Source organism: Battus philenor, unplaced genomic scaffold, assembly GCF_028537555.1.
Source record: "Battus philenor isolate CCGP_79_NKW_IND1 unplaced genomic scaffold, ilBatPhil1.0.hap1 SCAF_2, whole genome shotgun sequence".
Classification (NCBI taxonomy): domain Eukaryota; kingdom Metazoa; phylum Arthropoda; class Insecta; order Lepidoptera; family Papilionidae; genus Battus; species Battus philenor.
Window position 1 is genome coordinate 5410470 of NW_027181682.1, and position 288358 is coordinate 5698827.

The following is a 288358-nucleotide window of genomic DNA, read 5'->3' on the forward strand; positions in this document are numbered from 1 at the left end:
TCTTGAATCTAGAAGCGAGTCTTCACACAATACCGACGGCACTTGTCGTCAGCAAACTAAATAGCCCACTCGGGCGCTCAGCTCTAGAATGCAAAGGGCTAACACTCGCGCGCAAACAAAACCTCTCAAGTGCCCTTTCGAGTTAAAACGATTCCGATGTCTGACTTAACGCTTCAAGTTTTTTGCCACTTGACCATAAAGCTAACTTAACTAATCGACGATCGTAATATTAAAATTGCTGCTGCTTGCAGGCGCAACTAGGTGGGCGTTTAATTTTTAACTAATTTTCAATTCGAATGCTTACTTTATAACATATAATTAGAACTTATTTATAACATTAACTTTATTGAAAAAACATTGAGGTCTACATACAAAGGCTATCTAGTTAGGTACTGTCGAAGTCTATTGCTCACGACGAGAGCTAATAAAAAGTATTATATTGCGCTTTAAAAGAACTGTAACTAGTGATGTTATAGTTGGTTGTGGTATTTCATGTCTTGTGGTTACTAGAGTTAAGTCAGAATGCGTAAGGCATAACTTCTCTCTGGTCTTCTATTAATTAAAGAGTAAAATCTAGAAACCATGATCAGTCTTTATAATAAAATATTCAAATAAGAAATGTAAATTAGAAAATAGTAATGATTCCTGAATTTCGCCGTAAAAATTTATATAAAAATCAAAATACTAAAAGCTATTAGACTAATAAATAACAATAATTATTAGTATAGTATACTCTTATGAATTCACTACATAACAAAACTGATGAATCAACGGATATTTCTTAATTATGTAATCTTAAAATGTTGCAAAGAAATAGTAGCCCAAAAACAGAATTATTTGTTGGCATTATCTGACTTAGTATTTTTTTTTGTATATATACGCTACGTATTCAAGGTATATTTTGTGTATATATAATCAAAAATAAACTCAAATGAATAACCGTTGGATTTTATACACGAGAACACCTCATTTATTGTTAAGCAACTATTCACAAATGCAGAATGTCTGAAATAGTACGTAAAGCGAATAAAATGGTTTATCAAAGAGATATAGAACTAAGAGAGAAACAGTAATATTTTATGTACTGCATACTTAACAAACTTTCTTTTAAATTATACAACTAAATTTTATAGACGAGACTTAACCTAGCTAAGTATAGTTAATTACTATAAATCAATATTTATAGCAAAGACCTGTCAATAACGGAGCGTCCCTGTGGAAAGAAACTTGGAACGATATATCCTATAAAATTCCCAATTAATGGCTGGCTCACTCAACGAAAAATATCCAACAAATCAATTAAAGTAATGCAAAGAATTCATTCACCTTTTAGTGATGCCCCTTAAATGTTACTATCGACTCTGTAAAATAACAATTTATTTATTTACTTTAAAATGTAATAAATCTTTATTGATCAAAATGTAAATTAAATTCAATAGTATTTTTTAATTTTTTATTTGGGATTTGCATTAAATAAAGCAAATTAAATAATTATTTATAAAGATATTTATTAAACTATTTAAAATTTTGCACAATTTTCATAAATATAAAAGTAAAGTCCTAGCTATTGGAGGAATTAAAACGTACATCGATATAATTAAAAATAATAAGAGCATCACTTGGGTTATCTCATCATCGATTAAAACATTTTGATTAGCTTTCAACTTACGAGCTATGTCATAATCTGAGATCTGACTCCGGCAGCTTGAACTCTAAAATGAACTTAAAAGATCCCGTACGTAGGGATCGGTTCTGTTTCCAGGTATGAAATTCCATACATTAGACGCTTAATATGGTACTAGATAGCTGTAACACAATGAGACGCGATGCCACCCCAGTCAAGTGACTGTGCAGGAATGAGTATCGATAGTGATCTGAGATCTTCGTGTCGATACGTCTCGCAACAGCGGACACCCGACAGCCCTATTGAAATCGTAAGCTTGACGAAAAATTTAATGAATTGTGACTTATAATGACGCGTGTAGAAAGGATATTGACTGCGGACAGTCTAATGGAAGGACAGTGAAGATGTGATCAGGACTATCGTGTATTATCCTATTTTTTGGATGAGATTGCTTTTATATTTAAGTATAATGTATTAAATTTTACAATATATATTTGTGGTTAATGTATATATAAAATAAAACCAACAACTACAACACAAGAACAATAGACGGGCTTTCACATTCCGCTATTTCTTATAGAAAACCTATGCATGGGAAACAATTTCGAATCAAATAAAGAATTTTTGAACAATACAAAAAATAATAATTATAAAGTGTATAAAGGATAATGAACTTACTAATGTAATAGTAAATAATAAATATCGAATCGGTATATTAAATACCTTAATCTCTATTTCTCATTTTTCATTTAAACTTTTTTAATGAAATACGTTTTACAAGGTTTTTTTGTGGAAAAAAGAGCAAACAAATTTTTTTTAGAAAGTGGAATAATTTCAGAGTGTAAAAATATTTGAAACTTTTCGAGTTTGATACTTCGATTCGATGTACACGATGCAAATATAATTAAAAACAAATAAGAATCCAAAAGTATTATAGACAGGTAAAAAGAAAAAGTTAATTCTAGGACCGTGACGAAGAACGCAATTTTATAAACCTTCTTTCAAACTCACCTGTAATGTTGTGCTCACGTGGGTGTGATGTTTTTGACTTAATATTGGCACTGGAATAATTAGCAACAGTAAAAAAGTTAATCTCAAATTTATTTAACATAACATGAATGTTTACGTATTAAAAAAGGTTTTCGTGAAAACAGGAGTTCCCTTATATATAACATACTTATACGTTCCTTAATATTTGACGCATACGTGAATGCCTATATCCTGATTAACATGTAATGAGATTCACCGGGCAAGCACAAGTGCGATCGATAACATAATCCGTTTGTCGGCCTATTTAATTTGTTATTGAAGATCAAAGAAGAAGTTAGAACGGGCAAAACGTTTTTGAACATTTGTTTATGTTAGCTTAGATATAAGCGAGTGTGTGACAGTTACTGCGACAACACTTTGATTTAGGCAAAGCGGTTGTTGAGAGATATCTATCTGAATCTCATACGCGTATGGTTTATGAATGTAGCATCTGCGAGGTTCAAATCAGTGCCAATTTGATGAGCTTTCGGATTATGTCTAAATTAGTGCTTTATTTTGTTAGTTTGCCAATAATTAATTTTGTTATAAATTTAATACGTAGTTTTAGTGTTACGAATAAATGCCACCAGAAAATCAACTTCATAATAATAAAGCATAACTTAATTAAAATATCAAAATTACTATGAATCATTATTGTTTTTTATTTAATATTTATTTATTTATTAATCGCGAACCAAGTTATTCGAAGCGTGATCTTATCATGAATTTTCAATTTTTTCTATTATATTATTTGTTTATTTTACTCTTCAGTGAGCATCAGTTGAGACAGAGAAAGAAAATAAATGATGTAAAACAGGCGAAAGAAGCAGAACAAACAGCGGTCTTGTCGCATACAGAGATTTTTTCCAGACAACAATCTGATGGACTTATATACAAAGCAAAAATAGAACAAGCGGTCATCAAGTGGTAGAAGTCCTATGTACATAATAAAACTCAAAGTACTTGTAAAACATTCGTTATAAAAATAACTAAATATGACTTAAACTACACGTTTAAATTACAAAAAAATACTACATTAACATGTAGGAAAACTTGCTTAAATTTCAATCGACTCGAATGTGTTGAAAACATTTTTATTTAAGGTGTAAACCAAATTATCCGCCATCGCATTGAACATGTAGCTTGATAATGGCAGAGTAAATTGTTTTTATGGGTGGCTTGATCGAATTGTGAAATAATTAGTGCCCCCTTTAAAAATACTCATTTACTACGCGTGATAAATATTTACGAGTTATTGTTCGTTGATGTAACGAAAGAAATATATGGATTCTCTGAAATATTCTCCGATTGGCTTAGTACCGCTCATTACCTTTTTTAAATTTTAAATTGAGTAAATCGTTTAGGTAAACGACTAATTCTTTGCGGAACAGTTTTCATGTTACTTTGGATGACGTTTTACTTTTGAACATAAGAAAGCGCGGCGAAATGGGGACTCCGGATGCAAGAGATTGGATGCTGCTTCCGCGATCGTTTACAATAGAACATATTTATGTTGTCGACAAATGGAACGGAGCGGTCGATACTTATATCGCCGCTCGCATACCTAAGGCGCGGTAAAGCGGTTTCGGTAACACCATATTTATTAAAACCTATTTTTAACCCACAATAAAAATGAATTCGTCGTATTTATTCTATATAATTATGTTTACTGTTATATTCTTTAATGTCGTAATGTCAAAGGGTAGTATTTATATACAATTTCAAGGTATATCTTTAACAAAGTGGCGATGCTTTTTTGTGAAGTTTTTGTACAAGCTCTAGTTTTAAGACTTTTATGTAGAAACCTGCTTAATCAGTGGGATTGATACTTATTATTTATACATATAATTATCCCAGGGCATTGTCGTTATACGAATTGAAAGGCTAATTATTAATATCATAATTTTAACCTAAAGACGTCCACATCCAAACATGGCCTCTGTATAGGGTAAAGGCTTCCCTCAAAGATTTCCTAAAGGACTGGTTGAAAACGACTTGCATCCGGTGTTTTCCGTTAACCTTAACAAAGTTGTCTGTCCCCCCCATCGGTGAACGTTCCATGGCATTGTCTGCTCACTGTCTCATCAACTTGGCAACTATACCTTCCACCTCATTCATTTGTTTATTATTTGTTTTTATAAAAAAACCTCATCAGTTCCATATGCATTAAAATAATGACTGTAATTAGTTATAAGCAGTTATAAATATTTAAGTATGGTGGATATAATATTGACAATATTTGTTACATTATAAGAAGAGAATTAACAATTAGAAATTACAAAACAGTATCGTACATGGTGATTGGTTATACAAAGGTGTAATTGTTTTAGAACTTTTTGCAGGAAAATGAGCTCGGTAAGACCGAGCTTCGATGAAGCTATAGAAGCCTCCGGACTAACAGCATCAAATTTAACCGAGGATAAGTCACCGAATTAGAAGGCATTATGAAAGGTAGTTATAGAAACTCTAGTATCGTTTTTTGATCACAATTTTGTGGACGTTCGTAGTTAGCAGGCAAAGATTTTTTTTTAAAGTTCCATCCAATAGACATGAGGTTTCCATGGGCTTCATTGTTTTAAAATACTTATGGCCAAAGATCCATTTAAAAGTAACCGTTATTATTTCATTACAATATAATAAAAGCAGTAGTAAGATCATTTGAAAGTAATGTAGCGTACCTGCATCGACCTACACGTGATAGTTAATCGTCTGGCAGCATGCCTAGAGTAATTATAACCTATTCGTTATACCGCACCCAGTATACCTGTTATACTTTACCGCGAACGCCTCATTAAATAAATGGCACAGATTTTATTTATATTTCAGCACGGTTTATCATGCCATTATTTACAATCGGTTCGTATTTGTGTTATTCATAAAACATTTCAATGATATGATTGATATAATGCCTAAAAGTTTAGATGTGACCTAAAATGTTAGGTTCGATTTTCGACATTCGCATATTTTTAAAAATCGTATTGTTACTTTTCAAAAATAAATTGTATTTATGAAATTTCTCGTAACTCATATTTATCATTATTTGTTTAAATATGTTGACATTTAACGCTTTTTCCGCTTTTCATTGGTTTCTATAAATTAAAACTATACAGCTAAACATTATATGACAGTAAGGAATACCTACATTATGATCAATTCGTTATTGTTCTTGATATTTTATGCTATAAAAATAGCAATTATTAAATAATACATCGTCATTACGTCAGTCGATAGATACTGACTGAAAGACATAAGTTTCCCCCAAAGGTGTGACAATGACAGTTCTTGCGCTGCCTACGTCCAGCGACTCCACGACCTTGTGGTTAGTCCACCTACAACTACAACTTTCCCGCCGTCGACTGCACGAGCGATGTGCCGCGCCCACTGTCATTTCAGATGAGCAATTGCTCGAACTAAGTCAATTTCAAGTCAATAATGTTTAATGTATCATAAAGTCATATCCATAATATTCAAACATCAAAGGGCGACGTAAAAGCGCAGTCAAACAACGGTGCTACAAACGCTAACAATAATTTCTTAATAACTCGGCATAATATTTTATTAGTCCCAGTTCGCGGTGAAATGAGTTAGTTAATTAGTTGTGTTTAAACAATGGTGGTTGACCCATTGAGCGTGCTTCGCTTTACGCGCGGGTAATTAAATAAATGAAATGTGAACATGGAAAATGACTACGTGGACATTCCTAAAGAATTTAGAAGTAATTAACATTTACTGTAAACTGCGCAATTTACTTTACTATTTTTTAATTCAAACTATGAAGCTTGAATGGACAAGATTAAAATAATAGATTGAAGTTTCTCGACTTGTTCATGGCAACAGATCCATATATAGATTTTTGAAATGCAAAATTTTGCGCGGCGCTAATCGTGAAAAAACTGATAATATAATGATAAAAAACCTTTTTTACAAACATAAAATAAGTAGATTAAATATATGGTATTTTGTTAAGAAACCAGCAGCGTTAATATTAAATGTTTTTTTACAAATATTTACAAGTATAGGCTAATAAACATTTTCTTTGTATACGTAGCAGGTATGTTAGAAGGCGAAAACAAAAGAGTATAAAAATGTTACTTTAGTAAAGCTGATAAATAAATTCAAATGAGGAAGAAGAAAAAAGATCAAATCAAAATAAACAAAGTAAAGAGAAATTACTATACTAACATTGACAATGTAAACGGTATTATTATTAACTTAGTGCTTAACAACACCGCCCAAAAGATTTGACTAAGATAATTCTTAATATCACGTAATAAGCCGGTTAAAGAATTATTAATATTTCCATGATCATTTTTAACTGGAAACATCGCTTTTTAACAAGTAGACGATCTCAAACATCTGCTTAAAATCTTCTAACTGTAACTTTCTGATGTTAAATGGTGCACATGATTTTGTATTTCAAAAGGGATAGTATCTGTTTATGTTAGAGGGCATAACGCTTACCGATACCGTGCTTTTATTAGGATTTAATTGTATAAAATATGAGAATGGTGATTTTTGGTATATGATGCCTTTTCGTCTATATATAAAAAAAATGATATAAAATAAGATTGAAACGTAATAAGGATGTAAATGGTTTTTTTTTTAATTATTTTCATTATAATGTCAAAATATGTGTAGCAAATTTATCGAACAATTCCATACAATATAACACGACTAATATGTTTCACGTATACTAATTTAAAAGGTGACTAACTGATCGAACGTTTGCGGAATTTGTACGCGAATTTAGTTAATTTGTTTCATTCCCATGGTCGGTGGGGACGTTGGTGAGGGACGAAGTAGCGTTCTTATGTTCACCTACCGCATTCACACACGACAGGAATGACAGCTATTCGACATACTAACACAATGTAAATATTTAACTTTTGAACATTATACTAATATAATAAATAGCACGTCTATTATCGGATGTAGGTTTTTACATAGATTTTCAGTAAAACCTCTTCGAAGCAACATCCAATCGTCCAACGATCTTATATAATTTATAACACAGAGTGAAAATTATATTACAGTTTAAAACAACAATTTGCTTGCTATATGAACATTTCAAGAGTTTAATTAATTTATTTTAAATAGATAAGTCCGACTTAGGGACAATCTTCATTTACCGAATCCAATTCGGCTGGACAGTGTTCGGTGAGTTCAGAAACATCTTCTCGTCCGATACTTCACAGTGCCTTAAAACGAAGGTTTACGTCAAATTTATGTTACCAGTGATGACTTACAATATGATCTTTCATTGGCGAGATCATAATCGCACAATGTGCCATGGAGAGGATTTCTCTACGGTATCTAACCAGAATTAAGATAATCTGTAGACAAGCGATAGTAATCAACATAGCCTAACAGATTGGCAAGTTGAGTGGTAGTACACAGGTCAAATAGCACGCAGAATAATTAGACCTAGTCGCTGGCGCTGGCGTCTTAAAGTTCTGAAGTGAAGACCAAGGACTGGTAAACGAAGCATAGGACGCTCGCCCATAAATGGGATAGACGATCTTGTTAAGGTCATCAGAAGTCCGAAGTAGATGGAGTCGGCTTCCAACTAGTCCTAATGGAAATCTAAGAAAAAAAGCCTACGTCCAGTGGTGGACGTCACATAGCTATGATATTTTAAATCACTTAATCATTATAGACGATGAAATTGTTTACTTGATTTATTGTAATTAAATTAAACTGCAAAATTAAGAAATGGATCGTGCCGTTAACTTTGATTATAAGATTAATGTCAATGAGAAAATGATTATGTAAAAAAACCAGAAAAAAAAACTAAGCTTTACCATTATAAAATATTGCGCAAAAATGTGCTTGAATGACATTTTTATTTACTCAGTCTTGCCATTAATATTGTTACACAGAAAAACATTATTTTTAATGTACTTAACGTTAAAAATATATAAAGCTTATTTGAAATGGTCTCCGTTGGCTGCAATACAGTCCTTTCAACGTTGAATCCTGTTATCAATAGCGGCACGCATTCTTTCTATGGGAAAATTCTTCACTGCTAATCGTATGGATTGTTTCAGGGACTACAGATTATCATAGCGTTTATAGCAAGCCATACTCTCTAAAACTGACCATAATTCGTAATCCAGTAGATTAAGATCAGGACTAGATAACGGCCAGTCTTCAGCTATAATGAAATCCATAAGGTTCGTTTCGAACCAAGATTGGGTGGACTTAGTCTCATAACCGGAGGCCGGGTCTTGGTAAAAGGACTGTTTTTGGTTATTTAACATGTTGTTGCTTAAAAACAAGGTTTAACTACCTTTTCAAGAATGGTATCTTGATACACTTGTGCCAATTTTTTGAGACCTTTTTCACAAAAACATGGCATAGTCGCTCCTTCATAGCTGACACCCCATCAAACAATCACTGTAGTTGGATAATATCCACATTGTACTCTGTTGACTAATTCTTTAGAGCTTACAGTATAAACACGGACATTTTGTTTGTTAAAAGTTTACTCAACTAACAAAATTTTCTCTTCGGTAAACAAAAGTATTCTGTGACCTCTTTTTACCTACCACTTACGCAGTTGATTTGATTTTGCCTCCCTATTCTTTTTAAATTGACAGTTAGGATTTCCTACCATATGTCTCTTATAGGCTGCAAGTCCTAATTCATCTTTTAAAATACGGGTAAATTTTCTAGATGCCATCTTTATCTCCCGGGATAATTTTTTTGTTTTCGGACAGGATTTCTTCGAATTTTTACCCTAACTGCTTTGATCACCCTTATCGTATGAACACTACGTGAACGGTCAAAACTTTTTTTGGTACAAACAGAGGAGTTTTGATTGTAATTAACAATAGCCCGGCATGTATGTATGACTTGACTAATATCACACATATTGAGGATTTTAAAAATTGTGTTTGGCACCATTCCTACTTTAACTAATGCAATTGCAGCAATGCGGCTCTCTTTATCGCCCCACTCTATTTTAATATCACAAAATGTCTTATAATTTACTGGCAACAATGAAAAAAACACAAGGAAAAATCATATAAAAATGAAGATTCCAAATACAAAACTTTTTTTTTTTTAATTATTACAGTATTTATGGAAAAGTAACTTTTATACTCTTGGATTAAAATGATTTTTACAAAAGGATTTAATGAAATTTACGTCTCCATGCGCACCTAAAATCTGATCGCGTATCACTCAAGTTATAGATATTTTTTTAATGGTGCAATGTATATGAAGGTCTTAAAATATTTTTGATTGGTCTGCAAATTAAAAAAAAAAAACAGAAGCATTAGTAGCAGGCCGGCTACACCCCATCGAAAAGCGCACCGGACGCTAGATGTAAACAGACGGATCCGACGCGCGTAATAAAAATGCTGTAAAATTTTGATGTTCCATTCAAGGTCTGCCGTCCTTGTCTCACATACGAAGAATAATATCTCCGACCCGCTCGCCGACTAAGAATGGCTCGGATTATTATCAATGTACTTTACACAAAGCAGAAGTTCCGAAGTACGTCTGACATTAATGTGATTTTGAAAGTAAATCGTGTAGCTTTAGTGTCCGATAAGTGGCACGTGAATGAGGTGTCAGGCGATAAAATTAATAAATGGACGTAGATTTCATTAAATCTATGGATTATCAAGATGAATTCTCTATTAAATTATCACATTTTGAATACGAAACGCTAATTTTTTACAAAGGTGAGAAGTTAGTGCTAGGATTACCTGAAAAACATTAACGAAATAACAAGGTCCTATTTATAGGTGGACAGCCTTTGCCGCACTACCACTATCTACACGCACCAGCGTAGACTTCATTCTAGAACCATACAACCCCGGCGACCATCTGTTCTATGCACTATATACCCTGAACACTGCCATTTCAACCGTTCGCTAAGCTATATCTGTTACTTTTATTCGTCTACGGGTCTTCCTATTCCTGATTCGACATCGTGGAGTAATCTTCAATCTTTTCCATGGGTCGTAGAGCGACTGTGAACTTGTTACTGAGGCGCTGAGTAAATTATGATGTTGATGAAAAGTAAGTAAGTATGGCTAGCAAGTAAATGAGGCTGCTGTGTAAATAACGATACAGGCAGAGCCTTAGTTAGTCCGAATATCCCGCGTCAATATGGTCGAACCAAAGTACAAGGTGGAGTATAATCGCATTAGACGCGACCGCAACCTACTTGTTATAGATGTTAAGTATAAATGGTGATTGGAGAATATCCTTAGTTATTTAAATGATAAAGCTCACTAGAGACAATACTGTAAATAAAACCGATTAGTTCGGTATACGCTAAGGCAGTAGCCTCGCCATAGTTCTATGGTATAGGAGGTTAAACATCTGCATGCAAGAAAATAAGTGATTAAATTTTTTTAACCAAAACAAGGCAAGTGCAGCCAGAAATTCAATATTAATGCCTTCTGTCTCACCTCAATTACGATTTTCATGTAGAATAAATCATAACACTCTACGTTGCTAGATCAGCAAAGGAAACAATTAAAAAGTACATTCAACAAATACACACCCATTTGCTTTTATAACCATTGTCATGAAATATTTAGAATTGATCTATACATATATATATATATATATATATATATATATATATATATATATATATAAATATATTCTTTTTTCTTTACACAAGGGAAACAATAAAGTTGGTAAACTGTTGTACATATAAACACTTGTTATCTAATAATACTTGAAAACTCACATTTTTTTAAAGTAGTAAATAACATATATAGTTACACATTTACTATTCCTGATTTGTTCGATCATTAATAAAATTTTTATTTAATACTCTTTACTGTACAGGCTAGTACATATATACAACGTCACAAAGATTCGCGAAGAAAAGGTTTTCCGTGGTATTAAAAGTATCTTTCTTAAACAAACGACTAGTATTAGTAGACGATAAAAAAGATAACGAAAACGGTTTGGCATTACATAACATGAACTGTTCACCAAGATCTTTATTTTACAGGAGCCTTACATCAAGCAAAACCTTTTAGCGAATGTTTTAAATAAAATTTTAAAATAACTTGGCCAAGTTATGCACAAGATGTCGCTATAAAGAAATTTGTTGCTAAATGCCAAACTTGTGCTATATCTTTCTCACCCAATTCGTGAGTGAGAAAGACACAGTAGGCACTGTTAAAAATGTTTATCAAAAGACAACAATTCATATGCCAAAAGCTCATGTCTAATAAAATATTGATACTCTTTAGTAATTATTAAAAGTATTTACACTAAAGCAATTTATCGAGTACCAATATAAAGAAACAATAGTTGGTTAAGTTTAAATAATTCAACGACTTATTGAGGAAAAGCTGATAAGAGAAATAGTTTAACGCTAAGAAAATGAATAATTATATTCGCGCATGCACTACATAAAAGCGATGCGGGTAAACGTTCATAGTAAATGAACATGGCGAGCGACCACTTATCAAAACCACGTCGGCACATTCTAAACGCTTGTAAAATTTGCATTCTCACTCCCGTATAAAGCAATTTGCTTATTTAATTAAAACGCACCTGTCTTTCAAAGAGCGCGGGCTTTCGGTGCGAGCTATAGGTATCGACCCCTAGATGCTTATCGTATTACCAATTTCATCGGAATGCGAGCGGCTCACACGAATCGATATAATTTTCAACTTAATGGATCGCTAATAGCCCACCCTAATGGCGGCTAAAATACTGCTAAAATCATTTCTTTTATAAACTCAATTAAATGTGCGCCTAAACAAACAAACGTCAATTTAATGCCGGTTTGTGATCTCCTCTATGTTTTTTATGCTATTTTATCTATTAAAAACCTAACGTTTTTGTATCATGTACATAACATAAATCACTGCATATATAGCACAATTAAATAAAAACGATTATTGGCAACTTATACGTAAAAAAAATTAGAATTAAAAATTCCTTTCATATTATTTATTATTATTTTACCTCTTTATTTTACAGAAATACAGAAAAATAACATGAATCAAGTGAACTAGACAAATGACAAAATACAAACTGCAGTGTTACCGCAATGGTGATTTATTCCATTTCAATATGGCTTTATTTAACAAAGAAAAATAGAGAGGGCGATAATCGAGAAGGGGTTGGAATTCCGATGTACATAAATAATGTAATACATTATAAAATTAAAATCATTCTACTGCAATAAACATTGAATAGGGAATACTATCGTTTGCCTATAACGTTACATCATGGAAATTCGTTGTTATATTAACAAGACCCATCTGTCTCTTAATGGCTTCCATTCACACATTTTGTATTTGTCACATGGTTGGACAAAAATCATTAAATAAACACGTTTAAGAAGAGAAAACAGCAATTAATGAAGGAAATACAGGCAGAAGTAATAAAAAAGGCAAAGATAAGCTTTAATTAAACTTCTAAAAGCTCTAAGAAAAATTTTCATAAAAGCTGGCTGACAGATGACAGTTTTCTATAAGACTGAAATATGTTACTTATTGTATTAAATAAAATTACAAGCTTGTGTGCAATTATAAATTATTACTCATACATAAATCTTTAATAATTATTGAATTCGTAACTGTACGTACGTGTAAGAATAGTTATAACTAGTAATATAAAACTATACGATATTTTTAAATCTTAATATTTTCGAAATATTGCATATTTATTTTATTGAAACGATTGATTGTTATGATTAATCTCTTCAGGGCAAGGCGAACTGTATAGCGGAGTGTAAATTCAAGAACAGAAAGCGCCGTTTTATCGCCGCAAAGGAGATTGCCCGGCTTTAGTGTTAAATTAAATTAGTCATCGATGTCATTAAGACTTAACCGATTAGTCATTTCACGTAGGTTTCAGCCTTAATCACTTTAGTTGTATACTTTGGAAAATTTTGTAGCAGGTGATTTTAATTTATTGGCTTTAATTTTAGTCACGTTTTTGCGAATTAACACTAATCATACCAACACTTACTAGGCACTTATTTTTATTATAACGGGTAAAATGACTCGACTTTACATTTCCTACTTGAATGTATGAAATATAGTTATTAAGAACGACAGGAAAATAAAATTTATTATAGTTAAACAGAATATTATATTGACAATTTCTGTTACAAACGCTAAGAAATAAAAATTCTTGATGATGAGTTAAAAACGGATCATTTGACCCGTTATGGTATGTTTAGTGTTAAATAGGAAATATTTTTAATTATTCCGGAAGTCATTTTTTATAGTGTATCATTTTTTAAAATAAATCAGAGATATCAACGATCTTACTTTTAGTAAGTTAATTCACATCATAAAAAAAAATTTGGCAATTTTGACATAGAAATTTATAAGACAAACATAAAAAAATCTATTGAGTTTTGGCGAAAGGCCATCTTGTACAAGTAAAATAAATAAATTTCATTAAATTACTTAAGTTATAGCTTTAAGAAGCTTCGTGAAGCCAAAGAATAAAAAAAACTTCAGTCACAACAGAAATTTAAAAACGAAAAAGTATCGCCGAGGAGAACACAAAAGCGCGCGTAAAACACTGGAATGACTCAGCCGACTCCCAGCCTAATACAAAAATTAAATGAAATTTAATAACACGAACGCAAACCCACACCGACAATTACCCAATAATCGTTGTAATACCACCCAAATTAATAGTTACCGCGTCACTTCAGAGTTTCTCACGGGCGGATTGACATGATTATTAATATCGGACGTTTCGAAGGAGGAGCGATTGACACTTTAATATACCGAAAACAATTTTAACAGAAGCCCGCTATGTAAAAGTAAACTCTCTGGAATTAGTACAGAGGTGATAAAATACGTACAAGTAAAGTTTGTGCGAGAACCAACGATCGTATCAGTGGATCAATCCGTGAGACCGCAGGTTCCGAGCGTCACCGGCCATGAGACAGTGATTTTGACGTGTCATAACGTAATTATTTGCGTGACAATGCCGATCATTTTGTTGGGCTGAATCTTTCGTAAAATAAAGAAGCTTTTCTTATTTAATCAATATTTATTACGAAATTTTATAACTTATTATTTCTATCTAACATTTTTAAGTTTCAATCTTGATTGAAATAATTATTGGATCTCAATCTTAATATAGATAGAGACTTAAGTAAATGTAATTAATTAAAAGTAAATTTAATGCTCTAATCTAATGTTAATAATAGATATTATTTGGTCCACAGCTTAGAATATACACCTGTTTTACTAAATCATCTAAACTACAGTACAAAAAAGTCTTGTTTATTTCCTTAAAAAATTGCTAACACCACTTGTATGTTTGTAATAGGACAAAACTAGGGACGGGTTTTTGGTAAGAGTTTATACTCTATGAAGGAAATTTCTTGTTTAAAAAAAAATCATATGTGATTTTTAGTTCAATTATTATATAGTCCATTGCGCTTTCGTAATTATGTTGTTATGTCATCGAATTTGATCATCTATTATTTGAAATGATAAATATGAAATAAGAGAGAGTTACAAGTTTCAGAGAGTTACAATGAGAATGAGATGAATTAAAAATTACGAAAGCGTCAAAGAAATCAATTTTCGGCAGTTCCCTTTGCTTGCACATCTACTTTTAATTAAAGGATATAATTTTATTTTAATAAAAGAATACCACTAACAATACAATACTTCTAACAATTCTTTATTTTCATTTTAATACAATTTCCTACACCGTATGATATTTATATACAAAAATTACTGACACAGCGAGCCGCTTTTTATTTAACTATCAATGAAATCAAGTTTACACAATATGCTTATGAAGATATTTTTATAGGGTAAAAAATAAATAAAACATAAATAAATTAATTTAAAAATATCAATTATAACAATATCTCTTTGAACGATATATTTTTAATTGATTACTATCATATTTTACATTTATATATACTGTACCGCACTAAAACATTTCTAAAACACAAAAATCCTAAATTTTATCCAGTTGAGTTACAAATGACGTAATCACCTCGACTTTTTATGCATATATTTACATTATTTATATTTATTTCACACAATACAATTATAATTATTTAACTAAATAAAGTATACAAAAAACTACACTAGTAATATATACATACATAATTTAAAAAAAGGAGAAAATAAAGTATACGTTTGTGTATGCAAGTGGACACAAGTATAAATAGAGATGTAAGGGATTGCCTTAAAGAGGTAATAGTAATTTAGTAAGTAGGTATTTTGGTATCTGTGGCGCCACGGTGAAGCACCTATTTTAGTCTGTGGAACATGTGCCGCTAGGGTTCGCCCCGCCCAGTCACGCCCACGTCCCGAGACCGCGCTTGCCCGATCGTCGACCAACATTTCCCGGTTTTTCCGATCCAAATTCCAAAGTTACAAATTCAAAATTACTCGACGCGAAACAATCCCGCCAGAAGCGCTCGCTAAAATAATTCAGAGTTTTTACTTTGTGAACGACGAAGAAGTAATGTCTTTATGAACGTTCTTGACGTGTCTGAAGGGTAAAATATTTTTAGCAACAAACTTGGGCATTATTCTACCGAATTTAAGACATTCTTTTATAAAATTATACGCACAAGCTTATTTTTACTGACAACGTTTTTAGCTAACGGTAATTGTAAATATTATACAATCAAATACAGGCCATGTGAAGTGTGCGAATTTCCTTATTGCTTTTGCACTATCAATTTTATCTTTTTGGTTGTTCAGGTGCATAACCAAACATGGACATGGGTTTGTCATCTGTCATCAAAAGCCGTTGATACGAAATATGTACCATTTTTTTTTTTTCTATTGGAATGCGACTTATTATTTTTGGCAGTAGGAATTCTACAAAGACAGATAGTAAACAATAATTATTTTTAATATGTAGTTTTGTGAATTTTTGTAATACTCTTTCTTACTATTTTAGCATAAAGTGATGTATCATTTCTGAAGATTGATTATTGGATATGGTGTACCACATATTTACTGACAGATACCTGACTGACAAGCTATACATTCACCTGTTTAAAGCTTTTATACCTATTTCAAAACAACTTGTATAAAATGTAATATTCATAACTAAAAGAAAGTAATGAATAGGTTAAGAATGAATAAAAGTATATGACGAATTAAAAGCTCTTCAATAATAAAACGGAATGTAATAAAGAATACATTAATCGTAAGCAAACGCAATAGAGTCGAATCACTGCCACAATGGGAGGTAATTAAAGCACAATCCAAATATTCTCATGTCTAGGCGGATCTCTCCGCGGTGGTCGCGATATTATTATAAATGCAAAGACCAATAACAGACCGGAATAGGTATATTTTATGCGCACATGGTTGTTGCCTCTCTGAGGCTGCGCGTAATAATTCCAAAACATCATTATTTTTCATTTCGAAAATCTTCTAATTACTACGATTTTAAAGGCATCTTTTTTATCGTTGTATTACAATTAATTTATCGTCGACAGCCGATGATTTTTCTATTTAAACGACAGATTAGTAAAAGGCAGATTTTAAAAGTTTTTCTTACTAATTTTTAAGCCAGTTGTTATTATAAATTCAACAATAACCAATTCTCGTGTCGTTAATTCCTCTAATTAACTAAAAGAAACATTGCAGTGTATTACTGTTTTTTAATTATTTATTTCTTGTTAATATCTCTTTAATTATTCTAATCAGTTGTATATTATTGACCAAAATAATAATAACAATAATAATAACCAACATTTTTTCCGCAATATCTGGTGAATTATCTATTATACTTACTAATGATAAAACTAAACTATCATCATCATGACCGCAGATAGATGCTCACTGCAAGGTACAAGCCTCCAAAGACTGATACAATGAACAGTTTTGCATTTCCTGCATTCAGCGATTTCCCATGAGCTTGACTGAACTATAAAACAGATTAATTAAACATCGAAATTTTACATGGTTAATTTTATGATGTACATATCTTACATTATTTAAATAAATTTTAAAAAAATCAACTGTTTTGGCTGGCTCTTCCAAGTAGAACAGTATTCCGAGCCGGAGCTAGCACACTAGTTATAAACTTAAAATAGTTTACGATTAAAAGTGCGTGTAAATGGATACTTGTATAAAGATATTTTGAATGATAAAGATTAAATAAATCCTTTGGAAAATGACTTAAAACTTCAATGTAATAACACGAGGTCAATGAGCAGTCGCCTATCTCAATTAATCTACGGCAAATGGAATGACTGTGCACCCGCGGTGGCTTTCCCACAGCGACCTCATCGCTCACCGGGCGAACTGACGAAATTAGATCGATTAACGTGATAAACCTATCGATCGGAACATCGATGAGTCGATAGTATCGATACAATCAATACCACTGACAAATTACGCCGAGAGCCCTGTCCGCGCTCGGACCGTCCAGATCCGTTCGATTGATATACGTTTGGGTCTCGCTTTGACGGGTTTTGGTTTCAGACTGATTGGGCATTTGGTTAATGGTTGTTAAGTCTTGAATAAGTTCTTGCTTCGATTTTGTAATCGTCAGCGAAAAATCTATCAATTCGCATGAAGAAAATTAATTCCGTAATATAATATTTTTTAATTCAATCGCAGTATATTTGTACCACCTATATAAATAGAAACCTGTATAAAGTGAAATATGTAAATTTATTTATGTAGTAGTCTAATGACTTCTTGTAGTACAAATTCTGCAAGCATGGATAGTAATAATATTTCTTTTATTATATACTATGTGGATGGCCACATCGATCGTGTAACAGATAGCCGTTGGGGTCGAAAGGTTCTCGACAGGCGACCACTAGCTGGTTGTCACTCCCACTAGTTGAGCCGACAACATTATCAACGTTACAGGAAGTCATTAGGTGCGGGCAGCCGTTTAGAAAAGATATGGATAAGGGCGACTCTCAGCGTACATGATTTATTAAATAAATGAATGAATATATTGGCAGCAAACGCATACACAATACATACACTAGTTTAAAGCTTTTACACCTATAACTATTCACCCTTCATATTGATGCTAAGTTTCTGTTGCATGAATATCTAGATCCTAGCATCGCGACAACTATTGCTACTAAAAAAAGAATTACCAAACAAAGTAAGTTCAGGTTTAAAGATAAGTCGCACCTTACGTCTTAGAAGAACGAAAGCACGCGATTCTTTGCATAATTTATAAAAACTTAAAATACCAAAGCATTTATTTTATAATTTTACCGTTTATTAACGAAATAAAAGAACCGTTACATTAAAATAAACTGTTTGTAAAATTTACACTTCTCCCTTATAAAGAACGACTTCACGTATAAAACCTCTTTTAATAACAGTTGAACTTTGTAGCGACGCGGGCTGTTAAGGAGTATAATTAAAGTACGTTGACGGCGTGCGTAGCGCTCGTGGCATTCGTGGCGTGCGTAGCGTGCGTGGCATGCGAGCCGTGTGCATAAATCACCGGCGCGCAGCATTCACTGACGGCCCGAATACCTCCGTTTGATTGCATTGACTCTACGCTAAAGACACATTGCAACGCGGATCTATCAAGGTTCTTCTATAATTTATATATATTTATAATCATTATACTGGGTCAATTGAAAATGGAGGGCAAAGGAACTAGTTTTTTCATAGCCTCGTCCTGATACAATACGTCTGGTATTTATTAGTCTTAAGAATTGCATACATATATTGTAAGAAGTTCGTAGCAAAAAAAAAAACTTTTTCACCGGGCGACTAATTTTTTTTATTGGCTTAAATTTTAGTAATAAACAAAAGTAAGTTTTTTAAAATTTTGTACATTGCAAAAGTTGACAAATAATGGTTGTTCGTCCGCCCACAATATGGACAGGCGATCTTCTAAGTGTCGTTGGAAGATGCTGCGTTCAGGCCGCGTCTGACCGGTCCTGTTGGAAAACTATGGGTAGGCTTATGTCCAGTAGATGGACACCCTACGTCTGAAATGGTAATGATGAATCCTTTTATTTTCTGTTTTAATTGGCATCAAATTTTTGACAGCCAGGAACAGGTGTATTCATTTATGCTGTTTTACATGGGAAAAGTAGTGTCTTTATCCGCGTAATTTTACTATTATTTCTAAGAATTAAAACCTTCCAGATGCCTAAATAAAATACAATAAAAAATAGATGAATACCACTTTAATTTTTAGTTACCTATTGTGTTAATAGCAATTTGTAATTGTTATTTTGTAAGATATTGTAAAACTTATTTTAAATAGCATAAAACATTTATTTATGTAAATCAATTTAAATAAAAAAAAAATTACAGACACAACTGAATAACTTAGTCTATACAAAATACGTTGGCGCATTACACAAGTATATGCGACATAAAAGGATGGCTTACTAAAAGATACAGTTGTGAATGCATTAAACTCAGACACACACGTTTCTATTACGAAACATCCTCTATAAGGTATAAGTAAATTAACAAATAATCAAAGAACTGGCAGCAATAAAAATATAAATGTAAATAGTTGGTTCATACGGAGCGAAGTTTATGGCCGTATTTCAATTATCATTCGACTTACCGAGAAGGCTTTAGAATGCTAATGGAAGGAAATCGATGCGCGAGGTACTAGACTTGAAGTTCCAATTTAAAACAGACGCAGAAATAGGTATAAACTACAATTAAGCGATCTCAATTATAACAACGGCAAATTTAGCTTTATCACGCATAAATAATCAGAATTTACAAGATAGTCAATGAAGTTGTATCTGGAAACTAGAATACTACTTTGAAAACGTGATAAAACTCCGTGGTTTAGAAGTGACGGAGTTTGTATATGTAAAATAAAAATTGACATCTGTTGGTACGTTCGAACGAAACGGCGTAAACGAACTCTTGTAAAGACTATTAAAACGAAAACTATATGAATATTATCTCTACTATACGTTGGCTCAATATCCTCAATAAAAACAAACATAACCGGTGGAAAAATATATTTGTTTTATGAAAAAATAACTAATATCACATAAGTGCTAAGACAAATTGATATAAAACAATAGTTTTTTTGGGTTCTGGCTTTCACTGCTTCTGAATTAATATGGGTTTGGCGTGGGTTGTCTAAGTCTGGTGTACCCAGTTAAACTATAATAATTAAATTAATTTGTTTAAATGTCCAAAAAGTGCACATAGCAAGCAAATTGTTGTTTTAGATGACTACAACAAATATTTTGATTTCAAAAATTCATCGTAATGAAGGACATAATGACGTCACACCGACGTCCAACTCGTCTGCAAAACACAGATCCCACAGTGCAGTGAGGGCAGCTTATCAAGATGGCTAAATGCTTGCAATTAGCCCATGTGAAATGTCGCATACGCATGCTAACGAGGTCCCGCCTCGAGCGCGTACCCGAAGCCCGCACACCATAACGCAACTAACAACGGCCAGGCCCTATTAGCGATCTGTGGACTCGACCACAGAGTATAAACCTTATAGGATTTGATTTAGGCTCGACGCATACTGAACGGCTTAAAACAAAAAAGTTTAAAAATGCATCATTATAGTATAACATAAATTGAGAAATAACTATTTCTCTCATTGTGTATGTTATTTTTAAAATGTATTTTATACGATTTTTTTACTTTTTATAAACATAAAAGTGTAAAAAGTAATTTAATAAATAAGTACAATTAATAAAACTTTAATGTAGTTTCATTTCATTTTAATACATTTAGTATTTTAATATTTAATTGTTGTCATTGGGATATTTTTTTATTACAGTAATTTATTATTTCTTTTATTTCATTGTTATATTATCTGACTTATTATTAAATAATATTTTCTTTCTCAAATACCGTAAAAAAATAGTGAGTTGTGATTGGTATACGTACAAACACGATTGTACTCGTATTAGATAAAAATATAATACATATATTTATTAAAACAAAAATTCTTTGAAGATCTTTTAACTTATGTTCCTTTTGCTATAAATATTATTACCGTATAATTTTGAAACTTTACAATATTATTTATTCCGGCTTTTAAGATGTTTAGTGTGCGATGACCCTTGGATATTGAGTTCGACCCTCCGTTGATTTATAGCCCCTGTATATAGCCCCCTAAAATTTTCAAATTGTGCTTGTACTGTGCGTCCTCTCAACAATCTTTAGTACAATTAGCGTGGGCTTATGAGAATACTTTAATGGAACGGAGAGAATTTTTTTAATTATAATATTCATAAGGGATACCATATTAAGTTTAATTGATATAAAAAATTATATTTTTTGGGACATTCAGATAAGAATATTTTGAGGCAATAAGTTCCTCATTCAATATCATTATTATTTCAATCATGAGACATCGCTGAACACAGATGTAGCCCATAGATTTCAAATGGGATCAGTTGGAATCGATTTACTGACGACCTTAAAAAGTAAGTCTGTCCATCTTCTGGGTGTACATGTTATGATGCGCTTGCTGGTCGGTGATGACCACTGAAGAACACACACACAGAACCTTAATGCCCCAGCGGCCATCTGTTCTGCGTCCTATGTAACCTACCCCATACCGCTTCAAATACATATTATATAAATAATAAATACATTTTGGTAAATCCTCTGGGTTATCTCGGTTACTTTCAATCTGCATTTTAGTACATTATATAAAAACAAAAGATGCTAAACAAATAGCTTGTTTAACGTTCTTCTCTTTTTCTCTTCGTTTTTATCTGGATGCAGAAAACTGTTTGTAAAAGAAGGGAAATTTAACCAAAAAAATAGGCAACTTAAAATGTATTGTCCCTCCGGTAAGATCAATATGGTGTGTGTGCGAGTACAGTACAGTAACGAAATTGTTACTATACCAAAATACATTGACGTGGATATTTAATGCTGACAGATTTTTGATACACTAACAGAATGAAAAATATATCGTTTACTTAATATCGTTAGTTTACTGCCAACATTTAGAAAATTAACATAGCGAAATTAGAAAAGGATAAAAAAGATAACAATATAGATATATAACGTCAATATTTAATAATTAAAATAAATGTATCTACGACACTTTTATCAAGATTAGTCCATATAACTTACTGATAGAAAAAAAAAAGTTATTTTATTGTCACATTTTTATTATAATTGAAGTTTCACTATAAGTCATTTGTTATTAATTTTATTATTATTGAGATTTCACCATAATTTGTCATAACCTTATTATATTAATCACTTACTAAGAAAACATACTAACATAATCATTTCTTTTTATATGAATGTACAACAAACTTCATAATCGCATGTATTTATTTAAATGATACAATATATGTATTTATTTAAATGAATCTCTTGCTTTTGCCATAACTTGAGAACGACTTTATCGATTTCATTAATTTTTTTTAGTTTTATAGTATTTTGTAGAAGGCTTTTATGACATAATATTAAAAACTTGCGCAGAAACTTGAAAAAAAAATGGAAAATTTACTGACTATTGCAACTACTTATTTAATAACTCACTTTTAAATCTATATCATCAATCACTAAATTTATTTCACATTTAATAAAATATCAAATAAATTTCATAATCATTTTTTACAGGAATGGCTTGCCAATAATAACCTCTGATTGCACGAAATCCGTCTAGACAGTTTCATTCAAAAATACCCATCCTTGGCATCAGGGTCCATATTGTCGACACAGGTCGGTTCCACTACTACTTTCTGTCAGTTAACCATCGATTAATCCACTGTTAACTTTTATCTTGTGTTATAATTTTTTTTATTTTTTTTATATTGCTATTCACGTTAAGTACTCAATTTGCAAACTACTTATTATAGTTTTTAATAAAAACAGTTGATGAATTATAATTAGCTCTTGTAGAGGACATGGCACGACCAGTGTGATCATCTCTATTATAGTAACCTATCTGTAACTAATGGTAATGACTTATAACATTGAATAATTAGCGGTATATATTAAAGATTAATATTCTTTTGAGTAAACCGACGGTAACAAATAAACTTATTTGTTAATATATTGTTAATTACATGCAGTAAGTGACCGATTAGGTAATATTCACATTTACGACACAGTATTACAAAACAGTTTTGTATGATTTAAAAAAAATACATTTTCTTTTATTATTACAAATAAATACATATTACAATTAGTTGTCCAAAAACATTTACAATACACTTGGTTTATTTTGCTAAAAGTAGCTTCAAAGCATTTTTTTCAATAATCATCAACAATCAATCAACTTGATTGGAAATAAATGAAAAAAATATAAAGTGACCACTCTGAAATGTGTAACATTAATTTATATTTTAAAACTTTTTTCAGTAAAAAGTCCACATGAACTGACAGTTAACAAAAATTAATTTTAATAACTAGCAATCCGAATTTTGGTTTTGCAAACGCTTTTACTTATTACATTAATATAACATTTGTTTAATACTTCTGAAGTCATTTTAATAAAGATACTTTATTTATTTCAATATAAATATTATTAATATAGAAAATAACATAGAGTTCAAAAATATATTTTTATTTTTTAAATATCATTATTTCTATGAATCTTTTTTTTTTCATCCTTAATCCATTTTTTTCTTTTTTGTATATTGTGTTTAAATCGTCTTGGTCAATTCTAAAAAAATAAGTTATAGTTTTTTATAATACTGATAAGTAAAATAAATTTTCAATTTTTTATTTCTAGGGTTATTGAGTTATTCACTTTTTAAACTGCAGTCATCTTCATTGGATTATGTTAAAACTAATAATTTAAACTTCTCATTTCTAGTTACCATACAATATTCAAATAATGCTTTACAATTACACGTATTATTAGTTGCATACATATTTTAATATAAAAAACTATTATTAACGTCATATTTGTTACTGCATTAAATTGCAACTATGAAGAACATCTACAATGTACAATAAACACGACGAAAGCATGAAAATAGTCAAAATAAAACACAGACATTTTCCCCGTGTAGTTGGTAATTCCGTAATGCTTCTGGCAACAACGATACAGGCCACAAACGTTTCCCAGCCAATAATGCGGAGACGGGGTACATTCGCGCGGTAATTGATAATAACACAAAATGATGCATGTCAGTAGCTGCGAGCCATGTGCTGTAAGTCACACAATAGCACAAAATGATTCATTGTCTTGCCATGTTATGGAAATACAAAGTCCCCGAGTGCAGGTTCACCGGACGTTTTAATCGCAATAAAAACCATAAATGAGCGATAAAGTTTAAAAGACACAATAACGTTTTATAAAACGTCTGTAAATTTTATTACTTTACAGTACAAACGAAATTTTATTGATAATTTCTACTGTATGATTAATTATACGACGGAATAAGTGGACGAATATATAAAAGTTAACTGATTTAATTTTACATTAACCTCTTTGACAAGGAACATGTTATGTAATATGTATTTAAGTTAAGAAAATAGTGACTCTTTGTTATAACTCAGCCACGCTCCTTTAATATACTGTTATATCATAGTAAATAAGAAACCAGTGTTCATATTGACCAGAAGCATCTTTAGTCAAGTAAAAATGAGGCAGCTATTGGTCAAGGTATGTGATTACGAGTGACAGATCACTAGTTGTTAATGCAAACGAACGATATGTATGTTTACTCCCGTGTATCTAATTTTTATCAATTTTAAGTTGAAAAGTAAATATTAACAATGAAATCTTGGCTACCATTAGTATTTTTTTATAATCACAATATTGCGCGTGTTTCACAAGCTGAATATCTTTCACACTTGATATTTTGATACATAAGTTGGAGCATGTAAATCTCCAATCCAGACCAGTAAATAGAATAATTTACGGACATTATTTATGTGTTACCCCCATCTACGAAAATAGGCACTAACTACATAGTATAATAAAAACAAGATCTAACAACACAATGTTCAACTATAATATGTATTAGAACTTTATTGACCTGGACATAGCCCTGTCATAGTTACGATTTTGTTTAACATACACTATTGCTAGTTCTATGTTCTGGTTCTTAAATAAATAACATTTACGCTTTACCAACATGCGAATAGGTAGCACATAGGTCATGTGAAAAATAATGGATATTCAACATTAATCGAAATTGGAAATGTTCGCAATGGAAATGGTATTTTTTTTTCAGAAGAACCTTCTAGAAAGTATTGGGTAACGTAAAACGAAAAAAAGACAAATGAAATCGGTAGTCATTCTTAACTTATAACCAAAGGAAAAAGAGTTTAATTTTAAATTATGTGGACTATAACATATATGTAAGATAGAATAGTGAGTCGCTACAAAATCTTTTGGTGTTTGTGCAAACTGTACATAAATAAATGTTACTTTTTTATCTAGGACTGTCTGAGAAATTTCTGGCGTAATAAATAATAGTATACATGGTGTAATGATAAAGTAACATTCAAATAAATGTAGATCGGAAATAATCCAGAGTACAAGACATGAAGAGACATTACGTGGTAGTAAATTTAGGAATGCATTTAACTGTGACAGATAATGTCATCTGATACATGAAATAGTACCTTTATGGACATTTATACTTGGTAAAGCTCGTACAAAATAGGTTGTAATTATCATGTATCACCTAAAACATTTTTGTCAATAATAAAGTAAATAAAATATGAATAATTCATTTCACAGCGTCTTTAAAACGAATATATATGTCAGTTAACAAATTTCTCTTATGTGTAAATTCGTACCATCATAATTTCGTGTACAAAAACAAATATTTAATATCACTTAAGATTTTCAAATTATCACGCTTGAATAAAATATCAAGACTTAAATATGCATATATTTGTTATATTTCAACGAACGTATGGACTGGCAACTCGATAATAAATCCGGCAACCTGCACCGTAGCATATTTTCCGCGGAATGTTTATACGAACCAAAGTGTTTACCTCCTAATGACAGACAATAAAGCATTCATTATACCGACAATCGAGCGCACCACCTTTTATCGTTAAACGCATTAAATGGGCCAAATTACCCTTTAGTCATTGATGAAACGTATATTATTAAGGTGCCGTGTTTGTGGTTCGACATTTAAATTGGCAACACTTTAATCAAGAGCAATCTAATGACGTATTATATGATTTAATAAATTTTATAGCAACCATTTTTTCTCGGATATCTCAGATACGTGGAAAATAGTTATATGCTCTTCCTTAAATTTTAACACTAATATCATGCAAGAATTACTCGACGCGTAAGAAACTGGATTCTATCATAATTTTTTAATAAAACTTAACCGTGCTAGCATTATCACTAACAAAAATAATTTAGTAAGTTATTACAATAAAAATATATATAATTATTGTACTAGTCATTTTGAAAAACACGACAGGGTTTTTTTTATTTTACCAGTTAGAACCAGTATTATTACTGCCTCTATATAATGATTAAACAGGTGTAATTGCATTAAATGGGTGAATGTATAGTTTATTTATCAGCAAATAACTTCAATGCTTTTATACTTATTTACGTCCACTTGAATTAAGTTGTCATTATGAAATGTGTAACAATAATTTTTTTTGTCGGATTTATATCTATTAATATTTGGCAGTACAAAGTTTACAAAGGCGAATAATAAACAGTAATTAATTTTAATTATGTAGTAATCCGAATTTTTAAAACGACTTTTCATGCCACATTATCATTTTTTTTATATCAATTTTTTTTTTCGGAAAGCGTGTAAATACACATCAATTGACAGCAAATGAGCCATTTATTCACCCGTTCAAAGCTTTTACACGTATAACTTCCCTGTAGCCTAACCATTAATCAAAGAAACAATCAAAGTCTTTGTTAAAAGCAATAACATAGTTAATCGTGTAGTTTAAACAGGTACTAGTGTTAAAACTACACGTTTTGTCTGTTAACATATAGAGTTGAGAAATAATTTTAACTGTCAGCCGAGGTACGAACCGTGTTTATAACACTATAAAGAACCTCTACAGCCATCAGTTTTATGGTTGACTGGATGAACATTTTGTCATGACAGCCTATTAGACTTGTAAAGTCCCGTAAAGTGTTAACTAAGTCGACAGCTGCTTTTGTGGTAACATTGATTTTAACAGTTCTCATGTATTAGATATTTGCCTGATTAGTTTGAGAACAATGCTGTTTTCTAACATAACACATTCTAAGACTTTATGGTCATGAATTCCATGTACATTTATCTGTTTATCGATATTTATATTTGTTTATAACGAACGACGGAAAAATAGTCGACAAAGGTCCGTTACTTCTCAATAAGATTTAAACGCATTTACGTTCTTTAATGTCTTTGTCATAAAATTTCCTATTACTTTGTATAGCAGTGGCATCGCTAAACTGACCATAAGAAAACAACAGTTAGAAAAAAATATATTACGTATGAAGCATTTTCGTATTTCTACAAAAAGTTTATTATAGTTTAAGATCAGGAAAGAATTAAATAATAATATTTAAAAAGTCTACGTTATAATAGTTTAGATCACATTCAAACAATATTTCAAATCTCTCTAACAACTTTTTTATAATTAAATTTTTGTCTTATTTTGGACTCTACAATAGTATTGTCTAACACTGTACACCAGCCCCAAATATTATTAAATAGACTTAATTAACTCCACCAGACGGGCTGTGCTTAGTGTAGAGTGTTTTGTTAAGCCGAAAGGTTTTTTGATTTTTATGTCATGAAGACTTACTTTATTTTTTTTTTCGATTTTACTTTACGGGACAGGTAGAGTCTTACTGTAAAGCGTTTTGTTAAGCAATAAATTTAATGGTTATCATGATGGCATGAAACTAAAAAATTTTTATGTTATTATTAAATGTGTTTTAATAAATACATTCAATAACCGTATCCATTTTAATGCATGTGTTGATACTATTTGGTACAAAAACATGCAATAGAATAGATACGATCGATAGTTGAAAACTGCTGAAAAGATAAATGTAACACTTGGGTGATATTTATGACAGGTTGTCAAAGAAAATATTTATTATATTATAACAAAGACAAGTGCTGTCGCTGATGTAGGGTCGCGTGGCTGTGAGATCAAAGGTGACGACAATGTCCTATTTACATACAATTTCCTGACTGCGCATAAATAACTCAGCGGCATCTTCTCTGACAAAAGTCAATAAATAGCAGAGACGTGGTTTTTCCTTATATTCACTATTTGCTACCTCATTTGAAAACAATTGACCACAAAGTACATACTTTAACTGTAAAACACGAAAGATACCTATAGTTAATACGTAATGATTTTAATACAATCAATACTTACTATTCACATATTAAAAATGAATTCTAATTTTTTAAATAATAAATATGATCATAAAAATTGATGATCGGTTATAGCAGAAAAAGTTTTAAATGGGTGAATATATGCATCGTTTTTAACTTTAATGTGTATTTTTAATCACTCGCTATAAAGTGATCACTATGAAATATGTTATATTAACTTTTTCTATTATAAAGGGACAGGCATATAACTTTCGGTAGTACATAGTTTGCAGGGTCAAAAAGTAAACAATAATAATTTCTTATACAGTAAACGTAACTTTGAAAACGTTTTATTTTACTAAATTATCACTTTATTTGCTATATCTAAAACAATTGGTTTTAGTTAGAGTGTATCATACATTTATTGCAAACGAGCTAGCTTATACCCCTTTAAAGCTTTTATACTTATAACTTATCACTCTGTATATTAAATAAATAAGGTCATAATATATAAGTTAGATTCAATAATTAAACGAAATTAAAAAATAATGAAAACTTTTTAAAAATGTGTCTACATGTTTGAATATTTTATAGTTAAAATATTAAATTTTATGCAATAATAAATAAAAAACTAATAAAATAACGCAATGTAGTTGATTGATTTATAATCAATGACTGTTCCAAAGAAATCAAAATTCTATATAAATAAACAAACAGAAAACTTCTCTCACAAAGATGTTGCTAGTTTCTTTTTCGAGAAATTATCATTATAATGAAATTATGACAAGTTTACAACTATTGTCTAAAAATTAAATCATTAAAAAATATTCACAATTTTAATCAATAACAGTCGCTATGTTTTCGTCATGGTTGATGTAATCGATCACAATTACTCAAGTTCATTTGTAATTGCGCATACGACTAACTCACCCCTGTTGAAGGGTGCATCCCTTGAGCATTGTCAAAATGAATATATTAGATCGTCACAGCTTTACGATCATTCAATCATTTAAATTTCAATAATTAACAAGACGTAATTATTATTTATGTTATTATTGCATTTACAAGTTTATTATTTTAGCGACCTTTCAATTACATAATACAATTAGAGAATTTAATTTTCTTTTGCATTTAAATAGTGTTTAATTCGATAATGAAACCTGTATTAATTGAAATAGTTTATTCAAATGTTATTATTGTAACATTTCGTGAAGCGTTAAAATCACAACAAAACTCCGTGTAAAGTAAAAACCAATAACAACGGGGCACCGTTTCCCATGGTCGGGAATAAAGCGCGTGGGGCGGCATTTTATATAGACAGGGATTGCGCCCACAGTGGCACTGTCAAACGCGGGCTCTGTGTGCACGGCCGTCTATTCCTCATCAGAGTGCGCTTCGCCGAAATATCGGAGGGAAATAATCGCGTAAACAAGGATAATGAGCGAGTAGGTGTGGCCGAGGCGTCCTCACGCCCCTCCGGCTTTTTTCCCCGGCGTCTGGGCGGCGCGAATAGCACGCCTCGCGGCCCACGCGTTCGAACGCACCGGCTGGCGGACAAACACGCCGCACAAGCACCCGACGGCATCGTGCCGACGGCTCACCGCGACACCTAAACAAACAGATCGATGACTGATGCCACCACCAGATTCGCAGTCCAAACGCACGCGACAAGCTTAACTTAACGACACGCTAGCTAACCGAGCGGACAACGTTCAACATCCAAACTTGAAGGTTTCTCCGATATCAATCACAAAAATGTTTTGTATGTTCATATTACCGTAAATTAATATTGTCTGAATAAAGTGTCATCAGTTCAACACGTGAAGTTTACGTAAACTGTAACGATGAGATCCCGAAACAAGGACTTAGTGTTGCCGACATGAAAAAGTTGATAGTTTCCACAAGTGCAGAACGCAGAATGTTTTTGAAGTCTTCGTTGACCATAGTTTTTTTGCTGACCCTTCTATCTAACATGGCGTGGTGAGTATACTTTGAAATACTTGTGTAATTTAATACTAGTTTAATAGTTATTATTAAGTCGTTTTTTACATGTTAGTTTATGACAACAATAGACGGTGCATTAAATTTTCAATCGTGCGTGTAAAGTGTTTCGGTTTAAAATTGCTTATACGATTGAACGACTAATCAAGTCACGAACAATAAGCCAACGAGCATCCAACAAATAGGGGCGTCACAATGAATACGAAAGGAAAACATCACGACACTAATCATGCAAAGCGAGCCTAAGTAGACAACAACGGGCTGAACTAATGAATAATGATATGGTAATGAATAATGAATGATAATGAATGCAAATTTAAAAGGCGACAATCATTTGTCGGGCCACCCAATAGCACGAAGATTTACGGAGTATGCTAATGTGAGTCGATATGCCACTGCACGTGGCTGCATAATCGGCGGGCTGTTTGCTGTGTGATTGATATTCAGGCGCGGTGCTCACCTCCGACTGGAATAGACCTAGCGCATTTATATACCCGCCTAGCGGCTTCAATTACGAATAAATCTATCCACGCCTCGAGAGGCGGCCGATTCAATTGAATCTATTGATTCTATTTAACACCGCTTACCTACTTCTCTAATAACTCAATAAATCATTCCCATAAACATCCTCATAAAACTACTTTATTTCAAATTCAATTAAGAATATGTTTTTTCAAGTAGGCATTTACATGCACTTTTAAATCATCAATTATTTTAAGATTAAAATAGGTGAGCTACCGCTGATGCGGAATGCTGATTTGCTGAGTAGAGCCGGTCAGAAACTCAACATTTACTCTTTTAAATAAAACTTAACAATGTTGGATGTATACATATATATACAAACCAATCATACATATTCCTGTGAATTTCGATTTACATTAATTAGATTATAATTAACAAATAGATTTAGGTGATTACAACAAGTACTTTCTCCTTAATTGATTCGACTAAAGTAATTAAAATTATAAGTTACAATTTAGATTCATTGTTGATAATTTTCAACAAATGCAGACTAATTTAGCTATATCGTATATAATATATTTCCCATGCTAAGTCCATGTATAATGTCTATTTACATATATTGTACCGTATCTAGTAAATGTAAAGCCAAGCTGTTTATTATTCATGTAAGTATTAAGATAGAAAATAGCGCAGACCGTAGAGGTATATTCAAACATTACTTATGCTAATTTTATCTTTAAGCAATATCGTTGACAACGTCTCAATTAATTTAATAAAGAATCAATTCTAATAATGAAATTCATGATAGAGACATGTTTTTTTTTATTTAATAGATTGAAACCAATGATTATTTAGGCATCGAATTTCAAAGTTTTTATAAAAAATGAACTTTTTTAATGTTTGAAAGTGTGACCATAATTTATACGTTAACTAGATAGTTAATAAATTTAGAATATAAAAGATAACGCAAAGTTGTATTATATATACTCTTTGGTGATATTTCGTTGAAGGCAATCTTATTTTAAGATAATCTACAATTAAGAATCCTTAGTATGACATGTAAGTAATATACAGTCAACAAATTTTATTTTCTAATAATAATTTAATAACTACATGTTATTTAGTTAGACATTCGGATTGATTTAGATGTATACAGGGTGGTTGGTTATAGGTGTAATAACTTTAAATGAGTAAATATACAGCTCGTTTGTTGTTAATTATTATATGGTGTACTCTACATTTAGACATTTTGATACTTGGTGTATGTTATTAAAAAATTAAAGTTTCTGAAATAATAAATAACGTAATGATAACATAGTAAAATGAAGCGTTTTCAAAATTCGGAATACTTCATATTAAAATTAATTATTGTTTACCACCTATCCCTGCAGCTTTTCTACCGACAGAAGTTATTGGCCTGTCCGATTTCAGAATGATCACTTTAAACAGTCTGATTAAAAAAGTCTTAGCTTTAAGGCTTTTTGCCGTGCAAATGAGTTATACATTCATTAATTTAAAGCTTTCAAATCTATAAGCAATCAACCTGTATATGCATTTTCTTTCTCTTTTAAAATTAAAAACGCATTTCAATACATCAAAATTAAATTTAGATATTAACTATGTATATATATTATTCTTGATATTAAAAAATACTTGAGATAAAAACACATAGCCATGTTACACTATAAACTGTAGTGTCGTTGTATGTGGATTAAAAAGATTTAATAAAAGCACAACATTCATCATGTGATCATTGTATAATTGCCCAGGGATAGGCGGTTAGACCGAAGATAATAGCGCGCAAGCACTGTAAAGGACTAAATAGCTACTTCCTATTATCAGTAATTAAAATGCACAGTTTCCATCATTCACCATACATAAGTCGTTAACGAAAAAATATTATAATATACTTCGATAAAAAAAAATTATTCGCCGAACTATATTAAAGTGAAATCTTACATCACCATCATTATATCAGCCGTAAGACGTCGACTGCTGAACGTGAATAAGCCCACAATATGGCCCATAGATTCCCAATAGGACCCTTTGGAAACGGCCTGCATCTAGAGTCTGTCGACTACCTTAACAAAATTCTCTTTTTACTTTGTGAATAGACCATCCACACTGTGCTGGCCAGTCCATGATCTCCACGCTAGAACCTTCAGGCTCCTGAGGTAATCTGTTTTTCGCGCTATGTGGATCCACATTGCTGAATGGGTCTTCTAGACATTATCAAGCGAAGAAAGGGTCGTATTGTCGAGGCAAATCAATATAGTAATATGTCAGAATTCGTATAACAAAATAACAATCCATTTGTATAGTTGAGATTTACAAACTGAGGATAAATACTCCGATTAATTCTTCAGTTTCTAATTATTATAAGACATATTTACATAGCCATAACGTTTTAGTATGAATCTCAATTTTTTAGACTTCAACAAACGGAAAATTAAGCTTGATTAAATTTTTTTTCAATAATATAAATAATTAAAAATGAAAAGATACCATAAACCTTCCAACTAAGTCAATCACCAAATCTTATCTAAAAATCAATATATTAAAAGTAATTATCAGAACAATGATACAAAGGACAAAATTTCCGCTTCAAAAATAGAAATAGACATACTAAACTTAGCCTTGCTTATATATTAAACTTGCATAACTTCAAGCAACAATTTCGTTTTTAGTAACAATAGCGAAAAAGAATTAAAGAAGGGAGGCGAAGAATAGGTACGTTTGGACTAAGGCGGTGGAGATTAAGTGGTTCTTATAATAACGTGACACATAATGTTGAAATTTAAAAAAGTAGGTTTTTAAGTTTTCAAAAATAAAAGCTCATTAATATTGTTATAATTTTTTTGCTTTATAAGAAATTCTTAAATTGTCGCGCACTATATTCACAATACACATGTATAAACCAAACGAGATAGATGATGTAAATACGAAACTTTTGAAACTATTTTAAATCCCGAGAGCTTCATTTACACTTGCATCTGCATTTTTCTCGCTAAGATTTATTATGGCTGAATATCAAAGCTAGACTTTACCAAGTGATATGAACAAAGATGTGTACCAATTTACGGTAATCTCGAACGCTAATGGAAGAAGCATCGAGGCGTGCGATAAGCTAACTTATGGGTATCAAAGCGATTTATAAGCGATGACGCTTTGGTTCAAAATGTTTGCGTAATGCACGAGAACGCCGTCTCACTTTTAGATCATAAAATATTTTTTTCATCTTTTTTACGATAGCACATCTTCAACCCTATGATGCTATACATTATCTATTATATGTAATTAAATGAAAAATTATCTGTGTTTCCTTTGATCACGACCTAACTCAAAAACAGGTTCATTGTTTCGTTCATCTTTTCTACATAAGTTCTAACACTTTGTTCTTATGGATTTTTTAAAATTTTTCGCGAGCTTGACAATTCACGTGCGTATTTCATCATTAAAATTAATAGTTTTTTAACATCTTTAATTAATAAATAAAGTTAAATTGCTCTGAAATAAGTTACATTTTTTTCTTGGAATGATAGAAGCTTCTGGTCAGTTCGCTATAATTAATTTAAAACATAAAATTTAAGTAAAAAAAAATATATGTAAATGAAAGTAAATTTGTGATTACCCTAATACATTAACTGCGCCATAATTATATTTATAGCAATTTTGTTTCGTACTTATAATTCTTAATTAAAACCTTTCATGCCAAATCGAATTAAAAATAAAACCTCTTATTTTTTAAGTACAGCATGACCGTGCATGAAAAAAAAATCACAACGATTCAATAATATTTATTTACTTTTATAAACGTACTGTCATTAAAAACAACAAAACGAATACTGTGTTTTTTATAAATTACAAAGCATGCTTTACACTTACTGCTTCGCGAGTAATGTAGGTTCGTAAACAAGGCTATAAAGCTCTAAGAGAAAAATTCTAGGCGTTAGTGGTGACTAGATAATGGGGTCGCAGAGAATTTGCTCCTTTGTAAACTTTTTACCCACGACCGCGCATTCTTATCAAGCAAACTAATTGCCTATATTGGTAACATTTTTAAACGTTACACCTTCCCACAAATCAGATGCTGTATCTCGACCTCTGCAGTGGATTATAAGCAAAACAAATAGGTATTAAGTACATGTACATATTGTTGGTACACGGAATTTCAATCAGAGCCCGCAACGTCAATGGCGAAAAGGACAGAAGCGTAATCTTTTGCATACGGTTTTGACACTTAACGCGTATCTTTTAGAGACCGTTGTTCCGAATCAACATATACCGTTACATCATTATTGAAAGCAGTGTTAGAGAAGAGAAAAGTATTTGCAGAATTGTCGGAACGCAGGGAGAAGCAATGCAAGTAGCTGTAATTTGTATTGAAATAACCTTTCTGAATGGGTATCGTAGCATTTCATCAGCCTGCGCCCGACATCAGATTTATTATTTTTTTACTGGCGTAGTCTTAAAGCACAGAATTATTGTTTTTATCTCGTCACGAAGAATTTTCGATGCAATTATATTAAGCTCGGCCTGGATTTTTAATTGGATCACTCGGGGTTTAACGACTTGTTGGAAAAAGCTGTCCGTTCCATCCTCCGCTAATTCTTCCAGTCGAATGACATGCTCGTGCCTCGGTAATAGGCAATGTGAGCGAAAATTATAATAATTAAAAATGGACGACAATTAAATTTTTATCATTTGAAAACCAGAAAATAACCAACGGAAAGAGGATTATTCCTCTTTTAAAATATATTTAGTTATGTATTTCTGTATTATAATTTTTACCAAAGTATTTGTCAATATCACATTTTCACCTTAAACTTCTAATCGAAAGGCTTACATGGACGAAAATTTATGCGAGAACTTGGAAATTACGTTCTTTGTAGATCTTATTTACTTCGTTCGATTCTGGGATGACAGGGCCTACCTAAAACGTAAAAGACCTTAGGAGAAATAATAATAATTACACACATTTTTTGTAGCTATGTAGAAGCTTCTACAGATAACAGAAAGTAAAATGCGTTCAGAGAAAATTTTTGGATAATTTTTATTGAATTTTTAAGATTGTTGTTCCTAAGAAAAAAGTTTGCAATTAATGAATTATTAAAAGCGGTTTCACATACAATGTGAATTCGCTTAGATATCCAAAAGAAGTTTGTAGAACATTTCATTATATCATTTTAATTAATATAAAGTTTCGGATTGCAACATCTGCCTTCCTAATTACAATCACGAAGTCCTAAAATTAGTTTAACTTAACTATGTGTGGCGAACAATAACGTCATTGGTATAAAAATTTACGAAAGGAGCAAGCAACAACGTTTAAGTTAATTACTATGATATTTTTGCACAAAACGGCTTCTTGCTTCTAGCTAAGATTATTTTAATAAACATGCAAGGAGATTCAATTTTCCGGTACGGTAAAGTAATCACTCAAAATATTTGGATAGCACACGTTTATGTCGAGATCCAAAGCTTCGAACTGTCGAGCTTATATTTTGATTGATCGGCCCGTTGTCTTTGATGTCGTTAATGGTAAACCCCGTTTTCACTGTGGTCATGTAAGTCGACCATCGATCTGTATGTATTTTGAATTCCTTCAGACTGCCGAATTGAAGTATTTCTCTCTCTCTCTCTCTCCTGGTGAATACACGTAACCAGTAATCCTTAATTTGCGATTAACAAGTTCTTCTTCATCAAATAGTTCTTTACTACTACAACTATTATAAATGGAATATCTAGTACGAGACTGACTGTTTATTAAACATTCGCAACCAACCGAAGTTATACAGGTTGATTGGTTATCGCTATACAAGTTTTAAAAGGTTCAAGATATAGCTCGTTTTTCAAACGGTTTAATGCATACACCTGTTTTCCATTACCTTGTTTAAAATTATGACTCTGAACTTTCATTAATGATATTTTAGCGTTAGAAATGTTCGTATGTAGGAATGCCGAAGGCTAATAACTTATGACAGTACAAAGTCAACAGGTACACATAGAAAACAATTTATAATATTTTTATACATAATAATTAGAACTTCGAAAAGGATTTTTCGTTATTTCTAAAAGGATTGAGTTTTGGATTGTGCGCTCCTTATATTAGTTGACAGCAAACGAGCAAAGCTTTAACACCTGTAACCATTTAGCATGTATGTGTAATTAAAGTAAAAAAAATAAAAATCAAAGACAATTACATTGAAGTACTATACATATATAATTTCTCACAATTATAGTAACATTAAATAGCACGAAAATGTCCGGAATGAAATCTTAACTTGAAGGAACAATTGCTTTCAATTTTCTCCCGTTAAAATGTCATCACTTAAACCATTTGCACCTAGACACTAACACGCGGATAATGACAAGGCAATGATCAAAATAATGATCGCGGACGCGTTTCATTGAGATCATTAAACGTTGGTTATAATTCGTCTTCCGACGCACCCTTTAATGATACGCCGGCATTCCACGGAGCGTGGGAAGAGGTGAAGATAGCTCGGACAGTTATGTAAAGAAGGAAATCAGTGTTTGCCTTTTGTTACCATTATTTTTGGTGTTCGGCGACATATTACGGAAAATGGAGCCATTGAAAACTTGAGATACACGTTTGTAATTACTACACTTCTTTGTACGAAACTCAAATAGAAATTATTTTTAATAATTTTTTTATGCCTGTTATTTGATTTTAAAATATTCTTAATTCAATACGAAAGAAACTAATAAAGTTTAGACTCATTCTTTAACAAAATATTTAATAAAATAATAGCAAGCTATCGTGACAAGGTTGCGCCTAGGTACCCTCGAATCGGAATGCTATATGCCTACGGAGCGACAACCCAAGCAGAAAGGGGAGAGATCCTCTCTCAAGAACCTAGCACCTAGTCACAGAGGGCCCACCTGCGCTACATGCTCGGAGGTCTCCTAGTTTGTTTGGTTGTGAAATATGTAACAAAGAACCGAACAGAGGCTTGGTAGCGCTCGAATTTATTTATTAACCTTTACTCATGTATAATCTAAATAAAGTACAGGATAAGAACGTTCAACGCTCTGCCATCGTGTCTTTTAGCTTGAAGATTCTGGATCTGCAAGCCCGAAGTCAGAAAGCTATAACAGCCCCTTAAAGCTAACAGTACAAACATCCAACGAAACCCTATGAAAAAGCCAACAAGTATCTGACAATGACAACAAAAATTGTTCAAATGAATTTAAACATTAACCATGTTATATAAGCTGTCTCCTGCACACTTAGGCAATACGTGGTAAAAATATATATAAGTTAAGAACAACTTGAACGATTTCAATTGGTTTCATTATATGTTAAAAAAAAATAGAAAATTATACACATAAATGTAAAGTTTCACAAAGATATTGACGAATCTTTGCACAATTTACAGTTCGATATGAACTTAGCGCATTTGATGGTACGTATTGAAATTCGTGCGGTTGTCTGTTCACGCGCTGAAAGCTTACACTGTTATTTAATAGCCGCGTCGGTCATTTTTAACTATGAAAAAAGCCATTAATTCACTTTCTTAGGGCCTTTATTAAAAATATAAGTGTCTTGGCTTATTCAGTTTTTAAAAAGCATTTCTTAAAAAATAATGAACCGTAGTGACAGTAAATTCGAAATTACTTTATATTAAAAATTTAACTTAAGGTTTTTCATAAGTTTTGATTTACTTGATTGACACAGCTGCATCAGTCATCTTCATAACCCAAGACGTCTACAGCTGGACATATGACTCCTCCAGAAACTTCCAATGAGACAGGTAGGAAGCGGTCTGCATCCAGCATCTTCCGACGACATTAATAATGTTAACTGTTCACCTTGTATGTAAACGACCCACAGTACGCTTTCCGGTGTAGTCTCCTCTCCAGAACCTTAAAGCCCCAACGGATATCTGTCTATATGTCGAACCATGCGATAGGCTAGTTAATGCAGTTCAAAACCTACCGGGACAGCTAAATCAAGAATAAATGACAGTGAGTTAATTGAAAAATAATTTAACGCAAATTATAAATTTATAGTGATCCAAAAGCCGTTGAGACGACTCTCTCTTGACCGTTTCCTTACTTATATGTAGAATAATGTGATAAGCAAGGCGTGTTTCCACGAAAAACGTACCGCGCCCGAAGTATACTTTTGTGGAGACAACGTAAACCAAAACTAAACAGCACACGCAGGAAACAAAGCGTACCTTTGTTATTGTCTTGTCTAACCACTCTTTGTTGTATTTTAGTCCGTAAGCAAATACCTCGGAAACAATATCAAACATACACGGCCCTCTTATGTCGCGTTTAAATCTTTTATTTATTAATATGCCCAATCAGTTTATTCAAATTATTAAGTAAAAATCTTAAGTTAATTTTAAGTACATAAAGCATTAAGAAGGGAAGTAAATAAAAAATGAGGGATCTTAAATGTCTACAAAAAAAATTAGATGGTTTGAATTTTAATCACCGACACTACAAGTTTTATATAATTTTTTCCCGCATAAACGATTAATATCTATAATAAAAATCACTAATATTCATTCTGCAACCAAGAGATAATTTTCAGAGTCTGCTAAAAACTAATATGCAAATAGTTTAAAGATAAATAATTAATAGTTATAAAGATAATTTTGACTAGAATACTATTAATGTATAGTAATAAAAAATCTAAGATTGTTAGCACACAATATCAAGACCAAGGAAAATTTACATAAAAATCGAACCTGTTTTTTTTAAATTAAAAACAATGCAATGACAGGGAGAAAGTCTGAAATTGTTTAAACAACATGATAACAACAACTATACTTAAGAAAGATGAAACAAATTTTAATCTAATAAAAAGTAGATACTTTGACTTCAAAGCAAGAATTTCAATGCAATATTGCAGAAAATTTTGCGATTAAATTTTAGCTAAAATGTAAAAATACATTTGATTAATTGAAAGTTCGGAGTTAGGATTAGGTTAGGAGATATGATTTACTTACCAAATGTACTGAAGAATATTTGGTATTTTAAGAAAAAATAGTGTATTTCCCATTAGTATTGAAAGGTATTACGTTAACCTTCACATGACCAGTCGATGCTACTACGGATGACAGTAAATCGCACCTTGTACTATTAATATTTGTTTTTTTTTAATAAGCGTAAATACTTACCTGTTTGCATCTGCAACCATCGGGTGTGAAGGGGCGGTAAATTAGGCTACACTTTTTTATAATAGTAAAGCCGGATAGCTCCTTCAAGTAAGGAGAAGTTATTTCACCGATTTAATAGCCATCAAGCTATTAGGACTTTTTTCTTAGGCGGATTTCCTCAGCCTGTGCACAACCCGGGAGGAACCTTAGCTTGAGCTATCAGTTATATCCCTGAAGAAATGTTTACGTATATGCGCCCAAATAGAGTCATGGCGAAAATATAAATAAAAAAGAATCGATTCCAACAGTGATATACATGGTGATTTAAATAAAATTGTTTATTAAAGCATGCGAGACTGTTCGGGTTGCATACTAGTTACTGAAAACCTCTAGCTGATATTTTTTAGCTTTAACTTATTACATTAATATAATTTAACTTTAACGCTCGAGTATTCCCACAACTAGATCAGTATTTGTTGGATATAAGTTTATATATAAACACTATAATGTCCATATTGTGCCTAGAAAACACTTGATACGATCCAAATCTTGATACTAAATGCGGTCTCGCTCCCATCTGATAGACGAGCGTCGGAGAACGGTAGCTACGTGATGCGACACGTTACGATCTCATGATCTATGTAGCTTAAATAGCAAATGTTTGTTTCACTGGTTCTCCATTGGAAGTTAAATACTTTTTTTCTTTTCTAAAATACTTTTAATATCGTTTACTAACCATTACACTAGATCCATATAGTTTAATTATGGTTTAAATTACGTGAAATATTGCATAGAAAATTCATAACTTATGTATGTCAAGAAAAGATTGCCAGAAGACCTCAATTAGCCGAAAAGTAGTATCAAACTAAGCTCCTCTATAATAACATTTTTCAACTTAAATACACTTACGTTAGTAATAACGTTATATAGCTCAATATCAGAAACTGATTCTGAGAAGAGTTAAAGAAGAAAATCCTTAAGGCCGATCAACCAACCTGTTAGTCTGAAACAGTCAAAGATATTATGGGAATACTTTACTCATGCTCTGCGCCAAGATGTCAAGGTACCGTAGGTAATACTTTAAGTAACAAGAATACGACAAAAATAAGTTTAACAGCGTAAATTTCTTACAATTAATAACACAATAAAGACGGACTTATCATTACATAAACAAAACATGACTCACATTTTATGTCTATTAGTAAATCTCACCTCGAGTTGATTCTTACGTGTGGGCTTTAATTTCAGAGAAGCATTTTAAAAGTATTCATAACCGGAATCCGTCTTCAAAGTCTCGGGAGGTTCCCTGTCCACAGATTTATTAATTAAAATCCATATAAGCTCATTAGTTCCATCGTCAAATGCTTTAAAAATATTTGTTGAAGCTCGGGAGCTGTTCAACAAATTGTTTCATTAATAAACAATTCGAAACTTGTGACGATAGCATCTGTGCTCGGAATAAATTAATTATAATGACATTAATTACAAAACATAAGGAGCTCCCAATTAGTGGCAATATTTTTAGAAAACTTGTAAATTATTGACCCAGCAAACGGTTGACATTAATGTATTATGATTGTATTTAAATTAATGTCGATTTGTTAAAAGAAAATAAAACGCTGAATATTTTACTAATTATAAGAGACTCCAAAATCGTTAAACAAACATAAAATGTGTGATATTTACCAACAGCATGCTATTAACGTGTCTATTACTGTTTTATATGGCTATAAATTAGCTGAGATTATATACACTTTTTCATTTTGCACTCTAAAGCAAAGATATTCCTCTTATTTTTTTTTGCTCAAAACTTTAAATAATAGCTCAAATAATTATTTATAGTTTTGTTGCCGATGTGGACTTATTTAATAAAAATATTATTTAACCAAAATTGGCAGAGAAAATGATGAAGGTTATAGGCGCAGGTTGGCAAATTGAGGTGGCAGTAGTCAGGTCATATCGCGCGCAGAACAGATTTCCGCTAGGGTCTTCTTTTCTAAAGCGAGAACACGAACCGGCAAACGCAACGCTGCACGTCCACTCACAAGGTGAACAGATGACCTTGTCAATATCGTTGAGAAACTCTTGATTCAATCCGCTACTAACCAGACTTAATTGAAATTTGAGCGTAGGTCTTTCGCTGGCCGAAATTATGATGATAGTGATATCCGGGTGTTCATATTTGTTAAGAATTATAAAAAAGATTAGTTTTTCATTTATTAGAGAAAGAGTACAACCATATTTTTGGCAGTGAGTGAAGACGATTCATCAATCGTCATACTTAAAATTAAATAACCCAGCCTGTCCTCTTTGACAATTGAAAATTAATGAATAGGCAATTAAACTTACTATTTCATTGTTCACACAGTTCTCGCGACAACTTTCTATCGCCACATTTCAAGTTAAACTCCGCTCTCACGTGCCGCCTGGTGGGAGGATTGACCAGGGAACAAAGAGCCGTGTGTCATGAGGAACCTGACACAGCGGCAATTGCTTTCGAGGGTCTTCAGATGGCGGTCAAGGAATGTCAACATCAATTTCGGTGGCATCGGTGGAACTGTTCCAGTCTGATGGCGAAAAGCACGAATCCACACGGAAGCGCTATCATGAAAAGAGGTAAGGTTAATTTTTTTACATATATATATCAGAAAGATTTTACCAACACTTGTGGGGTATTGCTTTCCTTAACATATCATTTGGATATTTATAAATATATAATTGTAAATTTTCTCATCGACAACAGATATTGACAATCTATTTAATAATAAATGATATGGTTATATCTCAGTAATAAATAATCTTCATGTAAGTACGTATAAAAAAATTAGTACATAGTTTTCGTGGTCTAACTTTTATTGCAAATTTATATTGACTGCATTTAAAAAATACTCTTTGTATTTCTTAATATATGTGTAAAGGATGATGCTATAACTTAATAAATACTAATATTATTTAAATAATCTAAGTGTGGTTTAAAGAAATACTGTTATGCAAAACTACGTAACACGATTTTTGAGAAGCTAATAGATCACTTATAGAAGACATTGTATTTAAATGCTAATGATTTTAATAAAGGTATTTTAAATAAAACTCTTAATAATGTAATACTATATAATGTATATAAATAAATGTGTGTTTGTCTGTACTTGATTGATGAAAAGAAACGACACAACCAATCGCCGTGAAAATTTGGTAAATTATTAGGTATTTCTTAGGAAGGTTTTTGAAAAATTGTTTTATCAGTTTAAGTTTGAAGTATCAAAACTGCCTTTTTATTCAAATATTTAATTAGACGCATAACACAGCAACGCGTGGACGGATGCACCTAGTATATATATGTATATATATATATATATATATATATATATATATATATACATACAATGGTCACAATTAAGTATGTATAATTTACTTCTCAGTGCTTTACTTTTTTCACAAATATTGCCACGTACATAACTGAATTTTCTTCTATTAGATAGTAGTTTTTCGCACCAGATACTTCAATCGATAGTTGCATATACAACTACCACTGCATGGAAAACTATCTTAATAGTTATATATACATATATTTTTAGCTATTGCGATGGTTTTCTTTGCAGCTATTGAAATGACATGGTTATTATCATAGAGCTTATTTCATACAGGTTTCATAAAGTAATGGGTAAATATTAACAGTTACGGGTCCACCTAAACACTGTATTAACAGTACAAGTTGACGCCAATTACTTATTTTCATAGTATATAAAATGTACAGCGTACTTAGCTTAGCAAAAAGCTTTGAATCTTTACTTTATTCCGATAACTTGTATACAGTAAATTCAAAAGTTATTACATTTTTTTTAACGGAATATGACTAGCCAATAACTTCTGGCTGTACAAAGTCTACAGGGACAGATAGCAAAACAATAATTAATTTTGTTACGTAGTGACCAAATTTCGAGAACGCTTTTTTTTACATAATTTATTATCTCTGAAACCTTTAAAAAATGGGACGGGGTGTAACACTTATTATTTAACAGCAATTTACCTCTTTAAAACTTTTAAATCTATAACCAACCACCCTGCATACAAAACATTGTATCTTTCTTTGCTTAATTAGGTTCATTAATGTTTACTACAACTACGGGGAAAGTAAATTTCAGGTACACTGTTGTTTTCATGACAAAGAACTAAATCATATTATTTGAAATAAATTAAAACATTTTACACATTTTGTAAGTCACTAAAACTCTATTCAGCTGTGTGCCTCTCTACCAACAATTTTACGAGAACGAGTTAATAATAAAAAAAGTTAAAAATTTAATGTTAACGGTTTTTGAAGTTCTGTTTGACCGTTAAAATTCATATAAAATAGTCATCGATTATGGATACGAAATAATATTGATAATCGTAAAATTAATATTTCAAACTGTTAAGTCATTGCTATTTGATATATAAATTAATTAACGACTCATATCATTTTTTCATGATATAATTTATTTGTTTATCATTATTTTAGCTGACAGATGCCCACTGATATACATAGGCATCCCTATAAACTTCCGACAAAGCCGCTGGGCAGTTGCCTGTATCAGCATTTTTCGATGATTTTAACAAGGACATTTATCCACCTTGTGAGTTGGCGTCCTATTTTTCGCTTGCCGGTCCAAGATTTTCACAGCAGAACCTTAAGGCTCCCGCGCAATTTGTCGCTTACCCACAACCTCTTCAACTTGTTAAACCACTATATATATCTATGTATTATACTATTAATTACATTAGTCACTATCATATATTTTATATCGCTCTATAACTTTCAATTTTTATATTCAGTAAAAAACATAGACTTGTAACATAGACTCTGACTTTAACTTTGACGCAGAGTTCAGTTTAAACACAACTGTAGTTGTATGAACGCCGCCTTCTAGCAAGCTAAAATTGCAATTACGAGCTTTAAAATAAAACCGTCAAAAAGGCAATAAAAATGCGTGTTTATTTATAAGGCTTTGTCGCTAATGGAAGAAACGCAATAACTCCTCGAGTTTCGTTCAGAACACGTAGGTGGTGGCAATCAATTTCAACATAATGCCAAAACCAGTTGCACTGAAGTTGTTTCAAATGAAAATTTTATTGAAATAAGCGCAACTAAACATTCGAACCAATCGCGATCAGCCATTACAATCCGAATTTATTACGACGAAAAATTATCCACGCGCATTAAGTCGGCCGAGGACCCTCGCGCATTATGTTCAGTATTTACTGATCGTCGTTCGTCTTTATGTCTATATCTCCGGGTGTGAAAGGCTTTGTCGAACTTATTTTTTCCACAATCATCGCACACGTTGACGTGGAAATTTACGAGCATGGAGGATGGGAGACAACAAATAATAAGACGGTCCTTGGCGGCCAGGTGTGGCACCGCTCCCGCGCCCCGCGATTTCACGCTACGTGTGGGTCCGACCGGCCGCCCCGCTGCCCCGCTAACCCCGCCGCCCCCTGCCGCACTCCTTCAATTAATATATTAACCCTGTACTGTTTTCATAAAAAGTACATCACAAAACATCTCCGCCATAAAGTTTGATTTAATTTTTTAAATAATATTCGATAACCACCTATGACTAATATTAATCACAGTTAGTAAAGTATGGTAAATGAAGCTGTTACAACTATTGGACAGTTCAAGTTATACAAAATTCAATGCACTATTAGTATTGATAACGCTCCGTGACGACACCTTCCGGCCCATCATCGCCACAATTCCGTTGAAATTGAAAAATTATGAAAAAATAGCGTAACTAAACATTTAAACATCTTTCTTAACTTGCCCATTGTTGGGACCCCGAGTTGAAACTCCGGAGCGAGAATGAGAAAGAAAAAAACTGAAGAACAAATCGAGAGGCTTTTAGATAGAATAATAGCGATCGATGATTGACGAAGAAAGATAATAATCATTTGGGACCGTCCAAGTTTTTTGCCGGCCATGTGGATGCGTCGATGAAAGGATGTTGCGGACGGATGGCGTTCTGGACGGATCACGGGATTGGTTCCGCTTCCCGGAGATCCTCCACACGTTGTTAGCGCTCTTGTTGTACGTGATGCTGGCACAATGCCGCACTGTCAACTGTTTAATGACTTTTGTGAAGCTAATGAGCCCATTGTCGGGGAATGTTTTCACCTCGGGCGTTAATAGCCAGCGATGGGGCCGCGATTAGCTTGAGATCAGATGGAGCGACGACGACCGCATCACGTGAGAGAATGACGCTCGTCAGGGCAGCCAGGGTGGCGGGCATGCGCTGATATAGATCTGACGAGACCGCGCACGTGACGTGAATTCACTGAGCGATTGTGTCATAAAAAAGTGACATTTATTGGCATTTTATGTCAACGACGTGTTCACAGGTGACGGAGCGGCGGCGGCAAACCGAGCTTGTAGCGCTGCAAAAAACAAATGCGCTTATCTGTCTGCCAGTCGTCGTGGGAATTCGTCTCACGGCGCAGACGAGACGTCATCGTATTAAAAAATAATTATTTGCATTTATTATAAACTTACAGTAGTATAAAAAAACTTAAACACATTTCAAATGTCGGTATAAATGGTCCTTGTTGTCTATAAGTAATAATAGCCGAAAGGACTTAAATAAGACGAGAACGTGTCAAAATGTCTCAATGGCGAGATGTGGCCCGACCTTCTAATGCCCGAGATAACATCATCCTCGGTGCGTTACCGAATCGTGCTGCTTCAGATGTCTCTCAACTGTGAGAAAAAACATACAAAAGGCCCTATAAAAATATGAATTTGTTCCCACTTTCGGACGTGACACTGAGTGCCTTTTTTCTCTCACCTCTTTGTTCCCTGCCGGATTATGGAGGCCGCTTTTAAGGGTTAATTAAGTCAAGAGGCATATTAGTGATATTGCGGATTTTTTCAACAATTTTAATGTGGCAGCTTAATGGACTGAATGGACTTTATTAAGAGATCGGTAAATCAAAATTATTAATGAGTAAATTTAAAGATCTTAAATTATAAATTACAAGATAAAGTACTTAAAGATCTAATCTTAAGTGTTGATAAGTGCCAATGCGAAGAGTATCATAAGTTTGAACTTCTCAAAGCCATTTATTTAAGTAATTTACTAATCATACTTGAATATTAGGTTACGTACTAAATTGTATAAACAGCGTGATTGGAAATAGAAGTCAGAGCTTCAGGGCACGGACTATTTGCAGTCAATTAATGTATAATGTACAGCGTGGCAATAAATACTCGTAATAATAATAATGTAATAAGGAAAAGCGTAAGGAAATAATTAAAGAAAAGAAAAAGAAACAATCAAACTTCAGATTACTGCATAATAAAATTATTAATAATTTTAATACCAATTTCCATCATAATTTTAGTGAATATATATTTATTTAAATACTAAATATATTTATTAATCTGAAAATACGTCATATAAAATAATTTAATAAGTAACATCTAAATATAACAGGGAGGTGTTATGCAGATTTTAAATACAAAATCTAGTCGTTCAAGATGAGAATGACAGTTGAGTTTATTAATGAAGTCTAGAGTAAAAGACCATGTTTCAACAGCTTAATTCCAGATGACAAATACCCACCGTTAGACTTTATTCCATTGATAGAGGACCGACTTGCTATTGTAGTTTGTGGGTTCGAAACTCGTTATACAATCTTATATAATTCACACTTTTTCGCGATTTCCCGATGATTAGCAATAGTTTCCTCTTTCTCTGGGTACCATAGTACCACAACGCGATAGCCAATATCAAAGCATGGCGATTATGGTATATACCATCAGAGATGTCTTGGAGTGAGGCCTATGCCTTGCAGTGAACGTTTATTGGCTGTAACGTTAGATAATATTATTACATGATGTCAAACTTTATTAAATTATATATTTTACAAAATAAAAAGATGCATTATCCCTTATTATATTATTGGTAGTGTAATGCCGAAGGATTCAAAATCACGAGCGACTTTCCGTTTGACACGCGCGAGGTCGCGACCGACCTATCGTCCGGTTTCGGTGATTAGCGATTCGCCACAGCCGGCCCGTGGATCCAGACGAACCTTAATTAGCACAAAACACTTTCCTCCCGCTGCTGGATTTATAATTGATGAACATTTTTGTGTTTTGATTTATCTTGTTTTCCTATTTTTACAACTTATTTCTTTATTTATCACTTCTCTCTACTAATTGCTATTACTATATAGCTGTCCTGAGAGTCAGACAAGAAAAAATAAATAAAACGAAAAAAAGTGAATATAAGGGTTATTCATTGATTTTGCCTTAAAGAAAGAAAAAATTTTTAATTGTCTGCACCGCAAGAATTTAGTAATATGTGATAAATTTTTCTTATGATTCTATGATAATTATAGAGAAATTTGTTTGATTTTAAAATTAGCTTTCTTTCTTTTGTTTGTCGATGACATCAAATGTTTGACAGCTATAAATGTGTTTAATTTATAAATAATTTTAATTTGTTTTAATATACTTTGTGCTTCTCAGGAGAAAAAAAGTATTGTATTTGCTATTTTCATGACAACTCATCCATTTAAAAGAGGTATTTGCGCCTAGCAATACAATTGGCATTTAATTTTTATTTACACAAATTTACACATTTAATAATATTCACTAGATAGTCATAAGACTGGAATGACGCTTACAGGATTGTAAGAAATATTGCCACATAAAGAAAAAAATTAAAACCTATTCTTATAATTCTTAAATCCATAAATTACATGTTTTATTACTGCAGTAATTTCAAATCTGAGTTATACAGACTTAGCATCATATCTTATATAACTTCTTTTCTATTCAATTGTAATATTCAATATCATTTAGCAGCTATAGTTTAGGATATATATACAAACTAATGCAACTTTCAAAATGCTCTTTGACCAATTGACTCATCTCATCTCATTAAATGCAGATGTTTACAATAAATATAAATTTGAAGTCCAACTCATCTCATAAGTATCTACAAAACTCGATATAAATGTAAATACAAGAAATTGCTTTTTTAATTATCTCAGTTAACATACTTTAAACCTATAGTTCTTATAAAATATTTTAGCACTTTTAATAAAAGAAATACATTTTTCAAAATCCTCAAAGTTTTTATTGACCATTTTACTATTATCTCACGCACTTAGAGGCACTTTTGGATCATGAGCTATTCATTTTATTCTCTGGACAACAAGTCTCTAAACAGTGTTGTATTTCTTTTCCTTAACGTAAGTAACAAAGAATTAATATATTAAAATATAATAATTTAAGGCTATTAATACCAATAATACTTTAATACTTTTAACTATAATATATATAACTTTAAAAAGTTAACGATCTTCGAAAGATGTTGTTAGATCTTGAACTTCTAAACAATAAGAATATTAATGCAGCTAATGGATCGGCAAGTTAAAATGACAGTGGGCAGGGTACATAGAATTAATAGCCGATGGGGAATTAAGTTTCTAGAACGGAAACCATGGACCAGCAAGCGCGAAAGACATCCACCCACAAGATCGAATAACGATCGTATTAAGGTCATCAGAAGACGCTAGATGCAGGCTGCATTCAATTGGTCCTATGGGAAAAATAAAAGGGAGGTCCAGCAGAGAAAATCCTACGGCTGAAATGATAATGATCACGAGAGTAAGTGAGTATGTATCACCCGCAACATTCTTCTCCACCGCCATAATTCTCAAACTCCATTCGTTCGTACTTAAGACTTCACGGTAAATGCAAAAATATTGTTAAAACTTCTCACTAGCTATCGCTTTGTTACAAACCAATGTATATACGATATTTAACAAACCTCTTTAACAATAACAGAGCTGTTTACGAAGAATCTCAGTGGTAAACAAAAAGCTGACGTAAGCTCATTCATTTTGGCACCACATTTAGCGTCTATCAAGTCGAAAGCGAAATATGTTCCGAAAAACCATTTTAAAATCGCAAAACTCACGATCGTAAATCACCGGGCGATGCGCAAGAGCGCATGCGCAACGATGTAACACGACACGGAAAAAGTCGACCACCGCCGACCATTGTTCGGAAAAACCTATCAGTATGCGCATTCGATTATATAAATGTCGCGGACATACTTTTTTAAATGAAGAAACGGAGATAAAATAAAACGCTTAAAATGATAATTGAAATTTGTATTTGCTTAGTAGCGGCTGTGAATTTTTTTACGAACCGGCGCCGTGCTGCCCTATACGGCAACAATGGAAATTTACAAATTTAAAACATCTCACAACATATTAGCAAGAACCATTGTGTAATACATCAAACATGATCGATTCCAAACAAACACAAATACTCCATTCAAAAAGAGTATACCCGTATTATTACATTAATTCCTCTTAATTTTATCATTATCACCATCAAAATTTTAATCTGCGAGTACAATAAGCAACTATTTTGCAAATATTACATTAAAAAGTACCTAATTAAAATACATTTTATACGACTGCTAATTATACAAGAGCAAGATTTGACTTGCATACATCGAGTGTCGTTAATCGTTGGACTTTTTACCTTTAAAGTCGTAGCGAAATTGATGACGTGGCATGCATTATTGAAACAATCGGAGATAAAAACGAACGTTATAAGTGTAACGGAAGAATTTAAAATCTGTCATGCGTTCAAAATCCAGAGCATTTCTTCGGAGGGACTTGAAAAGAAATCAATTTAATGGAATTCATTAAAATCGATTAGGGAATTCGGCACGCTTTCGCGAGTTTGAAAATGAACTCTATTAACAACAAGTGTAGTCATCTTTTTCTTCATGCGTCAGTATTGTGATCATCAATACCAATGTTTTAGTCTATTTGAATCCAATCTTGTACTAGTTCGGTGTTGATTTTAGTGAATTGACCCCTAGACGTTGTAGCTTCAACAATAATCATTAATTTTGTAAAAACAATCTCTTATATGAATCATAAAAAATACGAGTATTTGACATATAAATTGTACAAATCAAACAATAGTTAATTATTAAAGTTATACTTATTTACCTCCTCACATTTTTCTTTAGTATGTAATTCTTTAATAATTAAATTCGTATCCATCCAATTCAATAATATGCTTAATTTTAGTTTATGTATATAAATATAATATATAGTTGTATTTATAAAGTTGTGAGGTATATTTTATTTGCTAAACTTGCTTTGTGCAAAGGTGTAAATTGCTTCTAGATCTAATTAGTAAATAATTTACTTTCACGTAGTGATATGTATTAGTTGAGAGAAACACACAAAATAGTCGCGTATGATAGTTCTTTCAACGCAATATCTATCAATTTTTCCAGCGAATTGAAAATCCGACTGCCGTTGAGTATACCATTGATTGTGAAAAAAAATTTTTTTCACTTATTTCCTAGGTAACATAACATCTTTACTTATATTTGCGATGCTATTTACCATACTTTTAATCTGTTTTAGAAGTATTTATTTGTGACATTAGTTTTAAATTATTATCTAATTGAAGCATATAGTTAGAAAAACAAATTCGTTTGGTCACCCTATAAAGTAATATTTTTCGGATTTGAACACTTAGCGATAGTCTTATTACGTAATACAATTACGGGTAAAAAACGAGATTTTACTCCATTTAATATCATTAACAACGTACACCTTTTATAGATTCAAATAATACTTGCATCGCTTTCAAATAATTACGTCTCGTTAAAAAGTTACTTCGAGCCGTCTAATACTCCAGCGTTTCATTTGTGTCAGATAAATATTTTGCCCCTTCAATAACCATCACTTGATTTTGATTGTACTTGAAATACTGTAGTAATGGATTTTTTTCTATTCAGTAATCTTTGTCATGTCAGTACATGACGCAATAATTACATTATATTTGTTTAATAATTTGAATGACAGATCAGTTAATAAACTAAGCACATCTAATTAAACTTGTACTATGTTGAGTACTAATCCACTTACATGTGTGAACGACCATTCGTTTAAAGCAACAATAAAATTTAAATAATAAATTGATCTAACTAAAAAAATGTAATAATAAGTTTATTAAGTAATAAATATCAAATAACGGACAAAAATAATATAAAATTACAATACATAATTTTTAGAACAGTTATGAACCAAAAAATTAATCCAGATAGTAAGTCAATAGGAATAGAACTGTTAAGATCATTAGGGTTATTTTGGATATTTGCTAGTGATAACTTTCTCAAGTTTCATCTACTCCTTCGTGAATTGAACTAACCCTAACAAAACTACTGAGACATTACAATTTCTCAAAAAAATATCTTGTGACATATATTTACTCTACTTTTTTGGAAATTTCTTTAAACATTTCCTTCGCCTTCGTACTCAATTTTATGAAGATGCGTTTGTACGTGTTTTGCCCTTTTATTTTTCTATTTACTTTTCAAAATTTGAGGACATGTAACTTTATTTTTTTTAAATAAGAAAGTGAACAGTTAAATATAGAAATAAAAGTATTTCTTCCATTGTTTCTGCAGATGTTATTGCTATTAACCGTAGTCGCTTTTACAGATTCATCTGTATTGAGTTCACGAAACGGAAGGGTCAGTAGGATATTTCTAACAAATTTTAGTTTGTATTGGGACCTTTTTTTGCAACTTCTTATATTAGACAAAACCTTTTAGCCGCAGTATTTGACGGAAAACTGAACAACTTCCAATACCTTCTCTTTTTGTCCTCAAATAGGATTTTCCTTCATAGCCATAGTGAGATTTTTATAACACTATTAATTATTATAAATTAGCGAAAACTTTCCAATAGGACTGAACTTACTGAAGTATATTTTTAAGTTAAATTTACAACTTTAAGTATGTAAACAACATTTTTTTTCCTGATGCATTAAGAGTTAAAGTTCTAATAAATTAAGGAATCCATTATAATTATTTGAAGGAATATATTGTTTTCACAAAAGACATAAAAAGAATTTAAAAAAGGTTATTTTAGATTTTAAAATTGGAAATAAACGTTATTCACGACTGGCTATTACATAAACAAACAAACGGAATCACAGTATATATTCCGCAATAACAGTAAAGCAACTCGCTGATCCGGTCACCCATGACTCGCAATCATCGAAATCGATCAACAGAGCGTGCTATAAATCGAGACGTATCGATTCTATCGCGTCTCGTCGAATCGACAAATATAAATTTGTCACTGGCCTCTCGGTAAAACCGCGACGCATTCGAGCTAACTTTATAAATAAACAATACGATTGGCCTACCTATATGGTCCTGTAACCCGTAACATTTGTTAAGACACGGTGCACGATCTCAAAATTGCATTGCAGATTTTTGTTTATACTTCACGACTAGAAGTGATCAATAAATTCTAAATTTTAATACCTTTGTATAAAATAGCTGTTGCTAGAATCTACGGTTTCCCATATTTGTTCCTGCGAGATTTTAAAATCTATTGAATTATTTATTTTAACTTTTAATACAGCTTATACATTATTACTAACTCCCTTGCCTGCATTGCGAGATCTGCACTATCTGTAGTGGGTGCAATTTCATAAAAACTGTTAATGGTCATTTTAAAAATGCCACAAAAATTTTCGCCAAATTGTATCTCTATAAGAGCTATATACTATGTAAACATACATTATTTCAATAAAGACCCCCTAGCCCCGTTACGTATGGAATTTATTAAAATATCTTCTTAGTTGATCTCCGTTCAGCGAAAGGAATAATTTCAACAAATTTCAAATATTTAAGCCTTTAGGTTACAGAGATATCTTGACAAATAAGTAAGTTGATGAAAATCTTTCATGTATAGATTTTAAGACGAATTAAAAATATCTTTAATATTCAAAGGATTTTATGGTAGTCGTAAGAATCAAATTGCATTCAAAAGCCGTTCGATTTAAATTTAATTACACACGATCAATAATTAATTTTACGTCATCGTGTTTAATTTTAGTTAAGTAACAACAATTAATAATTTATGTATAATACTAGTTTTACTCCATCTTAAAATAAATTTCAAAATTGAATTTCAATCTGTTAAAGTTAACCTTTAATTAGATATATCAAAAATATCTAATGAAATGTAAAATATTAACATAATTTAGAAAAACACGGAAAATTTCGAAATCAATTTATCGCATATGAATTGATAGAAGATTGTATAACTAAATGAATTCAAAATAAAGCTTTGTCTATCTAGCTAAAAATAAAACTTGATAACTAACTACTATAAGCTAATTATATTATATGAGTAAAAAAGAAAAAAAATCTTTTAGACAAAAAATTGCCCGATTCTTAAAAAAAAAAAACAATTAAAAGATACAACGATCCTTAATATTAACCTATTCTAAACACCCTTCGTTGCTAATTTTTGTAATCACTTGCGACAAAACATATAGAGCTAAATCATAATTTCATTTATGTTCCTATATGTAACAAAGTGTATAATATAATGTAATAATATGATGAAACAAAATTAATATTTTATTTTAGGTACGTTTTAAATATCGTTATGAATAAAAAAACTAAGTCTTTATTAATTCATCTCGAGGAGCGATCATTCGCGCAGATAATGGTTGATTTATAATGATTACCATTTTATTATAGATGACTCACAGTAAATCATGTCTTCCCCAGTTTTGGCGCAGACGCAGTTTGATGACCTAGAGTCATGACAGAAGTCAGCTGTTTTCGAAATTAACCTTTTTGCGTCCATTACTCACATTTCATGACGCATTTCTTTCAAGACACCGTAATTTTCTGATGGAATCCGGAATTGTACGCTTGAATAAGACATTCAAACGGAAACCAAAATATTTCTTTTTTATGACTCAACCCACTACCGACATCAAAGTGAAATCTCTATCCTTGTAAGATTTAATGAAACCGCAAATGAATAATTTAATTAATAATAAATATGTATGTGAATAGATAGAACGTGTACGCTTTTGAGCATTTGAAAAGACTCTCCAATGTTAGGTTTAAGCAGTGATATTGACGAAATGTATTATTGTACTGACGGACTTTTCGCTCACAGATCAACGACAGACTATTCCAGTTATTCCAGGCAAAAGCTTACGATATCATCATATCCGTTTTTATAAGTAGAAATGAAACTAAAATAAATTCTGTACTGACCTCGCGTGATAGATTACAACCGGAATACTATTTCCATATAAGAATAAGATTTTTAGTCGACCACAAACTGAATGGATAAAGTCCTGTCTTAATAGATGAATAATCGATTCGAAACTTTATTACAAAAAAGAGTTATTTTAAAATCGTAGTGTTTATTATAATGCTTATACATACGCAATATTTGGTATTTATTTTGTGATGCATAAATAAATAATGTCGATGTTTTTCCAACAAGGAAACAGGCTACATACAATGCCAGAGTGAAAAACATGAATTTTCAAGATTGATGCCATGAACACTAAACGATTGCTCTTGAGATTTACTTATCAACAATGTAAATGCAAGCTGCGCTGGAGTTTTGTAATCCTTAGTATATTACTAAGGATTACAAAACTTAAAAAAAAGACAAATGATACGCCAGTTGTTATCAAGTTATAGCGTGACCAAAGGAAATATAAATTAATAAGATATTAAATAATGAAATAAATTAAATACAGAATAATTAGTTATTAAAAGCTTCAGAGTTATATATATGCATTTATCAGTAAAAAAAATTAAAGCGTTTCACCTATCTTTGTACAAAGTGATCACTCTGAAATATATTACATTAGTTTATTTTTCTATTGGAATACAACACGTCAATGCATAGTAAACGATAATGAATTTTAATATGTAGTAATCCGTATTTCGAAAATTCTTTTTCTTACTATATCACGTTATTTATTATTTCTGAAATTATTGATTTTTTAATTAGGATGTATTAAACATTAATTGTCAGCAAACGATTCAAAACAAATCAAGCTACATACAGAGAGATACATAAGGTTACATTTTTATATTATTCATTTTGTATACATAAATGAAATTAGTCAGCCAATATCAATTTAAAGTTGTCGTGAGATATAGTCAGCACACCCAACTTGTACAATTTATCTACAGCCGTCCCTTGCGAGGATGTGGGTACGGAATAAAAATGCCATTACTCCAATGAACCGTATCTCGAGCCTCAATTAGGCTCGATTTACACGAGAAGCCAGTGCTAATCCGAAAAGATAAGGTGCTGCAACCAACTTCGATTAATCGCACCCAGTCGAAAGAATTTATTACTGACGAGATCAATTTACTGTTTAGCTAATTCAATTCGAATAGTTTCAATCGGTTAGGCCGCAAAATTATTTTATACGGTTCATCTATAAAACGTATCTCAAGCTTTCCAATTTTGATGGCAACAATAATAATAGTTTTGTAACAATAATTAGGTAAGAAAAACTATAGCCATAAGCGTATTTTTTATTTGAAAATTTCCTTTTCTTATAACATTATTAATTCTGTATTAATATAATAACAAGAATGTGTGATTTGTTAAAATTGCTTAAAAGCATCCGTTTAAGATTTTAAAACTGCAATTATTTATTTTATCAACATTATTCCAATTGGAAGGTATCCGCTGTAGGGCATGGGCCTTCGTCATATATTTTTAATATTACCTGTTGCTAGCGGTCTGTATCCGGCTTTTTCCGGCGACCTCTTCAAGGTCTTCTATCCACCTTGTGGGTATCATACGCTGCGCATGCCGGTCTGTGGTATCCGTTCCATGGAGACAAATAAAAGCCTTGGCGGCCATGTGGCCTAACTGCTGTCAGTTTAACATACCCACCTACTAGGTAATAACGGTCACTTTCATTCGTCTGCAAACTCCTCGTTCCAGATTATATTAATCAAAGTAAAAATAAATTTAAAAATAAATAGAAAATAATAATGATATACTCAAGCCCTTCACCGCCTTAAATCAATAATGAACGTAATAAACATGGTAAGTACAGTAATCAACGCAGCCTATAGAAACAGGATACGCGAATCGGCGGACAGATGGTTCGGATTGTGCAGTAGCTTAATTGCCTATTAAAGAGCGATTGCTTTTAAAACCCTCGCAATGGCTCAGAATGTTCCATTCAGGTTAACATACTTAAATAGCAAGAATAGCGCATTATTAACCTAAGGAGATTTAAAAGCGAACACAATTAACTAAGCCCCCCGGGTTTCTTGTCCTAACTCAAATGCAAATACCCTATCACACTGTATATGGTAATAAGATTACATTGTGCGAGGCCAATAGCTTATCTCTGCATCTCGAATGGTTTCAGCGTTTAATTTATAGCAATAAAATAGATAAATGAAGATCAGAAACGTTCCGCGTTCCTTTTAAACGCGTCTAAGGAATGTCTCGGTTTGCTTATGAATGATATAGAACGATACGGACACGCGAACATCATCTCCGGTAATTTTTTATCACTTAATAACAGTTTTACATAGCTATTAATGACCTTTCGTATAATCCAGTGGATAAAAATAGCCTTTTAGCATCAACTAAGAAAAATATAGTTCTTTATTTCGAGATTCATAATCTGTTGTAAATAAAACTTTAAAAAATTAGCAACTTTTTAAAGAAATAGTAAAGTTGCGGATAAATTAAGAATAATTGCCAAAACAAAGTTTAAATGCTTTAAATGTGTTTTAGGAAACTAAATGTATTTTATAAAGATGTTCCAATCATACCAAATTATTGTAAACTGTAATTTAATTAACACAGGTATTAAAAATCGTATCAAGATATTAAAGTTCAAAAATCTGGACCGTAATTTGTTTTCGAAATGTTCTCCGTTACCATAAAACTTTGATTAAATAAATAATTAATCTGATAAAATTGATAAAAGATGATTAACTAATGGTTTTTATTAGAATTTATTGACGAAAACTAACAATTGTAAGTTACAAAAACTTATAAAATAAGTTTATTTTAACAGATTAGACCTATTTTAAATAAATTACAAAATTCAAGAAGAGTTAAAACATAATGTTTACATTACACAAAAACAACTCATTGATATTATATATATTTACATTAAACTTTTAAGCTACTTTAAAAGAAATGTAAAATAATATAAACAAATATTAAATAATAGTGTATTAATAAATTGAGTGCAGAGGGAATATAAAAGTATTTAGTGCAACAGCAATGATGTATTCTCACGGCTTACATCTCAAACTTATGAGCTGACTGGGATAATAAATAGTCGTTCGCGAATAGATTATTACTGGATTCAATAAATCGGATATCAAAACGAATATTAAAATAATTATTTTACTTACCATACATGTTTTCAAGTAGTTCAGATCAGTATAGTTCGGATTCCAGTATTGATTTTTAGTAAAAACAAAATCACAATATGTCTCGGAATTCGCTAATGTAGTTTTAATCTTCTTTAGTAATAAATTTACGTATAAAAACACTTTACAAATCTTATCAGTTTTATCTTCAGTTTAATGTCTCAGGTCAGTTAAACACTGACTAAACCTTACAATTTTATTTTTTTTATTCCCATACACTAATTTTAAAATTTGTATTAAGTTTTTTTTATTTATTACACTTTAAAATAATGTTAGTGGCATTGGTTTTGTATTCTGACTGACAGCGCATACTGACATTCTACTTAGATATATTACATGTATTAAATTGTAATTTTAAACAAAGTCATAAAACTTTAACCTACACATAACATAGGAAAAGCTACATGAAATGCACACAAAATAATAATTCGTTCGATAAAAAACTCAACTCGCATGGAACGATGAGACAAAATAAAATGATAGAATAAGCAAACCTCTTAAATCGAACTCACCTGGACGAAAGTTTAAGCGAATGATTCTATAAACGTTTATTGGCCATTAAATTTTGAACATTGAACGCAACGGTACTTACAGTGTTTTTATGAGCGCGAAGTGCTTTATTTTTCTTCTTGCATTAATACACTTAATATTTTTAATATTTACATGATAAGCCAATGCTCATTCAATCTTTAAAACCAGTCGTAAGATAATCTAAAATATTAAAGTCGAGGTATGTTCGTAAATAAATTTGAAATTATTGAAATTAATGACATTAATGAAAATAAGATATTTTTTATAAATGTGTTTCTCATACTGTTCATTTACAATCAATAAATAAATTAGTTTTTACAAAACAAGGAGTGACTTATTTATCTTTGTATAATTATTTGGGTTAATGTTTTAACACCACAGTTCATGTAATTATTTAGTAAACAATCATTAATTTTTGTAAAAATACCCGAACAATTAAATAATATACACCTCATAAACTATACAAGTAATATAGACGGCTTTCCAACAAGAGCTTTTATTACAAAAAAAAAACCAAATTAAAGAATTTATATGAAAATTATTTTTTTTATGTCTGGAGGAGTAAGGTTTGTCAATTTAAAAATTCGTATAGATGTCTCGCGATCACGTTTGTAGATGTCATTGATTAAAAAAAAATAACATTTTAAGCATTCTATTTTTAACGCTGCCTTACAAAAAGTGTTTATCGTATGACCTAGACAGAAGTGTCAGAAAAAATATTTATTTTAAAAACTTTTTTAGTGTTGTTCAATTACATTATTATTATTCTTGTTTTAAATTATTAGATTTTATGTTATTTTCATTTAATCAAATATTTATTCTTTCAGGTATTCGTGAAGCGGCGTTTCTTTACGCCCTAACTGCAGCAGGGGTAGCGCATGCGATAGCGCGCGCGTGCGCCCAGGGTCGCTTGCTGTCATGCGGCTGCGACCCTCTCGGCTACCGCGCCTCCCATGACCCTAGAGGTCGTGCGAGGGCCAACAAGTGGGAATGGAGTGGGTGCTCCCACAATCTAGGATATGGCATAGTATTCTCCAAGAAGTTTCTTGACGCCAGAGAACAAGTCGACGATCTGCAGTCCAAGATTAACGTACACAATAATAACGCCGGGAGATTTGTAAGTAAATTTTATGATTAATTGTTTATATGAAAAGTAAATTGTATACAATTTAGATAAATGAGTTATAAATATATTTAATAATCAGGTATTTAATACACACAGAGTTGACGAAACACGCTGAATGCCGCTTCCTACAGGTCGTACTGGAAGTCCTATATACCATTATATTTTTTTATTTATTACTTTCATTTTAAAAATGATGATAGAATATCTAGGCATGTCTAATAGTGGCGAAGGATTGTGACGTAAGGTAAAAGGTAGTAAAAAAAAAATTGGTTTCTCATACATGGTATTTTTTGTTAATTATAACATCGCCCTGCTCACAAAACTTTGAAGAAAACATCTTAAAGAAATTGATTAATTCTGTAACTCAAATACCGAAGGTTGTATATCTTTCTTTGGATGAATACACACACGTCAACAATATCGCTCTTTGTGGTAAAAATCACCTACCAGTCAACGCTAATCCACGAAAAGAGTTCCACTTAATCAAATAGGGTCGGTCGAAAAAACAATCCTTTTAAGATCCATGTGATAAATTACGGCTCTCTGCTTTTCTCTAAGAGAAAATTTTCAACAGTAACAACACTACAAGACTAATAACAATAGCGTGGTACAACGTAAAAGAAATTATTTAAAGAATCTACTAAATATTTTTAAACTTATAGAAACTACAATTAAACCACTTAAAATTGTAAAACAAAGAAATTGCACGGGCAAGAGTGTTCTCTTTGATCTACCACACAAAAATAAAGGGGAATGCACATTATCAAAAGACACTAAGACTTGAATGGCTCTTCAATTAACTTTATTAACGGTGAGCGTGCATAATTTTAACTTCATAACTTTTAGGGGTGCATTCTAGATCTGCATCGGTTTTCGTATCGCACAAAACTTTTAAAGACATCTAATTTACATATTTTCTTCGTCTTTTAAACTCTGGTAGATTCATTTATTGTAGGATTCATAATCATTATTATTATTACTGGTCTAGTTTCTAATGTCTTCTGCTGGACACAGGCATCCTCTATAGTTTTTTTTTTTATTTTAGATATATTTTAGATATATTAGTTTTAGATTGTTACTGTTCACAAATAAATTTCCAAAAGATAGGCAACAGCGGCATCTATGTAACACCTTATGACACTGCGGCCGCCAATGAACCTGCCGAGCGTAGCGATTATGGAATACCCCTCCGAGATATCGAGATATTGGGGAAGACCTGCGCCTTGCAGTGGGTATCTATGGGCTGAAACGATTATACAATTTTGTTACAAAATGTCTAAACCACAAAAAAAATTATTTTCAGAAAGTAAAAGGCACTTCTCAATAATACAATAATTTTACTACGACGCTTTGGAACCGAAAAACAATCATTATTTTTTGTTTTAAAACACATAGTACATTGATTAAAATTCAGATATTCAATTTCTTGAAAAATCTGTCCACAGCGTTTTAAATTTATTATAATAAAACAAAAACAACCACCATTATCGTACTAATAAAAAGCGTGGATCAAAAACAATATTCTAAAAATATCAAGCCATTAAGTTTTATAACCTTAAACATCACCGATAGTCTGTTAAAAATAATCACAAAAACATTTCAATGGCTTAATCAGACGTACCAAATTACAGGGGAGCGGGTCACTTGTTTTCCTTGACCATAAAACAATGTGACACGTAGTATACCTCTATTTTGACATAACGAACGTTATTATTGTTTAGATTGCTATTGTCCATTTTATATTGAAACCACGAGCAATGTACGCCAATATAAGAAATCTAATTCGAAATGGGTCAAGCTACGCTAGCTATTTTGAAGGTGAAATTATGTAGGTGCCCAAATGGTTCACAGAGGCGTCGGACTTGGAATGCAACACTTATTTAGTTCGAATTGAAGAGCGGTTTGTGGGCGGGGCCCTTTGTAATCACCAATCTGGGTGGTCCGTTTGCCCGTTATGGTTCTACATGCCTATAAAATATAACTATAAAATCCACAGCCACGATCTACATACACTGAATTATGTACTCATCTCGTGATGCAATTCGTACATCAATATAACCGCAGGCTACGGCAGTTTATAATGAAATCGCGAAGAGTTTTGCAAAAAAATTAAATTGGGGTCAGTTTATATATTTGATTTGTAACTGGGTCTTGGCTCTGAATCAAATCGGTGGATAAATCCTTTTGCCAAATATTCAGCATAGATAAAATTAAATGAACGAAGCTTTAACTGAATAAATTTTTCTGTATTCGTTTTATCGGCTTCAATAAAAGTTCCTTTTGAATAAACTGATGAGATTATTGTATAAGTTTTATTTTTATAATAACATCTTGTCATAGTTCTTTATTTTCATTTCGTTACAGATTGATTAGTTATAAATGTAGATACTTTAAAGGGTAATTGTGTAGCTTATTTGCCCATTTGTCAGCAAAAAACTTTTAAGCCTAAACCTATTTCCAATCACTCTGTATAAGGTCATCGCTTTGATACATGTTACATTAATTTATTATTTTTATTGGAATGTAACAGACTATTATCTTCTCGCAATATAAAATTCACGGGGTCAGATGGAAAACAATAATTATTTTTTATAAGTGTTAATCAAAATTTTATGTTTTTATTACTTCTGAAACTATAGATATTTGGATTGGGTGTACCATACAGTAATTAACCATAAATGAGGTACACAATCACCCCTTGTGAGCTTGTACACTTAGATCCAATCACGCTGTATAAAAAACAATTAATAGATGACATAAATAGTTGAATACATCTCAAAGTAATTTTTTTTTATTAATTATAGCGAACTACAATATACATCATCGCAAGACAAAGAAGTCATTACGATTATAAGTACTCGGCTTGGAGGTTTCCGAGACGATGCCCCCGTCAAATAAATATGTCAGAACCACTGATTTGTTATTGTCCAATAAGTATCGTTGTACTGACACCGACAAACTAACCGACAGCTAAGCCAAAATACCGGACCTACCGTACGGGATTACTTCTAATAATTTAATAGGCCTCTTCCGTCTAATAATAAACATGTCAGGCTGAAGTTAAATACAACAAAACTAACTTATATTTGCTCACAACTTATTTAATTTAAAACCGAATCACGACTTTATATGTATAGACATAAAGAATAAAATTTCGGTGATGGATCGTAAATATACGTTTGCTTGGAATATTATATTAGTATCCGTTACCAAATCTGACATTAAAGCGGCATGCCATGTCTCGTGCTTACTTATTAGTGGGATTTACGATTAATACAATTTTATTTAGGTCCTTAAATTTTTTATAATACAAACACGAAGTGAGGCCATTACGAACTATTTAATTTGTAATGCTTTTATATTTGTTGATTATATGGTTGAACTTGAGCGTTTAATATACGAATGGTTAAAGTTTATTGCAGTGTAATCTAGTAGCGGTCACATTCAGTTATTAAACAATGCGCTAATTATAGTTATATATTTACCTTATGAGTTCTTATTGACGAGTTTTAATCGATTTTAAATACGACGTACTCTTTATTAACTATTGCCCAATAAATTAAATGTATATTATGTCTGTATCGCTATAAATAATGGCCTAATTTATTAATATGCATAAAAATTTGGACCGGCCTCATTACTTTGGCTATTATATTAAGTTCAGTTAAGACAAGTCTAATCAAATGTCCTAAAGAGTATCGGTAAATGTAAAAAGTGCATAAATAATAGTTACTCTTCATTAAAGGGGTATTCATTACACGAAGGGCATCTTCGTGTACCATAAAACATTAAAAGTTTAATCATAAAGTATTGCAGCGAACAAAATATTAAATTACTTTTCGAAAAAAAAAACATTCTTTATGATTAAGACATTAAATTAATAAATAGAGTGATCGCTTATAAGTACGGTTTATTTATTTATTTTTTAATACCCATTAATCTTACCACATGCGCACAACCAACCCTTTTTTCTGATTTCGGGGTTTCCCCCCGTTCAGGATGTTTAAGATATATTGTAAGAAAAGGACCAATATTTAGCCACTTCCGCACATGCAGTGGTAGTCATGCAATGAAATGCACCGCCCGCCAGCCCGCTGATAAATGCGTATGCGGCAAACAATGCGAATCACACAACCGCCACCACCAAATTACTCAACACGTGTTTCACCCCTCACGGGGCATCTTCAGGAGTTATGTTACACCGATTAGTGCCAAACACAGAGTCTCAGACCTCTGCGACCCCTGCATCTCCCGCTTAGGGAACATGCATAGTCCCTCGCGCTGTGGTATTCTAGATATCCTGTTCCCGGTGTAAAATAATCATGGATCGCTTCTTTTACAATTCGCATATTCTAATGATTCTGAGTAATGAAAATTAAATAACTTCTTGTCTCTTACACTTACGATGATCCGACAACTCTTCACAATATTTTCTTATACTACTTTTAAGTAATGTCTTTAAAGTATATTTTGCACAAACAGTGATGTCTGCGGGGAATTTGGACTTCTACCAATGATTTCTTATAAAATCGATTAGAAGCGCATGACGTTCAGTGTCTGCTTTAACAAAGTCGTCTATAATCCAGTAACACCTTGTGGGTAAACGTCCTACGCTGCGCTTACTGGTGGTAATCACTCCAGAACCTAAAGGCCCTCGCAGCCGTCTGTTCAGCGTGCTATGTGATCTGCAAATGCCACTTCAAATTGTCAATCTGCCGGAATATGCTCGATTTTCAATCATATAACGTCTACTGCTGGCTAAAGCCTCTTCCATAGATTTTCAAAGAGATTGACTGAACGCGGCTAGACTCCAGCGTATTCCAACAATCTTAACAAAGTAATCTATCTACCTTTTAGGTAAACGTTCTTCACTGGGCTTGCCAAAACTGCGAACAAGGCCCCAGCTGTCATCTCTTTCGCATGCTATGTGGGCTGCCCATTGTTACTTCCACTTGTCTGTCCGCTGGGATATGTCCGTTGCTTTTATTCCGATCTCCTCTCTTCTGATTCTACCTCACGGAAAAGCCTCGAAGATAACCCTCTCTATGATTCTCTGAGCTTCTGTAAAACGAGACTAAAGCGTCTTGCTATTTTATCACAATTTCGTAAACACAAGTATTAAATTCATTTATAAAAACGAAGCTTTAAAAGCAAATAGGTAGTAGATAACCATAAATTATAACTAATGTGTTTCACTATAATTCTAATTCCTCAACAACATCAAATAATAATAAAACAAATGCACTCAATTAGTCACCGGCGTGCTTCGATGCAGTAGCGATCGTGAAATATGCGAAATAGCTTTTTAATTCTTGCATAACTCACTATTAACACATAGTTTAATTTGACATTTTACGAGCTAATGCCTGTGGTCGCAATAAAATCTTAAAGCTAATGATCGACCAACATTGTTGCTTTTACGAGGATATAAGTTGTTTACTGTCCGGGGTTATCGTTGAAATATGATATTATAATGGAAATATTAAAAACTTTTGTATGGATTCGTAAACACAATGGTTCGGGTGAAGCCAGCTCCCTAGGCCGGCTGTAAAATCTGAAAAGTTATTTACGTTTATACAGTTAATAGCACAATTTCACATATTTACCCGTAATCGATTAAAAAAGCTTCCTTTAATATTTATTAGCATTATTCTTACTGCTTTTAGAAAGTCGAGTTTAAAAACTGTACCTGTATTGTCATTGATATTTTTCAAAGTGTGGTGATTTTGGTTTTTAAATATTTTACTAGATTTAGCTTTCTTGGGATAAGAATGAGAAAATAAAAGCAAAAATAATGTAAAAAAAGTGGTTGGTATTGCTAAGAATAATAATACAATCAATCACGAATATTGTAATAATGTAGTCCGAAATATAAACCTCACTAATTCTTTGTTAACACCAAAAAAGTTATCTACCGCGACGAGATGTAAAACCTTTTTACTAAGATTTAAAACATAATTTATCATTAAACTTGGGATGCATGCGGTAAGGAATAGACATTTTGAAACGAAGTTATTCTTGCAAAAAAATATTACATTCCACATTCGTAGTAATAAATATTTTTTTATTGTAAATAACCTATCTTTTTTTACTTTTATGAAACTAATCAACTTTTAGCACAGAAGTGAGCGGACTAAACAACTTTTTTTTATTAAAAATAATTAATTAAACATTATGATGAAGACAATACAAAAGGTTTACAGACTTATAGACGAACTTATACATAAACTTGTGAAATGTATAACAATAAGATGTTTAGTTTTAGAGTAATAAGGATGTTTATTTGGAAATAAAAATTTATATAGCGGTTATACTACTTATGCTACAAACCTTAAAAATAACGATATTTTATTTCGAATAAAAAAATACTCACAAGTCTCTCTATTGAAAATTAGGTTACCCATTGACTTTTGTTACCTCGAAATTGATATTCGCTACCAAACGAAAAGAGTTTATAATTTCCATGTTAATGGTAAAAGAATGCTGTCTTTTAGAATTTGTGAGCTAATACGTAGTCTTTTTACGTCTCAAAATAATGGTTGTAAGTGTGAAACTGTATAAGATTTTTTATTCTGAAACTTTGTTCAATATGAACTGTTTTACAAGAGCTGACTGTATTGCGTGTTATAAAATGAACACTCTACTCGTTTCGTCAGCTTCTATAAAAAGACCTTATATCTTTTTATGAAAAATACCAATCATTCCAATGATTACGATACGGTGGTATAGAGAGCCAATGTGAAATAGTGGCGGCATACACGGTGGTCCCAGACCGCACACTTGACCATTGTTCCGGCGGCATTCTACCATTTTGTTTTGTAGGCACATAATTAACAGCCGCCCAGTGAGATCTCTGTTAGACACGCTCTCTTGTAATAACCCCCGCGATGATATTTTTATTAATGTCAAAATAAATTCGACCGCATTCACACTGTTGCGTAACGAATTCAACAGAACGATTCGAGCGGACGGATTTTAAACGTTAATTTTTGAAGATGATTCACTCTTATTTAATTCTTGAGAAAATGTTACATTTTATTTTAAAATTAAATTTTTATTGTGCAAAAAGACAGAAATTTCTGTCCATGTTTATTATTATATTATATTTCCCTGCAAGCCTTGACCCAATGTGATCTGTCTTACTTCCTCGTTGGTTGGCTTACAGTGGTTCAATGACCTATGACTTGGATTTCTCAATCCATATAAAGAATAAGGCGATCCGTAGATGGACAATAGTAACCAATACAGCCCATTGTCAAGAAGCCCATTTTTAAGTTGGCAGTAGGCGAAGCACATAATACGCAGATAAGATGGCCGCTAGGAATCTTAAAGTTTGGTTTGGTGACCACGGACTGGCAGGCGCACAGTTGGACGTCCATCCACAAGGTGGACAGACGTGCTTACCAAGATCGTTGGACGACGCTAGACACAGGCCGCGTCCTACTGGTACTTTTGGAAAACTACCAGAGAGGCTATGTTCAATAGTAGACGTACTGTGGTTAAAGAGATAATGATGAAAATCAATATGACAATTTAATAATATTGGCGAAACAATAACTAAATCAAATTATAGTACGGTGTGATAGCAGATCTGTCTTCACCGGGACCATAAAAGATCTTCCATCCCGACCCACACAAGAAATTAGGTACCGCATTAGAGCCGAGGTGATAATTACGTTACAAAAAAATCGATTCGATGAGTTAATATTTTGTTATGTCCAGATGACTCTCCGATATCGATTTATATATCATTGCTTTGTGCTATTCTTTTTTTTATCTCGATTGCATCAGACGTTATTGATACGTTAGTATACAAATGTATAATTACATTCGTAAATTCCATTCCGAGTCATTCTCGGCTGTATACAAAGCTTCTCCGTGTGCGGTTTAACTAATAGTTAATTTGTACGTTGGATTAGATACGGCCATCTTAAACCTATTAGTGTTAGTCAATTCAGTCTAATAGTCAGAGATTATGGCGTGATTCACGACGGTACAGCTAAAGGGTAATCCACACTTGTTAATTGGCAAATTGATGCAATCTTATATTTTATAGAGCTATAAAGTTCGAACCAATATTTGAATTTGATGATTTAAGAAAACGCGCGATATCATCTTAAACTACACAAACAGTTACAAAGCTAACTTTGTATACCGTTTATTATTATTTACTTCCACAAAAACATTATCGAATCTCGCGAGGAAGTATGTGTACAATCAATAAATAACAGAATCAAAAACAAATTGGGTATACCTAACATTTGACTTTATGGTGTAAATTAATTTTTCTATGATCAATGCATACGCTTTTACCATAGCATCCCAGAAAATATTTAGAAAGGTAAGAGTTACTATGTTGATAATAGGTAAACCAATATATTTAATTTTTATTTAAATATGTAATTTAATATTATTTTTTTAAAAAATATAAAATCTTGCGAACTTTCTCTCGCCACTTCTTTTCAAGTTCAAGCTATTTATCATTCAAACAGGTGGACTCAACTTGATTTGAATAAAGATTTTTTTTAATTTGAATACGTCCTTAGTTATAAGACATTGATGTGTTCGGACAACCCACAGTAAATCAAATATCAGTCAATCAATCGCAAACCTATATCTGAAATCCTCATTTAATCAGTATTTTCACACCAGTATCCTCATACTGATGTGAAAATACTTATTATTATGTTAAAATATAAAAAAGTTTATTACGATACGTACTTAATAGATACCACATAAAGTTACTGATTTCAATTTGATAATTCTTTCAAAAATAATAACCGGCTATATTCGAAGGAAAACTACCTGATTTCAAAACTCATTACTTTTTTAAAAATTATTTCTTTTAAATTCGACTCATCTAATTGACAATGATAACCTTTTACTTCACGAGATTTTAATAATTATAACTAATACTAAATAAAAATTTAAGTAACATCGGTTTAATGATCATTCTTATCAAATATAAGGAAAAAACATATAAATATCGTGGCAACATCTTCGACCCGACAGTAATATATCTTCATTAAATTTAAATGAGACCTAAATGGCCAACTGTATCCTTAATTGTGAACATAATATTTATTTTCCGAATAAATATTAGGTGTTATTTAACATAATAGATGCTTTATTATTAATTTGCTATGACATTGTGTTGACATATATGTTAAATTAATATAGAATGAAAAAATAAATGTCAGTATTATTGTTGGTAGGTAGGAGGTAGTATAGCCCACTTATATCTAAGTTGGCACCCATGTATATTAACTATCAGCCATCTCGTTATAATATATACTGTATAACATAACAGCTTTAATGTTTTTCTTTTAGACTTTCGACATAAGGACATGTCATTTAATCCGTGGTATTCCATTGGCAGCTATAATTAGCATCATCTTACTCAGGCAGCATCTTATTGTTTAGGAACGGTTAAGTACTAGTAAAAGAAAGTCAGGGTAACACATCAAATTCTAAAAAAATTTAATGACATACAATTTTCTTATATAATTCTTAGCTTAAAAACTTGATTACACTTATCACCTAAAACGTAAGATGAAATTTCATATTAAGCCAGTTATTTTACTACATAATCCTCGACCTGATTATAATGCTATTTATATTAAGATTTTTCATGTATGGATGTATGTGCTTTTGGATATATAGATGTATACATTTATGCAGTATGCATATATGTGTAAGTAATACTATAATGTTTGTCATTACTGTTAGAACACAGACTGAAATCTTTGAAATCAATACACGGCTCTATTGGTAAATATTTTTTTTATAATATTTCGTCTTTGAGTTTCTTTTCACTTTTATATTATTTTAATTTTCTAAGCACGTCCATAAGGTAAACACAGACATATATGAAAAATATTACAGATCTTAAATCAATGAATACATTAATGATAGATGTCCACAGCATTTATTAAAAAAGATACAAAAAAATATGATACCTGCTTTATTTTTTTATGCCTATAAGATTAAATAATAATCTTATAGACATAAAAAAATAAAGCTTAAAGACAATAAGACAACCTTTTTCTTTTTTTCCGCATATAGATGCCAACTGCAAGGCTTAGGCCAAAAAGGCGTTCGCCACGAGCCATGCGCTGCCCTTCTCTAGCGACTACCCGTGTCCTTAACTTTTTTTTTAATTAACACCGCGTCTGCTGGCTCATGGTCGACACAAGAATCTTTCGGCCCCAACGGCCATCGGTTGCATGAGCGATGTACTTCGCCCACTACCACTACAAACGAACACTTCCTCAATCTACGTCGGTGATCTTGGTTTTTATGGATCTCGTATCACCAATAGTCCACTCCCTTACTCTCGGTGTGATCTTGGGCGAGTTGAATAAGACAATAATAAAGGATAAATATATATTAAATAAACGATTGAAATTATTAGATAGCCAGGAATGTGAACATACGTATACAACATTGAAAAATGTCCACCACTAGAACGGAAACTCAATGGGTAGTCATCTACCACACCTAACAAGTCTATTTATTGGTCATAGAATTTCACGACATTGTATTTCAATGTTTACGAATAGTAACTATATTATATAATTCACTTAAAAGCTGCATTTGATTTTTTTACTTACACATAAATACAAATGAATATGATAATGATAATGCATTTATCTTATAATCATTATATATTCATCATATTTGCTAAATTGCAGTCGATATTACTACAGAAAAATAGATAATATTAAGGACGTTAAATTCGAGAATATTAAATGATTATAGAATGTTCTCAATAAATAATGAACGGAGTCGAGGTTAGCTGACCGATATTCGTTTAATAGCAATTTTATTTTAATGGCAACCTCCAGACAAAGTCACCTCCACACAGTTGTGTATAATCATCTCACGCCACGTAGATTACATACTAGGAGCTAGTTTTAATTGGACATTGGTAGATAATTACGGGTTCCGTGCGAATGTGTTATTACTATTAATACGTCCGACTAGAGCTACCGCTCCGTTTGTGCGCTAATGACACCGTGTTTAGTCTGGAGCCGTGAACAATCACCTTAACATAACAATCATTACATTAATAAATAGTTATATCTGTTCAATCTAAAAGCTTAAATCATACCAATGACTCTAATAGATATACCAAAAGTTTTTTTTTAATTTACCAACAACAACAACGGTATTTTAATTAATTTTTTAATATAGTCTAGGTCATGTGTTTTAATTAAAAACAAATATTTCATATCAATACATAGTTAAATTGATAATAGAACATTTAATTTCGTGTTCTATAAATTTATTACTTAAATAATTTAAGTGTTGCATTTGTATAATTAGCATAGAATTTATTAGTGACTACATAAACGATGGAGATGTTTTACTCGCGGTGAGATACACCACGGACAACCTATGATGAAGGATCATTTGCTGAAATACTTAAGATTAGTCATTTTCAGTTTCATCATCGTCATTTCAGATATAAGATGGTCACCGGACATAGGCCTCGTTCGTAGATTTCCAGTCGAACCGATTCGAAGCGGCATGTGCCAAACGTCGTCAAGGTTGTCTTCATCTTGTGGATGGACATTCTACGATGCGCTTGCAGGGCTATAGCCTTCGCTGCAGAACCTTTAGGCTCCAGCGGCAATCTGTTCTGCGCTCTATGTAGCTTGCCCACTGCCACTTCGACTAGGCAAGCTGGTGGGCTTCGTCGTTTCGGTTACTTTCGGTAGTTTACATATTTTTTTTTCATCATATACTGTTAATGAAACAATAATATATAGAAATTAATTATAAATATAGTGTGATTACGATAAAATTTCTTTCTTTATTTGAGCACCGCCAGTAATGGTTACAATAATGAAAATATAATAACAATTAAGAATTGTGAACCGCTTGTTACACCATCACAACATCTACCATTTATGAAAGTCATAAGCACTACTTTTATTAAAAAATAGATACGACAAATACTTAAACTAACACATTATGGATTAAACACAAAATAGATATATGGCTAAACATGTAATTAAAATAAACGAGATACAGAAGACTTAGGACTATACAAAAACAAATTAGACAATTGAAAATTGATTAGCTGCCTCATATATATTAAACGTAAAATATACATTTTTAAATTGGATACAATTTTTAAAAAGCGCATTCCGGCACTTCGAAATCCTGTAAATAGCGCCACCGGTGTACACATTCGAAGCGGTGGCGTGGTCAGGGTCTTGCGGCCAGACCTCTAGGGCCCACATTAGCCGGCCGTATTTCACGAGACGCCCGCCGAGGTGAGAACATAATAAGCGGTTCGAGACCATTTTTAATATTCCGGCTTCATTACGACGTATTACAAACGTCTTGGGTGGCGAATTCTATCGCGAACGCTCGTAATAACGTAGTATTAATGCCGAGAGGGCTCGGGGGGCGGTCCGAAACGCCGATTTATTTGAATTTTTGCTCCGACTCAATTTGGGAAATTGTTCGGCCAGCGGCGCTCGTGGAATTAAGACGTCAGAGTGATTGCTGCGAGGCGTTTAATTATGTAAATGTTACGAGCTAGCTGCGGTGGGTGGCATAATCTCGTAATTGTGCCAAAGATGCGGTCACGTATGAGGACAATTCGCCTTTGTGATTTCGTGCCTTCGCGCGGTCCCTTTGAAAATGCTCGATATAAAAGGCTTTTTAAAATTTCAATTTCGATTGTTATAATTTTTTTACATGAAATCCAAATTGAATTAGAACGAAACCAGTTTTTTTTTGCTGTTACGAATTACTACTAATTTTATGTAAAGGACCGAAAGGATAGTGTTTGTATTATAGTAATAGTTCCTGTCATTTAGTAATTATAAGCAATTGATTCATATTGAAATCTTTATTTATCATCGTCGTCATTTCAATTTTAGGATGACCACAGCAGGACATAGGCCTTTCCCACAGATTGAAAATAGAACCGGTTGGAAGCGACCTACTTCCGACAACCATCAAAAGGTTGTCTGCCTAACTTGTGGACGAACGTTCTTTTAACTTCTTTTTTTTTCTAAATCTGTAGGAAAATTAAAAATAAAATGTTAATAGTCTTATTTTTTTTTTCAGATACTTTCATCGCATATGGAAGTCCGCTGCAAGTGCCACGGGTTATCAGGCAGCTGTCAGTTAAGGACATGTTGGCGCGCCACACCTGACTTTCGAATCGTTGCCTCAACCATTAAAAAACAGTATCGAAAAGTAAGGCTTAATTTTAAATAATCTGCTATTTTGTTTATATTTTAATAAAATCTTTGAATTTATTCCATGCGATATAAAAATGAGTTAATATAACTTACTTAGTCAATCGATAACAATAAACCAATAATAAAAAGATCAGAGGTCAACAATCGCTAAGCAAGATGAGGCACGATTACAATTGATAGCTTCTGATAAACCGAACAAAGATCTCATGCGTTCTACAGAATGATTGGTTATAGATGTTTTTAGGGGGTAAGTAAGCTATCACCAGTTTAATGTACGACCCTATCTAAAAATCAACGGTTTTAGAAATACTTAATTACATAATAATAATATAGTAGCAAAATTCGTTTTCGAAATCCTACATATTGAAATAATTATTATTAGATATTTGTTCTTGCAGACTTTATACTGACAGAAGTTAATAGCCTGTCGCAGTGGAAAAGAAAAAAATAAATTAAAACAACATATTTCAAATAACTTTATACAAAGTGATTGGAAATAAGTGTATAAAAAGCCTAAAGTTCTTTTTGGTAATAAACAAGCTAGTTACCTATACATTCATTCTTTTGAAGCCTATAACCAATTACACAGCATAATTATTTTTCTTTATACTTTTGTTTAGTAAAGTTGCCAAGTATAATAAAGATTTTGAATCAAAAACAGATTTAAGTAACTAACTTTCTAGTTACATAATCAGTTTATATAAATTCAATTAATAAACCTTTTCACCAGGCACTATTGGTGGCCCAAGACGAACTCAATAACGGAATGTCAGTGCTAAGGGGGAGACCTCGTGGAAGAAGGCGGAATCGGGCAAAACCGGCGCCGAAAACTAGCTTGCTATTTTTCGAAAAGTAAGTAATATCAATAGAATCGAACTTCATGTCTAGTGCAGCATAAATAGTTTCACGTGCTTAGAAAGACTAAAATTGTCTAATTTACTCAATAAGAAAAAATAAAGTTAAATTGGCTATCTGTAATAAAACATTCACTTTACAGTATTATGGATCCAAATAACTACTTCTTATCACTCCTCACTATAACAATGCTATATAGCGAAACCAAAATGCGACATTATACGGGTGTAAAGGTTTAAAGAATATAATGTTTTTATTTATTTAAAACATTTTATTTTTAGAATCTGTACCATAATTATTAGTGTGAGAACAAGATAAATTTTAATAATGTTTCACTCTATGTAGGTCGCCCAGTTTCTGCGAACCTGATCCAAGGTTGGACTCATCGGGGACGTCCGGTAGAATTTGCCGGATCGGAAGAACCTCCCGAACCGGATCCTGCGACTTGCTGTGCTGCGGACGTGGCCACGCTCTCATCCGCAGGTCCAGCATCAAACCCTGCAACTGCACTTTTCATTGGTGCTGTAGGGTTGATTGCGAGAAATGCCACGATGATAAATGGATCGCGATGTGCAAATAGATTCATGTGATAATTTCTTTTAAATTTTCGACGTTCGATTTGAAAGTAATACAAGTTGTGATATCATTTGTATACCTTATTTAGTTGGTACAACGATATAAATACATCAAACATTCAAGAAATAATATTTAAACCTCTAATGTGTTGTGACTGCTTCTCCAATTATTAAATAAAAAAAAATAGAAAAACTTTTCGTATAATATGGTATTGTTTTCGATAGGAATTTAAAACACATTTATTTTAAATACACGTAGGTCTTTATTACAATGTACATATATTTGAAATGTAAAGTAGGCACGAGTAAGTCAAAATATGTAAACAAATATTTAGCTCTATGGACTTTATTTCTTAGATAACATGTATTGTAAATATACTGTAATTTTAAACAGCGTATAGTGTTTATGTACGAAACTAAAATCAAAATAAATTATATTTAACTGTTTAATATGTTCTCTATAAAGAGGCACAGTAATTTAGTAATGCGAAGAGGATTTCTCTTTAGTTATTACGATGTAATTTATTAGAAGATAAACTTACAATCTTTCATTAAATATGATTCAAAAAGACTAAATCACAAATTAGAGGAGGAAAATAATTTAATTTTGATTAAAATTGTGTAGTTTATCAAAATGAAAGACAATCAAAACTTTATTAACTTGAGGTATTAAGTGAAAGAAGTAGGCAACAAACTTAAAATCAATGTTTGACTGGCAAAAGCAAACTGGCGAAATATTTAATAGACTAGGAATATTTTAAAGCTGGTCCTTAAAGCATTTGGTAACATTTACGTGAAATTATTCCAGATATAAATAAATTCTCACGGGAATTGTTTCATTAATACATAACTAATATAATTTAGTTATTAAACTTACACAAATAATATTATCTACGAAAAACGATATAATATTTAAAACGTGTAATGTCATATTTTTTGGTACAAGAAAATTAAGTAATGACGGGACTTGCTGAGTACCTTTCGAGAATGTAAGTTTTTCAGAGTGGAGATCGCATCAAAAAAAAATTATAATTCTATTGATACTAAATTCACATTAAAAACTTAAACACAGTCAAAACTAAATCACAAAAATGAACAGTCGAATGATACACCAGACCAATAATACATTAACACTTTCTCAACTTCGACTACACAGTAATATACTTTTAATTTGATACAACTTGTTACTTCCCTTTACCATCCAATCACTGCGGTATCGATTTTTATAAAGCAATAATTAAATTACATTCCTCGGATTTTCAATACACAACTTTATATGTGCGCACTCGTAGCTATTATTTTATCGATATTAACTGCCAGTATTGTTTTATTTTTAATTTAAAATAAAGTATTGTAAATAAATAACGATTTTTCCACATTATACATTCCATACAATATTGTTATTGTTTTCTTTTATTATTTATTATAGTATAAGAACTCTTCGTACGTATAACTTATGTAAGATAATAAAGTACAAGTTAAACTATATATATTTTATTTTTATCATTTACATATTCCTTAATATGTTGACTAAACCAACCATAAACCAAATGATCTGCTCATACACGTGAACCAAAGCTAACATTCTAAGTTATTCGAAGATATAGACAGGTTTAAACATGTTATAACACGTCCATTATGCTAGCCGCAATGATGAACAATTTAATAATTATGAAACTAAACACATTTCAAATAATATTATATTAATTTTGTGCTTTTATAGACAAATTATCTTGACCTTAGTAGTGTAATTATTTTTAATACCAAATTAACTATTCTGAACATACTTGATCTTTTTCCACGAATTCCTATGTATCATTGAAGGTTAAGATGCCCTTGCACGTACAACATTTTTTAGTGAATCCTGGCATTTAAATAAAGTTCAACTTGTTCAATTATGACGTATACATTGAAAGAGCCCTTTTGTTAATATCCGTGTTTTGCTCGTCTTTGGTGATAGCCACATCACATTCTTATATCGAATAATTTTGATAATTAATGAATCATCCGTAAATATCTTGTTTAAGATTAAGTAACCACAAATCTACATATTTTTAAAATAATATGTATTTACATATTTAATTAACATTGACTCAGTCTCGAGACGAACACATCATTGCCAAGTAACCACACCTATGAAGTTATTACAGTGAACCCTTAACACCCTTCCCTTCCTTTGACAGTTTTTAAATCTAACGATAAGTGCCTTCTGATATTATTTGGGGTCCTAATTCTTGATATTATCTGGGAATCTGACTTTATCATGTAAAAACATGTACATTACCTTTATTTTTTTATTTACCGTACATTATCCTTTGAGAGATTTAATAAGTTAATGAATATTATAGATACAAAAAAGTGCAAATTTTGTAAACTATTATAAATTAAAAGTAGTGATAAATTTAAATTATAAGGTTAACAAACATCACAACTATTATAAGTTGAAGGTAAGAATAAAGAATTAATTTTATTAATCGTGCATTTATAAAGACACAGAGCCAAAGATGTTTCAAGTGGGTCTACTTCTCCAGAAGCGACAACTCAATGGGCCTTCAACACAATTACCCTGTTATTTCCAGTTAATTTAGCTCCTCGGTTCAAGAACCTCTTTTGTACGGGTCCGATACGTTTCAAGTATAATAAAACTAAACACATATTGAATGACTTAATGTTCACAAATTTAGATATAAATTTATGATAGGCTTTCTAGACCATGATTAAAAAAATCGATCAAAAAGGAAAATGAAAAGTTCTTCCTTTATAAATATTTTACCTAATACATACTTCACATTCAAAAGCGAACGTAACTCTGTAATGTATTCTTTACTTTTTTGTATGATTCAAACTTATAATCACAACATCAAAGAGGGTCTTACAAAACATAACCGTTACTTCGATTCACAAGGAAAAATGTCTGATTGAATACAGTATGCACATGTCAGTTATACGGTGTATCCGATTGAGGTGACGAAAGAATGGGGTGTTTGTATTATCCTGTCGTATAATTGACGAACCGTTTGTTACACTTACGAACGCATGATCGAGTGTTTCCTCGTGACGGATCGCCTTTGAGGATTTCCATTTAGATTCGTGCATTGTTATTTTTTTTTCAAGCTTCCTTAAACCGTTCTAAAAAAAATATCCGATATATATTATCTGATATACATAAATTTGATTTTTTTCTAAACTTTCTTTGTGGATCACTCTTGTTATTAATCTGCCAGATGTATAATGTGATTAGCTTAGTAAAGAAAAACTGTAGTTAGGCAAATTTTCTGAGGATCTTTGTCATACAAAACTGTACTCTCTGCGTGTGTGTATTTAGAATATATGACGACGCAGCGTCCGCCACTGGTTGATCTGAAGGAAATCAATCTTTGGAGTTTTGACTTTCAAGGTTTTAATAAGTAAGGATTTCCTTTATTATTGAAAAAGACAGCATATTTAAAGGTTTCCTTTACAAGAAGCATATTTTTAGATTTCAATCCGAAATATTACATGCGATATAACAAAGCGAGAAGTTCCCGAAAGAGCTCTCGAGCTGAGGTTACGTTAAGGAGATTTAGGCTACGCGCCTTCTGCTCTCTGTTCCAATAAGCCCCGGATTATATAAATGTGAACAACGCAATAGTATACTATTATAAAAATAAAAACAATTTCTCTGCCTCGAGTACATTACTTAGTAATTGTAAAATACTTTATACTTAACGCGATCCGTTTAACGGCATGCTATACGCAATGATATCGCGTGAATTAATTGTATCCGAAATAAAACGTTACCTAAGGTAGGCGACAAGGTCGGAGAGAATTAAGGTTTAATTCAGTTACAAAGGATCAACGTTGCGGTCTTAATACGGCGAAGCCCTAGCACTTGTGAGGTGTCCCGACATAGCGCGCTCGGGCTCTAGCACAGAACCGTTTAGTCACGTCGGAGCAGCACACGGTAAGTGACCAATGTTACTTAAAAAAAAATAGTACATACACTTTTGTGTTTAATGTTCCTCGTCACTGTTTAAATCTTCCTCTTATTAAACAATTCCTTTTATTTTATTTTTTTTTATTAAATATATTACTTAACTTTAGTAATAGTGTCATTACGATACACACTATCATTTTAATGTTTTATTATAAATAGCTAATTTACGAATTTCATCATCAATGTTTCAGCAGTAAGATGTCAATAGATGGACATAGACCGCTCTATCCGTAGGACCGTCTTGATAGGCTGGAAACGCCTTGTGCCTTCGTTTTCCGATGAGCTTAACAAGGTCGTCTGTTCACTTAGTGACGTCCAACACTACGCTTACCAATCCATGGTTTCCCCTAAACAACATTAAAACTCCAACGGCCATTAGTTCTGCAAACTAAGTAGCCTGCCCACTGTCTACTTTAACTTGCCAATCTGCTTGGCTATGTCGGTTCCTTTTCTTCGACCATAGACCATTTACTTTATTAAAATATACATTAAAGTTTTTAATATTTAGAATGTTAAATATTGTTAAAAAGCATTTATTCTTTCAGTTACTAAGTATTACCGTGCCTATGACGAAGCTATAAAGATGAGGGACGGCTTAAACATAACATCATTGCAGAGTCCGATAGGAAGATATAAGCTTATAAAAAAACTTGGCACTGGTATCTTCGGTGAGGTGTTCAAAGCGACCGACACCCAGGCAGCTGACAAGGCTGTTGCCGTCAAAGTTCAAATCCACTTTGAAGATGATGATGCCCACATCCACGAGGAATACAAAATCTTACGGGACTTCACTAACCATCCCAACCTTATTGATTTTTATGGCGTATTCTGTGAAAAATCTGAATCCTTGAGAAAGATATGGTTTATACTGGAGGTAAGATAAATCGTATCAATTTTATTGTTAAGAGAGACAGTTTCACTGTATTAACATCAGAAATCAAAGTTAAATCGGTCACTTATCACCAATGTTCGGCAGATAAGTTGTAACGAGTGTTCTTTCTTTAAAGAAACATGAAATATGTTTGCTTATATACTTAAAAAAAGTCTTAAGTAGCATGAAGGCTTTTTGATCCGAGACCTTGATCACTTTTACTTATTCTCTCCATTTTAACTCCTATTATAAGTATGTCCTTATGATAAGTATCATCATCATAATTTTAATAGCAGGACGCCCACAGCTGGACTGGTTTGGGTCGGAACAGAAGCTAAAGACCCCAGCCGGCCATCTGTTCTGCACACCACCAATTTAACTAAAGAGAAACAATATTACAATATACTTCTTTAAATCTGAAAGTAAACATTGACTTTCATTGTTTTAACCGGACATTGATGTTATAAAAAAAAGTTAAATCTGATGAAGTTTTTCTATAATAAAGCAATTTTTAAATGTACTTTAAGAAGACATAACCCTTTACCCTGTTTAAACAAATTATGTACTGTTGTTGAAAAGATGTAATCGTGGCTGTGTCGTAATTTATCATCAGCAAACCAAAACGGTACGTATAATATGATTTTATATAATGCAATGACATTATTTTAGTTATGCGACTGTGGAACCGTCATGGACATTGTCAGAAAACTAAAGGCTAGCGACAGAAAGATGTCCGAGGAACACATCGCTTACATCCTCAAATATACAATCAAGGTAAGTCCATATTCGACTAACTATAAACATGTCGTTCGTCACATATAAACTGAAATCGCTGTTTATAAAACAAAGGGCCTGCCAGTCCGCCTTTCAACGGCTGAATCAATTGGTGGGTACTTTGAATGCAAACTCAATTGTTCTCGTATCTGCGTCCCGAGGATTTCTTCTCATCGCGTGACGTCGGATAAAATATTGCTGAACGAATGTCCACGTACGTTGAAATACTATCTAGGGCCATTACTTAAAATGCACGCCGCTTAAACGATGTGATTCGCGACGAAACAGTCGAACTTGTCCGGGCGAATGTCGGAGAGCGCCCGACAACACCATGATGGCCCCCCATCGCGGTGCATCGCTCAATTATCGTAAATAATGCTCGCGCACACAAGATATACGGACCTCTGACGCAGTAGCTAACGATCCCTGGGGCCCTATCAGCGCGATTTAGAATCACCCTTACCACCTACGTCACAGAGCCCTAAATCCCGATACCAAACTGATATTTTACGCTCCAAAGGAATTAGATAAATTTCAATGCATATTATCTTTATGCAAACCACTTGACTCACAATACCAATGGCCCCGTCCTCTCCTTTCGTACGTTTTCTATGGATATAACTATCTATCGAGGCTAAATCGCTTGTATTTCGATCGAAGCCTGAATTATGATGCAACTTTGTTGAAATCGTAACTCTGATCATAAATAGCTTTGTTCATATAAAGCATTTAAAGTTACATTATTGTATTATTCGTTCCATTAAAGGCGAATGTTAACGTTTATTTATTTATTTTCGTGCTTCATTATTCTTTAGCTAACTTTATCGTTATATTTTAAAAATGTTTAGAGCTAGAATTTAGACTTTTACTTGTTTTTACTTGTCGCATTAGCTTTATAGTACAGTATATAATCATTACCAAACCCACTAGAAGACAACAGTCTCACTTGTGTTTACAAATTTCATGTTATAATTAAAAATATCTTTAGTCGAGTAGACATTTACATACACGTTTAAATTTCTTTTTTATTAATGTAACTTTAACACATTTTTAAAGAGCTCCAATACAACTAAAAGATCAGTAAGTTAAACTAAAAAAAAATTGATATTGATTTATCAGAAGCGAAGAGTTGGCAGGCGGGCTGTAGTGGTCGATCGCCTCGATACGTATGCAAAGTAGCTTCCAATACATGTCAGGGGCGTGGACCATTTGATTGACGTTGACGTCGCTATCGCAAGCGGTCGCCGCGAGACGGCTCGTCTGTCAGGGCGGTCTTCGATCACACCCTGTCAAACTGAAGTGTCGATACAGCGATTGGCCCAAACGTATCTCGTTAAGAGATATTAGCATATCAACACGAATATAACGATAGATATGTAAACACTTACGCTGTATTTATAACAATCATATATTTTATTTATTTATTGTAAAAAGATCACGTACACAGTCATCATTATCATCATCATTATCATTATTTTAGACATAGGACATCCGATCAGTAAACACACCTTCCTCATAAATATCCATAAAGACCGTTTGGAAACGAATTAATACGAGTAAGACAAGCTTGTGGACGTCCCCCTTGTAAGTGATATCCTGCGTTGCGATTACCAGTCTGTGGTCTTTATTTTGTATCCTTAAAGTTTCTAATAATTATTATACGTTATAATTTTATATACATGACCACACCCATCCAAAGACTAAGTTAAAATTGTGAAACAGGTAATCAAAAAATAAAAAGTTAAAAGATGTCTATAAATACGTAATTACTATGCTAGTTTGTTCTATTTCTTATAATACATTTTTATTACTATACAATGAATAGTTTAGTTATCGTTATTAAATCACATTAAAAAAAAAGAATATGGGGAAAGTGTATCAAAGGGATTATTCACATACAATGGCACACACTTCATATTCAATTCTTGACACTGCTCCAGAGATTCTAGATGTTTATTACTTTTATACACATGTATTTATATATCCATATTCTGGATATCGGTAAGATAGTATTTTTATTTCATCATTTTTCATATTGCACTACGTAGCTGAAGATATTTGTTAGACAATTCAAGATTGAAGATAAACGAATATTTAATAAGTAATGGTAAACATTCATGACTTTTAGGCCGTAGTACACCTGCATGAAAATAAAATAATGCACAGAAATATAAGATGTAGCAACATATTGATCACTAAAGATGGCGAAGTGAAACTAACCGATTTCGCATTGTCCTGCAAATTGAACGGAAACGTTGAAAAAACAAGAACCAACATTGGATCGCCGAGTTGGATGGCTCCCGAAATTGTGGCCATCGCTGATGATGGATACGATAATAGAATTGATGTATGGGCATTGGGTATAACAACTATTGAAATGGTTGATGGTAAAGCACCTTTTCAAGATATGCATCCCACTAGAGCTTTATTTCAAATACTTAGAAATCCTCCTCCAAGTGTATGTAAACCATCTATGTCATCTAATGACATTAATGATTTCATTGCCGAGTACGTATTGTTTCTTTTTTATTATTGAGTAATAAATTTGTACATTTATTTAAAATCACAATTTTCAATTGCAGATGTCTTGAAAAGAATCCCGAACATAGACCGTATATGATGGAGCTAGAAGAGCATCCGTTTATTCAATTAGTACCGGAAAATGATTACCACGTATGTTTACATTTTATAACAAATATTTTAAAAAATAATAAAAATTTTGTAATTTCGTTTCACTTGTATTTATTTGCAGTTATCTACAGAATTAAAAATGCTTGCATTGGACTTGATTAATATGCCAGCGCCCGATAAAATTCCCGAAAGAATAATTAAGAATGGACTCTTAACGACTGAAGGAGTCCATGAGCCAGAAACAATGCAAGTGGAGGACCTCGCAGCGTTAGACGTTTTAACAGAAGACAATGTCTTATCCGAACTATACACTAAATTAGCAAAAGGGTCATTCACATCTTTTATCGGTGATGTTCTATTAATTCTTAATCCTAATATGCACGCTGATATATATGGTGAAGCCGTAAGTATATTATTAATCGATATTATTACATTTCAGAACCACGATGTTTCTAAAACCATAAGGCTTAGATTAGAACTTAGTAATATTCCTTTTCTACAAGTAGAGTTTAAGCTACTAGCTTGGTTTAAGCTTAGAACGGATTTTACGAAATGCCAACCAAAAGAAGCGATAAGGAAGCGTTCATTAAAAAAATCAATATTTAAAAAAAATTTACTTTGTTTCATAGCATACCAAGCTAGCTAGTTGTTTATATAAAAATCAGTTTCCTGTTAACATTTTGTTTACCTATCTTTTTCAGTATCACAAAAAGTATGAATGTAAATCAAGATCTGATAACGAACCTCACATATTTGCGGTCGCCGACGGCGCATATCAAGACGCCCTTCATCACAATGAACCCCAGCACATAGTATTTTCAGGTGAAAGTAAATCTGGCAAAACGACAAGCATGATTCATGCTCTATCGCACCTTACCTATTTAGGTGCTATGAAAAATAACACAGCTGAGAGGATCCAAAAAGCAAATGACGTAATACAGGCATCCATCAGTGCAGCGACGCCAGTAAATCATAATTCAACAAGAGGTATTCTTCAAGTGCAAGTCACTTACGGAAGTTCGGGAAAATTAAGTGGAGCTATATTCTGGCTCTATCAACTTGAGAAATGGCGCGTCTCTTCTACCGATATGTATGTAACCCATAAACAATATACGAAAACACACACGCAACACCAATCACTTATCTAACAAGAGTACTTGACTTAACAAACATTGGCTACCGATCTCACGATCTTCAAACCAATCATAACTTCACTCTGAGACTAAACAATTATAAACAAACGAAACATAATTATAAGCCACTTAGCCGTTAGTTGTTAGCATAAATATGTTCCTATTTTAATTTTTTTTTTTGATTTGTAGAATTGTCATTTTCAATTAATTCTTCAATCATTTTTCTTGTATATAAATTCACGTATTTGTTTAATTTAACCGTCTAATTCGAACAGAATTATCGTTTCAGACAGGCTTATAAATTAAATGAATAATATTTTACCACAATTTACGCACATTAAAAAAAAAACCTTATAAGTTAATCAACATGTCCTTAGATCGGTTAATGAAATATGACATTCCAGAAACCAAAGTGAGCTCGCCTAATTGCTAACTGTTCGTAAACTTACTGTGGAATACTTATCCTCAACATGTTAACCAAGACATACAAAAAAATCAAACAAATAATTAATAGTGATATATTCATCATCATAATTTTAATCATAGGACTTTCAACCACTAGACATAGACTTCCCCCATAGATCGCCAACAGGACCGGTATGAAGCGACCTGTGTCTAACGTCTTCAGAAGCCAAGACAAGGTCGTCTGTACACCTTGTAGGTGAACAATCTACGCTGCCACATTGTATTTTTACAATTTAATACATTTACTTTTTTTATAGGACTCACGCAAACTTTAACCTGCTTTATTACTTTTATGATGCAATGGAAGCTGATGATAGATTAACGGACTTGAGTTTAGAAAAATACAGAAAACATCGGTATCTACGGATTTTAGAAGAACCGCCGAGAGGAATGAAAGGTGTGCGTGAAACGCCGTCGGAAAATGTAGCTAAGTATAAGGAGTTTGTAGAGAATTTAAAAATTCTCGATTGGGAAGAGGAAGACATTACATTTTTAGAGACTGTACTAGCCGCTATACTAGTACTTGGAAATGTAAGATTTAAGGATAGCAAGAACGGCACTGCTGAGATAGAAAATCCAGAAGAAGCTAAAAAAGTTGCCAAGCTACTGTCACTAGATGAAGTGAAATTTCTTTGGGCATTATTGAACTATTGTTTGATCGAAAGAGGAACAGCGATCAAAAAGAGACATTCTACTGACGAAGCCAGGGATGCAAGGGATACACTAGCAAGTACGCTTTACAAACGATTGATCGATTGGATGATAAATCTGATCAACTCCAAGTTATCTTTTATGCGCTCAGTCTTGTGAGTTTCAATTTAATATCATGTTCTCTTAAAAACAACTGAAATTTTAAATTTTGTTACGTAATTTCTTGAATATTTTATCGTGACACGATTTTGTGTTCAAGTGTTCGGCAATCAGTCTCGGGTAGAACTGATATGTAATCAATATGTATTCAATATGTCGTAGTTATTCCGAGGTTCTTTAATATTGTTAATTGTTGTATTTGATCTGATCGGCGCAGAATAAGCTCAAAATTTATTAAGCTTTTAATTTGGAAAGCCAAATTAAGCTGAAAGGTCTTAATTTTATTAGTTATGGCTTCTCTAAACGGTAGAAAATCCCAATATCTTCTTTGTTAAAATTTGGACCCTTTTTAATTTCTTCATTGGCAAACGATGTATATGTATGGATAGATGTACTTTTATAGTTTATCAAATTGTTAAAATCCTTTAAAACTTAGTTTAATTTTATGATTACGTCTTTCGAAAATATAAAAATTCATAATGAAAAATTTTTAATTTTACAGCGGTGATAAATATTCGGTCAGTTTACTAGACATGTTCGGTTTCGAATGTTATCATAGAAATCGTCTTGAACAACTTATTGTCAATACGACGAACGAACAATTACAGTTTCTGTATAATCAAAGAATGTTCGCGTGGGAGATGCAAGAGGAACAGCAAGAAGACATCCCAGCAACGCCCTTGCATTACTATGACAATAAGAGCTCTGTTGACCAACTCATGGCGCGACCTTCTGGAATATTCTACATATTAGATGAAGCTAGTCGAACTGGAAGTGCACAAGAGTTTATTATGAGTATGCAATCATTTTTACCTACCGCGATTTCTTTTTGAGAGAGATAATTTTATTTATTTTGTAACTGAGGAATATTTTAAGACTATACTGGTTTTATTGCTTTTTACGACTTAGAATTTATCAAAGTTTTTTTACATATTTATCCACAAAGCCATCTGCTGCTTATCCTCTGGCGTATCGTATGTTGTTGAAAAGCGGCACCAAAGATCATGCGAGCAACTTACTCTTTTTACGTATTAAATAATACACTAACACACAACACTTTGTTAGCAGCTGACACAACACTTCCTGTTTACTAAAGTCACATAAACGATTTCTCTAAATCCCTTACAATCATCATACTATCTAAATTACAGACGCCATACGAACAACTAGTAAGGGTCCCTATATTAAGTTATCGGGGGGCCATGAGTTCAGTGTAGCGCACTACACGGGGAAAGTGAACTACGACGCCAGAGAAATGGCTGATAAAAACAAAGATTTTCTTCCACCTGAAATGATCGAAACTATGAGAGCATCGCTCAATGCCACGCTTCAACAATTGTTCAAGAACAAATTGACCAAAACTGGAAATCTGACGATATCTTCCTGTCAGCCGAAGACGTCTGCTGTGAGATCGAAGCCGGAGAAAGAAATGGAAAACATAAAAGCTAGAGTAAGCTACTTTCTATTTAAATCGATAAGGTTATCCTTTAGCCCTAACTTATTTTATAAATTAAAAAAGCTGTTTTTCTACTATATTTGGTTCTCTAAACTAGTCGATAAATAGAGCCAGTGGTGACCATAATAGGTTCGCCACGTAGGCAATGCAACTTTGTTATGCAGACGGCTATTAGAACAACAAAACATGGATGTTAATGTTAATGTTAGTTATTTTTCGTAAAAAAAATCGCACCTTGCGTCTATTTTCGAGTTTCCTTTAAAAGGAACGAGTTTAAACTCATAGCTATTCACTATGGCAGAGGTTATTTGCGTATGACAAGTCACATTGACAGATTTAAATCGTATTACAGAAATTCAACACGGTATCCAGAGGTCATTACTCTCAAAGTCATAGAATGAGAACAGCAGCGGCAACCTACAGAGCCACGAGCTTAGAAATCCTCAAACAGCTGTCTATCGGACCCGGCAGTGGCGGAACGCATTACGTCCGGTGCGTAAGAGCGGACCTGACGGACAGTCCTCGTGGGTTCCAAGCCGAAGTCGTACGCCAGCAGCTCAGAGCGCTCGCTATCCTGGATACAGCTAAAGCGAGGCAGAAGGGATTCTCCTGCCGTATTCCTTTCGCCGAGTTCATACGGAGGTATAAAATATTGTCATAATTTATTCATATCAACTACTACTACCAACATAGGAAATGTGGAGGACATATGTCCTCTAATTAACAAAAATATACAGGCACATGCTAAAGAGACCGTTCTAGATTTGTAAAATGTGGGACAAAAATGTCGGCACTTATGTTGAGAAAACCTAATGATTATAAATGAATTATAGTCATAACAACGCAAGAAGCGACACGACCAAGTGGTTACGCTTTATTTATTATACTTATTACACATTTATTTATTCCTATGGTTATCTACAGATTCATTTACGGTGACTCCTTATGTATGTCAGGAGGAAAATGCCAGAAAAGCCCGATTTAATAGAAACTAAAATCAGATTGAGTTCGTCTATAACTTAACTTCAACTTAAGGCTACGAGAGTTCCAAATGCGTTACATCTGGGATGAGCTCGCTACAAACTAAAACGGGTTTTCTTTTGTGATCAAGATTGACAAGCTTCCTTATCACTTAATAACAATTTTGTTTAAAGAATTTCACAAAAACTTTATGAACTTGGATACACAAAACACGTTATCGTCATAATTTCAAACGTAAGACGTCCTATACTGGGCACAAACCTCCCTGTAAATTTCCAATAGGACCTGTTGAAAGTTGACTACATTTAATGACTTCCGACCTTAACAAGGCCGCCTGGCCACTTTGTGGGCCGACTGACTATTCCTTATATATTCAAAAAATTAGTTATTTGTCGTAGAAGAAATATGAAAATATTCTTCCAGCACCCGCCACGATGTTAAAGCTTTTTGAATGTTCACCAATTTTTATACTACCAAATGTAACACCGGTGCGCCAGTCACATTAATTTTATAATCTTATATAGCCCTAAGTCCGCGTTTATTCATCTCATACATGACATGAGTTTTCTCAAACCGGTGAATATAAAAAACATTACCTTAAAAAGAAAATTAAAAAATGATACTTGTAATCAAAATGTAACTTCTGTCTTCTAAATACAGATACCGTTTTCTGGCATTCGATTTTGATGAAACTGTAGAAGAGACGAAAGATAACTGCCGTCTACTCTTGATACGTTTGAAAATGGAAGGTTGGGAGTTGGGTAAAACGAAGGTGTTCCTCAAGTATTATAACGAAGAGTTTCTATCCAGGTAAAGCAAAACTTTATTACACATCACCTACTCTAATTTTTTCGCGAAAATATATGTTTAACTAACTTTTTTAACTTCAAAACTATTTTTAATATTTATCTATTTCTAACATTATAATTAACCATAACAGATTGTATGAAACACAAGTAAAGAAAATAATTAAAGTGCAGTGTATGATGCGTGCCTTCTTAGCTAAAAGAAAAACAGTCCAAAATAAATCTAAAATTATGCACAGTAAGTATTATTATTATTAAATAATTGTATAATCTGTATTATCTCGTTTATTAAAAATAAAACTTTCTATTACAGTTAAAGAATTAAAGAAGCAACAGTCCGCGACTGTGACAGATGATGAAGCGGCACTGCTGATTCAAAAGGGTTGGTTTTGTAAAAAATAAATTCACATAAAATTTTAAGAATTAATGTCTTATTTCTTTCGTTTCAGCGTACCGAGGTTACATGGTACGTAAAGCGTATGGGCCTCTCATTAATAAATCCTCGGGTCAAATCGACGAACAGACAGCATCTTTTCTGAAAAGATTCGCGATGAAATGGAAAAGTCGGTCGATATTCCAAGTATTGTTGCAATATAGAGCGATGAGATATCAGGATCTCGTGCATTTTTCGCAGCAGGTACTAACAACCATTATAATTTATAATACGTTCATAACAAACTTTAGTTTAAATATAATATCTACAGATTTAGATAATTCGAATTTTCACAAAGTTAGACAGAAAATAAATTATTTCATTAATGAAAATATAATATCTATCTTTGACTACTTGACAAATAATATACCGTAACACGAATCTTTTCGTCATTTTGTCATGTAAGTCCAGCAAGTAGGTGACCATCGTCTAGCTTTTATACCTTCTACATTGCTGAAAACTGTAAACCTCACCAGATTTTCTAAGCTTATCCGTGCAAGGAATCTATGCAAACAAACTGTAGGCGTATGTGGATAAACTGACGATGTAATATGAATATGTTCAATAAGTCATCTTTTAAATCATTATTTTACTACATTTCAAGAATTTAAGTCAAGGTTCTAGAATACAAGTTAAGTCTTAGTTAACGACAGTTCTTTATTTTTTTTTAAATACTAACACTTAACATAATTTGTGGCGATTAAGATTAAGTTGATGTTAAATATTAATTTATACATTTGTGCATATCTAATACGATATTATATAGTTATTTTTGCAATTTTAGATAATTAAAAAACTCGTGCAAAATATTTTATTTACAGATTCACATATACAATCAAGCAATGGTTGAAGGACTGGTTAATACTAATACATCTGTATTGTTGGATAGAATTGATCCTAATGCAAAAGAGCACACTTTTCTAGGATCCGTGCGTCCGACAGTATGGAAATTGCCTTTCAGAATCGATCAACTACAATTCTACGACACTTCTTCCATGTGTGACCCTAACGTGAAGAGCACGTAAGTATTAATTCAATGCCGTAAATCCAACACCTGTTTCCTCTTTTTTATCTACATCCATTTTAATTTTGAAACATTTTCTAATACATTCATTTTAAAAAGTATTTTTCTCTCAAGTTTGTTTTTAAAAAGTAGAAATACAAGGTACTCTACAGATTTTTTAAAGCAAGAGAGAATAGTATCGAGAAATCATATTTTCAGAAGACTGTTGGTAAGCAATGTACCATTTCTTATGCCCTTATGTGTTGTCCAAGCTCATTATTGTATAGCCGACTTGCATAATCATGAAATATCATACGCGCAACCCAAATTGATACCCGCTTTTGTGACGTAGTCTGCTTTATAATAATAGCAATGTAATAAATGAATAACCGTTATGGACTAATCACTTTGATATCTGGTTATAGCGACACATTTGCAACCCAAAACGATTCGGACCACGAGCAGTGGGATGAACCGTTGAAACGTGGATATTCGACACAAACCGACCCCTACATGCTATCGGCGAGCACTCAGACCCTCATAACAATGCCATTCTGCAGAGACCCCATGCAACCATTGCCGAAACTACCATCTGAGGATACCTTAATTAGCCGACCCTCGAGTGTCGCCCCGGACAATTACGTCGGCACAGGCAGCCGACCAGTTGTCTACAAGAAAAAAACATACCAATCACCCCAGGGCTACTACCAGCCCCCAACGCCTTGGGCTAGTCCCAGAGACGACACAGATGTACTAGAGAACAGCAGCTCTCCTATACGAAGAACTAATTTCAGCCGTAGCATGCACACATTCGACGTCGATGTACAGGATCCTATACAAGAACTCCAAGCCTTGGCAAAATCCACCAATGATTTAAGCGAAGACGATCCTCCTTTTAACTTTCAAGCCATGTTGAAAAAAACACCAAAGAACAGAGCTTCCATGAAGAGATACAACGAACTAGATATGTTCGAAGATAAACAGGCAGCACCAAAGTACATTATATCTCCCGACAGAGCTGGAGGTGTCCCCCCCAGATATGACATGTCATTGAATACATCTAAATCGACGCCCTATTACACGTCACAAGTACCTCCGGGAAAGATGACGCCCGTTGTCGAAAGTCGATCACCTAAGGAATTTATTAGAGAGGAATCTAAAGAATATTTCATGTCGGATTCCAATAGAGTTGATTCCGCTACCGACTTGTCCAGCCCCACCAGAGAGTCTAAATCCGATGCTTCAACTGTAACAGAGATTGCACCAGGTATAACACTAGAAGGTGCGGTTGCCGATCTCTAAACTATCGTCTAACCTTTACCTTACAATACTAAAGGATTCGTATGTCGTCCAAAATAAAACATATTATTTTCATGTAAAAATATATTTAATCTCCATTGCATAAGAAGTTCTCAAACACTTCTTCCATTATGGCGTACCCCTCCACTTCACACACTACCTGACAACTAATTTTAAAGCCATAAGTTACATATTAAATTAAGTCATCATAAGATTCGGTTATTATTAAGTTTGGACATAATAATAAATTATCTCAATAAAGTTAATTATATCAAATACAAAATGAACCTTACAGCGAGACATGGCGATTATATATTTGAAAATATCATCCTTAAATATACATCAGGGAATTTCAATGACGTAGAAAAATATATGAATTTTCATTCTTCTTATGCTAACATCTCTTATCAGAAATTGCTTTGGTAACTTATTAATTAATTATTATAAAGAGTGGTCATTAGTATATAAAATAGTTCGTAGCAAAAGTGTGGTCCTCCTATTAATATCAATACATAAATTATATAAAAATTGTGTAGTCAAAGAAAATTTAAATTGTATAGGAATCTGGCTGGCAACTATTTGGTAATATACTATAAAAATAGATTAAAATCTGTCTATTATAAACGGTATACGAGTATTTAATACAGTAAAATAAATGATGATACAAAAATAGTTAATTTAAGCGGCTGCTTATTAATAAATATATATCACATTCTCCGGTAAACTCGAGCAAATATGAATATTTAATTTCATTACGAGTCTGGCAATTGGTAAAATGCTAAATTAGATCCATTCGAATAATTTCAAACCATGTTTTATCAATAGGATACAATGAGAAATTCAAGTTCTCATCAAAAGCTCATTTCAATCTTTGTACAGATGGATATGTTGCTCATTAATATATAGACAATGTGAGTTCATGCCAATTAGATTAGTTTTGCAAAACAGCGTTTATATTTCAAAATGTTACATGATATGAAAAACATTTTTTTAATAAAAAATATCTAGTTAGCACACATATCCACAATGAAATTCTCACTTAATCTCAAAAAACATTACACCTGTTTTAAAATTGTCATGAACTCACAGAAGAATAATATTTTAAAATAATACTAAATATTACTCTTACCTATATTATGTTGTCAATACTTAACCTGAATTTCATCAATAATTATAATATATTAACTTACACTAACGTCACACAAAATATGTTTTTTATTTCTTTATATCATTCCCAAATATATCCCTCTCAATAGCTTTTTAGAATTTATGCCTCAAATAAATACTGTTGAGGTGTATTTTTAATATATAGACCTTTCCTTACAAATATATAGATCACATACTAATATTATTGCCAAATAGACTTAGTACCAGCATACAAAAATTAATTGGTTTATACAAGCTAAAATTCTTAAACTCTAGAATTCAGTCATATTATTAAAGAGCGTGCAGTCAATGAAGAGTATAAAATAACTGAAGTAACAAATATTTATCTTTAGTATTGAATTGCCCCATCTGCTATTTTTCACCAAAGATTCAAAAAGATGTATTATTATTACATATATATTTAAAGATAAAAAATTACATCAAGAAATATTTCAATAGAAAGTAAATAGCTTAATAAATAGAGAAAAATAACAAAGAAAATATTAATATCAATGTTTGAAGTTAATTCATTGAAATAAGTATTATGAAGCTTAATTAACTAATTCCGACTTTGAACTGAGATCATTACAACACTATATACTTTAATGTTATACACAAAAAAAACATTGTAAAGCTGTTACAAATAATAAAAGTCAATTAATTCATAACTAAAATACATAATTGTTATTGATTACATACTGTATAATAGTAATTGAATGCCTCATATGGACTGGACAAAATTCGTTCAGGAATAATAAATCTGATTACAACTTGCATTTTACTTGTTCTTCTTCTTTCTTTTCTTCTATATTGTAATTAAAGTTAGTTTCAATCATAATTGCTAATTTTAAAAAAAAAGTTATTACTTGAAAAGTTATGCTTATATATATACAGGTACAACGAAAAAAATATATAAAAAGAATAATTTCATTTGTTATAACATGAACTAAATAAAAAAGTAAAAAAAAAAACAATCAGGTCTTTAATAAGTTTTAAAAACAAAAATTCAAATAACCCATTGCAAAACTGTTAAATATGATTTTGTAATTGTAATACTTTAAGTGATCAAAAAAATTGCAAAACAATTTTTTCCTTGATTATTAAGGTAATTCACCGAAATTACTGCAAAAATATGTATCAATGAAACTTCTTGAGAATTATAAATTATAATGAACTTGGATATAAGCTCAACATTTTAAAAACACACAAAATCGTGGTTTCAGTATATAATAATATTATATATGTATAAAAAATTACGACTGATTGATTTAAAATTTCTTATCAAAAATGTACAAAAATATTTTCGTGTAGTGACTATGTTATCCGGTATACATAATGCAAACAATATCACATTGTTTTTATTCTTATTAAAAATATTTTCTGTTTTATTTCTGACAGCTTATAACAGTGTTATTGAAATTAGGTCAAATTTTTAGTTATATCACTTTTTATTTGGATGTGTGAAACTCTAACCTTAGTTAATTTTTTCATTAATGCTACTACCATTGGTATCGGAAATTCCAACTTGGCCCAAGAGCTGTGTAACACTAGGCTCGTTTAATGTGAGCACAGCATGTGCTTCAACCATCACCACCAAAGAGTTTCTCGCCTCCTCATGCGGAACACCATGGGCCCGCGTGGCATGCGAATACCAAGCACCTGTCGATGACAAGACTGAGATACACCACTTGCATGATAATCTGGAACATAAAGAATTTCAATAAGTTGTTGTTTTATTTCACAGCTCAGGATATAGACCTTAATTTTATCTACTCTTGACTCATCATATCAGCCATTGATTTCTCATAGGAATGGTTAGAAGGGCCTGTCCACCTTGGGAAGACACCCTATGCTGTGCTTGCCAGTCTGTGGGCTTCCAGAATCTAAAGACTCCAGCAACCATCAATTCAAACCATTACATGTACCAAGCAAAAATGATGGTAGACAGTTAACAGTAAATTTGAAATTTTTTAAATTGCACAATTTTTGCTTAGTTTATGCACAATATAATTTTTGACAGATATTTTCAAGTTAATTTATATATCTATAAGGAAAAATATGTATACCTCTAATGAAATGTCTATTTCTCTATAACAAAAGAATTTTCCCATCATTAAAGTTTTTAGGTATATTAAAATAGAGCATGGATCATATTAAATTACTTGCCTATTAGTCATATGTCTAGACTTTACATGCCTCCTCCTATATCCCCAACTATTGTAAACACGTGGACAAAATGGACATGGAAAGGAGGGGTTTGCATAACATGTGCTTGTTTTATCTGAAATTAAAGACATGAAAAATTAAATGCAAGTCGATAAAATTCCAAACTTGCCTTTTATTATTACAAAAATTATAATCATACACACAGAATATTGTAGCAAATGCTTTTAAAATAACTTCTATCATGAGCAATGGTAACAATGTCAACTTATCTAAGTAAATACATTAAACACAAGAAAAAGCAACCCACTTTCACACAATCAAATTAAAAACTTCCTTTTACCATTCCCGCTCCTTGCTTAGTTTTTCAAGTTTTTTAAAAATAAATTTAAAGTCTGGAATATCCTTTCAAGATACTCAAATGTACTGAAAATTAGTCTTTGCTTATATTTCCAACAACTAACATTGAAACATGATTCAACTAAATCTAAATTGGGCTTTGACTGATGGATATATATAATTAACAATGGAGCCACTTTATTCAAAAAATTACCAAATATTAAAAAAAAGTTGGTACATGTACAATCCTGCTTTTATGCCATAGTAATTCCATTATGTTGTTAGTGCATTATTAAAACTTCTATTGTTACACTGGGAATATATATGTAATAATAAGCACTTTAGTATTAAATGTATTTCCTCTGTATTAGGGGGACCAGAAAGTAATGTTCTTTCCGTCCACATATTTCACTGAAAAACCAATAGATTTTTACTGCTTCAGCATTGAAAGGTTGTTGCTAACAAAGGTGAATATGTTGTTGATTAGAAATAAAAACATATTAAAAATGTAATAATGTGAATTTAACATAAGAAAACAACATTACCTTCTTTGTACTCCTAATATATTAGTTGAGCAAAAATATTGTGTTTTATATCTATATGATGATATATGTATACTTTTTTCTTACCTTTAATGCTTTGAACCTCACTGGATACGGAATTGAGGCTTTCAGTAGTTATACTTAAACTTTCCACAATTGTTCCACTTTGCAGTACTGTCTCAACTTCCTTGTCAATTTCTATACTATCTTTATCTTCATCTACAGAATCAATGCCATTTGTTTTATCATTGCCTACATTAAGACAAGGCTGTGTACTACTAACTTCACTAATCCATTTTTTTACATTACGCTCCTTCAGAACAGATTTTTCCAATGGACTCTCTGGACTTACTGAATATTTCTTTTCTACATCTTCTAATAATGCAATATCTGTATCATTTGTGTTATCTCCGGAATAGTCAGTTAATGGGGAGTCAATTGGTTCAACTTTAGGTATAATGGCCTGTTGGAATTGAATTTTTTTTTTTAACTGTGTATAAGTTGCCCTTGATAAAATATTGACACGCTTGGGAGATTTGCTTAATGTGACAAGAGATTACAATGAAGCATACTGGTCAAAGGAAATGTGATAATCACCATAAAGATATTATACTCTTTTTTAACCATTTGAGATTCTATATGTCAATTGCAGATATATCAAACAGATATATCAAACTATTTCAAAAAACTTTAGTCAATTAACAATAAAGATATGATAATTTTTTTTCAGCTTCTTATTAATTTATGTAAGTTTATATTCAGAAGGGGGAGGTTCTTTTGTAAGGTTTGATAGTGTGACAATGACAGGGGAGTGGGTTCAAGAATATAATATCCAGGTGATGCTTTTTATAAAATTTTCCTAAAACTATTTCAAGCTCTATTACTGGTTTATAAGTAATATAGTAATGATTAATCTCTTAATAAGTAAATGGAGACTAGCAACGGTGACTTAAAATGACAGTGAATTTGATATTTGGTTTGACACTCCAAAATGTTAAAAAACTTAAAATAGTTAAGAATATATTAATAAAATCATAACTGAATGAGGAAATTCAAATTTAAATAAGCCAGAAATGTCATTTTTTATGTAATTACACAAATGTACTATGAAATATTGAATTTATTTTTGAAGAGATATATGTATATAATTATAATTATAAGATCAGAGATTGTATAATCAGATGTATATTTTCCTAAAGTAATTTTTCACTGGGTTATTACGTAGAGATCTACAATGAGTTACTAATAGATACATTAATAAAAATATATATCTTTGAAGTCATTGGCAGTATACAAGCAAATGTATTACACTTGTGCACTCGCTTCTTGGAATACAATTGCTTTCCACATATTACAACACTAGCTCTCTCTTGCTCTCGTCATAAAGTTAATGAACACTTCCTACAACCACTTTTATATTGGAATTTAGTAAAACTAAGTGATTAGTTATATTCCTACTAATTTTAAAATTTATAAGTTTTGTGATTTTAAAGTTGTAATAAGTAGATAGGTTTAAATATCACATATTTATATATATATTGATCTACTTACCGTATTCTTCAAGGAATCAGCATTAATAATATTAAGAGCATTTGAATCTGACTTAGCAGAAGTATGAGGCTTTTTAGGTTTGTTATTATTGTCTTCCACTTCACTCTTTTTACGTTTTTTCACATTATTGGAAACAGTTTTCTGAAATTAAAGATTGTTTTAGATTCAATGTGATGAATATTTTAGGCTTGTAATGCCTTTTAGTATATTGCAATATGCACTGAGCCTGAAAAATTTTGTAAATTGAAATCACACTTCATATATTTACATGAACATTTAGTTTTGGTAATTTCACATATTAAATGCTAAAACATACTTTACTTAAAGCAATATTCAAAAGCAAAATCAAAAACTAATGTTTCTCATACAATTTCTACCATACTAACGTCATCTTCGCGGGTTGGTTCACTGCCTGTTGATAAACCACAAATTCTAAGAGTTTCTGCAGTCTTTAAAAGTACAGGCAAAAAGTCCTCTGTTACATTAACCTCGCCGTTGTACATAAACGTTAAAAGAGTCCGTAAAGAGTCAGTGTTGATGTCATGAAGTACTATAATTGGATCCTTGTGGGGGTTTTGCTGTAGAAAAAAGAGTGGGCGTAAGATGAAGAATTAAGGAAAATGTTAAGTTTATAAATATAAAGAATTCTTACCTGAAATATCGTTCTAAACACAGAACTATTCGCCGAAAGAATTACTTTGTGAGCTTTAAAACTCTGCCCTTCTGAAACTAATGTAACATCAGATAATCCTTCATCTTTATAAAGTTCTTTTACGTTGGATAATATGTTGCTTTGATATCCATTCCATTTAAGACTAATCTCTTGGTTTGCCATGTTTAACCTTTTGAAGACATGCAGGTTGCTTGTTTTGAAGCAATAGAACTAAAACAAACAAAACAAAACGCTTACAATCGCTAATCTAAAATGAAGGAAAACAATATGAAGATTGCCATTTAAAACATATTGAACATAGACATACTAAGTGATGTAAGTGTTGTCATTATATAATATATCAGTTATACCCCCTAAACATAACGCCTCTTTAATAAAGTAAACGAAATAATTAAAATTAAACAAATAAAAAAATGTCATTACTTAATATATTAATTTGTACTAAAGGTAGATTGATTTTTACGTTTTAATCAAAAGCTAAATTTTTATAATATTTCTTTATAACATTTTATTCATTAATATTTAATAAATATAAATGTAATTTTGTAATGAAAATTTAATATTCAATTATCAAATATTATATGACATTTAATTCCTACACTGCACTCTATTCATGTGTGTAACTCAAACATATTTTATATTATATTTAACGCGTTTTGTAATTTTAGGAAACAAGAATAACTTGATGATAATTATAATTTAACATAGTAAGTCACTGTTACAGAATTCAGACTTCAGACTTGTCGCTCGTCCGGTTAAAAGGTCACAAGCTTAAATATAAAACTTAAAACTAGGTAAAGATGTTTTACCGTTGCACCGCTCATCTGGCCTATCTATATTGGTAAATGAAAGATATCACTAGAGGCATAAAAAATTTCGTCTCTTTATACGCCTCATGATTTTCTTCATATATACAAAGCGGCCCTGCTTGAAATCATACCAAAGCCATACCGCAATAATAGAATTATACCATCAAAAATATGCCTTTTTAAAATACTTTTTCATTCTATAATTAAAAGTATTAAAAATATTAGATACAAAAGTTCGGTAACAATAAATGCGAAGTTTTTGCAATATTTCGTTACTTCTAGTTATCTAACAAAGCTCGTTAAAATCCGGAGCTGCTTATTTTTTGAATCAAAAATGAGATAATTAATAAACTACTGTGTTTATCGGTGTGGCAAAACATTTTCCTTGCTTGTGGTTTACAGACGAACTTGAAATACTTATTTTTATGTCAGTTGAGTATTTATGCCAATATATCAGTAGTCATATTTTTCAATGAATATCAATACTCCAAATGTTTTTGCATTTTTCTTAACATTAAATATTTTTATTTATGCCGATGTAAATAACCGACTAGTTGACTTTTAAATTAAATTTTACAATTTAATCGTAATTGTTCAGATGCTAACTGCAAAATATAGGGCTGGTTGCTCACATCCTTGGACTTCCCGCGTACTGTCTGTCGTTGGTCACCTCATGCAGAGCTTACCCACACCAATCATAAATTATGCACACCAATCATACATTTATACTGATCCGATTTTGTTATTGCTATAGGAGATAGCTCTTTACATGCATACTTTATAAATTCGTTTTAAATTTCACAAGATGTTAAGACAATAACAATGAATTTACTACTGATACTGTGTTTAGGCGGATAAATACACATGTTTATTACTCATGTTTATTTTCGTAATGTTAATTTGATATGAATAAATCGGGTCATTATAATTAAAGACTTGTGTAAAACGGACGTTAATCTGAAGAACACGAGTGCACAATGATGTTATATAATATTATTTACATTTTTTTAATGAGATTTGTTATAGTTTTAAGTGAAACTGGCTGTCATGACATTAAAACTTGTGGAAATTGTATAGGCTATGCACTTGAAAGTTGTGTTTGGTGTTCCGTAGTGAGTATTTATAATTTTTTTTTAAATATGTAAGATTATATTATTCCGGACCTCACGATTTAATGTTACAAAAATAACATGTGATTATTTTAGCAAAACTTCAAAGGGAAACGTTGTCAACCGTTAGAAATGAGTAAAAACTCGACCTGGTGCGAAGGACACGTGTCTATTTCTACTAAAACTTACAAGGTGTTACAAAACGATACTTTCAATTCCGGTGAAAATGGAACTAAAGTGGTTCAATTTCTGCCACAAATAATAAATGTTAAAGTCAGACCAGGCGTACCCGTGTATTTTAACATGGCTTATAAACCCGCAAAGGACTATCCACTGGACGTGTACTACATAATGGATTACTCTTATACAATGAGGGTACATCAGAAAAAACTAAGAGATCAAGGGTTTGAAATATACAGAGAGCTAACGAAACTAACAAATAACGTTCAGTTGGGTGTAGGAAGTTTTGTGGAGAAACCGGCGCTTCCTTTTTCTAGGTAAACTTTACATATAATTTAACTATTGTAAGGTACCGTTACTGGAATAGTCTTGTAAAGATCGCAATTAAATAGTTAAATTATCGAAGCAAACGTGCTATGTCACATCTCTATGTCACCAGTGCTAGGCATAAACTTCCTCCAGAGATCTCCGATGGGACGGGTTGGAAGTACTCTTCATCCGGCGTCTTCCAATTACTTTAACCAGGCTGTCTGTCAATTTAGAATGGATGAACATCCCACGAGGTGCTTTCTAGTCCATGCTCTTCACTCTAGAACCTCTTCCACTTCAAATTGCCGATTAACTGGGTTTCAATTACTTTTGTTAGTCTACGAAACTTACTTAGCCCTGACTAGATCTCGTAGAGAAATCCCAAGCATTGCCCTCCATGGCTCGTTAAGCGACCGTATGTTTAATGATGCCCAGAATAAGGAACCGTTTCAACTCCATAATTCATCACTGGTAACACATAATGGTCGTAGACTTTCGTTTATAAGTACTGAGAGTATAGTAAATTATAATTCAACGTTAGGACGCCAAAACAGAATAACATCTTTAGTGCGATGATATCCTAATAGGTTCCAAAGACCTGAGCGTTCATCATCCCTAGCCTCACTAGAAACGCTCTCGCATCTCCAACGCTATAATCGACCTGGATGGATTTTATTTCATCAGAGAATTTTTTCATTTAAAATTTTTGAATTAATATAATATTTTCATGACTGAAGATTCTTATAAATTTACCAGGTCCTTTCATTATTATACCTTTTGCGTTTATTTTTCAGATTCAATAATGTAGCATATTCATTTAAAAATGAATTGTCTCTAACACAAAACATGGTATTATTTCAAAATGTTCTTAAGGTTAACCTTACTGGGTCCAATAATGATGACCCAGAGGCTGGATTTGATGCTCTAATGCAGGCGATGGTATGTCTAAAGGAAATAGGTTGGAGAGAAAGTGCAAGACGAATTATAATATTAGCCACTGATTCCACGTACCACAGCGCCGGAGATGGCAAATTTGTTGGAGCAGAGAAACCGAACGATATGAAATGTCACCTCGATAACAATAACTATAACATGAGTTTGGTTTTTGACTATCCATCTGTTAGTCAAATTAATAAAGTTGCCACCGAAAATAATATCAAAATAATATTCGCTGCGATTGCTGATGTTAAAAAAGAATATGAACAATTAGCAAAGAAAATACGTGGTGCAAAATATGTGGAATTGAATGATGGCTCAAATCTGGTGACAATGATTAAAAACGAATATCTTGTAAGTTAAACATTAAGTATTTACCTAATAGTACGGTTTTATTTTAATATAAACTGCTCTAACAGACTATGTATTGTCAAAAATTATTGACATGTTGCAATTCACATACCGCACACTTCGCTATCTTAAAAGGGTTTTAGGCGAGACGTCCTATGTAAAATTTGCAAATTTTATTTGGGCAGTAGTAAAAGTAAAAAAAATCGCAATTCGATGAAAAAAAAGTATTTTAAAGTAATCACGAAAAACGATTTTCTATTTTGTGCTGTGTACAAGTAAGTAGTGATAATGTGACTACATTTTGATTGTTACCCAAACGCGGGTAAATAGTCACGGTATAATAACAATATAAACATTGTAGAAGTCATGGTTTCGAAAATAGAAATTTCTTAATTGTCTTTCACAACAAACATTTAAATTTCAGGAGTTAATAAGAAGCGTAGACATAAACATCGAAATACCACCGCATATCGAACTCTCTCTGGAACCAGATTGTCGAAAAGCGGGGAATTGTTTTATAAAACACAATGAGTCCGTGAACATAAATGCTACGTTAAAAGTAAAATCATGCCCTGATATTGATTCAGTAAGCGAAGTACGAGTTGGGCCCGTGGCTTTAAACGAGAAATTAAAAATCTTTGTAAAGACTGATTGTGTATGTGACTGCGAAAGAAAAGTTTCTATTACTAATTCGACAAAATGTAGCGGAAACGGATTGTATCAATGTGGCATATGCAAATGTAACGAAAACAAGTGAGTTGAACCTGATCAAGATTAATTCAAATAACTTATTTATATTAAAGTGTGTATTAGCAACATTACGTCATCATCAGCGGCGCGACGAAAAGGGGAATTTCACAGAAAATTGTTCATTTACGTCGGTATTAATACGGGCGAAGCTCGAAGCACTCTTACTTTGGACTTCGTGTTGTTTCGATCTCCAGACCTACCGTCCCTAGAAAAAATCCTATAAGTGTATGGCTTAATCATAAAAATATAATGCTGCAGATTCATTTTTTTAATATGACACGCGTTTTGATAAAAACTAATACCGATTAATTATTTAAAAAAAATATTGCAATGACTTATCGAAGGAGTCTTTGTTTAAATATATTACTTGATATTACTTTCTTGATTCTTTTTTAAATATAAATTATTTAAATTCGAATTTAGAAATCTTAAAATGCAATAATGGCAATATCATTTATTATACGAGTATTTAGCGCACATGTCTTATAATCATTGTGTACATATAATCGGAAACGATAGGAAGGCAATAAAGAAATATCCGTCAAATTATAGATTGTTTTAGTCAATGTTAAAATTCATAAAATGGCAGATTGAGAAATAATATCAAATAATATCGTTAACAACAATTTTTTTTTTGTTTAATTATTTTGACTCACATGTAAAGGTCAAATAATTATAAAAGTAAGATGTAGAAAAACAAATTTGTTACATTAGCAAAAACTACAAACTACTTTTAATTATCGGCACATTGTTTTCTGTTAAAAACGAATTTGTTTGTCATATTTTAAAAAAAATATTTATATGTTAAGTTTTCTACTTTTTAATAATAAACAAAAAAAATAATGTTTTCAGTTACGGAGATGACTGTAGGTGTAAAGGGAATTCTACAACGAGTAAGGATTTAGATGAGTGTAAAATAAACCCTTTAGCGACACAATATTGCAGTGGAAGAGGCACATGCAGGTATCACTACTAATATGTAGTCAAACACGAGGAAAATACGACCATGTTAATATCACTTCCAGACGGTCAAATTTGAAATCTATGAGTAAGGCCCATGTCCGATTGTAGACGTCCTATGGCTTAATGACGATAATGATTATGAAGTTAAACGTCAGACTATCAAGACTGAAAAAAACAACATGAAGTTCATTATATAATCAGAATAAAAAGTTATTATTGAAATAGCTTAAAATTAAATTTGGCAATTCTTTTAAAGTTGGTAGTTTATATCCAAATATATTAATGTACGTGTTTTCCTAGTAATAATATTTTTCCTTAAAATTCAGTATACATAATACATGAAATCTGTTTTTAATAATTCTATCAAATGAGTTTTGGTAACGTATTTGTTATGAAAGCTCTGAATAGCGATAGTTGTGGCATAAATCGTATTGTGAACACACCACACATTATTGTCATGACCATCATCATTATTTCAGCCATACGAGGTCCACTGCTAGACAAGGGGCTTAGTATAAAGCCTTAATAATTACAATCCTGTTTTTCAGCTGTGGAAAATGTGTAAATTGTGATAAGGGATTTCACGGCGATCATTGCCAATATGATGATACTGCCTGTCCATCACCTGGGGGAAAACTGTGCGCCGAATATGGTTTATGTCGTTACGGAAAATGTCAATGCTTTCAAAATAGAACTGGCTTGGGCTGTGAGTGTCCTTTAGACAATGACAGCTGTTTTGCCGCGCACTCCAAGGAGGTATAAAATGTTTAAAATATATTTATCTACCTCATTATGTTCTTATAACACAGGCCTACCTTTAAATAGTACGTTGGACACAATCTACTGGCTAGCTCGCGAAATTTTTCTTCACATTTTGTGTCAGTCGTAGTCATAAATATTGCTTTTAGGGCTTGCGATTCTTAGTCAGTCGCTAATGAAATGAATTTTTCGATAGAACCTTAGCTGCTCAGATGTCATCGTACTCTAAGCAAAAAGAGTACAACTTCTTGATACAAGATGTACTTGACGAAATCATTAAGGATTCCCACTTCATAATTTTGTTCCGGGTGTGTAAATAGTCATGTAATTCTGACAATAAAATTATTCCGCATGGAACAGTCATGCCGTTTACTACACACCATAGTTCATTTCAGTCAGGATAAAAAACTCTATTTACTCCTTATGAATTTAATTCGAAAGAGTGAACAACATATCGTTACAAGTTCAGTATTGCCTTTTAAATTTGCCAAAAACCAGCATTAAATTGTCATGATTATGATTATTCTTGCTAACGTGTTGATAATAATCATTCCCGCTGTATATATCTCACATGTGATAATCATGTGGAAATTTATGGCGTATTATAAATCTAATTGGGTGCATACTACGGTTGAAATGATAATGTTGTAATTTTTAGTTCTTATTTCAGGTTTGCTCGGGGAACGGTAAATGCGTATGCGGCGAATGCGTCTGCTTTCAAATGAATTCTCTCAATCGAACTTGCTTTGGACGTTTCTGCGATAGTTGCGACGAGTTTGCTGAGAAACGTTGCCAAGAGCTTGAAGATTACGCTGCATGCAATTATCTATATAACAAAACCTACTGCGACAGCTCCTACAATCAGACAGCCCCCACGGTTGTGAGAATTGTGGACACATTGAATGAAACATTACCGGATCAACAGATGGTAAAGTGGTGTAAAAAACAGATGAAAAATGGAACGCTTATATTCAAGTACCTATATCCACTTTCTACTCCAAACACATTGCATGTCATCATTCAAAAGGAATTAGAACCGTTACCTCAAATTAATTTACTATGTAAGTTACATTTTATATTATTTTTAATTTGTATGGATACAAATGTAATCATCGATCGACTATATAAATCATCATGATCATATTAGCCAATAGAATCTCTTTGCAAAACATATGGGTAAAGATTGCCATGAAGATCGGTCTTGCGTTACCCGTATTCAAAATTCCATGTAGGTGGCGCGAACCCCTGTAAATGATATATATTATAAATTAAAAAAGTTTTTCGTACCACGGAGAACATAATTTAGGCGATATGTATGTATATATAGATATGACTGTAAGTATACTAATAGTAAATTTTGTCTGTTTTTTAAAAAAATATTTACGTTGGTCAAAAATAAAGTTTCTTAATACCTGTATGCGTATAACATCATATATATAAAATTGGCACCATCCAGGCCTTTCTTCGTTACTATTAATTGTGGCCACGCTAATTCTCGTAAGTTGCAAGTCCATAATTTTTGTAACACCTACCCACCCCTTGCTATTATGTTTTATAGAAAAAGTAAATAAGTTTTTTTTTTTGGTTAAAATCATAATGTCGCTTCTTTACACAAATTCTTATTAGTAAGGTATGAATTCCGCTGATAAATAAATTCATTTTTTCACAAATAACTCGCTGCTTAGTAACTTGTTGCCTTACACCTATGAAAGCCAATTCCTTATTATAAAAACATTTATATTTTTCAGTCGCAATACTAGTACCGTTTGGTGTTCTCTTATTAATCGGTCTACTGACGATTATCATTTGGAAGATCCTGGTGGATATATACGACGCAAGGGAGTATAAAAACTTTGCAGAGAAGTCCGCCGCCGCTGGTTTTTCGGTTCCAGGCATCGTAAACCCGCACTATCGTCCACCCGCCGCCACTTATATAAACACCATGTATAACCAAAATATTTCTAGTTGATTTCTAATATTTCCTTATTATTCATTTTTTTACGTAACAAATGTGTTTACAATTAATTTTTAGACTGTAATTTATTATATAACGCAAAACCCAAATTGTGACAGTGAACTATTTTAAATTCTTTTTTTAGATATATATATATATTAGTAATAGTATTTCATATAATAGATTATGCACAGAGTATGATTTTTTAAAGGTAAATGTACAGATTAATTACTGTTATTTAATATACGATAGCATTTATAACAAAAATCATTGGTTTCAGAAATAATCATAATGACATCGTAATGATAATATTGTAAAAATGCGGAAAGCGATACATTAAAATAAATTTGTTTACTTTCTATCCCAGAAAACTGTACTGCCATAAGTTGTTCACACTGTTTGTAGGTCTATCACAATCTAAAAGAAAAAAAAATAATATAACATATTTTAAACTCATCACAGTGTGATTGTAAAAGATTTAATAAGGCGTTTCAATGACAAACGGGCACTACATTCACCCCTTTATTCCTATAACCAATCACCCGGATATTTAGTCATAATTTTTAATTTTCGAACTTATAGTCTATAAAATGTTTGTTATACGTTCATGCTTCATAAAATTAGTAACTTTTGCAGGCAATTGTGAACAGTATATTTAAAAAGTTTATTACATCATATTAAACAGAAACTTATAAGAAAATCCTGTGAATGATTTTTTTGTGACTATAAACACCTATAGTTAGATCTTTGCAACCCCCGTAATTACATTTTAGAAAAATTCGATATTATGTAAGTCTGTAAAAAGCTGACGACATATGTAAACTTTATTATATCATTAACAAAGCTATTCATTTCTGGCCTAGAACGTACACTACTGAACATAGGCCTCTTTAATAAATTACCTAAAGGACCAGTGGGGAGCGACCTGCATGTCAAAATGATAAAAGGCGATTTGAATAAAAATAAAAATATGGTTTTACGTTTTTATTTTATAAAATATAATTTTTAAATTTAGCATAATTAATTAAATACCAATAAATATAAATCATAAAAATCACGAACAATAAATTCGAGAGTTGTTTTAATTTCGTTATAAAACGTTTACAAAATACATTCTCTTTGGTTTTTTATTCTGTAACTATTGCAAAAAGATGGACGTGTTGATAAATAATGATGTGGTTGGGAACTTTAAATAAAAATTAAATGTGGTCTCCAACGTGTAACGTCACTTCTTGCGTGATCGCAAGTTCGGACGGTCATTGGAACGACGTAATCGTGTAGGTCGCTCGTCGCAGTACGATTTCTTCTCCCTACGTCCTTCCTCGACGTCTGATTTAGCTGGCACCGTCTGCAAAACAAATCAAATATTTACCCGCCTTTGTTTTGAACACCCTCCAAATAGATATTAGAGTTAATGTTACACTTATAATTCATTACAGCTATTGTTACAAACTTCAGTTTTGTAAACAAATGGGAAGGAGGGGAGAGATGGTTACAGTGAACATAATAAAGAATTCAAAAAATTAAATGACAGTTTAAAACATTATGACGTATTACTTATTTAAAAACTACACAAATGTCAAAAATTTTTTAACGCAATTCACAATTTCGTTGTTATTTAATTCAAACCTAAAATGATTCTTAAAGAGGAGAAATTTTATGCAAACTCTTAAATTACGCGAAATTTTAGTCAGTGTTACCATGTTATAAAAATTATCTTGGCCGTTTAAAGTGTGCTTCTAAGGCGCATTTCAAATGCATCACATTCTAAGTTACTATATGTATTTTAATAGTTATTACGTAACTATTGTTTATTATTAAGACAACCTATAAATATACCGATTATTCTGAAGTACTTTATACTTTTAATAATGCGAAGTCTGTTGCGAGAGTTATTTTTATATAAAAAGGTAATATCAACTGTCAGGAACTTAAACATGATAAATTATAATGTAGACACAAACACATACCCTAGCTTCACGATTATTGCGTCGAAAATGAATCTCGGTGCAAGATAACTCCTGTGGAAGATCGCCGGCTGGCAACCTACCATCTTTTCCCAAGTTACACGCAGGGATGAGAACTCTGCTGTAGATTTGTACAGAACACATAATTATTGTAATTAGTTAGGCAAATATATTTCTTTGACAAAAGGTCACGGCTTGTCTTAGTGGCATAGTCAGTTTTCTCGGATTAGAAGTGGGAAAGGGTATTTGGTAACTAAGATCGTGGGCGCCCTCGGTAACCTTAGCTTGGGCAGTTTCACAGATCTTGGCCAAACAGTTGATCTTGGAGGTTGTTAAGCGGTATATCTCGTTTACCGAGATGTTACGTAGATATTTCATGATAAGGAGACCGCCGAACACTTGCTTAGTAAGGACCGATTCTTTATGAAGTGACTAGACGGAAGAACCTTCAATAATAAACCTGTACGTGTTCGAGTCTCATTGGCAATCTTACAGTCCCTCAATTACACATCGACGGGATTCTGTGCTCGAGATATCAAGGTTGTCGGCCATACACTGACAAGGTGGTCGAAAGACAATGGTTGCAAGCCGCTTCCGAACGGTATATATACATATATAAATATGTTCAAACACAAGTCTACAAATTAAGGAAACCTTCAAAAACTTATTACGGGTTATAATGAGATTGTAATTGGTGTTAAACGAATCTTTACATCTTAAAATATAACAGTTTTGCTTTGTCTCTGTCACGTTCCTTCGGTTTGATTATCCTAGTAAATTAACTAAGTAACACTATTTATTTAACCTTCGACATCAGAATTGATATGAAAAACAAGCGACAGTACAGAGGCTTGTATTAAAACCACGAGTTCATGCGTGATATACAAACATGTTAGCTACTTCTTGACAATTTATTATAACCTATACCTAAAGAAACAATGTGTGGTTTGCTTGTTAGAATTTTTTTCGCATCCATATTAACAAAATTCAATTGTTTAACAAGAGATGTCTCTATTTGATTATCTATTTTTTCTCAAGTAAAACCGTTATTTGAAGATAATACCTAAGATTAAACACAAAGACATTTATATTACTCAAATGGTTAAATAAAAAACGGCCTACTTACGCCATATCATTTTCAATCGGAAGGGGCTCAAATTGACTCCTAGACGAATGAGGCACACTAACAGAGCCGCCGACTGGGAGATCACGGCACACAGCTTCGCGTACTTCTTGCAACCGCCGCCTTTCCTCCGCTACTTTACGATCTAACTCGGCTACTGTTAATATATCATGACATAATTATAATTTTTTTATATTTTTTATTGTGGTAATATTAAAATTAAAAAATTAAAGAGTTCAATGTAAAAAGTCAGAAGAAATACACTTGTTTAGAACCAGCAACCATGAACAGTACTTATAAACTGACAGGTAAGGAAACTTTAAAAATTCTACAATAATTTAGTGTAGCTCTCCGGTGTCGTAAATAACCATAAACATAAATAAAGCTAAAAAAATAATTTTGACTATCTTCCCAAGAATTTAGTTGAAAAAACAAACCAACTAAAACGCGCCATGTTCGAAAGTGACACCTGTAGTAATGAATATACAAGGCATTGTCAATTTAGTCCAAGACTATGCTTTATTGTTCTAAAATACACATTCGAATATTATATAAAAAAAATTGACAAACTGACATTTTGGCAATGTTTTTTTTTCTAATATTGCTGTAATCCAAAAAAATGGGTTAGTGAGTAGTAGTAGATGCTTGTTTTGACTATTGTAACCCTTATTTAATCAAATAGTAAAATTATAAGTTGATGTTAAAATGTAACTTTATACTTTTATTTTACGGCCAAATACCCTTTAATACCTAGGGTATAGGTAACACTTACCATACCTAAATAATGCCTAACAAAAAAGATCTATCACGAATGTCATAAAAATAGTATACTCAATATTTTCTTAATACATACTGTGTTTTTGCGTTTGTCGTTGTTTATTAATTAGTTCAGTTTCCAACGAGTCTATCCTTTTATGAAGCACTTCTTCCTTTCGGACAATTGATTTCCACGTCCGACAAATCTTATAATGCAGAAACGAAAGTTCTTGTATATCTAGAGCCTGTATTTAAAAAATATATATAATTTTTGTAGTCCTAAATTCTACTCCTGAATTAATGAAAAACATTATATAGAATCAACAACATCATTTCACTTGTAGGATATTCATTGCCGGAAATAGGCTTCCCCTATTAATTTTCAATTAGTTTAATGGAAACGTGTTATTTTCGGCGTCTACCGACGATCTTAACAATGGCCTCTATCCATCTCATGGGTTGTACGTTGCATTTGTATCATAGCTATTCTAAAACTTTAAGACCCAAGGCAAGGCAAGACCTAAGGCTATCTGTTCTGCGCGCTATATGATAGTTTTATGATAGTTTAGAAGTAGATGAAATAATTGATAACACGGTTTTTTAATTATTATTTTCGTAATGTAATTACGAGTAGGGCATCTGGTTTAATAACATTTACGTTCTTTTCATAATATAGACTAGTGCTCCGCAATCTTTTCTCATATACGGGACACCGGAAACAAACTATACGGCACACCTAAAGCTAAATCCGAGAGACAAGTGAACGTGATATGCCACTGTTTCCCATATACGAATATAAATATAAAATGTATAATGAAAAATTATAAAATATCAATTTGTTAATTTTTACCCCGGCAAACTTGTATTGACCTACCGTACACCAGTGTGCCACGGCATATCGGTTGCAAAGCACTGGCATAGATTATAGACAATTTTAGTCTTAAAACTAAACCCAATTAAAAGAAATTTATTCAAGTTCATTATTAAAAATCTTTCTGCACATTTAGAGAGAAATATTGTGGATCGTTTGCATATTACATCCTCGATATAATAATATATTGTTTTTGTTTTAACTTACATAATTTAAGGACTAATTACTGATTGACAGAGATTGACAAATCAAACAAAAGACATTTGATTGATTAAGGTCACTTATTTTTCTTTTAACGAAGAAAATTTTTAATGATATAGTAACTGTTCCAATTTCTGTATAATCTTTTATAAGTCTAACTCTATTATCTAACTTTTACCTCAATACTTCCAGTTATGATCTTGTTTGCTATATATTTCAAGTATGCCTGTTCAGCCATTCTTCTTTGATCGACATCCACTTGTTCGAATATATTGCGAATCGTATCAGAAACATTAATGTCCGGAGAACAAGTACATAAACCGTGCGCTTTAAGTTTCGGATTAACATTAAATTCTTCAACGTTAGTTTTGGTAAGTGTTTTAATGTCCAATCGTGATCCGTACTTTGATTCACGTCTCCTTATTTCAGTTGAAGAAATTTTTGTCGGTTCCTAACAAATTAACTTTTTCGTTAATGTTAACTACAAGCGAATACATCACTGAATTCTACCTATAAGAACTGTTTTTACACAAATAGTTTTAAGCGTTATAGTTACCTCATCTAAATTATTTGGGTGTGATAGACGCATTTTAGCTTTTAATATTTTATTTTCCTTCTCCAACTTATCTACCCTCCGCATAGCATCTATACTCATAGTTCTTAAATTGTCAGTTTCGTTTTCATGAACTTTTAGTAAGTCTTGCAATGTTTCTTCGTGAAGATTTTGCAAACTTTGGACACCTTGATTATGCTCATTCATAATTTTCTTTATATTATAGTCATACTGTGCCTTTATAGCACGTATTTTTTCTTTATAATCTCTGTCGACGTTTTCTAAAGTCGCTGTGAGAAATCTAATCTTCTCCTTGCTGTTGTCAATCTTTACCAGTATAGCAACATCTTTTGTTTTTATTTTATTATTAACACAGGTTATGAGAACACTCGAATGCTTTGAAAGACTAGAATTATTGATATATGTAGGCGAATGGTTGAATGATTCGTTACTACGACTTCTATGCAGATAATCTTTAGTTTTCAAGGAGTTCGTGTTTATTGAATCAATGTTATGTTTCTTTTCACACAAAACTTTTTCTAATGGATAAGATCCCGACTGCTTCTTTACCTTTCCATTTTCATTTTTTTCAACTTTTAAATTTGTAGATAGGATTTTATTAGCAGCATCATCCAACTTGTTTTTGTTATGAAAACCATTATCGGGACTAATCGTATCCTGTCGAGGCAAATATATATGGATCTTATTTTTTAAGGTGTCATTAATTGATAGATTATTTCTATTTCCATTATTATATTTAAACTTAGCATTGTTCACTAAGGAAATTAGAGAATTGTAAGAACGTGATAGGGTATTTTCATTCTTTTTGAGGACATTTGGCTGTTCATTTTTCAGGTCTACGTTTGTAATTGCATTATCTATCTTTGTGTGGTAATTTAAAAGAGATGTTTCGCTAAAGGATTGACTTGAATGATGACCTTTCGGACTTAATAATGAGATATTTTTAACTTTTAAGAAATTTTGTTCTAAATTTTGTCGCTGTTCTGTAAAGTTAAGAGGTTTTTCTTCCTTTTTTGAAAAATCACTAGAATCTTTTGATATCTCATTATTCAAATTTCGATGTTCTGATTCAAGAACATTATCAATGCCGCTTTCATCACAATCTGAATCTCGATAAATAGTTATAAAATCTTTATTATCGACCATATTAAAGTTAGGTGAAGGATCACTGTTTTTACTACTTCTACTGCTGAGGATATCTTCATTAATTTTAATAACAGAAAAACTTTGTACTGAATTACGATGGGTTAAGTTATTTTCAGCACTTATCTTGATATCAGACGTTACTAGATCGACATTACTACTTTTAGGAGATAATTCTTTATCAAGTTGATCCATTTTTGACAAATTTGCATCTAAAATGATTATTGGACCATTTTCACTTGTTCCCCGAGATTCCGCTTCCGATATATCTTCTTCGCAGTTGTAACGTAAATATGCATTTTTCACAAATCCTAAACTAGGTTCTACATTGGCAGTTAAAATTTGAACTTCATTTATTTTAGTTGTATGAGTATTTAACATTGTCTCATTTGATATTTTATCGGATTCTATCTCATTGAATTCTTTCTTACTAATGTTTGGTAATATTTCTTTATTGGGAATATCAAAAGTCTTTATCGTGTTATTATCGCTTTCATGTAAATATGTGTCTTTGAGTTCCATACATTCCGTTTGTGAAAAGTTATCTGTAAAACTATTTTGTAAAATGGTCTGTGTCTCAAAATCGCTGAATTTTTTATTTTTTACATTTTCTAACATATTCTCTAGGGATTTAATATCTTGACATTTTTGTTCCAATTCATTTTTAATCCTTTTGATAATATTATTACTTTGACCGCATTCTTCTTTTGTATCTGCTAGTTTTAGTTCAAGGTCACTTATTTTAGCTAATGCTTTCGCATATAAATCTTCCATTGAGTGAATTTCTTCTTCTAATTTCAAGATATAACTTTCCTTAGATTGATTTATTTTATCAATAATAAGCTTTTGATTGAGTAATTCTGCTTCTAAATCATTAATTACACTTTTATCTTTAGATATTTGTTGCTCTAATGATTCTTTTAGGATATTTAATTCTTTCTGGATATTAACTTTTTCTTTGACAGCTTCCTCCTTTTCTTTTAAAATCTTTTGTTTTTCTTTTTCAACAATTTTCTTAGCTTCTTCAGCTTTGTTTAGTATTAGTTGACATGATTTATTTCGTACGTCAATATAATTACCAATTCTTTCTAATGATGTGAGTACACTTTTGATACAACAATTATCTGGGGATAAATCACTGTCACCTACACATCTTATTTCAAGTTGCTTGATATCAGTCACAATAATTTCTCTTTCATCTTTTAAGTGAATATATTTTTTTTCAATCGATGTTTCTACATCGATATGTGTCGCAGACAATTGTTGTTCCAATTTTAAATTTTGATCCATCAATTTCCCCATCTCAATTTTCATATTATGAGTCGCTTTAGAATCTACAAATTATAAATTGTATGTCATAATGTGTCATATTATTTGACATATCATTTATTTTTGTATATAAATAAATTATAACTATCAATTTTTATGCAACATAAGAGACGTGAACAGTCATTCGAATGATATTATATATATATATATATATATATATATGTACTTTATACAAGCTAGATTTATTTCTCTCTTTTTCATAAGTTAAGACAGGCTACAGTTAAAAAAATATTTGGTGCTTACGATGTGCTTCCATTTGTCTTAATGATCGATCAATTTCGTTGTTCCTTGAACCAAGTTCTTCCCCTAAATTGATGGTTGTATCTAAATATGATTGCAAATTTTTGACCTCATCCCCTAACTTATTAACTTGGTTTTCTAATATTGATATTTTATCGTCCCGCAGTGAAATGTCTTCACTGAGTTCAGCTATGATTTTGTCCTAAAAATAGCACGTTCGGAGGTTATTTTTGTCGGACTAACTGATCTTCAACAAAAAGACAGACTGGAAAGTATACTCAGTATAATTCACTAGATAGCCCACGGTATTAAAAAGGAAATAAACAAATCTTGTGTGATCACCTTCGACATGTTGTTATTATATTTAATTATATAATCGAGTAAATAAAAGAAAACATTTTACTTTGGTTGTTATAGAAAAAATCAACTTAAAGAATCTTCATATATTATTTGTTTGTCTTTTGCTTTCTAATGCACGAAAAGAGCTTACTATAGATTCCGTTAAATCGATACGACAGAGAAATAAAGAAACGACTGTGAAAACTGTACGCTATTTGTGATAAAAAAAGACTTGGTTAAACATATTCTTAAATTAATTTTAGTATTTACCGATTTCTCTAATTTATCCAAAAGATTTTGTATTCTTTGCAAATTGAATTCATTTTCTTCCTTAATTTCTTTTACCTCTTTTTTCAAATCTACAATTATGTTAACAGGAGTAGAAACTTGCAATTGTAGCTAGAAATGATAAACACGGTTACAACGGGGAAGCGATGTAAGTAATAAATAAATTTGTAATTATCTAACCTCATCTCTAGTACTTATCAAAGCATTTTCTATATCATTATTATATGTTATTAAGTTTGTAGCTGTCTCTTGTAATTGTTTATTTTTTTCTTCCATCTCACTAACAAGAGCCAATTGTATTTGAAAATCATATTCAAGATTTTCTTTTTCAGTTTTAAGCTGATTGTAAGAGGTTTTCATCTCATTAAGCTCTTGTTCTAAAACTGTTTGTAATTCAATCTTTTTATTAAGTATTGCGTTTTCTTTTTTAATTTCACTTAAATTTGTTGTTATAATTGATTTCTCTGATTCTAATGAATCTACTTTATTTTGTACTAAGAGTTGATGTTCTTGTAATGTTTTTATTTGAATTAAAAAGTTATTATTCTCGTCAGTTTTCACTTTTAAGCTATTATGTAAACTTCTTAGTTCATCTCCTTGCATATTTAGTTGACTAAGAATATTATCTCTTTCATTAATTAAATTATCGTAATCATTATGCAAAATTAAAATTCTTTGTTCCAATGTCCCTATTCTGTCTGCAATTAAACTAAAACAATGTTTTTCCTTTTGCAATTTATCTACCAGATTTGTTAGATTTTGTAACTTATAGTCTTTTAGTAGTAAGTCGTTTTCCAAGTTATTTTTTTCTTCAATTATTAATTCATGTCGATGTTTTACGTTAAGTAAATCCTCTTTTACTTTTTCATTTTCTTCTATTAAGGTCCTGCAATGCTCTCTTTCTATTTTGAGTGTTTGAATTTGATTCTTTGCATCATCAAGTTCTTTAGATTTTTGTTGCAATTCTTTCACGAGGCCATTTTTTTCTTCCAAAATACAGCTATTTACCTCTTTCAATTTAATAAACTTTTTATTAAGGGCCTCTATTTCTCGGAACTTACGTTCTAGCAACTCATTCTCTTTCTGTTCCAAATATTTCAAGCTCTCGTTGCTTTGTGTTAACAAACTTTTAATATTTTCCTTGTTGAGTTCACGAAACTTGTCGATTTCATTTAATAAAATTGAACCTGATGTAATTTTATTTTCATTTGCATTTGTACAATCATCAAATTTTTGTGTATTTTCACTCGTTGACTGTTTTTGTTCACCATTCAATTTACTAAAGTCGCAAGAATTACCCAGCAATATTTCACTATCATGCCTAGCTAATTTCAAAGAATTTAACGCTTTTTCTCTTTCGATTTCCATTGAATCAATTTTATTACTGTATTCGTGATTTATTTCATGCAACTGTTTGAGTAAATTTTTATTCTCTTGTTTTTTACATTCAACTTCATCAGCCAATTTACTTATTTCCTCAGATTTCTCTTCAACAACTCCCATCCAACCTTCGATTTCTCTAGTTTTTGTTTTTACTTCTTCAAGTAGATTACTGTTTTCATCTATTAATTTTTGTAAATCAATTTGTGAAATTTCAGTTATTTTCTCCAAATATTCGTTACGCTGAATAGTTTTCTCGCACATCACTAAAATTTTAACTTATATTACAAGACTAATAGTGTTATTTTTATAATACATATTATTATTGCAGTATCCATTTTAAAAATATTTTTTTTTTTCACTGCAATATCGTAGATCAATGCTACTAAATCTCTTTTATTTTTCAATAGTTCTGAACGGATACAAGAAAGGTATTAAAAAAACTTTCATATTATTTACTGTATAGAATGCATAGAAATTGAAATTTACAAAAATTCTTCACGAGTACAATAAGAACGTAAATATTGTTCAAGCCCTTAAATTGTGGTAACCATTCGCTATATCAATAATAAATAAACCAATAGACAATACATTTTCAAAGATATGTAATAAAATTTGAAAGCAATATGTAATTTAAAATTATTTTGTATTTTATTATGCCTTATGTAAAATAATATAATGCGCAGTACGTTTTAAATAATTCTAACCTTTCCACTTGTCAATTTCTAATTTTAAGTTGCCAATTATTTCTTGCAATTCATTTCGTAGAGTATGTTTTTCTTCGTCCTTATAAAAAAGAGAATCTTTAAGGTTTTTTATTTCTTTTTTTTGGGCATTTATTTCATCAACCAATGCCGCTGTCTCAACTTCACCACCGTCAGATGCCTGCAAAAAATAAATTATAAAATATCATTCTTAACATTATTTATTAATATTATTTTAACTTGTAATATGTACTTACATTCTTATTATTCTCATTAATAAACTTGTTAATTTGTACTGACAGACACTCTATTTGTTGATTCTGGCACATCATTTTACATTCACATTCATTGAGTTTACAAATTAAAGCATGTTTTTCGTTTTCAAAAATAGTTGTCACTTCGTTGAGTTTTTTTTGCAAGCACGTATTTTCACTTCTTAACCGATCTACTGTAGCAGATTTTACATTATTTAGTTCTACTTGCGCCTGCAGTTGAGTTTCTAAATTCAGCGTTTCGTCAGCTAAGACTAAGTATTTCTCTTTTAGGAGATCAAGATCTTCTGAGCGTTTTTTGTAAAAATCCTTTTCGTTCATTAAATTATTATAAGAACTTAGTTGTGAACGCATATTTTCAATGTCCTTTTCTAATTCTTCATATTTTCTGCATTTTCCCGTTATGCTATCTTTCTCGTATTTTAATTCCTCGTAACAAATAAGTAGCTCTTCATAACTATTCTGTAAGTTTTTCAAGCGATTAAGATTTTGTACCTCAATGCTAGAATTGTTAATAATAGTGAAATCATTGTCTGCAGAGGTTTCTTCATCGCCTATAGACAAATTTTTGCTACTTAGTATTTCTTTCATCTCGTCGTTTCCCATTATGTCAGCCACAAGATGAGCCCTCTTGCTATCTATATTTACTTTAAAATTTTCTTCTGAAGTCAATGCAAATGCTGTTTCTACTCTTGCAGTTATTTCAGTATGGTAACATGAACATTCTTTGGAACATGGAGCAATTAGCGCGTTAGAGAATTTTTCTAAAACTTTCAATTTATAAAAAATTTTTCCCTTCGTATCAAGGTTTCGAATGTCTTTACCCGATGTCTGCAAAATTTAAAGTGAATAATTAAATTTGCCTGGCAAAATAAATACATTGTAATATAATATTCATACCATTAAATCCAGGTACTGTTTATATTTTTCATTTTGACACAACACTGCAAATATTTTTACCAAAGCTGTATAAATATGGGCATATATACAATACGGCTCACAGACATCGTTTTCTAACACCTAAAAACATTTATTATTTAAAATTAATATATACGTTACGATTATTAGAAGCACTTCATTTCTACATAATCAAATGTCTGTATTTGTACATTATTATAACGATAACATTAAAAATTATGCCTGGCTACTCACAGCTATAGTGTTCCGCATAGCATTTAATTTAGCATCTTTATTTATTATTACGTCTTGCATTTCTTCAATTCTTGGATCTTCGGCGGCTGCAACCAATTCTCACATGAGATTTGTATTAAATCATTAGTTTGTTTAATATGAATGTTTTATACCTGTGCTCTGGTCACAAGGACAAGAGAGTCCGCTGGTCTGGTTACTTTTTGTTACCTTAATCTGATTTGGCATATCCATTGATCGCTAAAATAATATAACATCGTCTTTAGACGTATGTCAAGTAGATAAACAAAATGTATGTACTCATTGATCTTTTATTGGGTAATCATTGATTTAATGATAATAATTTTGATTTTCTGTATTAAAATATTAAATCTTTATAAATTAAAAATGTACAGAGATGTAAGAACCAGCGATAGAAGATAAATCAAATCATAATCATCATTTCATCAAGAGAACGTCGGCGGCTCTTGGACCAATGTCCAGGCTTAAGGCTATGGCGAAGCCTATGACTCCCCTATTTCCAATAAGACCCAAATCTAACATCTTCCGCCTACTTAAACAAAGTCACCATTAAGACAATATTACATTGAATCAATTTAGATTGAATTTAATTGGATTTATAATCATTTTGTACGTTCCGTTTATTTCATTCATAGAAAAAAAAATAACTTATGGACTTAATAGTCAAAGAAAAAGTTTATAAATAAATAGATTACAGTGATAGTAATCAATAATATTAATATAAATATTTATACCCATACCTCAGTCCCTCTTGATGTTTCCATCTGTAATGAATCAAAAAGTTATTACTTGGAAATAAATAATAAGAAAATCGATGTACGGTACTTTGCATGCATGCATCTCGTTATATATTTCGAGATACAGTCTATATGACGTATAATTTTTAATGTATAGTTATTTTTTACATAAAATAGCTCACATAAGATCAGTTCATATTAAGGAATAAAACTGATGCCAGGTTACATTTGAAGAAAAATGTAAGAAGTCTCATGTATAGAAAAAATATTTAAGCCATTATAACTATTTATTTTTAGAGCTATTTTCGAACAAGGATATAGAAATACGGCTCCTTCTCCAAACCAGAGGCCATCGTCTTCATTATTTGTTTACGATATAACTATAAAAGTTGAAAATGTGCGAAACATTTTTTTATAATGAATTAAAAAAAATTACAAATTGCATACCTCAAATTCCTTTGGTCGTCCAACCTGAAAATTTCAAGTTGATTGAAATTACTACGATAATTTAAAATAGTATAAAATGCGAACAGGTTGTCTCTCATATGAATGTCAAACTGAAATCGGTTATAATGTTTCAAACCAAACCAAAGAAAATTATTTAAAAATCTGTAAAATGTTGAAAATTGTTTGGTTAAAGTTGGTGATTATAATAACTTTAATTGCATGGTTCGAAAAAAAGGTTTAGGATCAGGCCTAACTGTATTTATTGTTGTCAGTCGGGTAAATACAAAGAATAAAAAAGTGGTTTTATAGTCAAAGTTACTGCCGATAGAACATTTACTTTTCAAAGGCAATAATTTTAATGACAGTAATTTTTTAAATATTTTTTTTTTGGAGTAATCCACTGCCTAATTACCAGATTTCGGCTTATGTTGATTTATAAGAAAATCTGTACATGAAATATAAATGCTCTTAAATAGTACCTCATCTCCTCTCGATTTTCCTGTCTGGAAATAAATAAAATTATTATTCAACAAAAAGTATTTGTAATATTAAAAGTGCTTTAATAAAGAAAATTACCTTACCTCAAATGCTTCAGAATCAATTCCCTTAAAATAAATAAAACGTTAATAAGTATTTGCGAGAAAAAAAATATTAATGTATTGTTAAATAATACCTCTGTAAAACCTGACAGGTCAAGATCCAAGCACTGGAAACAAAAATGCATACTTAAATAATTTTTATCTTCTCAAATCAAATTTATAATTTAAACAATTTCTTACCAAATCATCTAATTCCTTATTAGCAGCCTTGATAGCAGCATGCTGAAAAATGTAATGTGTTCATATAATAATATTGTATTGTAAATATGTATGTATTTGTAGAAATTAGTTATACTAACAGCGTTGGCTATCTCATTTTTTTGTTCGGGTGTTAAATCAAGCTGGTCGTATGCTGCAAGAAGCTGTTCAAACTCCTCGATTTTACGTTTTAAGCGATTTATCTCTGCATTCTTTGTTCCCATAAGTGTATTTACGATCACGTCGGTTGGTATATACTTTGGTCGGCATGTCTCATTATTACGTTTTATTATTTCCACCAAATGGTCACTCTTGTCCGAACAAAAATGTGACCAGGCCCTCGCATCTGTGCAAGATGAATACGCTTTTATTTTACCTTCATTTCTAGCGGGCAAGTCGAAAAGATCGTATTCGTTAAAAACACGATCCCTTTTTGTTATGAACGACATGATTAAGCGCTCTATGTGTTTACATCAGGCGTCAGTTGCAAATGGTAATGCTGGGATGTAACTCATTTTCGATGTCCATTTCACATTATTAAATTTATTTAAAACGAATGAACAAAATTCTATTATTAATAGTTATAAGAATATCCAAAGCAATAAATGTTTAGAACTGTCAAACAATCACGACTGAAAGCTGTCTTGAAATCGAATGACATAATTTTAAAATGTGTAAGTAAACATTACTAACCAAGTACAAGTTTTTTTTTTAATGCATATTAATAATTTTGTAAAAGTGTGGCAACCCTTTTGTAAATTTATGTTGACACGTGAAACACGTGCATTGAAAAAAATTCTGCGTACTCTAAATATAATAAAACAAACATGCAAATTAAAGGTTTGAATCCACACTTCTGTACTTGAAAAATGTTATTTGATGGTCGCTTCCAAATTAACTCAAAAAACCCCCAAAGAAATCCCTTTAACTTACGGGTTATAACGTTTTATTATAATTAAGATATTATCATTAAAGCTCCCCAAGTTTAATCAATTTTTCTACCAGATACAATTATTAAGAACGTAATTTTAAATGACGTTGTGTTGAGAACATTCCGCAAACATTTTTTTAAAAATGAAAATATATATTAAAGTCTACTAAAATAATGTTTATATATAAAATCTCACAACGAAATATTATGAATATATAAATAAATATTATTATAAATGTTTCTGTTACTCTAATGAACTATACATATATACTGTAAAAATAAAATAATGGCGAACGAAACTAAAAATGTCATAGTACTTTTACAGTCAGTTGAAATCAGTTTTAGGTCTAAATTGTTTGTCATGAAGTTCGAATGGAGAAAATATTTCTAAATACACTATCTACCGCACCATCTCTTCAATGAATAACATACATAAGAAAAAAATAATATTGCTAGCTCGCAACGAAGGCAAATTGAAATCATACGACTCTTGTTTTGATTTAAGAGCATGGAGTCATGACATGTACGTTCGCGATCGGTACCTGAGGGAATGGATGAAGTGCAATATGCCCTCGTGCGTATTTCCTATTTCAACCATAAGCAATTTGTTAAAGTCAATGTCTTGCAGGCACTTTGGCCGAGTGAGTAAATATTTTTACGGGTTTTGTTTTCATTAGAATCATACACTGATAAGTTTCTTTTTTTTTTCAATAGGTAACACCTCGATGCCATCCAGACTGCAAGTCTAAGAAAGTCTTAGAAAGTATATGTGCATCTTGTCAAGCCATGAAGGAATGCTTAAAAATTAATGAAAAATTGGAAAACTTCTTCGAGGAAGTATGCTTTTTATGATTTTTTTACTAAATAATTTTATTTAAAATTACCTGTGGTATAATTAAATATCCACATCGATATCTTCCTCAGCTTCTATAGCAAAGTGCGTACTAACCGCTAAAAATTACGAAATGAAAATTTGTATTCTCTATAATGTTGTGGCAGCAAATTACGTTTTACATTGTGAACATGTTATAGTTTGTAATCTATTTTATATTTAATAGGAGGAGCTAGAAACCGGACATTGGCCATGCGATAAATGCCTAAATGCTTTAAAAAGTATAAAAATGTTTTGGAAAGTAATATTGAATAAAATTTTCCGAATCGACAATATTCCTGCAAAACCAGAAGAAGTTTCAAAGGAACATTCAGCGTCAAGCGACTGTGTCCACAACGTAGCTAAACTGTGGCAAAAGGAAATCCTAGAACAGGCTGCATATGTCAAAAACCTAATCCCATCGCTGCCTAATAACAGTTTTTTGTGGAAAAATTTAAAAAGTACGAAAAGTGAAGTAGAAATATTTCCAGATAACACCCAGCAATTTGTCGATAAATCAACTGATTACGACTTAAAACCTGTGAACAGTAGAAGCAGAAACAAATATCAAATAGTACGGGACCAAGCTACTGCATATGATGCCGTGAGTGCGGTAAGATTATTTGATATTGGATGTGACCCTGTGAATGTTGTTAGAAACGAAAACATCAAGTCGCATAAGTTTTTGAGAAGACTGGACGGACGATTAGAAATACAAATTAACGAAGTCGAAGAATTAAAAAGAGAGAACAATTTTATTAAGAATAAACTACTTGAAGGATGCAGAAACCGTCCTAGAAAAACTTTTTATCATTCCACCATTGCAAACCCCGCTTGTGAGATAGACGAAGTTCTTCAACCTTTCGATACGAGTTCCGAAGAAACTTTCCGCACAGAGTTAACTCAAGACAAGAATTCCGAAGTAATGATTACTGTTAAAAATTACAAAAATGAGGTAAATCTTTGTTAAGTACTTTAAGTGTTATTAATTCTATTACCTTCTATGATTTTTGCTCTTTTATCTAGGATTTCAAACACGTATGCATGCTCCAAGTTGTTCATAAAACTAACAAATCAACAGAAGATTTTGTTGTAGAGGAATTAGAATGTTGTAAGAAGCAAGACCCCATTGATTTGTTAACTAAAGGTAAGTTATAATACATTATAAATATTTTAATTGCTGTATAACTTTTAAAACATTTATTGTAATTTTAGTGCAAAAAACGTTTGGAAATATTGTGAGAAAGGAATTAACGATAGCTAATAAAAGACATTATTGTTCGAATCGACAAAATATAAAAGCATCTTTTGGGAAGAAGTCTTTTAATACAGCCACCTCTTGTACTACAATGTCAACGAATTGGTCAAGATATTGATAAAAATTTTGTGAGTTATTGTTACTGCTGAAAAAAAAACAATCGATTTTATTTTTACGTATTTTTCAACTTTTATTTTATTTAGGTGATGTGTTTGTGAAGTTCGAAGTGAAAGTCAAAATAAAATATGAAGCCATAACGTGCACGTTTCTCAATGTATAAATAAAACTATTTTTCAAAGTTTTGTTTTATTTCCAAATTGCGTCATAATTTTTAATAATCTGTTATAAATGAGATTTTTCGCGTCGTTAGCAAAAACGAAATCTAAATGGTTGAATTTTTTCAAGGGGACACGATACTTTCCAACAACCGCTGGTAACTCTTTCCTCAGTCTTTCAACATCAGTGGGAGTTGACAACCAATCGTTATCAGCATAGTGAAGGAAAACAGGCGTTGTTATGGCGCTAAGGTTGTACGGCGGAGGTCTTTTACTTCCGTAGACACGTCTGTTCTTTAACCATCCGTGGTTGAACTGAAGAAATTCATTAGAATTGTACAATTGACCGAAATGAATTATTTGCTTTGTGGATGCTCCAGCTGGCGTATGGCCAAGTACAACTGGTAACATTGTCTGAAAATAAGAAAAATCCATTAAAGGAAGAGCTAGTAAAATCTACAGATATAAGAACAGTGTTTCAAGATTAGTTAATATTATTTCATATATACTCTGGACTCATTTTATTTGCCTAGATAACAGTTACCAATAAAATTATTATTTGTATTTGATTATAAATGTCATTATAATTCATCATCATTTCATCCGTAGTGGTTTCACTACCGACATAGAACCTCTTCCATAGAGTTCCATTAAGACCAGTAGTAACCAGCCTTTATTCAGCGTCTTTTGACAACCTTGACAAGGTTTTATGTTCATCTTGTGGGCGAACGTGCTACGCTACACTTGTCTGTCGATGGTTTCCGCTTCAGAAAAGTCTTTAGATTCCCAGCAGCCATCTGTTATCCGCGTTGTATGAAGTCCCAGCAGCCATCTGTTAACTGCGTTGTATGAAGTCCCAGCGGCCATCTGTTATCCGCGCTGTATGAAGTCCCATCGGCCATCTGTTGTCCGCGCTGTATTAAGTCCCAGCGGCCATCTGTTATCCGCGCTGTATGAAGTCCCAGCGGCCATCTGTTATCCGCGTTGTATGAAGTCCCAGCGGCCATCTTTTATCCGCGCTGTATGGAGTCCCTACTTCCACTTCAACTTGCCAATCCGCCAGGCAACATCACTTAATTTGGTTCGTCTACGGATATAATTATTCTTGATTTTATCTCTTAGAGACCAGCCAGGATCTCGGCCACAGCGCTATCCATTTTCGTTGAGCGACTGTGCTTGCTGATTGATTGTGTAATAAAACTATAATAAAGTTATTCAATAAATAATAAAAACTGACTTACAGTATTTAGTTGGTCATTATTGAATCCACATATAAGGAAAAGAAGGTTTTTGCACAGTGCTTGAGTGATCACCTCTTCGATACAATACGACTGCCCGGCTAGTTGATTTATTTTTCCATTGGGAAGAAATTCATTAGCACCTAGTAATTTTAATACACGCTAGGAACAAAAAATGTGACTGTTAACTGATGACATTACATTAACAAAAAAGATTTAAAAATATTCCATTCCGCGAACTAAGTAAATAATATTAATAGAATTTGGTGGCTCATTTGAGCAGCACTTGTTAAGAGAGGTGAAAAGTCTCTTGCAGTGGCCAATCTTTATCTAGAAACTGATAAAAATATAATTTCGAAAATATAAATAACAGATAAATTAATAAAGGATATTATTATTATATATTGGACCTTTTCTTACTTAGGATGGACTTCCGCAAAATAACGCCTGAATTCATTAGATATCATTATTTCAGACATAGGATGTCTCCTGTTGAACGTAGGCCTTCCATATGGATATTTTTTCAGTAAGAACAATTGGCAGCGGCTTACATTCTACATCTTCCGACGACCTTCATAAGGTCACTTATCTACCTTGTGGGTGAAGGTCCTACGCGGCGTTTACTGGTTCACGGTATCCACACCGGACCTTTGAGGTTCTAGCAGACATCAGTCCTGCTCGCTTTGTAGCCTCTCAACTGCCATTTCGACTATATTTCCGTTCGCCTTCAGATTTCTTCATCATAACCCTAACCGTAACTCGTTGAGTGACTGTAAGTTTGCCGTGATGATGACTACGTTCCAGTGGCGTAAGTCACCACTGATAACACACATTGGTCATAGTACCAATATATCGTCAGTGGTCAATTGTAGTATCATAATTTAACATTTCATTTATTCTACAATAATTTCATCGATAAATCATCAATAAAGCACCGGTTATCCCGTTTACACTATTTATTAATTAATTAAATAAAAAGTATAAGCATAGTTAATAGTGAAGGTTAACTTACTTCTAAGGAATTAGTAAATGGTCCGATCGCTTTTATAAGCGGACTTCGTATATGACTTATAAAAGCTATAGGCGCCAAAGCGTGCATCTCAGCTATTTTACTATTGTATTCGGGCCTTGTTGAAGCCATAACCCAGAAAGTCGTTGTCCCCTGTGAGAAGCCGATGTAGTGAACTTTAGCAACTCCTGTTTCTTTTATGACGTAATCGATCATAGCGGGCAGATCGTAATATCCAATCTCATGCCAACTGAATTGCCAGAAGGCTGACTGTGTAGGTTTTAATGTAGCATGATTACGGGAGTATGTGTTACCTCTCGCATTTCCCATCCACACATCATATCCGGCGTCCGCTAATATATATGCTGTCAAATTATAAAATAAAATTGCGTGATAATTGGAAGAATTAAGTATGGAGAACAGTGGAGATAGAAAGAGGTTTTATATCCTAATTGAAACGAAAGACTGTTATGTATACCGCATAATTGTTTCTTGTAACAAACATTCCATAATAATGTTCTGTGTAACATAATTATGGAATGTGTGTATTGACAAAGATAAATGGCTATTGATACACCTGTGGGAATCACAAAGGTTCCCTACAATCACCCGATGCATAAGATACAATCTTTTTACTCCAAGTCCGTTGTCTTAAACAGTGACATTAAGCAAGTTGTAGTGTATGTCTTATCTAATTGGAAATATACCGCGGTGGCATATGTCCAGCAGTAGACGACCTTGACAGTAATAATCTTACTTGCGACATTATTTTTAAAACACTATTTTGTTTAATATTAATAAGATTAAGATAATCGTTTAATACTTTGTACGAGATTCTGTTTAACCCGAAAAAAAGAGAGAATTTCGATGTCATTTAATAATGCATCCTTCCAAAAACATTCAAATTAACAAAATAATAGAAGAATCTGATGTTTATATATATTTAAAATCATATGCTTTTATATAAGACCATCATCATTTCAGCCATAGGACGACCACTACTGGACATACGCTTCCCCACAGGTTTCCTATATTTTGGAAGTGGGCTACATCCAGCATCTTCCAAGGATCTTAACAATGACAGTTGTGGGTGGGTGTCCTTCGTTCCGATTGGCGGTCCATAGTCCCCACTTCAGAACCTTAAGGCACCAACGGCTATTTGTTTTGCGCGCTATTTGACTAGCCCACTGCCACTAAATCGGCCAAAGGCTGATTGTAGTAATGAATTTATTGTGTATAATAACCGCTACTAATCGACATTGCTCCAAAGAAAATTATCGAAAGCTTCCTTACCTAAACCATTTCCAGGCCTCATAAGAACCCATTCCGCAGACGAGGACAGTAAACCGTGTTGAAGAAATACCACTGGCCTATGTTGGTCACGAGATTCATCTATCCCGTGCGGAATTCTATGCATTTCTAAAATATATTTATCTTCCGTGTACACTCTGTGTATCTCGCACGGATAACCATACTTACGAATAAGTGTAAACTGAAAATAAATACAAATTTACACATGGTGGACAGCTCACTCTGTTAAGGTCTTTTTGGGAATTAATGAAGGAGGCCCATATCTAGCAGTATCCAGCGCGTAATATAATCACCGACATAAAAATAAAAAAAAAGATTTACTCACTGTATCTAATGTCGAATCATCTAAAATGCTTTGATCTGTTTTACGCAGTCCTGGTTGGGTATTAAAGGACTGGACGCATATAAATAAAGGTAATAAAAAAATCAGCCACATTTGGGAAAATGTTTACAGGTAATGCTTGAGAGATAAGTGCTACGTTTAGTGAATAATAGATGAATGGCGTATTATCAACTAATTGTTTAGGATAAGCTACTCGAGTTTAATAGAGATACATTTTATCTTTGTAAGTAGATTAAAAAAAATTAAGGCATTGTCACAACTAGTACTTTTAATTTAAATGTTTTAAATCGTATAAAATTATACATATATAAAATATTTTTATTCATACAATGTATTGTTGATATTCGTATTTTCCTTCCTTATAGTTGTTTACATATTAAAAAGAGTAACACGTTCACATTTATTGACCGTTAGTGTTTTTACGGAATATCATTCGTTTTTTTTTAAAAAAAAACATGCATGTAAATCAAAAATCAAATAGTCATTTTAAACACAACAGAAGTTTTAAAAAATTCTACGGTTTTTTGTTTTTTTTTTTAATTATGAGTGAAAATAAGGAAATAAGACCAGCATTGAATGTAGCCATCAATAAACGTAGGAAATTTACATTATACTGTTTTAAAAGTCAGAAGATTTATTTAAAATAACCTATAATCTATGTTGAAAGCATATTTAATATAAAATAAATAAAATAGAGAGCGTTGGAACCATCAAATATAAGTAGCGAGGGTCGAAGTTCGACTGGAAATAACTTTGTTCACAAATATTCAAATAAACATCAATCTTCTAATAATAGACAATAAAATTATAGCCTTCTCAAGTGTGAAAGCATCATAACAAGTATTGAATAATTATAACAAAATTAAGTATCGTCATAACCACTTATTATATTACGAAATAGTAACCATCAAGGTGTTTAAATGATTAGATAAATTACATGTAAATACATAGACACCTGTATATATATGTTGTAAAAGTTTTTGAAACTGGCCAGTTAAAAAATAATACGAAAAAAATCATTTTAAAATTCGAAAATAGAACTCTTTACTAACATTTCCTCGTACATAACATAGTTCCCTAACAAACTATGTAGATCAAAAATTACGCTTCAGCGTCGTTGTGAATTTAACAAAAGAAATATCCATTGTATAATTTTCTACGATTTTTTTCTGAATCGAAATCTATGTAGCGATAGATTTAAGTTAGCTTTTTAGTGATTAAGCTTCATCACGTACTATTAACAACTGGTTTATCGAGTTGGCCATACTCATTGAGTTGACGTTCAACAGCGAGTACTGGAACTAACATCGAAGTTGAGTGGCCTATAATAGTCTGAAAATAGAGTTGCCTACCAGTAAATTCAGGCCACCTTGGACATTGCTATGAGTCACATTCAAAAAATTTTGCACGATTATTTGGACGTTTTATGTTAAATATTATGGAAACTTCATATGTTATCAAAACCTTAAAAAAGAAGTCACATTGATTAACACTGTGAATTTATGTTGGAAATCGGTGAAAATGACTCAAACGCTGTATTTGATGATCCAAGAGGCAGTTGCTTTTAGAAGAATTGCCTATGAAAATAAAAAAAAGAAAAAGCGTACTAGAAAAGTAGATCACTTCGTTCTTTGATTGGATAGGTATGCTTAAAATTTTAAGAGATTTTTCAACACAAAACATCATTTTTTTATTTCAAACTTGTTTAATTTTTAGTATTCTAAAAACTGTCAGTATTACGTCTTGTATAATAGATCTTATCGCATGATTTTGTCTGAATAGATTTTTAACACCTTCTATCTATTTATGGGAACGTATAATCAATAGTTACCCCTTCTCGTCATCATCATTTCGTCCGTAGTATGTAATGTCCACAGCTGGACAAAGGCCACCCCCATAGATTTCTAAAGAGATCGGTTGGAAGCGGCCTGCATCCAGCGTCTCCTTTGGTGGACCTCTGTGGTTTCCACTTCAAAACCAAATTTTTTAAGCAACTTAATATAAATTCCATGAATCGTAAATGCACAAATGTTTATTTTTTTTAAATCCAATCAATTACGACTGTAAGGTATACAAATAAAAAAAAACTACGAAATGATTCTATATTTTCTTTCTCGAATGATATTTAATTACGTCGTTAGAGGATAAATTCAATGAAATATTTTAAATCCATATAAATCTAAAGCGGAAAATAGTTCATATAAATAGAATTATTAATTAAATTAAGAGGCGGCACATTATATTATTAATAATTTAATATTTTACAATACATTGATGGCATTTAATATTTTATTTTTTCCACATTCTATATGGAATTACTATTGATTTTATTTTATTTACAATGAAAGGTGAATTAATACTTCGTTTATTTTTCGAATAAACATCGCCAAATTTTTTGTCAACGTTTAGTAAACAACGGATTTGCAGGGGCATGATTTTGAACAACTGCTTAACTTGCTTGTCATGTCCTCAACCCTTAAAACAGAATTATATTACAACTTCGCAAATTCAAAACTTTTAACGTTAAATGAAAACTGAATTAAAAAATGTTTACTTGTCTTACTTTTCGCAATAATAAACTTCTCCTTAAACAAATTATAACTAAGTACCAAGATTTCTTAATTACTTCACTACGGGCTTCGTCGCTAGCAACATGTATTTTAAAACTACAATAATTTTCCTGTTTTGTGTATTATTCACTGCAGTGTTCTCTTTAGACCTATGTGAAAACCATAAAAATTGTGATAAATGCATAGCCGATTCAAATAATTGTGTTTGGTGTGCTAAGGTGATAATAGACAATGAGTAGTTTTAATTGTGTTCCCGTATTTGGTTATGTACTTATTTTTAATGTTTTCTTTAATTCATTTGTAGGACGATTGGAAGGGATTTCGATGCAAGTCCATTTATGAAGAGGATTGGTGTCCAAATTTTAGAATAAATCCGTCAAATATAGTTAATAAAACTTACGATCGTTCGTTTAGTTCAGATTTGGGTAAAACGGTGCAAATAAGGCCACAAGGATATAAAATAAAACTACGTATTGGACAACAGATTAATTTCCAATTCTCATACGAAGCGGCTAAAGATTATCCCGTAGATATTTATTTTTTGGTAGACGCTTCTAATTCTATGGAAGTAATTAAAAAACAAACAGCAAATCAAAGTAAACATATTTATTACACACTGAGTAATCTAACAAGTAATGTATTTTTAGGATTGGGTACTTTCATTGACAAGAACGCACTACCTTTTACAACGTAAGTAATATCAATAATAAAACAAAAGTAACAATATGTTCAATCACAGATATTTAATGCTGTTTACAATAATAGTCAACGTTGAAATACGCTTCTGTATTAATTCCGATATATCATTAAGAATATACAGAAACTACTATGAAACATCTTCGCGTCCAAAATCCCTTAGTGCCGTACGACGTACGTGTGCGACCAATATGTGTAACCAGCGATAGTTTGCATTCTGATTCCTCGTTATGGGCCTCATTGACAAACTCGCAGTCACTTAGAATTTCTCTATGAAATCGAATCAAGAGTTAGGTGATCTGTTGCCGAACAAAAGTAATCAATATACTGGCACTGAGCTGGCCACAAAGTTAACGGTTGCTGGGGCTTAAAGGTTCTATTCTAAAGAGGTGCACCACAGTGTGGACAGCCTATCTAGTTAAGGTCGTCGGGAGACGCTGAAAGCAGGCTGTTACAAATCGGTTCTATTACAAATCTGTGGGCAGGCCTGTAAACAACACAGAACGCCTTAAGGCTGAAATCATTAAGATGAATACAGAGGCCTTTGCATTTATTTAGATACGCTTAGAATTAGATTGGTGAACATAAACATAAAGGTTTTTAACCAATTTTCAGATCAGTAGATAGCAAATTAACTTATTCATTCAAACACCATCTTAGTTTAACGAAAAGCTATGAAAACTTTAAGGAAACTCTTGAAAATGTAACAATGGGACAGAATTATGACGAACCAGAGGGAGGACTCGAAGCGCTCGCACAGGTAATGGTGTGCAAAGAAGAAATAGGATGGAGAAGTCAATCTAGGAAAATTGTTGTTCTTCTCACTGATGGTTCGTACCATGCGGCTGGTGATGGAAAATCAGCAGGCATTATAAAGCCATACGATGGAAAATGTTATACAAAAAACGGTGTATATTTAAACGATGTGATAATGGATTATCCTTCAGTAGGTATTATAAACAAATTAGCAAGAGATGAACAGATAACTGTAGTTTTTGCAGTGAGCACCACACAACAGGTCGTTTATAAAAAACTGAGCACTGCCATACGTGATTCGTGGAGCACAACTTATGGCAATGCTGATATGGCGGAAATTCTAAAAGATATTTACGAGGTAATTATCCATCGAGTAAATAATTACATTTGTACAAGTAGTCTATATGATTTTATTCTTAAATAACTAGAGTTGTTATGCGCTAAACGTTCGCTATTTTATAAAAATTGAAAATTTCTCAGCGTAGTATCTCAACACGTAAGTAAAGTTAAATCATTAAAATTTTAGGTTGTCTAGGAAGGTAATGGCACAAACTTACTCGAAAGTAAAAGAAACTACTTGAAAGAAGATAATTTCCTAGTAGCCTTTTTTATATTTCCAACCCTCCGCCAGACATTTGGAACTGTCAAGTCTGCCTAAGTCGCCATAAGTCAAACCACGTAGTCTTTTATCTTTGTGAGCATTCGCTGAGAAACTTTCAGCTTTTGTAAAATAACGAAGATTTGGCGCTAATAAGCTCACAGGGGTGTGATTTATAGATAAAAATGTACTTGTTCCTTCTATATTTGTATTTAAGAATTGTATCTAAGAAGCCAAATAAGCAAAAACTTAGGTTTATCTAGATTGTAAACAAATACTGTTGCTAATAATTTTTCTAAACATAATTGACAATTTCTTCAAAATTTCTTATAGAAAATAACCCAGAAAATAAAATTAGAAGTAAAATCCGCGTATCGTAAAAAAATTGAAATAAAGTTCGATCCAGACTGCTTAGAAGAACAAGGCAATGAATGTCTTGTGAAAAAAGGGATGCAAACTGATTTCAATGGTACAATAAAACTATTGGACTTTGTGAAAGAAGATAATATCTTAGTTGACGTTTTAATTGGAGGAATAAAAGAAAAATTGACGCTCGACATAGATATTATTAACAAATGTAACTGTGAAACTACAGTGAATGCCTCGATATGCAATTATTTTGGTAAACGAAGATGTGGAGTCTGTGAATGTACTCCTGGAAGGTAGGTAAATTAATTAATATAGCTTAGCTTTTAACAATTAGTTCATTCGAGTATTGGATTACGGGATATTAGGTTGACCGGTAAAGAAATGTTATAAAGCATTAAGAACGCCAGTACACGAGTTGTCAAAACAATCTAATATATAAAATTCTCGTGTCACGGTGTTCGAACTTGAACTCCTCTGAAACGGCTTGACTGATTATTACCAAATTTAATATGCGTATTCAGTAGGTCTGAGAATCGGCTACTATCTATTTTCTTTACCCCTAAGTGATAAAGGTTGTTCACACTTTTAAAAAAAATATTTTTTTTAACGAAATTTTTTTTTATGATACAGCATACAAGAATACATACAACCATAAATTTTCACCCCTCTACGATCAACCCTTATTTTTTATTTGTAAATTAAAATATCAATTTTTTTTGCAAAACAACGTTTGCGGGATCAGCCAGTAAATAAATAAATTTTGTTAATATCTACAATTAGTTCATAAAATATGTTAAAAAATATAGAAAACCGTAAAAATAGTAATATTTCATGATTCTAACGACAACCGACAAGAGATAATTTTATACAGCTGCATTTGATATCTAATCAAAAATTAATGACATCCTTTATGTCGCAATGATAAAATGATAGTCATTCACGCAATGGAGAACTAAATTCCGATTTCTGTTTATATTAAAAGTAAAACTGTTTAACTATTCAGGTATGGAGACGAGTGTGAATGTACCGCCACCGGTGGCACTGGAGCAAAGGGTAACAGTTCCTGTATTGCACCAGGACAGTCAGAAGTTTGTAGCGGACAGGGATTCTGTCATTGCGGCAGCTGCAACTGTAGAGATAGGTATTTAAATTTATCGCCCTATTTTAGATATAGGTGTATTAGAGATAGGTGCTCACTGCAAGCCTTCTCCCAAAGATCGCCATGATGGCCGGGCTTGCGCTGCCCGCATCTAGCTACTTCCCACAAACTTGGCTATCATCGATCCATTGGGAAGTCTTCCCACACCGTCTGTTCAGGATACTGTCTTTTCTCTCAGAGAGACATAGACAGTTTTACTGGCAATTCTCAGTTTCACAATAATGTTACTATTATACTATTTTTCTCCACGTCGTGAGTAAGATTTTTAACTAACTATTGTACTTTGTGTTCTGTAGATATAGCGGTCGCTACTGCGAATGCAATCAGAATATGTGTCCATTAGACGCCAGTGGTACGACCTGCAGTGGACACGGGAACTGTGTTTGTGGTGTATGTACTTGCACTTCTACCGACTGGACCGGTGAAGCCTGCGAATGTTTCAAGCCTAAAACACCGTGTGTCATCGACAGCAAGGTACGCGCTGATAGAAAGCGAAACAGTAATTTATAGATAATATTAAAGACGGGGTTATTTAGCCATTTACGTAATATTCGTGAAATTAAAGGAGTTGCGAGTAGTTTTGTACTCTTTTTATTATTATAGATTTATTATTAAATTATATTTTATGTTTCTCAGTAAGAACATTTCGAATCACAATGAAAGCGTGAATGTATATGAAGGTCTTTCAATAATTAAATATTATATCGATCAGACATCGCATCTACGTTCACTCATCATGTCGATTTATGTTATTTTTTAATACATTTTCGCACAATTGCTAAAATGTATATTAAATTTTCACATATCATGTCACAGACTTTCAGCATTAACCTCATAAAATCAGCCAGTGGTAATTCGCATGATCGGCGTATCAACGGAATTTCTTAAAATGACGTGATAAGTTAATTTAGTCAACAATAACATTTATATCAGTTAGAAAATAAGATTCTTGTACAAAAACCGACACCTGAAAGAGACACGTAGCAAATAATGTATAAAAATATGTTTCAGGTGTGTAACAATCGCGGTAAATGCGATTGCGGTGCTTGCAAATGCGATCCAACCTCTCAGTGGGACGCGAGGTTCTTCCAGGATAAATTCTGCAGAGTCATGCCCTGTCCGGACTGCCACAACCGTCAATGTGAACTCCTAAAGAGCTGTGGAATATGTCATCACTCCAACAGAGTCAATTGTACGGACTGCGACGCTGCTATAAAGGTTAATGTAACGCAAACATTGAATGATGTCGACACTACTAATAGCCAATGGAACGTCTGCCATTTTGAAGTAAATCAGATCTGCTATTCGCGTTACATGTACAGATACAACGATAAGGACTACAGTATTGAATTAGTAGTACAAACTGATGTGGACTGCGCTGAAAGTTATTACAGTAAGTAATTGTTTATGAGTTTTTTGTTCATTTAATGCTAGTAAAATTACTGGGTAACAGTTTAAATGCAAACTAACATGTTATATTTTTAATACAACCGAAATTTAGAACCTTATTACAAAACCGAAAAAAATTATAAGTCAATATTTTTAACATTATATATTTTTTATAATATCTGAAAAGTAGATACTTTGTTAAATTGCTAAGTGGCATGGCCTGTCTCTAAGGTAGTATAACACAGAGATGTCTACGCTTGTAAACCAGAGACAAGTAATGTATGCAATGTTCATATTTCCACTCAAATTGCTTTTTACCATCAATCAGTCCATAAAGCCTTCACCTTAATGACTAAAGAACTTGTTGGTCTTTCAATCCAATGGAACACCTAATGTAACCCGTGAGCCGAAGCACAGAAACGGCAAGGGAAGTTTAAGTGGTTGTTGAGCTGGTCACATAGCATGCAGAACAGTTAGCCGCTGGGGCCCGTAGCGTCTGGAGCGGAGACAACCTGCCAGCATTCGCAACGTAGGACAACCATCCACAAAGTGGACAGACACTCTTGTTAATATCGTCGGAAGACGTTGGATACAGGTCGCTTCCAACCATTCCTATTCGGAATCTATGGGTCAGAGGCCGGCTGGACGGCCTACAGGTAATATGTTAATAATGATGATGATGACTCAGGATTTTACAACCATAAGCGCACTAAAATTGTAAATGCCAAAAGGTAAACAGCACTTGCCAATACAAATAAAAATATGTATTTATATTTTGACTGCATGTGAACTATGAAGATATTATACTAGAAATAATTACCGCATTTTAAATTAAGTCTGTGAACCGTAAACCAAGTATACATAACAGATTTATGATTTCAGTGTTCGGCGGCACATTTTTATTGGCATTAATTCTAATTGGTACCGCTACGGTTGTGGGGTGGAAACTTCTTATGGACGCCAGGGATCGACGCGAGTACAAGCAATTTAAGAAACAACAACTTGAAGATATGTCGGAAACGCGGCCTAACCCTTGCTTTAAGTCCCCAACAATGACGTTCTCTAATCCCGCGTTCAGAAAAGGGTCCATATTTAGACCAAATTAAACTAGGAAGAAATAGAAAATCACGTGATGACATATACAAAAAGACAAAACATTTATTTCTATTCTATTATGAATAATCGATCTCTTGACGTAGTATTCATAGAAAATTTAATTCTTTAAATATTTTTATTATCATAGTCGTTTTTAATAATAAAACTGATCTGGTAGTATAGCAATCCCATGGAAAACCAATTTCTTTGTTAAAAAACTACTTCGAGAATGTAAATCTTTTGTCTAATTTTAAATTATACGCTTTATCTTATATCTTAATATAAAATAACCAAAAGTTTAAATAAATAAATTATTATTTAGGTTAATTCAATAATTAAAATTGTTATTCTATAAATATAAATTGCGCCTGATAAAAAAAATAGCAAACAATAGCTTAAAAACAAATTTAGCTCTGTTTAAAAGGTTTATTAATTTCTTTATCAAATTAATTATTTTTTTTTAACGTATAAAGTGCAAATAATAAGACGTGGGGGCGACGTAGCATCGATAGTTTTATACTCTAGATGGAGTGATATTAAAGATTTCATTAGCTAAGTAATTTGTACAGCAAGATAGGAAAAACCAGAAATTAGTTGTAGTGATGCCTTTTATTTGAACTTAATAATTTTTCTTACGTTTTTTTTGTCTTACGTATTTTTACGGTTACATACAAAAATAATTTTGAATTTCTGAAACTTCTTGCAGAACCGCACTGCATTTTAAAATTAACGACAAAACAGTTTATGTGCAAAACATAAACTCAAAATATTATTTTTCTGCCATCTATCGGAAGTTATCAGACTTAAATCTAATTTGTAATACATTTTAATATGTAGAGAGAACAGTACTAACGCTATCTCGTTTTAGTGAGCAAGTGTTTTAAGCTCCATTTACACTGCACAAAGTTTAGTTATTCAATTCATTATATATTAATGTTTTCACGGATTAATCAAAAGTAAACGTATTATCCTTGGAATCATTTTAATCGTCTTAAGAATTGATTACAACAATTATAAAATATATGTTCGTGCTACACTCTGACAACGCGAATACGCAAAGGATGTAATTTAAAAGAATATTAATTCAAAGATTAGTATCCATTATCAAATAGTATTATTTTGCAATCTCTTAAGACGATTTTCAATACTACCACTAAATTATTTGTATCATTGCAACCTTGTTATTCTAAAATTATATTAAGTTTTCTTATGTCTTGAACTAAAATATATTAAAGCGTGATAATTTAATAATCGTTGCTATAATAAAAAAAAATTGTGCTAAAATATTTAGCGTGCCTTTTATTCCTTAATTATAAAAGGTATCAGTACGTTTTAATATTCACTTGTTCAGTATAAATGTCCTTCAATTTATTTCCTCGATGCACTGTTGCACACACACTAAAGATAAGATAAATCATGTACACAATGTGCCTGTATAAATGCAATGTTAGTTCCTGCGACAATAGATGGCGCTATTACTAGTCCAAAACGGTTTTTCCTAAAAAACTCCTTGTAAATATTCATATAAAATCTAATTCACGTTGTAAATAAATTGTTACATTAATATGTAATTTTCTAAATAAAAAAATAAATGCAATAGTCTTCCGTGATTGAAATATTTAAGAAAAAGGTACAAACGCATAAAACACGATTGCAAAGTTTCTTCAATCCTTAGTATAAATACAATCGGCCGCGTTATGCAAGGGAGGGTCCGTTTCTACTCAGTAAGACAGTTACTCGGAGCAGAAGCTGTGCTAATTTCTGTACCTCGTATTAAAACAATACCGTGCCTAAGGTTGAGTTATTGTTGAGATTATCGGACGATTCGTCGTCATCACTGGTGTCGATTGGGGGGCCTCTTGAAGCTTTAATAGTGGATATGGGGGTGGCCCTTAAGGTAAACGTGGCGTTCGCCATCAGAAACTCGAAACCGCCTCGGCTACATCAAAAGGGGTTGCTACAAACTGTAAAGGTTTCCAACTTGCACCCGCATATGGATTGATGATTGGCTTGGCAGGTTTAGACGGTCCCGGCTGGAACTACCCCGACTGCCTTGTACAGGGCGGAGGATGGGTATTGGGACGGCCGAGAGACCCCGAAAAAGTGCATATCGCAAAATCGATTCTTCGAATCCAAAGGGTGAATAACCCTTAACACAACTGCAGTAGATACCTTGACTCTCTTTTTTACATTAAATATCAATCTATGATGAAGGATCTTGCAAATATTTAAATTACAACATTAAAAATAAAACCCATGGGCAAACTGAATTTTATTATTATTTTTGGGTGTTCATAAAAAAATTGATCAAACCTAAAATCCGTTTATATTAACATGGTAAATATGATGTCATTTATTGAAGCAAATAAAGACATTACTTGTTGTAAATTGTGCTATACTTAATTGATATTCTAGCAATTTTTATTAAGTTTACAGTCCTATAGAATTTTATAAACTTTTGTTATGTGGTCATTGCTAGCTTGCATAAATTAATAGGTAATTATGAATACACATAGAGCTTGATCGGCAATTTCCGACGTGGAAAGAAGTAAAAAAGATTTTTTTGGGAAATTTTTAGTTACTCTAAAACTGATGACTGCTGATTTTACTTGCGGATAAATTTTTAATCAACAACAGCTCACCTGCATCTATGAACAGTATTTAATTTTGAAGTAGTTGCCAATGATAAAAGCAAAAATATAAATAAATTGTTAGTCTAAATAACATGATCATGACTAACAACTTCCCCGATTTTTTTTTGTTTTTGTTTAATAGGCTTTTGCATAAATGTTTTAAATTTAAACAACGTAAAACGCTATTAAAAATGTTACTTTGTTTACTTTAGAACAATATCACTACGTGTTAATAACATAAGTAAATTAAAAGTGAATTTGATACAAAATTACATCAAACCCACTACTTATAACAAGGACAGCCTGTCTCGTAGATAAAATCATATTTAAAAATTTACTGTAAGCACAATAAATAGTGCGTTAGATAGTAGTACTGAAAGTTAAAGAATAAAGAAATAGGAAGACAAAATAAATTGTAATGTTGACTTTTTTGTAACCTTACCCAAGTTCAATACGATAAAATATCAGATTCTCAATCGTTTAGTAAGCCACGCCTGCTTACTGTCGTCGCAGCAGCTGTAAATCGTGTCAATGTAATGCAGTGCGTCGCGTCTAACCGTACCGGACGCAAATAACTTACGTCCTTGTCGTGTTTATCTTTTTTATTTTGAATCTTTAAATACACGTGACATTTATTGAGAATATGTTGATTCATGAAAAGCATCTTTTATTTCATATTATTATCATTTTACCCGTTAATAACTACGAAAATGTTTGTCTATATCAATAACAGTTATAAACAAATCGTCATTGTGAAACTTCAAATTATTGTTTTAACCAATTTGTTTTAATATTATAATTTAATGATTCATGCACTAGTAATTTTACACAAAAAATTGCCTAGTGAATTATTCATAACAGTCAAAAGCACTTGATAGATTTGTTTTATTATTCACATTTGTAATAACATATTTGTCTAAAAGAAAATGCGATATTAAAAAAGTGAGATTAATTTACAAGAACACGCATACTACATCGATCCAACAGAAAATTGTAAAAAAGGTATTAGGCCTTTTCACATTTGTCTGTCAACATATTTTTTGTACTTTAACTGATGGGTGAGGCGTTCACCAAATGATAATAAGCACTGGTAATTAAAATATAACATTGACTAGAATTATAAAATATCTGTAGCGCGTCCATACTTTTGAGAAATGAAACGGTCTCATTAACATTGAAACTTCAATAGCTGTGTTAGCAAAAAATGCTTGAATAATATCGCAAAAAAAAAGTTTACTGTTATTTTTTAGCAGGGGTCGGCACCAGTAGAGGATAAATATCTCTTACTTGTCGTTTCTTCTCTTCATTATGTATTTTATTTTTATAATAACTATATTTTTTGATTACATATGCATTATAATTAAAATTCACAACACAGGTCTTAAATAACATAGATTATTACTAGAAAATTCATAAATTAAGAACCCTAACCCCGAAATTACAATATCACCCGTCATTTCAAAATACGACTACGATGCTTTGAAACGTCACCGGTAAAACAACATTAACTAACCCAAATTTTAAATATGAGGAATTAGAACAGTCATTTAAAAACTTTACTTAAAAATACATCAAACAATTTACTTAGGTACATAATACATAACAATATCAGAAAATACGAGTTCAATAATAAAAGTATTTGCATTGACAGTTCACTTTTATTAAAATATCTGACTGGTAAAACCAAATTAATTATTACGACTTTAATATTTTAACAGTAACCTTTAAATTTTATATAGATTTTAGATTATTTCTAAAAATTGCAAACTGAAAAATAAAATAAAAATCAATATTTATGAAGATATTAATAAAAGTATTTGTGTTGACTATTTACTTTCATTTAAATATGTCGTCGGCAAAAACGTAACTGACTTATACGCTAACTTTTTATTAAAGAAATAATAACAATTAATAATAAAAATTATTAATTTAAAAATGAAATAAAAAATATGTACATAGTTTAGAATGCATTGTTATAAACGAAAATATTTGTGAGTATCTCAGTAAGAGTAACTGCTTTGGAAGTTTATTTTATTAAAAATATATCTTTTAGTTACATAAATGTCGCGAACTTCATCTAAAATATGATTTCCGCGAATTTTCCATCGAGCTCGCGATGATTCATAGTCAACCATCTGATCAAGTGTAGTGAGTGGGGTCGTTCACGTAGTCTGTGCTGAGACGTGTGCGTGTTCGCGCGTAATTCTTATTTCGAAGTTACTAAATCGAACGACGAATCGCGCGACTTCAACGATCTTTTTTAAAAAATAAATCTTCTAATTTTTAATTGAAAAAAAAAATAAGTGGCACTAAATCATTTTATTTCTTCGCCGAAAATGGCTCCCTATTCGTGGTTTATTATGTGTGCGATTTTGATGACTGTAAAAGTTGTTTTTGGAAATGATTGTTCGAGCCTCACAAAATTGATGTCTTGCGACGACTGCATCAGATGTGGCGGCCATTGGTGTAACGATAAGGATATTGTAAGTATACATACATTTAAATCTAATTAATAATTAAAAAATAATAGTTTTTTGATTGCTTTAGATAAGTTGTCAAAACACAAATGGGTGCAGTATACTAAGGTCATTTACCATATAAAATTCAATATTTAACTAGAATCTTATGACACAAAAAATAGTTTTAATAATTCGTTATTTTTTGTAACTTTTTTTCATTTTTAGGAGTAATAATAATTTTTACAAGTGAGTAATTAAGACACGTAAATGATAATTATCCAACGCAATCTCTTAATTTCTTGATTTAACTACATTTTAATCACTTCATTTGATTATTGATTTTACAATAAGTTATAAATAAATATAGAGATTGCAGTTATTCAAAATTTATTAGAGGAATAAGGGTAAGTGTTCAAAGAATGACAACCAAGAAAAAAAGAATAGAACCAACGATGAACGGAAGGAAACAATTGAGCCAATGTATTTGATAAACGCTGCCTAAGTGTGGAGCAGATCTATTTTTGATACCCACGCTTTTATATCACTAATAATTACATTTTTTTATTTGATCATATCATTAACATAGAGTGCACTATTACGGTACGTTCGAATAAAGAATACGTACGTGACTTTATGCCTCTATGATGTACCAGTCCTTTATATTTAAAAATTTTATATCTACTAAATATACATTTACGGTGTATAATTTTCAGTAAATTACAGCGAGTTAGGCTGACTTTTTATTTACATTTCTACTTTTTTAAACCCCATCATTAATTTTGATTGCCAGCAATAACTGGGTCTGTTACTAAAATTCGCCACTATTTAATAATTTTCTTGTAATAATCAACCATTCTTTCTTTCTATGTAAGACTTTTGGTAGGATTTGTGGTTTTCAGTGTGTATTTCACTTGATGTATGAATAGATCAACGCTTAATTTCCAACAGGCTAATCCCCCTTTCTTCTCAGACCTGTCACTCATCGAAAGGAGGGGCGAATGGTCAATCGATGTGTTGGTTGAAATTCATGTCACTATGAAATATCTTTTTGTAGGACTAATGCAAAGAAATCAAACTAAAAAAATTTTGATACTTATATAATTCATATCATTATAATTAGACAACTGTTTTAAAGATATTTTGGGTTCATACTATTAAAAAATATTGTTATTATTTTGCTAAAATCAAATACTGCTCTGTGTAACACATAAAAATACTTAAAAATAATTATAAAAATAACTATAAAATTTAAAACTGTTTTACATATAATTTAATAAAAACCACGCAAGTCACAATTTGCGTACGTATATTAGTAACATGCTATATTGGGTTTGTGGTTATTAGTCATACTAAAGAAATCTAAGTGGAGATGACAGGTACTGGTATTGACTATTCTTCATGTTACATTTAAACAACATTTAGTATTGTTTTAATTTTTACGTGTAATTTGACTAGAAGGTTAAGCTTAACTAGTTTTCTACTCATGTCGCTCCGAGATTCATCTTTGATGCAGTTTATGATTTTTTTGTTTTAGAAAGTCATAAAAATGATACAAGCGCTTGCAAATTATTGTAATGTCGGGATGCGTTTCAAATATAGCAGTTACAGACGAAACATCATAATTTCGTTTATTAGTACATGCAATTGTATTGATGTAGTCATTAGCATGTCAATTAGCTTGAAGATTCCTTCGTAAATCGTACAAATTTTTACGTCAGAGCAATTTAACCGTTAAATTGTGATATAAATCTTAAATGATGATTTATGTGAAACATTTAATTTTTTCACATTATTGTCCTTTTTGATTCATTTATCAAAATCATATATATATTGTGAAAATAGAAGAGCCTGAATTGAGAGAAACTAGATTAATATTAAAGTCCTATATGACGTCAATCTTCGACTAAAAAAACAAAACCCCCAAACACATCCCGATATGAGAAAAGCACTCGACAAACTTTGATTCTTTTACTTACTTAATATTGTATTTAAAGTAATTCTTTCCAAGACTTATTATAATTAAAAAATTCTTTACACGCTAATGTGATTTTTTTTAATTAATGTGTTCTATATATGTATAGCTTAAAGGCATTACACCAGAGTTTATTGTCAAAGCGTACAGTTTTCTATAAAGTTACTACGTATAGTTACCAATATAAGCCTAAGTGAAGGTATGACATATTTTTCGTATATTTATACTTTTATGTAGATATGCAAGTATCTATATGAAACTATTAAAACTAATGACCGACCTTTGTTCTCTAATACAAATGTATACCTTATACACTTAAACAGTCTTAAAGCATATATTTAGTACAATTTTAGCCTCATCCAGAACACTTAATAAAAAAACATCTATATTTGTATAGGTGTTCTATAAAGGAAGCATTAAGAATATGTTTTTATGTGACCTGCACTTTTACCGCGATATAAATACTAAAGAATTATATCACTGAATATGATAACCTTGTATTTAAATTGCAACTGCAATTTGCTTACGCCACGTTCACCTTGTATAATAGATAACTTAACTGGGATTGATAAGAGAGAGTGAAACTTATGTTAAAAAAAAAAAAAATTGTTTTAGAAGGCATAATGGTTATGTATTATTTTTATGTCAAATAATCTTGAAAACGAATATTAATTGTGTTTGGTTTTGTAAACTTTAATTATAAATGCTCTATTTATTTAAATTTATCGAATACCACTATACACTATATCGAATAGCAGATTATATTCTCAAAATGCTTCGCCTAAACGTAATCTGTCATAAGAGAAAATTATTACTAAATATTTAGTATTTTTTTAATTGGGACAATAATATGTAAAAGTAAAAAAATATATATTTAAATGTGTTGATTAAGTTTGTGAAACTACATGGAATAACAATGGTGCCACTACGCGCTGGTGCTTATATCTATTTTGATTGATAGAAAAGTTTGAAAATTGCAACCGAGGTGGAGGTATAGATAAAAAAAAGATATTGATTGAAGAATTAAAATAAAATTGGAAGCGTGTACACCTAAAAAATGTTGTTATTAATCCTTGAACATGAGGTGGTTAAAAGCGAGCAACTAGCCTATTTTAATATTCGGGTCGGATCTTAACATATAAATGCTTGAGTGACAGGTTTTAATGATAACTTGTACTTAATAATGATGACAACACAACAAATGTTATGTTTACAAAATCATACACAAAAAAACTACTATGTTAATAATTAATATAAAATAAACGTGTATAATCATGACGTGAAGTTATTGTTATTACGTTGTATTATTCATGATGTAATGAAACAAAATATTTATCGTTGCCTTATATAATCATCTTATTCATAAGGAGCGAAAGATTTATACAAAAAGGTAGAAAGAAGTTTATAAAATATTGAAGAAAACAAAAAATATATATTTCATCGTTCTGACTAATCTAATTAAAATATACGGTGGCGTAGCTGACAATCGCATAATGCTGGGATTATCAAATTATTTTACGCAAAAAAAAACTCATTTTATAAAATGAAATGACGCTTCTGTGTTCCATTACCAAATTTCTTTAAAAATGCATCTCTATCTTTAGTTTTTTCCTTGTAACATTAAATACTTATCAACTCGATTGGTTATACCAGCAGATATCACATTATATTTAAGCTACATTTTTTGAACGATAGTTTTTTTTTTAAATCACAGCAATGACGTTCACTACTAGAGTATTAATTGTTCCCGTGATAGGTTGTTACACGTAACACCTATAGTGTATTGAAGTTTTTGAACAAGAAATTGTGTTTAGTAAGGCGTCGATTTTTAGGCCCTATCGATCTCCATAATCAGTTTTCGTTTATTTAAACAACTGGAAAACGGATTCCTTACGCGTTGTGGGAATAGCGAAAGATTCTCAAAGTGAATCGATAAGTAATGTAACTAATGATGAATGAAAATACATTAGAAATTTTTCTTGCATTTAGCCTTTTAAGTACATTTATTTATTCTTTACTTGTAACAGGGGCACATGCATAAAAATATCACCGTTTTACGTTAAAACGAAAATACTAGTGCAATTGCCTATTTATGATGAGGATATATACTTTAAAGATATATAAAATTATATCACTATCAGGTATATAGAGAAAATGTACAAACGCTTCATTACTGAACCTGCATAGATATGTATATGTGCTAAGAATTGGCTGTTTTTGGTATTTCGCTTTATCGATCATTCTTTATTGCAAGTTATTTTATTTAGAAACTTAAAATTTCAGTTTTGTAATATGTTAAGTACTTTTTGTTATAATTGTAGGATATAAAAGTCTTTACCATTATTGTTATGACTTCGCACAATCAGTAGAGTGGTCCTAAAAGCAATCGATACTCAAATTTCCTGCGCAACCCTAATTCTCAATATCCGCACTTAGCTGAAACATGGTTCATTGGAAAACCAAGGATAAAGGAAAACTGAACGCACCGCACTACCATGATTCATTACCATTGAGTGTAAATTCGTTGGACCACCGCCACGCTAGTACATTATGTGTAAATTTCATCCTTACGTTTGTATTCTTATCGATAGCCGCAGATGCTTTTCAATAGTCCATATCTTTACAAATTAAAAAAAACATTTATACGAGTGGTTTACCGTATATAACACGGAGTCACATTTGTTATTTCTAAATCTTAAAAAAATCAATCACACAGCGAATTGTAATAATTCAAATGTTCAATTAGCTTCTGTGTTGACGTCATTGATGTGTTTTTAGAATAATATAGAAGGCTTCTTTTCCAATATATCCTTTCTTTATTTGTTCTGTTCATTATGTCACACAATACGTATTCTTGAACAAAAATACCTATTGTTTATTTTATAAACAAATCCAGTGACCTTCCCACTTAAAACGTATTATATTTTACTGAAATTAATTTACTTAGTGAAAGTGTAAAAGATAATTAAACGCAATTAAGAATTAAAAGCCTATTTCGTCATATCAGTTAAATATTTCTTAATTTAAGACCGTTTTAAGTATTTAATTTTGTCAGATTGTAATATATTTTTGTGTAGTTATATTGTAACGTTTGCATTTTGTACGAACATTAAAAAAGGTCTCTTAAAGAGTCTAGTTTATAACTAGTATACATAAAAATGTTGATGGTAAAAACGAAAATGGTGTGATTATCAGGAATTAGTCTGCTTTGTCTATTGTCATAGAAGTAAAACAAATATATATAAATGGTATTTTCGTCCGCTATATGGGTAACACTTAATTGTTAATAAATTCGAAAGAATATAGTGAATTTTACAAAAGTTGAAGTTGAATATTTGGTTTTGTTTTGAACAAAAGCGGTAGCCATTAAAATGCTGAAGAAAAATCAATCCTAGTTATTTACGTTTTAAGATGAGTGTAGCACTAATGCAGGTGATACGCAGGGTTTTGGATTTAAAAAGCCTGACCCACATCATAATATGCCCACCAAATCATACAATTAGGCGGCTTCGGTCACCAATGGTATAAAATGTTATGAAAAACTTTGTTGATTTCTTACATGAAATCAAAACTTTATATTTTTACGAAATAATTACAGTACTTGCGTATCCAAAACGTTGGTATAGTTCAAGTTCGTAATAAACTTTTATGGAACTAATATATTAGCCAGCATGAAGGCAACCAACAGCCACACAAGTGCAATACCTTAAAAAGCCGTTATAAACGTGTCACACAGATATTTGTGTAAGGACAACAAGAAGTACTTTTGTGTTATTATGAACTTTGGATTTTAACTGGCTTGCAACGGCTTGCTATAAAAAAAGTCTTGACAGTTTGATGCAAACTTCAAAGTATAAATATGTAATAAGTATGACATGTACATTGGCAATTTAAGTTTTCTATGTAACGCTTTTAGTTCGAATAATATTCTTATTGGTTGATAAAATAAAAATGATTTTTGAATTGAAATCAATATTTGTACAAAATATTGCAATAATTAAACATATACATGCATTATTTTACAAAGGCAAGGTTGACTAAAGGAAAGGTTAAATACGATTAAATTGAAATCGCTGTCATAATTAAGCTATAGCTTAAATTAATGAAAATAAAATTTAATATTCTTTATGAAAGAATGACTTTTACGAAATCATAAAATTGTGTAAATTTGTGCGAAATGGTTATTGCTGCATGTATATGTTAATACTGCATTAAAAAAAATTAAGTAACTTATGGAACGATGAAGAATGAGAAGCTCTGTTGACAAACGAAAATAACCGCTTTAGCCCAGGGGATTAGCAACTGGTAGTGAGCAGGCCACAAAGCGCTAGGTTCTGAATCGGTAAGGTGTCGTCTCACAAGATGAAGACTGGATGCAAGCCGCTTCCAACCGATCCTATTAGGAGTATATAGGGAAAGCCTTTGCCCAGCTGTGGACGTCCTACGACTGATAACGATGATGATGATGAATTTATAATTTTTTTGAACTTATCTATGTTATTTAAGGATTCATGAGTCCCTGGGGTGATTAGTAGTCTACACTAATGAAATATTTTTTGATTAGATAACCATGAATAAGTTTCTACAAATAAAAATAAGTATCTTATCTTCAATATTTACGCAAATACTACTGATACATTATAGTTATAATATTATTGTTTACCGACACTTAAACGTCTCGTACTTGTCCAATTATAAACAGAAAACTTACTAAATGGTATTTACCAAGCGTATATGAAATAAATTGTAAGTAATACATGCATCATAACAATAAAACACGTAGGGGACATCGATAAAGGGCAAAAATAAATTTTGGTTTCGTAGCCATATCAGCAGGCGACCTCTAGTTATGACTCATTAATACTGTCACTAGGGCAACGGAACAAAACTTTAATTGGTAAGCAACCCTAGCTAGTCAAATAAAATTATAGTAATCTCTTTTCAAATGTTTGTGAAACATTATGCAATGATACTCATGTTCTTATTTTAACAAACCAAACAATTTGTGGATTGACAAGTTGAAGCTGTAGTGGGCAGATCACACGCACAGAATATTGCCGCCGAGGCCCTAAAAGTGGTGACCACGGATCGGCAAACACAGCTTAGGACATGCGCCAACAAGGTGAACAGATGACCTTGTTAAGGTCGTCAGAAAACGCTGGATGCACGCTGTGCTTCACACAGCCTATCAAAGAACTTATTAAAAATCTATGGATGTGGACATAATGTCCAGCAGCGGGCACCCTGTGTCTGAAATTGTTTATTAATCATATCGATCAGGAGTGACCAATCTGCGGCTCTTTAAAAGATTATTTATAGCTCGCGATAAATGTAACCGAGTAAAATTTTCAATTTTACGAAATCATATTTTAAAATATTGGTATCGTTTCATATGTTTCAAAACTTTTTTTTAAATTACTGTAATATTTAATTTCAATGTATATTTTTGTAATCTTGCAAAATAATAAACCATCCTTTCTATTATTTACGTTGCGTAAAAAATTTTAAATTTCGGAAATGGCTCGTATTAACAAGGCACTTGGCCACCCCTGATATATATATATATATATATATATACTTCAATTTTGTCATACATATTTTTATATACATTTATTATACGCATTCATGCAACACGTGTTATTCAGTTATAATATTTAATTAATACGTCAAGGATTTACCGCTTTATTATTAATTGTGAACAATGTATTGTACATTAGATAATATGGAGTAATGACGTAAACAAGTATTTAGTTACGCACATCTTAAAATAACTTATTGAATAACAAAAGTTATGTTACATTGGAAATAATGGAGGGAAATAAATATAATAAAAAGTATTATTATTTTTTGATTTCCGTACACATACTAGACTTACTACATTTTGTCTATGTACTTACAACGAAATGTGGAGAACAGAATTTAGGTTCAATAAATCCTCATCATTATGATACTTCAATTGTATTTCGCTGCAAATACAAAATTACTTAGTTTCATATCACTGATCAGCGACATTTCTCGCTGAAGGGCCTCGGAAAGGACTTTGACATAATTAAGACTAATAAGTTAAAACTGCAGACGATTTTTTATTATTTCTCCGCTCTGTCGCTTACTTAATCGATTGGGAAGTGCTTGGCCTTATTTTTATCGTAGTCAGTCACTCTTCGACCTTATAGTAGTTTTGATTCATTGTATAAGAAAAACAAATAGGCTAATTTCTAACATAGAACTTGTCGGGTAAGATTCAACAGTCAAGAAGAAAAACGTACAGCACAAAATTGTTTATGAATAAATAGATAATCCAAAAACACTAGCGATATCGTAACTAAGGCTGTTCTATAATGTATTGTAATTTTTAAAAATAAAAAGCTGTGATATCTTTAGAGTGATGGTGAGGGATGGATGGATATGTCTGAAAGAAATTTAAAGAATATAAGGAATGTCAGAATTTGTCAAGGAAGAAAGATGAATATCAGAAGAAGAAATTGTGAAGTATGAAAGGAGGAAATTAAATAAAATTAAAAATTTCAAACCTGAAAAAAATATTAAAATTCTGTAAATCAAAGTACATATTCCTCATGTAGAGGGGTGAAAGAGAGGTACAAAAATAAGAGTCATAAAAAAACTAAATTTGTATATGATGACAGTATAAAGTAACAAATATAGTTGGTCAATCTTTCTATGTGTTGCTTTGAGTATTGTTGCTATATTATTTTACAAAATATCATTAACGCAAAGTACGAAGATAATAAATATTAGAAAGAAGATGTAGCCTTTTAAGACACCAAATTTTTTGCGACGGAAAGTGGAACCTGTTGCTACAGTATGCTAAATTTGAAATACGTATCCAGAAGCACCATATTGCTCATATCATCTTGTAATATATACTTATCATAAAGAAAAACTAAGAAAAATTTAAAGCAACTGAAAGTCGGGATGGCAATCAAAACCATAACACGCTCAAGTCATGCGCGGTCATGTATAAACGAACAAACATCCGTACAATCAATCCATTACCAAGAATTTATAAATATAACTCGTTGACCCATTTGTGCAAACCTTTCCATTGTAAGAATATTAAAATGTTGCACAATTTTTTTTTACACCGTTCGTTGTAATGAGCGTCGTAAAGCGTACGAGCTTGATGATACTCTTGCCACTTTAATCAATCACTGTTTAAGTAACACAGACTCATAACCGTACAGCCCGCATGTAATGCCATCCAGTGGATCAGATGACAAAATATCAAGCGAAATTAGCACGCATTGTTTACATTTAAAGGCCACAATCGCATTAACAATTTTTTTGGAATTATTTTGGTAACTTGTAATAAATCGTTCGTGATATCTTCACTAAATTATCTCTTTGCACGGATTTTTAATTCGACCGCTACGGTTTTTTTAATTAACAATTCGTTCTATTGATCCGATTCGCAGTTTTCTCAGGGTTATAATTAATTTATGTATGCTAAAAACTATCCCGACTGGACAAGACGTAATTGCTTATTATGTAATTGACGGCAATATCGCGTAATAATCGCAAAATTTACAATGTCTTCGATATTTCAAGATTTATGTTCTCAACATGATAATAACGACCACGATGATACGTCGTCGTAATTATTTCCAGAGAAAATTTGAGCAATATTTCGTGTCAACCTTTCAGTTGGCATTTTCGCGTTCGATAAATTACATATCGAGTATATCTGTCATTATTTATCGCCGCACTGTGGCAATTCATATTACCTTGCCGTAATTTTTAATTATTATTACTTTAAGAAATAGATTAACAAAAGATTTACGATCCTTGCCTTTGGTTACACATAAAGAAATACGTGTGATAAATAAGGTCTTCCTCTAGACATTCTTAAGGAATGACTAATGGCCACTAATACGCATTAACCAGAATTTTTCATACGTGAATATAGGGAAAAAATTAATTTTAATTTTGTGTAACTAAATATTAACTATGGCCAGTAAAAGAAACATGGTTATTGCCCTCAATCTGTAGAACAATTCGAAGCCGATAGAATAGAGGCGTTCGACTGAATAACTAAGTGTTCACAAACTGTTAATCGAACCCATCGATATTTGTTACACTTCGTGAGGCTTCTTTAGCTGGAAACTAATGTGATTTCTTTTTAACAGCTTTCACAGTTGACTTAATTTAATCCTTTTGAAAGAAACGACACTAATATGTTAAGGAAAGACTTTATTGCTACAAGAGGGGTTCATTTTTAAAGATTCCGATTAGCAGACAATAAACACGCACACACGTATATTATATATATAAATCGGTTTTAAGGCTAATATGTCTAAATAAGCAGCATAAACGAGATCTGTGATCATCTCTGTAGAATTCGCGGATCCCGTATGTCATATCTTTACACTTCGTATCTTTTTAAAAAATATTATCTCTTCCAATCACTAATTTTAAGTCTATTTCAGTTGAATAACACTCATAACTCATAACATATCTTTTAACTGTGTTATTAAAAACGCAGTATACGCTTTGTAGTGTCGTGACAAGATCACAACATTTTTCCAATCTATTCAAACAGAAATATATAAACGAAATAGGGAATTATAAAAACTACGATCTAACGGTGCAACTTTAGCGTACAAAACCGGCTCCGGACCATCACCACCAATAACATTGACCAATATCCAACGATTCGGCCGTGGCTTGAAGTTCCACTTCGCAATTAACCTCACTTGATTATACGCAAAGAAAAAATGTATACCAACAGCCGTGTCGTTTTTATCTATAAGATTTCGTAAAGTTTTGGACTTTTTAACTTTATAATAGAGTCCTTATTGCAACGTATTGGATTTGCTTTAATTGGAACTGGCAAAAAAGTTGCAGTGTTCGTTACTGAATTCTATGTTTTTTTAAATTAATATCATCACTTTGTCGATATATGTGCAGGCTTTTGAGACAACCGTTATAGTTAAAATGACTTTTAGCTTTAAAAACATTATTTGTTTACCTCAATAATATGATGTTCAAATCGAATTAACATTGAATAGTATAAAATATTCTCAAAGTAAACAGAGTTCCCTGTGATATGCTATAAGAAATGAATTTAAACTCGAAATGATCAGGGAAAGCGATCTGAAGCAATGTCAATGATGCAGTGGCATTTAAATTGCCAAGACCTGAAAAATAAAGTTTATTGCTTTCGAAAAATGTAATTTTAAATTTTTGAGATCAAGACTGCTCCATCGAGAACAAACATTTAAAAAAATCGCTGTAGTCGAATCAACAGCCAATTAGTAGTCACCACCAAAACAAGACATATGATATATCATCTATAAATTTTAATTAATTAAAACAATTTTGTAATTGCATTTACAGATTTTTTTTACTATCTTGCGTTTTCTTTTGTATATATATAATTATAATATTGTGAGGTCAATAAACTTTAAACAAGTGTATATTTAATGAAATGAATTATGTTATCAAACAATACGAAGAAACAAAATAAACTTTCCAATGGCAGTAAAACATTTAAACTCCTAAACCTTGATCTTATCTTACTATTACCAAACACGAACCGAAACTCTTTCGTATTAAATCAGGTTTCGAAACTGTGCCTGCATTAGAAAAAATGGGTAAAAATAGCCTAAAAAGGTCAAGACGGCAATTAACGTCACGTATCTTTTTTTAAATAAGTAACATTTATCTTATTTTCTTTTCAATTATTAAGTGATAATTAGATTTATTCTTTAGAGAATAATGAAGCTATTTAACAATAATTAACAAGAAATTTAACGAAAATATATTTAAAAGTCATTACTACATTAAAAAGAGATACAATATTTGTCAAAAACATCATTGGTCATATATTAATTATACTTAACAGCACCTTTCTCTGTTTTATGACACAAAAATTATTAACGTTTAAGAAAAATTACATATTTAGCAATAATGCACTGTAGTAATTTTATTACACATATCGTACATTCGTGAAAATAATTTTAAAGGTTACTGTTAAACTTCACCATAAATCAAACAAATTATGTGATATTTATTACTACTTGTAATAAATATAATGTTATTAAAGCACAATTAACACGATTACATTCTCATGTAACAAGAAAAACATTTTAAGATCTACGTGATAACTCAGTAACCGTGACCTCAAAACATTGTACCCGAATCGGTTGCATATCAATCCATGCAATTAAATACCCCGGCCGCTCCACTTGCCCATTAACATATTTAACACCTCGATGTGTGTAAAACATCGCCGTGAAAAGTTTACATTGCTTTGCGCAACCGTTACCTTTAAAAAACGAAAGGAACAAAGGGCGCGTTGTTTTGTCGCCGCTCGCCAGCACTCACTCGCCCCGCTTCGCATTTGCGTTTAATGGTACCTCTTATCTTGAACCTGGACAACATTCACTCTTAACGAAAAACTTTAAATTATATCCAGAGAGAAAAAAAATAATTGATTCTTTTGATTTACTACAACTAATCTTCGAATATACTATAATAATAGTATCGAAGAACCTATCTAATAAAAAAAACATGTTATCAAATAATTATTTTAAATTATACATCGTCATTATAAATACCTGTCTGTGTTTTAGATTATTTATTCTTTAGAAGCAAAATGTTTAAATTCACTTTTATAAACCTATCTTATAGATTTATTGTATCTGAAATATGTTCAAATAATTGTAACACTGCAATGATTTCAAAATTTGCATTCAACATTAATTTGTTACAATGCTGTTTCTATCAACATCTAAACCATAATTATCTATTATCAATAGAGTGCGTTAACCAAACTTGCCTAACTACGACACCATTTTGCCCACACAGCTCCCTTCGATGTCAATGCACAGTAAACATAACTAAGAAACTACTAATATAACGCTCTAAAAATCGCTTGGATGTCGGCCAAGCTCACGAGTTTTGTGCAATTTTCTTTTTACCGCCGACAGAGTTATTGCCCAACGAATTCACTCACCCTCTTGTTTAAAGATCAATGAACTGGTAAGTTTTTACTATTTTCATTTGGTAAATGTGTGGGAGATAGCACGAATTGTGTCATTACATGTGGGACACATTGCTGATGTGTTTTGACGCACGTTTAGAAGAGTTAATTATATTTAAATATGAAACTGTAACATAGGTATAATGATATTCATGTCTTTTATAGTAAAACGTGTAGAAAAAAATTGATATATTTTTGCTTCAAATTAGCAATTTAAATGTATATTTTGATTAAATTATCTATCCTTATTAGTTTATTTTATAATTCTTTTAAAGTAATAAAATTACTACCTAAATATATATAAGACAGAACTTCATCTCTCATATGTAAACGTATTCACATAGTTTTCCTCATATGACAACAATAGTACGTATATCTGGGACGGAATGCCGGACGTCTCGGAAATTGACGGTAATTGAAGTCAGGGTTCAAATATCTGTTGGAGCAAAGACAAACTAATGTGTCTTGAGCTAAAGAAATTAATTTGAGGCTAACTCTGCTATACATGTAATACTAAACTAGCCCAGGAAAAAGCGTTTTGGCGCATGGGACAGAAACTTTGGCAAAACAAGTTCACAGCTGCTATTTGTCACGCGTCTGGATATTGCCACCGGAAGTAGCGTTATTTTCAAAGTTAAACTAGACGCTTCCCTTTCCTCGTCGTCCAACTCATAGTATGTAATACAGTTAGAGCAAATTCATTGAGTTACAAATATTAAATGTATGTTGGAGTGAATATCTAGTAAAGGAGGAAACATTACTAGATATATTTAACTGCTAGAAGACAAGGTAGATGATATCACATTCCTCTCTTTTTTCGTTTAAAAATCCTATAGTTCATTTATAGCTTTGTAGGTTGGAAATTGGCAACGACTACTCCTGGCATTTACTTGTTCACTGTAACTAACTAAGATGGCTACATCAAGAATCTTAGCAAAGGCTGTTACGTTATTTATTTGACCAGGTTGTGGTCTGCCAGAAGGTAGTAAGTAAAGCGATTAAAATAGATTATGTATTAATACTGTGATATAGACATAAGAAAATAAATTAAAATAATAAATTAGAATGTAATAAAATGACAAAAAAGTAAAGAAATACATAAATTGAAAATAGTAAAGTAGCAGTCCAGGAGGAACAATGATAAGAGGCAAGAAATTACACGGTAAATGTAAAGGGATGGGTTGGACGAATAGAATTTGTTTATTCCTTTGATTTTAATTATTTGATTATTCATTTAAATCATTATAAAGTACACTACAAAATTCATTAATGAATATAACACTGGTTAAGTAAACCTCCAAAAAAGACGCCATTTTCAAGAGTACAAAGTGGTATGTAACATAGTGTACGACAAGATGCCATTCTTCCAAATCACCTTAAACAATATACCTTAAATCTGCGTAGGCGGTCTTGAAACTAACTAACTAGGAGATTGCTGACACGTAACTGGAGCGGTTATGCGCGTGGGTTTAATACTTATCCCGCAATAAATAATTACACACGTGCTTATATCGCATTGACGTGCTCGCGTACATATTTGTCAATTGCGAATCACTTAATTAATCTTAATTTATACACGTACTTATACTGGAATATTTGCTTATAATCAACTAATGCACATCCTACCCAAAAACCAATGGTTTCATTGGATTCATGGATAATATAGGCATAAAAACTGTTTACAAAATTGGTATTACTACATATTAAAATTAATGATTTTTTACAATCTGTTCTTACAAACTTTGTAGTGCTAGAAGTTATTTAAAATAGGTGTAAACGCTTTAAAGCAAGGCCAATTGATTCTCTAGTGGCGTCCAAGAATCAGTTGACGCATCGTGGATAAGCCAACTACTACGTGCACAGACGACATAGTTAGGGTTGCTGGATGCTTGCAGATCAAGGCATCATCGCGGCGATCTTATGGGAAGGCCTATAACTTGCTGAAGGCATTTATTAGCTGAAAAGAAGAAGAGATAAATGTTTCCCCCTTTAAAGCATTTACAACTATATCGAATAGCCTTGTATACAATGTATTACCAATTGCCTATACTCATTCAATATATTTACATTTTATATAAAACTTTACATTACCCCAATTGTTAGCTTAAAAAGTATGAAATTACCCACGTTATGCGGGTGATTTCATTGTTTCCCAAAGACAAAGTTATAACGATATACGCATATACGCTATAATGTCACGAAATTATTTAAATTTAAAATAAAATGTAATTGTATCTCAAGAAATGATACTAAAGATGCAATTATATTATACTTATTTCGAAATTTTGTCAAAGTGGTTAAACCTTTACAAGCGTATGTATAATGACTTTATAAATACTACAATTGTCATTTTAACTGCTTTCACCGTTTTTGTATTTTTGTACATGTTTATAATTTTTGTTTCACTCATATTAAGTTATATTACAACTTAAGTATGTTCATATAAAAAATTATACTTAGAGATAGTAAAAAAAAATCAGCAATATGACGTTCACTTTTGTTTAAAGCGGTTGCTATCCAGTCTCTTAATGACTTAACAATGTCATCTATCCAGCTAATTACCTTAAAAAGTTCGGGTCCAGATTGTGGGCGGAAGTCCTGCGCTTCTCTGGCTGGTCGATGGTCTCCACTCCAGAACCTTTACGGCCCCAGCGGCTATATGTTTTGGCCGCTATGTTGCCTGTTCACTACGTGGCCTGTCCACCACCACATCAACTTGCCAATACATTAGGCTAGTAAAATACTTTTCATTATACACGTATACACATACTATCCGTATCACTTTTTTACATTAAAATATTTTAATCAGTTGATGAAATCTTGACGGGCGTTTTAATTTTATGAGTAATATTGTTTACGAATAATAAATGTGGACATTGTAAATAACACTTTATATGTGTGGTCTTCGCATTTTATGACATCAACATAAACAAAAGAGTCTCGAGGAACGTGATTTCATTTATCTCAAACAAAATCAAAAAGTACAGCACACTTTTACTTATTTTAAAACTGGTTACAGCGTGTAGACGTTGGATGTTGTCGCAACAGGGAGACTTCTATGCGTTCCGTAATACCTACGCCACCCACGCACCATCCCAGCCTTTGCTCCCAATCTTGTGAAACATTAATACACCATCGTCGTCTTTATCGTTTCCATTAAGCTAGAGAGAAACAGATGAAAGTTTTGAAGTTGAATCGATGAAATATCACAATGATCATGCAGGTCTGGTAGAGTGCAATCCACAGTTTTGCTATTATTACGACAACCCACACGCTTTATTCTTGCGAACCTCCATCAAAAGTTTAATGCCCTTTAACTGCTTTCATGCGAATGTTTTTTTTATTCGTCCTCGTATAGTTGACAATTTATATCAGTTTATCATTCGCAACGTTTATAGACTTAAAAATACATATTCATGACTAAACGGTAATTGCTCCGACAAAAGCAATTCAACAAACTTTTTATAAAGCCTTTTTAATCTTCGTAATTTCTCTGCCCTGTCTAATATAATCTCTTTGTAATATTAAAACAAATAGGTGATAAACGTTATTTTAACTTATGATATTAAAATAAACATCGCCATAATGTACACATGCATTTCTTTCTTACATAATTAATTGCTCAATTTATTTAAGCAATATTCATGATAGAGGCCTGTTGACATTAGCATAAGCCATTTATTAAAAGCAGATGACTGTCGAGCTGAAGGCGGGCGACACCGACATTATATTATATACATTATAGTACAAATGTACAAGTAGATACGCTTATAAAGCATTGAACTTTATGGGACTTCTTTATAACGATTTACTAAAAAAATAACTTTGCTCTTCACATTGAAGTTCAAATGTGTATAGCGGAATAAAAACATGTTTAATTTATGTGCTTTAGTACTTTATTTCATACAAGTCATAACATAAAAAACAGATATCATTAGTATTATTGTAATTCATGGTTGCAACTATAGAACTTGCACACAATAATATTCTTAAGAAATAATATAAAGTACGGTCAAACTCAACTTAATATTTGTTCGTTTTCCATCACCTTATGCTATCCATTTATGATACTGTATATTTTTGTTGAAAAAATAAAAATTATTTGCACTGTATGATCAATTATATGTAGTGGACTGATGCAAAATAAAAACCGGTAAACACGATTTTAAGTATTGGAATCATATGCATACGACATAAGACACGGAACTGGTTAATATAATTAACAACTAACCGGCTTTGTTGGAACACCACCCATCAAATACAGACATAAATAGTAATGAGTAAAAAATCATTACCAAATCGGTGTAAACGTCAAATTAAATATAGCTTTTAAATAATATTAGCGTTCATAATAGTTCAAAAAATTGGATTCAAATTATGTCTTCTAGGATATGTAGTACATATTAATGCTACAAAGCCGTTATTGACGCACACGGGCATATATGACCATGTTAGATACAAGAGTACGAGCAAAGAACTCGATTCCTTTGTTCATTGAATCATCGTCCTTCTAAAGCTCGCCACCACAACACAACAATGCACATTAATGACTAACGAAGCACGCGGACAAATTACCAATCATGCATTCACGTGTATGACCACATTAACATGGTCTACTTCTATTTCAAGGCCATTTACTTTCTTCTGAATAATATATTGTTTGGTTACTCATTTATTTACGCGTGCCTTTGAAAATATTCATAACTATTAGATAAAAATGAATAGCCAAATGTTAAAGTAAAACTTATAAGGGGCTTATCCAATTCCCTATACTTTTAGGTTCACATTAGGTTAAAAATACGATTCACCTAGTAAATATATAGCTATTTTTCCTATACAAATTTTGTAGTAATAGAAACAGAGGAAAAACTCTAGCCGTCAAACAGTTGACTTAAATCAAAACAAAAAAAAAACGTGTAGGTTGAAATTCATTAAAAATCATGTAGCCTTAATTATAACAATGAAAATGTAGTCACATTACTATTAATTAATTGAAGTACGTAAGAGAAAAATATAATAATTCATATGTACGATATAAGGAAGCATCTCAAACGTTTATTAAAAATCTACACTAACTATTCATTTTTTGCATCGACACCTGCGACGTTTACATTGTTATTAAACAAAAAACAAAGGTTCAATAACCTTTAAAACAAATCAATGAGATTTATCTCGAAAACAACTTTTTGTAAGCGATGACAATTTTAAAAAGCTGTCATGCAATGTAAGTACTGTTTAGTGCTGTCTATAAACAATTTTAAACAAATGTAAAGTTGTTTCCTCGTATATGTGGTTTTATTTATATAATCAGTCGCCCCCGTAATGGTCTAGTCTAGACAAACGTTGTAGAAAGAGAGCACTGTCCTTAATGAAATTCTGAGCGCGTAAATTTTATAGGACGTTGGCACCCATTTTCCATCTGATCACTGTCGCAATTCCTACACTTAAACAGCATTTTTTTGACACTAAAAACTTATTCATTATTTTTTTTTCTGAGAGCTTTCTTTATCTTTGAGTTGTAAATGTTAGTCAAATTTTTCATTAATTACGTAGTCAATCTGTTTTACAAAAGAGTATGAATATCAAAGTCTTTAATTGATGTTATTTAAAATACAACGGTGACAGACTGGCTAACCTAGGGAATTTCTTGTTACTCATTACTGTCCTTGTTCAGTACGTAAAGAAACCGCGTAAATCCAATAGGTTTAAAACAATGCTAGTGATTTAATCACTTCATTTCCCTAATGCTAAACGTATACAAATGTATGTATGTATTTATATATACATAAATGTACGTATGTATGCATAAAATTATATATGTATATATGTCTACAACGCAAATCGCATCGGTATTTAATAATATTCCATATATTATATTTATTATCACAACCCAGCCCGTTCTCTCCTGGCCTTTTTATTTTGTCATTTCTTCGGTAATAAAATTACAAAAAAGTAATATTGAATAAAACACTGATTCATTTCGGATCACAGTCAATTTAAAATTCAAAAGTATACGCCAATGTGCTGATTTTTTTCCTCTTCTATATTTAAACTCTTATTTTTAATTTATGGCGTCATTCGATCTGTGACATAATTGAATTATATAAACAAAGTCTTTGTTTGTGATAAATGGTATATATTGGGGTTATCGTAACCGTTAGTGGGTACAGTTCCGCACGAATGTGAACTGCAACGCTCAGACGACTGGTCGCAGTTCGCAACGACCGAGTTGAGCAAGTTTCCAACTTCAGATATTAGTTTGCGTCTTGTCCGGCGCCAAAGGCGATTATTTCCACGAGATTAGAATAAATAGCGTATGCATGATAATAACATGGTTGTACTCACTTATTACACGTACTACTTTGCATGAACTAATTAGGTATTACATCGTGATCTTTGTGCGCTGTTATCCCTTTTATCGAGTAAAGTTTAAACGGTACAGACTAAAATAGATAATTTAAACATACAATTCTATCAAATATCGTTTTCCCTTTTTTGTACTGGTTGGATATAATTAAAAGCAGGATCAAATTTAAAGAATGTGCTAAGCTTAATAAAAATTTTGAATGATTCGAACCATACGGCTTAATTTTTAATATGTACGTCTAGTCAAAGGTTTTTATTAAGTAAAGTGGTAAAAATTAAAATCATGGAGATAACAACACATCACATTCTGTACAAAATACAGGAGTAGATAAAATAATGCCTAAAAAGGAGTTTTAAAATGTATTAAAAATATCTTATACAGAGTACGTATTGACAAACTTATTTCTGTACATGTACATTATTTAGACAATAAACAGGTTACTTTGAAATACGTTTTATCGATACTTTTTCTTTTGGACTGCAATAGGCCTATAACTATTTTAGTTACAAAAGCAAGAACCTATTAACTTGATTTATTATTTACAATTATTCTTACAAAAACTTCTAGTATTTGTTAACGTTGTAATATTTTTAAAACCGATTTTATATATGTAATAATTAAATATTTTGTGTTAAGAAATTGTATGAAACTTGAAATGATGTAAAAAAATACTTGCTTAAGTTATAATATCAATTCATTCTATATAAGTAAATCATTTTCTAGTATCATTCTTAAGCTACTAGAAATATAAATATATGTTCAGAACCAGAAATGTGGCGCCGAACCATAAATAGCGATCTATGTACATTGATTTCTAAGACATTCTTTTATCGAGCGTGCACCATATGTTACTCTCTCGGAAGATCTATACATTTAAGACTACTTTGAACTTATATGTGTACACAAAAAAACTTGTCTCTATATTTATGGTACATTTAGTACAATGAAAGTCGTACGAAACGTCTAATATTACGTACATTAAAATTCGTTATTGGATTACCGCGGCGACTTCTTTTTTGCCACTAAACAACAATTAACAATTAATAAATTGTTGATATGAAATGACTCGCGCGATGTAACATTTTACCAAACAAAATTCTGCGCAGGATAGTTTACTTAAAAATCCTGCAAACAGAGTATATAAGTAATTCATAACCTTTGGCCTTTACCTTACAGTAGATTTCTATTAACTGAAAATGGAAAAACAAACTATCTGCTTTACTTCAAAATCGTTCAACCACTACTTATATAATTTTGATACATATTTCTAAAGTTCTCCTTTAAAAAGAGATATTTCGTTATGGTATTGCATAAAAATCAGAATATTTATATACATTTATTACATATCACATAATTTATTAAATATAAGACTTCCCTTCGCTATGAGAAACTTATAACACTTATGTTAGTCATAATTTGTAACAAAAACTGTTAGAAAATGACAAAAGATGATTTATATGTCTTGTATTTGTGATAAAACCTTTGATCTTTGTCACTCGTTGTTGGTTATTACCTTACCGACCCTGTAGCAACTGAAGTAGTTATTTACAGTTTGTATTATCTTGTTACAGAACACACGATGCGTTGCCTCACCTAGCGACAACTGGTGCCCGAATCGTCAAGAAGAACTTCTTGTTATAGGCACGCGGACAGATATCAAAACTATGTCCAAACACTCTACCAGAGAGACCACCGTGAAGGTGGGATCTCAAAGCGTAATCAACTACAAAAACATCGAGCCTAAGGTAAAAAGTAAACATTTAATCTAAACAGTGATCCTTTGTTTGTTTTAATTAATGGCTTACAAGCATGCTTATTTAAATATAATTAAGAAATTGTTATACCATTATAATAACTGTTATGCATAATTCGGTCCAATTTACTATGCAAAACATATCCATATTGTGAAACAATAACTAATTATTAAAATAATTACATGTTGCATATGACAACGTGATATAATTTTGATAGTCGTTTTATATTCGACAGGTTAAAATCGTAAATACGACGCAGAATAATAATTTCTACATAAAAACTGCAAAACTCAGCGGCAAGGAAAATTGGTATGTCCAAGTTTCGCCCGGGAATGAGTTTTGCTCAGCGAAAAGTAAAACTTTAGAACAAGTGTACGTCGAAATCAACGTCGGGGATGACAAGGAAGTAGTCGAGTACCACGTGCCCTGCGCCTGCCCGTGCAGCGAACGAGCGGAGGTATTCTCGAAGAAATGCAACAACAGAGGAACGTACGCCTGTGGCGTTTGCTCTTGTCCCAGCGGGTGGTAAGTCAAGCGATTGTCTTCTATCAAAGCAGAATAAGGCCAATAACTCCAAGCGGCTAATTACACAAGTCGATTGCAATCGCCGACAAAACAAGCATCATTTGACTCATCCCTGCAAAGTTAATTATGGAGCTTCGGAGCCCTACTTTCGTCTTAATGGTTGGATCATTTAAATGCTGCTCATTATGTCTGACGTAATTATTAAAATGGCCGTTAGTATAACTCGATTCGACATTAAATACACCGCTTACACATTCACGTTCACGTGACCTAGTATTTAATTACTAGTGATGGAATAGGTGCAGTGATTTACGTAAAATGATGCCAAATGTTATGCCCGTGTAATAATCCATATTATTACATACCTCGGATATCCAGAATTTCAAAACAGACCTTCGGAAGTTATTTAAGCGACAGGTGCTAGTCGCTGTTCTTGTTTTTGTTTAAATATTGGTAGCCTTAAAAAATTATCTCGAAGAGTTCGCCAAACTGTATTACAAGTCTTTTGTAAATGTTTTATAAGATACGCTTCATTTGCAGCTAATGAAAAAAGTCAGATTCATCTTATTGCCACAGTGCATGTATAGTACCCGGCGATAAATATTACACATCGACCTTTGGAAAGAGATAATCGGCTAATTTCGGCTTTATAGAGCGTTATCTCTGCCGCACGTGTGGGACAGAAATAGTGCTCTACGAAGCCTAAATTAGCCGATTGTCTCTTTCCAAAGGTCGATGTGCAATATTTATCGCCGGGTACTTTATTATAAATTGATTCACCTATTTCGGTTACAGTCGATAACTGTTTTATCATTTCTTATTAATTTTACAAAATTTTTGCAATATTAATTTTTTTATTTTTTTATTTTATAAATGAAATGTCATTTTGTAAGATAACCCAATTTATTTTATTTTTAACCTAAAACATAAAGAATTTGCACCATATTCGAAATACGGTTTGGAACAAATTGGGACAGCTTAAATTAGTCGAACGCGACACAGACTAAAAATGTATTGTTATTAACGAAATGCAAATGTCACGTTGCTCAGCCGCTGATTTGCTATTTAAATTTATTCGAACACTATGACGTTATTTAAAAGTAAACACATAACCTCTTAGCTTAATCATTCGCCATGCTAATGTTTCTATAAATATTCTTCTTAATTCTAATGGAATTAAAAATAAATATAAACATGTCGGTTGCTTGCAATGTGAACTCAGATGTGTGTTTAAAATGTAGGACTTAACTAACGGACCCAGACCTTAACATATTGGCGATGTGACTATCCTGTACGAAATCCGTTATAACTCATATGTCTATCTTTCATTATTTAGTATGGATCTGTATTGTTCTATTCGTTACGAGTGGCATATATACATGGTAAACAGTGCTTGCATTATGTTAAACATATCAAACATATGGACAACCCTGTATCGACTGCCTGGAGAATCCGAGTTGTTTTTGAATGAAGACAAAAATAAAGGACATTTGTACACATTGAAAAATATGTTTTGTTAGCCTTTCCTGAATTTATAACTTCATCGAAAATGATATTTGAGAAACATTTTTATGTGGCTTAACGCTAAAAAGACCGTTTTGTTTTATTTTTGACCCAAATATTAATTAAGAATAACAAATTGACAAGTAAGCTAAAATGAAATAATAGCTATACTTTAGCTGCTCTAGCTGGTTTATACTATATAATTAGATCATCCTTGAATTACCAACAGGCGTTGCTTGATCTTGCGATCCTGTAGAAAAGAGACATAGTTCGATTTTAGTTCCTTAATATCTTCACATTCTTCTCGCTTACAAACACAAACATAACTTATTAGCAATGTTATTCATATTTGTTATATTCGTATGATTCGAACGGTGACCGCTCTACTACAGAAAACCGAGGTCGAAGCGAATGTTTGGCTGCTGTTCAGTGTAAACGTAGATCATCATTGTGCAATTTATTATAAACCAAATTTATCTGAATTATTATAATGAAAGTCCTTTATTTGTCTCGACAGGTCAGGCAAATACTGCGAAAATAGGGAAACGAAATGCGAAAACATCCGCGGTGACCTTCAATGCACAAATCCTGCCAGGGATGATGTAAGTAAATCATGTTTGTAAGTCCGCTATTCTTTAATTTTATATTAATGCATATATTTCACATATAGTAATTAACTTGTATAATGTAATAATTTTCTGCAGGTGGAATGTTCCGGGAATGGTGTTTGTGGGCCGTGCGAGGTCTGCGAATGCTACACCGACCGACCCGGCTCCAAATACTTCGATCCAGAAAACTACTGCGCCGACATCTGCCTGACAACCAGTTACTGCGACGAATGTCTCAGTAATCCGGCGCTCGGCCACTGCAGCGACTGTCACTTCCCTCTCATCAAAATGAAGTACAACGAGACACTTTTAGCGGAGAAGGACAGTGCGGACAGACGCGTCTGGATGACTTGCAATGGGACCGTCGACAACTGCCACGTGGAGTACGCCGCGATGAAAGACGAAGCCGGCGACGTCTACGTCATGGTGATCAAGCTGTGTGACCATACCAACGAAGCCTCGGTGGCGGGAGGTGTCAACGGTAAGAAGTTAAATATTTTTACGATTATTACTTAAATAATTTTTACAACATTCTTTAAGATGAAATTATTGGTCAAGTTATCATCATTTTTTCCGGCATAGGACATCCACTGCTAGGCATAGGTCAGATTTTCATTAGGACCAGTCGAAAGCGAGCTGTATCGTATAACAAAGTGCTCTAAAATATTATAAAGATTAAAAAATATGTCCTAAAGAACAAATATCATAGCCATTTTTTCTGAAAATTCGGTTGATTAACGTCAAATGTTTAATAGCCAGAGACATTTTTTTTAACTTTCTTTGGGTTCTATATTAAAAAAAGAAGAGCGCTTTTTTCTGCTATTTTTTATTATATTTTATTCCTTATTCCTTAACGAAAACATCCAAAATAAAATGGGCAAATTGATTGAGCCGCCCTTCTCGAGGTGTTTATTTTTATTTATTTAATAAATAATTGATGCTATTTACTATATATATAATGCACAATGAAAATATTACTAATACATAAAGTTCTGCAAGACTACCTACCAGGGACCAGACAGTAGTATCAAAGCACAACTGGATTTATATTATATTAAAGGGCATCTCTAAATAATAAAGGTGATCAGCACAAACATGGTGTTACGCTGAGTATTTTGTTACAAAATCGTCGCTTGTCGTACGGTCATAAACTTGTAAACAAACCCTTGCCGATGAATTATAATGGTAGCGACGGAGCGATGTTTACAAGCTTCCTTTACGGACGTTAAATACGAAGTGACACAGAGTCTATTCGTTTATGGTACTATTAAAATTTGATAGTACAGTAAAAATATATTCAAACAATGGCGTCCAAGTTTGTACAGGTGCAACTTATGACAACGCTGTCACCACATTTTGTAAATACAGACAACAGATGCATTTTATCCATTTGTTTATCCTCGTCGATCCTAAAGAAATAATCTGGCATGCCTTCACGGTTTGCGTGTTATTTCGATATGACAAGCTATTATCAGGTCTGTGGACTTTAGTTACTGGCACGCGAAAGCAACAATATAATGATATCCTTGTACACTGACGGAAGAACACTTTGGCCTTTAGTAGATACGTTGCTTTTTTTAAACAACATTTTTTTTTAATTTATCTACGTTAATTTTTGTAACGTTGGTAATATTGTTTTGTGATTAGTAAAAGATACGGGTTGTATTCGACTTCGCGTATCCAGTGCGAATGATTAGTGTCACATAACTTTAAAGTTTTAATCGTAGTATTTGCCGGTTTTTTTTTTCATTTCTTAATCATTTATGAGTAATAGACTTTTTACATAATGTATATACAGTTCCCCTTACCAGAAATTTAAGCTCCAAACTAAGATTGTAGTTTATTGTTTTGGTTATGAGGGTTATATACGAGGGTTTATCCTTGTTTCCCTTTCTTGTATAGTCTCTTTAGAAAATCGAAACCCTTGTTTTATTAATGTATATGTTATTTAAGATGATAATGATGTAAAGTATGATGTTATTTATTGTAATATTTATAATATTGTAAATAAATTGTTATATAATATTTATTAATAAAAAATAAAGGCTTAAAAGCGACTAAAAGATTTAGACTTTATAATACACAAACTCGGCAGTTTTCTTAGAAAATACGATTCTATCCGTTACATTATTTGTGTTAAGCAGCAGCCGCCAAGTTTTTAAATCTCGTACTCCATGGAGAGACGGGGCGCAATGGGTACTTGGATATTCTCGTCTTGGGCTTTCAATCAAAACGCGTTTAGTATCCGCACTCCTGGGTCTCAGAGAGGATCGAATCTCGGCTCGGTCGATTGTGTAACTCTCTTATGGGATTACTAACTTCAGCTCTGACTGTCAATAACCTATAAATTTTTCGACAGTAACTATACCAGTGGTGCTGACGGTGCTGCTGGTAGCGGCAGCGGCTGCTGCCACGGCGGGCTACCTCGTGTGGAAGAGCCGCCCACCACCACTGCCACTCGCCGACACCCAGTACCAGAATATAGGCGCTGAGGACTGCGTCGGTTCTAATCCACTCTACATTCCGCCTACGTCGTATTACAACAATCCTACGTACGGCAAAAACTAGTAAGGTAAGATGACTAACTGTCTAGTACAAAGTATAAAGAGTAATTAGTTATAGATGTAAAAGTTTCAAAGGGGTGAATGTATAGCTCATTTGTTGTCAATAGAAATGTAAACTTTCTCCAAAAATCAATTGAAAATAATAAAAACCTGATTAACTCTAAACTAGTTAACTGATGTTCAATGCAAGTTTTCTTAATCAGTCTTATATTTAAAGATGTGCACTCACAGGTACTGCAGTTCCAATAAGATAATTGCAATTTAGATTAAATACTATTAGCGATAACAGAGACTAATGATATTTAAAATACAAAGACGATCAAGAAATAGCTGCATATCGTACATAAAAAAAGTTGCGACTTTAACACCTTCTTTGGTCCATATGAGTGACGAGTGTCAAGGACTCGAGACCATACTCTAAGCAGTAGAATATATTTTGTGAAAGTCTTCACTTGCACGCGCAATATTTATTATAGTTATGCCTATAATTCAAAAACTGTTTCGGTTTAACCTAGGTAAATTACGTGGACACTAATGACTACACAGTGCAGACTAAATGAGTTCGTTGATAAACCCATCAGGTGTGGGAGCAGTGCCCCAGAGTGCGGTTGGCAGCCTCGTGTTATTATTGCGGTCAATTTATAACGAAATCGCGGGACGCTATTAGCAGTAACTGAACCACTGTGCTACGTGACTTGCATCAGAAGTTCTATACGTACACATATACGCGCACGTTGTATCTCTGCGGTACATATGTATAACGTTTCCTATACGATTCAATGTTTTGGCTACCGGCGTGCTTCTTGATAACAACATTGGGACACTGATGTCACTCACTCATTATTGTTATATCTGTACTATGAAACTGAAAATTTACCGCATTTTAACCAAGCGATCAGTTTAACAACTATGTAAAAATATTATTATTATTATTATTAATTAAAAATATTATTATATTTAAATATTATTTATTCTAGTTTTATTCGCTTAACACTGAGGATCGTTGCACCTATTATACAGTCTCCTATCATATTTCTCTCACCCTGTCATTATTGCAAAGTAGAGCAATCTCTAGATCTCAAGCCACAACATTGGATGACCAGATAAAAGAGAAGCTTATTATGGCGTAGCGAGAAATGTTTATCAGATGTAACTTAGCATTTTACGGATTCATAGAACGAGTGCCGTGTTCATCGCGTTGTAGGGATAAGACCGGGTATGGTGTTTATGACAGACGACCAGCGTAGCAGGTTTAGGAAGGCCTCATTGCAATGCGTTCATTCTTTTCGACAATCCCGTACCTATGTAACCAATTTTCAAATTACCTTACCAATGCTGCCGAAGCCTGTTCTAAAAATGAAATATTAGAAAGACATTTCGATGTTATACCTCTCGTTTCTACATCAATTGCAAACAAATTAATTTTGAATTTATGCCTAGTCGTATCGTTGACTAGATTGTGGGACTCGTTCACTCTACTTGTACGGTCTTTTATATTTATTACGTTTTTATATTTATGTCGTAGGGAACAGTAAGACAAATCTAGTCTCGAAAACGACACCGCCTTATCCTTTTCCTTAATTTAAGACCAAAAACAAAGAATATAAATGGCTTTTTATTGAATTGCTGAAATGCTTTTGAATACTTTCAGGTTGTTTTTATAACTAGACATCACGTTAAAAAAATATATCATGGTTTACACATCTATAATTGTAGAAGTAATTAGCAATAATTGAATGCATAGGTATTGAATAGAGCTTGAGATATGAAAACTTTTTTATTTTTTCTTCTGAAAGATCGTTTGTCACAATAGTAAGAATATTGATAATAAGAACAGATCAGTGTAAAAAGTAAATGTAATTCGATGTAAAATTTCTAATACATTACAGTAAATACAACTCTTTTCATTACATTCAGATATTATAAAATTATGTTCATCATTTGCATTATTCTATTAAAACAAGATACAATGCACTACTAATAACTTAGCCACCACTATCTATAAGTTAGTATGTGTTTGCGTAAATAATTACTCACTGACTCAACTTAACACTTAACTTTTCCGAGCATAAAATATAATTACGTAGTCATATTTAGTTATAACTTAACCTACGATATGATTTATTAGTTTACACAACGTGATTTGATCAATGTATTTAATTTTGCGACAGTTAATACAAAGCCGATTATTAAATTATATTTTAATTAAATTAATTAATAAATTAAGTATCTCGAAACTTTACTATGTTATTATTCATTACTTCTATACATTATTATCCTCTTTGGATCAACTATACACGTCATGAGATAAATGCCAATAGAGACGGATTTGATAGAATCTAATCGAGTTACCCGTAATGGTATGCTTATACTTAAAATACGCAACTATTTGAGTACCAAACGCATTCTGGTCAGAGGTCCACAACACAGACAATAAATACCGTTAACATAGTCTAGGCAATTGATTCCTATGTTATAAAACTTATTGTTAGAAGCTTCGTTATGTTTCTACGTATGGTTAATTTCGATCTTTCTCTCTAAAGGGTTTAGGCCATAACTCAATGCGTGAATCGTTTTCGGATATTGGATATAAAATATAACTATCTATTTCTTCATCGTTTATTACTTTAATGTAATAAAATTCACACTAAGTAACCCGAAAATCGAACCCACAATCTTCAATTATAAGCCTTTAACCATTGCATAATCACTGCAATAGTTATATATTTATCTATAAATATCTATCTAATGTAACGCAGATAAGGAAATTGCTTAGTAGAAACCTACTTATTATTTTCTCGACCGCCCACATCATTCTTAAACGTGTACACTGACGCTAGCCTGACTGTCTAAGCCAATTAATAATTTTAAATTATATTCACTGCTACAATAAAGATTGCCACTAAAACGTGTGCCTCGTAAAATAAATCAAATCCGATATTTTATTGTTACAATACAACACGCGTTTTAAATTTCGTATGGTTTATTATAAAATCAAGCCAACCAATAATCAATCCTATTAAAATCGACGCCTACATTACGTCTAAAATTTATCTTCAAATGACAAGAGGCTATGCAAATGATCACTTTCTATCAAAAACATTCTCTTATACGCTGACACTGGATACGAAGTCCCACTGCAAAATTAAAAGGGATTTAAGAAATATAAGATAAATTGAATGTTTTTCCATATCACTTATTTTAAGTAAATTTCACAATTAATATTAATCAGCATTTTTTTACTTATTACGTATGCCTTTTTTATATTCTCTCCCTTCCCAGTTCAAACTGTGATTGCCTTTAATAACTTAATTGCAAAAGGGTAAAAAGACAACAAGTTCTTGTAATTGTCTGAGATTGTCTCGTTTATTATACAATCACAAAGATGTAATTGTAGAATCTCTCCACGATTGCTTCAACTTACTCGTAACAGATTCAAATATTTGAACTTTCTTCCTAAAGTGTCAAATGCACAATAGCGCATCTGGTCTTAAATATAAGGACGGCACAAAGAGCTTATCGGTATTGTATGATGACGTTATACTGCATTCCGAGTTCCGAGTTTAATTGATTTATAATGTGCGATAAAGTATACGTATTAATCATATAAATGGCTATCGTTAGCTCTCTTTATTATTACACTTTATATCAACATGGCTTTAAAATTAAAAACAAAAGTTATTTTTACAAAATTCAGGCGACTTAAGTTGTGCAGACTTTATAAACATAAATTCAAATCCTGTGTGCATATAAACCATTGTGGACGGTTTTCGTTGTTTATCAAATTCTTTCATTTAGTGTGTATATTTTTTGGAAATATTCCGTTGTCAAAAAGTATGTTTACTTTATATTATTCATTAGCATTAATTTTTTTAAAGGAAAACTGTTTGAAAAGGCTACTTTATTTATTTACATCCGTTAAATTTAATTTAAAAAATAAACACAAACAACAGTTGTTGTGAATCTGCGCGTAAACGTCAGCTTAAAAATATTTACCGGCGTCCAACAGAGTTCGTTGCTCGCCGTGAAATACTTGACCTTATCTTAACTGAGTGTTTTTTTGGATATAAAAGACTATGGATTAATGGATTGTGCAATAAATCGTGCCTCTTTGTGTATAATGATCTATAGATCTGATAGCCTCATGGCTTGAACATTTAACTTCTGCTACTAGTGATTTAGTTGGATTCGTTCCTAATAACGGGAACATGCTATATTGACATCGAAAGGAGTGGTCCTTGTGGACTGGAGCGCTTTTTTGCGTTGCATAAATCTATCTACTTATCCAGGATATTTTATATGTGTTAATAAAATAAAAAAAACGATTAATTGTGTTAATAAATAATTTCTGTTTTTCTGTGGTTGCATTTTGCCACTATTTTATATTATTATTGGACTTAATATGAATAGTGCAATAGTTATTCAACTTGGTTGTTAGTCATATTAAAAAAAAAACTTCTGTATGTCATTTAAATCTTTATAAAGAATTTAACCTCTGGCATTACCTTCTATTTCCATCTATGAGATATTTGTTATCTATGCACAGACCTGCCACACTTATCGTTCTCTGCCCATATTTAGCCCCTTGCACTCATCAGGAAGCTTGAAACAAACGTCGTAATATTAATTATACGACGTAGTACTGGAATGATTCAAACTAGAATAATATAATAAATGTTTATTAACAAATTAATTAATTAAAATAGAATTTAAACCTCTGCTCTGCTTAGAAGAAACGTGAGGTATTGTAAATTTACATCCAATAACATTAACGGAATATGATAAATTTGTTCCACATCGATGTACATAATGACCTTTGTTGTTTGACGCGTTTCATCAAGCTCCCGAGCTAAAACTGGGAAATAAACGATGCATTAATTTTACAAAGTTGCGGTTAGATTAAAGAAAAATAAATGTTACATTGTAATTAAGTAAATGATAATGTGTAAATGCCGACAGCCTATACAATAAGTCTATTGTTTGTATATTTTTTGATAAATTAATTAACATCATCTATTATTAGGCGTATCCCAATGACATCAAACAAGTGATGTCATTGCTGTACCAATTCTACGAAGTTAAAACAGTATAACAGTTGAAGTATATCTTATGAATCTAACCAAAAAAATCCTTTATGCACACATATTAGAAAATGAGCAACAGAAATAAGGTACTATTGGCACTATAGTAAAACCTGAAGTCGGGTATTGTTTTTTTTAATTTTCGTTAAAAAAAATTGCTTGCAATATCACTGTCCACTAACCATTAAACTATCGAGAAACTGTTTGTTAAAGTGACAAGCTTTTCTCCCGATTTCACGCAGCTTCCAGCGCCATTAGCAACTTTTATCTCAGCCTTAACTTGTTAATTTCATTCCCGTGAGATTAACCAGTAAGTGTCTTATGAGTCACCTCCACAGAATCTATCACCAAGAAACAACTTTCTAGTTAATCTATGGCACTCTAACGGTATTTTGCAAGTAACTGTAATTATAAATGGAACGGTACGGTTCTTACACGTTAATTACTCACGAATTTATTTCATACATGGTCAATAAAAAAATTGTGATTAGTTATCATCTTATCATTGTACTACTATTGGGACACAAGAACCTTCAAAAAAAAAAAGAATCGGGAAGTGGATGTTACATAAAACTCACGTTATACAGAATTATTCATTATACATCTGAAATTTTAAAGGTGCGTGTCATCATTTATTATTAATTAATGTTTCTAACTTCCTATCGAGTAGTAGTAAATAACGTAATAAAATAAAAATAATAAGAGAAAAAGCAGTTTTTTAAATTAAGATTACTACAAATTAATATTCAAAAATGTTTACTATCTGTCGTTGCAAACTCTGTAATGTCAGAATTTATTGGTCGGACGCATTCCAATAGATAAAATAAGACGATGTAACTTATTTCAGAGCTAGTCATTTTAAACAGGTTGATTAGAAATATGTGTAAAGATTTTTGCTGATAGATCAACCTGATTTGGGCATTCATTATTTTAAAGCATTATACCATAACCAATCACTCTATAGAAATTACATGCATCTCATAATTCGAATTCTGTATTAATATATATGTAAATATATAATATACGCTGCCAAATAAATTAACATAACATATATTTTAAAGTAATTAATGTGACATTGGGTTACACACGTGGACGCTTTCATTGTCAATTCAACAAAAACGACAAATACTATTTCACATTGCTTAATGAAATGTCAAGGTTGAATTATCTAAACGTTCCCGTCGCATACATGTGTATTGCTACCTAAATATGTGATGTACTTGTGGGCCCGGTATAGATCGTCCAAACCCCGCAGCACAGCGCAGTTATCTCTACAAGTGTTTTTTGTTGAGATTAAACACTCATTAAGGTCAATAGCCGAAACTTGATTCAAATTTATAATCGATGTGCCGTGCAAATAAATCGATTTATTTATTTAAACGCATGGTTATCGCTTACATTTATTATAATAACGTTCGGAAATATTTTATACGACTGTTTTATATTACATGTATATGAGACCAACAAATAGAACTGTCATCATCATTCTAATAATTTCAGCTATAGAACTCTCACTGTTAGTTATAACCTCCACATAGATTTTCAACAAGACCTGCTAGAAGCGACCTGTACCAAGCGTCTTTCGGCGATCTTATCGAGGTCGACAACCTTAACATCTAGTCAACTTAAGATTGATCGTACATACTACGTTGCGTTTACCGGTGGTGGTTTCCAATCTAGAATCCTAAGGCCCTAACGGCCATCTGTTCTGTAGGTTATCAGGTAAGAACAGAACAGTTTTAGCATTAAAATAAATTAACAGGAATTCAATAATAAGGTAGCAATGTTAAGCCAAAATAGTGAACAAGCGCGGAGATAAAAGAAATAATATATGTACAAATAAAAATGGGCCGGAATACGAGTGTTAAATATTAAATAGGCAATATCATTCATAACAAATTACGTCATGCCAGTCATAGAACCTGATATTAATATCGCCATGAATCGCCATGAAGTTTTTATTCATTCTATGGATAAGCATTTTTTGCCTAATTTGCCTGTTAAAAATAATTTAATTATCTCCATAATTAAATCTAAAATTTATAATATAAAATTAGATCATTTCAAATTTAAATTATCGAAATTTAAAAATAATTGTTGATATATTGAAGGATAAAATAGTTAACTTATTAATAATGCGTTAAATAGGCATGACGTATTCGGGAAAATCCTCAACACGCTATTTGAAAGGTAAACGCTTTGGATAACTCATAGTATTTGTTGCTAACTTTTTGATGTTCTCTTTGTTGGCACAAAAGCTTTCTCTGTGAAGTAATTTACTAGGCAGGTCCGATAGAGCAGGAGAGAACCGATGATCGACGACATGCCGATAAATTCTCAAGGTTGCCTTAAATGTTAGCAAGCAGTGGTGGTTTTATAATTGTAAAATATATGCCCCACTGGAGAAGGAACCCTCAACCAGTAATGGTTAGACATACACCTCAATGTCTAGCAATTAACAAACAAAACGTAGTCGGATTTAATTACGGATAGTACAAACAGCAGCTATAAATTTAAAATAATTGGATACCATATTTAGGATAACTTGTTTATCAATCGCGGCACCAAATACGCTTAAACAAAGCCAGAGTAATTAAAATTTGTTGCCGGAATGAAGCGGTTCTTATATGGTACAGTAGAATTTTCCAACACTATTCATATATTCTAATAAGCTATCGCTACAAATTCTAATGTTGAAGATGATTTTTAAAATGTCCGTAATATATTTACTTATTAACCTCCCATTTTTACAATTTGTTTAATGGCGGATTAATACCCTATAGGCATTCTCTTCCAGTCAGCCCAATTAACCCAGTATACTAGATATTAAGACACGATAAATTATTTCGACATAATTTACTGGCCTTAAAATATTGTCTATTATTACAATCTACGTCGTATATATGGGTAGGCGATGGAATTACTAGAGCAATTGGTTATAGGTTATATATATAGGCATTAGAGGATCCATTATTTATTTGGTGACAATTATTGTATGGTACGCCATTTAAGAAATACATAAGGAATAGCGTTTCTAAAAATTGTAATTATTACATATTAAAATTAATTATTCTGTCCCGGCAGACTGTACTGTAAAAAGTAATAGTCTGTTGCATTCCAATATAAAAATATTTTTTTCATAATGAACACTTTATACAGAGTGTTTGAAAATAGGAGTAAACACTTTAAAACTTTGCTGTCAAATAAGCTATATATTTTCCTCTTTAAAACTTTTACATTTATTACCACATGCCTTGTATATCATGGATATAGAAGTGTTTATGCGACGAAGTTTTAAAAAGTATTTCGTCCAATAAAGCAATTGTTTTAAAAACCAACATAGGATACAACTAACAAAAAATCATTCATTAAAGGGCAACTGATGTCACCCATATGTATGACATTAGCCAAATGGAAAAAGACATTACCGAACGAGTAAACAGGATTACAAGAAAATCCATTTAAAGGAAACATTTGTCCGCCTTCGATAAGCGTGTTACTCACGTCTCTACGAATGCAATAACCTAATATTTGACTTTGTAAATAACCGGGACTTCGCTGTGGCTTATTATGACGATTCCAGTAATATAAACCACAAAACCACATTAATATTTCAATGGGAATGCGTGAAAACAGGAAAAGAACAAAAAAATGCTCGATAAGCCTTCTCAAGAGACCTAATGTACTTATTTTATTACTCTATTTCAAAATAAGAATAATTAGTTCAACACTAAACTTTTCTCAGAATTCTTGTACTTTCAGTTTACTGACAAGATATTAGGTTAATATGGAAGCCTCACAGAACAGAGACGTTTTAGCTATAATATCCTTAGTGTTCTTCAGAAAAATCCCAGTTTTAATTTACAATATAAAAATAACAATAGTTTACTCTTAACAAAGTACAAAGTGCAGAATTTATCATTTATAACGACTCTAACACAATTAGTTTATAATTATATACCTATGGTATTTGTTATGTTCAATAAATGTAGTCTATATTGCACAAGATACGTTTCCTGCTGTTACGCATATATAAACAACAGTTTAAAAAAATATTTCTTCTGATGGATTTTCCAACCGAGAGAAGGCTATGCTCAGAGCTCCGAGACCGAATCAGAAGATATCCGTAGAAAAAATAAGGTCTACTAAGAGGGCTTCGTTCGTGCAACCAACTGCTGTAGGGATCAAAAGGTTTTCGAGTGGCGACCACGAGACGGTAGACGCGGCGTTGGTAAGCCCCCCATTAGGTAAACCGTCGACATAGTCAATACTATGTCACTGGTTACGGACACCGCCAGACCGGTCATCGTGGCCATCTTTTGTGGAGGCTTTTCACTGTCTTGCACTGGGCGTCTACAAGCTGTCATGATGATGATGATGATGACTATTTAAAACGATTGCAAAAGAGTCACCTTAAGTCGGACACACGGTGATCTACTTTAAAGTTAGAAACATTTCATTAATTTACATATTCCTTACATAACGATAGATAACCGTATGTCGATAAAATTATTCCTGGTTTCATTTCGTGTAGACGTGTAAAATACGTATGCAAGCACTTATGCACCCGGAAATAATAAGATGCTTGAATCCGTTCGATCGACGCCGAAACATTTGGCTACAATAAACAGTATAGGGAAATATGTAGCGGTCGATGTTCGTCATTGTACACGTGTCGTCATCCGTCTTGGTTTTGATTTCTCTTTTTTGAGTCACTTGTGGTTCAGTGTGATTTACTTCACAAGCCTTTATGTTTCGAATCGTATTTATTAATGCACACCATAAACTTTACTATCTGTTATACCTGTGTTAACAATCTAGTATCAACTGTAAGATATCGAACAAAATATTCTTTTAAAATTGTACACAGTCTTATGCACATAGTTTATTTATTTTACTAATAAACTGTACCATATAAAGTTGAGATGTACAGCTGCATACAGACAATGACAATATAATAAAAATTTAAAATTATTCAGCAAAATTGTCGATATATTTTTGTAAGTGCTATTTATTATTATATTACAAAGCTATTTAGAAATCATATTGAATAGTATAAGATTACGGTACAGAATATCTATCTTTAAAAGATTTATTTTTATATAAAAAACAAATACTAATCGCTAATCTGAAAAATTATCACTTTATATAATGTAATATATTACACTGTATATAGTGTAATATATATAATCTTAATGAATAAACTTCGACCGTGACAGGTTTAAGTATTTGCTTACCGGGTATTAAATGTTTTATCGTGCGACAAGTAAAAAGAGAAATAAAGCGAATCTAGAGGTTTCTTTATACAGCATCGATGTTTATGATCGCATTGCGGTTATGAATCGACCCTTGTGTGATACCCCAGTTCTTCGTATATGATACGTTTCTCTCTGTCTCTAAGCATAATGGTTCCAAAGATATTGTGATCAATTAAGGCATGGGTGAAAATCTCTTATACAGGATAGTGTCTTGTAAACTGTCTTACAATTTGGTTAATATATATAATCATTTTATTAACAACATTATTTACAGTTTAAGTTATGAAAAGAATTCCAGAAGAGTCTGATTGGTAAAAACTAGAATCAGGTTGAGGTCCTCTATAAAAAAGCCTCGACAGTTCCAAAGGCGCCCTGATTTGAGAAGAGATTACTACAAAACTCCTACGAGTTTTTTTGTGGTCAGTTAGAAAATATAGATCATATTTTAGAGCAAGCATATAGGTGTAAAAACTGTACATTAGTGTACGGTACGCCCTATCCATAAATCAACGGTATCAGAGATATTAAATAACGTAATTGCTGTAACTATAATAAGAAAGAGCGTTTTCAAAATTACTACATATCTAAGTTAATTATTGTTTGTTATCTGCCCCTGCAGGCTTTATACTATCAAAAGTTATTGTCCAGTCGCATTTCGGTATAAAACATGTATGTAACATAGTTCACAGTAATCACTTTATTTATAGTGAATGGAAATATGTGATTTTCTAATAAATGAGTTATACGTTCACCCTTCACCTCTAGCCAATCATCCTGTATAAGATAGATTTAAATTATTTTCGTAATTTGTCTTTTACAAACAAAAACTTAACTATAACTAACATGTTCCGAGTATTTTACGGTAATTTTTCACGCGAACGACTTCCCAGTTTTCTTGCAAATCATGTGATTATTTCGTTAAACAATACTGAATAGCTGTTCTCGGAAATCGAACGTTTGATTTCAATAAACAACCACGTTAACGGTGATGTGCCTTTTGTTGCGACCTCTTTGCTTTTATTCGATTTCCACACAAAAATTTGCTTTTTAAGTAGAAATCAATAGAAAAGTAGAAAGGCCACGGATCAAAATGTTCCACATTTTACTTAGTTTAAGAAAAAAACATTAAAATGTTTCTTAATTAAAACACAGGGTTCAGAATTCCCAAGATATATACAGACTATAAGATTATAATAATAGCGATACAATTAAACAATACCAAGCAATAATTATAGTGCCTGGATAAAATTGTAAATATGAATATTATTGATAAATATGAAGGTTATAAAACATGAAAATAATTAATGTATAAATCTTAACGTATTTATTTGTATAACTTGTGTCAGGTCAACGCAAACCAAAGACAAAAAATTATGGTTCCAGAGATATCATGATAATTTAGTATTTAAGTGGAAATCTCCTATAGCATTTGAAGATCTGGATAGTAAAATTAAAGCGAAATTCTCTCTCTCTTCTTTTTAATGCGTGTCCAATAACTGGAGTAATGCAGTCATTGTCTAACAATTTTCGTTAGCGAGTCATATTTGAATAATCGTTTCACAGACTTTCCCAATCTACTTTCATACTTTTGTGAGTCAGGACATTTTGTTCCTTCTTTTGTTTACTTTTTTACATTTCATCAATTTTAAGGCAAATTTGTCGATTGTATTATATATTAATGATTAATACTAAAATGCGTGTGCGATTGAGATCACGTAGGTTAAAATATATTAGTTAAATATAAGTCTTATCAGTCATGAAACATGTCAATAAATATTTAAGATTAATTTTCTTTTGACTAAACTCCCCATGTTAAATTGTCAGATGTCGAATAGTAACAAACTACGTATGGAATGTATTAATACGTATCAGTTACGCTTGCGCTGGCCTATAGAGGCGGTCGTCCGGCGATAAGAGGTCACGACTCCGCAGGATGTCTTGTCCACATATAAAGGATTCGTTTGTCCCACCGTAACGAACCGCATACACGAACGCATTACCAACAAGATAATAAGGATGTCCAGTATATATTACGCAGTCGTTTATGAATATTAACTATAGATAATATTGATGACATTGTGCAGTAAATATTGGCAGTTCCATCGAGCGGAGGGGGTCGGTATTGCACGATAGATTCCCCCTTAGTTTGAGTTTGTTGATTGTTGTTATCTCAGGCAAACATTTTACGACTTGAATCATAAGTCGTCAAGTCTGTCGGTGCATTCAGCATAATCACTATAGATAATTGTATACGTTCGGTGCAGTGGTTAAGCGGTCTTGTCGTTGTTTGAACATGGAGCGAATATATACCACAGATATTTATTTTGAATCAATGATTTGTTCCGGTTATCCACATATATAAAATTATTTCATTACATAAGACTTTTTAACAATCGATACTGCCAATGAACCATGTACCATCATTTTCAATAGTTATCGTTTCAAGTAAACGATATAAACATAATTCTAAATTCTAGCAACAGGCAGCAAGTATTGCGTCGTATCAAACTGCTTAAAGAATGACTTCGATTTCATGACTTCGATCGATTCAATTACACTTAATTTAACTCCTTTGAGAATACTTACATCCCGTTGCGATGCCTGGCGAGACACCAATTGATTTTTAATCAAATTTTAATTATCTGATTTGTATAGTCTGACTAAAGCCAATTTTTTTAATGATAATTTGCCAAAACTAAGTGTGGAAAAAAAAGTGTTTTCAATAGTAAGTAATATGTCCTGGCTGTATATTGCAATACCAGTGTTTTGAAATAAAAAAATACGTAATACTGTATATGTAAAATTATACATAAAATTTAGTATATAGCATATCATACTTACTCATTCTTGCTCACCGAAACCATTTTTACTTGGCGGTAATATTTCATCTAAATGGCCACTTACAAAAAAAAAATTAAAAACAAACAAAATAAAGTAAAAACACAAAGAAAATATATTCATCTTGAATTTGGTATATTTGTACTAAAGTTATTCTTATTTACATCTAATGAATTCGTCATCTCGCTAAGTAGTATACATAAGGATGTTCATTCGAAATAAAATTTGTGTCCGTTCACGTAGCTGAGTCAGATTCCTGCGTCACAAAAATCCAGCATGAGTCAGACAGCTGCGCGCTCCTCTCACATTTAACACGCCGTTATTTTTTTTGTCCGCAGAAAGAAAAATAATGGGACCGAAGACGAGAAAACGAAAAAGATCCGTCCGATTATCTTCGATAGTTGGAATTTCGTCCAGTCGCTGACGTATCCCATTCCAACGCCGCCTGTGATCAACACCACATGATGAAGAAATTGCGCGATCGTCCGGCGCTCGCGTCGAAACCTAACTATAATTTGCATATAGCAATAAGCACTGCTAGGTATTAGGGTGTTTATGTAATACCTCTGTGATATTTAAGATGATTAAGTAAATATAAGACCGAATGATTCACGAACTGCCAATTGTTTTCTTTGAATTAGCAAACTTGAATGGTCTAGTTAGATGAAGAATAAGCGCTGACGCACATTAGTGTAAGCTAACCATTGTTTAAAATATAAAGCTATAAAGGTTACATTACCCTTGAAGCAATCAAGAAAAAAATATATTGACGAACTTAAAAAATTCAATCGGAATGTTTTATATACAACTAGAATAATGCCTGTTATGTAAAGTGTAATGTCTTGCAATACCGTTATTAAAATGTTGGCGTCTGTATTGCATCGAAGTTTGTAACTGCCACTTTATATACATATATTATTTAGTCGCTACTCATATTGCTTTCACTTTACAAAAGCCTATTCTTAAAAACTTATTCATAATTCTAAGAATTCCTAATACGATTTTATATTACAAAGGTCAGCACAATAAGTAGACTTCCTTATTATTTGACTTGGTAATAAAGATGATTCTTAAAGAAAGTAGAATGATAGTGACGTCTGACCGACTGCACGATGTACTTTTGAGCGTGGGCGGTTTGTGGGTCTGGTTTTCGAATCAATGGATCTTACGGTTACTAACGGGTTTTATACTTGCTCTCTGATACATACGAACTCAAACTACAATTTAAATTCAATTTGTATAAATTTTATGATGTTTGTCTTACGGTGTGTAATAAAATATTAAACACGTGTATAGGAAACTTTGTCATTCCATTGGTTTAACTTATTTTATTAGTTACAGATCAAGATTTGATTATTTTCTATGTTATACAAATTTACTATGTTTACGTGCTCAACAACAAAAAAAGTTCCTACTTCAATACAATATATGTTTGATTGGACCAAACAATATACCTGTACTTTATATTTTTCAATTGTAAGAAATATGGTATCAACTTTTTGCCCTTGTTTTTCGTTTGTGTTCGTAAACAATTCTTATGTGATTTTTAATCACTACGTAGAAAACAAGGTAACACTTTATACCCGCAAAAGAAACTCTTATTAAAGATTACTTTAGCATACATTTCAATTTATCTAATGTACATAAAGAAATATGGTTAAGTTTTGTAGGCTATGATTGCATTGTACTTGATAACCTTACGCTGTGTAAATATTATGTTTAATGTTCTCAAAAACGTTCATTAACAATAGTTTATGATCGCTTTATTTTAATACATTTTACCCGTTTAGTGTTGTGAATAATGGTTCAGAGTTTGTGTTCAAAGTATGAATACATTTGCTTATTTAACAATAAGCATAAGTTTTCAGTCTGTGGAAATATTTCTAACCGTACACCATTCATAAACATCACATTATTTATTAAATTGTTCATAAGTATACGTAAGTTACATTACTCTAACAAAGAATCTCTTAATCAAATCGAATGTAAGCAATTTTATATATTTTGTAAATTTGTAATAATCTGTGTAATTATAACCTAGTCAATAAAATAAAAAAACATAAACAGCTTGTTTTATTAAATGTATTGGAGGAAATTTTAAACCACGGAGATTGAAAATACTAATTACTTATGTTACTTATACATAAAATAATGTTTTTTTTTAAGTTCCAAAAAATTTATATAACATTTGAGAAAAAAACTATAGTGCCCGTGGCGATTTAAACAAATCTCAATCAGAAATGTAATGGCCTTACTAAAGGATTTGTTCCTTACATTTTTGAAAGAGGTAACAATAAAAAAAAGTAGAATAAAGACCAATGCTTTTAAACTTGCTCATTGGAGACCATGTCTATATGTTTAAGACCTTGTTCCCTTGTTAGATATTTTCCTATGAAACCTTCCTTTATTTTAAAGATACATTTCTGCTATAAATTATTTTATTGAAAGATAAATATAGCCATGAAGTTTGTCATGATATACAATGACAGCAATGGAGTCAGTCGATATCCCTTAGCCACCCAGGTCTCCAGATCTTACCTTCATAGATTTTTGTTTGTTGGGGGTATCTGAAAAAAGTAGTCTACCAGAATGAACCCACTTACCATCTCAGTGTATAAGAAAATATCGTACACGTAGTTAATGCTACCCCATGATCATTTCTGCAACGAGAGGTACAAAATACCGAGGCCAGATTCCAAGTGTGCCCGACGCGGTAGTCGGCATTTAGACAACAATATTTGTAGAAAAGAAAACCGGCGGAAAACTTATCCATTTTTATTGAATAAAATGTTTAATTATAGTAGTATTCTGTATCGTAATCATAATAGTTATATTTTAATTTGGTTATGTCAGTGCTCTGTACAACTACGGGGCAATTCATTAAATATGTCATTTGATTTTTCATTTTTCCCCTCTCAGTACACTTTCTGCGAGCTCCTATCCGATTCTCTTATATCACAAATGCTTAAATCCAGTAAATCAATTCACACATTTTTTTCTATTACGAAACAAGTAAATAAATACCTGATTTAAAAACATATATTATTAATTTCTTTATTATTCAGATATCGAAGGGCTTCTAAAATATTATGGAGATATCTATAATTGGCATGTATCTTGTTCGTGACGATAATAGTGAAGTTCATAGACTATCCCGACTCCCGTATTCTTGAACAACCCCTAAGCAATTTTTTTATTAAATTTTTGTAATTTGTTGCAAACGCAGGGTGAATTACTAAACCAAAAAAACTGGGTTACATCTCCAACCACTTACGTAGTTTTTCTTTCCAAAGGGATTTAAAGGGTCATTTTTTCTTTTTTTACATTGATGTTATAATAAGTATCTATTATTAGTGTTTAAATGAAACAAGAGGATCCAAAATTAAATAACTTCTTTTATTTCAGAGTCAAATTTGTTTTCTACATAAACGTGTTAGAATGACGGACGCCGTAGCATTAATTGACCATCACGCTAATGGTAATGGGTCGCGGGCTGTTACTTTAGGTTGGTGCACGAGTGGGGGTCGGTGAGTGTATCTTTGTGATCGCGGGCACTGACATGTATACAGACGACAAACATTTAAAACCCTATGCAATGGTAATAAGGTTTAAATAATTACGAAACCGTATACGTGTTAATGCACGCAAGTTGTATGTTACTCCTTGCGTCACGTTACAGAAGGTTCGCGAGCGTACACATGCAAAGCGCCATGTGGCCGCGCACTTTTGTTTTCTTTTCAGCCAGAGCCGGCTTATTTATATCAACAGTCGAGATGAATTGCGAAATTATTGCACTCGCACGCCCCCTTTGTAACGGAACACGAAGTAACAGTACACGAGGATCCACGACCGGTTACGGTACCGACATCTCTCTATACAATTACAATATTAAAGATTTAAATTTATTAACTATGCAATACGATCACAAATACTCATGAACCGAACGACGCGATCCAGAACATTCTGCAAAATTCGAAGGTAACAACTACTAACTTCTATCGTGCGTGAAGGACTTGGCAGAGGAGTGAGCAATGCGACAACACTAACCACTCGCTGCCAAGCTCCCCGACTCCTGCCAAACTTGCCTCGTCTACATTCCAATGCCAAAAACATCTAATTTTAATCAATAATCAACAATTATCGCCACCTCTAACACTACACGCTCTTATTACCGTAATATAATACCCATCAAGTGGAAAAATAATTTTTGATTCTTCATTGAAATCAATGTAACATATCCCATGCACGAACTGCACGGCAAATAAAAAAATACAAGGCAAACGCGTCGCATTCGGGAGGGAAACCCAAGGTCCTGGGTGAAGCTAAGATTAAGGTCCTTTTAGATCTAAAAACCTTTTCCCTCCCACTCCGGCGCGTTTCTTAGCTTCTCCCAAGACCCACTTATCAACTATGCATCAGAGGCGTTTAGTGAACTTGCCTACCTTAGGATAAGAATAAAAATTCTGAGAACTACAAACTAGGTCGTTATTAACAAAATGGGTTCCACCCCGAGCCGCGCGGCCGGGCACTCGACACAAACAACTCTCCATGCGCTCGTAAGAACACTTTATAAATCAGTTTTCTTTATATTACACTACACAATTTACACATTTATATAATAGGTTTACATTTTTACACAGCAATAATAATTGTTTTGTAGTCTTTATATTTATATATTCTATATACTCCAAATTGCTAAATATTGTCGCATATGCATTTTGCTTTTGTTCATTGACACGAACAACGAATGTCCTTTGGCGGCGAAACAGGTATTTATAATCGAAACAGCACGGGAAACATTGGCCCTCGAGTGCTTCCAATTTATATTATTTGAACGAGATGTGAAGTCTGTAACAACACTATGTTTACTGATTTAGAACACATTAACCACTGTTTCTTTCTAAACGAAGAAATAATCGAACGAACTATAAAACTAAGCTTCAAATATAAACTATTCCAAATATACCATTTACTTGGACTCTGAACTACTGTTCGAGCTTACTAACCAGAAACAAGTGTTAGTTCAAAATCAACAAAACAAATATATTTTATAAATGCCGACAATATTGTCTTTTGTCTGGAATGACACTAAAAAAACGCTCTGATGTTTCATTTATTTCTGAGACGATTGTTTAAATTTCAGTGACTAAAAAAGTAATCAGGCAGATACTAAACATAAAAATTAAGTTAGACAAGAAATTTTGGAAAATTTATGGCAAATTATTGACGAAGTACAGCAAGTAGGTTCTCCGCTAATGTTTACTACACAAAAACTTGAATACCATTGCAAAAACGTTAATAAATAAAACTAAAGGTGACCTCACGGTGTGATCGACGGCGGTCATGTGACGTGATTGACCGCCTCGATTTGCAAACTTAGCGAGAATTATATGATAACCAGAATTAATCTGTTACACAACTAAACAGGAGATAAAAATTACGTTACAAAAAGCATAGACGACTTTAAGAATTACAGTCTATCATAGGATAACAATACTTTTGAGACATGCATTTTTACAGTTGGTTTACCTATTTATTACACGAAAAGTATTAATCATCTGGTAGTTAAAACAAGAAAAAATAATTTTGGATTATAAGGAAAAGGAATAATTTTTTTTAGTTGAAAGTTAAAAAAAAAGTTGTTGTTAAAATATGTCAATTGCTAGACTATTGTTAATCGTTCTCATAAATACACGTCTCAAATGTGAACATTGCCGTCACTATAAAGTAAACAAGTTATATTTACATAAATAATGCACAGAATATAAAATATTGTAAGGCATAACCGACTTAAGTATTTATTACGTTATATTTAACTACACTATGGCATTGCAGCTTTGTGACTCGGACGCAGCGACACACGACGACTTCCAGACGCAAAGATCATTTGAAAAAATATTTCTACTTGACATTTATCAATAGCTTCAAGAGTTACAAAAATATGGGACACAAGCATTTTCTTTATAATTTTATAGCGAACGCAAAATGATATTGAAATTGTATATTTCCTTATCCATTTGCAATGTTCAGATAAAATTAATCATTATAAAATAAATGTAACAAATCTCGAATGTTTTTAGAATATTCATAAGCATTATTAGTAGTATAAAAAGTTATCTACATGAAGTATAATTCGTCAAAGATATAGTTAGTGTTGAAACTGAAACATCTATACTGGACATTGTAGGATAGCTTAAGGCAGAGTGAAGGCCTCAGTGATACACATTTAGTTGTAATAGGGAGTTGTAACCAACATGTTCATTTGGCGTTCGTCTATATCTACTTTAAAGCCATACAATAAAATATTAATATAGTTGGTGTCGATTCTAATATTACAATATCCGCTCTAATTCTATGCCTATTTTGTAATATTTCTATTGAATAGGTTTGCCTGGTCAGTCTAAGCGCGTGGTTCGCAGCCGCGTTGAAGAAGCGAGCACAGCGGAGCCCCGTTGGATCAGCGTTCATTCTGCAGCCGGCTCTCATGCCTCTCTGGTGGAAATTAAATCGTTTATAAAATTGTACTAACATGGTCATTTAATATAACCATTCTTTTTGTAAACAATACTGCTGCGCAATAGACAAAAAATATTATATTGAATAATAATAACGAATCTTGAGCGCCCCCTACGAAGCCGTAGACTGGCGTTGTACAAGATTATTGGTGTAAAAGCTTTACATCTATAATCAATCAAGCTGTATATGAAGATGTCGCAATTATCATTAAATCTACCAAGTTTATGCAAATATCAGTCATTGGTGTCTAAAATTATTTAACATTAGGATCGATCTTATCAAATCCTTTTGACAAGCGGACAAGCCAGCGAGCTTTGAATTTCTTCACCTAAAGTTAGGCATTTCCAAAGTATAATGGATCATGAACAATGAAAACAATAAAAAATGTTTTTGTAAGTATAATAGATATTGTAGATGGTCTTACCTACGTCATCCACTGCTGGGAAGAGTTGTGTGAAGGCGTAGAAGGCTGGTGCGATTGGGTCGCTACCCTCTGTACCACCTGCAGGAAAAAGGTTTTAAAATGAATAAAAAAATGTTATTTTGATGATAATAATTAATGATATTTAAAATTAATGATAAATAAAATGAAGCGTAATGATAAATATAAATATGAAATTTAAAAACGTATGTATAGTTGATGAAAATTATCTTTGAAGATAATTCACGGAATTCTGTCAGGAACTAAGAACAAGGGCTTGCTTGAAATCCTTAGTTTGAGTAATAACATTTTTTATAGACCTATTGAGAGAGTCCGCTAAGTTCTTGTTTCTTGACAACTATACCAACAATATTATAAGATAACAAAAAAAAAACTATCAATTTTTTGTAGGCTCTTCTCAGAGCAATGTAAATTTGATACCATTAAAACTTTAAGTTTAAGGAGACCATTATACAGGGAGTAATCTGATATATGAAGTTCAACCTATCATTCTTCTTCAGGACTTAAGATGTCATTGTAAATGATTCTGTGCGGATAATAAAATGATTTCGAGAAGCTGGCAGATAAAGCTGTGCATCCCCTGGACAGCGAAACGTACAAAAATCTCAACCAAGGAACTCAAGGCTGGTTTATTTGCTACAAAGACTCCTTGATTGATTAATCACATTGTCCGCAAAGACAGAGGAAGTATTTTCTAACGTTTGTTATGCTATGCCCTAACTTGCCTTTTCTAAAATTAAGGGTTTAACTCATGTCAAGTTCACTTTTCAATTCCCCTACTGTGGGGTGAGCCCAAAGGCAAAATACTATGGGGAAGAAGCCCCATGTGCTGGACAGATCAAATCCACAATGGACAGTAAAGTTTACAATGCTATACACGTTGCCGACAATCAACCGACGCAGGTTCGTGTGATCCGTGGTGGGTCACAGCCCTCAGCTAAGAGGATAACGACACAAGAAGGATAATAAAATAAATAAATGAATTATGTCGCTTAGACGGACGCTCCGTGTTTCGTCATTATCATGTCAGCCGATAGGAGCCACTGATGACTTGTTTTGCGCTACCCGCTAAACATCGTCGATCCACCCAGTAGAGGGCCCATGCCGAGTCTACTGGCTCGTGGTCGCCACTTGAGAACCGTTCGACTCCGATGACCGGCAGTTGCAAAGAAGGTTGTGAACTGCTTCACTTCTCAAACGAGCAATACTTCAATTTACATCGGTGGCCTTTTTTTGCGGATCTTGTCATTTCCGAGCATAGCCCGTAAGATAGTCATAGTTTATAAATATATATTTCATAATAAGCCTATGGTTTCTAAGTTAAGGAATATAGCAGTGCCTGTTGCACAAAGGCGCGCGTGAGATGCGGTGCGCTACGCTCGGACATCTCGAACGCGCGTCGCACTTCCTCTATAGCGGCCGCGCTGCCTGGACCATGCTTTCGGCTCAACTGGAAAATAACAACCAAGAACTTTTAATTACTTATTATTTTCGGAACGTTGCTAGATTAGATATTAATAAAAAAAAACGTATACATTCGAAGGCCATACGAGTTTGAGTGCCTTGGGCTGGTTTGAGTGTCTTCATTTGAAGAATAACTTTTTTGAACCTTAGTCTCAATTTATTTTCTATTCATATTATGGAAATGTTCACTATATAAAATTCAAATTGGAAAATAACACGTATAAATATTTTTTTATGGAGATCATAGCTATTCAATATTTGAGCATTCATTTAATCAAATAAATAATTCATTCATTAATTATTTTCGGCATTATTTTACACCGCCGTAAACGATAAAAATTTTGATGACACCTTCAGTAACAAAAGTTTAATTAAAATCAGATTCTAATTAAAAAATATTTATATATCGAGTACTTATTTACAATGACCAATTATAATGAAAGCAAATAATTTACATGTACTTATTTTGTATTATTGACAAGTGATACATCCTACTTGAGATAGATTTAAATTCAATTTTTAGTTATTTTCAATAAACGATAAATAATGAAATTGTTCATACCTCGTTGAGCAATGGATATATAAGCTGTTGCAGGTACGCATGCCGTCTCACTTTGTTTTCTTCGCTGTTCGCTCCTCTATGATCTAACGGGGAAGCCTGCGAACAAAATTAAATTATTTCTATACATCTATTTATAAACATTGGTATTTTGTAGTCAAGAGACTGCTCACAGGCCTGCTTCCAAACAGTTCTATTGGAAATCTATAACGGAGGCCTATATCTAGGACCTTTCATCTCTCATTGGACTTCTTACAGGTGAAAAATAAAACTCCGATATTAACAGAGAATAATTAAATTTAAATAAGTGTATATTAAATTGATTAGATATAGATTAAAGCTAAATTCTGTGAATATATGATAATTAGTAAAATCACCCATACGTGTATAAGCATATTAGACTTTTTTCAGTTATTTTTTTGCCTTCTTGGCATTTACAAATTCCTCGGACTGAGTGGGGAAGGCCCCGGGGGGCTCTCTCTGGGTAACCTAGACACGGGCCTTTATATCACACGCAATATTATCGGATTGGAATACAAGAAAAGTTAGTGTATAAAAATTATTACATCAAAGGCATGATCATGTGTTTATTGCAACTACCGAGTGATTTTTTTCAGAACGTTTTTGTCTACATTGTAACGCAGCGTTTCAAGCGCAGTTTATTGACCAAGAAGCTTTTTCGAAGAAAATGTAAATTTGTACACATCCGAATTTGTGAAGCTAATTGTTTTCTCTTTAACGCCCATTAATTATATTATTGAAATCAAAACAGAGGTATTTATTAAATAGAGACAAGTTAAAAAGTAAACTTACGGCCTTGTTATTAATGACGCTGTCACGATTGGAGGCCTGATGTTCTTGTCTCTCCTTCCTGTCTTCTCTGTCGCCCCTATCTCTTTCTCTGTCCTTCGTATTTCTTGTTTCTGTCTGCACAATTGGAGATTGTCGAGACTGAAAGCAAATAAAATTTGTTCAAATTTAATATTTAAAAAATTTTTACTTTTAGTAACGCGAATGTAAAAATCAAACTTATGATATGTCTAAATATAAAAGTCACTGCACATATTTTTTGGTCTTAAAATGTTAGTTTACAAAATCAAATTAAAATTTCCAAATATTCTAACTATCTTTATTCAAGTAGGCATTTATGAGCGCTTGGAAATAAGGTTAGAATTGAAAATTCTCATACACAATATTTAAAGCCTCTTTTCTATTGGTAGTTACTCAATCGATCTATAACATTCGGGGAGTCTCTGCACGCCTTCTAAACAACCAACGTTAATCATCGGTTGGTGCAACCTCAAAAAAACACTTTTAACAGTGCAGGGTAGCGCACATAGACGATGAATGTAGCCCGGCTGGCTTCCTACCGGTCCTATTGGAATACTATGGAAGTCTATGTCCAGCATCCGTCACCCTACTACTGAAACCTTGATGATATGTATGGTGATAATATAAAGACAAAATTCTATAAATGCCCTTTGGGCAGCAGTCTCGAGTAGTTATATTAAATAAAACGGTTATCGCATGTGCAAACAGAAATTTCCCGCAGCCCGCATGCATGCTAAGGGTATATGAAGCTGAGTTCTAATCCATAAACACTAGAAAAATTACAAAAGGTTTATGTGCTAAGTGCTACTACATTTTAAATGGCTTTATTGATTTGATGGAAGAGAAGAATACTTCAATGTTTATTAAATGTGTAATTTTATATTATAAAAAAATACATAGTCTAGCGTAGTTTTTTCGCCTATTCTCTTCAGGTCTGAGGCATTTTATCCGAACAGATTGTAGACTCAACGTCAACAAGGAATGTATGTTGAATGAGTAATTTTTGAATACGAACTCACCAGCTGCTTCTCTGGCGTGTTATTGTTCAACGGCGCGGGTTTGACATGCGTCTCGATTGCAACGTCGTCGTTGCGCGAGTTCAACGCTCCGTTTTGTTTCGGCACTGATGGCGACGTCGGCGACGGGATCACTGGAACAATAATTTTATAATAATCTTTACATTTTTATTTACACAATAAAATTTGAAATCGAATGTGAAAACTTATGTAACTATCTCTATCATTCAGCTACAAGAGGTCCACTGCTTGCCATAGAGCCTCTTCACATAGATTCCCAATAGGGCCGGTTGTTCTTAAAACGTACACAAATAAATAGCTAATCGTGTTCTCAAAAGATATCTGTTTGAAATCTTCTATTTCAGAGGCCAATCGTAGTATCAATGCCTATTTGGTTTTACGACTTTACCATAGGTTTTTCTTATCTTCAAATTTATAAACTATTCGTGATAATAATGAACTCAATGTCAACAACATAATATATTAGTTTTATTTGGGCGATGCTAACAAAGTAATGGAGGTAGGTTCATAGGCGTATTCAAGCATTTTTTAAGCATGATACCTTCTGTTCAAACCAATTAAAAGCTATGCATTTTATCAGATTAATTCACTGCTTAATATTATTTTTATAGATATCAATGACATGTGTCCAACATTACCCTATTTTTCATTTATCCTAACGTTTTCATGGAAGCTGAAAAGTTAATAAAAAGCTAAACAAAATCAAACCGCGATAATATCGGTTAAAAATAGTTTTACCACAGACATCGTTCATTTGAATAGCGTCACCAAAATCCTTTTTGGACCCAAGATGTAGAAGTTAAAACGGTAATTTGCTTACCGGCGTCGTCGCGCCTGTCCCTCTCACGTTCGATATCTCTATCCCGTTCGCGCACTTCGCGGCGCTCGACGGCGGGCAGCAGCGAGCGTGCGCCAGCGCCGCCCCGTACCGTCATGATCCATGGCTCGTCCGCATCGCCATCGCCTCGACTACACTCCTCTCTGAGCATTGTAGAAAAACCTTTTTTATACAAATAAAACTACACAAAAAATCAAATCTTATACAGGGTTTACAAGGTAACGAATGCTACCGATAACGATGTTGACCGATGCATAATACCTATAGAGTATGTTATATCGCACCTTTTTATACAAGACCTAAGTAAAAGTAGTATGGGGGGCGTTCATTTAGTTAAGTATAACTGGGGGTAACAGGGATTGACCATATCACTGTTAAGACATTCAATGCAGATTATAGATAGACTAATTAGAATATTTAAGTAATAATTGAATATTTGCACAATATATAAATTATTAATATGTTTTTATTATTTCAGATATTTATTCATTTATTTGAATTTGGTTGGTTGGTTGAAGTTTTAATGAAGTTATATTTCCAGGGGACTTGCAGAAAACGTTATTTGATGTGACAGCAAAGGAAACCTTTTCCGATTTATAAAAGAGATATTTATAAACGGCTCGTTTGTAAGATATGTCACCTGAAATATCTCTCCAGTGCAAAATGAAAAATTACCGACTCGGGCCAAGTTCTTAACAGATATATACACAAATAATAGCGTTTATTATATAACTATGAAAGATTTGTAGTGATATTTTTTGGAGGTTTTATTATACACGACAGAAAATACATATTTGCATAACAATAAAGAAAAAGTACAATGGGCGGTCTCATCTCAAGAGACAATTTACAAAGAATTAATTTATTTTTTTAGATCGATTCGAATGACTATTCAAGAAAATTATCGATTTAAGAAATGTCATATCTTTGTAGTTAATACATACTGACATTTCATTTTACGGTTATGTTTTAAGGTTATCTTTATTACGAAGATAAAAATAAACGATAGCACTGGAATCTTTACTGCCTTAGATTATCTTTGGCATGTAGTTCAACAAATATTATATCTTAAATCTGCCAATGACTTTTATTGTGACAACAAATATTTTGGGTGATATATTATAGATGTAAAAGTTTTAAAGAAGTGAATGATTGCATTGGCTGTCATTTACTGTATGGTAAACCCTATCCAAAAACCAATGGTTTCAAAAATAAGTGTAATGATAATACATGAGTTGAAAGAAAAAGCTTTTACAAAATTCGGATTACTGTGTATTAAAATAAAATATTTTTTACTATCTGACCTTGCAAACTCTGTACTGCAAGAATTTATTGTCTTGTTGCATTCAAATAAAGAATTAATGAATGACATATTTCATAGTGATCACTTTATACAGAGGTTGAATGCATAGCTCATTTATCAACATAAAGCTCTAACACTTTTTTACCTATAACCAATCACCCTGTATTATTTGATTCTCTTCCGGATACTGTAATTATAAACTTTGCAATTGTGTAATATATATAGCTAATGTCCATTTGTTCACTAACTTATTACTTATTAGTGTGATAGGTTGCAAATGAGCTGGGAAAATGAATCGTGCGTTTTGCGCCCGAGCATAGTTAACAATGAACACTCGCGTAGGATAGGTGCGATCTTTTTTATAGTAAAGGTTGCCCACATACTAATGAAACTAAAAAATATATGTTACTAACGAGTCTGAATTTTCTGATTCCGTCTCGCTCTCCTCGCTCCGCTGCGCTTTCCACTTCTTATACCTATCGATCAAGTCCATTAGGTACGAGTTCTTTTTAGCCTTCCTTATGAACTGGAACTTCAGCAGCTCCTTCGCTGTCGGCCTCTGCAAAACAATCGTTCATGTTAATACTCTTTTTTGTACCGACATAGAAAAACTGAATTAAATTGGAACATAATTGACGAAATTATTAATTAAAAAATTGTAGGAAGGATCTAGTACATTTGGCTTGGCAGGAATTTCTAAATGGTATTATGGTTCGGAGAGGGCGCTACTGCTTATCATCTGGAAATTTGTTTTTCAGGATTAAAAATCCTATATAAAACGACAGAGTGTGAATTTTATAAGATTGTATCCTCGGAATAAAACTCGCGAACCTACGGTCGCAAGTCTCAGTCCCCTACCGCCATTATTCATTCTTTCTATTATAAAGATGAAATAAAATTCCTATAACTTACTTCCCTTGGTCATGTCATATGCCACAATTCCTCGTTTTTTATCAGATTAGGTGTTAAATATTTAGTCTAATCTAATACAAAATGATCTTACTTTCCATTTCTTTATATTACATTAGCATTTATTACTGGAATTTATCTAACTTTATACATTTAATATAAATAATATAAATACCATTGTAATACATGAAACCCAGCCCTTTTAACGTAGATCAATAGAATTATTCACTCTCTTCATGAGAAAATTCTTTACTGCTAATATTTATGATTGGTTACAGGGACTTCAAATCTAAATATCACAAAAATACTTATAAGTAAAGATACATCGTTTATCACGAAATTGTAAAAACATAATAGGTATTCGTCATATAAGAGTGCGAAATACCAAATTGAAAACCAGACTAAGTATATAACTCCTTATCAGGTACAAGAAACTATTTCCCCATGTTGTCAATCTCACTTATTACAGTGGCAATTCCTCGGATCTTATTTTTAACGCCAACATTATACGAGTCATATTTATTGATAATCCTTTCAAATGTCAATGGAGGGATCAAATTACCGTCACGTTTAACTCACACTAGAACCATGAAAAGTAGATTTTGTTGTATCGACTGTTTGAGGGTTAAAACAACGGAATTTACTTTAAAGTAATATGACACGTCAGCCAGAACAGAGTACCGCGTACTTAAGTATTAACTCCGGCGGAGATTCGAAACCGACAAAAGTAAACAATGGTGGAAAATAAATTAACTCTTTGTAAACTTTCTGGACTAACAATTGTTTGTGATGTCGCCGTCCTGAATTGTACCGGAGAAAGACCGGCGCAGTTTGTTGACCCGACCTAAGACCCGCGCCCGTCCGCGGAATGTTTGTGCAGCGGGGAGCACTAAACACCTCTACCGAGTGGACCATTTTGAAGCTTTACGGTTAAACATTTAGATTAGATTTTGTAGTGTTTTCTTATACTGTTTTACTATTTGCTTTTGTTATTATGTGACTACTTGTTATATAAAATGGAATAAAATATACTTCTCAAATGTATCAATTAAGAAATTATTTGTTTATCCAAAAAGTTTTCTTTAAACCACCTTTAAAGACGTTAATTTTAAAATTAAATTTATTAATAATATATTCATGTATAATAATGGTTTCCGAACACAACCAGTCATGTATTTCGTAGAAAAAGTTTATTTTTACATTTAAGCCGCAAAATGATAATTGGAAAAAAACATATCAAAAAACATTTTTGAGAAATCAATCAATCCAGACGAACGAAGCAGAAACAAGATCAAAAAAAAATACTCACATTTTCCGGGTCCTTATTTAAGCACGCCTCGACGAACTCTTTGAAAGGTTTCGAGTAGCTCCCTGTGAGTTGCGGTGGGTTGTTCTTGGGGATAAGGAAGAGCACTCGCATGGGATGCAGCTCGGAGTTAGGCGGCTCCCCCTTTGCGAGCTCGATGGCTGTGATCCCTAGAGACCAGATGTCCGCCTTGCTGTCGTAGCAAGATTGCTTTATGACCTCCGGCGCCATCCAAAACGGCGTGCCCACGAATGTGTTGCGTTTGCTCGTCGTGTTCGTCAACTGTCCCGCCACGCCTGAAAATACGTTGAAGTAAAAAAGTACAATTATATTATATGTACGCTAGTTTTTGGCCGAGGAAGGGAAAAGGGTTCCGTGTTATAGGTCTAATTAAGAGGTTTGAACGAAAGGTCTAGTTGGCGCGTACTAAAATTTAAACATATAAAAATAGTGCCAGACTCATGATAAACTCAAGAAAAAAAAATAAACTCGTAACGCCTAAATTTCGTCGTCAAAAAGTTAATCGTACATGGGTGTGAATATACAGCGTATATGTTAAAATTCAACGAAATATCCTGACCATTCCTTTTCTTAGTTTTGAACCTAAAATCATAATTATATTATTAAATAAACCTCGTCATAGCATTAATGTCTTTATAGTTGATCAAAATGTGTTGATCTTTTTAACTCATTTGCTTGATTGATATTAAATGATGTACGTCATTGTCAAATTTTACATTAAAAGAGCAATAGTTTAGTTTCTGGTCGGTTCTTCTCAACAGATCTGTATCTCTAGCTTGTGATCGTTTTATTTATTTTTTATTTATTACTTATAATGTTAAAATAATTGGTTAAAAAGAGCGAATAAGTGCCTACTTGTATGAAGATATTTCGTATTTTAATTTATTTACAGTTCTCTTTGCATTGCGCACTTGATACTGTGTATCAAAAGAACTTAAACACCAACAAAATGTTCTTCACTTTGCCTCTTTGCGATTCAGAACAGTAGGGCACGTTGTCCTAGATGACACTATCTATAAATCTGTTTTTAGACAGTTATCAAAAACTGACTCGTTTTGTCATAGACTGTCACCACTATAACGGATATCACTTATAGATATAAAAAACAACAATACAGAACAACGAATAGATAAAGAGAAACATATTATTAATATTACTATATCCTTCATTATCAGATATGCACTTAAGTGAGTGTTGAGATTTTGAATGGAAATCTAAGTAACAACGTGGTTTTACATCAAGCCCCCAAAGAATAATAAAAAATTATTTGAATGCAAAATGACTTGTTTTATAAATACTAAGTTTCGTATTTAAAATTCTCAAAGCTACCCCTCCTCCGATTTTAAGAAAGGAGAATTCATTCTTGGAATATGAAAGCGTTTATAAAATACGTCCCCAAAAGCAATTTGGCACATAGTTCTTGTCCCATTATTTGCTTTCTCACTCTAACATCCAATGGCCGATATTTTATAGCTCTATCTATACTTTAAACACGAGATGATAAAATAACTTAGTATGGGAAAATCACTGCCAACATTTTAGAGTGTAACCAGAGGAACATTTAATGTTGCCCGGCACACAGAACGCCTCTTCGAGACGAAATCAAACGTCTGTAGTTGGCGGTACGCCAATGTCTATCCTGTGAAACATTGGCGTAACTTAGTTTGGTTCATAAAGTAGATTAAAGTTCTAAGGCGGAGGAGACAAAGGAATATCCCTAATACATACTCAAGGCTAAATAAGTGTCTATGGAATTAAATAAGTAAAATTTGCTATTTATTTTGACAGCACCTAATTGGTCACGTTTCTCCTTTTAAATGTAATAGATTATATTTTTAAGTTACTTTCCCGTCTTCTACGTGATGGACTATTTATAAAAACTCATACGTTTGAGTTAGTACGTATGCCTTTCTAAGCATCTATTGTCATATGCCTGGCAAATTAATTTTGAATACGAAATATGTTTGTAATTAATAGCTAATGTTTGTAAGAATATCTTATATAACTAATCACTTCTATAACACATGTCCGTTACCCACCGCCAGGTTCAGAACGAAATAGTCTTCCAATCAATAGCGACTAAGCGCAAGCTATACCTCTTGCTGTCTATTGAGTGATCTCTATTGATGACATGTTCAATACTACATAGACAATCGTCATTGTCTAAGATTATAATAAATTACTATAGTTTTTTTTAACAATAAATACTAACTAATTTCTGTACAAACCGAGCGTAAAAGCTTTTAACGTGTGAATTTATAAACTCATTTCTCAGCAAACAGTTTTAAAAGTTTTTACATCTATTATATGAAATGTGTTACATTTTTTCCATTACAATGAGACGGGCCAATAACTTCTGACTATACAAAGCCCACAACAATTAACTTTAAAACATAGTAATCTGAATATTGAAAACGCTTTTTCTGTAACTATGACTTTTTGTACTGGGTGTACCATTCGTCAATTTACAGCGATACAATTACAATGAGAAATAGATTTACACTTTTGACAATTTACAATGAGAAATAGATTCACCACTTTAAAATTTTTACACCTTGATTACCAATATTTACTGAACAAATAATATCTCCTAGTTGTTATTTAAAGAAGCCTTTACCTGTACGATACTGCCGAATGTTCATCTTTTATATTAATCGTTAAGTATTTAAAACCATTACGGAAATGCGGTTCATCAAAGAAACGTAAATACAATAAAGAAGGAATTCGTTCAAGGAAGTCACCTTGAGTATGTTTGTACTCTGCCCCTGTGTTTCCGTTCATTTACAAAAGCTGTGTGACCTTAATAAGAGCTTTTAATAAAAGTTGTCGGCGGATGACAGGTGCTGAACAACAAGGCCTGTTTATATAATACCGCCAGGCACTTATAGTAAATACAGACCCTGAAATATTCGGCATAAATATGGCTTTTTAAATTAACTTAAAATTATTAATGGATTCAAAATAAAAACAGACGCAAGTCACAAGACGTTGGATGGAGGTAGTTTCAAGTTATCCTTTTGGAAATCTATGGAGGGGCCTATGTCTTGCAGTATACCTGAAATGATGATGATAATAACTACCTCTCTCTAAACTTACATAGTTATAAATATGTTATAAATGCATTACTATTAAAATGAAGTAACCTTATTTATTAAATCCAAGATCTATAGTACAACTAGGCTACAAAACTTTTCACCTCCGGAAAAGTGGATAAAAAGCGATTACGAGGGCGCAGCCCCATTGCGCTGGTCCGACCACGTCCGAAATATGCTCGATACTTCAGTAACCGAAGCAATGCAAAGCGCCATTCATGACATGATTCTCAGTAGTGTGGGATACGACGCAAGTACACTTTACAACATCACAACTATTATTTAAGAAATAGACATTAACTAAAACTAATTAATGAGTGAGAAGAAAACTTTATAGTTTCAAGGAGTACAGTTCTACATTAGAATACTCATTTAATTGAACGAATCTAACAATATTGTAGTTTTTAAAAGTAAACAAAAATAGGTATGCATGCTAGCTTTAGCTTTAATTCATCAATTGAGTACGTAACGGAATGGTTTTTGTAATAGTTAATAAAACGTAATATAATTTATCTCATTACAAGCAAAATTAATACAAGTTTTACGAGAATATCTTCTTAAAACCCAGTTGGGTTATTCCTATTTTGATTGGATAACTCACCGAAATCAGCTAACTTGACGTCTCCCATCTCGCTGAGCAGCACGTTGGCCGCTTTGATGTCCCTGTGCAACTTCCTCTCCGAGTGCAGGTAGTCGAGACCACGCAACACTTCGCGCAATATAACCGCTATGTGCATCTCTTCGAAGCTGCCTGCCTTCATCAGGTCCAGCGCAGAGCCGCCGCCGAGGTATTCCATTATAATCCATAGTTTTGTTCCCTGGAAAATATTAAATAGAATTTGTATTTTATTATTATCTTTTTAACCGCAGGGCAATCATTGCTGGCCTCCTTTATAGATGTTCAATAAGACCTGTCGGAAGCGGTATGCACCTAGTGGCAGTTCCTACTACTTTAACAAGCTCGTCCACCATGTGTGTATGTGTTAGGCTGTCTGCTACTCCAGAACTTTACTACCTCTATTTTATTCAATTTAATTTGTATTGAACTTCGCATATAGGTCGGGTAATTTGAATTTGTCTACGAACAGATCCACGCCTTGTCTTGGCGTGAAGCTCTATTGTCATGGCATGACCACGAGTTCCAGTGCGTCTTTAAGTGATGAGGAAAGATTTTTGTCCACCGAAACGGGGCGGCTAGAGCTGCCGACCTGATAAGGCTACGGATGTATACGTTTGCAATGCAAGACATATAGTAGAATAACATCGTGGTTATTTCAGTCAGAGCAAGTCTGATATAACCCGACATGTTTTCGCAAGGACGTGTTTGCAAAAGCATTTGCCTCGAGTAAAACTAAAAGGTAGTTAACTTTATTTATAATATTTAAATTGTTCTATGAAAGAATTAATAAAACATTCTGCAGTTGAAAAAAAAACATTTTTTGTTTATTGCGATATAATATATAATACAATTAGTCCGCATTTCATTATAACGTTATATAACGTAAGCCGTTAAACGAAATAACTAAAACTTCTTTCATTTCATGCACGATCAAGTATCTAATCGGGCATCTGCACACAATAGAGACGGCACAAAAGCATTTTCTTTACACATTCACTTCCCTAACAACGGATAACAAGGGCGCGAACATGTTCACGTTTGTAGTTTTAATCGCACCACCTTACCTTGCTATAATTTAAGCAGGAAGTCGAATCGGTAGTACAGGAAGCGGACTACCAGATAACATGACCTGTGACGAATGTATTTGAGGAAAATAAATTGCCTATAATAAATAATATATAGACTTTTAATACAGTATTTATAATTAAATATATTGAAACTAGTTACAATATGGCTTAGACATTTACTTCATATCTTGCGAAATCTCTGCGACACAGGCCTGCGAGTAATAATACATTTTTAAGATTATAAATTAATTGCATTGTAAAAGACATCAACTTAGTTTTTATAATGTAGTAATTACTTGTAATGATTTTATTTTTATGTATATAAATGAACTTGGTTAAAGTATCAAGATATGTTCAAGTAACAAACAACACTGCATTATTTTTACGTACGTCATATATATGCAACGATGCACGACAAGACATCTCTTAATGAAATTAAAATTTCAAAATTACCGAAAAAGCCACATTTTAATAAAATTTATTCATCCCTTTCCTGTCGTCTGCAATTTAAAAATTCCAATTTATTTTCACCCCTCGGCGAAATTGATTCAGCGCCGAAATGGATCGACCAATTGCGATGACTTTGTTTTTATGAATCATAAACCAGATATGTTTGTTTATACTATATTTAAAAGCTTATTTGTCACCAAATTTATCTAAATATTTCAACAAATGAACCAACTACAAAGTGTTCAATTATATGAGAAAAAAAGGTAAATAAGGAACGTTACCTTGTTACTTTCGATAAAAGAGATAATTTCAACAAAAATATACTCATTTTTATCTATACAATGTCATATTTTCTTATAAACAAAATGAAAGAATGTATATATTATACTAAAAATAAATTAGAACAAAATTATAATAATAGTGTAGCGACTATGTGTTTTTAATAATTTTTTTTTCTTAAATCGTAACCGAATTTAAACTATTGATTTTCATCATTATTTATTGGGTTAGGAATGATTATAAAAAATATGTTTACAAACTATACATGTTTATTCAAATAATTACGCAAGTACTCTCTATAGATCTTTAATGTCAAGGACATCCGTTACTACATAATTTGCGCCACTAACGTTTTGTGTAAACATAAGGAACGTGATATAATGAAAACTATAGGAAACAAAACAATACGCATCAGTAAAGTCTTGTTTGTAATTGATATTATAATATCCTCGTCATCACATAAGCTGTTGTAATGGATTAAAATGACTCGGAACATTCATCTCACAGACAAGGTCAGTGAGTAGACCGCAGTGAAGCGATTGCATCACGGCGTGCTTTTTAAATGTCAAACAACAATCCTCTGATGAAGTGGCAACCAAGAGACAATAATTTTGCATACGTGTCTTATGATTTTACAAACGATTGGTTATATGGTGTAAAATCTTTAAAGGATTTAATGTATAGCTCATTTGCTGTCATTTAATTTATGATGTACCCAAAAATCAATGGATCCAGAATTAATAAATAACGTAATGGTAAATTAGTATAGGCATCGACCTAATGAAAGTATATTGAAACGGTCGCAAGGAAACATAAAGCACACACGCGAGTCAGCACAATCGGTAATGCAACGCGGAAGACGACAATGGGAGCAGCGGAGCAGGGTTCCGGCACGGCCCGATCACGCTTCATCAGGTAACATAACACATATACATATTCATGCATTACGTACACGATTGTAAAAATTTACTACAGTTGTTACTGAAAACCTTGAATTCACAACCGTATTCTGGCCAAGGTAGGCATTTTAATTTATTATCTTTATTAGGTTTCAACCTAAGTACATATTCTTATACATTGAAAAATAAGAAATGAAAAATCTTCTGCATAAATAAAAAGAAATCACGGCTCAACCAAGGCAATTTTTTTTTTAATATTTCCGTTAAGTCATAAGGAAGGTACTAATGGAGAAAAAAAAATTAAATATTTCAAGAAAACATGAAAAAAACTTTTCCTGTTCACACCACAGATTAAATTTAAACATTTGACATCAATCAGAATCAATACATGGCGAGTACCGTAATAAAAAAAATACCCAAAAATATCAAAATGAAAGTATTATTATTATTATTTATAGTCCTGAAAAGTAACAAATCAACAAAACTTATTGTTGGTTAATATTAAGACATGAAATCAAATAAAGTGAATATTAATAATAATAGTGAAAACTAAGATAGAAAAAAATAAAAAGTTACTTAGTTTCATTTTCTTTTTGACTGTGACAGGCTGATAACTTTGGGCCTATCAGGGTAGTTAAAGTAGAAATAAAAATTAAATCTTTATCAGGAGAGTATATTTATATATTACAAAGATATAAGACATAAGTGATTCAAATTATGAGAAAAATATTTGTATATTCGTATCTGAGCACTCGTCGGCCACACCTACATTGTTTTTTTTTTACAGTGAATTGCAAATCAATGTTCGCCTATCTTGCATTGAAATAAGTTACGTTGATTTTTGGGTACTGTATTGACCACAACAGATACCAATCTACATTTCTAAATCGTAAGTAGACTAACTTGCTTATCTAGATATGACCGTATAAAATTTCTATCAGCAACAAGTATGGATTTTTTTTTCAATTACATAGAAATATTAACATCGATTAATATGAAATCATGAGATGGTATTTAAAACACACAACTCTTTAACCTTGTTCATAATGTTTGTTTAAAAAGTCTATAAAATTCAACGAAGTTCTTTGATACGCCGTATTCGAAATGTGTTTCGAAATCTATGTACATAACCACTTGTATTCAAATTTAATCGTAACTTACTTATTATTTAAATAACATTTATCTCAGACACGTGTTTTAAATTCACCCCGACAATCCTTTATTAATTAGGTTTTCTAAATACGATGACAGAAGCTAGAAAACTATCAGAACCATGTCAAAATGCCATTGTACAGGCCATAAATAGAGACAAAATAACAAATTTGAATTAGTATAGTGATATTGAAGAAAAAAGTGAACTACAAAGTACAACATTTTATAATGATCTACTGTTAAACGAATCTCATAATTTATTCTTAGAACATCGTGTGTAGCTACAAAAAAATTCCTTGAACTCTAATAGCACATTAACAGATTCCCTACGGCAGTAAATAGGCACAAAACTAACACATTTTACATAAATTTAAATAATGTAAACCCGTCCAATTAAAGCATTCAATGGAAATGGGACCTGAAGGTCAAGATAATTCAGTTAATGCTCCGGAAGTTGCGATCTTTATTGTACGTTTGCATAAAGAGTAGCATCAAATTCGTATTGTCAGCATATAAACAAAATTTATAAAACAATCAACGATTCAAAGTTAGAAAAACCTGCAATGATAAAAACGTATAAATAAAGCGTGTTCTGAAAAAATATAACACATTCGAAACGTACCTAAGAAAAGACAGATTGGAAATGTTTTCTTATTCCTTATTATATGAGAAAATAATATTGAAACACGTAACATTGGAAACGAATCAACCAGAGACCCTTGGAAGTCCCGGAAACCACAATTTTTATCTAAGATACATAACAATTCTTCGTGTTATTTGTATCGATCACTTAAGTGAAAAATTACACATAAATATATGTGATAACTGTGTGTTTAGGTCATGAAGTCATTATTTGCTCAAAAAAAACAAATAGACTTCTCGAAGTTTTTTTTAGTTGTCGGTTGAAAACGTAATTTTGTAAGCGATGATTATTTTGAAAACTATGCATTTTCAGTAGTAATTAATTATTATTATATTATAAAAATGGAAAGAAATTTCAATTTGCAGTACCCTATTTAATATTAACATGAAATTACGGTAATTTTAAATTACCTTTACTAACGTAAATATTTTACGTGAAGTTTTCATAAATCACATTCCTAAACGCTTATCTGCACTCGTTTCCAGTCAGCCTTACGAAGGTTTTTGTTACTATGACAACGAACTGGCATCGGTCATCGACCTCTATGTGCCTCCTTCTGCTTAAGTATATCAAGAGTTGTTTCTCTTATTATCTTAAACTAAACAAAGAAATCATAAAGAGTTCAGATAGGGATTAATATACATAATTAAAATTTAATTTAGATAATCAATGTACTCCTAGTAAATTGTATTGTTGAACAAAAATAACCAATATATATCGATCAATTGTAAATCCATTGCGTTAAATGAACTAGAACTAATTACTACAATAAGCAAGGGACAAATTAAAACTGTTATAATATTTGTTTTATAACAATATGTTACAAATTAACTTAATTTAAAAAAATACGATAATTTGATACAAAGATAAATAAATTACTTGGTTTAACTTACAATATTTGTGAACGGGTGTACATACAGATACAATAGTTATTTGAAGTGGCATTGATTAATTTATATTCTAGCCTCTACCGTTACTATGGAGACGCGTTAAGGACCCCGAGCGAGCGCCGCTATCTCCCACCCCGCCTCGATAATTTGCCGAGCGATTGGATGCCTCTATTCGCCCGTAAACATCAATGAAACCAATTTAAGTTCGTAAAAACTACGTATAATCTACACTACCCGGAGTGAAACGTGACTTTAGGCTATTGTGAAGTTCGCGTCTAAAACATAAAGAATGGTATCTCGAAGTAAAGATGAAATCAATACTCAATGTTAAATTTCTTAATACATAATATTTTAATAACAATTAGTAAACGAGAAAAGCTTTGTAGGTGGGGAAAAGTGGGACAAAATAATTAGGAAGTAGAAAATCTCCTAAACAACATTCCATAATCCCTTTAGATCCCATTTAAAATGGCTTTAAAAGATAAATTGTTTACATAACGATATCTTTGTTTTAATAAAGTCTTTTAAAATTCTCCATAAATTTTAAGTTTTAAGTATCTTATAATATAAGAAGAATCATAATCGTTGCGTTTGAAAACAAAATAAGTCAGTAATACATTACATCGTAAAGTTAGCACATACCATACTCAAACCATTGTTTAGCTTTATCATAATAGCTGAATGAATTTTTTTTTTAATTATATTAATCTCTTCTTTGCCAGTTTGACTGTTTTTATTTTTGGAATAGTAAGCGTGAAATTATAATAAGCGATGCATAATTAAAACATTTATGTAACTTTATAAATGCCGTGTGTGCCAATGATTATATCTAGTTGACATTATGTTTTAATCTGTGCGACCAGAATCCATTTTATTTATTTCTTTAGCTTTCATTCATAATTATAAATATAAATTTCGTATTCTTAAATATAATAATTTCTATTAATAATTACAAATATAATAAATATGAATTTCACAAGCAGGACTCATTAAGACATGTTTATATATTGTACCTTTTATTTTAATAGATCACAGATTTATTTTAATAGGTCCTAGGATTAACGGCCATTAACCCGAAAGGAATTCGCCCTAGTAATCTCTAGAGATAAGGAACCAACTACTAAACAAGTTAAGCGCCATACATTAGGACGAACTTATGGAATTACGTTGGAAAGCCGAAACATGTTCACCATTAGCAGGATGGAGCCTCCCATTAAAATTTAATTATAAGGTAGAAGAATCTCTTAAAGTTGAACGTAATTAAAAAAAAAAGAATAATCTGATTTTATAACTACAGCAATAGTAGAAATTTATTGCAAACCATGATGACAGGAAACAACAAATTTATTTAAAAAAAAAACGATAAACGTATTATTTCATACGCAAATATTAAACATTAAAAATTAAAAGAGGTTATTAATACATCGTAGAAAATGTTTCCAAAAAGTAATATGAAAGAGAAAAAGTACACTTTAACAACGAGCTAGGTAAAGTCGAGTACAGAATTGAATATTTAGTGAGCCGAACATATTTTTACTTTAACTAAAAAAAAATAATACATTCTGATAATAAACAAATAAATTATTCATGCAATAGTACCTCTTTTAAGGGCGTGTAGCAAGATTTGACAGCAGAAATAAAAACCCTTAGGAACGGTTTGTTCCCCTCTGCATGTATTCTTGATAGAATATTCTACATGAACACAAACATGTAAAGTCTTATATACACGGAAAGACAATATAGATTATGGGTTAAAAAGAAGGTTCCTAATCCTATTTAAATAAAAGCAACCAAATCTTGTTAGAAAATTGTTTTGTTTTTTATAATTAAATTACGAATAACTTGCTATTAATTCACACTATAATAATAACTACCGTTACATAATGTAAGTAGTAGTCAATGTGAAGTAATTGTCTGTTTACTATGGGGCCTTATACTATAACTTTACAAGGGTACTTACATCGAGCAAGTATAAAACCGCTGGTATCACAATCTCGTAAAATTCCCCTAAGGACCCTCTCTGGTGTCGCTTCTTAAGGTGAAAACAGCAAACAGCTCTAGACATGCAGAATGATGCTATAAAATATTTAATAGCGCACTCCCATTTTATTATTGAATGTTACGGCTTTTACAAATCAAACCGAAGAGAAAACCCGGCTTAAAACTTAATGTAAGATTTAGTTTTTATAGTTCGCTGAGCTCAGAGACGGTGCTTGGTTCGAAACGTTGAACAAAACACAGTAAGTAAACATAAATATTTTGTAGTCGCGGTATTGCGCTGGCTACTGTCTGCGCAGCGACTCCATTGTTACAAAATTAATGTGTCTGGTTGTTTAGTTTTTATTGTATATGGTCACGACTAGAATTTTATCTGTAATATGCAGAGGTTTTTTTTTTTAATTTTTCATCCTGTTTATTTCTCTATAAATATTTCGTATGCTGTGTTTTTATACATAGATAACATTCTATACATATCTTCATCGTTGACATAAAACACGATCAAAGAATATACTCATTCACACTTGTTTTAACTGACTACAACATATATATATATATATATATATATAATCAAGAAAAAATAATAATAAATAAACATCGGTTAAAAATTAACCTTTTAATTTAATTACTTTAATTAATTAAAAATTTAATTAATTATTTCAGGATCTTGGTCGGCCTCTCACTTCCCGCCCCGTTGTCCAGCTCACAGTCACTCAACGAGCCAAGGGGAGTGATATGCTCGAAATTTTTCTACGAGGTCTAGATCAGTAATAAAAAGATCCGTAGACGAATCAAAGTAACTGACATAGTCTAGTGGATTGACAAGTTATATAGGCAGTAGGCATGCCCATATAACTCGCCGAGCAAATTGCCGCTGGGATCTTTAAGTTCTGGCGTAAAAACCACGGACCCGTAAGCGCAGCGTAGTATCTACAAGGGGGGGTAAATAACCTTTGAAAAGTTGTGGGAAAACGCTGAATGCAGGCGGCTACTTCCAACCGGTCTTTTTAGAAATTTATTGAGTCTTATGTCCAGCAGTGGACGTCCTACGGTTGTAATGATGACGATAACTATATATAACTATCGAAAGCGATTATGGACCGTATAGAGTTCATACGATACGATCACAAAATAACGCAGGAAAGGAGAGTTTAAAGCTTTTTGGTATGATATCGCTCAGAGAGTCATATTAAGCAATATACCCGAGTAACTTTACGGTTTAGGCACTCGCTCCATGAGTGCGTTTGCGTAATCAATTATTCAGTTCAACCCCGTAGGGGATTTGAGATGTAACACACCCCCTGTTAATGTCAAGTAATAATCTCTTAACGATCCTTGTTTTGATTCGTCGTTTTAACTTGACCTGGACTTTATATGTAAACCAGAAATTGTACAATGATAATGATTAAACAAAATTCAATAGTATGATCATATCACGTTCTTAACATTTTTTAAAATTATAAAAAGATTTTTTTTCAAAGCACGCATGAGTATAACAATATTTTAATACTAGATTCATTCGTATGCCCATGTAGACAATAATACAAGACCGGGTAAATGTTTCATTGAAACTTCATGACATTAAACATTGATTAAACAAACACTCAGTAAAACTTTGATGTCGTCCCCCGGGGAGTCTATTACAGCCAATAAAGATGGCTATAATAACTTTAAAATAATAAATAATAGGAATTAAGACACGTATTAACAAAAAAAGTCGTCTTTCTAGTTAGTGAACTTTACTAGAATACCCGTAGCGTTTTTTCATAGTTAAGAGAGGCGCCAACATTTACAGGGTAATTATTCAAAAGAATATTAAGGAAGAATCTGTTATGTTGAGTTATTTAAACTTTACTGGTATTTATATATATTTTAAGGTTCCTTTATCCATATGATAAAGGACACTATCCAAAACATAATCTATAAAAATAAAAAGACTATGCGTTAAAAATGTTACATTATTTTTTTTTCCGTATAAAATCTGCAGAGATAAATATTAAACAATAACTTTTTTAATATGTACTAGTACGAATTTTTAAAACGTTATTTATTATTTCTGAACCTAATGATTTTGAAATAAATCCCATTACAAAATTATCTAAATATTCACTACTTTTAAAGCTGTTACGATATATGTACGATACATACTACGCAGGTTCATTATATTTTTAACTAGACAGGAACAACAGTATATTGCTACAGAAGTATCTAATACAAAATCCTAGGCGACACTATTTCACTTATCATGGTTAATGTTAATGATACGCTCACTAATAATACTTACGTAGTACTCTGTTGCGGCGGGGTTTATGGTACATAGATGGTCTTACATAAAAGTAATCTACTGTCAGTATAACACAACAAACCTTAGTCACGTCACAAGATGGCCAGACGACCTTAACAAGACGTCAACTCTAGAAAGAGAAGAACCCATCAGCCAACAGTCATGCGCGCTATATGGCTTGTCCAATGCTACTTCATCTTATTATAATTGGATGTGAAATATTATTCCCATTATTTGTTCTGGATCAATTCAGTTTCCATGTTTCAGATGGCTTTTTTAGACGTTAAAAAGTTTTGGTGGTATCATCTTAGTTATATTATATCTAAGCTACTTACTGTTTACGATGAAAAACTAACAAATGAACTAGAAGAACATTACCTATTTCTTACCTACATCTTAAACACATTATCGACTACAATAGTCATTAAAGTTAATTTCAATACTAGCCAACTTAATTTGCAATCACAATACGATGCACATTATGCGCTCTTGTTCCCTTTAGCCGCCGACACATTAACAAAGACAACGCATTCTGTTAAATGGTTGTGTACGTGACAGGTAACGTAACGAACGTAAACAAATACTCAAAGTCTTAGTCTGTGGAGAGCATTGCAATTATGAATAAGTCAATCAAAATTTCATGGACAGAAAACCTATTCATAGCTATTGTTCATGTTTCTGACAGAGTTTACATGCGAATAATTAGAAATAAATCAATTTATCCTCAGTAAGATCAATTCTGTTTGGTTTTGCGTAAAGTTGCGAATACACAGTGTTTACAAGACTGCATATTAAGATGAGCGCAGAAATTTCATTATCTACTATTTTTATCGGACACCCGTCCGTCGTCTTGACTACGTACGTACAACAAAACGATAAAAATAGTTGGCCTGTGCCAGCTTTTCAATTGCGCTTCGTCTAACGTATTTTGAGAGGAAGAGGGATGAGGCTATCATCAGATGGAACCACAATCAAGCACGTGCAGTCAATGATAATAGAACTTTTCAACTCTAAGCGTTATTTAAGTCTTACTCAAAGTCTTATTTCAAAAATCTTGCTCTGTTCTGTTTAAGCACAGATATTTGCTGGCTCTAGCAAGTAGTTAATAACCAACTGCATACAATAAAGCACCTTGTTAAACTATTAAAAACTTGAGCAGTCAATCCACACAATGTTCATGCGCCTATACTACCAAACATGTAAGATTTTATAATACATTATGACAGTAAATAAATTGAGAACTTAGTTTTTATGTAAATAAAATGAAAACATTTTTAAATGAAATAAAAGAAGTAATCTCACTTTGATTCAGGGTTTGAAATACAAAGTCAAAGACTAATTTAATTAATAAAAACTATAAGAATACTAATTCTTTCGTAATGTTAACTAAAGCTACACTATCCATTTTATTTTCAAATTTTTAATTGAGAAAATAATTATTATATTTATTCATATCATTAAAAGTTCGGAATAAGCTCCGCGTTTAACATTAACGAAATTTGTCTCTACTTAAAAAGTGATTAAATATAACAAGCAATTTTAAATGACCTTGTTAGTTGCTACGTTGGAGGCAAGTGGAGCCAGTTCTTCGCCTAAATAAAATTAAGCAAGCCCTTTAACGTGCCGCGAAGTGACAATTAAGTCGAGGGAGGCTAAATTAGATTTTTAGAGAATTCACTCAATTTTTAAATTTCTTTTTTGGAAATTCTACCGCAGTTACTTTAACTTGAGGATAGAATTGTGTGATAATTTACATACATTTTCAGTCTATCTGTATCCGAAACGCTTTTCTCTTGGGGATAACTTAACAGTAATTCCATCAAGAGACGGCAGCTAGACCCCTTTGTCTTGTTCAGTCTCGATCGCGACACAGGCAGAATGCTAATGCACAAATTTATCGGTGATTTAATCAGTCAAAGACAAATCGATGATATCATGACTGCAATCATTAGCAGACACTGTCGTAAGACAAAATAGAATATCAAAAGCCATAAAATTTGTGTGCTAACAATGCATAAACCGGTAACGTTTGGCGATACTAATGCAAGCGAAGTACCACAAGACAAAGAAGCAAATAGTCCTTGACCCAAAGACGGCCCGTTGGTGCACTTTTACTATTTCAAGCTCCTATTACCGCAGTTGTAATCTGTTCTGTGCCGAAGCGAAGCAAACGCGCTTTATTAGTGTAAATATTAATACCTTATTATTTTTAATCACACCCATTCATTCTTTAGATCTTTTTTTTATAAATTCATTAAGACCTATAGTTTCAAATCGTTTCAAAAACCAGAACAAACAAACAGATGTTATTTCGAACGACGTTGCAAATACCGTCATGTTATTGTAGTTTTGTTTTTATTTTATTTTTTTCAACAAAACATTATGCAAACTTAATCTGAATATTATTTTTGAAAGTCTAGAATAAGTATCTGCTCTCGAATGGAACTGATCCTAGTTTTAATGATTCCATAAAGAACGCCTTACGCGTGAAATATAAAGCATCCGTTGCTCTCACACCACTGGGTTGTAAAAATAAGAGCTTTATCGGTTCACAAATATAATCACAAACCTGTGTCAGTTTAGTGTAGCATAAAAATATTTACAAACCGGAAAATTTGGCCACATTTACCGGTGTAATATCGTATAAAAATCAACTGTAAACCGTTGGTTGATCGGTTGGAACTAATTGACGTAAGTTAGAGACACAGTGGGTAGGCTCCCACGTGTGAACAGTTGTACTTTGCGATGTCGCCGTTATTACTGCAGTGTAGCGATGACGGTAAGTATCACTTATTTCAATGAATTGCTACCTACGTGCCGAGACGGCTTGGCTTCTAATGATGATGTTGTACGATGAAAATTCCGGGCTATCCATGTACTATTTAAAAATTCTATTTTAATATGAGTAAATATATGAGCAGTGATAATAATCTATTTTTTAACAAAACAATTTTAAGATGAAAATAGTTTAATATTTACGTGATATAAATTAATACACACAGGCATGCGTATAACACAAACCTAAAACATAATGCTTTAATGCAATATTGATTACATAAAAACTTTTGATTTTAAACATCTCATTGACTATTTCTTCTTTTAAGGTGATAAGACGCCTACTGCAAAGAGTTTCTCCATCTGTTCCTCGTCTTATTCTGCCCGCATTCAGCTACATCCCGTAATTTTAACAATGCCATCGATCCACCTAACCCGATGCAACTTAATCAACTTCAAAAGATTTGTGGAGCATATATTAAAATTATCTTTTGTCAAATACGTAAATGGATATCATAATAAGTAATTGATATACGTAAGTAATAGTAATGGAGAAAAAGATTTAAAAACAATTACATCCAAAATATGCGGTATTATTATGATGTATATAATTATAGAGCAATAATATATAGCTTACAGTGAAGTTTGCCAGGCCTCATTAAACAAGAGTTTAAGCATATTAAACAGAGCATAATGAGAGAAAATTCAAAATCAGGTCACATTAACATAGTCCTATTAAAAAACAAGAGGTTGCACGAGAATAATTTACTTGACTATTTATACACAGTAAATCAACATCAAGCCCACTTCGTTTTGGATATTGGGTAGGCTTCTAGGTATACCGAAGACATTGTTAAGGTCACAAATAGTCGTCATCATCACAACCTTTGTGAGAGTCCTATGCCTTGCTGTGGGCGTCCATCATATGAAAATAAGAACGCCATATCGAATGATGACAGGTAGTTAAAAAATAATTAAATGTTTTTGATTAGCCACTACCGGCTTGACGTTGATTAGTAGGAATCCATTATAATATCAAGAAACAAAGAGATCGATTGTTTTTATGGATCGATAGTTTGAAATATGGTTTATAGTTATAATTTCTAAATAGATAACTTATTATTTCAACTGATGAGAATTTGACGAGCGCTGTACTAAATCAAACACAGATTTTGCGATTGGTATGGTAAGTATATGGATAGATAAAACTTAAATTTTTTATTGTTATGCGAGTAACCAATGGAGTTTAGCTGTAATTTTACGACATTTTAGGTGAAATATGTCTATTTTTACAAATATTGCTTATGAACTAAGAATATTTGTATATAAGAAACTACTGCTTGATGATATAAAAATATTTTGACTGTGAAACTACATGTACGCACTTTGTAAAACATATGACTAATTGTCAATTTACTTAGTCACTTAACATCATTTAAATCCTTGCGTATGTTTGCCTATGAGAAGTACCTTCTGATAATGAACCGCGTGTCCAATTGTAACTAGTGCGTCGAATGTTGCGGGATTTACATCAATAATTCTTAAGAAGAAATTAATGAACATGGGCTTTATTGAAAGTTATTATACTTAGATCCAGTATTGATAATACAGGGCTCTTTTTAAATTACAATTAAAGGAAAAAAAACGTTTGAAACGATATTCAAAGGCTAATATACTTTGGAATAGCCGTCCAATCCCTTAATACATTAAATCTTATAATGAATGGGAACAAATCCATCGCAAAGCCAACGATTGCGAGATATACTAAATTGATGCCATTAATCTTTACCCTCTTGAACCTCGCGGAAATACGATAACGAAACATAATAAACGTTTCCTTAAGAAGCTATCGGGCCAAGGCCATTGTAGTAATTGGCTATTAATTATAAGATATTGTCATAAATCTTTAAAATCAAATTGCGTTGGATACGTCCATAACATAAGTTCGTATCTATATCGTTTAAAAACGAAAAAAACCTTTCGTATACATTTTAAAGACTCCATAAACGTTTGTAATTATGCAATTGTGTTCATACGTTATTAGTACACGTAGTAGAAAACACTTAGCGTATAAAGGCGCGTATGGTCCAAATACAAATATCCCACGCGTCATGCCTCGCGGGAAATCAATTACGCTATCTATTGTTATTTTCTAACCACAAACGGCTTGTATTTATGTGAAGCCTTAAAGCAATCACCACCAGCATAATTACAAACAAGCTTCGTCTTTCATCGACGTAAACACTATTTTAATAATAATTAAAATAATATGGTATGGAATAGTAAATATTAGGTGGAATATTTGATATGCAATTACAGTCTGATGCAATAATTGTTTTTTACAAAATGTTTATTTATACAAAAATGCAAAATACAAAATGTCCGTTATGTTTACGTCGTGCGAATGACTCGCATGTTGCGCGAGCTTGTATACGATTTCGGCCAACATCTTAAAAGGGTTAAGATAGCAGACAATAAAAATTCATTACCATCTTAACGCAAATGAACTGTAATAGTTTTCTGTAATTTAAATTTTAGTACAAATAAGAGTCAACAATAATTAGCAATCCTGGCAAAAGCTAATCTACGCTTATCATAGATGGTAGGTTGTACGAACACATTAATTTCACTAAATACGGTATTGGTTGAATAGAAATGGATAAGAGAAAATATAAAAATTTACAAGTAGAGCTAAAGAGCAACACGTAAAGGTTTAAAACGCCCTGCCCGTTGGAAGAAAACAGAGTTACGTGTGATTCCTGCCTACATAACCCCGTTTTCACCCTTCGTGTTCGTCCTCCGACTGTGCGAGACTCTCCGGTATTTCCAAGTTAAAGAACACACACAGTCCCTCGTTTTGTGCAATGGTGTAACCAACCTAGATCAGAGTGTAAATCGTATAACAACCAGAGGTCTTAATTTGCGCTTCAATGTATTCCGATTATAGAGTTATCAAATACATGTAGACTTTTTTTGCTATTATTTAATGAAGCGCTTCTTCGGCAGTGACTATTGTTAGATACATAATTAATGATTGAATTTAATGCATTGCCACACCTGTACACATCCGAGCTGTTTTACTTGCGCAACGCCATGGTGTTTCCCGTTGGTAACTCGCGCAGTCAGACATCGCGTGCGACCGCCATATAACGGGCCGATGTATCGTGCACTGCATTCGCTGAGACCACTTACAAGTCGCTTCCAGTTAACAGTATTGTTTTCTTTTAGTTAAAAATATAAAACAATGTTTTAACTGTTTGTTCCCATGCGCATGAAGGCTTTGCCTCGCAGTTTTGACACACAAAGAGCTTTGATATTTTTTTAATAAAATAGTTACAAAAGAATCAGATAAAATCAACTTTCTACCCTGTAACCTGAATCAATTTTTCAAAAAAAAACCCCTTTAAAGATATACGATAAAACGTAAACGATAAAAAATAAAATATTAGACGATATTACAAGAATAACGAGCGTAATCCTCGTAGGATTTTCTGGAGCCGTCGTCGGCCTAAAAGACAATATCGGCCCCGGGCGTTTTCGCAGGGAAGTGTAATAGAAGATATCAAAATCAGCACGAGCCCAATAAAGAAGAGAGGACAAAAGGGAGCATTATTAAAATCATCTGTTTTCACATTTCTTTTACAAAGAAAATGAAATTTACGGTTGGTTTTTGTTTATAAATATTTTGTTTGTCTATTAATTTCAATTGACGTATTTAACTACTAAATAAAATATTACATTATGTTTTATACTAGAATAATTAAACCAGGTCTTATCATCAAAAATGGAAGTAGGGAACTAATGTTCAATACATTTATTTTAACAACTGCTTCATTATTACAAAAAACTTGAATGATCCAATGAACATTAGACATAAATTCGTATGTTTTCGTCGAGTAACAAAAAATGAATACGATTGTAAGCTTTCCGTCTCGTGAACTCGCAGCGAATGGAATTTTTCTTTTATCCCGTCAACAACCGCGCAGATAAATTTACTACGCAATATTGTTTGTAGACAGCTCTATCAGAAATTTCGCATAAATATATCATGATTTGATTCACGAATCTGCCAACAGATAACATTCTTTAGATCAGATAATCTGACGAGCACTTAAGAGTTCGAATCTATTTAAAAACAACAAAGCAAGTTTGTCCTACATAAATAAGAAAATGTTATATTGAGAGATTGTATATTTGTAAAGAAATGTAAAATATTTAGTATTATCGTCATCATCGTTACATCTATATGACGTCCACAGCTAAAAATAAGTCTCTCTTTAAAAATTTTCAATAAGATCTGTGGAGTGTGGACTGCATGGTCTGCATCCAGCGTTTACACCTTAACATAATATTTTATAAATTTTCAGAAATCAAAAATGAATACAAATGTTTCTTATTTATAAGAAATTTGAACAATGCCTAATGATTTCGAAAGCAAAAGGAGCAGCGCAAAGCAGGTACATTCCAGTGGAGTGGCGACCGGGGAGCGTCCGGCGCAGGGAGGCGTAAACAATTTGAGAGCGACCGCTACACCCCGGAGCCTTCAGCCGAGGCAACGAGCCGAATGAACGCGACAAAACCAACCGTGCATTCACCGTCAAATACTTACAGGAAAGCGCTGCAGCTATGCTTTAATAAAAGATGACTTCTATAAACATTGGGTTGGCGTAGCAACTTCCATAATTTCAATCAATAAATCTTCAAATTTTACTACCGCAGATGGAGGACAAAACAATAAACATACAATACAAATGTTAATCAGACGAAACAATTGTTTTATATTGTTCGTTCAAGAAACGCAAGTACAAATAGATGAACTGATATATTTATTGGTTTCTATACACTTACTACGTAGTTGCATATTCGAAAGTATTGACCTTACATAAAAATTATTTTATATATAATAACTTGTGAATATTTTTCTAGTGAAACAACCTTTAATAACTGCTTGTAATGTATTTCATTGAAATGTTAAAATGCAATTGACTTGTTTTGACGGTCAATATCCACCATTGATCCGCATTGAAACGCTCGATCAATAAATTACATGAAAGGAGTAATCGTAAATATTAGTATTGAACACATGAAACATTTTTTAAATATTTGTTTCATAAGCAGCCGGAGATACCTTCTGCATTTGCAAGCTTTTATGACGCTGAAAATCCGGAAAGGCACTACGCGACAACCATCAACCGAATATAGTCAAGTAGTTAATACGACGATAATCGACAGCCTTTACATTTGCTAATAAAATGAAAGACTATTATCATATTAGTATTTTAAAATATAATTATGCTACTCAAAGATATTAAATCACTGTCAAAATTTAAGAACGTAGCATTTGAAATCAACATTGTTTTAAGCTTTACTTATTACTTCGCACGCAATATTTACAACCATTGAACCGTGTTACAAATATCATTACATATTCTGAACTAATATACGTCTCTTTTTACTATTGCGTAAATAAATAAGCACCTCGGAATAAATTTATCAGCGTTAAGAGGCGCGATAACGGGCTAGCTAACAATGCAAACATACAAAATTTGTTCAAGTGGCCGCAGAGAGGAATGCGTTGCGTCACGAACCTTGAAGTGGTCTCCGATGGCTGAATATGTTTGTATCACTCACCTGTAACAATAATATAAAATTGTTAATGATAACGTAACTGTAACCTTGATACTTTACACATGCATGTAAAGAAAAAAACAAGTAATGTAGCAACAACAATTTTCTACTGGCTTTACATCCCTTTTATAGGAAATAGACTAGCCCATGCTAAAATTGTAACTACCAATCCCGTACACATATTATTAACTCTTAATAAAAAATAATAGTTTATAATACAACACACGTGTACTAAATAACAGTTTATATACAACACACATTTAATAAATACGTATACTAAATCTTTTAGAGAAACTGAATAGTTTATTCAGTGATCATCGCTATTAATATGTGTAAAGATAAAATATAAATAAATAAACTAAAATGTAATAGTTATTATATGCATAAATACACGAATTATGTGATTATTTAATATGTTATTTGTAAATAATTAAAAAGTTAAAAAAACGACAAAATCTTTAAGAAAGATTCTCGAAAGCGCTGCTTCCAGTCGCTTCCCTATAGCTACCGCCCGCTCCTAGGTCGATATTACTATCAAAAAACACTAATAAAAAATGTTTTTACTGTTTTCTTGTTTAAAGAAGCATCATTAGCTGTCGGTTACGCGACTTTAATAATGTATTGTCCATCATCTTAGCTTTTAGCAAGCTTAACGCGGTGGTACTCCTTATTAGAAAAAATATCTTTGCCGTAAAAAGAAGCTTTGATTCTTATGTTAACATCAATTCTTAATGTCTTCTTAATGTAATTATATCGATATTAACTAATTGACAAAATAATGCGTTAACGTACTCTAATCACGTAATAAGTAACAAAAAAAATGTCTTAAGCTTTATATAATCATCGTTGAAATGCTTTTTGTAATTAGGTAAATTAACCATACGTCGGAAATATAAACTTAGACATTATAAGTGTCAAAAGTGGAAAAAACCTTCAAGTTTTATGCTTTAACTATTCTCTACGTTTGAAGATATTGCTAAAGTCTTTTCTTATAATGTCTTTTTTCTATTGTAATATTAATAATAATTAGTTTTATACAGTTTAAACTTGTCTTCACGTTTGAACTCGCTGTGAAGTCATAAGCACTTTTACGATATTTTATTTCAGTTAGTTGTCTATTGCAAATATACAGACAAGTAGGTATTGGGCAGAAATAGAATGACTGTAAAACGAAAAATATACAAATGTTAACCTTTGAATCGGTTTGTTATAATTTGTAACATGACATCAGTGTTTTATAAGATTATTATAGTATATAGTCATATAACATAAAAGATTGAAAGTGGACGAAGCCGAAGTCAACAGCTAATCTAAAAGTAAATATTGTACATAGTAATCGCGTCATAGGTGGGTCTATCATTTACCATATTACACATCATATGACATCTCAAGGATTCTCTACTGAGCCATACGACAACATTGTTATAGTTGATTTTTTATACATTTATAATACTAAATGAAACAAATGTAACGATTATACTATAAATAAAAAAAATTCGTTTACAAAAAATTTCAAAATTAATATATATATTGATCCAGTATTATTATTATTATTATGAAAACTGTCTTACATAATTATCTACAGAAATATTTAAAAAACTGATATAAATTTCACAACATTGTAAATTTAAATGTATACGAACATGTACTTCTGAATACAACAATGAAAATAATATTAAAAACTTTTGAAAAAAAAAATGAAAATGGTTAATAGCCGTGGCAATTGATATGTCCAATATACATTCCATGTAAGTTATTTTCGTTTATGTATCAAATTCGGAAAATTTACACAAACTTGAAAATCATAAATACGGGAAGACAACAAAATTAAGAAAAAACAATTCAAAGTTACGCTGTCGGCATTATTATACAATAACGTGATAACGTTATAAGTCTAAAATTCTATCAACACTGCCTTGACCCTTGACCAGAGAAGAATAAAGAAAAAAGAAAGAATTTTAAAAAAAATGTTAAAAGTTTATTAAAATTATCTATGAAATATACTTAAGTCTCTTAATAATTCCTAAACTTACGACACAAATATTGGAAAAATTTGTTTTGTACTGAATATTTAAATAAGATACAGGCGGCCTAAGACGAATTCGTACGAGATATCATAAAAGGTCATAATGGAGCCAAAAAAATGATTTAAATGGTAGTTTTCTAAAAGCCATAACATGGACAGAGCGCCGCAAAGTCACAGTATAAAAGCGGACCCGTCCTTGAATTAGCACCGGAGGCATTGTCACTGTGCACAATGGATAGGATTTGCCTAGACCGGGCGCGAAGCGGGCACGCGCCGCCGAGCAAAAACTGCACACGGCCCGAGCAAGTAAAGCGGAAAATTGCTTTCATTGTTATATCCAAACTTGGCACGGATTCAAACACGACGTGTTCCGCATTTGGTCATTAGGCCTGACGTCCCGCTGCCGCAATTAGACGACATCTGTTCGTTATCGGCGATCGTCATTAGAGGCCAGTTAGTGGCCGCTATTAACATCGCCCATGATTAGTGCACTGTGAACTTGACGTCGATGATGCAATACTCCGCACAAGCCTTTGAGCAAACGCACAATCACTAAAATATTTTTGTCCAATAATAACAATCATGAATATATTAATATTGGCAGGCCTTTTCTTTCTTTTCGGACCATGTTAAATCTCGAAATCTTTTCATCGTTTAGAATATAAGTACATCACTTTTTACTCCCTTCCGTAGCCTTACCACTCTGTTTTGAGGTAATTTTTTGAACTACAATATTTTTGTTTTTTGTTGTTTTTTTTTTTTTTGGTGGCAAGAGCGGTGATTGCTCATAAACCATTATTACGTTTCATCGAATTATCATTTAATTCGAAGTTTACTATTCTAATTAAACAACTAAAATTTAATAAAAAGGGTTGCCTTAAATATTGTTTGTTTAATATAGGATTTATCACTTTACTAACAAAACAAAAGTAATCAAAGCAATAGTCATCCATACAGCTTTTAATCTTACTTTATTAATGGATTCATTAGTCAATTTACTTAGGCGGATATTATACGAAAATTTCATAATGAATTCAACAAATGATTAATATAGACTCTGGAGTCCATATTACTCATCCCATTATTACCTTGTGCTTACATTTTAACAATTCTAGTGAAATTTTTAATGTAATAAATGATGCTTTCTTCTTAAAACATAATTAAGACTGTATAAATAAAAATCCCGAGCGGCAGCGCCTCGTTAAATGTTGTCTGGGAATGGAATGGGAGTTTTCATCTAATGCTTTCATTAAAAGACCGACATATAAAACAATTTACGAACAACAGAGTAAAATAAAACTGCTGTAAGCAATGCGAGATAAAAACCGTAATGCAACATATGTTGGTAGTAAGCGTGCTGTAGTGATAAATCGAAATATAAACTGTGTATGTTGTATATTTTCGTTTAACAACTATGATGGAACTGTGATTATCGTCAATTTAATGTAAAGATGTATTACCATTGGTGTCAACCAAACGTAACAAACCAACGGGACTATACGGGGTGATCGTTTATATGTGTAAAAAAACTTTAAAGGGGTGAATGTATTGCTCGTTTGCTGTTAATTAACGTATGCTACAACCTATCTAAAAATAAATTGTTTCAAAAATAATAAATTAAGCTATGGCAATATACTACAAAAAAGCATTTTTACTGACATGTGATCTTAACCTTCATATCTTTAAAGCCTTTACGCTTAAAATCAAACACCTACATATATATATGTATATGTATATATATATGTATATATATGTATATATATATATATATATATATATATATATATATATATATATATATAAATAAACGCATATTTAAAAATAAAAGTAAATGATGAAGGAATGTTAAATCCTGTTACGAAATAAAGAAGTTACAGCATGCGACTGAAAACTTCCACATTTTCTTGATTATATTAGTTTCATCTAAAACAGTGAAACATTAATCCAGTCAATGCGGACATGTTAACTGTAACTTCTTAATTTACTGCCTCAGCTTATTTTATACTACTACTGGTTTATAGGTCACGATGGCGGCGCGACAGGAGCCAGTTGCCTCATTCCAAAGAAAATTAATTCGTCCACATGCCCGGCTTGTTTTAGATTAGCTTTAAATAACATCAGCATGGGATTTCATTGAAATAAAACTGTACATGAATGTTTCATGAATGTACATAAATAATACAAATGCTTTAATAATATAAATTTTTTAATATTACCTTATGCCAAATGCAAAATAATAGCTGAACTAACCATCATCATTAGTAGTCAGTCTTTAGAAACCCCGTTCAAAGTCTTCGTCCGAAGACCGCCACGATGACTTGCCGCGACCAGGACTATGTATGGGTCCACCTGTTGTACGGTTTACCTGTGCCTCGTCTAACGGCTGAGAATCTTTCGAATCCTACAACCATCGGCGTACTTTATATGCATCTTAATATTTAATAATCCTCACAATGTTTATATTATCTTACAATACAACCTTATACAAACTTACAATATTTAATGAAAAAAATCGAAGAATTTGATTTTACGTGAAAAACGTTTAATATTTATATCACTCTGGTCGTGAAATGTGGACAATTAATCAGTTAGGCCCTCGACAGCCCTATCGCGAGGCGGCGATAAAGCAAAATATTAGCATTTAGCCCGTAGAAGATACTACATACGGGTGATGCGTCACCGGGATCGATCATAAGTTGCGTACCTACTACGCGAGTTATCGCTGATTAGAAGTTGACATAGTCCTCGCCCCACAAACCACTGTTCCGGGAGCTCGGAGTAGCTCTGTTCAGGATGATCGTTTATAATGTAAACGCTTTAAAAGGGTAAAGGTATAGCTCATTTGCCGTTAATTAATGTATGGTACATCTTACACAAAAGTCTATGGTTTCAGAAACTATAACGTATTGTTATACAAGTAGCATGTGCTACATAGCGGAAGTTGCTATATTTTAATCCTTTTCTTACTTATTATTTTTATTCTTATTTACTTCCGCAAAGTAACGCCTGAATCTATTATATATATAACGTAATTATAATATTGTTGGATATGTAAAATTCGGATTACTACATATTAAAATTAATTAATGTTTAATATCTGTCCCTGCAGATTGTACTGCAATATGAAGAAATAATTAAACAAATTACATAATATTTTTTCTTTCGTAATGGTAACAATCGAGTTTTTATTTCAATTGACAATGATTATAATATTAAATAACTTCTTGCAACCAATGCTTAAAGAGCTCAATGAGTACAACTCCATAACTCGTTACACTTCTTATGCCAGAAGATCGTACGAGAAACTTTCCCTAGAAAAGTCATATCGAAGAGATTAAGTGGCCACCGCGATGTACGAATTTGACGACTTGCGATTTTTTACATGTTGTCCCCATCTCAAGAGCAGATATTTTCTGTAACTTTCTGAAAACACCTGCTGAATAAAAACAATCGAAAAAACTTCATCGAATAACTCAGAATTAACACTAGTTTTTTAAATAGTTTTAATACTTTAAACAAATAATAATAAAATATATGTTAATTATATAGAAACTTACTTTTAAGTAAATAATACAAAAGTTAGTTCGTTCATTTGCATGTGAAACGCAATTTATCTCGGTAACAATCACTGCAACTGTACTACAAGTGATCGGTAGGTATGAATACAGAACAAGAGGCGTGGACTTCTGACTAATGAGCGAATGCGTTAAATAAAGTTAGTCAGCTCAACAAGTTGTCTTTATTATTAAAAGTCAGGTTGTCATTACGTCACTAACCATGTTTTTCTTGTACCACAACCGCAAGGTTATAAAAAAAAACGTTTAAGAAAAGTAATAACATGATTTACAACAATAAAATAAATGTGTAGCTATGATCCGATTACATTTCACAGTTCTTAATCTCTCTAAAGATAATTGTGAAAAATTGTTTGCGTTGTTTTTACGATATGTTCATGCTATACGTTAAGTACAAGTTCTTCAATTTTTAATATGGACATAGTTTTTATAGCTTAATAGTTAACAAGCGTAATTGTAATTTGGACCTGGTGTTAAGACAATCAAATACATAAATAGGATAAAATGTCAGTAGGCACTGGTTTGTTTCGTGCCCTTAATACGCGGTCATTGTCAAACTCCATCGATCATTCTGTCACTCGTTTTGTAAGTAGGAAAACCGGTTTTCTTCCATTTCTTGTCGGAAACTCCTAGACAAAGATTAATTCTTTTTTTTTTTTGCGTTGGTTTAAAACATAAGTTATTTTAGATGTAATCAAATTACTGACCAACTTTTAAATATGACGAAGTAATACATTGAAGAATCAAAGTGAAGGTGAGAATTTATAATTTAGCCTTGGAATGCGACATAATAATCGTATATCCAGCGTCGTAGCACACTGTGCGGAATGATCTCCGATATGAAACCGCATGGATGACGAAGCGATAACTCGCCGTAGCTGCACTGCGGTCAAATACCACACGAATAGAGGCTGCGTATCGAGGAAGCTCATTAAATTCACTGCCTGCACAGTTACCGTTCAGGTATTGTTTCCGTGAACGCTTTTACTGCGATATAAATAACAAAAGAGAACGAAATTATAAATGGTAGAATTCTTATTTATTGCACATAGATAAACTAACCGAATACAGTGTTAAGCATGAAGATCTAATTGTAACATCAAAACCGTGCGATTATTTTGTGAGTAAATTATGTCAGAAGGAATAGTAAACATATCATAATCACACACATTTCACAAAATATTTACAACTTCGCGTAAAAATGTTATTAGCAGTCTTTTATATCCTTTTGGTGTTCTCTGCCAATCCAGTGAATGCAAACTATAGTACAATATACAATTAAAACTATATGAAAGCGTCCAGAACCGAGGCTTTAAGCCAAGTGCCCTATGCACCCTACGCTGTAATCTATAAATGTCATTTGGGCAGCATCGTTGACCAGGTAAAAAAACGATTTATAATGAAGTATGATTGATCAATTTGGTAAAATCGCTGATGATATTCAGCTTCAGGTCACTGCATGATATAAGTATCCACCAAGGATCGCCACTGCCCGCTTTCAGCGACTTTACCGAACTTAACTATGTCGTCAGTCCACCTAGTGGATGACCTTAAATAACACAATAATGATAATAATAAATGATTAATAACATAAACGAGTTGACCATATCGACAAGAAGGCTAAAACCAAGGTTCAGATGTACCTACAGCCGAGTCGGGCCGCCCGCGTCGCAATATTCAGGTTAAGCGAACGCGCAGTGTTGCAACCCGGCACTCGATGCGCAACGGTGTCAATCGACGCGGGTGCAACAGTTAGGCGGCGCGGCGATATAGTCCGACGACAGCCTGATGCACACGCTCCGATAAAGAACACACCTTATCGTGTCCATCGTTCTTTACAGTTATTTACCAATTATGATAATGTAAATACAATCATTCTTTAGGTATAGACGTTTTAATTATTTCATAATAAATGTCTTTATTCCATTAATTCTCATGCGGCGTAGGTAAGCTGGCCCTACACTAGGTTGACCAACGACATAATCGATATGATGCAGGCAGGGCAAGATCTTTGTGGCGATTTTTGGGAGACACCTGTACCTGGCAATGGGCTTCTATCGGCTGTAATAATGATGATGAAATGTATTCTAGAAACTATGACATTAATGAAAAATCAGGAAATACAACAATATTAAACAACTTGTCTGAATATTTCGAATACTATTCAAATGAAATGCGCAATAACTACACGGTAAATTATAGAATAAAAGTGTATTTCATTATAAATGGCAAATAAAGATTTATTATATGACGAGCGTTTGATAGTCTATCACTATTTTGTTTATATAAAACAGAAAGATATACACCCTGAGTCATAAGCCAGACATTGCAACAGTTTTATATACAATAACAAATATTTGCAATGACAAAGCTTGGGCTATTCAACTCGATCTGATCTCGACATTGGAGAAATTGTTATACATGGAATTATAAATAAGATTACGCTCTTATACTGTCAACGATAAAGTCGTTTACGTGGATCGAGATATTATTTCTTCAACAAATAATTGCGTAGTATTTAAGTTAAATATTCACTATTAAAAATGGAATAATCAAATAACGCAGCGTTTACTGTCGCGATGTGAGATCCAATAACACTCAATTATGATTTTGATAACTCTTGTTGTGCCAAACATTTCGAAACAATGTTATATTGATAAATATAAATAGTGCAAAAGAAAAGTTACAAAATCGCACTACAATCGTAGAAATAGAACATATATATATACACACAAACGCTTTAAAGTAATCACTCTGAAATATATAACATTAATATATTTATTAATATATTATATTTTTTTATTGGAATGCGATAGGCCCCTCTCTTCTGCAATGCAAAGTCTGCAAGGACAGATAGTACACAATAATGATTTTTTATATAAAGTAATTCGAATTTTGAAAACGCTCTTTATTATATATACATACACTGAATATATTTTCATTACGGTATTTGTTATTTCTATACCTATAAACTTTTGGATAGTGTACCACGCCATACAATAATTAACAGCAAATTAGCTAGGCTCCTTTCAAAATACATTGAGAATTAAAATTCAACAACTTTGGTACAGTATTTTTAAATTACTTATGTGCTCTTCAGGTATTTTGAATTAAGCATGTCAGCAAGTTTAATGATTAAAAAATAAACACATCAGAGCAAAGCGGGGCATACTTAATACGTTCCACGTGAGAGTACCAGCCCGCTCTCGTCGGGAGAGTTTGAAGCGTGCTCCGTCACGTTGTCGCTATGCGAGTTGGCGAACTACACGTACCTCAAAAGTCATTCTCGAATGAAAATTTTCTTACAAAGTTTATATACGGAGCAAAGGTATTGCTCTTGTTTCAGTTAAATGCTCTGTTTCACCCAAAAGTTGTGAAAATGTATGTTTGCGAAAGGAAAAGTTATAATAAGTTCAGCGTAAAATAAATCACAGTTACACACGTATAGGTGACAGACGCTGTGTGAGTAGGGGCCCAATAGGTAGACCGGCGACATAGTTGAGGTTGTGGAAAATTGCTGGATGCGGGCAGCGTAAGACCGGTCATTGTGGCGGTCTTTGAGGAAGACCTTTTGCCTTGCAGTGAGCGTTTATTGGTTGACATGAAGATCAGGTGTGTAATTGCTAGTGCTATGTAAATAAATAAAGATTTTCTAAAAAAATGTATAAAACATTTTAAAATAATTACTGACGTACTTGTAAAGAGAAAAATCCACCAAAAAAAACTGAGCCATCTGTGCAATTCATACTTAATAAATTTGGATTTAAAATTATCAACAGAGTAACCATGCGAGCAAAATCCCTCATCGAACTAATTAAGCGGCTAAAATTGGCCTAAATTAACAAAACGGTTAAACACAGCGTTAAATTTTCCTTCCAACAATTTTGTAGGCAGCGTGATTAATGTTCAATTAGTTAAATCAATACGTTCTAATCCATGAGCATCACCAGCCCTGCGTACTGTATACATTACGATACACCGCTATAAGCATTACGGCTCTGTTTACGTAACAGCATAAGAATAGCTATCAATTGTACATGAATATTGTTTTACATAGAACAAAACGACAACACGTGGTAACGTCACAGTAATCTTAATGATGCTTTGGGCAATTTTCAAACAAGAATTTGTTGTTTATAGAAAGAAACGAGTTATTCTTTAGTTTTTAAAACTTATATATCTACGACAGTATACGTTGTTACTGACGTTTCTTAAAGAAAAATTTTTCTTTCCTTGTATTTCCCGTTTATACGTCATTTATTTCTAAAATTCACAGTTCGTTTTATCTTTACTCCTATGCCTGCCAAATTTATCTTCAAGCTGACATTAATTGCTTCAGTTATTCAGTTAATTAACTTAACTGTGATCTCGACCGGCGCACGATATATTTCAACATTTTATGGTGTAATAATTTTTGTTTTTGTGTAAATAATTAATCTTTGACACTACTCACACCCGCAATATATTTCTTTTCTCGGCTATAGAATGCTCACTGACAAGAGTTAATAAATGTTAGGCCAATAAATGTTGAAGCATACAATGCAATAGACGAATCACTAAATTCGTGTAATATAAATAGAATTTAAATTGACATGCTCACAATAGTAAACATCAAAATGTTTTTGGTTAATATATAATAATGATCATCCACGCGACTTGGTACTAAATCTTCGGATTTAGTTTTTGCGTTTAATTAAATTCTACACGTAATTTAAAAAAATGATTTTATATTTACTGGTACATATGTATATATATATTTGGGACAAATTTATTTAAAAAGTATGTTTTTAATCTTTCCATGCCAAATCTCATAACTCACTACATATTCTTAGTTTTAAAAACAAGCAATGATATACACAGAGCTGATTGATTACTAGTCTAAAAACTTTAAAAGGAAGAATGTATAGCCCATTTGTCCGCAAAAATCTTTAAACCTACAATATCTTTACTTTAATTACAATCAACCTGTAAATAGAAGTTTTAAAGCCAGCCTGCGCTCTGAAAAAAGAAAAAAATAAAGTCATCACTCTGAAATATATAGGCAGCAAAAGGTGTGTAAGGGCATATAGAAAATAATACATTTTAATATGTAATGATCCGTATTTTAAAAAGCTTTCTTTTAGTAACAATAGATTTTTTGGATAGATATAGTTATCAGACATTTATCGTCAGCAAATGAACTATTTCACCTCTTAAAGATTTGTACACTTATAATCAATAACCATGTATAATTCGTAGATAGAAACAATTTATACATACATAAAAGTAAAAGATTTAGCGGACCAAGTTTCACAATGGCGACTTTGTGTTCTGCCGAAAGATTAAAAGGTATTCGCACCGGCGATGGTGAAACTATCGACGACTGTAAATTAACACTGACACTTTCCGCTGGCGCCACAGCTTGCTGCAGCGCGCCCCGTAGCTCTACGTTTGTATACGGAAATGCACAAGGAAATTAAGCGAGATGATTTAGTATTGCGGTTATAGAACGATGCAAAGACCTTTTATGTTTATTGCGTGTGACGAAATTTAAAATATTATTTACATACTTTTATTGTGGTTTATGTCCCAATACTGGTACCCTTAGGGTGGTTTACCTTAACCAAGTACACATGTATCATAATTTCAGTTGTAGAACGTCCACTGCCGAACATGGACTTCCGCCATAAAATTCCAAAACAACATCCAACGTCTTCTAACGTGTTAACCATGGTTGTCTGTGCAATTTGTTGGAGGATATCTTACGCTTGTCAGTCCGTAGTCTCCAGTTTAAAGCCTAAACGCCCCAGTGGCCACCTATTCTGCCACATTAGCTTACTTTTACATTACGTCAAAAATAGCATGACAGTTGAATAATAACTGGAAAATTCAGTCCTAGTCCATAGTATACAGAGGTGACGATGAACACTGCTAAAATAGCCGACGCGACGCAAAGGCACTTTCTTATAATTATTGGTTGAACACAACTATATTAAAAAGTTTTTTCTTAATGAAGTTACGCCGTCAGTTTTTTCAATAAACCTTTATAAAAGAATTATATTCATACGAAAATAACGACATGTAGACACTCGTTACAGGAATTTAAATATTATAATATATAATTCTAATTGTGTACCGTAAAGATGGCAAAAACGTTGTTTATTTTTATTGTGCACTAATAACATGCCCACCATCAAGGGTCAAAGCGACGAGTGCAGACGTTTAACTGCGTAGTGTCTTGTTTGACAAAAATATAAAGTAAACCATTCTGTTAAGTCGAATCTAAGAAACCCGTGCCTTTTTATTTTTTTGTTTACAGTTAGCAATACTCTATGTAGGGTCCACCAGGATATGCTATAATACTATAAAATAATGCCCGAATAGAGATTTTCTAGAGAATCCATGAGCTTAGTAAGAGGTTTAGGCTAAACGCTCTTAGCGCGACACGACAAACAAAACATTTGAAACAAAAAGACCATTTTATATACCATCAGAATGTCGCCGTGCTCGCTTTGTCGCCATTAGGTGAATAAAAATTTTGCTCAGACGGAATTATCCAGAAGCGGAAAAAAAGTATATGATTTCCATGAATCGAGCAATCACTACAATTTGTCTTCGCCGTGTGCCAAGCTACGATTCAAATTAACATTTCTCCGAACTTACCTTTATCTAGTGTCAATATACTGTTCTATGTAATCGAGCATTACTATTCTATGTAACGCCACGCTGCAATATTCCATCCACAGACAATGAGTAGTTTCTAATTTCAAGCGGTAATTACGTGGCCGTTTCAGCCATTCAGAACTGGAATATTCACGACCATCTACAAATTACATTTCACGGTGGGCTACCAAAACTCAAATAATGAATTTCAGGGAAAAACGCTACGCGGTATCATTCTTTTCTTCGCATAAATTAATAAAACCTCCCATTTTTTTATTTTTGATACAGGTTGATTAAATATATGTGTATAAGTTATAAAGGGTGAATGTATAACTCATTTTTTGTGAGTTACTGTATGATTTACCCTATTTAAAAGCAAGAATTTCTAAAATAACAATTAACATAATGATAATAAAAATGTATATAATACTACATATTTTAAAATTTCCTTGCAGACTGTATCGCTAGAAGTTATTAGCCCATCGCATTCCTATAGAAAAATATGTTAATGTTAATGTTTCAATGTTATCACTTTATTGTAGTGATTGGAGATAGGTGTAAATGTTAAATAAGCTATAGTTTTGCCTTTAGTGCTTTTACACTTATAACGCTGTTTAGAGCAAGAATCTAACGATTGTCTGATACTAACCTGCCCAGGTTTATTTACAAAGCATCAAGCTAGAAGCTATTAAATAAAGCGCGGGTGCGCGAACGCAGGCAATAGGGCGATGTATGCAAATTTCTTATTGGTACCGCAATCAGATCACAAGACGGCCGGTCATCTAAAGTACGGTCGTCGACCCGGCGAGCACCACTGCATATGTTTCAGATCTCATGAAATTATTACAGTCCGAGCAATGTCAACTCCTCCTATTGCTGAGGTCAATCTTGTTAAACATTTTACGTGGCAACTCTGAATCATGGCTGTTGTTTAAATCTGTTTAATATGAATTAAAGTATTGAGGTTTGAATGATCTTTACTATTACAGTTTTCACTATGACTATTGTCTATTTAATAAAATTACAATATCTTTACAGGTGGTACCATAAACTTAATAAAATACTGTCGCTATTAACTGAACTATTCTAAAATACGTATTTAATAACATTAAAAAATGGTTTAAATATAAGTTCCCACATGTTTCCAAATTAGGCAGAGCCTGTGTCTTGGGAAATTAGAACATCTCGCATCAAAATAAACGAGTTATTTCCTATCTTAGTTTGGTAATTTAGCGTTTCCCGATTTGTAATAAAACAATAGAGACGCACGCCTAGTAAAGACATTAAATCGTCAAGTGTTAAAATAAAAATAAAACTAAATAAAGAAGCTGAGAACCTCGCGTTTTTCAGAACTGAGCGAGGAGCGCTGACGTTTCGTTACTCTCAGTTGAGAGGAGAAGCTTGTCACGGCTGATTCACTCCAGATAACGTAACAAACTTTAGTTTAACAATTTTGAACGAGTGCCTAACATATATGAGCTGGTTATTTTTTAACGTTATCGCTTGTCAATAAGCTTGATAAAGCATTTATGCCATGTTAGATTGTCTGAGTGTTGACTGGTAATACATATTTTTTATTTGGAATAATTAAAATTGGATATGGAATAAATAAATTAATCGTAGAACATTAATTACTTTTTTCAAGCAACTACTAATGATGTAACAACATTTTAATTATCTGGTTATAAAAGAATCGTTCATAAAAAAATGATTTAATTGTTCTTGCGCTTTCGCTATCTCAATAGATCGGAGTTTTATGAGCATGAAACAAAATACAAAATTTATTTTGTTTATTATTGGATGTATAAATTGTAGTTGATATACGACATTACATTAAGCACTTATATCTATGTTTATTATTTTGTCATTTTACGCCGTGTAAACAACTAAGACTCTCAATATACTTAGTATGGATAATAACAAATAGTTATACTTCCGGTATACACAACGATTACAAGCCCGTGAGACATTGTTAGCAATTGCTTACGTTCACTAGTGAGTGTTTACAAACACGAATTTCTTATACATCAATCAACTGGTGCTTCTTAGAAGAAATCGAGTATTAAAAAGATAAAATGATCGTCTGGACGACAGTTAAGCTTCGGTTCTATTGAAATCGTTTTAACTAGAAAGAAAATTCCAGCAGCAAGAGGCAGATGACTCCTTGATATGAAAGTTACATGTAGAAGAAAAACAGCCCAACTTGCTATTAAAATCCTATTGTACATCCTGTCAGATTTAAATTATTTTACTTTATAACTTAATAAGCTAAAATAACGTAATAGTTAAAAATATCTGCCATTTGTTTTAAAGGCAGTAACAAAATTCTTCGTTCTATTTTCAAATTACGAATATGAATGGGCGGTAATAAAACTGCCTACGCAAAAGGCACTTAATAAAGCGACACTTGATCCACACATGATGTCGCAAATATCGGACCCCATACGCAGCCGGCGATGTGGGATGGGACAATGGATCATTTCCGCAACTTGACGCTTCATAAACGCCTATACGCGCGACCCTTTTAGTCTGGCTCCAGGCCTTAACACAGTTCGATAGCCTTTTTATACTAGATGTCAAACGTCGTACACTCATTATTAAAGCATTTAGGCGACTTTATAAAAGTATGAAATTCGAAAATCGAAAACAAAAGTTAAATAAAAATTAATCAAACAACAAGGCTAGTTAGAGAAACAATCTAAAATGACTTGTCCTTTCATCTCAGAGATCGGAGGAAGAGGTCGCTGGCCATCATTCGAGTTGAATGTTTTTTACTATGCCTTCGTCAAGTCAAACAAAGAGGCGGAACAAAGCGGAGAGAGCGGCCTTTGTACGGATACGTCGAGTGCGACGGCACTTAACTCTGACATCGGTGGCGACGTACCACCGGAACGCCGCTCGGAGGTCTTTTGCACGACTAAATGCTTGTAACTCTGTACAATCAACTGATACGTAGCACGCATATTGCTTTAGAAAATATGGACATAGTATAAAATACATTAGGTACGCTGACAATATAGAATTTTAATTGTTCTTGTTGTTTTGTGTGATATGCCACAAATAAAAATAATATAGTAAATGCTCGGAATTGTATGGAAATAAACGTGGGTCAACTTGTGCATGAAGTGCGGAGAAACATGGGTCGTGTTGGTTAATGGCAAAGTTTTATTGACTTGGCCTAATTGCCTCTCGCCCCGCATTAACGACGTTTTCGTGTCGACCTAGATAGACGTACACCGTGACTAAATTTCCAAACATCGATCCATTCGACGTAAGAAATCGAGGCAAATCTTGGCCCATGTTTTCATTTCCTATAGCTAGTAATATCAAAATAATTTCCCAGAGTGATTTCTCTTTTCAATATCATAAATTCAAGCCGTCTGCACGAGAGTAAGTTAATGAATTGCGTCAAGTCTGGAGACGTAGAAATGGGAACAATTCCAATTTTCCAAAGGGACCCTTCAGCTTACTATTGGATAAAACTGAATTTATGTCCCGTTTCCGTACTTGCGAACGCCTGTCGCCTTTCAATCACCTGTTCAACAAGACCGAGAAAACGAACGAAAAAAGTTTAAAAAATCTATAAATTGTTAAAATACCAGTAGACTGTGTCTCACGAAGAATGACAAACGAAAATAAAAATCTATAAATACTATACACGTCTATGGCGGACTGGTCGCAACTGACGTGAGGTAATGCATACACATAAAAGTTACAGTTGTAGCTGTAAAAACTAGTATACTTAACAGGTGAGATTACATCCACTTGTGGCATTGCAAACGCGCGCGCAGATCCGGTTCTGTCCACGCATGGATCTAATACATTGTAATCTGTTATGCTGTTGACTTTAGCCTGGTATAGTTTGGTCAAACAAAAGGAGTACAAAGCGTTATTAATAGTTGCGCGAGGAACATTCGACTGATCAAGTTTTTGTATACCTTCATATGCAAATTTGAGTCGTAATTAGAGATTGTTTCCCTTACTAACAAAAACAAGGTTGCAGAAGGATATCGACCCGGTTCGGGGTTACGAAACGTTTACAATTATCCAAGAAGCCGTTGACCTTAGTCGCAACAATAGCTACGTGTAAATTGACCATAACCATTGTAAACCGGCAATAGTTACGCTATAAATTATATTGTGGGCACGGTTGAATTTAGGACCGATTCAATTAAACACAATGACGACGGTGACCTTTGAGCCTAATGACTAAGCCTGGCCGATCGTAAAAAGTTCTCTCTGCATATAGGACATGGACATGTAATCTAACGTCGAGATAATTGAAACGCTTCGCACCGGTGCCTGTTAGTTATTATAGAGAATGAATAAAAAAACTACAAGATGGAATTTTTAAGTCATTTTATAATGAGTTTTAGTTTTAATATAACTCTCGGTGTTATTCCTTGAAAATATATTACTTTATGTTTAAGTAAATATCGAATCAATTTCATTCCTCGACGAAGCTGTTCATTGCTTTTATTTTCCCTTATCCTAAATTCATCGGACTGTATTCTAAGTATACGTCGATTTCACAAACAAATTTAATAATAAAAAGATAATAGGCACTTTATCCATTAAAATTGAAATTTTACAAGATAGCGATTAGACGAATAAAAGCTATCATGTCATTAACAGAGCCCATTAATTAAAAAAGAATAATTTCATGTCCGCGGCAGAGACAAAACAAACTTCTTAATGTTAACATTTGAATTTAATATTCAATTCAGTTAGTCGGCAACTCGTCAGGGTCCCGGAATTAGTGACCGAAGCGTTTAAGTTATTAAGGAAGCCCCGGCGTTACGCCCCCTAATGAGATTAGCCGCCACGGCATACTGGCGAGGATAGAATCTGTTGCCGAGCCGGTAATATTCAGATATTCCCGAGTTTGCGTCGCCTACAGCGGTGTAAGAGGGGAGTGGAATACTTGCACTGTGTCCAGATTAACACATGGATATGGCTTCGCCGAAGCCGCAGGCGTTTAATCGAAAAGCAAGGATCATCGAGTGAGCGATCAGTAATAAGCAAACCACTACTTACCTTGGCTTTGGTCCAACGAAATGTAACGCCCTCGAAACTGAAGTAATTTGGAATTGAATATAGTTTTATACCCTACGATCATTTTATGTGATTGGAAGAAACTCCATAATAGAAAATTTAAAAATATTCATACGAGATTAAGAGTATCTTATAATATAATATGAGCTAATACATATGAGGTGTTAGAAATTTTAACTAATTTCGTAATCGTATTAGGTCATCTAAAGCAATCTTAGAATAAGAATTTTACAAGGCAGAATTCAATAATTAGTTAGTTTACGGACAATATTCTATCAGTTTATAAAATTTTACCCATTTATGCATAGATAATATAATAAAGAAAAAAGTAGTGAACGTGAATTTGCCAATATATTGCAGGAGGAGCAATGTATTTTTAATATTCTGGTTATAAACTTTGACCTTTGAACTTCAAAGTGAACACAGATACAGAAAACGATCGTAAACGACGAATTTTAGCAGTATTATCCAATCATTTTATAAAACGCCTCGAGTTAAAACTGCAAAGTTTACATCTTGAACAAAATTATCCTACTTGAACATAGTCCTAATCGCTTAACAATCTTCCAACAATTTATAGATCGTATCGCATATAAAACGAAGTGATCGATTTAAACTTTTTGATATGCAAGATAAGTTTCATATAAATTAATTTTTGCTATTGTGATAACTTCAATATTCACTTTTTTACTAACAAATTGGTAACATTATTCGTTAGACGTTATATTTAATTTAAAACTCTTATGAAACGAACGGCTAACTACATATTTAAAAAATTAAAACAAGAGAAAATGCTTATACTAACATTACTTCTAGTTTAAAAAATTGTTACAGGTTGTTGTTTATTACCAGTTCTATTATTTATCAGAGCGTGTCACAATGACATTATAAATCTAAAGACCGTTGTATAGGATTAACCAGACCAGAAGTGGAACATGATATCCCGAGATCGCATAGAACTTGTTCAATCCCGTTGTATAGCGGAAGAAGGACTAACTAACGAATAAAACGTACGGTATTAAAATCAACGTTTTAATGAACTCATTCGCTTTGCGTTAAATTATACTTTTAATGTCCAATTGGCTTTTTTATTTCCATTTTGTAGTGGCAATGGGGAAGCCACATAAAGCAGAACAGACAGCCGTGAGGTCTTAAAGTTCTTGATTGGAGTCCACGGACCGGCGAGCGCATCGCATATCATCTGATAACCTCGTTAAGTTTTTTGGAAAACTCTTGATGCAAGCCGCTTCATACCGGTCCTATTGTAAATCTATGTTAAGAGCCTTTGTCTAGCAGTGAACGTTCTATGTAAGCATTTAAATGAAAATATAAATTAATTTCATTGTAGTGCGTAAGGCAACCTTATTTTTAATTACAACATTAATTTACTACTTAAAGGGTCCTATTATTGAGCAAATACAATTAAGTTTTATCCCGCTGCTGCGAGACGTCTGGCCCGTGCCAGACACGAGTTCAGGTCGTTAGCATTCATTTAACTAAGTCCAGTCTGTATTTGAGGATAATGCGGGGATTACACAGCGGCGCCTTTCAAGTTTATCTTGTTATTACAATATATAACATTACATTGCTCTGTGAAGCAAAATTTATTTTAAATAATGTTCATTTTTATATACATACGGTTATTGTACATGTTATACTAATCAAGTATTTTATAAATGATAAAATTTGTATTTCGTCAATGAAAATACACAATACTTTATATCATCATCATTTCAGCCGAAAGTAGTCCACAGCTGGGCCGCTTCTATCCGGCGGGTTGCTTCCTGTGTCTTCCGACGACCTTAATGTCGCCAATTTACGTCATAACTTAGTTGACAGATAATTCATCAATACTCTATAATAAATCATAAGGAAAAGGACAAAAGGGAAGAGAGAATTCTTGTCTAATACAGTAGAAATATTACCAAAAAGAAGAAAGAAGTTTAATAAAGTAAGTTCTAACAGCCAAAAACACCCATTCGTAACATTTCAAACAAAAATCCCCGGCAATCATATAAAACCGCCCAAAGCCATGGATGGAAAAGAATCAAAACGTGATTAGATAAGACACGAACTACTGAGAGAAGTAAGTCGAGTTGACTGACGTTTACTCTCGGGGTCAGGAAGATTAAATAAAGATAAGCGAATAGATGAGAATACTTTTATAAATAAAATTTAATGATTCTAATTTTCTTTAAACCAAATATTTAGTAAATACTAATACACTATAGCAAGCAAACATTTTCAACTAATACACTTAAAAAAGTTAAAAACTTGCAAATAATTTACTTAAATAGTGTTTTAAAAGTGTAATGTTTTATCATAAGACTTTTATAGATGACTTGTACTTGCAGTAATTCTCTGAAATATTTTTAGATTATCCGTATTATATTATACCTCTGGAATAAGGTCCCATATTTTCCATTAAAATTTGATATTTTAACCCGTCTATTATAAATTCTACAATCTCGAAATGCTGTAATTTGCATATTATTAATTCAAAAAAACTTCTAGTGTTGGTCAAAAGCCTCCCCTATAGATTTTCAATAGTTTGCAACGGTTGAAAGCGGAATGCATTCAGTGTCTTCCGACAGATAAAAACGAAATCAAAGATATTTATTAAAAGTTCGTTTGCCTTGTTAGAATGTTAGAGTTTCATTCAAATTTTGAAAGAAATCAACTTACACGAAAGTTTAAAAATAAATGATGTTGCTGCCTTTACTAGCAAATTCGGTCGACCAAATATCAATAATAGCAACCACAACTTTACAGCTGTGTTGACCGACGCAGATTCCAATAAGGCGGGCAGCCAACTTTCGGAACTTGACCTTCCAAGTTCGGTGGCGGGCCACTCCCCGAGACCCCTTCTTGCTTTCTCCCACGCCCGGCCCGCAATGCAGTGAAACTAAGCGTTAAAATAGACTCAGCATTGAATACCCTTACTTAAGTAAATGACAAGTCTAAATATCTGGTAATGTCGAATAATAATTTGAATTTGTGCTATGAGAGTTTGCTAAGCAAAATACGTAATCTAATTAAACTTCTTATACGAAGCGAAATTTTCGTTGGTATTAGAGAATGGTATTACTTATAAGTCGTATTATTTTTTACGAATGTGACATTTTATTACACATGGTTCTCTTAAGGAATCAAGCCGTAAAAAAGCATAACAAATCAGTAAAATACAAAACTAGATTTGTAATAAACAACCGTAGCAATTTTTTATATATTATTCGTCAATAAATATGTATTTAATTGCACAGAATGATAGTAAAAGGTAGGTTTTAAAAAAGAAAAATTACTATTCACGACATGCGAACATGGATTTTGTAAATAGACAACATTCACAAAGCCGACAGAATGACGATGTTCTCAGCAACGAAATAAAACTGAATGGCTTCATTGCCCTTAATATCGTAGAGACAGCAGAAGCTAATTTAGACGGTCCCCGTTGCAAGACAATTGGCTATTTGGCGACAGACCTTCAAAGGCCACCTTTTGTGTAATGGTATCGTGAAAACCCTCAATAGGGTAGGCCAAGCCTTGACACTACGCACTGTCGAGGTCAAGGTAACCGTAACGTGTTTATAGCTTTTAGCCTTGCGAACTTTATAGTCATTGTTCGCCCCATAACGTCCTTATTTTATGCCAAAAAATAAAAATCACTACGCAGTACATAAAAACTGCCTTTTTACCAAGATATTAAAAGCGATAAAATCTTTTGGAAATCTATCAAATTGATCTTGTGTTTTGAAGTACCTTTTTTGGTTATAAAATACAATACGGTCAACACTATAAATTTCATTGCATAGAATATGTCACGAAAATGAGAAAATATAATTAATTCGAAATATTCGTTTACTTATTAAGGATCATCTCTCACAAATTCGGACAATAGTTTTGATAAATCCGCGTAAATTTCTATAGCAATGACGTCAACGGATCGTTTATATATCCTATAGTTTGTTTAAAGATGTTTCAATTTGTTTGTTTAAAGATACCGTGAAGAGATGAGATTCGAATAAAACTAATGATTGGTTCTTTTTATAAAGTTGTTTTATCACCTTTTATCTTGCATCGAAGCCGGAAAGTAAATGAGAGTTAGGTGTCTCGATTCTTAGCAAGAAATTGCTGTTATTAGTTTATGGATCAGATTTCCTCTACCCTAAGCAAAGGACAGTAACATTTCATTAAAATGTCACCTATTTGTGTGAAAAAATAATTATTTTTTACACATTTTTACATATATTTCATATTGCTAATAAATGAACATTACTGTATATTAATACAAAAAAACAACTAAAGGAATTAATGAAAATGTTTAGTAATGTGAATTAGGTAAAGCACAGTAAACGTTGAAAAAGATTATAAAATTAATTAGTGTAAAACGCGCAGTTGATATGACTAAAGCATGATGATAGAGGGCAGTCGAGTAATTCGATTGAGCCCCTTTTCTGAGGATTCCCGACATTTCCCCTGAAGCTAAATACTCTGAATCATCGCCCTCTGCCTACCTGGCGAGACCAATCCGGTATCCGCTTTTTGTTTTACCTGCTAAGAATTCACTTTAAATAACCACGCTTACGTTTTACTACGGATAAAGTCTACATTATCTTTGTTATAATACTGTTTAAACTTTCATATTCACAATAATTTTAAAACATATACACACATAAAAACTGACAAATTATAACTTTGTAATTAACTTTAGTAAATTTAATATTATCTTAATATACATAATTTAATTATTAAAATAATTATTTTTTGTATTCATTTCAATGTTGTCTCCGTTTTTAAAAAAAGATGGTAGTACTGAAAGTAATGCAGATAGCAGCTTGCTCGCGTCACATTTGAATTCATTCATATTGCTGACGTCAATGGGGAGCAGAGCTACTTCAAGGTAGATCGCTTAACTTTAAACGGGAAACAAGTCATATAAATGGAAAATAACTAGGTAAATGTTTATATTAAATCTATAATGATATTTGAACTATTTGAAAATTTTTTTAGTGCTCAAATTGCGGACAAGTTGTGAGTGCAAATCATTATTGTTATTAATATTTTTTTGCTCTAAAACGGCCAGCGATTCTGAACAGTAAGGAGGTTATTTTGCAACATTATAATGCAAGACCGCATTGCGCAACACGAACTCAAGAAAAAAAAAATTAATGAGTTGGGGTGGCAAGTAACGCCTATCCCACCACACTCGTTCGATGTTGCTACATTGGGTTACAATTTCTACAGATTGCTTTAACATTTAGTGGTACTATGTTTGCCAATTTGGGTGACATTCAAAATACCATCTTGCATAGTTTCATCAAAAACAAGACGATTCTATTCAAATGTGCCTCGAAAAGTGACATCCAGTGATAGTTAAATGCTTTTTATGGTGAAGGTAATTATAAATTTAAGCCCACAGACGCACATTTTAAGGCATAGGCCTCCACCAAAAATATCTATGTACATCTCGTACATAGTTACCGCGCATGGCAGGCAGGTTGGCGATCGAAATCGGACACTTGTTTGTGAGCAGTGGCAGTCCTATATAATTAAAGCACAAAATAGGAATTATATAAGATTGTATCCCGGGACTCGTACCAGCGACCTACGAACTCAAGTCTCAGCCCTCTACCGCAGGGCTACCCACCGCTCAAGTAAAGTTCACCTTTTGGTGATTACCTATTATTTAAAAAGTAAAACTTGCGTTAGAATTTAAAGTAAGAAAACAATATTGCCTGCCTTCACTTCGAATATTGTAAATAAATTATGAAGTTATCTATTGATGTATAAAAACAGATTATTCAAATTCAATCAATTTTATGTAAAAAAATTAAGAAGAAGTGTAAAAAGTTTGAAAGTACAATGAATAAAAAACAAATCCCGTGTATGTATCAGACGTTAGCGGTTACAATTAAAAATATTGGAGCTGTTCTGAAAATTGGTGGTTTTTAAAAGAACTATTTTCTTTTATAACAATATGAATGCTTATTGTTAAAACTATTTTAGCTTTCATATGAGTTTAATTTTTTTTCCAAGAGTTAATAAATTGTTTAATATTCGTTTCTCCAGTCTTCCACGAGCAACGGACCAATACCCTTCAAATGCCTTCTAGGTAATTGTTATTTATGCAAATTAGAGCAATTAGTTATGCGACTTAAACATTTGCTTACTTGAAAACAAAGTTAATAGAAATCGTACAGTTCATACATTCTGATTTGTATACACAAATGTAAAATATCTTGTATTCCGTTTTAATGATGTGGTTAGAAGACTTCGAATACTTCAAATATGAACAGATCCCGAACAAGAGTAACACTTTAAATTTTACGAGATTTTACTTTTATCACTGCAAATTATTCGGTTCTTAAATGACTAAGTATTTTGTTTCAAAATTGAAAACTTAATAGAAAATCGCGTACGTCTAAACGGTATATTGCTCATATTTGCGAGAATTCACCGATAAGACAATGGAAGCTACTGACGGGAACTTGAATGTAATGATGCCGTAATAATGTCCATACTATTTCACACTTTACATAAATCGCCGAAGAGCAAATTGCTATGTTATGTCATATTAATGAGTAAATTTTAATGAACTAACAGCAACAATTAGATTTACTCAAAAACAGTTCATAACTTAGTTTTACATACAACATTTTACAAAAAATAATACATTTTTGGAGAATAACCATTAGACGTAAAGTTTTGACTTTACTAATATTAAATAGATATTCATGTTGTCGACTTTTCAAGTGGTACCTTACACGTAAATGGTGACTTCCACCGTCTAGCGACTGCATCTTTGCCCTAAATTATCATCAAATGAGTAAGTAGAATACTCACTAGGTGAAATCCCTGAATATGGGCAACGCACGACCCGTAACTTTGTGTGCATTATTGGTTAAGGCTTACGCCTTGCAGTGAATACGATGACAAGTTCTCCTGCTCTTCGCATAACTTTGAAAAAAGTCATGACCAGAACAGATTTTTTTTGTCCTCCGCTTAGTACTACAAGGTAACGGTCTTTTTTCTTTAAATTCCTCACCAGTTTTATCCGAATAAATACGGTAGGATAAGATGGCAAGATTTGTGTGTACATCAAAACACAGTCACTACAGACACTAAATGTTCCATGACTATCCAAAATGGTAGTAACCATGGTTTTGTCCCTGGCTAATTTTCCACAGTAGAAAGCTACTAGTTATGTCCAATACTCTACATAAGTTACCATGTATATGCGACTCCATTGACTTGATTTACATCAAAACAAATTTTATAGAATCGTCTATATCGTATAGAATATCAATACATTATTTCATCGTTTGAACAAATAAAATGAAGATATATATAAGTCATTAGGATAAAATAACCGTCTATATCAAACATTGAAAGCATAGCAACGTGTGTTCTCCAGTGCCGTGTCCGTCGGTTTACATTGCGTCGCATTTCGCAAGGTACGCATAACAACAACATTCGAAAGTGTGTCAAGATTGCGATAGCGCGGAGCCGGCTCGGCTCACAGACCGAGAAATGCAACACATCAAATACCATTGCACTATCTGCCTCTTCCTCCTATCGCAAGTACTACGAAACTAACCAAAAGTGAAGGTGGGATTGCGTATTTAAATTATATAAGGCCGTTAATCACCTTCCATTCCCCGCCATATAACGTTAGGATTATAGAATAAAAACTATTATATATACCAACTATACTGGAAGCCTTATCAAATATATAATAAAATGAAAAAAATATATCACTAATTCAAAATAATGTAATAGTTTTATTTATTCATTTTAGTGAAAACAATTCGATGTTCATGTAAACCAGGATGACGCAGTTTCCAACCATTTTTATTAAAAATCTCCGGTGCAAGCCCCACTCTAGCAGTGGACGTCTTGCGGCTGCAATGATGATGATGATAAACTAGTAGTCTACAGGAATAAAGCGAGCATTTACAACATTATCATACTTTAGAATCAATAGATATACATAGGTAATTAAAAAATATTATTGAAATTTCTTTTTGCTCCGTGGTCATTTGCACCTGGGACCTATGTTAAAAACCTAATGCTTACTAAAGATTCTGTCAACATATTAATTAGTGATTGCTAATAGTTTATAAACACTTTTATATAAGTCAAATGTAATATTATTTAAACTGTAATCTCTCATATTAACAATGAATAATAACAGAAAGTACTGATCGCAAACTTTCTCTGAGTGAAAAACAAATAAAAGCCGCGCTTTAAGTAATAATACGAAGCCGAGTGTAACAATAAAAATGCGAATATCGATTTCGTAAAGCTCGGCGCGCAAACGTGCTATTATATAAACTGCAGCGAGGCGCCACCCAATTTTAATAAGCTTTTGAAGGGTAGCACGCGAGATAGCGCTCACTTTTTATATGTTATCTTACTTTCGTCATACATTTGTTACATCGATTACTGCGAACATATCGTTAAACAATACTGTTTGCAATGCAATAATAATTGGTATAATAACTAATACATATTAGATATTTTTTTTAAATCACATACGGAACAAAATTATGGTAAAAAGAAAATCTCTATTATACGAATATACACACTTAGTTAAATTTGCACAAACATACGTCAAATATATAATTAACAATAAGCAATTAATGCTTACAGAAATCACACAATAATCAATACGCCTTTGTTCTTGTCACCATTTAAGGCAACGCCCCCAGTACCCGTATACTAAGAATGGCATTGAGTTGATGATTAATTGTATATCCTACCAAAACTATAAAGATTTTGTCCAATCGTGAGTCAGCTACAACGGATACGTTTGTGAAACCGTGTCCCAGATTTCGTGAGAGTTCGTACACTTCTGAATATAATAAACCGGTCGTTATGGCTGGTTCTGACCTTATGCCTTCGTGCCGGCGAAGTTGTTAGTGCGCCATGGTGGTGCACGCGAACGCATGACGTGATCCGGTGAACGTTCCTACTTAACCAACCAAAATAGTCCACATTATGGGCGCAATCGATGCAATAAATCTTGATAAATGGCAGTCGTTACGTAGCTATCTTCTATTTTGAAAAACTTGCAATTATTTATTTGTATTTTACAACATCGACAATAACCGCTAATTTTATTGAGAAACGTACAAAATGACAACTAATTTTTCATATGAAATTATCCACGTACCATAGAAGTCGTGAACAATTATGGAGAGACAGCGGCAATTCCACTAAATTGTCGGCAATAACATTCCGACGTTTTATTGTGTTGACACTTTTCAAAATTCCAACTCGGTCGTGGGCCATCATAACGCTACGAAATGGCAACGCAATTCAGTACGTCACGTTACAGGGGTTTGCAATAATGCTGCATGACTTTTTGATGTTTTAGAAAATACTTTATGCAAAATGTTTAAGTCTGCGAAATATACTTATGTTTATAAGCAGACAATAACACCCAACTGTTGTTTTAAACGATGTAATAAATAAGAAAGAATGAACCTTTTTTCACAAATATTTTGTTCAAGCATGAATCCCTAAATAAAATGTTCTGATTCAAATTTTGACAATGTTTACAGAGACATGCTATATAGCAACAATACAATTAGGGGAATGCTATAACCTCCGGTTTCGGTCCAGTCCGTAATAAACGTGAATGTATCAAATAGCGATAAATAGTTATCAAATTTTTATAGGCACGCTTCTCTCAAGAACATACCTGCAGTGTTAAATAGAGTTGGGTAAATGTAAATTTATACATCAATTATGAAAGTATTTAAATTTGAGATTAAAATTTCCCATATTGTACAAAGAACGATAGCTATTTTGATATAAGGACATAAGATGCGAGTGATGTGGGGAAGTAATGCCACACGTAATGTATATATTACGTATGCTACTCATCTTCAAAAACTACCCGGCGATCGACAGCTACAACACCGGCTACACAGACAATGATTGATGGCTTCTATTATAGCTCGACGGGAAATACTCTATGATGTGACCGCGTTTTATCTACCAATGTAGATGTACACTAACAGTATTTGAATAATGTATTTACGTTACAAATAATACAACCAAAGTTACGACAAAAATAACTATTTGTTACGATTGTGCAATTGTAAATAAATATTAACCAGTAGAAACAAAATTTTAAATAAACAATGGAGATCTTTTTCTATTAAGTTTGCCGACATCATCAGACTTTACAAACTATACAATGTACAAAACAAACGGCACTTACCTTTAAGTATGATCCATAATATTTTGTGACGTACGGGCTGTCGCACTGTGACAGCACCATAATCTCCTGTTGAATGTCTTCGATCTCATCTTCGGCTTCCTCGAGATCAATTATCTTGATTGCGACAACTTGTTGTGTTCTATTGTCGACGCCCTTAAACACCTCGCCGAAGGAACCCTTGCCGATCTTCTCTTGTTTCGTGAAGATCAGCTCGGGGTCGACCTTCTGCAAAATATTAATAAATTTTAATGTGATTCATAACAGTCGCCAAGCTCTTATATTAGTTATTAAAATCCAAAATTAAACCTAAAACCCGTCATGCGAAATCCAATAGCTGTATTTCGTAAAATGCTTTCAAACTACATTTAAAATATCTTACAATATCGGGCTATTCATACATTTTTCTACTTTTTAGTCTTTGTTTAGCACCGTCACTTTATTTCATTGCAATATTTATATGATTGCAATGAAGTAAAATCGTCGCCGTTTGGTTGAAATTTATTATTTTATACAATTATTTTATTTTATTTTGTTATTTATGTACATTATAATAATAAGATACTAAAAGTTGACCATAAATCAAGCCTGGGACGCATAATGAAAAACATCGATATTTTTCTATTTATTCGGTTTTATTGAGTGCAGTAAAAACAGATATTAACAATTTAAATTTGTGAATATTATCTAATGCTTACAGCTCTATATTTCCTATGGCCATAAGCAGCATAACTAACCTTATCATTATTTTAAAGTTATATTTATGTATCGATACTGACATTATATTTATCTAAAACACCAAATTTATTTAGAGTCTTGCTATAAAATATTGTTACAGTGTGTTAGCTTAATACAATAATTTAAAACCGTTTAAAATATATAACGCTTATTCGAAGTAGTCCTCATTGGCTGCAATAAAACTTCTGAAACGAACCATCATTGCATATGTAGTGTAACTATGAAAATATGCAAATAAATTAAAGTAAAAAGTTGAATGATCATTCCTGTACGGTTCTAGAAAACAATCCATTGCTAAAAATAAATAAATGAATTTTTACGGAATAAATCCAATACTGTTTCGAAAAGTATGAATTAGTCGTAAGTAAACGCATTTAAATTTCGGTTTTAGTCAAAGGACGCGTCATCATTCCTTAACCAAAATTGAAAAATCTGACAACTTTAACAGAAAAATACATAAGTAACCATTGAGTATAAAATTTAAAACGATAACTGAATCGCTAATCTCAAAGGAATTCGATAAATACGGATTAATATTGGACAATAGTACAAAAACATGTCAAATGATAAAGTGGATTATTAGCAATAACTTTAAATAGAAAAATAATGTTAATTATGAATAAGTGTGATAAGTAAAATGGCTGCGTGTTATCGTTATCACACTGGCCACTAATGCAAGACCACTTAATGGATACCTATGTTTCCTTTAAATTTACTCGATAAGCTAAAAGGTAATGTCCCTCGATTTTAAAGTAACGACCAGTCCTGTCCGTATTTAGTCAGTTTAGTTTAAAGGTTTTGTTGAAATATACTCGTTTAAATATATGACACATCTGAAGACTACAAAATTATATTTGTGAAATCGCTGGACTATAAGATGAAGAATTTTTTTATTATATGATAAGACATTTCAATTTTCAGTTATTTTTTTGTATCTTCATCGTAGTTTAAAATTTCTAAGATTAACAATTTAATAGTCATCATTGATGTACATCAAAAATTGTATTTGGTAAAATACCTATAGTAAAAATGTTCGTAAATTATGCAAATCCTAATCGTCCGAAATTAGCCATCATTCCTTGCGTGTCCATATTTTCAATGGACATCAGAATTTACGATACTGTTATTAACCTTCAATGTGTAAAACAAGACTTGAATTTCGTCCATCACAAATACGAATTTTAAGACAAACAAAACTAAAATTGACAATAGTACAACATGATAAACATATAAGGTACTAATGGACTTAAGAAAAAATAAAATTTACGGTTTAATTGGTTCCAGGTGTAAAAGTATTAAGGGGTAACTCATTTGTCATCAGAAATCTTTAAAGCTAATACGCCTACAACCAATCACTCTGTATAAATTCTGCTTACTATCGTATGATAAATGAAAAACTTAGATTAATTTTTACTAAAAATAACGTAACATAATAATACGGATGTGATATGGTATAAATATGGTCTCTTAAAAAAAAATCCGCAGACACTAGTAAAAATAATACCTAACAACTAACAGAACTACATATAACACCTCTTGCTTATTGTAGGAATTTATCCAACTCCGGTCACAGTCAAGGCTTCGCACGAAAGAGATGCGTTTGAATGTCTGAAGACGTGACAAGTTTACCTAAAGCAGTCGAAGTCGCCTCCTTATTATAAAAAAGACAGGCGGCGTTGGAGGCGTGAAACACCGCACTGTCATTCAAATTTACGAAACTTTGTTGTAGAATTGTCGAGTGGTTTGTCATCATCTTTATGGGAATTACCAGTCAGTATTTTCAAACGTATCGGGCTGTTTAAACCGGTTACGCTGTCGGATTAGGGCATGAATTTGATTAAACTAATTTTGAATTGCAATAAATATTATGCAAAACAACAGCAATATAAATTCAGGGGATAATTCAACTATGAACATAGTCTTAAGAATGTTTCTAAGACACTGTAAGAAACGAATTTTCTTTACCGATCTGTCTAGTTCTAAGAAACCTATAATATAAATCATAACAATCATTTATTTCATTTTTTTATATAAAAAAGTTAATTTTAATCACGATTAAAAATTTCACACAATTTTCTGACCGTTTGTATAAATAATTATCAACCACAATTGAATTCGTAAACGTTATAAAGTACTATAATAAAATTTCACCAAAAAAGCTTTAAAAACAGGTTTCTTTAAAAAAAATTCCTATACACACATTAGTCTAATATAAATTATCAAGCCACTCACGCCTTTGATAAAGCTAGTGAGATAAAAACAAAACTAGTTTTTCATTCACAAATTCAATTAAGTAAAAATGTAAAACACGAAACGTTCGCTTATTTACGCTTGAATGTTAATTGTACATTTTTAATGTATTATTATTATATATGTTCTTAGATAAGAATTTATAGAAACCTATGAATCATACGCTAGTTTTATATTTCACTAATTATAATAAAATTTAATATGTACGTACATAGTTTCCCATAAGTCAATGTAAAACCGAAATTTACATTATTTCGTAGGGCAGGTTAATAGCTAACCCCAGATAATTAATAAAAAATGATGTCATTAAAAATTGTTATTATATGTTTCACTTCTTGGGCAACCCTTTCATAAACGACAGGCAAAAATTCACACTGCAATGGCCAGGTTTTGAAATAATATAAGCTTACTATAGCTTTTTGTCAAACATGCCATTTTGTAAGATGCCATTTCGGCTAGTAAAGTCAAAATATAAAATAGTGCAGAATTTTTTTTATTTATTTTGTTGCCTTAGCTGTTCTGTATGCTTTATATATTCTTATGCCCAATATTTTTTTACTTAATACTATTAAGTTTTTTGTTTTGGCATAATAACTTATAAGACCATAAAAAGTATTCTGAAAAATATTAGAAATATGTTTTCTGATTATTACTTTGACTACAGAGTCCAAATTTATTAAAGTACAACAGTATAGTAGATTAAAATGATAAGACATCACACAAATAAAATTTTATTCAATTAAACCTTTTAATTTTACGGACAAAGCATTTAAAACCAATTTTGGCGCGCAGAGAAAAGGCATTTTTATTGCAACAACCGTTCACTCGGAGCTTTTAATTATAATGTTACCAAACGAGGTAAAGGAGGAAGATAAAAGGAGTTCAGATTGCAAGCTGAAACCAATTTAATTATTCATATTAAATTCTCATTGTACAATATCTAAATAATACTATGAAAACTTTACTGCTCTTGGTAAATTAGTAAATATTTCATACCAAAAATACTAAATTTAAATTTACCTTATTATTAGCACCTAATGTGGGGTACATTACATTATAACAACGTTTACCTAGTGTATCTGAGAAGAGTAAACGTCGGCGTTCGTCTTTGCAGTTGTATTATTTATAAATGCAATTTGTAACAAAAAAAGGAATCGAAGAAATTACGTTTAAAGTCAACACATTAATTAGTTATATTAATAATTTGTTTGCCGAAAAAGGTAATTTTTACCATCATCAGAAGATGATTGAATTGTAAGAACAATCATAGACAAAATTAAAGTAAATTATCTAATAAGTAGGTAGTTTATCTAAATCCATACAATACTGTTGTTAGAATATATTTAAAAAAAAATTTTCACTCAAATTCCCCATCATGGTTTCTGTATTAGATCATTCATCATTCACAATCGAATCATATTTATGAGTCTTAACCAGTTAAAAGATATCAACATTCCTCCGGCAATCAAATAAAATTGCGATATCTTTTGATAATGATCTCATTAGCAGATCTAGATTTTACTAAGTTAATTAAATTGATTAAAATTCAATTATACTATATCACAGTGTATTACTTAACAATTCCTAATAAAACCATTAAGACATTTAACAACATAAAAAGATTATTGCGGTTAATTACTATGCGAACAGAGATTATTGTCTAATTAAGGTGAACTAAGGTATAAAATTTTACATCTCCGATTAAAGTATGTTGTATCTAAAACAATATCGACATATACAAACAACGTCATAAACGATTACACTCTCCCTGTTACTAACAATGAAAATTAAAAAAAAAAAACTTAATGAGCAAGGAATGGATTATGAAATAATAAAGGTAAAATTACTTAGTTCTATATTTTAATAATTGTCTTAACTATTTGCCGACTGCACAAATATTTAAACATATGTCTCAAGTTTATTTTTCTACTGGAGTTGAATTGCATACCTGCAATGGTAAATGGCTAAAGGAATGTTGTCGTTGAGGATCATCATAGATCATCTAATCCATTTTTTTTAATTATGGTACATTGTTGTATAATTAATAAAGAATACATAACTAATTTACAGTTAGATATAAAATTGTAGTATTGATATATAAATAACAGGAAATACACAGAGGTAGACCAACACAGTTGATATCTGCGGTCTAAGTTTTAGGTCGTGTATCGTGTCACAGAATAAGCGACGGGTCGAGCACCGCGGACGCAACGACCTCAGACGCATTTGCTATTCATTACATTCTGCCCTATAAAGAAAACCACCTCACTTAAAAGACTATCGGAATGCGTTCAACTACACGCGTGTTTCCACTAAACCTTCGCGTTACGTAAATAAATGAATACGAAACATTTCTAGAGACCAGTAATGCAATAATATTTAAAAAGTTGTAATATAATTCCCTTTACTGTGAATTTATGTATCACTTTAAAAATCGAGAAAAATTTGTTACACACAAATCCAAATTCATTTTAAATAGACAAACGTTTTGAACAACTTGAAGCAATAAACTGGTGGTCTTTATCCTATAAGATACTATCCGAGACAAATTAAAATGCTTTGCTAACCATTATTCACTATACATTTTTCGTGCACACCTTTGTGCTTCTGCAGCATAAAAAAGCAAGCACAGAGATAATAAAAATGTTAATGCATAATTACAGATCTTTGGTAACCCAACGGTACAATACTGAGATTTGTATTACAATCTTATATAATTCACACTTCATTCTTTAATTATATAGAATTTGCACTGCTCGCAAACAATTTTTACTAAGGCAGCAGCATCGCATCCTCTGCGTGTCACACTGCGATCGCCAATCCAAACGTGGCGATTATGGTAATATCCTTATAGATGATCTTTAAAGAGACCTATGCCTAGCAGTAGGCATCTATAAACTGGCTGAAACAACGATGACATGAGGATAGCGCATATAAATATATTCAAGAGCAACAAGTCTGATAGACTATCTACATTCTAGATTATGCTAACATTACGTTTCTAGATTTAATTTAATTATTTAAAAATTCTGAATTACACTAACAGAGAGACAAAACAAATCTGACTTAATAAAGCGAACAAAAAGAAAATTATATAGTCTGAGTTTATAACATAAAAAGACTATTAGTGACAATGCAGCTTTTCTTTCTATTGTATCCTGACTGCATTGATGCAGTGCCAATAAGTGACGTGTAGTTAATTCTTTCTTACCGAGTCATGCGCTAATGCTTGAAAAATGTAATTCAAACATCTATTGCAAATTATATTGAATAAAGAAAAACAGTTTCTTCTACATACCGTTAAATAAATACCTTTAATACAATGCTTTTATAAATTCTTTGGTCCTGCGAAATTCGACAAGAGGTGTAGGTGAGGTAATTGTACATTAGCCGTCAAATGAAAACTTTATAAGTGATTTGATGAAATTATTTTCAAAGGCAAAATGGTTTAAATCTCATATCATCAACTCATAGGCATGAACCGATAAACGAAAGTTAGAAAATAAACGTATATTGTAAAAATTTGATCTATCTTTTTTATTTTTTATGGTGCATAATCCGGCCAGAGAAAAGTAAATTGGATAGGTCAAAAAAAGGAATTTCTTTACGACATGAAATATGAGTAAATAAAAAAGTTATTGTTGGATAGATTATTAATAAGTATTACATTATATTAGAATCACATTTACCATATTTTTATTTGTTTATAGCATCTTTATGTATGGGTATGTCAAACAAAACCCGTAGCTGCGCGAGCGCAGTTATTACGTGACACGAGGAAGTACAATTCGTGCCAAATCTGGAAAGTTATCGACATTGCGACAGCAAAGACAATTTATTTATATCTGTAATACCAAATTGGGAAAAATGGCTAAGTTATTTTGTGTTTTAAACTTAAAAGGCTGTTCGTAAATTAAATTACATATCACATTTGAAGTATATGATAACTAGAAAAAGAACCAAAGATTAAAAAACGAAAAAGAAATCTTTAAGTTTCATCGTCAAAAAGTCAATTTTAATTAGTAGCACACTCTGTTTATTACTTACATAAGGAATATTTTTGCTATTCGAAGGCCTTGAAGGTGCAGGACGCGCGGGCTGAGGCGGTACTTTCGATTGCCTTCGATCGAACGAGGAAACGTTGTTTCCAGTCCAGCTCCAGCGACTCGGTCCATTAACACCGTGCGGCAAGGAGTACGAAGACTGCGGCCTCAAATGTCTCGAGCCGGGTCCGTACAATACGGGTCCGGCCGGACCGCGCTGCGGCCCCGTAACATTCGGTCCTTGCACATAATGGTAGTGCGGAGGATTCGAAACAGCAGCACCCCACATACTACTATAACACTTTACACCTCTTTTGCACTACACGATACAAATCACCTCATCGCACCGACGACGACCGCACAACTAACGCAATTCGGCATTCCTTTCTTTTCACAAATAACCTTATCTATTAAAAAGCGATAATTAGCTAATCATTTACTTTTAATATTGTAAAAAGCGATAACGCGCAGAATGAGCTACCAATCTCTAGCAAGCGATTCGAACAACTGTTCGCGATGGAACAATCGCTTCAAAAGGAACACTTGGAAAGCAAGCATCACCGGATGCATATGCGACGCGCAAAGAATAATTTGACGGACAATTGTTAGGACGTAAAAGGTCGCCGGTGAACTTGGCGTAATTTAGACTTCCACGTTAACAATTATGAGGAATTCGGTCACTGAAACTGTACAAAAGGTAATCACGTTTTCAAAACCGCAAACGAAGACTAGCGGAACGAACAGTACCTCTCATGAAATTTGATAGAACGACAGAACGAACGGTTGCTTGCGCTCCTAGTTGACAGCGCTGAATATGTGTATTCAGTGGTAACTTAGCGCAACTTGGTTCCAGTCGACCGAGCGCCGCAAGAGAAATCAGTCCCGACACGTCAAATCCATCGTGATGGACGGCGTGTGAGTTTGAACGCACTTGAGTGTAGACTGGTTGCGTGCTGGTCGGTTCCACGCAGCGGAGCGTTCCACGCCGGCCGTCCTGGCAATTGCATTATGATTTTTCGCAAGGGCGCGCGGGGTCGCTGCGGCGCGCGGGGGAGGCGACGCCCGCACTGGAGCGTGCAGCAGCTGCTTTGCGGCCGAAGCGAAACTTGCGCGCGGAACGCCAACGCGGATATTCACGCTTCAAAGTCAACACCCACCGACTCGCAGCTCACGATATCTATCGCCAACGCCTGCGCTTACGCAAACACTATTTCACGAAACCACACTTTCGGACAAACAATCGCAACGACTTATGATTACTTCCTGAGAAAAATGGACCCAAAAAAAATAATGAAAAAAAAAATGAGAAAAGAAAAAAAAATAATATACAATAATGAGAATCGATAATTATTACTCATGTGGAACGCGAAAGTCGGCAAAACAAAGGGGTTACAAAACTTTCGATGTCCCTCGACGACAAAGCGCGTATGGAAACAATAAGAGACATTAGTATTCAATGTACGAGCCTCGGTGGTAGCTGGCTGAACTGTCCAGAGAAGTCACCGGCCGAGCAACCGTGATCAGAATACTGACCTTTGTGGACTTCACGCATTCCTTGCTTTACGGCAAAGTTACGCATCGCCATAACCGTACGACATTGGGCAACGCGACCCACATACATTATTTGTTGTATGAACCGTTAGTTTTTGACAGGGCCCACTGGACTATTTGAACGAATCGATTTAAAATTTTGTAAACTACCGCCATTAAACATTAACCCACTTGCATCATAAAGAAATATAAAAAAGAGCCTACATCACCGATCGACCGACCTATATTTTTTTATTATTTAAGTGTAAAATGGTAAAAAACTAGCTTTCAACATTATTATTATTTATATTAGTAATTATGTGTAGTGTGGCAATATTTGAAATTTAGAATGCATATAATCAGTTTACAATTTTCACACTGGTAAATAGGTTTCTCCTTTTTCCTTTCTTTTCGGTTAAGAAAAAATTTAGTACCCAAAAAAGAGAAGCAAAATAGCAAATCATCTTAACATCCTAACATTGGAACAGTTATCATTATCAGTGCTTGCAGTGTGTGACTATTAAAAAATTTGCCAATTGCTCCGGTGATAGTGGCCAGGAAAAATTGGACGTATGTATAGGTTTTCGATGCAAATGGATTAACCAGAAGCTTGGATGAATTACAGTGACTGTGCTAAAGTGTGTGTGTAATTATTGAAAGGCACTGTTGATTGTTACAAATAAATTATGTTCACTTTCACTTTAACTTATTTGATACGTAAAATCCACTTAAGTTTGAAAATATAACCAATAAATGTTATTGTTTTATAACTATGTTAACTGTATTTTTATTCTTTACACAAAAGCGGGAAGAACAGTCTTCCAAACGACTACCGACAATGCTTAAACATAACTGAAATTGATGCTCTGAAATCTATAGGCGCAGGAAAACATCCAACACGTCTATTGAATGGTAATGAATGGTTATTGGATTTATCGGAACAAACAGAATTACTTATAGATGCATCACATTTCCGATAAGGAGCCGGATTCGTACCATAATTAAATACCAGGCTGATACATATTTCAAAATAGGAAAACATTTGATAATCTTCCTCTTATTGTTCGTTTAAAAAAATAAAGCCAACAACAATACGTATGGAGAACAAAGGTTTGAGTTAAAACATGCCATAATTCACAATAAATTCCTCGTCGAACAATACACGCAAACAAATGAGAGAAACTAACACGACTATGCGTGTATATGACAAGCGAAATTAAACAAAACGCAATCCAGTTAATAGCAATTTGGTGCAACGCAGTGTTTCGAAATTGTTCGTGTTCCGTCATTGCGTAGCTGTTCCAGGAGAATGACCTATTTACGGACAAACATTACTTTTTAAATACAACTTCAGTTAATAAGACTATTATGTCAACCGATAGATGCCCACTGCAAAGTTCTTCACGATGACCAGACTTGCGGTGCCCGACTTCTCGCGGCGTTGACTGTATCCTCGGACCTCTTATTGGGGACTATAACCTACCCACGCCAGCTCTAACGGATGTCGGAGGGCCGAAATAAATTTATTCGTAGAGTAAATTTTATAGAGAATGTGTCAACATTTTTCGCAAGCGATCAGATAGAGAGCGAGCTGCGAATGTTTCTAACATCCTATTTGCGTCACATCGGAAACGCATTAAGCGAACGCGAGGACGTTATAAGAGCGCAATATCCGACCAGCGGTCCACCCGTGTGCCAATGCTACAATACCAGATAAATATTACATTGAATTAGAGATAAGTTTCACCTTGCTGCTATTTTTAATTTCTAACCCCAAATATAAAGAAACTCAAAAGACTAGAGCTGACTTTAAAAAATAGTTCAGAATATAATACTATTGTTAAAATAATATTATGTCTGAACATTTGATTGATTGATAATTTTAGGTCGTCAAAAAATTAATAAATTTTCATTTTAATGCCGATCTAGGTAAATTATTAATTATCCTTTAATTACACTTTTTTTTTGTACTTGACTTCAGTTTCAGATAGTATTTTTTCTTTAAACTTTAAAATATAATTTTAAAATATTATTTGTATACCTACAAATGGTAAATGGTACAAACACTACAATGGTAAAAAAACAGTTCAAAAAAGGATTCGATTATAAAATATTATATGCTATTATTATTACACCATCCCTATATCGTCGCGTTTATATTATTGTTTAGTATTCTTTAAAGACATTTAATAATATTTAACAAAAATAAATTTCAGCTAGCGTAATTATCATAATCAAAAAGATAACAGTAAAGAAGGTAACAACAATTAGTTGGTTACTAATGAAAGTGACACTACTATTACTAAGTACCGTGTATTTATAATATGCAATGTCTTCCAACACAAGAACAGTAGAGATTAAACGTTTCATATGATAGTTTTACATAACTTAAATACCGAAAATCGTTTGTGTTTAAAAATAGAAATAATTTAAGTGTATTTATTCCTTTTACCTCAAAAAGGTCATTGTTACCGGCAAAGTCGACAGTAAGAGACCAAGGAAGCGTAATCCTACGAGTTGGATTGACCAATTTCGCACCACTGTCAATATTAAGGTTTCTGAGGCCGTACACGTCATGAAGAACCGGAACAGATAGAGTAACATCTTAAAATTTAAGATAACCAGCATGATTGAAGTCACGGTCACGACCCACAGCATTAGGGAAAGGACGCAAATAAGTTACGCTTATTACAAAAACATGCCTAAAGTTAGTTAATACCAACTGTATTAAATAATCGTAAATCGTACACTGTTATATGAAATGTTGATACGTGTAAGATGGTCCACGGTATTATTAAACTTTCCAAACATCTGCACTGAGGTTCATTATGAATTATTCGTTATTTTATAGTTGGCGCCCATATTAAATTAGAAAATTATATGAAGAAATATTCTTCACAGTAGTTCGTTGCGGTTGTGGGGGAACTTTTAATATTGCCGAGATTTATCACGAAATGGATATTGTTTATTACGCCAAATGATTTGTGGGAGTCATTTACATATTTACCGACCACTTAGTATTCGGGAAAGCATGCAAAACCTAAGTACCTGTTATGATTGGACGTACTCTACGCAGTAGCGAAATACTGCCTGTCTGTACTACTGTCTTTGAAGTACTAATTTTAAATTATATAGCTTTAGCAACTTAAAGTACTTTAATATTGTAAGTAGAAGACGAAACTTAAAAGCGATAAAACATTTAGATCGGCACCATTACTAGATCAACCCGATTTCGATGAAAGTAAACACTATGTTCGCCCGTATTGCAATAAAATGTTCACATTTCAATAGCGACCTTGCTGAGAGCACTCGATTATTCAATGAAGACGGTTTGTTCAAATGAATGCAGCGACGGCGATGGTCCGAAAAGAGCTATTTCCAAGTGGAGCGCGACGAGGCGGAGGCAAAGCAAATAGGTGGCACGGGGCCGCCGCCTGTACACTCTCTACGTCGCTATGCTAGTTTTACGTTATTTACAAATATCCACACACAGAAAGCTAAAATCACATTCTTATTTTATTACATATTTTTGTTATAGTATGCAATCATGCTAACGACACATCTCTGGCGGCGTAAGTTAAAAAGTAAGTAAAGCTACAAACTCTAATAGTATTTTATGCCTTTCGAATACTTATTGAACTTTCTTCCTGGCAAGTTATCTAAATTTTGGAAAAAATTAAAAACTTTAAATGCAAGGCCTGGTTAGAACGGTGGATGACGCAGAACTGGTGTAGCTTAAAGACCGTCTGTTGTGCCGTATGAGGTCGGGCGGTATCGTGCATGAAGCAGCAGGGACGAGCTATTTATCGAAGCTGGTCGGAGATTTACGAGTTTCACTATTATTATGTTCGTTTCCTGCCAGTACATATCTGCAATAACGTTCGTGCTGTTTGATATACATAAGTCTCGACTTAATAGGGCAATACACTTTTACAATAGGATCACAGATGAAAAATCGTTTGTGTTAAGGGTTATTACACTATAAATGACTTCATAAAAGTAAAAAGTATTCGACTACTAGTGACAATTTCAGTATTTATTATATTAGTAATTTTCGTTAAAAGACAGTGATTGTGCAAGTTTCTTTTGCCTGTTCTTCTTAGGTTTGATACATTTATCGTCGTATTGCATCATCCATAAATTCAATAAATAAAATATTATTTATTAATAATTTGAATAAAAACTTATGATGAAAACTAGCACTCCACCCTCAAACAGTGACCATCACTATTCCGGGGTTTTTTGCTTGGGTCACTGCCTAGATTCATCACCAAGTTCTAATAAGCAGAATGATCGCTAACGATTGTCAAAAAGAATAAATTTATCGTCGCAAGTGACAATGCAGTTCGAAATCTTTTTCTCAACGCTTTCGTGTATAATTAACTTTTCCCTTATTTATATCGTATCGTTTATTATTCATCCCCATCCAATAATATTATAGATATGCTGTAAGGGAAAAGTTATCTACAGTGCCCTGAAGCCAAATCAGAGTTAAATACGCTACCCTAAGTCATCACAATCACATCATAACTTTAGCCATAGGACGGCCAAATCTGGATAAAGGTCTCTCCTACCAGCGGCCTACACCCCGCGTCCCAGCGACCTAAATAAGGTCGTCTATCCACCTCATGTTTGGATATCCTACGCTGCACAGAGTGACATCACTTTTCAATGTTCTAAGTCATCATTAGTAACACACGGTCGTAAGCTTTCTTCTCAAAGTATTGAGGGATATTGAACGAGATGTATCATAATTCCACGAACGCTGCCCATGTCAATTGGATCCGAGAACTGACTTCTTTTCCGACTTTTGACTTTTCTAATTTCACTATTGGCTCCAATTATCATCTTAAAAACTAATCTCATCTTATCTTAAAAATCTTAATAACTTTAATTATTGAGCACGTCACTGATATTGTGCTGAGCACGTCATCATGGGCGTTTGACATAATTAATATAAAAAAATATCAAAACAAACATTTACATAAACCTGTCCGAACATTCACTCAACAATACAAAGGGTTTTACGGTCGCGCGATTACACTGACCGACGCATAGGGAAAACAGTGCGGGGAGTCATGATACAGCAAAAATATGTATGTACCAGCGTGTTAGTTCAATTGATTTTTTTTTATGTTTAAGTAACCTTATTAACGAAGGTGTATTTTGACACAAAAGATATGATGTAATTAATAATATACAGCTCGTGAGGATGGGAAAAGTTGCCGAAAAGAATCACGTTAAATTTGACAACGGATGGGACATGTGAGCTGTCGTATTGTTCCAGGTATAAGAACTACCCAAAGAAGTGGTTAAATCTTTAATTTTAGATCAAAGATATACAACACAGAGAAAAATAATATACAGTACCAAAAAATAGGTAATCAAAAAATTATTACAGAATAAAAACGAAATATCGAAGAGAACATTATATATATTATATCGAAGACATTGCACAGATTTCGGTCTATTTTTATTATTGTTTGTAAAATGCTCCTCCGGGACGTCTAAATAATAGATAATCATGCTATGCATGCAATTGTTAATAACATTACCTATAACAGCGAATTGCGCAATTAAAATATTATCATTAATGCTAATATTCAAATAATATTGTAATTAGGCCAAAACAGCTATTCCACCAGTACTCTGTATAATGTCTTTTCAGTAATAAATTAAATCAATTAAAGTAAATGCATAAGATTGTAACGAACTATTACATATTTTCAGAAAAAAAAATTGTGACCGTACGTCATATTTACAGCATACTTGTTTCATTTTTAGAGACGTTCAGTAATAAATAATTTTCATAGAAATATATTAAAATATAGATATAAACTAACAAAATAAAAAATTATCACATACTTCATAAACAAGAAAGCTGTCTTCGCGGCGACCGATTTTCAGATTAAAATTAGTAAATAGGACAGATGGGTTTAAAATTTGTCACATATTTACAAATCAAGAACAACTTTAAGCCCACCAACAAAGCTAAATCAGATTGAAATAGGCGTTAATGATAACTCATGTTAATCGACACGCGAAATTAAAGATAATTAATTATGTTACGAATATGAAATTGACTCAAACGCTGACAACTCGACATAGGCCTCCTTCCTCAATTTTCAAAAGGACCTAAGAGGACTGCAAGGCTTATAACTAGAGTCTTCCGACAACCCTAACAGAGTCGTCTCTCCATTTTGTGGGTGAAAGTACCGCACTACGCTTGCAGGTCCGTCGTCTCCACGCCAGAACGGCCATCTGTTCTGCGCGCTATGTGGCCAACTCACTGCTACTTCAACTTGCCGACCCGCTGGCCCAAATCGGTTACATTTGTATAATCACTATAAAATCCATCTCACCATAAAAATATTTTATATCGATAACACTATATATATGAATATAAAAGGACAACGAATATGGATTGATAAATGGTATTTTAGTGAAACTATTGCAAAAGCAATGCCGCGTGTTGTGGAATAGACTTACATTTGGAAAGCGCCAGCGGCTATCGCGCCAGTCACGCAATACTGAATTGTCGATTAAAGCGAACGCAAGCTGAATCGTGTGCAAGCGGGGTGCGAACAGTTAAAGGTCCAATTAGAAGATTTGAGTACGCGTGACACTCGTAAATGCGGCACAAAAAATGCTAACAGGTTTACGAGTGTTAGACGTTAACAGAACCATAATATGAATATCATGCTTGGAAAAAGTTTAATACCTTTATGTTAATGATACCTTTAACTTAATGTTTCTGAGAATAATCCTAAATATTTAATACATTATTAAGGGGTCTACCGAACAGGAAAATATCCATCGCTTTTTACAATATTAAATTATTGTTAAGCGCGTGATTTATATTCAAAAATGAGCTATAAATTGTAATAAAAACGTTCATCTGCGTCCGTACAGAACAGTAGAATTTTTGACATTCTTTCGTGAATGCGTTACATTCCGAAATATACAGTGTGTGGTGGCAAGTTTATGTTTTCGTATTTAACTAACAAGCGGTATTTGACACACAATTTTAATAAAAGCATCCGACGACAGCATAGAAATGCGCAATTTATTTTTAAAGAGTGTGTCGTTCAAATGTCTTCTGTGGGGTGTCACACATCGATCAAAACAGAGCCTTGTGCTCTGCGCTTCGCGTTGCTAAACCTGGTTCAATTAAACTGATTTCTTAAAGCATGTTTTGTTTTAAATTCATAGGAGTTCTGGGATTATTATTGCAAGCTATCTCCCTGAGGTAGCCTTTTGTTAAAAAAAAAACTTCATTAAAGTAAAGTCTTACTTTAGTTATCACGGGATATTCCTAAAGCGACTGATCTGTATTTGTGGTAAAGTCTCCCAATGCAAATTCATCGAAGCTCTGGCCGTGTGTGCATTTGCAACATCCTTCGTTGGATGAGCTCTCAGGTTTGGCAAAAAGAAATCTTTAATCGTGCGTCAATAATTCGCACTACCGTCTGGGACATTACGAATATTTTCGAAAAAAAAATTGGCCCGATTATCTCATTCGTCATCGAATAAAGCAAACCAAACAATTACCCAGGAAACGACAGGTTTAATTTCGCAATGAATGCTAGTTTCGGAACAGGATTGGTTGTAGTACTTCAACTTGACTGTCAACAGGAGACAGGGATCTAACCTCTTTCTAGCTGCACCTGCAGCAGATGCGTCATTTCCAAAAATGGGATTAGCTGTGCGAAATTTTGTCAAACGCTTCAACATCGTTTGACAAAAAATTTTGATCAATTTTTGATCAAAAAATCTGTCTTTCAAAAGGATCGGACTTCAGGACCTTTTTTGAAATTTCTTGTGTAATCGCTCTTAATGTCCCAGCGGGACTGCTCTTTTCCGTATTGAAAGTCGAGGATTTTTACGTTAATTACTTTCAACAGTTCGATGTTTTAAGGAGTCCTCGATGGCGATAAGATCGACTGGGCCGTGGCCGTGGGGTGTTCATAACTGAAGCAGTTGTGCGGAATCTCTGCTACCAGGAACAAATTTAAGCTTATTCCATCACTTATTCGTCGAATACCGACGTGTGATCGAGATTGTCGCCGAGGAGTTAGGTAAGAAATATTATTAAAAAAGCTTCAGCAGCGATCGCGCGATGCTCACTCGACCACTGTAACATCGTAACTGCGAAATCCTCACGGTCAGTGATCCCAACGCCACCACTGTCCCTTCGCACAGTTTATAACATTTTGAAAAAAAAGTACTTAAAAACATTAATCTACAGCTAGAAACCGTGTAGTAGGAATATATCTTCCGGACAAAAGGTTAAATCAGAGTCAGTTCAAAAAAGCTGTCGTCATCGAAATGGGCGGTTGTTAAGCACAAAAAGTTTTAGTTTCTCTGTTAAACAAGTTAGTTTATATTTTCATATCTTCAGGTAATTGAACGTCATTCGCTTTATGTCACGGTTAAGCGATAACAAGGTCCATCCAGGATAGAGGCAAGTAAACACTCCACACTATTACGTTACCGCATGACGTATAAGCGAAACATGTTTCTATCTTAAATGTGCTAGGTTTTACGTAAGAGTTGCGTTAAATGTTGCTCAAGTCAGACAGCTCGGTTTAAACACACAGGGAATTTGCGTCAAGGTCAGTTTGACCGCGCAATTAGCAAGAGTTTACGGTCGTTTTGTAAATACAAAACGGTGCGTGTCACTAAGAAAGTCGACGATTAAAATAAAACCTACAAACCTAATTTAAGACATTGCAAAAGATCATAATATATACAAAAAGTTTGTTATTTAAGGAAATTTTAAGTTATTGTTATAAGTTCCGATATAAAACTTATTTTAAAAAAAGTTGTTTACGTAAAAACTTTTGGGCAACAAAATAAATTATTATTATTACTGGTTATAAATAACCTTTCCCATTCTTGAACTGCGGCCTCTCCGATCTTTATGGGGATCTAATCAGATCTAATTAAGGCAAACTAGATGATTGATGTTATTGACAGTTTTTATTACTGCAATTCTACGTGCATTTTAACGCGAATCTAAAACTTGGAAAAGTTCTAAAAGTGTTATAAAAGACATGGCAATTCCACCGAAAGCAATCGTTTTATATTTTCATTAATTATTTCTAACCTAACACTAACTTTGAATCATGCCCAAGCTTTGCATGTGCATCATTCATCATTATCTATTTTCTTTAACTTTTAGCTATTCATATTATTATTTAACTGTGATAATATTAATGCATACTGCAAGTTGAGTTGCAGAACAGAAATAAAAACATAAACGGCTACGAAAAGAGATTAATCAAGTTACCTCAGCTAATACAATGTAGTGAAAAAGATTTGAGATTTGTGACTTTACTGACTACACTTTTAAAAGTCAACGCGCTATTTTGTCATTATCACCTTAAGGTGGTATTAGCGGTCACGCCACTTTATGCCATAGAAAAACAACTTAATTTTCAAACCATTTACACATCTTACTTTAAATACGTTTCAGCACGTAACAATAAACAAATCATAAAAGGAATCTCTTAATCCGTTTATGTCTTAGAAATTATAGTACGTAATTGAATTTACTTAACGAAATGATTATAATATTCTTTATCTATACTTGTATGGCTTAAATTACGTTATAGACTAGTTAATCTAATCAATTAAGTAATTGAATTATTTTTTTCGCCTGTTAAGCACGCAGACAACATCAACACAGTCGTCTGTATTATTAACAAATATTTACTGATGAACTAAAACGATGGTAGTGTTTTAAGTATAATATTTTACTGAAAGTGTGTGTTAAAGGCCAAACAATCCAATAAACTCAAATGAAGCCGTAATGAAGTGGCACTGAAACATATTATTAATTGATACATTTGCATTACAACATAAAAAAAAAACAAATCATCACGCATTTAATAATAATATAATAATAACTACATGTGAAAAACATCGATCGTTTGCTATACGTGTGCCTATAAACACAGGGTAAGTATGTACACGCGAACCAAATAATTCTTTGAACGTTACAGCCCGAAATCGATTACCCATCAAAAGAGTACTGGTGCGCCGAAAATAACTCTAAACTATATATATATATATATACGGGGTATCGATTTGTATAGCATAACGAATGGAGACAAAATTTTACATCGATTTTGTTACACGCTAAATATAACAATTGTTTCTTTTACAAAACCTTACCACGTTACTCTATATATACTTTTGAATTCAAATACAATACATTTACCAACATCCTGCAAGACCTATGCTGCTGTATTATTATATAAAAGATATTCAAAAAGAGCTTTTTTATTTCCGTAATAAATTACTTTTATTTTATGAACATAGCGGAATAGCAATTAACGACAGCGATGAAAAATTTTAGAATTGAAATAAATTTATTTGCAATTTAATAGGAGGTAACGAAAATTATAACTTTTACTTCGTGGTAATTATTTGTCTCATAAATTTACATTAAATTACGGAACCGTCAGTGTTTTACAATGAAAGCCTAATTTAGAGATACTGCTAAAATGTACACACATGAATAAATATACATAGTATTTAAACATACACGTAACGTACTATGTTGACTTTATAAATGTAAATGGCTATAATCTAAAGTGTGTAGTAAAATTTATTCAATATATTTTGAAGACGCTACATTTTTTTATTAAAATAAACTTTGCCAGCGTTTCAAAGATAAATTAATATAGTGAGTAATTCTTGTAGTTAGGTAATGTAACGAATTCTTATTTATTTATTTACTCTTTGTTGTGCATCAATAAACATGAAAAGAAATCATGAGTTACAGGCCTAAAAAGTATATTTGTGTAATAATATTAAACATTACACCGATGAAAACAGTGTTAATCTGTTGTTTTAAAGCCAACATGTTTCGTACGTGGGACGTTAAGTTATACTACGGATATCAAACAGATCTGACGACACGATATGCGTCATTTGAATATTTCATCATCACACGATTGGTAACTTTGATTTAGTAACGTAATGATAGTTAATAAATCAATAATAAAAGGTAAAGATACACAAAAATTAATAGTATTTCTTACATATTTAGTCTTAAATTAAGTTAGTTTTTAGACTTACAGAATTTATTTGGACGGGTATCCATATATAAATTGATAATACATATATAAATTTGTGACGTGCAAAGTAAAACAAAAACTAATTAGTCCCTCAGGACGTCATAAAATCTATAAAAATGCAAGAGACTAAATCAAAATTAACAAAAATCATAATGTTTTGAACAATGGCTCATTCCTGTTGGCCAGCGAGTATCTATTGCCGAAGCAATTAATATTGATGGGCCGACCTCGACTGCCGCAAATGAATATTTAAAGCTTGTCAAATACTGAGTCACGCCCCGATGGCAACTTCTTGAGCAATAACTTCAGTTATCGTTATTGGTAGATGTAATGAATAATATTTCCTAAGTTATATATTTATAGATTACATTCAGTTATTTAACTAAAATATAAGATATACACAGGATGATAGGCAATAGTATGAAAGGGGTAATATGTAGCTGCAAAAAGCTTTAATTTTCAATTAACCTGTATAGGGTGATTTACACTGACATTAAGTTAATTATTATTTATGAAACTGTTGATCATATAGGGTGTACCATATATTTTTTGACAAAAAAACAATCACCCTTTTACAGACAACAATAAACCACCATGTATATAAGATATAAATTTGTTATTTTTAGTTAAGAGTAATGTAAAATAGTAAATTTTTTAAACGAAATCAACACGAATAAGAGAAATTATTTTATATCGTATATTGAACGTCTAATAAAATACCTTCTCGGGACAGCAATATCGGAAAAACGGAGTAAATGACGATACGTGACTTTCGAAACATTGGATCGCATTCTTTCACGCGTGTTTATTTATCGACCGATCTTCGCGGTTTCATAACGTGTGTCAAAATACCTCATTTAACCTGAGCCACTTCTATTTATTATTTTATTTATTTTATAAGATAGTGTCATCACTATGTAACGTACGAGGGAGCGTTCAAAAAGAGCGGCGGCCTCTCAATCCGGTTAAATTGTAGTATTTAGCGGTCCAAGCCAAGAACCCCCAGGGAGCGTCCGAGCTTCGCTATCTAATAAGAAGTTTTAGGCTGAGCGCTCTCCGCCGTTCTGTCCCCTCGAACCCGCGGAATCTAAAAATGCCACTTAGGCAGAAGTGCAAGCCAGGTCAAAAAAAAGATAAGCTTTAGATGTCGTACAGCCGCCGCTCTATAATCTTTTGTTACAGCAAAAGTGAATATCCTTTAGGCAACTAACGAGAAGGATAAATAATTTTTATTAACTACTTCATTAACGTTGTAACATAATGTAATAATACATAAGATGCTCACTATATGGTATTATAGACTTGCAAAGATCGCCACAATATCCGGTCATGCGCTGCCCGTATCCAGGCGACATCCCGCAACCTTGACTGTCATCGGTGCACCTAGTGGGAAGCCTACCCACGCTGTCTCTACCAAATCATGGTCGCCCCACTCGAGAACCTTTGGCCCCAACGGCTGCCAGTTTCAACTAACGAGCAACGTCGGTGACTTTGGTTCTTTTACGAATCTCCTCCCTTTTGATTCGATTTTGCTGCGAAACTCCGAACATAACCCTCTCCATTTCTCTATGGGTGACCTTGAGTAGGACCCATCGCAAACTACCACGTCACAGATCGATAGATCAGGCATCATCGGCTTCACAAATTGGTCAAGGACCTTCGCTCTTCAAACATTACGGTATTTTAGACGAGAAGATGTTAAAAAGGCTGACCAATATTCACTCAAAAAAATTACACAATTACATTTGAAGTTACTAATATTTTCCTTGTAATTAATTAAGAAATCAATAACCAATTACCATCGATTTACTGCTGTTTTATATGGAACTTCTATAAAATTGTTACATACAACGAAGCCTAGTCCAACTCTGTTGAATTAAGAATACGTATGACATACAAACATAAATAAACAGGTCCGGCTGTTAATACTGTCTATGGGGACGGACCCTTGCTGCTATATTTATCCACTGATACTTTATAATAGATCGTGGCCTTGTTGAATATAATCAGCAAACAGGGGAAGTGGGGTGCTCGTAAACCCATGTAGCACACTCATGACACATAGAGCCAAGAATGATGTTGGTACAGTAACATAACTACATCAGTTCTTTAAGGCAAGTTAACGTTAGTATCTAATAAACATTATTGCGTAAGTATCATTCGGACAATACTAATTGGTAGTAAATAATGATGTTTATGTTTGACTGTACTGTGTGAAAATTATCGCTATCTGCAACTATTTTTGTCCTAACTTCATTTGGTCATTATTTTTATTTATCTTTGGACAGACTTTATTCTGGTGATGTCTATTTTACAGTAGACGGTATAAGTGGATGCGCTTTACATGGCCACTTCCAAATTGAAATGATATTGTATACGTCGTCCCACGTCCAAACATGCAGAGTGTATAAGCCTTGTACTTGGTCAAAAATATAATAAACGGCGTAGTGCATCGACTTCTCATGTATGTAATAACTTGCCGGTGAAAAAAAAACACCTGCACTCTTTTAGGAATATTGTTAATGTGCATTACATATTATCTGTTTTTATAGATTCATCATCACCTTCATTTCAGTCGAAGGTCAACAGCTGGACTTACAAATTTTCAATAGGATCGGAAGAAGAGCTCTGCGTCCAGAATCTTCCGGCGGTTTTAACAAGATCTGTCAATCTTGTGGGTGTGGACGTCTTACTCTGTGCTTGCTGGTTTGTGGTCTCCACTCCAAAACACCAAAGCCTCTGCCGGGAGCTTGCCCACTGTCGCTTCAACTTGCCAATCCGCTGGACTACGTTGGTTCCTTTCCTCAGGTACTTTTATACATTATGACAGCAATTTAAAAATTACGGGTAAAATTAAATAAAGAATAATCGATAAATAATGTCTTTTTAGGCTTAAATTATGACTACATGTAAAAAATGTTTTGAACAACTATGAAGAGTAGAATTAGTGTCTATGAAGGAAACGTAAAGGATTAAATAATACTTATAACACCCGATCAAGATTGACAAAAACTTATATGAAGACCGGAATGTCTGGCAGGGGCAGGTGTTTACGATGAACGACAAACAAGACAGCGTTACTACAAACGTCTTGGATATTATCCAAGTCGGAGGGTTGGTTACATTGCGAGTTGACGTTGTCGTTTTTGTAAATTCGAATTCCAGCGGCGACGCACGTAACGCATGGCTACAATAACTAAATGGATTGTTTTGATGCGAGTGTATACTCTATGCAAATCCGTCGTTCCACATTAACGTAAAAGGTCCTACAAATTTAAATTGTAATAAGTCCGGGTCGATGACCTTGTGCGGCGTGGCCGGCAGACATTTGCCTGAATCAACACGATGACTGACGGGAATATTCAATAAACTTTTTATTGCAACAATTTCACGCTGAAGCGGGAGTAGACTTCGCTGCGTTGATTTAATGGGCCCCTTTCAAATAGGCACAATCGACTAGACGATTGGCTCGACTCATTTAAGTCTTATTTATTTTGTTTTAAAATAAACAAAAATTCATTCAAAAACCTCTCCATGATTGACATAGCCCATTGTGCTGTCGGTTGTGTTATTAAATTTATTGGTTGCATGAGTCAAACGCGAGCCGAGTACTAGAAATAAATAAACGTATGCAAATATTCTTGAAACAAAACCGCCAAGATGTTTATTATCAACAAACATATGCATTTACGACGTAATCGCTCTTACTACGAGTTCAGATTATTATTGGAATTGCACTAAGAATTTACATAACATTTTGGAAAAAAAAAAGTTTGAGACTGTAATAAAATTTTTAGCGAGCAAATGATATGCAAGATTGACTACAAAACAGAACTATTATATATTATTTTTTATAATTACAGATATAAATTCCATAATTTAGTTTTCCTGCTTCCTTAAATTACATTTAATTTTGTTTAACGAACGCTGTAGGTACGACCGCAAGCCCTACGAGGAAACCACGGCCCATATAGATAAGCAACACCACGAATGCCAGTGTTTTTCTAACTACAGTTAGTACGTTTGTGTTGAATACATTTTACCAGTTAGAATTTGTTATTACACTTTTGAAATAAGAAAATGATCTTTTAAAAAAGTAGCTTGCGTACTTGTAGCAAGTTCGTTACTTTTTCTATTCGTGTAATACATATTAGACATATTCGTCTGTGGAAAATAACGTACTAGTCGAAACAATATGTCAATAATAAATAAACCAAACTTTTTTCTATCACAACTAATCTACAGAAACATTACATAATGCACATTACATACATAATTTGATGGAAATCGTCATTGGAGTCTTAATCTTATTTTTTAACATTATTGTTATTTAAGGTAAGAAAAAAATAGTCTTCTGCGCACGAGCTGATTATAAAACGGTCTCATTTACAAAATGCTTATCAAAATCGCTTTCGATAATTTACCATACGAATTACTAAAATACAGTTTACAAGCATCAGCTTTTCAATGAGTTCATTATTTCATATCCCGTGATGTTCTAATTTAAAGCACTATTTTAACAAGTTCATATTACATTTAAGAATAAGTTGATGTTAATCATCTTATTCATATCGATGCAACGATAAATCATTTCTAATATGACAATAACTTATTTCATTTTATAACAAGCTTCTGTTTAAAAATAAAGTGCGTATTAATCTCTGGGTGGTATGGGTCTTCCAAGAACACCGTCGCGTGGTTATTGCACACCACCCAGTTTCTGATAACAAAGCGCTACATACAAATCCTCAACTGCTATACAACTTATCACTAATATACAACATTCTATATCGACGATATTTGTTACTGAGGACAAATTACTTTAAAAAATTAGTTAAATAAAGACTTAAAAAATTCTAATAATGGGAAGGATTTTTTGAGAGGATACGGATTTGGAATGAACTGCTCTAGTACTGTATTTAGAGTAATGTAAAAGTGACCACCAAAAACATTGTCAAATAATTTGTGGGTTATTCTCGAATCATGAGAATGCGTTTGCAATCCTCGTAACTTTAAGTTAAAGAATGCCATTACCCTGTAATGCAAAGTAATTTTACGTTTTTTACGTATTGGGTTTCCGGGATTTTTCTCAAGACGTTCACAAGTGGTCACTATAAATGATAGTAAGTAGACAATATGAATATTTTAATGATTTTTTCTTTGTAAAAATATTAACAACCAACAGATGAATATTCCGTTGTACAGTTTTTCTATTATAAATTCTAACTAAGAACATGATACACTCTCACGCAGCTACGAGGCGCCGGTTTTACTATTCACGTCTCACTTTGACTCCGGAATAACAATTGAACCGTGGGAAAACTTGGATACACGTCACAATTTAAAAAAATTAGTACCTTCGATCTCGATGTACATGGAACAGCTAAATTTATTTTAAACTTGCCTGCTTCCCAGACAGAATAGACAGCACGTCAAAAGTTACTGGTCTATTACAACAGTCTAATAGAAAAAATATATAGGTAGAACGTACATATATCAAAGTAATCACTTTATTATGTTAATAATAAATAAACAACGATTACTTTCAAAAAAAATATATAGAAGTTTGTAATAAAAACTAATAAATCCTTGTGATTTTTAAAGTAATAACTGAGCTTGGGAATGAATTGCTCTAACTACGGTAAGAGAATATTGCAAAAGTGATCACAAAAAAACCGTCAAAGTTTGTTATGGGGGTTCTTCTCATATCAGGACGCGTTAAAAATGCCATTGTGAGGGAATTTAATCTGATTCTAAGTTCTATATGATTAGACTCCTCTGACATTCTTCTTATGATGTGCATAATAGTGAATAAATAAGTTTCGTACTTCGTCCGCTACAAAACATTCGTAATGTGATTAAACATAAATAACCATTTTATGCTATTATTGAGAAAGGGGTTTTAAAATTTATTTTTCACTTCCATAAGAAACATACCGTGCTTTTACGAAAATATGATTATACATTATTCAAATTAGCAGAGGCATTCACTTTGCGCTTAGCAACATATTTTAAATTATATATTAACAGATTTATTAGTTGCGACAAATTTGGCCGGTCATGTGTTAGCATTGTTTTATCAAAAATGTTTTAGAAATTATTTCACCCTTTGCACTCGGAAGGCCAGCACTGCTGGCATGAAGTTTTATTCCGGCAACTCGGAAATTTTAATAAGATATAAAACTCGTCTTTTTAATAACGTAAATTTTTAAGGCCTGATATTTTCTCGATTGTAAAAACACCGATTAAAATCATTAAATGATTATCATTTATGATAAGTATGTTTCACTTACTGCCAATCTTCGTTATCATCATCATTTCAGCTGTAATATGTCTACTGCAGCAAATCGACCAGCTCCGAGATTTACAATCGGACCGTCGAAACGAAGCGACCTGTGTCCAGCGTTTTCAGACTAATCGCCAATATTATCTCTTAAATCCTTATATTATTAAAGTTTATTGCAATATTTACCGTTCATTTCTGATATTCATGTATAATTAACTTAAGATTGCTGTAGCTAAAATAATGTAAGATTTTATTGTTTTTTTATTAACATTTATAAGCCGCTGTAAAAATAAGTCGTATAAAAACTGCATTCGCATTACGGTGTTTTTTAAATCGTGCTCTGAAACGAGAAACGATTTAAAATCACTTTTTCAACCAAACGGAGCCGTGCGAATCGCTAACGGTTGTTGCGTCACTAGATGCGGCCGCGACGTGATTCATGTTGCTTCGATATGAAAATGTGAAACAAACAGATAACACTTTATTATCTGAACAGGCAATTTCAATTCTTAAGTATTAATATGGTGTAAGAAATGTCTACTTTATTAAGCATTAATGATTGTAGTCATAATTTCTTTACAAAGATGTACAGGTCATCACATAAAAAAAATGAAATTTATCATAAGTGGAAATCGGAATAGACCGATATTTTTTTTTTTTGAAAAAAATCCGTGTAACTTTTTTTATAAAATTGTGCCATTGAGATATATTAATTAACTTTATGCACCCTATATAGGTCTATTTATAAGTATGACTACAAAACTTTACTTCCCTATTTTTTTTCAACTTATGTTAGTAAGTAACCGTTTTAAAAATGCAATGGCGGTATTTTAAAAGGAAATAGCATTTATTGTCAAACCATGTATTCAAAATCATTACTTCAACCAGCTTTAAGAAGGTAAAAACGAATTCTAGCTTATTCTGTCGATTATTACAAACATCTAGTAGTATCATTGCAGCATAAGAAAAATTTGCACAGAATGAACTCCTTTATTATTAACAAAATGGTTCCAACCAAAAATATATAATTCTCTAACTGTTATCGTTATTAAATACATTTTATTATAGTAAGATAGATTAATAAATTGTGTTTCAAATATTTATAGTTACATAATAAATAATATAATACAATAAATAATATTTATAATTATCTAATAAGTTTTTTAACTTATTAGATTTTATAGTATATTTTGTACTTTAGTAATGTACACATCACTACTAAAAAAATATGAAAACTTGAGAGAATGTGTACAATCATATAAATAACAATACAAAAGAATTTTACTGTCAAGAATTAAATGTTTTAATGGTAATATGAAATTCTTAAAAATAATACTTGATAAAAGAACATTAGTAAATCGCTGTAAAATGGTATCAACTATGGAATATCTTGCAAGTGACAGAATGCATTAATCAGTAAATTTTCAAAAAATAACAAATACGATAATAGAACAAACTTTAACATGAGAAACCTTTCTTGTGGATGTGAAGTATTTTCCATTGCGAATGAAGTTATGAAGAGAACTATAAAAATATGTAATAGTTCTAATAAAATTAAAGATAGTGGTCATAGAGACTGGTAAATATGTTATAATACATGATTTTAAGTAAAACTAAACTACTAAAAACTGTGTTTAAATTTTCTTTGTTAATCTGCTATGTTATACAGAAAATTACCTACCAAATACTAAATAAAACCTTTAAAAGTCTTAGTTTATTATAGGCAGCAACATGCCTACAGCAGGTATTTTTTGTTTTTATCTTCCCAATTAGAAACATTTGTGATTTAGTAATGGGATTCAACTTTGAAGTAATATTCAATGGTGTTGTTCATGTGATCCAAAAATTAAGTCCATAAATTTAATTTTTTGTTGTTAGCCACTCTTAAATACTTAAATGTGTAATATTTATTCTTATCTTATTTAAGTACTATCAGCCCCACAAATAATCAGTAATGTGATAAACACGCTCTTTTGGCTTATGCGTTTAGAGAAATACCAATAACATACATTCCAGGTGACACAATAATGAAATAAATAAATACATAAATTAAGTGATAAACTTATGCATAAAGCTACAAAAACAAGTTATAAACAACCTTGTTTGTGTTATTTGCCATTTGTAATAACAGCGTGTTAAATTACTTTATCTAAAAACGTACTGGTTTAAAATGACACGTAGTGAAGTAACACTGCTGCATTATGCTTTACAACAAAAAATTTAAATACAATATACTTCTCAAATAGGTACCAAGGAGACACTCACCTCACTGAAGGCCATCACTCCGGCTGGAGTTCACTTTTAAACCGAATCTTTTAATTTATTTTATCTCGGTCTATCAAAACAAATAGTTCACGCTTTTGTTTTCCAACATTGAAAACAGTTCCTACTTCTAACATCCCCACGACACAAATACATCTGAACTCAGTAACATCACTCACTGCGCAAGAACCAAATTTTAATTATAAAACGAAAACACCTGACCGAATCACAAATCACTGAAAAAAACCAACATTCCTCAGGTGGGACAGATGCACATCTGAGTCAAAATATAAAATTTGTCATTTTAAAAATATTCCCAACACAGCTAAAATTTATAATTTTTAATACTATTTTTAAAATACGCTAACTCGATATGAAAATGTAATAGAAATAATCTCATCTAATGTATGTAGAAGTAACTCGGAACAAACTACTAAACAGAGATGAACTCGCCATCTTGCTTTCATGTCATAGTCAGAAATGGCAACATTCTAAAATATTCTCTGTCAAATGTTGGCATGGCTGACAACTTAAAAGGTATAAACTGAAGTTAGGTCGTAATATTCCTTTACACGTAAATACTTGCCTATGATTCTTCTGTTTGTTTTTATTATCTATAAACATAGAGTAACACCTTTGTAGTTATTTAAATGTATCGTCGCATTAATAATATCATGTTACTACAAAGCTTTTAAAGAAATTATTCCCGGGTAAAATTAAGTGCTATTACAAATTTTATGTTTTTCCAGAAATAATTATGATCAAACGTTTGAAAAAACAATATATTGCTTTAATATTATTGTAAATAGCTGGGTGTACGTTTCAAAATGTAAAGAATGTGCTGCCATCTTGTGAGGAAAGGAATAACTTTCATTAAGAAATTAAATCCTTTTAATAATTTATTTGAGTACTTTGTTACTTTTATAAAATATAAGTGTTTTTCTTACAAGTCTGCTTATGTTTACCACTAGTATATAACTATAAGTTAAAATGCAGAAAGATTATAGGTGGAGCAATATATTCACGCCTTTAAAGCTTTTACGTCTGTAACTGGTTGATAATAGAAATAAAAGTTGTATACACATTAATGCTTCCGCACAATTTGAATAGGACTTTTCTATTTTATTTTTTTAAGGAAAGCGGCCCATACAAGATATATGGTTTATTATAATGCGACATTTGCGAATGTGCCTTAAAGAGTTAACTTAAGGAATGTGAACAAACGAGATTAGTCATTATCGCCGAATACAATTACGTAGCAGTTAAATCTGCGGTTTCATTACAGACCTTTAAAATAAAAAAATTGTTTATTTTTTTATAACAAAGTTTTACCACAAGGTACATTTAGAATCTCTTTTGTCCAGAACGTGTTCTGCGACCATCAAATGCTACTTAAGTAATTTGTGCAGAGGTTACTTCATCCCTACGTCTATTTAATATATTTGAATAAGAGATAGAAACAAAGCCTCATTATTTTTTATGGAACAAGCAGTTTTTTTTATTTCTTTGTGTCTAAAATATTTAATGGAATCAGGCGTTGGACTTCTTTGTGTTTGATTAGGGAAATATTACTTATTAAATGTTTATTATATACATAATTTAGGTTACTTTATTAGGGAAGAAACCCAAAAATGCATACAATTAAAAATAAACGGTTTGATTTTTTACAGAAAGATTAATGGAGAATAATAGAGATTAATGGAAAGATTAATGATTAATTTTCGAAAAAATATTATATAATACCTTATTACTTTTAAATGGTTTATTAAAGTGCATGTGGTCAAATTCGTTGGTAATCTCTAATAAATTAAAAGAGTAATATGTCAAATTCGGTCAAATTTAAGTCACTACATAACAGTCAGAAAAATTTACAGTTTCAAAAATACTGATTTTTTTATATGAACACTATTGTGTTCTTTTTTCATAGATAACTATCTGATCTGCCGCAGCGGTAAGAATAATTTAGGTTTATTAATTCCTTGTTTCAATGCGCAATTTTCGAAGGACACATTTATTGTATGGGGCCACAAACGGCAACAGTACCAGGCGGAGATGCGCCCAGTACTACGTTGGTAGTCTACTATGTAGGTTAAAATGTAAAGTAGGTTAATGCACTGGTTTATATTTAGATGTTCATTTTACCCACAACCGGTGAACTGGAAACATCCCTGCATGGTATAGTGAATTAAAGATGAGGCTTAAATTAGGTTACTCTTACAGAGATTGTGAAATTAAGCGTCCATGGCTGTAACAATGGCCTTAGAAGAAAGTACGTCTGACTCGAAACTTCATAAGGACAGCGCCAGCAAAAAAGAATTGCGACCATTAAGCGCCGTGTCATATTCAAAGTCCGAACATGGCCCAGGTACGTATTTACGCTAAATCATCACTATTATTGTATACTTAAGACGTTCACTACTGGACATAGGCCTTCCTCAGATTTCCAACAAGACCGGTTGGAGGCGGCCTGCATTCAACGTCTTTCGATGACCTTGCCGTTCCATGGTTTCCTCTCCAGAACCCTCACATCTATGTTAAACATACACGTAACTTTATTTACAGTTCCAATATGCGTTTGGAATCTATGGTTCTTATATAAAAAAGCGACTTTTACAATAATTATTTTTTTGATGAAACAGAAACGTCCTCGTCTGTAGAACAACTAAAACAATACAAAAGTTGGGTAAGCAACGAAAGATGGAATGAGTTAAAAAAGATAGCCGACACCGCGATGAAGGAGAACAAAGTATTTATGATAAAGTGCGGCGGGTTTTCAGCGGTCCGTCGAGCGTTATTGCAACGTGGTTGGGTGGAGAAATATGAATCTCATAAGGTGCATTTTTTTATTTATTTATAGAATAATTTAGCTACAAGTTATAATCTCGTTATAAGAATTATAGTTTATTATATAACTATTCAGAAAAATACCGTTGACAACCCGGCATATTACTTTGCAATGTAGCATTTAACGAGGCTAAAGTACACGTGATCATCAAAGCTATAATCCTTTTAACGGATTAAAATGTTAATTAATTAAATTTCAATCATGGATGTGAAATAATAGAGAGTAATTTATACATTTTTCTTAGGTGCGTCATCCACCACCAAATGTTGACCCGAAAAGGGTAAGCGGAAAAGAGCTAACTAAAGTGGAAAGAATGATTTTATTCAAATTCATGGAACATCACTCTGTCGACTTTCTTTGGACTACCAAAAGAGACAGATACGATTGGTTGTTGAGTAACAAGGAGGTTATCATTAGCAGGTAAAATTAATAAAAACGTGTATGAATATGCGTCATACAGTTAAAAATTACAAGCTTGCATAGTTAATCTTCATTCAATTAATAGGGATTTAATGTTAGTACGAATAAACATCGTAATGTTCTGAATAATTTACTTCATTTTAGTCCCCCTAAAAACCATCCAAACCACAAAATTCCCAGCTAATTATGAAGAGTTCACTATTATGAATACATTCCTTGTAACAGATTATCGTTGAAAATAAAAATTTTAGAACGAAAATACACATATCGCTTACAAAAATGACAGTTATGAGACATTTGTCCTAATGCAAATATTGACAAATCAAAGCTTTCTCTCCTGTAATACTTAGCAGATTTAATAGTGTCAAGGTTTTGACCTGCTAACATTTATAAATAGCAATTTCATTTTACATATTCTAGCCGTCCCTCGCCAGCTTCGCGCGTAAAATATGTATACGAATCTGTACATGGCAAAAATATATTCTGTACAAGTTTTATCAAAACAGATCAAACATATTTTCTAACTATATTTTTTCATACTAAAAAAATATAGTTAGAAAATATGCGTTTTTTATTAACGAACCATTAACCACGCTACGAGTGGACTTTCGTAAAAACCTCTTCTGGACGTAAGGAGAACTGAACAGAAGAACTAGAAGTTCCTACGTCCAAATTTGAAGTCTTTAAGCCTTATGCTTCCAGAGATATCATGATGAATCAGTACATAGCTGGAAATCACTTATACAAATATAGATGTAGATGTTACGTATATAAATTATATATACTAGTTATCAAATTTAAAGATTCTCTTTTTTCGTTTTAGTATATTGTGCCATGTGAAATACAAACTTTCTAGCATCATCACATCTAAACCTAGTTTACCTACTAAATATAACATGATAATATAATATATCACATCAGTATTTTTATAATGTATACTGACAGTTATAGAACTTACTTACTGATAAACAATATTATGTAAGCCAAAAAGTTCACTTTCCCATCTCAACGCAGCGATACTGTTCGTAGGTTTTGTTTTTGCAAACGCTTCGTAATATTCGTTTATAATGTTTTATATTTTTGTTGAAACAATAAAGCCATAATTATATTTAAGCACAAATGTTTATTATCGATGTTTATAATAAGTACATTGTGAAAGTACTAAAGTACTGAAAACTGAAAATGACATGAATTTCAATCCATTGACAGGTTTTGCAGATCAATATTCACAACGAAAGAAGGACTCACCGCTTCACTTACGCAAATGCATTGGTATACGGATCCCGGAACAGCAGTAACAAATTTCCCGCGTTGCTACAATATCCACAACTCCGATAATTTAGAAGAGTTTATTGAAGATTTTCGTATAACGGCCTGCATTAGCCTCGCGAAATGGTTTTGTAAAACGTATCAATCGAACAGCGACCAGAGTCTTCTTACGAATCAAGGAAAAGTGCCGTTCAGTGCTGTAGAGTTTGCTATTAATAGAATGAACGAATTCGTATCATTCCATTCTCATAAAGACATCGATGAGACGGAGGACCAAGTTCAACACATATGGGAGCACGAATGGGACCAATTCCTCACGCATCACTATCTTTTAGTTCACGAGAAGGCCAAATTTGTGGCAAATATCAACGTTAACGTTAAGTAAGTTGCTATACAAAATATTTTATTACATTGTTATAGTATCTTACAATTGTTAAAAACACTTCCTAAACGAACAATTAATATTTAATGTCATTATTACTAATTAAAAATTAAAATAATGGCATCCATCAACTTAAAGCTAAGGTTCTGTACGCGCCATGACATGAGAAGAGCTTATAGCAACTCATACAGCTTTTTGGTTGTCACTTTTATTAATATACTAGATACATTAGTACACCAATTTTAAAGCTTTATTAGCATATATAAATGTTTAATTTATTAATCTACATACTATATTTTTAAGCTTTATTAGCATTTAAAATTCAGTAAAGAAATATCCGCCGCTAAAATATTACTATATTTTACATGAGAAAAATAACAAAAAAAAATTTACTTTCAGGCACTTAGAAAAAAGAGCGGGTAGAGCTTTGTCTTCAATAAAAACGTTTTGGCCTCAAATAGACATTGACGGTGTTCTTAACATTTGGATCGTGAAACCGGGCAACAAATGCCGTGGGAAAGGCATTCACCTCATGAACAATATTAAAGATATCATAGGACTTCTTAATATACCAGCGCAAAAGAACAGATACGTCGTACAAAAATACATCGGTAGATAATAATAACTATTTTAATAATCGTTTAAATATTTTAACAAACAACTTATGTACTTGCTTCAGGAGTACATACACTATTAAAAATTTTACTCATTTCGTTTCACAGAAAATCCACTAATTATATACAATACGAAATTTGATATACGACAGTGGTTTTTAATAACTAATTGTCAACCATTGACAATCTGGATATACAAGTAAGTTCAGATAAATGAATTTCGTTTATTTGAAGTTAATTTTGAGAAGCTGTATAATAATTTTGTTTATTTATACAGAGACAGTTATCTAAGATTCAGTTCGCAAATATTCAGTTTGTCAAACTATCACGAGTCAGTACATCTGACAAACAATGCAGTACAGAGTAAATATAAAAACACTGGAGACCGGGATAAAGCTTTGCCAGACGAAAATATGTGGGACTGTCATACTTTTAAAGCTTACCTTAGGTAAATATAATCATACGTAGTCTTCAGATATGACACTTCTATTATTACTTGATAGCAACTATAATACGACCAAAACCACTATAATATAACGCTATGTAATAAAGAGCGGATTGCTAAAACGTTTTGCACGTGGTTCAAATATCTCGGACACCCTCGAATCGAAATGTTAAGCGTGTAGCGATTCACAGCACAATCCCATGTCCGGTTTCGAGGGCCCATACGCTCTCTCCGCGGAGCGTTAACATAAGCAACCAAAGAAATTGGCGGTCTCTTATTCATGGCGAATAGTTGATATAACAATCTAAGCCGAGGCTTTCAAATCTAGCCTTCAGCCCTCTACCATCTCAATCCCAGTGAAGCTGTAAACGCCAATGGGATTTTGTTAATTAGAGATAATAAAAGTTAGTGTATTTCATATTTATTTGTCAATCAAATGACAAAACGTCAACTAAAGACTCGGCCAAAATGAAACTTCATTTAACTAAGAAAGGGACTAATATATAGCTACTTCCACTATGCAGCAGTAGTCGTGCAATGAAGTACACCAGTAGTCTTAGTTAGGATAGATTTCCGCAAGGTAACGCCTGAATCTGTTAGAAACTTCATTTAATTACTAATAGTACTTAGCATTTTGTGAATACAGAAAAATTTCATACGAAGTAAAGCGCTAACAACATTTTATGAGTAAAAATAGCAACTTTAGACAATCACATGTAAACAAACACAGCATCTCTCTATTTAAAGAAAAATTTAAAGGCACTCTGAAAGTTTTAAGAATGAAAACGTTCTATAAAAATGTAAAACTCAATGTAACTTTATTTTTAAACTTTTAAAAAGCTCGTCATCAGCATCTAGACAATATATTCCTTTAACAGTAAACTTTTAAGTGATCTAATTTTAATCACGTAAATTGGCAATGTGTCATTGATGATTTTAATGTCATTTAATTTCTTGGACTTTTTGAAGACAGATAGGAAAGTATGAATTATGGGACACGAAGATATATCCCGGTATCAAACAGTGTCTTATCGGAGCTATGTTAGCTTGTCAAGACAGTATGGACAAGCGGCAAAACAGCTTCGAGTTATACGGAGCTGATTTTATGTTGACCGAAGACTTTACACCGTGGCTCATTGAAATAAATTCTAGTCCGGATCTAGCGCCTACCACATCCGTCACAGCACGATTGTGTCCTCAGTGCCTTGAGGATGTTATTAAAGGTAATTACGACTTTTATTCATAATATATTTATTTACTTTTTACAATGTTTTTTTTTTAATTTGCAGTCGTGCTCGACCGACGATTTAATGTGGACGCTGACACCGGTACCTTCGAATTAGCCTACAAGCAGATCATACCAAAGGCGCCAGCGTATCTTGGTCTATCGTTATGCATTAACGGAAAACGTCTTCATAAGAAACAATACAGGGAACGTAAACATGAGCATAAAAATTTGACTCCCTTTGCACCCCGCGTAAATACTGACGACATAATCCAAGATACTCTTCAACCTGTACCTCCTGAATACAGTGGACCAATTATCACGGACTTCATAACATGGTTAAATCCTTACGACACTTTGCCAACAAATAAAGATAGTATACTACTAGGTCCCAAGGAATCTCTTACGGTACGCCAAGCAGTAACTGTCTTCAAAACAAATAACGCTCTAAAGTCCGGTTTAAAAAAACGTAAAAAGTCCGCGCTCTCTTCTAGGACCCGAGGAAGACGCGAAAAAAATCCAGAATCTAAACGACGTGTGGTGCGACATTCTTGCTGCCAACCCGAGGAGAGCCAGACATCCAAACAATTTGGAAAATATCGGACCGAGTCGGCGAGAAAAGCGGATAAACCAAAAGTTGATATGTCCGTTGGTAACAAGCGTTGCTACATCGACCCAGTGGAATGGGAACGTGAGACCGCCAGTATTCTTAGATCGACGATATCTGTTCAAAATAAAACTGCTACTCGTACTGAAAAGCCCATGCCTATCCGACAAACTAAATCTGGTTTGGTTGGTATTAACCACAAAGCCTTGTTACAACCACTAAGTTCGCGCAGTTATGTGAACGACTCCAATTCATTAAAGAAATTAAGTGCGATCGGAAGGAACATTTGTAAGCGACAAGGTGAGGACAAAGTCCAACAGAAATCTATTACTTTTTCAAAAAGTTGTACATCGATATACGCACCTTATAAAGTCGTGGTGATGGCGGCGAATGATAAAACACCTACATACATGAACACAAAGTCAACCAGTAATTGAATACATCCAAAAGTTACCATTACAGATACAATACGTTCTTCAAACCACTGTATCTCATCGAGTATTTTTTTCTTCTTATATACATGTTATCAAATTTATGAAGTTTTAAAATTTTATGGCAAATAAAACCCTAAATATTTGTTACGTGCAATTTTATTATGAGTGCAATTCTCGGGATTTTTCTTCTTCCTTCCAACAGATTCTATTTGAAATCTATGGTGGATTTCTATGTCCAGTGCTGCTGAAATGATGATGTTATGCTATTTTGACAGCTCTATATAACTTTTTATACTAAGCTATTGGCATTTTGCGATAAAGGCAATGCTCTAAAAAGTCGAACCCAGCCGGTCTTTGCCATAAGTTGCCGTTAATATGTGCCAAATAAAATGTGGGGTACTAAATAATTGTAATTTCAACAAAGTTGTTAATTTTAGGTTTTCAGGGTTGTTAATATTTAAAGAATTGATTCTGGGTATTAATCATTTAACTCTTAATTTGGGGCTTACGGAAGCCTTAATAATCTACTACGTCGTTTACGTAAAATAACACAGTTTAATAGTTTTTTTTTTAATTAAAAAAATAAAACTAACATGAGATAACGTACCATGTCAGATAATTAAAGAACAATTATGCATTTTACAATCATTTTAACTATTTTAAAAGAACGCTATGTTATTAACTTTTATACAAGCCCGTTTATAAAAATGATTCTGTCGTTTGACAATAGATTTAGATGACTGCAACTGTCAACGAAACAGGAAACATGTCATTTCAATAAAATTTAATGTTAAACATACACAATAATAATAAACATTTACAAAATAATATGGTAATCTGTTAAACAATATTTAAGATTCAGGTAAGATCTTTTTCATTCTTAACAAACAACATCTTTACAAAATACCACTATTAAACTAAATTCTACTTCTACTTATTTTTATATACTAATTTAAAGTAAACTGTCCTAAACAATATATGATAATACTTTCAACCACTCTAAATAAGTTTGGTATTACTTGAAGAATTTTCATATCCTCCTATGCTTTTTAAGATTATTATTCTCATTTTAAAGTAAAGGACAAAATATCAATATTTTAAATTATAAATAACAATTCCATTTTCCATTTAACTTGTCTAACTATTCCTAATTGAACGGTTCATTGATTCACTGATCTATCGATGTAGTCCCGGAGATTTTTTAAAGATTTCTATGTAAACATGTGTTTAAAGTACGTAAAACAAAATTTTTGGACTTCGTTCTAAACAAAATTTTAATTAATGATATGATATATAACCTATTATCTTACATGATCAAACAAATTTATTTTAGAATTTAATTTATTTTTTCTTTACCTTTCCACTCAAGAATCGGCACTGGAATTAAATTCAAAGTAAAAAATAAAATAAAAAGTATCTATACAAATTTTTAAACATACTTGGCTTTTTTATGTTTTACGGAAAACCATAAAAAGATGAATAAATAAATTATTAAATATACGTAAAGATTTATTTAAAGCCATAAAATGCCACAAAAAAAGGTTATTAGCAAACGAGCAAAAAAGGTAAACGTTTTTAATAATGAATACGTATTGTTTTAAATATTTCTTAAATAAAATCAAAGATCTATTTACTGTTATATTTATATATGGTCTATTTATTATTAGATTCATACATGTCCACGCCATGGCAAAACGAAGGCTGGTAGAAAATTGTGCTTATCTAAAAACGAATCCTTCCTCAAAATTAAGGTATTTCACTATTCGTTTGCACTTTTCTTTAATTGTTTTATTAAAAAATAGTTTATGAGAAACTCTTTCAGAAAATACATTTGTTGAGTCATGAAAAAAATGATGTACAGAAACTTCATTCAAACAGCCAATTGGCAAGTAATGTTTGGACACGAAAAATAAATATTAATAAAAAAGAAACTCCATTAAAAAATACTGTTTATTCCTTTGGGCTTTCTTCAAAGGAGAAAAACTATATTATATTAAAATTACAAAGTAAGTCATCTCGATATACGAAGTTAAAAGACCTCGCCGCCAAGGCCAAAAAAGAAAATAAAATATTTTGTATTTACGGAACGTGCAATGCTGTCCGTAAAGCGTTAACGGAAAGAGGCTGGGTAGAAAAAATTCCGCCATACCGTATGAATCTCGCCAAAATCAAAAGCGGGAAAATTAGTAATAAAGCAAACATACACAGTGAACTAGAGAGATTAATGCTTTCGAATTTAGTTGAAAAGTGTAATCCTAATTTTGTTTGGCGCGATACTCACCACGATTATAACACAACCATTGATATGAAAAAGGAATGTAAGATTATTGTTAATAAATTAAAAACCGACGCTTTATGGACAACCAAAGAAGGTTTATGCAGTTACATGAAAATAAATTATTGGTTTTATATTGAGGACGTAGCTGAAGTTACTTGTCCCAGAACGTATAACAGTTTCGATAATGGTGAACTGGACGAATTTGTTAGCGACTATAAACTTACTGCATGCACCAGTCTTTTACAGTGGATAATATGTATGCGAGAAAATGACGTCAAAGTTAATGCTGAAAACGGAACTATTTCATTAAAAGTGATGACTTTTGCATTGAACAGATGCAAAGAGTATCTATTTGAAAAACGAAATAAAGATATTGACCAGCCAATAAAATCTGTTAGTACAAAACAATGGAATACGTTTTTGAAAAAATACTATCGACTTATAACAAAAAAAGAGGTTTTTGAGACTGATAGAAAGAACATGCTCCCTCAGTACATGAAATATGCGCAACTACTATTGCAAAAATTACAGACGTATCGACCTGAAATTAAATGTGAAGGCTATCAAAATATTTGGATTATTAAACCTGGTCATTGGTCACGTGGCAGGGGAATAAGAATGGCTTCAAAATTAGGTGTAATTACAGACTTGTTAAAAGCTAATTCCAAATATGTGGTTCAAAAATATATTGGTAAGTTTAGTCGATATTTCAAAGACTATTTGTTTAAACAAATATTCTATGTTAATAAATATTTAATTGAATAATAAATAGCGTTCATTATATATAAAAATATATTATTAATATTTTGGTTTCATAACACCCTCCCAATGGGAAACTATGATTTACGCAATTTAGCACCGCATGTATTTAGTGTTAGAATTGTACTTCTATATTTAAATTTTTCTTAAATTAGGTTGCAAAATTAAACTAATTTATTTTTTTATAGTTGATATAGAAAAATAAACATATTTGGTTAATATTAGATTCAAGATAAAATAAAAAGTTATTGTTATTGTTTTCAGAAAAACCCATGTTGATTTACGAAACCAAATTTGACATAAGGCAATATTATCTGGTAACCAGTACGTATCCCCTCGTTATTTGGATGTACAAAGACTGCTATTTAAAATTTAGTTCGCAGAAATATAATCTAGAAAACTATCACGAGTCCATCCATTTGACTAACAACGCCGTACAAAAGAAGTATAATAATTACGATGGCCGTCATCCAGATCTTCCTATGAACAATATGTGGGAATTGAATGAATATAAAAATTATTTAAATAAAATTGGTGGGGAAGGGGTCTGGGAACATATTATTTATCCTGGCATGAAGAAATCTATTATAGGGATAATGCTAAGTGGTCAAGATTCTTTGCCGTACTGTAAAAATCGTTTCGAACTCTATGGGTGTGATTTCCTACTAGACGAAGAGTACACACCATGGTTAATAGAGATAAACTCCTGTCCTGATCTTACTGGTACGACTGAGGTCACGGCGAAGATTTGCCCAGTAGTCGTGGACGACGTAATTAAAGGTAAATTAAAATCTATTACAAAGAAATATACCATTAAATCAATATAATTATAAAACTAACTACAGTCATTTAGTGCCTTTCTATATCAAAATCCTGTACACAATACATCAGCAAAGGCAGCAGCTAGGCGATTTTTATTCAGCATATTGTTTTTTAATGAAAATTTAAATTGAAAATTTATTTCTGATTAACGCACCCGCAATGTTTAAACACAAGTTTTCCAAGTCCAATTCGCGATTTAAAATAGGCTACACTAAAAAAATTGCTTCAATTTTATGTCCCGGTAATATCTAGAGCAAGTTCTGACGAAAATAATGCAGAGATACAAAATGTTTGTTGAAAGTATTCTAAAATACTACGACAAGCTCGTTTGAACGTCGGCGTATCTAATTCGACATTACATCGTTTGAACAGACAAGCCATCTTAAGTCCAACCGAGACGGCTGAAGATTATATTTCAAGACTCTAAATCATACCAGAATTATGAACGTGGCGTAAAACTTGATACTAGAATATCGCTCTTCTTATTTTAACACCTTGAAAATATGAATATGCAAGGATATTTAAAACGTTTTAAAACTTTGTTTTTAATTGATATTTAATTTTTAATTCAGTAAGAATAATCCATTCATTACATTTTTACTTTCATTCAAATTGGCTAACATGTCCATCAGATATAGTCTTGACAGGTAAAGAAACATAAACTCTTAACGTCTCTTTATTCTATCAGTTCGGAAATTAACGATTTTAATAGTTGTTATAGATAATATGGCTGATCCGAAGGCGCCAACCGGTAATTTTGAATGTATTTATCAGCAACCGATGACTGTACCAAGATTCAGCATGTCGACAGAATTGTCTGTAAGAGGGATGTCTTTGCCGAGCGATTATTTCTTTAAAGGCAGTGTGGCTTTAGATCTCTCTGATGATATGATCGATTCAAACGATGAAAATGATATATTGCTAAATAAATTAAGACTAAGCCACAGCAAGGATTCTATAGATGATTTTTATTGCAATAAATGTTCCAGCGAAAACGTAACGCTCAACTCATCAACAATGGACTTAATAAGGAAAGAAAATGTGAAAACTAGTGACATTTATCGGTCACCCAAATCTGTTGGAACAATTAATTATCTCGAATCAAAACTCAAATTAAAACGTAAAGAAAAATCATTGAAAAAACCTGACACTGCTTCAAGTTTAACAATTATTAATTCGCTTTTTAATCAAATCCTTAATCAATTTTCATCTGAATCTAAAAATATTAGCAAACAATCCAGCTTTGACAGTATTGATGATAAAGCTGTCAGCAAGTTGGTACAAAAGTATATCAAGAGTATTTCAAACAAAACTAGCAATAAACCGAGAGATTACCTACTACAAGCTACTTCACAAATCGTGTCATTTATTAATTCAAAAGAAAAACAGTATTACGCTAGTTGAGTTTATTAGCAAGTTAGTTATATTTTGCGACTGTCTGTACACAAAATTTTATTATTTTAAGTCCTTCAATAAATGTCGAACAAAAGTAGAAAAACCGAAAAAAAAGCCAAAATGGAATTTGGTAATAAAAATGGAATTATTAATACGATGCGTCTTTTTTAATCAACAAAACCTTTTATAGTTCATTCCTTTCTTTTTTCCTTATGTCATTATTATTTATTGCAGCGTTTTTTTATTTTTTAAGGTGAAGACTAGCTTGAGATCAAATATTGACATCTCACTACGAAGAAAACGTAACTTTTAGTAAACAGTTATGCTTCAATTATTTGATAACTTTCCTTCTGAAAAAATTAAACCAAAACAGATACACAAAATAAAATAAGTCAAAATTGTCATGCGGCATTTTTGAGGGAAGGTAACGGAAGCTAGTCAATGTACAGAAGGAGATAAAGTACGAAGAGGGATGGATGAGTTTGTTGTGAATGAAAGAGGAAATAATGTGTGACATTAAGTGAGAGTGATAATAATAATAAGTGAAAAATTAATTTTGTCAAAAAAGTCCTTGTGAACCATGACATGGGGTGAACGGGAGGTTTCAAAAACGAATGCGATAAAAATCTGGTCTTCGGTTATAAACACGTTTTAAAAGTTTCAAGAACCCCTCTGGAACCGTATGTTTATGATATTTCTGTTATTAAATCAAAAAATATAATTAAAAAAATTATAGTTTAAAGAATATATTTCTTTGAAATAACCTCATTGTACACATATAAATAAAAAAAGCATTATTAGGTTTTGTTGCGCCCTGCGTATAATATTTGTTGTCTGTGCGAAAGCAACTTTAACTTTGCTTATTTAATCTGTACACAATTGTAAGTGCGGCTGTGGAAGTAGCGTTTATCATTTTAACATAATTTACTTTTATAAGTAGAAATTACGCTAATAGTTAAAATGGGTCGTTCGAGATCAAGAAGCAAGTCGCCCAGGCGTCACCATAAAAGTAGTAAACACTCCCGGAAAAAAAGTCGATCTAAGGATCGTTCTTCATCTAGAAGCAGGAATTCAAAACATGTTGAAAAGTCTAAAGAGAGAAGTTCAAAATCCAGGTGATACATTGATACTTATATTGTTTTGTTTCTTACTA

The 288358-nt window shown here is 32.4% G+C and overlaps 12 protein-coding genes across 14 annotated transcripts in view; 8 read left to right on the top strand and 4 right to left on the bottom strand.

Annotated features, from left to right (window-relative positions):
* Positions 1–30426: 30426 nt before the first annotated feature.
* On the top strand, positions 30427–75129 carry Wnt10 (Wnt oncogene analog 10). The gene is made up of 6 exons (XM_068765379.1): positions 30427–30818; positions 42807–43054; positions 60090–60379; positions 73478–73609; positions 74345–74466; positions 74815–75129. The coding sequence occupies exons 1-6, from the start codon at positions 30718–30720 to the stop codon at positions 75047–75049; spliced, it is 1128 nt and encodes a 375-aa protein (XP_068621480.1). The 5' UTR covers positions 30427–30717; the 3' UTR covers positions 75050–75129.
* Positions 75130–79603: 4474 nt separating this feature from the next.
* ninaC (STKc_myosinIII_N_like and MYSc_Myo21 domain-containing protein ninaC) lies at positions 79604–91685 on the top strand. Its single transcript, XM_068764873.1, has 16 exons — positions 79604–79894; positions 80561–80665; positions 82794–83173; positions 83248–83338; positions 83418–83699; positions 83998–84386; positions 85152–85700; positions 86207–86499; positions 86856–87154; positions 87513–87802; positions 88802–88951; positions 89082–89185; positions 89261–89329; positions 89397–89584; positions 90202–90401; positions 90809–91685. Exons 1-16 carry the CDS (start codon positions 79604–79606, stop codon positions 91683–91685), a joined length of 4557 nt encoding a protein of 1518 aa, XP_068620974.1.
* Positions 91686–94041: 2356 nt separating this feature from the next.
* On the bottom strand, positions 94042–98334 carry LOC137922037 (protein bric-a-brac 1-like). Of its 2 annotated transcripts, none has more exons than XM_068764874.1 (6): positions 98076–98334; positions 97792–98001; positions 97424–97564; positions 95960–96335; positions 94995–95109; positions 94042–94528 (listed from the first exon to the last, which is right to left on the bottom strand). In XM_068764874.1, exons 1-6 carry the CDS (start codon positions 98256–98258, stop codon positions 94303–94305), a joined length of 1251 nt encoding a protein of 416 aa, XP_068620975.1. In that variant the 5' UTR covers positions 98259–98334; the 3' UTR covers positions 94042–94302. The 2 variants fall into 2 exon arrangements, with proteins under 2 accessions (XP_068620975.1, XP_068620976.1); XM_068764875.1 differs by having other exon boundaries at positions 94046–94528; positions 97810–98001.
* Positions 98335–99877: 1543 nt separating this feature from the next.
* On the top strand, positions 99878–106286 carry LOC137922171 (integrin beta-PS-like). The gene is made up of 8 exons (XM_068765075.1): positions 99878–100017; positions 100111–100511; positions 101298–101793; positions 102215–102543; positions 103393–103503; positions 104052–104259; positions 104933–105323; positions 106011–106286. Exons 1-8 carry the CDS (start codon positions 99883–99885, stop codon positions 106229–106231), a joined length of 2292 nt encoding a protein of 763 aa, XP_068621176.1. The 5' UTR covers positions 99878–99882; the 3' UTR covers positions 106232–106286.
* Positions 106287–107383: 1097 nt separating this feature from the next.
* LOC137921889 (putative autophagy-related protein 11) lies at positions 107384–121003 on the bottom strand. The gene is given in 20 exon segments (XM_068764675.1): positions 107384–107564; positions 108187–108304; positions 109310–109463; positions 110160–110307; positions 111313–111597; positions 111630–111640; positions 111720–114185; positions 114424–114622; positions 115030–115158; positions 115228–116693; positions 117135–117312; positions 117389–118234; positions 118304–118423; positions 118556–118641; positions 118708–118812; positions 120170–120260; positions 120339–120362; positions 120431–120463; positions 120537–120578; positions 120656–121003. Coding segments are annotated over 20 exon segments (6972 nt in total). The 3' UTR covers positions 107384–107441.
* A 2904-nt stretch (positions 121004–123907) lies between these two features.
* Positions 123908–127883, bottom strand: LOC137921891 (lipase 3-like). The gene is made up of 5 exons (XM_068764676.1): positions 127773–127883; positions 127430–127628; positions 126140–126501; positions 125131–125289; positions 123908–124303 (listed from the first exon to the last, which is right to left on the bottom strand). Exons 1-5 carry the CDS (start codon positions 127881–127883, stop codon positions 123908–123910), a joined length of 1227 nt encoding a protein of 408 aa, XP_068620777.1.
* A 2560-nt stretch (positions 127884–130443) lies between these two features.
* Positions 130444–136604, top strand: LOC137922170 (integrin beta-PS-like). The gene is made up of 8 exons (XM_068765074.1): positions 130444–130578; positions 130665–131050; positions 131672–132170; positions 132744–133072; positions 133783–133920; positions 134235–134412; positions 134950–135331; positions 136210–136604. Exons 1-8 carry the CDS (start codon positions 130444–130446, stop codon positions 136431–136433), a joined length of 2271 nt encoding a protein of 756 aa, XP_068621175.1. The 3' UTR covers positions 136434–136604.
* Positions 136605–141247: 4643 nt separating this feature from the next.
* On the top strand, positions 141248–167817 carry LOC137922304 (integrin beta-6-like). Its single transcript, XM_068765282.1, has 6 exons — positions 141248–141538; positions 162427–162600; positions 162845–163134; positions 165155–165239; positions 165342–165726; positions 167605–167817. The coding sequence occupies exons 1-6, from the start codon at positions 141392–141394 to the stop codon at positions 167811–167813; spliced, it is 1290 nt and encodes a 429-aa protein (XP_068621383.1). The 5' UTR covers positions 141248–141391; the 3' UTR covers positions 167814–167817.
* Positions 167818–184361: 16544 nt separating this feature from the next.
* On the bottom strand, positions 184362–274165 carry GckIII (Germinal centre kinase III). Of its 2 annotated transcripts, none has more exons than XM_068765101.1 (12): positions 273714–274165; positions 245518–245742; positions 199906–200122; positions 196195–196487; positions 194390–194535; positions 192656–192816; positions 191818–191948; positions 190781–190918; positions 189971–190066; positions 189284–189394; positions 187927–188004; positions 184362–187478 (listed from the first exon to the last, which is right to left on the bottom strand). In XM_068765101.1, exons 1-11 carry the CDS (start codon positions 273726–273728, stop codon positions 187927–187929), a joined length of 1611 nt encoding a protein of 536 aa, XP_068621202.1. In that variant the 5' UTR covers positions 273729–274165; the 3' UTR covers positions 184362–187478. The 2 variants fall into 2 exon arrangements, with proteins under 2 accessions (XP_068621202.1, XP_068621200.1); XM_068765099.1 differs by lacking the exon at positions 273714–274165 and adding an exon at positions 252550–252844.
* A 1786-nt stretch (positions 274166–275951) lies between these two features.
* Positions 275952–281440, top strand: LOC137922421 (tubulin glycylase 3A-like). Its single transcript, XM_068765403.1, has 10 exons — positions 275952–276075; positions 276350–276543; positions 276800–276975; positions 278185–278625; positions 279026–279237; positions 279349–279439; positions 279518–279688; positions 280655–280908; positions 280975–281318; positions 281405–281440. The coding sequence occupies exons 1-10, from the start codon at positions 275952–275954 to the stop codon at positions 281438–281440; spliced, it is 2043 nt and encodes a 680-aa protein (XP_068621504.1).
* Positions 281441–281552: 112 nt separating this feature from the next.
* Positions 281553–287214, top strand: LOC137921892 (tubulin glycylase 3A-like). Its single transcript, XM_068764677.1, has 5 exons — positions 281553–281702; positions 283619–283702; positions 283774–284920; positions 285253–285768; positions 286523–287214. The coding sequence occupies exons 1-5, from the start codon at positions 281553–281555 to the stop codon at positions 287212–287214; spliced, it is 2589 nt and encodes an 862-aa protein (XP_068620778.1).
* An 874-nt stretch (positions 287215–288088) lies between these two features.
* LOC137922048 (UPF0430 protein CG31712-like) overlaps positions 288089–288358 on the top strand; it is a 3879-nt gene continuing 3609 nt past the window's right edge. The window contains exon 1 of the mRNA XM_068764896.1: positions 288089–288320. Within this exon, the coding sequence (XP_068620997.1) occupies positions 288166–288320 (155 nt within the window). The 5' untranslated portion in view covers positions 288089–288165. The remainder of the gene's footprint in view (positions 288321–288358) is intronic.

What these genes read in the sequence shown, in the direction of transcription:
- GckIII (XM_068765099.1), bottom strand. Translation starts at nt 252,834, where the DNA reads ATGTGGGGTGCTGCTGTTTCGAATCCTCCGCACTACCATTATGTGCAA. An exon ending in GCGTCATTAATAACAAGGCC is followed by an intron (nt 190,067 to 190,780) that starts GTAAGTTTACTT and finishes TTTTGTTCGCAG; the next exon opens with GCTTCCCCGTTAGATCATAG. An exon ending in CGCGCGCCTTTGTGCAACAG is followed by an intron (nt 188,005 to 189,283) that starts GCACTGCTATAT and finishes TTTTTCCTGCAG; the next exon opens with GTGGTACAGAGGGTAGCGAC.
- ninaC (XM_068764873.1), top strand. Translation starts at nt 79,604, where the DNA reads ATGAGGGACGGCTTAAACATAACATCATTGCAGAGTCCGATAGGAAGA. An exon ending in TCCTCAAATATACAATCAAG is followed by an intron (nt 80,666 to 82,793) that starts GTAAGTCCATAT and finishes CATGACTTTTAG; the next exon opens with GCCGTAGTACACCTGCATGA. An exon ending in TACCGGAAAATGATTACCAC is followed by an intron (nt 83,339 to 83,417) that starts GTATGTTTACAT and finishes ATTTATTTGCAG; the next exon opens with TTATCTACAGAATTAAAAAT.
- LOC137922037 (XM_068764874.1), bottom strand. Translation starts at nt 98,258, where the DNA reads ATGGCAAACCAAGAGATTAGTCTTAAATGGAATGGATATCAAAGCAAC. An exon ending in TGTTTAGAACGATATTTCAG is followed by an intron (nt 98,002 to 98,075) that starts GTAAGAATTCTT and finishes TTTTTTCTACAG; the next exon opens with CAAAACCCCCACAAGGATCC. An exon ending in TGAGGTTCAAAGCATTAAAG is followed by an intron (nt 95,110 to 95,959) that starts GTAAGAAAAAAG and finishes CTTTAATTTCAG; the next exon opens with ATAAAACAAGCACATGTTAT.
- LOC137922421 (XM_068765403.1), top strand. Translation starts at nt 275,952, where the DNA reads ATGGCTGTAACAATGGCCTTAGAAGAAAGTACGTCTGACTCGAAACTT. An exon ending in AGAAATATGAATCTCATAAG is followed by an intron (nt 276,544 to 276,799) that starts GTGCATTTTTTT and finishes CATTTTTCTTAG; the next exon opens with GTGCGTCATCCACCACCAAA. An exon ending in TTGACAATCTGGATATACAA is followed by an intron (nt 279,440 to 279,517) that starts GTAAGTTCAGAT and finishes TTATTTATACAG; the next exon opens with AGACAGTTATCTAAGATTCA.
- Wnt10 (XM_068765379.1), top strand. Translation starts at nt 30,718, where the DNA reads ATGAAAAAGTTGATAGTTTCCACAAGTGCAGAACGCAGAATGTTTTTG. An exon ending in CTTCTATCTAACATGGCGTG is followed by an intron (nt 30,819 to 42,806) that starts GTGAGTATACTT and finishes TTGTTCACACAG; the next exon opens with TTCTCGCGACAACTTTCTAT. An exon ending in TTAAAAAACAGTATCGAAAA is followed by an intron (nt 73,610 to 74,344) that starts GTAAGGCTTAAT and finishes CCTTTTCACCAG; the next exon opens with GCACTATTGGTGGCCCAAGA.
- LOC137922171 (XM_068765075.1), top strand. Translation starts at nt 99,883, where the DNA reads ATGATGTTATATAATATTATTTACATTTTTTTAATGAGATTTGTTATA. An exon ending in AGTGGAAGAGGCACATGCAG is followed by an intron (nt 103,504 to 104,051) that starts GTATCACTACTA and finishes CCTGTTTTTCAG; the next exon opens with CTGTGGAAAATGTGTAAATT. An exon ending in ACCTCAAATTAATTTACTAT is followed by an intron (nt 105,324 to 106,010) that starts GTAAGTTACATT and finishes TATATTTTTCAG; the next exon opens with TCGCAATACTAGTACCGTTT.
- LOC137922170 (XM_068765074.1), top strand. Translation starts at nt 130,444, where the DNA reads ATGTATTTTAAAACTACAATAATTTTCCTGTTTTGTGTATTATTCACT. An exon ending in ATTGTGTTTGGTGTGCTAAG is followed by an intron (nt 130,579 to 130,664) that starts GTGATAATAGAC and finishes ATTCATTTGTAG; the next exon opens with GACGATTGGAAGGGATTTCG. An exon ending in CTGCGCTGAAAGTTATTACA is followed by an intron (nt 135,332 to 136,209) that starts GTAAGTAATTGT and finishes TTATGATTTCAG; the next exon opens with TGTTCGGCGGCACATTTTTA.
- LOC137921891 (XM_068764676.1), bottom strand. Translation starts at nt 127,883, where the DNA reads ATGTGGCTGATTTTTTTATTACCTTTATTTATATGCGTCCAGTCCTTT. An exon ending in ATGATTCGACATTAGATACA is followed by an intron (nt 127,629 to 127,772) that starts GTGAGTAAATCT and finishes ATTTATTTTCAG; the next exon opens with TTTACACTTATTCGTAAGTA. An exon ending in ATAATGACCAACTAAATACT is followed by an intron (nt 124,304 to 125,130) that starts GTAAGTCAGTTT and finishes TCTTATTTTCAG; the next exon opens with ACAATGTTACCAGTTGTACT.
- LOC137921892 (XM_068764677.1), top strand. Translation starts at nt 281,553, where the DNA reads ATGTCCGTTGGTAACAAGCGTTGCTACATCGACCCAGTGGAATGGGAA. An exon ending in AATCCTTCCTCAAAATTAAG is followed by an intron (nt 283,703 to 283,773) that starts GTATTTCACTAT and finishes AAACTCTTTCAG; the next exon opens with AAAATACATTTGTTGAGTCA. An exon ending in TGTGGTTCAAAAATATATTG is followed by an intron (nt 284,921 to 285,252) that starts GTAAGTTTAGTC and finishes TATTGTTTTCAG; the next exon opens with AAAAACCCATGTTGATTTAC.
- LOC137922304 (XM_068765282.1), top strand. Translation starts at nt 141,392, where the DNA reads ATGGCTCCCTATTCGTGGTTTATTATGTGTGCGATTTTGATGACTGTA. An exon ending in ACAAAAACATCGAGCCTAAG is followed by an intron (nt 162,601 to 162,844) that starts GTAAAAAGTAAA and finishes TATATTCGACAG; the next exon opens with GTTAAAATCGTAAATACGAC. An exon ending in GGTGGCGGGAGGTGTCAACG is followed by an intron (nt 165,727 to 167,604) that starts GTAAGAAGTTAA and finishes ATTTTTCGACAG; the next exon opens with TAACTATACCAGTGGTGCTG.